The following is a 234,911-nucleotide window of genomic DNA, read 5'->3' as shown; positions in this document are numbered from 1 at the left end:
TACAGGAAAAGGAGGGCCGAGCACACCCCCATTCTCATCGACAGGGCTGTAATGGACAGGTTGAGAACTATCATGGTCCAAACACACCAAGACAGTCGTGAAGAGGGCACGACAACGCCTATTCCTCCTCAGGAGACTGAAAGGATTTGGCATGGGTCCTCAAAACGTTCTACAGCTGCACCATTGAGAGCATCCTGATTGGTTGCATCACCGCCTGGTATGGCAACTGTTTGGCCTCCAAACTATTTGCATTGACCCCCCTCCTTTTTACGCTGCTGCTACTTGCTGTTTATTATCTATCACTTTACCCCTATCTACATCTACATATTACCTCAATTACCTTGACTAACCTGTACCCCTGCACATTGACTCAGGGCCGAGCATGCCCGCATTCTCATCGACGGGGCTGTAGTGGAGCAGGTTGAGAGCTTCAAGTTCCTTGGTGTCCACATCAACAAACTAGAATGGTCCAAGCACACCAAGACAGTCGTGAAGAGGGCACGACAAAACCTACTCCCCCTCAGGAGACTAAAAAGATTTGGCATGGGTCCTCAGATCCTCAAAAGGTTCTACAGATGCACCATCACTGCCTGGTATGGCAAATGCTCAGCCTCTGACCGCAAGGCACTACAGAGGGTAGTGTGTACGGCCGAGTACATTACTGGGGCCAAGCTTTCTGCCATCCAGGACCTCTATACCAGGCTGTGTCAGAGGAAGGCCCTAAAAATTGTCAAAGACTCCAGCCACCCTAGTCATAGACTGTTCTCTCTGCTACCGCACGGCAAGAGGTACCGGAGCGCCAAGTCTAGGTCCAAGAGGCTTCTAAACAGTTATACCTCCAAGCCTTAAGACTCCTGAACATCTAATCAAATGGCTAACCAGACTATTTGCATTGCCCCCCCTCTTTTACACCGCTGCTACTCTGTTATCTATGCATTATCTCTTTAATAACTCTACCTACATGTACATATTACCTCTATTACCTTGACTAACCGGTGACCCCGCACATTGACTTTGTACCAGTACCCCCTGTATATAGTCTAGCTACTGTTATTTTACTGCTGCTCTTTAATTACTTGTTCCTTTTATTTCTTATTTGTATTTTTTAAACTGCATTGTTGGTTAGGGGTTTGTAAGTAAGCATTTCACTGTAAGGTCTACCTACACCTGTTGTTTTCGGTGCATGTGACTAATACAATTTGATTTGTGTTGAGGATCAGCATGTCGGAAATGTTGTCTTCCAAGATACTGGAAATAATGATGAGATGCTTGTCTCCACCCTAACAATGCATTTCGTTGTCCACAGAGTGGAACGGCGGGCTGTCAACCTCCCACCTATGTATCTCTTTCGATTGGTGGATACATCTTGTTATCTGAATACATTTCAATATTCGATGAGGGGTGTTGATGTCAACCACCTGTATTCAATGGAGAGTGAGATGCTATGCTGACTCATGAATATGCATAGACCGGCTCAAATATCAACAGGAACAACACCGATTTTAGTGGGTTTTTTTCTTTCAGGAAGTCAGCATCACACTTTTATATCGGTACACACGTAGCCGATATAAGCATTACGAAACTTCTATTAGATCAAATAAGCCGCATGTATCAAAATAGCAATAGTTTTTTATCTTTACTAAATTCGACACTCATTGCCCCCCCATACAAAAACTCCTCACCTGCTTAATACACTGAACAAAAATATAAACACAACATCTAAAGTGTTGGTCCCATGTTTCATCGGCTGAAATAAAAGATCCCAGACATGTTCCATACTCACAAACAAACGTATTAATCTCAGCTTTTGTGCACAAATTTGTTTACATCTCTGTTAGTGAGCATTCTCCTTTCCAAGATAATTCATCCCCCAGTGGCATATCAAGAAGCTGATTAAACAGCATGATCATTACACAGGTGCACCTTATGCTTCGGACAATAAAAGGCCTCTCTAACATGTGCAGTTTTGTCACACAACACAATGCGACAAATGTCTCAGGAATGTCCACCAGAGCGGTTGCCAGATAATTGGACGTTAATTTCTTTGCCATAAGCCGCTTCCATCGTCATTTTAGAGAATTTGGCAGTACGTTCAACTGGGCCTCAACCGCAGACCACGCATATGGCGCTGTGTGGGCGAGCGGTTTGCTGATGTCAACGTTGTGAACAGAGTACCTCATGGTGGGGTTAGGGTTTGGGCAGGCATAAGCTACGCACAACAAACACAATTGCATTTTATCGATGGCAATTTGAATGCACAGAAATAATGCGACAAGATCGAGGCCCATTGTTTAAATTTTTATCCGTGACCAACAGATGCATATCTGTTTCCTCAGTTGTGAAATCTATAGATTAGGGCCTAATGAATTTATTTCAATTGACTGATTTCCTCATATGAACTGTAACTCAGTAAAATCCTTAAAATTGTTGCGTTTGTGGGCCTCTCGAGTGCTAGCTGTGCCACGAGAGATTCTGGGTTCGAGTCCAGGCTCTGTTGCAGCCAGCCGCACCGGGAGACCCATGGGGCAGCGCACAATTGGCCCAGCGTCGTGCGGGTTAAGAGAGGGTTTGGCCGGCAGGGATGTCCTTGTCCCATCGCGCACAAGCGACTCTTGTGGCGGGCCGGGTGCAGTGCACGCTGACATTGTCGCCAGGTGCACGGTGTTTCCTCCAACACATTGATTCGGCTGGCTTCAGGGTTAAGTGGGCATTGTGTCAAGAAGCAGTGCGGCTTGGTTGGGTTGTGTTTCGGAGGACACACGGCTCTCGACCTTCGTCTCACCCGAGTCCGTACGGGAGTTGCAGCGATGAGACAAGACTGGGACTACCAATTGGATACCACGAAAATGGGCTAAAAAAATTATAATCATAAAAAAAAACTTAAAATAAATAGAAATTGTTGCATTTATATTTTTGTTGAGTATAAATAATGATAAACTTAATAACGTGTACATATTTTAGGTGACGAAAACCCTCTCACTTCGCCTTTTCCTAAACCAGGGGTGGTGTAATTCTGCATATCTTAATCCCACAAACCCTGTATTTAGCAGGGAATAATATTTGCTCAATATCAGCTCAAGCTGAGCAAATTGAAGTGTAGAATTACTGATCTACAAATTGTATTCCCTGCTAAATAATAGGTTTTGTGCGACTTAAGATTTGCTGCACTTCACCTCCCCTGATTTTGGCAATCCCTCTGCCAAACACATACGCACAACCAGACATTGATTGATTGGAGAAAGCATGTGTCAATTACAGAACATTTCCTAGGGTTTCCTACCTGCAGCAACACCAGTGGACAGTGCTGGAATTACTGGAAAAAAGCAGTGCCTCAACTCCTGGCCCTATGAGAGACAAACACACACACACACACACACACACTTCCTAGAATCCCTCTTCTCCTCCATCACAGTGATGTAGAGTCCTGAGCATGGGGAAACACCTTTCCCACTGCCAGGAACACACACACACTTACTTAGTGGACACACACTTCTCCTCTGTGAGCTTTTGGACATACACACTTCTACTCACAGAGCGTTTGATGGTGAGAAGAGCCTGGACACCAAGAAGCACATACCATACTGGTTCTTCAGACTTCATCGTTTCTCCTGAACTCAGGTAGGATTTAAAGTCAGTTGCTTTGTTCAGATTGGTTTATTTGCTCACCTATTAGTAATATACAGTGTTTGTTGTCTGAGAAGACATTTATGTACTTGTTTGTGGTGTGTGGATTGCAAGGGCGAACTAACCGGCATCATCGTATGTATAACGTGTTTCTGTGTAGGCTTTGGTTCTGGTGGGGTCATCAGTTTTTTTTATAGACAATATTTTAGCACATTTTATAAATTATTTTATTTAACTAGGCAAGTCAGTTAAGAACAAATTATTATTTACAATGACGGCCTAGGAACAGTGAGTTAACTGCCTTGTTCAGGGGCAGAACGACAGATTTTTACTTTGTCAGCTCTGGGATTTGATCTAGCAACCTTTCGGTTACTGGCCTAACGCTCTAACCAATAGGCTACCTGCCGCCCTCAAATATATCTGGGGACATTATCTGTTTTTGACATTTCATTGAATGATTTACTTACTTGCATGACTGTCAATTGTTTTTCTGCTCAAAAACAGTTTCATAGCTTTCAGTCAGTGATTTGGGTAACAAAACTGTCCTTGCAAAGAACATTGGCCATATCAAATGCTGAGGAAAATGTCGGAAACATTCTTTATGATGTATCTTTAAGCTCTCAATATAAATGACTGATAGCATTACATTTTATTGTATGACAAATGTACCCTAAAATATGAATCATTAGACAAATAACCTGCTGTTTTACATCCATCTCATGAGCTAGGTGGAGACTGGCGCCAAAGCCTCTTCACTCCTTGGCAGTTCTGCACTCCTTTTTGTTTTTAACTGCAATACATTGGAAACATGACGATTTATCACAATTTATGCCACGCTGTTTGAGCTGGGATATTTCACAACACATCAAACACACATATCTTACAAAGATCTAAAAAATATGCCAGGATAGGTTTAGACAACGATAACAAATAATACATTTTCAGCCAATGCATAGACGTCCATACAAACCAATGCGTTCCATTAGATCAGAATGCTAACAGAACTCCGGGAAATATCAGAAAGTTGACGCAGTTCTTTGGAACACCATGGCCATCTTCTGGTTCTGGAGGTGAATATCATTTAAAGAAAACAAACTGTTTAAACTAGATAAAGATAAGCATCCTGAACATACTTAGATTAACAGCGAGATGTATGTTTAGCAGGTTGGCAGAGGCTAATCGTTTAAAAATGTTGGCCAGTTGATATCAGGGACAGTCTGGTGAGTGTCAGTGTGTGTTGTTATGACAGGGGCACTAACGTAGACGCTGGTCTGAACCCTCCTACTATTCCCCCTTTCAGCCCTGGACCTGGTAGAGAGGAGAGAGAGAGGAGGAGAGAGAACTCTCATCACCAGATCTTCAGGATGGATAAAACATGGACAAGTGAGTTGTTTAGAGCGGGATGTCTTAACGGTAGTAACGTCACACTTTCCTCTTTGGGTAAATCCAGTTGAATTCAATCACTTTTTGACAGCACCACTTTTGATTTGAATGAAATCATATTTGCCTAAAGTGACTTTTGGACATGAATGCCGAATCATTCAAGAGATGGCACTTCTTTGGTACTCCTTGTGTATATGTCCTTATTTTAATTTTATTTTTACTATTTCCTTTTAAACGTTTTCCTTTTGAACTCTGCGTTGTTGGGAAATGTCTCGTAAGTAAGTGTTTCACAGTAATGTCTACACCGGTTGCATGTGACATAAAATTGTATTTTTATTTAAAATTTGACCTTTTTGCATACCCCGCCATACCTATTTTATAATAAAAAAAATGTAAAGTAATTTCCAACATTCACTCAATGCGTTCTGTTTTTGTGCAGGACAAGTGCAGGACAAGCTATTCTATCAGAACGTGTTATCGGACAGCTAGATGATACCTACTTATATTTTAGATAAAATATGAGGCATGATAACCGTCATCAGACGATACCTACTTATATTTTAGATAAAATATGAGGCATAATAACCGTCATCAGAAGATACTATTAACACATAAATATTATTTGCCACATAATTAATAGCAGAAGAATAATGCTCTCATTGAAAACTGTACACCCGATGTTGTCTTCTCACAAATAGCCGATGTTGTCTTCTCTAAATAGCCTTTGAAGCTCTCTTAGCCAATAGATCACATATTGAAAACAAATAATCTGAACTGAACTACAAACATATTTTGGAATTTCTGTGCTTCCTTGACAAACACAAATCAATATCCAAAAACAGCATGTATATTTTTTTCCGCGAACCTGTGTAACCGGAGTGAAATGGTTCGCGGGGTGCGCGCTAATAGCGTTTTAGTCGGTGACGTCACTCGCTCTGAGACCTTGAAGTAGTTGTTCAACTTGCCCTGCAAAGGCCGCGACTTTTGTGGGGCTATAACGATGCTTCGAGGGTGTCAGTTGTTGTGTGCCGAGGGTCCCTGGTTCGAGCCCAGGGTGGGGCAAGGAGAGGGACGGAAGCAAAACTGTTACACCTGCACATCATCAACTCCTCTCATTTGTAGCAACAATGGGAAGGTTTATGGCAGGGGAAATGGTGTTGCAGTAGTCTAGTGTGTGGGGTTATGGCAGGGGGAATGGTGTTGCAGTAGTCTAGTGTGTGGGTTTATGGCAGGGGAAACGGTGTTGCAGTAGTCTAGTGTGAGAGGTTATGGCAGGGGGAATGGTGTTGCAGTAGTCTAGTGTGTGGGTTTATGGCTGGGGGAAACGGTGTTTCAGTAGTCTAGTGTGAGGGGTTATGGCAGGGGAAATGGTGTTGCAGTAGTCTAGTGTGAGGAGTTATGGCAGGGGAAATGGTGTTGCAGTAGTCTAGTGTGAGGGGTTATGGGAGGGGAAATGGTGTTGCAGTAGTCTAGTGTGAGGGGTTATGGCAGGGGAAATGGTGTTGCAGTAGTCTAGTGTGTGGGTTTATGGCTGGGGAAACGGTGTTGCAGTAGTCTAGTGTGAGGGTTTATGACAGGGGAAACGGTGTTGCAGTAGTCTAGTGTGAGGGGTTATGGCTGGGGAAACGGTGTTGCAGTAGTCTAGTGTGTGGGTTTATGGCTGGGGGAAACGGTGTTGCAGTAGTCTAGTGTGAGGGGTTATGGCAGGGGAAACGGTGTTGCAGTAGTCTAGTGTGAGGGGTTATGGCTGGGAAACGATGTTGCAGTAGTCTAGTGTGTGGGTTTATGGCAGGGGGAATGGTGTTGCAGTAGTCTAGTGTGTGGGTTTATGGCTGGGGAAACGGTGTTGCAGTAGTCTAGTGTGTGGGTTTATGGCAGGGGAAACGGTGTGGCAGTAGTCTAGTGTGTGGGTTTATGGCAGGGGAAACGGTGTTGCAGTAGTCTAGTGTGTGGGTTTATGGTAGGGGGAACGGTGTTGCAGTAGTCTGTGCGGGAATAATGACAAGTGAACCTGGGGAGCTGTGTGTTCACATTGCCGGAACCGGACTCAGATCCCCTCTGGAGATGGTTTCAGTTCGGGTTCTCTTCGGAGGCTCTTTTGAGAAGTCTGAGTTTCTTTGGAGTGTTCACACTGCAAAAAAAAATGAAGCGAACCGCACTGAATTCACAAAGAATGTCTGAAAGGTTCCACGTGTGAAAACACCCATAGACCCTATTTTACATCATCAGACGTTTTTGTGTTGTGCCCGCCATCGGTTGAGACAAAACATGCTCTTGAATACAGGGTTGTTGTCATGTTTTTGCTGTTAATTGTACTTAAATGGCAATTAAATTGAAATGTCAACTTTCAAATGCTACCACAAAGATGGTAGAGAATGTTGACTTGAATGGGAATATCTTTTGTTTTAAATTATACTGTCAATCCTCCATAGGAAACGTATTGAAATTATAGAAATCTAGACAATGGAATGGACATGACCATTTAATTTGACATTCAACACAGGTGGACCGGCGGCCATCTTTGTGGTATTAATTAGAAGTAAACATTTCAATGGTGTTCCAGTTAATTTACAGTGGTCTGAATCGTTAGGTCCATTCTATTAATTAGATTTCTATGATAGAAATGACACCCACCCTGTATCCAGGAGCATGCTGTGTCTCAACCAATGGTGGGCACAACACAAAAACCTCAGATAATGTAAAGTAGGGTCTAAGTTAAAACATGCTAATATGAAAAAATTCATAGTTTAGGCATTTTTAGGTAATTGATGTTGAAGGTTAAATTTAATTTTTATTTAATTTCTTTAAAAAAGTGTATCAAGTAGTTTGACAACCCTGTTTGTAAGTGTTTAAATTTATTTTTTCCAGTGAGGTGAGATATGTATGTCTCACGGTGTGCCGGGTTCTGCAAAACGGGTTAACATTGAGCACCATTTATCTCCTGAATGTTCTGGCATTCAGGTCCAAAAAGTCACTTTCTGACCACTTCTTCCACGGGCAGACATGTCTGGAGAGTGTTGTTTCAATCAGAAGGGACGATGTCAAAAATGTATTGAATTCAAATGGATTAAGCCCTATAGGAGATAAACTTCATATCTTGTCTCACACTTTCATGTTCTGGAAATGACCAGAGAACCACCCTGCTCTGTCTGGTCTTTTCCTTGATATAGCTCCTCAAATAATCCCCATTATCAAGTTGTTCCTGATCTTATATTTCCAGAAAGAGATCATCATCATCATCATTGAACACACACACTCAAAATCCTATTTTCCCTAACCCCTAACTATAAATGTAACCCTAATCTTAATCCTAGTTGTAAACCTAAACCCTAAACCTAAAATGGCCTTTTTTCCCTTGTGGGGGCCAACAATTATTTTCCCCTTGTTTTACTATCCTTGTGGAAAACAGAGGACTTCTGTTTCCCACAAGGATAGTAAAACCAAACTAAAAATGGTGTGTGTGTGTGTGTGCGCGTGCATGCAGCTGTGCCACCGTGTGTATCGTGGAAGAGGCCGTAGAACAGACCCTGGCGAAACCTGACTCCTGTGGTGGGGGGGTGTGCTCGGGGCGATGCGGTGCCCCACCCTGCTGGCCCTGCTGGCAGGGGTCATGCTATACCTGGTGATAGGGGCGCTGGTGTTCCGGACCCTGGAAAGCCCCCAGGAGAGCAAGGAGCACGAGAAGCTGCTCCGTACCACACGTGACTTCCTCCAAAACCACTCCTGTGTCACCGCACAGAACCTCAGCGATCTCATCATGGTACACACACACCAGAGCACACACATTTGAGCAGAGAAATAGACACACACCATAGAACACACACATTTGAGCAGAGAGATAGACACACACACCATAGAGCACACACATTTGAGCAGAGAGATAGACACACACACCATAGAGCACACACATTTGAGCAGAGAGATAGACACACACACCATAGAGCACACACATTTGAGCAGAGAGATAGACACGCACACCAGAGCACACACATTTGAGCAGAGAGATAGACACGCACACCAGAGCACGCACATTTGAGCAGAGAGATAGACACGCTCACACCAGAGCATGCAGACATAAACACACATAATATACACCTTGGCAGGAATAACTTCAGAGAGTGAAAGCATACACTTGAACAGACAGACAAGTTAAAACACATCTGAGAAGAACCTCGCCAAAACAAAGTCCCGTGTAGAACCCCCACTGAGAAGGTGTAGCCCAGGGGTAGGCAACTACATTCAGCCATGGGATGATTTTTGTCAGTGTGGATGGTCGGGGGGCCGGAACATAATTAGAATCATTTATAAATGAATCACAACTAGGCACCAAAAGGGCTTTGAAATGAAAATGACATTGAGACATGATCACGTCCTTTAAAAATGTATTATATACAGTGCCTTGCGAAAGTATTCGGCCCCCTTGAACTTTGCGACCTTTTGCCACATTTCAGGCTTCAAACATAAAGATATAAAACTGTATTTTTTTGTGAAGAATCAACAACAAGTGGGACACAATCATGAAGTGGAACGACATTTATTGGATATTTAAAACTTCTTTAACAAATCAAAAACTGAAAAATTGGGCGTGCAAAATTATTCAGCCCCCTTAAGTTAATACTTTGTAGCGCCACCTTTTGCTGCGATTACAGCTGTAAGTCGCTTGGGGTATGTCTCTATCAGTTTTGCACATCGAGAGACTGAACATTTTTCCCATTCCTCCTTGCAAAACAGCTCGAGCTCAGTGAGGTTGGATGGAGAGCATTTGTGAACAGCAGTTTTCAGTTCTTTCCACAGATTCTCGATTGGATTCAGGTCTGGACTTTGACTTGGCCATTCTAACACCTGGATATGTTTATTTTTGAACCATTCCATTGTAGATTTTGCTTTATGTTTTGGATCATTGTCTTGTTGGAAGACAAATCTCCGTCCCAGTCTCAGGTCTTTTGCAGATTCCATCAGGTTTTCTTCCAGAATGGTTCTGTATTTGGCTCCATCCATCTTCCCATCTTCCCTGTCCCTGCTGAAGAAAAGCAGGCCCAAACCATGATGCTGCCACCACCATGTTTGACAGTGGGGATGGTGTGTTCAGGGTGATGAGCTGTGTTGCTTTTACGACAAACATAACGTTTTGCATTGTTGCCAAAAAGTTCAATTTTGGTTTCATCTGACCAGAGCACCTTCTTCCACATGTTTGGTGTGTCTCCCAGGCGGCTTGTGGCAAACTTTAAACGACACTTTTTATGGATATCTTTAAGAAATGGCTTTCTTCTTGCCACTCTTCCATAAAGGCCAGATTTGTGCAATATACGACTGATTGTTGTCCTATGGACAGAGTCTCCCACCTCAGCTGTAGATCTCTGCAGTTCATCCAGAGTGATCATGGGCCTCTTGGCTGCATCTCTGATCAGTCTTCTCCTTGTATGAGCTGAAAGTTTAGAGGGACGGCCAGGTCTTGGTAGATTTGCAGTGGTCTGATACTCCTTCCATTTCAATATTATCGCTTGCACAGTGCTCCTTGGGATGTTTAAAGCTTGGGAAATCTTTTTGTATCCAAATCCGGCTTTAAACTTCTTCACAACAGTATTTCGGACCTGCCTGGTGTGTTCCTTGTTCTTCATGATGCTCTCTGCGCTATTAACGGACCTCTGAGACTATCACAGTGCAGGTGCATTTATACGGAGACTTGATTACACACAGGTGGATTGTATTTATCATCATTAGTCATTTAGGTCAACATTGGATCATTCAGAGATCCTCACTGAACTTCCTGAGAGAGTTTGCTGCACTGAAAGTAAAGGGGCTGAATAATTTTGCTTTGTTAAAAAAGTTTTAAATATCCAATAAATGTCGTTCCACTTCATGATTGTGTCCCACTTGTTGTTGATTCTTCACAAAAAAATACAGTTTTATATCTTTATGTTTGAAGCCTGAAATGTGGCAAAAGGTCGCAAAGTTCAAGGGGGCCGAATACTTTCGCAAGGCACTGTATACTTCGAAACAGATTTCCTAAATTAAACACATTTTTAGCTGAATTCCTGGTAATTTTATATTTATTTTTTTACTAAAAACTAAAATCCTAAAAAGAACACAGACCCCAGATGTAGCCCTAGTCTGTCTGTTCTGTCTCTGTACTGTCAGAGTGTGGTGAAGGCTGTGGAGGCGGGCCTGGATGTCAAACACAGCTCCACCAACTTCACTAGCAGGTGGGACCTGGCCAGCGCCTTCTTCTTCTGTGGTACCATCATCACCACCATCGGTGAGCCTTTGTTCACTTTTCCCTCCTGCAAACCATTTGGTAATAACTTAGTCAGCCAGATGTGTATTTTGAATTTGACAGAAAATGAATGATCCAATCTCAGAAAATACAATGAACCTCAGTAGACATGCTGGTGAATTGAATCATTTTTAAATGATATAGATTAACATATAGGTGAATATATATGGTCTCCCTCTGTCCGCAGGGTTTGGCAACCTGTCTCCCAGGACCAAATGGGGCCAGCTGTTCTGTGTGTGTTATGCCCTGGTAGGGATCCCTATGTTTGGTTTCCTGCTGGCTGGTGTCGGGGACCACATGGGGACGGGACTGAGGAAGGCCGTGTGGAAGATGGAGACACTCTTCCTGGTTAGACTGTCTTCTCTCAGTGGCTGCTTCATTTACAGGATGTCATCTCATTGTTCTCGCCTGTCTCAGGGGCTGCTTAAGTGATGTCACTGTGCTGTAAACAGAAGAGGCCGTCTTGGAGTCTCTAGCACTTGAAACATGTTACACACAAGTAGAACAGAAGCCGGCTTAAACATTCAGTCAGTCATTAGATACTTCCCAATGTAACTTTGCAGTACTAAAAAAAACTAAAAATGATTGTTTCTGTTCATCAAAGAAAAGGCACATTATTTGATTATCTTGAGGAAGATCTTACCCTCTCCATCCTTTTTCCCTCATCTCTCCATCTTTTAATTCTTCAGTCATTCCCTTCTTATTTGGTGTCCCCTTCTCTCTCTGCCCCTCTCTCAGAAGCGGCGGGTCAGTCCCACTTATGTGCGGGTCATGTCTGCTGTTCTGTCCATCCTGATTGGCTGTCTGATCTTCCTCGCCGTGCCAACGCTGGTGTTTAAGGAAGTGGAGGACTGGTCCTTTCTGGAGGCGCTCTACTTTGTGGTCATCACCCTGACCACGGTCGGCTTCGGAGACTATGTAGCAGGTACGAAGTGAACACTTGTTACATGACACTGTACACACTTTGGACAGTACAGACTCTGGAGAGTACACACACTACACATTTCTATCAGTATACACACTGTGAAAGATACACTTGATATTTCATAGGGATATGGACCTGTCTAAGCCCTTTTGTTTGTGTGTATGTGCATGCTTGTGCTCCTTCGAGTCCATGCGATTCCAATGCGTCAATGTCCTTGTGCGTAGGTGCTAACCGGCGGGACGGAGATCTGTTTAAGCCCCTGGTGTGGCTCTGGATAGTGTTTGGCCTGGCTTACTTTGCTTCCATACTCACCATGATCGGCAACTGGCTGCGGGTGCTGTCCAAGAAAACACGTGCTGAGGTGAGTGGTAGTGAGTGGGACACAAACCAAGTGATTGGAAGGGCTGGTGAAAGGATCCATATGACAAGATCTGGACAAAGATTTTACTGAAAGGCAATTTGGATTTGTACTGTCAATATTTATTTATACTCTGTCTCTCTGTCTTTCTCTGGGTCTCTGGGACACCTCTCTCTTTCTTTCTCTGACTCTTTCCCTCTCCCTCCCCTTTCTCTCTCTCAGATGGAGGAGTTGAGGGCCCATGCTACAGACTGGACACAGAACATCCAGAACATGTCCATGGACTTCCGGATCCCCAACCCTCTGGAACTCAACGACCCCTTCCTGCTGCAGCGGCGCCGCTGGAGACGCAGCACCCGGCAACGGGTCCGCAGGGGGGCGCTGGGGCACCGCGGCAGGCAGGGCGCCATAGAGGAGAACGGACATCTGCCCAATAGGTGGGTCACACGCTCCATGACCCGTCTGGAGGTCGTGAGGTTAGGGGGGGGTGAGGTTAGGACTGAAGGGGTGAGGTTAGGACCAGGGAGGGGGCTAGGGGTAGGTTTGAGGGCAGATTGCAGGGTCAATGCGAGGTCAGAGGGCCGGACGGTTGCGAGGTCACTGTCGATGCCTTCGGCACGCTCCGTGATGGAGTTAGACTATGACCCTGATCCTGTTGCGATAATGATGATGCCATGGGAGTCGGGCTCTGTGTCCGAGTCTCCAGAGTCTGACTCCAGATCAGTTGTCTCCTCCTCTGACTCTCACACCTCTGACATGTGTATGCCAGGGCGGAGGATGCCTTTTGCTAGTTTTGACCCCAGTGGGTCTCTCTGTACTGAACAGAGGGGACGCCATGGAGGATCCAGGCTGGTATATTTCAAGGAGGATGTCCGGTTCCCTGTGCCTCTCCGGCAACAACCCAACTCCACCATGCCGCTCCCCATGCCGCTCCCCATGCCCCCTTTGCCCACCCCGCCAGGCTGTAAGATGCTAGATTTCTTCGGGGAGAACTTGGCCTACATCGACGAGTCGTCGGACACGCTAAGTGACCGGAACCAGACGGTTGAGGGAGGTGTCAGTCCTCGTCCGCGGATACACCGCATGAGGAGGCAGCTGAAGGAGAGGAGGGACAGCGACATGCAGCCCCCCTCTAACCCGCCGACTCCTCCCCCTCTTTCCCATCTCAGAGACTGACACCGTGACATGCAGCCCCCCTCTAACCCGCCGACTCCTCCCCCTCTTTCCCATCTCAGAGACTGACACCGTGACATGCAGTCCCCCCCTCTAACCCCCCCACCCCTCCCCCATCTTAAAGACTGACACCGTGACATGCAGTCCCCTCCTCTAACCCCTACCACCCCTCCCCCATCTCAGAGACTGACACCGTGACATGCAGTCCCCTCCTCTAACCCCTACCACCCCTCCCCCATCTCAGAGACTGACCCCGTGACATGCAGTCCCCTCCTCTAACCCCTACCACCGCTCCCCCATCTCAGAGACTGACACCGTGACATGCAGTCCCCTCCTCTAACCCCTACCACCCCTCCCCCATCTCAGAGACTGACACCGTGACATGCAGTCCCCTCCTCTAACCCCTACCACCCCTCCCCCATCTCAGAGACTGACCCCGTGACATGCAGTCCCCTCCTCTAACCCCTACCACCCCTCCCCCATCTCAGAGACTGACACCGTGACATGCAGTCCCCTCCTCTAACCCCTACCACCCCTCCCCCATCTCAGAGACTGACACCGTGACATGCAGTCCCCTCCTCTAACCCCTACCACCCCTCCCCCATCTCAGACTGACACCGTGACATGCAGTCCCCTCCTCTAACCCCTACCACCCCTCCCCCATCTCAGAGACTGACATCATGACATGCAGTCCCCTCCTCTAACCCCCCCACCCCTCCCCCATCTCAGAGACTGACACTGTGACATGCAGTCCCCTCCTCTAACCCCTACCACCCCTCCCCCATCTCAGAGACTGACACCGTGACATGCAGTCCCCTCCTCTAACCCCTACCACCCCTCCCCCATCTCAGAGACTGACACCGTGACATGCAGTCCCCTCCTCTAACCCCTACCACCCCTCCCCCATCTCAGAGACTGACCCCGTGACATGCAGTCCCCTCCTCTAACCCCTACCACCCCTCCCCCATCTCAGAGACTGACACCGTGACATGCAGTCCCCTCCTCTAACCCCTACCACCCCTTCCCCATCTCAGAGACTGACCCCGTGACATGCAGTCCCCTCCTCTAACCCCTACCAACCCTCCCCCATCTCAGAGACTGACCCTGTGACATGCAGTCCCCTCCTCTAACCCCTACCACCCCTCCCCCATCTCAGAGACTGACACCGTGACATGCAGTCCCCTCCTCTAACCCCTACCACCCCTCCCCCATCTCAGAGACTGACCCCGTGACATGCAGTCCCCTCCTCTAACCCCTACCACCCCTCCCCCATCTCAGAGACTGACACCGTGACATGCAGTCCCCTCCTCTAACCCCTACCACCCCTCCCCCATCTCAGGGACTGACACCGTGACATGCAGTCCCCTCCTCTAACCCCTACCACCCCTCCCCCATCTCAGACTGACACCGTGACATGCAGTCCCCTCCTCTAACCCCTACCACCCCTCCCCCATCTGAGACTGACATCATGACATGCAGTCCCCTCCTCTAACCCCTACCACCCCTCCCCCATCTCAGAGACTGACACCGTGACATGCAGTCCCCTCCTCTAACCCCTACCACCCCTTCCCCATCTCAGAGACTGACCCCGTGACATGCAGTCCCCTCCTCTAACCCCTACCACCCCTCCCCCATTTCAGAGACTGACACCGTGACATGCAGTCCCCTCCTCTAACCCCTACCACCCCTTCCCCATCTCAGAGACTGACCCCCGTGACATGCAGTCCCCTCCTCTAACCCCTACCACCACTCCCCCATCTCAGAGACTGACCCTGTGACATGCAGTCCCCTCCTCTAACCCCTACCACCCCTCCCCCATCTCAGAGACTGACACCGTGACATGCAGTCCCCCCCTCTAACCCCTACCACCCCTCCCCCATCTCAGAGACTGACCCCGTGACATGCAGTCCCCTCCTCTAACCCCTACCACCCCTCCCCCATCTCAGAGACTGACACCGTGACATGCAGTCCCCTCCTCTAACCCCTACCACCCCTCCCCCATCTCAGACTGACACCGTGACATGCAGTCCCCTCCTCTAACCCCTACCACCCCTCCCCCATCTCAGAGACTGACATCGTGACATGCAGTCCCCTCCTCTAACCCCTACCACCCCTCCCCCATCTCAGAGACTGACCCCGTGACATGCAGTCCCCTCCTCTAACCCCTACCACCCATCCCCCATCTCAGAGACTGACACCGTGACATGCAGTCCCCTGTTTAACCCCTACCACCCCTCCCCCATCTCAGAGACTGACACCGTGACATGCAGTCCCCTCCTCTAACCCCTACTACCCCTCCCCCATCTCATAGACTGACCCCGTGACATGCAGTCCCCTCCTCTAACCCCTACCACCCCTCCCCCATCTCAGAGACTGACCCCGTGACATGCAGTCCCCTCCTCTAACCCCCCACCCCTCCCCCATCTCAGAGACTGACACCGTGACATGCAGTCCCCTCCTCTAACCCCTACCACCCCTCCCCCATCTCAGAGACTGACCCCGTGACATGCAGTCCCCTCCTCTAACCCCTACCACCCCTCCCCCATCTCAGAGACTGACACCGTGACATGCAGTCCCCTCCTCTAACCCCTACCACCCCTCCCCCATCTCAGACTGACACCGTGACATGCAGTCCCCTCCTCTAACCCCTACCACCCCTCCCCCATCTCAGAGACTGACATCATGACATGCAGTCCCCTCCTCTAACCCCTACCACCCCTCCCCCATCTCAGAGACTGACACCGTGACATGCAGTCCCCTCCTCTAACCCCTACCACCCCTTCCCCATCTCAGAGACTGACCCCGTGACATGCAGTCCCCTCCTCTAACCCCTACCACCCCTCCCCCATTTCAGAGACTGACACCGTGACATGCAGTCCCCTCCTCTAACCCCTACCACCCCTTCCCCATCTCAGAGACTGACCCCCGTGACATGCAGTCCCCTCCTCTAACCCCTACCACCCCTCCCCCATCTCAGAGACTGACCCTGTGACATGCAGTCCCCTCCTCTAACCCCTACCACCCCTCCCCCATCTCAGAGACTGACACCGTGACATGCAGTCCCCTCCTCTAACCCCTACCACCCCTCCCCCATCTCAGAGACTGACCCCGTGACATGCAGTCCCCTCCTCTAACCCCTACCACCCCTCCCCCATCTCAGAGACTGACACCGTGACATGCAGTCCCCTCCTCTAACCCCTACCACCCCTCCCCCATCTCAGACTGACACCGTGACATGCAGTCCCCTCCTCTAACCCCTACCACCCCTCCCCCATCTCAGAGACTGACATCGTGACATGCAGTCCCCTCCTCTAACCCCTACCACCCCTCCCCCATCTCATAGACTGACCCCGTGACATGCAGTCCCCTCCTCTAACCCCTACCACCCCTCCCCCATCTCAGACTGACACCGTGACATGCAGTCCCCTCCTCTAACCCCTACCACCCCTCCCCCATCTCAGAGACTGACATCGTGACATGCAGTCCCCTCCTCTAACCCCTACCACCCCTCCCCCATCTCATAGACTGACCCCGTGACATGCAGTCCCCTCCTCTAACCCCTACCACCCCTCCCCCATCTCAGAGACTGACACCGTGACATGCAGTCCCCTGTTTAACCCCTACCACCCCTCCCCCATCTCAGAGACTGACACCATGACATGCAGTCCCCTCCTCTAACCCCTACCACCCCTCCCCCATCTCAGAGACTGACCCCGTGACATGCAGTCCCCTCCTCTAACCCCTACCACCCCTCCCCCATCTCAGAGACTGACCCCGTGACATGCAGTCCCCTCCTCTAACCCCCCACCCCTCCCCCATCTCAGAGACTGACACCGTGACATGCAGTCCCCTCCTCTAACCCCCCACCCCTCCCCCATCTCAGAGACTGACCCCGTGACATGCAGTCCCCTCCTCTAACCCCCCACCCCTCCCCCATCTCAGAGACTGAACAAACTGACAGACACAGGTCATGAAGGGGGATACTAAGGCTGGTCTTTATTACTAGTGTTCAAAGGAGAAGCAGACCTTAAAGCTCAGATGGACTTATCTACTGGGGATCAATGTGGGCCAGGCCAACAATTTATTAGATCTCACTGACTGAGGACCACAGTCACCATTGAGAAATATTTGTATGAAAACCAATGAATGTATTCAGCAGCACAGGTATAGAATATATAAACTGTCTCAGCTCAGTGAAGTCAGACTCACTGGGTTGAGAAATAGTACCAAGTGTAGTACAACAGCTCCTCTGCATAGGTGTAGAGGCTGCTGTCCTGTCTGCTACTGGAGCTCAGCCCAAACCCCAGACACCGTTTTTAAATGACACTAAAGTGGATGGACTTTTTGTAATAACCATTTAGATCTGGTGTCAGAGATCCATGTCCCTGTATATCCAGTGTCCTTCCGCATGTGGGATATTCAGTACTCTGCTTGTATAGCTTGTTTGTTTTGACGCTATTCTGTTGCCCTGAATGTGTATGTGCCAAACTGGTATTTAAAATAGAATTGTGCTTTTCTAAATAAAGAAAAGTCCTATACAAACCTACAATACTGTATGTTTGATAGACTGATGAGATAACAACATGATATACTGTGTAGAGAGGCCTTGGGGAGAGGTGTGGGTGGGGCTAGAAGGGATGTCAGATTGTATGTGCACACACACACACACACACGCACACACGCACACACGCACGCACACACACACACACACACACACCCCTCCCGTCTCAAAGTCACTCACCCAGACACACTCACTCAGACACCCAGAGGAGTGTTACTTTGGGATAAGTGCAGGTTGAATATAGTAAGGGGTGGTTAGGTGGAAAGGACTAACAGATGCTGGGCTGGTTTACAGCCGGGGACGGAGGGGTGGGACCTCACCACACCTCCGTCCTGCAGCCTGCCAGCCACTCAGGGGTCTACCCCCCTCATGTCCTCTCACCCCTCCTTCCCCTTTACAGAGAGGCCACACGTCCTTTTCCCAGAGAGGCTGGACAGGGATGGGCGGGGCCCCAGAAAGGCTCACAGGGACTGGGGGAGGAGGAGAGGGTTAATGGGGGTACAGTCTGGTTACTATGTCCGACTCTCTAGGCACTATCTATTTTTCATCACCTTTCTGTGTTTGGCGCATAAAGCAGACCGACTTGGCAGCTGAACAGACCCACTCTGTTTCTCTCTAGGTTCAGTGTCAACCACAGCAGTACACAGAGCCTAGAGATAAACATACAGAACACTGCAGTCTCTCTCTCGAACCACTGAAATACCAGAAGGCCTAAATATAATTTGAGTTCTTAGGGTGGATGTATTTTGAGTTTTTATGCATCTTATCAAAAGTGGTTAACGTGGCTAAACTTTGATTTGTGTGACTGGATCAATGTTATCAATATGACCTTAACATTTTATACAAACAGCAATCAAGTAAGAAGTAAATTACAAATAAATGAAAAGTGTGGTTACAGCTGTGCAAAGCCCTACCATGCCAGACCTAATAGTTACAAATTTGCTAAGGCTACAAAATGGCTACCACCGTCCAATGTGGATGTGTTCCAAATTGGGCCTATCAGCCCATGTTTCTCCTTTGAAAACCTCCTTTCTGTTTCATTCCTCCTCTCCTCTCACCACAAACCCTGAACGGGTTTAAATCTGGCATTCCGTGAGTGGTCGCTCTGGAAATCTTTCACATCCTGTTTACGCCAGCAGATTTCAGCCCTTACCGCAGAAAGCTGGCTAGAGGCCTCTACTGCCTGGACACACAACCTCACTCTATCCTTTATTTTGCTTTCCGTCTCATATTTCTCGCTCTTTCTCCTTCTCTGTCCTCTCCTCACTCCCCTCTCTCGCGCTGTCATTTTCTCTTCTCTCAGCCTCTTTCTCTTCTATCCTCTCTCAGCCTCTTTCTCTCTCCATCTCCTTCTCTCCCTCTGTCAGCCCAAAGGAAAACTAGCTCACATCAACAGTTCACATCACATCACGTCTCCCTTTAGGAAATGCACACAGATCTCTGCCTAAAGCTACTTGGTGGAGTTCACATAATCTTATGCAACAAGCACACATTGTATTTCCAACCAAAACACTTTAATATCAGATTTTGAAAATGTGAAATAAAGTTTAATAAAGCTATTTCAATTAATAAGATATTTACAGTATTTTTGACCTTATGAAAGTGGGGAAAAGACCCACAGTTGAAGACAATTTCTCAGTTTCATACTTGTGAGATTTGAAAAAAAACAGCCTGTGCCAGACTCCGAGTGTGTAAGTGAAATGAAGGGTTGAATATATAGACAGAGAGGGTCAGTCTGTCCTTTTTGCTTGAGGAGCACAAATAGTCGTTGTTTTGTCAAGCTCTTTTCCTCCTCCTTCCCCCTCTCCCGCCGCTGGGCTCCTGCGTCAGCGGCACTTGCAGGACCTGACCACCATGTTGGAGAGCTGCTCTACCTTGGGCGTTCGGCCCATGAAGTACACGATGGTCAGAGGCTCCAGGTCCTGAGGTACGCAGCACGGAGATGCCGACGCCTCAGGGTTCAGCTTGTTATACAGTGGCAGGATCTGTGTGTGTGTGTGAGAGAGAGAACATGAAATATCACAAAAACACTACTTAAAGAGAGAGTTCAACCAAATTACAAAATGACACATTGGTGTCCTTACATTGAACAGGTATGAAAGTGATGCATGCTTTGGTTTAGTTTCCCTGGCACTGTTTCCTTCCCTGGCACATGTCCCATTCAAGTCATGGGACCGATATTAGAATTGTTTGCACGTCATATCCAAACCATCTGAAAGTATCTAAAATTGACTGACTGTGAAGCTCAACAAAGTCACTTATAGATGATTTGAACGTTATGAGTGAAAAATGTTAATGGTTGCGTGACTTGAATGGGATTTGTGCCACAAATGCTAAAACGTTAGCATGTGGAAACAGTAGCAGGAAAACTAAACCAAAGCATTGATTGCTTTCATAACCTGTCCATATTTGTATTTGGTATTTGTATTTATTATGGATCCCCATTAGTTACTGCCAAGGCAGCAGCTCCTCTTCCTGGGGTTTATTATGGATCCCCATTAGCTGTTGCCAAGGCAGCAGCTCCTCTTCCTGGGGTTTATTATAGATCCCCATTAGCTGTTGCCAAGGCAGCAGCACTCTTCCTGGGGTCCAAACACATTAAGACCCTTATATTACACATAAAACAAAAGCTAAACAATACATCATATAACTCTGTCACACCACCACATATCCACGACTGCTTACAGGGAAGGAAACTAATTGGTCATTTTGTCAATTTGGGCGCACTAACCCTTTAAGTACTTCCATCTAACCTTACTACTGTGTTGAACAATATGGTTCTTTAGGAGCACTGGGATGTGTAACCAACGGACTGTGCAGGGTGCTGAGATGACAGAACATTTCAGCCATAAGACCTGACTGTGACTGAGGTGATAGAACATTTATGCCACTGTAGTGGTTGGGGGTTAACTAACCATGTTGTGGTGGTTGGGGGTTAACTAACCATGTTGTGGTGGTTGGGGGTTAACTAACCATGTTGTGGTGGTTGGGGGTTAACTAACCATGTTGTGGTGGTTGGGGGTTAACTAACCATGTTGTGGTGGTTGTGGGTTAACTAACCATGTTGTGGTGGTTGGGGGTTAACTAACCATGTTGTGGTGGTTGTGGGTTAACTAACCATGTTGTGGTGGTTGGGGGTTAACTAACCATGTCGTGGTGGTTGGGGGTTAACTAACCATGTTGTGGTGGTTGGGGGTTAACTAACCATGTTGTAGTGGTTGGGGGTTAACTAACCATGTTGTAGTGGTTGGGGGTTAACTAACCATGTTGTAGTGGTTGGGGGTTAACTAACCATGTTGTAGTGGTTGGGGGTTAACTAACCATGTTGTAGTGGTTGGGGGTTAACTAACCATGTTGAAGTGGTTGGGGGTTAACTAACCATGTTGTAGTGGTTGTCAGCGCTCCAGAGGTATGGGCAGCTGCCAGAGCAGAAATTGGCCTTGTAGCCCTTCGGCTCGTGGATCCACTTCCAGTTCAGGTCTCGGCGGAAGTCGATGTAGAGAGATCGCAGACAGCAGCCCGCGCCTGAATTCCTACAACAGGTAGGAGAGACGGACAGAAAACACTCTTTCATTCTGATCCACACAGAATATATCCTACTTAATAAGTTTCAGGACTGCAAGCCTAGCAGACTCCCTATAAGCCTCCAATAGATTCATAACAACAATACAACGATCATCAATAATGTGGCTATGAACAAATATGCAGTGGTTCTGTAGATCAAAGACCAAAATAAAGAGATAGCTCTGATAAGTATATTCTATAGTTGTAGATAACAATGTAGGTTTTTGGCTTCTGGATCCATGTTTCCCCTACCTGGAGCAGGTGGTGGTGTCTGCAGCAGCCCTCCTCTTGCGGGTCTTTTTGCCCGGGTTGTCTACCCTGTCACTGGGCAGCAGGGTGAGGATGAGGTGGGGGGTCTTGGTACTAAACTCTACCTGGCCCTTAGCCCCCGGCTTCCGCACCTGCTGCTGAAGCAGCTCATCATCCAGACCTTGGGAAGAGGAGGAGGAAGAGGAAAATGAGGGAGAGGGGTGAAGGAGGAGCGAGAGAAAGGGTTGGTGTGGAGTGATCTCATGGAGACATACTGTAATGGGAACATTTGTCAGCCAGAATGCTGTGTGTAAGTGAATTGAGAAGCTCAATCATTAAAAAAAGAGCCATGTGTTATGTGTCTATGTTACTTAACATAAACAAGTTCTACAACAAGCAGACCTGCGAAGCGTGTCTCCAGCTCCTCACTCTTATTGAACACAATGCTGTTGGTGGAGGGAACGAAGGTGCAGCATGGACAGTGAACACCCAGCTTCAAACCCAGGTTCCTCTCTGAAAGAGTGATATGGAGGATGAGAGGATAAAGTAAAGGTAGAGAGATGGTGAGAGGAGAAAACAGATATATACCTCTAAATGTGTGTGCAATAACCACTAACTTAACAACATTCAAGGTGTCAAGTAACATTTTACGTGACACCTTGAATGTTGTTAAATAGATAAAGGGGTATAGAGCCATGTGATATGCTTGTCAACGTACCCTTATGAGCCAGCCAGTCCTTCACAGTGTCAGTGACATCCACAGAGAGCCACGCCCCCTTGGTCCGTGGGCGAACAGTTCTGGAATCGATGTATCTCTGCGAGGGGCCTGTTGGCTCTTCTGGCTTTATCACCTGACAGAGACATAGAGGGAGAAACAAAGCGAACCAGAGGATAGCGTGTAACCCTCTGTAGATATGCTCTTGAACATCAGTCCACAGCTGGCACAAGGGAGCGTTTACAATGAAAGTGACTCCAAAATGACACTACATTATTTACCATTCATTTCTATTGGGCACAAAATAATCTGAAACACAACCAAACTGAACAGCAAATGTATCCAACACGTTTGTAGACTCACAAACTAGGAATAAGGGATCAAATACTAAACTTTTGACTACTTTATTTATAAGAATTTGAGCGGTGTCAATGATTTCAACCCCTACCTTTCTGAGAGAAACAAATGATTACTTGTTAAACAAAATCTCTTTTTCTGAGCAGTAGTATTATTATAAAATAATATAATTTCCCAAAACATTTTTGCATACAATATAGCTCTGTATTATTAATTTTATACAATCGTTATTGCTCATTTTTATGAAGGGTGTCAATCATTTCAGACTCCACTGTATTGCAGTTGCAGTTCTATGATATTGTGACACCTGGAGTGGGTATATGGTATTGTGACACCTGGAGTGGGTATATGGTATTGTGACACCTGGAGTGGGTATATGGTATTGTGACACCTGGAGTGGGTATATGGTATTGTGATACCTGGAGTGGGTATATGGTATTGTGATACCTGGAGTGGGTATATGGTATTGTGACACCTGGAGTGGGTATATGGTATTGTGACACCTGAAGTGGGCGTATGGTATTGTGACACCTGTAGTGGGTATATGGTATTGTGATGGGTCTACCTGGTGCAGGTAAGTGATGGTGTAATGTTGTCAGTACCTGATAGATCTCTACTCTCTGCTCTGAGGTGCGGGCCTGGGGGTTGGGTGCTCTGTAGATTCTGAACTCAGCTTTGACCAGGGTGCTGGAGTTCCTGTCCACACCACTCACATCGAATCCCACCACTCTGTAATACGGGCTGGGGACTGGAGGGTTCACTGCATCTATGGGAGTGGTAAGAGATATAGGACTTATTAGAAATACGAATACCTGGACATCAATTAATTCATAAATATGCAATCTTCACCTCAACCTGTATCCACAAATTACCTGACTACCAGTACCCCCTGTGTTATAGCCTCGTTATTGTTATTTTATTGGTACTTGTTATTCTTTTTTTACTTTAGTTTATTTGGTAAATATTTGGTAAACTCTTCTTGAACTGCACTGTTGGTTAAGGGCTTGTAAGTAAGCATTTCACGGTAAGGTCTACACTTGTATTCGGTGCATGTGACAAATAAAGTTTGATTTGAATCTACAGTGTGTGCTAAATATTGTATAGCCTATCCGAGCGTCTCACACACATATCCTAAGTCATCGAGGTATCTGACAAATGGTTGACAACTTGGCAAGGGTGGTAGGAAGGGTTGAGTTGGGTACTTTCTAAACGTAATCGGTTACAGTTACAACCTGTCCAAAATTGTAATTAGCAACGTAATTTTTGGATTACCCTAACTCAGTAACACAATCGGATTACTTTGTTACTTTTGGATTACTTTCCCGTTAGGAGGCATTAGAAGAAGACAAAAAGGATCCATCAAAAGCGTTTGGTGTGTCATCATGGTGGTCCCTGACCTGTGGTCAGACACTCAGGTGGAACGCATTTTTTCAGTGCTGAATTGAATGTCATTGATAAAACAAAAATATGTCATCATGTATTTTTTTCCGCGAACATCCTTTCTGAATGTAAAAGTAATCCAATAAGTAATCACGTAGTTTTTCAAAAGTATCTGTAAAAAAAAAAGTTTTTGTAATCAGATTGGTGGTTGGAAATCATTACGCATATGCGTTATAGTGCTGTACAACGTTTTTTAATTTTTTATATATATAAATCACTTACATAAAAAGGGACCACGATTGATTTGAGACATATATTGAAATTATAATTGTGGAAAGCGCCACTCACTGATGTCTGTGCGCTGCGGAAGCATGTCTATGCGCTGAACCTCTTTTGCATAATAATCCTCCTCGCTGCTCTCCCGGTCGCACGCGGACTCGGCCTGGCGCGCACGCTCCTTCAGCAGCTCCCGAGTGCTGTTGTAGAGCAGCATCACCTCAGCGGGCACAGTCTCGGGCTGTGGGCTCGGTGCGGGGGGCTCCGGTGGGCTCCGGTAGCGGAGCTTGCTGAGGATCTGACCGCGAACGGCCTCGATGCGCTTGGACTTCTGATCATCCAGGCTGAATGACTGGCAGGTGGAGAGCCCCTCCGCGGACACCGCCAGCCGGAGCAGCAGCAAGGCGAGGTGGGTCAGCCACATAGTCCGGTGGTCAGATTGGTGAACGGACTCACTCGGCTCCATATGAAATCTTCAGGAATCTTTCAGTCTGTGTCTGTCCGGTGCAGTCCAATGCGCACTGAGGACCTGTGTGGAATCCAATGCGCACTGGCGAATGTTTTAGCAACTCCCAGAGTGTAAACTTTATTAACAGAGAATTTACGTTTGAAAAACTTCTAACACCCTAAAAACCCGAAAACAATCTGCCAAATAATAGTGAAAAAGAAATACAATTACAATTTAAGAGTGCTAAATGACAAACATGTAATGTAAATTTAAGAGTTCAGCCCATGTCTTACATTGCAAAGTTCTATCAAATAATTTGGAAAGTGTATGTTTGTTCATGTTCTTCTCTGACAGCCTCTGAGCAAATGAAAGAAAAAAATCACTATTATTTGTATTTTTTATTATCGGAACTGAATGCTATAGATTCCCGCTATAAGGGTGACTTCACTGGTTAAATAAATTATAGTAATGGGCTATGAATTTACAAACATTTTGAGAAAATGTTGAGATGTAAACCAATCAGCATGGTTGGCTCGTCAAATTATTTCACACTACATACAAGTTAGAATATGATTAAATCCTCCATGGAAGAAATATTTGTACTCCCGAAAAATAAAACTCCTCCAGAAAAGTTCAAATACATTATAGAGCTTAGGGTAAGCGTTGGTACAGTCCCATCCTTAGAAAATTAAGAAACATCTAATCCTCTTGATTCTTCTGAGGTGGATATCAGAGGGGGAAAAACGATCCACTACAGCAAAAAGGTCTGATGCCACTCTTTCATTTCTTGGCAAGAAAAAATAAATAATCCAGAGCTGTGGGACAGTAACTTCAGTGTGCAATGCAAGGTGTGTGTGAAAGAGAGAGACAGACAGACAAAGCAACAGACAGAACGAGAGACACAGTGGGTGATGGGTATGTGTCATTATGTAGGTATCTCCCTCTCATCAATTCAGAATACACACACACACACACACACACACACACACACACACACACACACACACACACACACACACACACACACACACACACACACACACACACACACACACACACACACACACACACACACACACACACACACACGGCAGATATATTTTTGGAAAATCTCCACACCACAAAAAGGGTTTGCACAGGCCTCCCTTCTATCCTCAGGTAAGTATCTTGTTGAAACATGTCAAAACCACCACTTGATAAGTAGCCAGGCCTAAAATCTGTCCATGATTTGTCCGTGTTACCCAGTCTCCATTGCAAAGCTAAAAAGTTATAGATGGAGTTTGCTAATTCCTTGGCTTGTCATATTTGACTGATCATGTTCTCATTCGTCTTCCCTCTAGTTATTTCCATAACTGTGACATGTCTCCTAAGTGTGTCCTACATAAATGTAGGCCACTTGTCCATATCTAGTATTTATTTCAATCTTTTAATTTTCAGTTATAATAAATGAGTAGCCCAGTTATTCAGTCCCACCCTGTCTCTTTCTTTCTCTCTCTCTCCCCCTCCTTCCTTCCCTCTTACTCTTCTTCCCAGTCTCATTGTTAATTACAGTTCAGAAGCCCGGGACTGTTAATCTGTCAAAGGAGGCTTTTATTGCAGCTCTCTCCCCATCCCATTATACTGTTATTATAGTTTCGGCTCCAAGGCTGTAATTGCAGTAAGTAGAAGGGATAGGTACTACAAAGAGAAAGAGAGTAAGAGACACAAGCAGCCCAAAGGCTTGTGGCAGGCTTTTTTCTCTCCTTGCAAGGTTTCTAAAAATGATAACACTACAGGGGAAGTTTGGGAACAAACACATTCTTGTTTCAACATGCTGTGCCCCAGAGCCTCAGACGGTGCACCCCCATGGCTGCTCAGAGCAAATTTTGCCTACGTGGATCTAGGGATGTTTGGCAACAGCCAGTGTTACTGTCTGACCTGGGGTTAATGGATCAAAGGGGCCTAGTGGTTAGTTGTAGAATTGCAATGTGTGGGTAGAAAAATACTTGCTCTAAAACAACTTATCCCTGGCTGGAGCTTTTTCTCTTTCCCTCAGTCCAAATATAGTCATGACTCGCCACGTCATCTATCCCCTAGCAGTTCTCCTGCCTGCGACAACAAACTCAAGGATATGGTTCTCTCTCTCTCTCGCTCGCACACACAAACGCTGCTGTCCCATGTTGTAGAGACATTGAACCACTGGTCACTCCCGTTTCACACTGTGTATTTAAATACTGTATCCCGACATCGCTCATTCTAATATTTCTACTACTGTACATTGTATTTTAGTTACAGTGTTTATACACACCACATTTGTATTTATATACTGGATACTTGACATAGCTCACTCTAATATACAGTACATGACCAAAACTATGTGGACACCTGCTCGTCGAACATCTAATTCCAAAATTGTGGGCATTAATATGGAGTTGGTCCCCTGTTTGGAGGCTGTTAGAGCAGCACTCTTCTGGGAAGGCTTTCCACTAGATGGTGGAACATTGCTGCGTGGACTTGCTTCCATTCAGCCACAAGAGCATTAGTGAGATTGGGTGCTGATGTTGGGCGATTAGAAGCACAGAATCATCTAGAATGTCATTGTAAGCTGTAGCGTTACGATTTTCCCTCTCTGGAACTAACGGGCCGCGCCAGAACCATGAACAACAGCCCCAGACCATTATTACTCCTCCACCAAACTTTACAGTTGGCACTATGCATTCGGGCAGGTAGCGTTCTCCGCACATCTGCCACACCCAGATTCGTCCATTGGACTGCCAGATGGTGAAGTGTGATTCATAACACCAGAGAACACATTTCCACTTCTTCAGAATCCAATGGCGTCAAGCTTTGCACCACTCCAGCTGACACTTGGCATTGCGCATGGTGATCTTAGGCTTGTGTGTGGCCGCTCGGCCATGAAAACCCATTTCATGAAGCTCCAGACGAACAGTTCTTGTGCTGACGTTGCTTCCAGAGGCAGTTTGTAACTCACTAGTGAGTGTTGCAACCGAGAACAGACGATTTTTATGTGCTACGAGCTTCAGCACTCGGCTATCCCGTTCTGTGAGCTTGTTTGGCATACCACTTTGCAGCTGAGCCATTGTTGCTCCTAGACGTTTCCACTTCACAATAACAGCACTTGCAGTTGACTGGGGCAGTTCTAGCAAGGCAGAAATTTGACAAACTGACTTGTTGGAATGGTTGCATCATATGATAGTGCCAATGTTTGTCTATGGAGATTGCATGGCAGTGTGCTCGATTTTATATACCTGTCAGCAACAGGTGTGGCTGAAATAACCAAATCAACTCATTTGAATGTGTGGCCACATACTTTTATATATAGTTTATCTACTGCTGTCCCCTAGCAGTTCTCCTGCCTGCGACAACAAACTCAAGGATATGGTTCTCTCTCTCTCTCGCTCGCACACACAAACGCTGCTGTCCCATGTTGTAGAGACATTGAACCACTGGTCACTCCCGTTTCACACTGTGTATTTAAATACTGTATCCCGACATCGCTCATTCTAATATTTCTACTACTGTACATTGTATTTTAGTTACAGTGTTTATACACACCACATTTGTATTTATATACTGGATACTTGACATAGCTCACTCTAATATACAGTACATGACCAAAACTATGTGGACACCTGCTCGTCGAACATCTAATTCCAAAATTGTGGGCATTAATATGGAGTTGGTCCCCTGTTTGGAGGCTGTTAGAGCAGCACTCTTCTGGGAAGGCTTTCCACTAGATGGTGGAACATTGCTGCGTGGACTTGCTTCCATTCAGCCACAAGAGCATTAGTGAGATTGGGTGCTGATGTTGGGCGATTAGAAGCACAGAATCATCTAGAATGTCATTGTAAGCTGTAGCGTTACAATTTTCCCTCTCTGGAACTAACGGGCCGCGCCAGAACCATGAACAACAGCCCCAGACCATTATTACTCCTCCACCAAACTTTACAGTTGGCACTATGCATTCGGGCAGGTAGCGTTCTCCGCACATCTGCCACACCCAGATTCGTCCATTGGACTGCCAGATGGTGAAGTGTGATTCATAACACCAGAGAACACATTTCCACTTCTTCAGAATCCAATGGCGTCAAGCTTTGCACCACTCCAGCTGACACTTGGCATTGCGCATGGTGATCTTAGGCTTGTGTGTGGCCGCTCGGCCATGAAAACCCATTTCATGAAGCTCCAGACGAACAGTTCTTGTGCTGACGTTGCTTCCAGAGGCAGTTTGTAACTCACTAGTGAGTGTTGCAACCGAGAACAGACGATTTTTATGTGCTACGAGCTTCAGCACTCGGCTATCCCGTTCTGTGAGCTTGTTTGGCATACCACTTTGCAGCTGAGCCATTGTTGCTCCTAGACGTTTCCACTTCACAATAACAGCACTTGCAGTTGACTGGGGCAGTTCTAGCAAGGCAGAAATTTGACAAACTGACTTGTTGGAATGGTTGCATCATATGATAGTGCCAATGTTTGTCTATGGAGATTGCATGGCCGTGTGCTCGATTTTATATACCTGTCAGCAACAGGTGTGGCTGAAATAACCAAATCAACTCATTTGAATGTGTGGCCACATACTTTTATATATAGTTTATCTACTGCTGTACATATCATTCTTAGTCTAGGTTGTGTAAATTCCCCCGGTGTACATATGTAGCTTGCATTTTGATACTGCTAGAGTGCTATTTGGGTTGTTAATTGGATTAATTGGATTCATCCCGCCATCCTTAATTTCTTTCCTTTCTTTTTTTGTGTATTTTTCTGCATATTTTAGCTGTTTGACATTTGACTGCATTGTTAGGAGCTAGTAACATAAGCATTTTGCTGCACCGCTATAACACAGGCTAACCTGTGTACGTGACCAATACACTTTGATTTGATGATGTACAGTTGAAGTCGGAAGTTTACATACACCTTAGCCAAATTCATTTAAACTCCGTTTTCCACAATTCCTGACATTTAATCCTAGTTAAAATCCCATTTTAGGTCAGTTAGGATCACCACTTCATTTTAAGAATGTGACATGTCAGAATAATAGTTGAGAGAATGATTTATTTCAGCCTTTATTTCTTTCATCACATTCCCATTGGGTCAGAACTTTACAAATACTCAATTAGAATTTGGTAGCATTGCCTTTAAATTGTTTAACTTGGGTGAAACGTTTTGGGTAGCCTTCCACAAGCTTCTCACAATTAGTTGGGTGAATTTTGGCCCATTCCTCCTGACAGAGCTGGTGTGAGTCAGGTTTGTAGGCCTCCTTGCTCGCACATGCTTTTTCAGTTCTGCCACCAAATTGTCTATGGGATTGAGGTCAGGGCTCTGTGATGGCCACTCCAATACCTTGACTTTGTTGTCCTTAAGCCATCTTGCCACAACTTTGGAAGTATGATTGGGGTCATTGTCCATTTGGAAGACCCATTAGCGACCTAGCTTTAACTTCCTGACTGATGTCTTGAGATGTTGCTTCAATATATCCACATCATTTTCTTTCCTCATGATGCCATCTATTTTGTGAAGTGCACCAGTCCCTCCTGTAGCAAACACCTCCACAACATGATGCTGCCACCCCTGTGCTTCATGGTTGGGATGGTGTTCTTCGGCTTGCAAGCGTACCCCTTTTTCCTCCAACCATAACGATGGTCATCATGGCCAAACAGTTCTATATTTGTTTAATCAGACCAGAGGACAGTTCTCCAAAAAGTATGATCTTTGTCCCCATGTGCAGTGGCAAACCGTAGTCTGGCTTTTTTATGGCGGTTTTGGAGCAGTGGCTTCTTCCTTGCTGAGCGGCCTTTCAGGTCATGTCGATATAGGACTTGTTTTACTGTGGATATAGATACTTTGTACCTGTTTCCTCCAGCATCTTCACAAGGTCCTTTGCTGTGGTTCAGGGATTGATTTGCACCATAGTATGTTCATCTTCAGGAGACAGAACTCATCTCCTTCCTGAGTGGTATGACAGCTGCGCGGTGCCATGGTGTTTATAGTTGCATACTATTGTTTGTACAGATGAACGTGGTACCTTCAGGTGTTTGGAAATTGCTCCCGACGATGAACCAGACTTGTGGAGGTCTACAATTTTTTTTGTGATGTCTTGGCTGATTTCTTTTGATTTTCTCATGTCAAGCAAAAAGGCACTGAGTTTGAAGGTAGGCCTTGAAATACATCCACAGGTACACCTCCAATTTACTCAAATGATGTCAATTAGAAGCTTCTGATAGGCTAAAGCCATAACATTTTCTGGAATTTTCCAAGCTGTTTAAAGGCAAAGTTAACTTAGTGTATGTAAAACAAATTGTGATAGATTATTTCACATATAATTCACTGTCTGTAAACAATTGTTGGAAAAATGTCTCGTGTCATGCAAAACTATAGTTTGTTAACAAAAAATTTGTGGAGTGGTTGAAAAACGAGTTTTAATGACTCCAACCTAATTGTATGTAAACCGCCGACTTTAACTATCACAGTTTGACATACTTTACCTTTCATTCTTGACTAAATATAGTATTGATATGTATTTTTACATTATGTAGTTGATGTGTACCAGTATTTATTTATCTGTGTAAATGAATTACAAGGGAAAGCAGGGTACCAAGGAAACCAAGGAGTTGTACTTCTACGGCAAAACATCCACCGAAACATTTCTATAAAAATAAATAAAACAAAATCAGTATTTCTTCCTATTCACTCAAACAAGAGTCCAGTTTTTCCCTCACTTCTAATGCAAGCAGTCCCATACAATGAACGGTTGGGGGTGAGAGGGTGGTGGATGGGGGGGTGTTAGCGTATAACCAACCCCCCTCTATGCCTCGTCCTCATTCAGCAGCATGTTGGGGACCCCCCGAGAGATGGGGAACTCACGGCCAGACTCGGGGCACTGCAGACACCCTTCCAGCACCTCCACCTGGACAGAGAGACAGATAAACGTCACATCACCTGTAGTTACTCTGCGTGTGTGTGAAAATAGGGTTAAACCTACAATCACGTTTTATCAAGCAGAATGAAAGTGCCAAGAGGGAACATGATGGAGACTACCTAACCTGACCACTAGATGTCCTCATATTCCCATAATAAATGCATTATGCTTCTTTCTATTGACCAACATAGTAGTTGATAGAACTAAGTAATGAACAACAACAACAGGTTATCTATGGTGAACCTCACCTCCAGCAGAACCCGGTGTACTTTACGCAGGAAGTCTTCATTATTCTCATAGTCCGTGACGAGCTCTGCAGGTAAATCTTGGAGATGACCCAGCTGGAGAAAAGACCACAGTTAGGAATTAGGATATGCAGGAAGACAGTGATATTGCCAAACAACCACAATCACTTTAACAATATTTTAGGTAAAGCCTTTCTGTATCAGACCCAAGTATAGTTAGTGTACATGTCATCTAGCTGTTGGCCTAGCTAACTATTCTACCTCTGTTGGATACAGTAGCTTGAAATGACTTTGTACAAGTGTGTTAGTCAGACAGACGGACTAACCCCATCAGCCGCCTGAACCAGGGCGCTCCACTCCAATTTGGGGATCATTCGACTCACGAAATTGGGATTAAACTCCACCTCACTCACTTTCACCTCCGTCGCCTGGGATCCGCACAAACGGGATGAAAAAAACCCACATATTAGCTAGCTAAATACGTGGTGCATTTAACACATTACAAGTTACCGCAACTCTACAAGTAGTTTTGAGCAGACTTCCTTACCTTGATGAGGAGAGGGTATCCTTTGGTTACCCCTTTCACGTGAGAGGTCAACATGTTGTGCGTCAGAAGTTTCATGCTTACAGTCTATGAATGTCGCTTATATAATCAAAGAAAGTGAGAGAACCAGTAACTTTGTCAATATATACTATATCTACAGGAACTATAATACTCTACCGTGCAAACTAAAAACAATGAGTTTACATGTGGACCGGAAATGTCGAAATTGCAACAGTGAACAGTTTCCCCCAAACACAGATCATCCTAAAAAAAAGGTTCCTAGCAGTACAAACGGTTTCCGGAAAACATAATTTATATTATATTGTATATAATTTATATTATATATTTTAACTAGGCAAGTCAGTTAAGAACAAATTCTTATTTGGTCGTCCTGCGGGGACGGGAGTTGAGATTAAATATAAAAAATATAGGACAAAACACACATAAGAGAGACACCACAACACTACATAAAGAGAGACCCAAGGCAACATAGCATGGCACAATCTTTTATTTTGTCAACTGTAAAAAAATATATATATAAAAAAATAAAAAGCACAAAACCATGTTAAGTTTTTTATATTCATGTTTTATTTTTTGTATTAATATGTGTACTCATTGTCTTGATATTATACAAGTCATTCTTACAGATATGATATAGTAAATACACAAGAGGTTAGCAGGCAGGTCCAATCCGCTTGTTTACAGCTGCACTAGGGTCGGACAGCATTCCTCTGTAAATTAGGACAACGCGGTGCCGGCGGGAGATATGGCTCGGAATACGTACCTCAATGCAGAGATGAGAAATGAGTTCTACTCCAAATTGTCCCATTATCCCTATTGTTACACCAAGAAGATTGTACGACTTCTTAGGATAATGGGACAATTTGTAGTACCAAAACATTTCTCATCCCTGGAGTGAGGGATGTTTTCCTAGCCATGTCTTGCCCCCCGCTCCACGATGTCTTAATATACAAAGGTATGCTGTCAGGCCCTAGTGCAGCTGTAAGCAAGCGGGTTGGATCTGCCCGCTAACACAGAGGTGTGACCAATATAACCAAAGGGTCACCCTCACAAGAAACCACTAACCCACCCACACACACGCCATTTTATCCACAGACATACCTAAACATATATCCCTTAAAAGTATTGAACAAAAGATAAAAATGTAAAACGATTGACCACAAACCCCCCTTTTCCCCCCATGTCTTAACCCTTCAGACATCCCACCAACACTGTTATTTTGAAAATGAATATGCTAATTAATACTAGTGTTTTAACATAATTAGAAAAATACAAAAAAAATGCAGGAAGGCAACTAACGAGACGAACAAGATAATTTTCTGTTGAGAGGAAGGAACCAGACTTGTGATAAGGTTCAAGGCCCTGAGGGGGACATCTTGCTCTGACAGAAACAAAACAGTAAGTACAAATTGGATGACCAAACGCTGGCAAGCATTAAAAGCAAGGAAAGCCATTTGACATAGAGAGGAAAGGACATATCCCTAGTTTGTTCAGTTCATCATCCATATTCTCCCATGACTGCATCTAGTTAATACAACCAGGCCATTGTGTCCATTGGTCAAATATGAACAAGTAAGCATACAGAGAGATAAGTATAGGTTTCAGGAAGGCAACAAAAGTAGACATTGATTTAAAACCAAAAGGGGGAGAGGCCAGGGAACTCAGCATTGAAAAAGCTTATGGCACAAACACTGGGGTGGGGATGTGTACAGGCTAGGATAGAACAATCACAGAGTTGCATTTTGAGTTGAGGAACTATGACATTCCTAACCTTGGTAAGGATCTCAGCAAAGGCCACTATAATAGTTTCTTCAGTCTCCTCCATCCATATCTCAAAGGAATAGAGGATGTTACCCTCCAATAGAATGAGTTCCCGGACTCAGATTAAGCCTACTCCTAAAATGCATGCTCAATTAAGGATCGCCATTCAAGGTGCTTTTCAGTCAAGGAATAGGTTTAATCTCAATCTGGGAAACCGGCCCATAGTCTGATCAACAGAAGACTGGGAGAGCTACTGATTAACACATTTAATCCCACCTACTACAGGCCTTATACTAGACTAGACCCCTGTATGCCCTTTGTCAGTGTTGACAGCTAAACAAGAAGTCAACCCAGAATGACAGTGATATGTTTACGTACTAATAAAAGGTAGAGTATCTGCATCATGTACATACTGCTGCAAGAAGAGTGAACTGAACTCTATTTGATTGCGTTGAAGAAAGAAAACAAAAAATGTATCTCGATCCATCTGGAGCCACATCGAATACTGGGTGTCAATCACTCCGCAGTAGTTAGGTTTTTTTGCATTAAAAACTCACTCACACATTCACTCCCTTCATCGGTTCAGCCACATAACTTCACCACCATATTCTTAACCTTTAACCCAGCCACCACCATATTCTTAACCTTTAACCCAGCCACCACCATATTCTTAACCTTTAACCCAGCCACCACCAGAATCATCACTCTTGGCCTTCGTCGGAGCGCCATTTTAAGAAGTCCTCCTTCCGTGCATCTGGCTTGATCTGGTTCCGCATGCCCCCCAGTAGGTTGGACGTTGCCTCGGACGCCACTATTAAGGGACGGACGACGGTGGGCGGGATCTGCCGCAGGACTCCGCCCACAGCACCAGGCAGACCTTTCTGCTCATGCCCGCGAGACGCCACGTCACATAGCGTTTGAGCTGTGTCCATCATACCCTGGGAAACAGACAGAAAACAGAGTGTTAGTGAGAGGCCTTTTATTGTCATTCTAAAATGGTTGATTAAAATACATTTATTTATCAGTACCTCTCTGACAGTGTCATAGGCCTTAGCCACACCCTCTCTGAGGTCGGCAGGCTGGTGGGCGCGGCGGGGCTGGTTGGAGGGCGGTCGGCCCTCTGTGATGTAACGGTTCAGGGGGGGCGTTGGGGACAGGATGTCATACACCGTCTCCGCTGTGGCCTTGAGGAGAAAGAGCAGGATTATTACAACTCTGTAAGAGAGTGAAGCACATCAAAGCAATGGAGGAATCTGTATTACTGGTCCCAGTGGCTTCTACCTGTATGGTTGCTTCTAGTCTTTCAGTTCTTCCTACATGGTTTAGGTATGCGAACCCTTTGGCCACAATCTATGATACATGACTGTAAGAATAGTGTTTTTAACATGTATGGTGTGTAGTACATGGGATGCATTGTTTCAACCTATATGTCTATGTGAGCTGCACGTGTGATTGGTATTCTACCGCTGTGTGGCCTATGGACAGTCTGTTGCCTGCTAATAGTCTGTGGTTAGAGGTCAGAGGTCAGTAGTACCTGTATGGCCTGCACCAGTCTGTTGCTGAGCTCCAGAGCAGCAGAGGCAGTGGAGGTACCGAAGGACGCTGCCCCCCGCTGGAGACCCCGGATAATGCGGCCGTCCCGCCTGTACTGCTCTATGGGCATCCAGAACAAGTCCCTGACTCCATGGACTAGAGAGAGAGAAAGTCACACACAAAAAACCTATTGAGACCAACACTAAATGAGGTTGTGAAAGGAGGCTAGCTATAACCACACTGTAAGAGAACAATTCTATTACTATGGTTATAACTCAGGGACTACTAAAGGGACAACGGCAAAGAAACAAAGAACACCATACAAGTGACGTCACTTCCCGTACTTACACAGCTGAACTACAGAGTGCATGGGACCTACACCTCCCAGAATGCCCGGCAGCTGGTTCTTTCGGATGTCTGTCAGCCACTCAGTGACAGCGTACTGAATCACCTTATCTACACCTAGAAGTCTGGGAGGAAGAGATAGAGAAAAGTGTTATGAAAAAGACACTTGCTTCAGAAGCCACAGAAACCCCACAGTTAGTGTTGTTGTACCCGTGTCGGCAGCAAAGTCTCTTCAGCTTCAGTTCAGAGCAATTCAGCTGGGCCAAACCAATAAGAATCCCTGCAAACGTTCCCTAGGAAAAAATCACAGTGCAAAGGTCAAGTGTGTGACATAACATAACCACAGAGATGAGTTCACTGACAAAGCATCACAGTTAAAATGTCCTTTCACCTGCTCAATGACCACATGCTTGCCCTGGTAGTCCAGCCAGATGGGGACTTCAGAGGTGAAACGGAACTCCCTTAGAAAGGAAAGACAATGAATAAATAATTGACGCATTCATAATAGACTGTTTTTTTAATACTTTTTGGGAGGATTAAGTTAGTAATTACCGGAAGTAGATTGGCTGATCAGTGGAAGAGGTGGAGCCAGAGGACGAGGAGCTCTGCTCACTATAGGTGGTTTCTACAGAAGCAGTGAGGTCAGGACCCAGACCAGAAGTGGTCTCTGTGCCAATGACCCCATCTTCAGTGGGCTTCTGAGAAGGGTCTGTCTTCACTGTGAGAGGACAGAGAGAAAAAATGAAGAAAATAGGAGAAAGTATTGAGTGGTTGAGGAGGACATATACACTGGGAACGAACCCCAGGCTGTAGTGATGCCGCAACACTGTGATGCAGTGCTTTAGACCACTGTGCCACTCAGGAGGCTCGACAAACCATTTCTGCATGGACCTCACTTTGTGCCCAGGGACATTAACATGCTGAAACAGGAAAGGGCCTCACAAATTTGTGCCAACAGTTTGGGGAAGCACAGAATTGTCTAGAATGTCATTGTATGCTGTAGAGTTAAGTTTTCCCTTCACTGGAAATAAGGGGCCTAGCCCGAACCATGAAAAACAGCCCGAGACCATTATTCCTCCTCTACCAAACTTTACAGTTGGCGCTGCATTTGGGCAGGTCGAATTCTTCATGGCATCTGCCAAACCCAGATTTGTCCGTTGGACTGCCAGATGATGAAACGTGATTCATCACTTCAGAGAACACGTTTCCACTGCTCCAGGAGTCTAATAGCATTAAGCTCTCCACCACTCTAGCCGATGCTTGGCATTTCATATGGTTATCTTAGGCTTATATGCGGCTGCTTGACCATGGAAACCCATTTAATAAAGCTCCCAACTAACATTTATTGTGCTGGTGTTGCTTCCAGAGGCATTTTGGAACTTGTTAGTGAGTGTTGCAACCAAGGACAGACGATTTTTACATGCTATACCCTACAGCACTTGGCGGTCACGTTCTGTGAGCCTGTGTGGCCTACCACTTCGTGGCTGAGCCGTTGTCGCTCCTAGATGTTTCCACTTCACAATAACAGCACCTACAGTTGACCGGGGCAGCTCTAGCAGGGCAGAAATGAGACGAACTGACTTGTTGGAAAGGTGGCATCCTATGACAGTGCCACGTTGAATGTCACTGAGCTGTTCAATAAGGCCATTTTACTAACAATGTTTGTCTATGGAGATTGCATGGCTGTGTGCTCGATTTTATACACCTGTCAGCAACGGGTATGGCTGAAATAACCTATTCCACTAATTTGAAGGGGTGTTCACATACTTTTGTATATATAGTGTATGATACAGAGCACCACAAATGAATGCTATGTATGACTGTTTTCCTGATCCATGTGACCTGAGCAGTCAAAAAGCTTTTTTGTAGAGTACAAAAAAACACAGTGATGGTGCTCACCTTCAGCTGCAGGATCCATAGGCAGGTAGGGGTTAACTCCAGCAGCCAGACTACTGAAGAAATCCTTCAGGAAAAACAAGGCATCCTGGTCGATGTTGAGTCGGAGGGGGAGGAGGCTGATTCTTAAACAACACTCTGGACCACCTACACCTGAGTCTGGACACACCTGCAGGGCCTTCACTGTTAACTGGGACACACAGACATAGAAGACTTTATTATTTTTTTAATTTCACCTTTATTTAACCAGGTAGGCCAGTTGAGAACAAGTTCTCATTTACAACTGCAACCTGGCCAAGATAAAGCAAAGCAGTGCGACAAAAAACAACAGTTACACATGGACTAAACAAAAGTACAATCAATAACACAATAGAAAAGTCTATATACAGTGTGTGCAAATGGAGTGAGGAGGTAAGGCAATAAATAGGCCATAGTAGTGAAGTAATTACAATTTAGCAAATTAACACAGGAGTGATAGATGTGCAGACGATGATGTGCAAGTAGAAATACTGGTGTGCAAAAGAGCAGAAAACAATATGAGGTAGGTAGATGGGCTATTTACAGATGGGCTATTTACAGATGGGCTATTTACAGATGGGCTGTGTACAGCTGCAGCAATCGGTAAGCTGCTCAGATAGCTGATGCTGAAAGTTAGTGAGGGAGATATAGGTTTCCAACTTCAGCAATTTTTGCAATTAGTTCCAGTCATTGGCAGCAGAGAACTGGAAGGAAAGGCGGCCAAAGTGGGTGTTAGCTTTGGGGATGACCAGTGAGATATACCTGCTGGAGCACATGCTACGGGTGGGTGTTGTTATGGTGAACAGTGAGCTGAGATAAGGCGGAGCTTTACCTAGCAAAGACTTATACAGTATATCACAAAAGTGAGTACACCCCTCCCATTTTTGTACATATTTGAGTATATCTTTTCATGTGACAACACTGAAGAAATGGCACTTTGCTACAATGTAAAGTGGTGAGTGTACAGCTTGTATAACAGTGTACATTTGCTGTCCTTTCAAAATAACTCAACACACAGCCATTAATGTCTAAATCGCTGGCAACAAAAGTGAGTACACCCCTAAGTGAAAATGTCCAAATTGGGCCCAATTAGCCATTTTCCCTCCCCGGTGTCATGTGACTCGTTAGTGTTACAAGGTCTCAGGTGTGAATGGGGAGCAGGTGTTTTAAATTTGGTGTCATCGCTCTCACACTCCCTCATACTGACAGGTCACTGGAAGTTCAACATAGCACCTCATGGCAAAGAACTTTCTGAGGATCTGAAAAAAAGAATTGTTGCTCTACATAAAGATGGCCTGGGCTATAAGAAGATTGCCAAGACCCTGAAACTGAGCTGCAGCACGGTGGCCAAGACCATACAGCGGTTTAACTGGACAGGTTCCACTCAGAACAGGCCTCGCCATGGTCGACCAAAGAAGTTGAGTGCACGTGCTCAGCGTCATATCCAGAGGTTGTCTTTGGGAAATAGACGTATGAGGGCTGCCAGCATTGCTGCAGAGGTTGAAGGGGTGGGGGGTCAGCCTGTCAGTGCTCAGACCATACGCCGTACACTGCATCAAATTGGTCTGCATGGCTGTCGTCCCAGAAGGAAGCCTCTTCTAAAGATGATGCACAAGAAAGCCCGCAAACAGTTTGCTGATGACATGCAGACTAAGGACATGGATTACTGGAACCATGTCCTGTGGTCTGATGAGACCAAGATAAACTTATTTGGTTCAGATGGTGTCAAGCGTGTGTGGCGGCAATGAGGTGAGGAGTACAAAGACAAGTGTGTATTTCCTACAGTCAAGCATGGTGGAGTGTCATGGTCTGGGGCTGCATGAGTGCTGCCGGCACTGGGGAGCTACAGTTCATTGAGGGAACCATGAATGCCAACATGTACTGTGACATATTGAAGTAGAGCATGATCCCCTCCCTTCGGAGACTGGGCCACAGGGCAGTATTCCAACATGATAACGACCCCAAACACACCTCCAAGATGACCACTGCCTTGCTAAAGAAGCTGAGGGTAAAGGTGATGGACTGGCCAAGCATGTCTCCAGACCTAAACCCTATTGAGCATCTGTGGGGCATCCTCAAACAGAAGGTGGAGGAGTGCAATGTCTCTAACATCCACCAGCTCCGTGATGTCGTCATGGAGGAGTGGAAGAGGACTCCAGTGGCAACCTGTGAAGAACTGGTGAACTCCATGCCCAAGAGGGTTAAGGCAGTGCTGGAAAATGATGGTGGCCACACAAAATATTGACACTTTGGGCCCAATTTGGACATTTTCACTTAGGAGTGTACTCACTTTTGTTTCCAGCGGTTTAGACATTAATGGCTTTGTGTTGAGTTATTTTGAAAGGACAGCAAATTTACACTGTTATACAAGCTGTACACTCACCACTTTACATTGTAGCAAAGTGTCCTTTCTTCAGTGTTGTCACATGAAAAGATATACTCAAATATGTACAAAAATGTGAGGGGTGTACTCACTTTTGTGATATACTGTAGATGACCTGGAGCCGGTGGGTCTGACAACGAATATGTAGCGAGGGCCAGCCGACGAGAGCATACAGGTTGCAGTGGTGGGTGGTATACGGGGCTTTGGTTACAAAACGGATGGCACTGTGATAGACTACATCCAGTTTGCTGAGTAGAGTGTTGGAGGCTATTTTGTAAATGACATCGTCGAGGATCGGTAGGATAGTCAGTTTTATGAGGGTGTTTGGCAGCGTAAGTGAAGGAGGCTTTGTTGTGAAATAGGCAGCCAATTCTAGATTTAATTTTGGATTGGAGATGCATAATGAGTCTGGAAGGAGAGTTTACAGTCTAGCCAGACACCTATGTATTTGTAGTTGTCCACATATTCTAAGTCAGAACCGTCAAGATTAGTGATGCTTGTTGGGCGGGTAGCGATCGGTTGAAGAGCATGCATTTAGTTTTACTAGCGTTTAAGAGCAGTTGGAGGCCACGGAAGGAGTGTTGTACGGCATTGAAGCTCATTTGGAGGTTTGTTAACACAGTGTCCAAAGAAGGGCCAGAAGTATACACAATGGTGTCGTTTGCGTAGAGGTGGATCAAGCAATCACCCGCAGCAAGAGGGACATCATTGATGTATACAGAGAAAAGAGTCGGCCCGGGAATTGAACCCTGTGGCACCCCCATAGAGACTGCCAGAGGTCCGGACAACAGGCCCTCCGATTTGACACACTGAACTCTGTCTGAGAAGTTGTTGGTGAACCAGACGAGGCAGTCATTTGAGAAACCAAGCCTGTTGAGTCTGCTGAAAAGAATACAGTGATTGACAGAGTCGAAAGCCTTGGCCAGGTCGATGAATACGGCTGCACAGTACCGTCTTTTATCAATGGTGGTTATGATATCGTTAAGTACCTTGAGCGTGGCTGAGGTGCACCCATGACCAGCTCAGAAACCAGATAGCACAGCGGAGAAGGTACGGTGGGATTTGAAATGGTCAGTGATCAGTTTGTTAACTTGGCTTTCGAAAACTTTAGAAGGGCAGGGCAGGATGGATATAGGTCTATAACAGTTTGGGTCTAGAGTGTCTCCCCCTTTGAAGAGGGGGATGACCGAGGCAGCTTTCCAACCTTTAGGAATCCCGGAGGATACGAAAGAGGTTGAACAGACTAGTAATAGGGGTTGCAACAATGGCGGCGGATAGTTTTAGAAAGAGAGGGTCCAGATTGTCTAGCCCAGCTGATTTGTACGGGTCCAGGTTTTGCAGCTCTTTCAGAACATCTACTATCTGGATTTGGGTGAAGGAGAAGCTGGAGAGGCTTGGGCAAGTAGCTGTGGGGGGTGCGGAGCTGCTGGCCGGGGTTGGGGTAGCCAGGTGGAAAGCATGGCCAGCCGTAGAGAAATGCTTATTGAAATTCTAGATTATGGTGGATTTATCGGTGGTGACAGTGTTTCCTAGCCTCAGTGCAGTGGGCTGCTGGGAGGAGGTGCTCTTATTCTCCATGGACTTTACAGTGTTCTAGAACGTTTTGGAGTTAGAGCTACAGGATGCAAATTTCTGTTTGAAAAAGCTTATAATTCCACAAAATTAAAATCATTGTTAAAAACTGATTTTCACAACAAAAAGTAAATAGTGATAAATGGCTATAAAAAGCCTCTTCTCTCACCATGTTGGAGTGTGCTCTGCGGGGCATGCTCTCGCTTGTGTACAGGTAGAGGAACTTGTTGAGCTGGGACGAGGCCAGGCGGTCGCGTATCTCCAGCTCCTGAACGATGAACACCTGGCGGGACAGAGGCTGCTCGCCCACTGCGCCAACCCCCACCCCAGGCACCCCTCCCTCCTGACACGGCCCAGCCGCAGACACCACCACCGGATACGACTCGTGCTGGAAGCTCACCTGGAATAGGAATGGCACATTTAACTAATAGTACCAGTTGTAGCTTTTTGCTGTCTCCACGTTAACAAAAGCATCGGTTGACATTTATACTACACTCCAACTGAACATATCCTTACGATGGGGGGGAAATGAATTAGCTTTCCATTTTGTACAGAGAAAAAAAAAAAAATCTTTAGAGTACTGTATGGACACACCTTGTGCACACACAGTACATACAGTCTCCCTACCTTGGTGAGCTGGATCTCCATGAGCAGGTTGTGTTGTCGTCCACCACCTCCAGCCCAACGCCAAGAATTCTGTGGCCGTGACGGAGCAGCGGAGCGGGACGGGGACCCACGCATCCCAGAGGGGACAGAGCGACCCCTAGAGAGAGAGGGGGGAAGGAGGTAGAAAGGAGCTTGATGATCATTAAGAGAGAAATCTTACAAATTCAAGTGCCTGTTGCTAGGTTGTGTGTGCAAAGAATACAAATTTAAGAAAAGATTAACTTAATAAATAAAAAAAATAAAAAAAATGTAATCAAAAAGTAACATAACAATAACGAGGCTATATACAGCGTGTACTGGTACAGAGTCAATGTGAGGGGGTATAGGTTAGTCGAGGTCATTTATAAAATGACTATGCATAGATAATAAACAGCGAGTAGCAGCAGTGTAAAAACAGAGGGGGTTGGGGGGGGGAGTTTGATTAATTGTTCAGCAGTCTTATGGCGTCGGGGTAGAAGCTGTTAAGGAGCCTCTCGGTCCTAGACTTGGTGCTCCGGCACCGCTTGCCATGCGGTAGCAGAGAGAAGAGTCTCACAATTTTTTGGGCCTTCCTCTGACACTGTCTAGTATATAGGTCCTGGATGGCAGGAAGCTTGGCCCCAATGATGTACTGGGCCACACGCACTACCCTCTGTAGCACCTTACGGTCAGATGCCGAGCAGTTGCCATACCAGGCGGTGATGCAACCGGTCAGGATGCTCTCGATGGTGCAGCTGTAAAACCTTTTGAAGATCTGAGGACCCATGCCAAATCTATTCAGTCTGAGGGGGAAAAGGTTTTGTAGTGCCCTCTTCACATCTGTCTTGGTGTGTTTGGACCATGATAGTTTGTTGGTGATGTGGACACCAAGGGACTTGAAACTCTCGACCCGCTCCACTTCAGCCCCGCCGATGTTAATGGGGGCCTGTTCGACCCTCCTTATTCTATATTCCACGATCAGCTCCTTTATCTTGCTCACATTTGAGGGAGAGGTTGTTGTCCTGGCACCACACAGCCAGGTCTCTGACCTCCTCCCTATAGGCTTGTCATCGTTGTCGGTGATCAGGCCTACACCACTGTTGTCGTCAACAAACTTAATGATGGTGTTTGGCCTTGCAGTCGTGGATGAACAGAGAGTACAGGAGGGGACTAAGCACACACCCCTGAGGGGCCCCAGTGTTGAGGATCAGCGTGGCAGATGTGTTGTTGCCTACCCTTACCACCTGGGGGTGGCCCGTCAGGAAGTCCAGGATCCAGTTGCAGAGGGAGGTGTTTAGTCCCAGGGTCGTTAGCTTAGTAATGAGCTTTGTTGGCAATATGGTGTTGAACGCTGAGCTATAGTCAATGAACAGCATTCTCACATAGGTGTTCCTTTTGTCCAAATGGGAAAGGGCAGTGTGGAGTGTGATAGAGATTGCGTCATCTGTGGATTTGTTGGGGCAGTATGCGAATTGGAGTGGGTCTAGGGTTTCCATCATGATAGTGTTGATGTGAGCCATGACCAGCCTTGCAAAGTACTTCATGGCTACCGACGTGAGTGCTACGGGTCGGTAAACTTTTAGTCAGGTTACCTTTGCTTTCTTCGGCACAGAGACTATGGTGGTCTGTTTGAAACAAGTAGGTATTACAGACTTGGTCAGGGAGAGGTTGAAAATGTCTGAAGACACTTGCCAATTGGTCCGTGCATGCTTTGAGTACACATCCTGGTAATCCGTCTGGCCTGTGGCTTTGTGAATGTTGACCTGTTTAAAAGGTCTTGCTCACATCGGCTATGGAGAGCGAGATCACACAGTCGTCCAGAACAGCTGGTGCGCTCATGCATGCTTCAGTGTTTCTTGCCTCAAAGTGAGCATAAAAAAGGCATGTAGCTCGTCTGGTAGGCTCACATCACAGGGCAGATCGCGGCTGAGTTTCCCTTTGTAGTCTAATATTTTTCGAGCCCTGCCACATGTGTATTAGCATTCAATCTCAGTCTTGTACTGACGCTTTGCCTGTTTGATGGTTCGTCGGAGGGCATAGCGGGATTTCTTATAAGCGTACGGATTAGTGTCCTGCTCCTTGAAAGCGGCAGCTCTAGCCTTTAGCTCGGTGCGAATGTTGCCTGTAATCCATAGTGTATGGTTGGGAAATCGATGCACTTATTGATGAAGCCGGTGACTGAGGTGGTGTACTCCTCAATGCCATCGGATGAATCCCGGAACATATTCCAGTCTGTGCTAGCAAAACAGTCCTCTAGCGTAGCATCTGCATCATCTGACCACTTCCGTATTGAGCGAGTCACTGGTACTTCCTGCTTTAGTTTTTGCTTGTAAGCAGGAGGATAGAATTATGGTCAGATTTGCCAAATGGAGGGCAAGGGAGAGCTTTGTATGAGTCTCTGTGTGCGGAGTGAAGGTGGTCTAGAGCTTTTTCCTCTGGTTGCACATGTGATATGCTTTACCTCATTTCTACCAGCATATTTAAGTTTGCCTGCATTAAAATCCCCGGCCACTAGGAGCGCCGCTTCTGGATGAGCATTTTCTTGTTTGCTTATGGACTTATACAGCTCGTTGAGTGCAGTCTTCGTGTCGGCATCGGTTTGTGGTGGTAAATAGACGGCTACGAATAATATAGATGTGAACTCTCTCGGTAGATAGTGTGCTCTACAGCTTATCATGAGGTATTCTACCTCAAGACTTCTTTAATATTAAACATTGTGCACCAGCAGTTGACAAATAGACACACAACCCGTTGGTAGGATAGTCTTAATTGTAGATCGTCCAGTTTGTTTCCCAATTATTGGAAAACGTACAATCATACGGAGAGTAGTGGTGGTTTCCCTACTTGTCTACGAATTCTTACAAGGCACCCCGCCCTCCTCTCCCTTTTCTTCACGCTGTTAACAGAGATTTGGGCCTTGTCTTGACAAAGTAGTATATCCTTCACGTCGGACTCATGAAAAAATAAATACATCTTTGTTCAGTTCGAGGTGAGTAATCACTGTTCTGATGTCCAGAAGATCTTTTTGGTCATAAGAGATGGTAGTAGCAACACTTGGTACAAAATGAGTGTTGTGTCTGTGACTATCATTAAATGTGAAGACTTATTTTATCAAATCAATTCTCTAGGTTTAATTATTACGTGATTAAACTAATCATGTAAACATGAATTAACTAGGAAGTCAGGTCACCAAGGAAAATGTTGATTAAAGTTATAATTTTTAGAACATAACTCTTCAGATATTTTAATATCTGATCAATAAGTCATCATTAATGAATTATTAATTTTCATTAGTCTCATTCCAAACGTCTTAAAATTCTGATGGTTCGTGGTGGCTTGTGGCAAACTTTAAACAACACTTTTTATGGATATCTTTAAGAAATGGCTTTCTTCTTGCCACTCTTCCATAAAGGCCAGATTTGTGCAATTTACGACTGATTGTTGTCCTATGGACAGAGTCTCCCACCTCAGCTGTAGATCTCTGCAGTTCATCCAGAGTGATCATGGGTCTTGGCTGCATCTCTGATCAGTCTTCTCCTTGTATGAGCTGAAAGTTTAGAGGGACGGCCAGGTCTTGGTAGATTTGCAGTGGTCTGATACTCCTTCCATTTCAATATTATCGCTTGCACAGTGCTCCTTGGGATGTTTAAAGCTTGGGAAATCTTTTTGTATCCAAATCCGGCTTTAAACTTCTTCACAACAGTATTTCGGACCTGCCTGGTGTGTTCCTTGTTCTTCATGATGCTCTCTGCGCTTTTAACGGACCTCTGAGACTATCACAGTGCAGGTGCATTTATACGGAGACTTGATTACACACAGGTGGATTGTATTTATCATCATTAGTCATTTAGGTCAACATTGGATCATTCAGAGATCCTCACTGAACTTCTGGAGAGAGTTTTCTGCACTGAAAGTAAAGGGGCTGAATAATTTTGCACGCCCAATTTTCAGTTTTTGATTTGTTAAAAAAGTTTTAAATATCCAATAAATGTCGTTCCACTTCATGATTGTGTCCCACTTGTTGTTGATTCTTCACAAAAAAATACAGTTTTATATCTTTATGTTTGAAGCCTGAAATGTGGCAAAAGGTTGCAAAGTTCAAGGGGGCCGAATACTTTCGCAAGGCACTGTACATTTCGTCACGGGTGGTTCTATACACTTCAGAGAAAAGGGCTGTCCATGACAATTCATGTGATGTCTGGGTTCATGGGGGTGTGGCCACTGACTAGTTAATCTTTACATGAAAATGCATACTCTCATTTAGAAGGTTAACATCACATTACATCTTTTCACAAATAGTTTCATGTTTAATCACATATGTTTCTCAATATTTAGATGTAAAACTGACAGCTGGGAAATGTACACTTTAAGAGATACAGTTGTGTGTTTCCTGTCCTTCATGAGATCATAACTGTCCCTTAAGCCAATCCAACATTCTCAAAAATATAGAAATATTGTTTATTTCTGCCATTTTGGGGATTAGGAATTTTGAACAAAATAAGTTCTTTGTTCTGGTAGACTCTCTCAATACTGCATGGCAGTTTCTACCAGGTATTTATAACCTGTTGTAAAGTCATAAATCTATGTAGAGAGAGAGAATTGGGGGGAGGGCTAAAAAAAACGAAATATCACTGTTGGTTAGGAGCCCGTAAAACAGCAGCCGGTGCCATTATTAATTATAATTCTGTGCATTTGTCTGTATACGTGTGTATGGGCACCTGTTTCCATGCTGCGTGTGTGTAGACATGGCCTTGCCCCCGAAATCTCTCCCGCCGTACAGATGCCAGACAACAGACACCTCTCGTAGCACCACCCTGCTCTGGGGGACAGGGAAGTGGCTGGGGGCCCGCAGCAGGTCAGAGCTGCCCCGCGGTCGGGAGAAGTGGCCCTCCCTCACCCTGATAGGACCCTCAGTTAGCACCGTCACCATGGGCTCCCCGTCTCTGGGCTGAGGGTGAATTGACGAACATGGACACCAGAATAGGTTTAGTACTTCATGTTGCATAATTCAATTCCATGTGAACTACGAGTAAGTAGTATGGCGAGATGAGGGGGATGAAGATGAAATAGAGACGCACAGGTATACCCATCCCAGGAGCCTCTAGGATGCAGAAGTCCTCGTTGTCCTCTGAACACTCAGAGCCCTCCTCTGACATCATATCTGCCTGCACCTCAGTGGCTGTCGCCACCAGTCCGTCAAGCTCTGACTCCTCCCCGTCAATGACAACAGGTGGGGGGAGCTTGGGAGCCTCCCCGGGGAACAAGTAGACAGAGACAGGTGAGCCCCGCGGGACTGTGGGAGAACCTGGAAACACACAAGGAAATATTCCACATATCCAGGAGTGATCACCATCCTCTATTTAATATCTATTATATGTATATAGAGGACTGTAAGTCGCTCTGGGTAAGAGCATCGCTAAATCAGTGTTTCCCAACTACAGTCCCCCCAACAGAAGCTGTTTTTTTATGTAGACACAGACAAACACACCTGATTCAACTCATCGAGGGCTCGATGATTAGTTGAATCAGGTGTGCTTGTCCGGGGCTACATAGAAAATGTGCTCTGTTTTGGGTATTGGAGAACCTGAGTTGGGAAACACTGATCTAAATGACGAAAATGTAAAATGTTATATCTAGAGAGATGCTGTATACTACACTGTCACTTAAAAGCCCGTTTTACCCGAGTCCATATCCTCATCTGGATGGCTCCTCTCGGTGTCAATCAAAGCATCAAGGAGATCGCACTGGTTGATCTCAGCAGTCTCAGCTGGAGGGCAGGGTGGCAAGGAGGCGGGACTTTCTGACAACTAACACGACACGTAAACACAGACAACAGATCAGGGATAGACAACTCCAGTCCTCAGGGGTTGAGATTCAAATAACTGCATTCTGAAACTGAAGATCACGATTAGTTGATAATTGGAGTCCGGTGTGTTAGCTGGGGCAAAAGTGTGACACCAATCAGGCCCTTGAGGACTGAAGTTGCTCGTCCCTGCAATAGAAAGTTTACGCTAGTGGAGTCAGTCTCCTATTCTGCCGCTCCACAGTTTCAATCTCTTCAGTTGTAGTATATACTAGTCTAATGTATATAAACAGCACAGGAATGAAACCATCAACATGTATTGATCACATCTTTACTAATGCTGCAGAAATGTGGTTTAAAGCCGTATCCAGATCCATAGGATGTAGTGATCACAATATAGTAGCCATATCTAGGAAATCCAAAGTTCCAAAGGCTGGGCCTAATATACTGTATAAGAGGTCATTCAATAGGTTTTGTAGTGATTCCTATATTGTTGTTGTAAAGAATATTTGTTGGTCCGTGGTGTGTAATGAGGAGCAAGCAGACATAGCTTATCCCAGTTAGTAATAAGCATGCACCCATTATGAAAATGACTGTAAAAACTGTTAAATCTCTGTGGAATTGTATGGTTGAGAGGGATGAGGAAAAAGGAATGGCAAATAAGTCTGGCTGCACAACCAATTGGCAAACATACTGCAAATTGAGAAATCATGTGAATATATGGAATTATGGAATCACTAGCCACTTTAACTATGCCACTTTGTTTACATACTCATATGTATATACTGTACTCGATACCATCTACTGTATCTTGCCTATGCTGCTCTGTACCATCACTCATTCATATATCCTTATGTACATATTCTTTATCCCCTTACACTGTGTACAAGACAGTAGTTTTGGAATTGTTAGTTAGATTACTTGTTATTACTGCATTGTCGGAACTAGAAGCACAAGCATTTCGCTACACTCGCATTAACATCTGCTAACCATGTGTATGTGACAAATAAAATTTGATTTGATTTGAATTAAAAGAAGAAACTACACTATGAAACAAAGAAAAATGACAAAGAAGGACAGTAAAAAGCTTCAGAGAGCCTTCAATTATATTTTGGGAAAAAAAATAGAACTCAGCTCCGTCATTCATTGAATCAGATGGCTCATTCTTCACAAAACTGACTGTCATTGCTAACTACTTTAATGTTTTTTTTCATTGGCACGATTAGCAAACGTAGGCATGACATGACAGCAACAAACACTGACACTACACATCCAAATTATGAAAGACAATAATTGTAATTTTGAAACCCATAAAGTGAGTGTGGAAGAGGTGAAAAAATGATTGTTGTCTATCAACAATGACAAGCCACCGGGGTCTGACAACTTGGATAGAGAATTACTGAGGATAATAGCGGACGATATTGCCACTCCTATTTGCCACATCTTCAATCTAAGCCTACTAGAGAGCGTGTGACCTCAGGCCTGGAGGGAAGCAAAAGTCATTCCGCTACCCAAGAACAGTAAACAAATTGACAACATACTTTCAACACGCTTATAGGGAAGGACATTAAACAAACACAGCACTTACACAAATGACTGATGATTGGCTGAGAGAAATTGATGATCAAAAAATTGTGGGCGGCTGTTTTGTTAGACTTCTGCGTGGCTTTAAACATTATCGGTCATAGTCTGCAGCTGGAAAAAGTAAAGCCAGTGTGTGTATTTATGTGGATGACTCAACACATCAGCTAATACAGCTACTGAAATGACTAACACTTAAAGTGCTACAGTTAGTTTCAGGATGGGAGGAATACGTTAGTCCTAAATACTTCAAAATACTAAAAGCATTGATTTGTCAAAAAATACATTCACTAAACGCTAAACCCCTGAAAGAAATCTTGTAATGAATAATGTGGAAATTGAACAAGTTGAGAACGAAACTGCTTGGAGTAACCCTGGATTGTAAACTGTCATGGTCAAAACATATTGATACAACAGTAGCTAAAATGGGGAGAAGTCCGTCTATAATAAAGCGATGCTCTACCTTCTTAACAACACTATCAACAAGGCAGGTCCTGCAGGCCCTAGTTTTGTCACACCTGGACTACTGTTCAGTCGTGCCAGGTGCCACAAAGAGGGACTTAGGGAATGTGCAATTAACTCAGAACAGGGCAGCACGGCTGGCCCTTGAATGTTCATATAGATCTAATATTAATAACATGCATGTCAATCTCTCCTGGCTCAAAGTGGAGGAGAGATTGACTTCATCACTACTTGTATTTATGGGAGATATTGACATGTTGAATGCACTGAGCTGTCTGTCTAAACTACTGGCACAGCTCAGACACCCATGCACACCCCACAAGACATGCCACCAGAGATCTCTTCACAGTCCAAGTCCAGAACAGACTATGGGAGGGGCACAGTACTGCACTACATGACTACATGGAACTCTATTCCACATCAGTTAACTGATGCAAGAAGTAGAATCAGATTTAAAAAGCAGGTAAAAATACACCTAATGGAACAATGAGGACTGTGAAGACACACAAACATAGGCACAGACACATGCATACACACACGATAACATACGCACTATACACACAGTATAAAAATACACCTTCTGGAACAGTGAAGACTGAAGACAACAAACATAGGCACAGACACATGCATACACACACGTATACATGGATTTTGTGTTGTAAATATGTGGTAGTGGAGTAGGGGCCTGAGAGTACACAGTGTGTTGCGAAATCTGTAATGAATTCATTGTAATGTTTTAAAACTAAAACTGCCTTCATTTTGCCAGATCCAAGGAAGAGTAATGGGGATCCATAATAAATACGGGTCTGTCTGTCTTACCGGCAGTTTCTGTCCCGCGATCTCAGTGGGTGATGTTTGTCGGGGGGGCGGGTGCAGGTCTCCCTGGGAGACCAGGTACTGCAGCATGTTGACCAGGGCAGCACAGGAGTCAGCACAGGTGTGGAGGTGGACCACGTTGTTGGAGCAACGCAGCTCAAACAGAGGCTGGGACTGGGAGAGAGAGAGGAGGGGATTGGAGCAGAGCAGAAAGGAAGACCGCGTAGATTTGAGAACAACAGTCTCTTAAGTTCAAACACACAGACAGATATATAAATCACACAAAATTGGCAGGCTAAGAACTTACCAGTTTCCCTTTATCACTGCCTTTCCATGTGGTAATGGCCAGCTCCAGCAGATCAATGTCCAGCACACACACATAGTCTGAGGGGGGGAGAGACAGAGAGAGAGAGAGAGAGAGAGAGAGAGAGAGAGAGAGAGAGAGACAGAGAGAGAGACAGAGAGAGACAGAGAGAGACAGAGAGAGAGAGAGAGAGAGAGGAGGCGTTAGAATTGAACACACACTCAGATGCAGATGTACACACGCGGTACAGTTAATCGTGTGGCATACCTCGTCGCAGGTCCACAACATCACTTTCACATTTATCAGAGAGATACAGTGCAGAGTCATCCAGGATAAACCTGAGGTGAAAGGTGGCCGTGTCTACGATGATGTTACTCGACAGAGAGAAGGATTCTGCTGTGAACAACACCCTCAATGGAAGATACAAGGGCCTGAGAGACAGAGACACGAAGAGAAGTGAAAAATCATTATTATGTTCATTTATTATCTGCCTTTGTCCACATATGTAGATCTGGTGTGTGTGTACCTGTAGTCCACGGCACAGGTGGCCAGGTGTGTGTGTAGGACGGTAATAACTGCAGGAGATGTATAGCCCAGGATCGGGTCATCAACGACATCCAGAAAATCAACCAGCTGTCATGAAGAAACACAGCCTCACTAACCAAACACACCCCACGCAGTCAAATCATGATATGTGTCTGAAGCTTCTCTGCTCTGGTATGCATTAGGATCCCCCATTTCCCCCATACCTGTTCGTGCCAGCTGTGATTGGTCTGTGCCATCTGATGTCGCATAGTGGCGCCATGGAGACGAAGGGCAACCAGGAACTCCTGTGAAACACACACAAACACAGAATTAAGTCAGTGATGTTTCTCTCCAAATCACAAGCACAGATAACTTACAAGCGCAATCAAACGGTGATATTCAAAAAATAAATGAGAAGATATGAATGTTACCTTGACGTTCCTCTGAGGGTCCAGGGTTATTTTGAAAGCCGTGGATAACATGTGGACCTCAGTCTCCCTGCCACTCACACTGCTCACCCCCAGCTCTGTGGGGTAAATGGTAGGGTCCAGATGCCCTGGGGGAGTGAAGCTGGGCATTTCTAACCGCCTGGGGACGGGGGAGTCTTTCACTACAGCTGCGAGGGGGAGGAAAAGGGTGAGTGACCAGAAAGGAAAGAGGTAAGGGCTGTCAGTCATTTAGAAGAGATTAGCTCATGGCTAAAAACAATCTACATGAAAACACATAGATTGTCACACTACTACATGTGATTAGGAAGGTGCTATCAGAGCTAAACCCTGATATCACAGAGCCATTCCACTCACCTTTGTGGTAAAGCTCCACCCTCCTGCTCTCCAAGCACAGGAAGCTGAGATGGGGGTTGTTCTGATGCTGCGCCACACTGAACATCTTTCCCCCTTCCAGGTCCAACATGAGCTCCCCGTGACACCGGTCCTCCTGACTTCCTGTCTCTCCCTGAAGGAGGCGAAACAGGAAACTATTTATTTATGCGTCTTCCTTAGAAGAATCATAGTACACACATACATTCAATTTGTGTAATAATATCATTCCTTCAGGCAGTAAGGTCCAGTCAGGATTTGAACCAAGAACCAAAATCTCTCCAGTCTATATACCGAGCTAACCATTGTAAGATGTAGCTGGTTCATTATTTGCTCACCTTGCTGTCCGTCATGGCTTGGAGGCGGCCCTTCCCTATGATGACGGTGAGGGAGAGCAAGCTGAGGTTGTGGTTAGGGCGGGGCTCCGACTGCCCGCATCTGGCTGATACACTGGCTGTGTAGAACTGAGCATCTTCCTCCTCCTCCTCCGAGTCTGAGGGACCAGAAACGTCACAGTTATAGAACTGCTGAGCAACAACACATTTCACATGGTCTACAGGGGTGCTGACTAAAGAGTTGCACAACACATACCACTTGGCAAGCCAGTTTAAAATCAGAGCTTTAAATAGACTAAAGACATTAACAAGTTGCTACACAGAGGTGACCCAATTCTGTCTGACCAGTTTGAAGTGGTTTACAAGTCTCAGTATGGGGGTCTCACCTAGTTTGAAGGCAGATTTGCAAAGATGGAAATAGTCATTGTCTTGGCGACGGTGTTGGGGGCTGTGATCACTCTTAGGGTCTGAGGGGGGAGAGGCTTCCCACATCAACAGGTCATTATTGATCCTACAGGGATGGAAAAGGAGAGAGGAGGACGAAGGGAAAGAGCAGAAAAAAAGCCATGTAAAATGGTGTCAACAAATAAGCAACCGAGCAGAAAAAGAGAGACACACACCTGTTGTAGACACTCTGGAAGGCCTGTTTGCTGGGCAGGAAGATGTAGGCCAGGGGCAGAGAGACATCTACTACACACTGAGACACACACTGAGACTGGAACTGTTGCATCTCCTCTGGGTCTGCTGGGATCACCATCTGAGAGGAGGAGAGAGGGGCAATGAGGAAAGGTTAGACTGAAACTTCCAGAAAATGGGGCAAATAAAACCAACATCTTTAGGAAGTGATTGTGTGAGAGAAACTGACAACTGGTCCAGAGAGGGCCGGCCGGGGGTGTGAGAGGGACGGCCGGGGGGGTGAGAGAGGGACGGCCGGGGGGGTGAGAGAGGGACGGCCGGGGGGGTGAGAGAGGGACGGCCGGGGGGGTGAGAGAGGGACGGCCGGGGGTGAGAGAGGAGTCTAGGTGTTTGTGATGGGATGGTGCGGTACCTCCTCAGTCTCGAACATGGTGCGGTTGGAGGAGAAGGGAGAGCTGGTCTTCTCTCGGAGTTCACAGGGGTTCTCAAACGACATGGATCCCAGGTCCCTCATCAGACCCACCCCTAACCCCCCCAACCCTGACCCCAGACCCTCTCCTCCCCTCACACGCACTGACAGCCTGGAGAGAGGGAGGGAGAGATAGATAGAAGAAAGAGACAGATGTAAACTATACAGTAGGTTGATGTGCAACGTTGACTTCTGAAACACATTAAATCTACACAGCCAAGTGACACAGTAAGTGAAACAAACTCCACTAAAATACATGTTCCGGAAACACACTCACTTGGCCATGGAGTCTTGACTCTTCTTGACTCTGATACAGGGGAAGGAACCTCCCTCCCAGCCCTCATACGTTCCTGAGAGACAATGAACAAACAATTGCTCAAAATGTGAGTGTTACTTTTGTTGTTGTTTGTGTGTATATTTGACTGTGTGTGTGTGTGTTCCTCACCGTGCATGTCACTGAAGCTGGCCTCCAGTAGCTGTGTGAGGGAGCCATGGGAGGGGCCAGGGGGTGCATGGGGATCCGGCTGTAGGTCAGGGCCCTCCTGGGAGCGGATATCCAGGTCACACAGCTCCAGCACCAGGTTCTCTTGCCGCACGGACCTCTGGGAAGGCGGGCGTCGGAGGGGGTACGGCCGGAGGTCCGGGATGGGGAAGCGGAGCTTGAGGATGGCGTGGGGCGAGAGGAGGGAGAGAGAGGAGTGCAGCTCACTGCTCTGGGTCTGAGAGACGGAGAGGAGAATGTTCAAAGATAAACAATCGTAAACATAAAGCAAACCTGAAATTTTACTTCAATTGTGATCAAATGGCGCCACTTAGTGGCTGGTGGCTTGCTAAGTGTTTACCCGTGTGTGGACGGGTCCTCTTAGTGGCTGGTGGCTTGCTAAGTGTTTACCCGTGTGTGGACGGACGGGTCCTCTTAGTGGCTGGTGGCTTGCTAAGTGTTTACCTGTGTGTGGACGGGTCCTCTTAGTGGCTGGTGGCTTGCTAAGTGTTTACCCGTGTGTGGACGGGTCCTCTTAGTGGCTGGTGGCTTGCTAAGTAATTACCCGTGTGTGGACGGGTCCTCTTAGTGGCTGGTGGCTTGCTAAGTGTTTACCCGTGTGTGGACGGGTCCTCTTAGTGGCTGGTGGCTTGCTAAGTGTTTACCCGTGTGTGGACGGGTCCTCTTAGTGGCTGGTGGCTTGCTAAGTGTTTACCCGTGTGTGGACGGGTCCTCTTAGTGGCTGGTGGCTTGCTAAGTGTTTACCTGTGTGTGGACGGGTCCTCTTAGTGGCTGGTGGCTTGCTAAGTGTTTACCCGTGTATGGACGGGTCCTCTTAGTGGCTGGTGGCTTGCTAAGTGTTTACCTGTGTATGGACAGGTCCTCTTAGTGGCTGGTGGCTTGCTAAGTGTTTACCTGTGTGTGGACGGGTCCTCTTAGTGGCTGGTGGCTTGCTAAGTGTTTACCCGTGTATGGACGGGTCCTCTTAGTGGCTGGTGGCTTGCTAAGTGTTTACCCGTGTGTGGACGGGTCCTCTTAGTGGCTGGTGGCTTGCTAAGTGTTTACCTGTGTATGGACGGGTCCTCTTAGTGGCTGGTGGCTTGCTAAGTGTTTACCCGTGTGTGGACGGGTCCTCTTAGTGGCTGGTGGCTTGCTAAGTGTTTACCCGTGTGTGGACGGGTCCTCTTAGTGGCTGGTGACTTGCTAAGTGTTTACCCATGTGTGGACGGACGGGTCCTCTTAGTGGCTGGTGGCTTGCTAAGTGTTTACCTGTGTGTGGACGGGTCCTCCTCCTGTCTGTGTGGGACAGTGGCTGCAGGCTCTGCTCAGAGACTCCAGTCGACTCAGTATGTCCAGGTCCAACTCAGCACTCAGCTCTCCCAACTCTACCCTCACTACACTGTCTCTACGCAGAACACGCTGCCTCCCCTGCAATACAGAGTCATTGACATGTCAGGAGGAGGGGGTAGCAGGTTAACAGAGGCGACCAAAACAGACTGAAACAATTACATATTAGCCTTTGAACATGTTCAACTGACACAAACACACACTGTCCTGGTTTACCTTGCGCAAGTGTTTCTCTGTGAGACTGTAGTGTAGCTGTGCACAGGGTCTGGCTGTAGCTCCCACTGTGAACATTCCAGCCCGCTGGAAGTGGAGCAACTAGAGAAGGTGGGAAGAGTTATATCCTGGGCAATGCTAGCCCATGCTGCAGCACACTGTATCATGTGGAATGTTGTGTTGAAGCCCTCAGATCATCTCAAATAACAGCCCCTTTCCTACCTCAGTGTATTGGGGCTTTCCTGGCTCCCAGAGACACTCGAGCAGCTCTAGCCTACTGAAGGACAGGTCAGAGGTCACAGCACGAGAGTGGCGACCTGCACTGCGCATCTCACACGCCACCTGTACCGCTGCTCCAGTCATCCTGAGAGGAGAGAGAGACAGAGAGAGAAGGGGACAGAGATGGAGAGCGAGAAAAGGGGACAGAGATGGAGAGTGAGAAAAGGGGACAGAGATGGAGAGCGAGAAAAGGGGACAGAGATGGAGAGCGAGATATGAGAGAGAGAGCAAAATAAGGATTATCTATTGATATGTAGGGCAGGTCTGTTGATTTATCTGAGGAGTGGTGGCCAATGTTGAAGAGGCTATTGTGTGTTTTTACCTGAGGTGTGAGTGGGGGCAGGCTTTAGCGAAGCTAGCCCTGAGGTGGTGGAAGTCTCTCTCGCTGAACATGCTGTCTTTGAAGAAGGCCAGCTCCCGGAAGAACACCTGAGACACCTGGGCCAATGAGGAAGCTGCGTCCGGCCCGGGGGGCGGGTCCTGCTCCAGTAGGGTTAGGGTGAGCCCGCCAAGCGAGAGGCGGAGCAACACCTCTGGCTTCAGTGGCTCTGATTGGCTACTTCGCCCTGGAGGAGGAGGGGTTAATTAGATTAGTTGTATAGTTTTTGTTATCTGTAAAATGTGTACAAGACAGTGTGAGTGTTACCTGGTATTCTGCTACAATGTGGCAGGCTGGATAGTGATCCTGGTACAGGATAATGCCTGGGACCCTGTGGTAGGCCCTGGGCGTAGCTAGCCTGGCTGTGTGTAGACGACGCCATGCTGTCGGAGAGAGAGTGCGCGGACGTCACACTGCTAGTCATACCAGGACCCATGGAGAAGAACATATCTGAGAGAGAGAATGAGAGAGGGAGGAGAAAGAGAGCAAGAGACCGAGACAGCAAGTGAGTAAACAGAGAGAAGGAGCACTATGCTTCACATGTCAAGTTCAACCAAGCTCTCACAGAACATGATGCAGCAGCAGACTACTGTACACGTGTCCTGCAGAATGTGGGTCACCACAAAGCTAATACAACCCCTGTCACCGCAACCTTCACTAGCCTCCATATTGCATTCCAACTCTTTAGCTACCCTCCACGTACCCCCGTTCTCCAGACCGGTGAGGTAGGGCTCCATGTCAGGCTCTTCGTCCCAGTCCGGATCTCTATCTCCGGGGCTGGAGCTCAACTGTTTGCTCAAGTCCTCCTCTATCAGACGCAGGTCCTCAGAGTCCAGGGGACGGCTGTGAACCCCAGCACCACTGGGCTTAGGCTCTGGTAGGATAGACAGGGAGGAATTCATACAGGGTCAGCAGTACACAGTGTGGATGAAGATGTGCATGGTTAAAAGACACTAAAATGTGGATCCAAACAAAGTGTGTTCAGTGAACAGAGTTTTGTTCCACTGTCAATGACATGAGGATGTGGAACTAAGACATGTGGAATGCAGGTGGGGAGAAACAGGTAACCAGTTTCCTTACTCACCTGTGTCGATGCAGAGGGCAGACAGAAGGTCGGTCAGGTGAGTGATCTGGTCTGGGGAGAGCAGCAGGTGGAGGCACCCCACCTTCCCATCCAGCTCCAACTGAAAGATAAGGAGAGACAAGTGGCTGTAATAACAGTGACAGAATAAAAGGACCAAAGCAAAACAAGAGGTTCTTAAAAACTTAAGTGAACACAGGAAGGAACTGAACAAATCCACTGAAACACACACACCTTAGGTCCAGGCAGCATGTCGTTCTGTTTGATCTTAACCGTGGTCTCCATGAAGCCAGAGCAGCTGCCGATGAGGAGGGGCTGCTGGACGGCTGGAGGGTCATCTTCCTCCTCCTCACCACCTTCCTCCTCCTCCTCAACACCTTCCTCCTCCTCCTCAACACCCTCCTCCTCCTCCTCAACACCCTCCTCCTCCTCCTCAACACCCTCCTCCTCCTCAACACCCTCCTCCTCCTCGCTGGCTGAGGCTGAGCCAGTGGTGTCCGCTCTAAAAGGACCCTGTGAAGGAGAGGATAATTACCATGATTACCCGCTTAAAGGATCCTGTGAAGGAGAGGATGATTACCATGGTTAACCGCTTAAAGGATCCTGTGAAGGAGAGGATAATTACCATGGTTAACCGCTTAAAGGACCCTGTGAAGGAGAGGATAATTACCATGGTTAACCATGGTAATCATCCTCTCCTTCACAGGGTCCTTTAAGCGGTTAACCATGGTAATTATCCTCTCCTTCACAGGATCCTTTAAGCGGTTAACCATGGTAATCATCCTCTCCTTCACAGGATCCTTTAAGAGGTTAATTAACCATGGTAATTATCCTCTCCTTCACAGGGTCCTTTAAGTGGTTAACCTCTTAAAGGACCCTGTGAAGGAGAGGATGATTACCATGGTTAACCGCTTAAAGGATCCTGTGAAGGAGAGGATGATTACCATGGTTAACCGCTTAAAGGACCCTGTGAAGGAGAGGGCAGACAGAAGGTCGGTCAGGTGAGTGATCTGTCCTTTAAGTCTGTCAGCTAGCCACTAGGGGGAGTGTGAGAGTAAATATGAGTTTATGTGAGTATCTATAAGTGGATATTTCATTTCTAAAAGATGTGTGTGTTATATTGGGATCAAACTTGAGTATATGCAGGTGAGAGTGTGTGTACATGAGTGGGTTTATAAGTGCCGTGGTCAATTTAAAACTGTGCGTGTTACCTGGGGCCCTCCGGTGGTCTCGTACAGCAGTTGAACAGAGCTGAGCTGGAGGATCTTGTGCAGGAAGGCAGGCGGCTGGTGGATGTCTACAGGCACCGTCTGGCTGGGGTCCCTCACTGCCTCGTCACAGTACTCCAGCCTGCAGCGCAGCACACCACACAGCCACCGGGGGCAGAGCACTCAGCACAATAACACTATATTACCTTCAACCTCAGCCAAAACACCCACCACACACACAAGCTCTACTAAAGATAGTGAAGCGTCTCCGAGATTCAGATGTTCTCTTTAGATCTACAGACAAATCCTGAGACAGAAGTGTTTCCTCATCTCATTTCCTGTCCTTCCTGACTTCTAAACTGGTCAGGTGGACAGACCAACACAGGCTGTGTAAGAATGTCAGTGTGGTGAGAACCAACATACCGTTTGATGTGCACCTCTAAGGCAATGCCCGTCTCCATGTTCAGGGGCTGGTGCTCGATTCGGACGATGGTGTCCAGGAGGGTGACTTTGATCCGACGCAGGACTGCAACATAACACAAACAAGGACATCCGTTATCACTAAGCATTTTGGTCACAAAGAAACCAGAAGGGACACCAGTGATATGATATCAGTCCTTATCTCACAAGTTTGGAATTGACAGTACATTACTTTGACTGCACAGTTTGAAAATTACAGGAAAAGTTGTTATCTTCAGAAGAAGGCACTAACCTACCACTGGGGACAGTACAGGAACAATAATGACAACTTTAAAATAGTCTCTCCCCCCCCCCCCCCCCCCACACACACACACACACACACACACAAACAAGGCCTACCCAGTGACTCACCTGTCTCAATAGTTTGTGCAAACATCTCCAGGCCCTCCAGTGGAGCGGGCGGCTCCTCTGACGCCTCAGGGGGGTCCTTTAGACACTCCTGGGCCAGCTGCATGCTGGAGGTCATGCATGTGGACCAGCCCTGGGAGTCCAACCCCCCACCTACAATAAAACAAAAACAAGGCATGATTCAGCTGGCTCTGAGAAATGTTGAGCATGGGATAGTGTAAGATGTCTTCTCTTGAGCTCAGGCATTTACAACAAATGGTTAGCTAGTACTAGACATTACTGTATTTGTCTTTGTTGACAATAACATCCTAAAAGGTTGCTAATCAATGGTTACCACAACTTCCTTTCTGAACCTGACAGGCCTGCGGCAGTGACAGGAACAGGAGCTGATACAATAACATGGTAATAACAAAGATCTCATTAGTCAGGTAGACTGGCTGTCAGGCTGAGACTTACTGCTCCTGTACTTGGGTCTGCATGTTATCTGAAGGCCTGAGATGACGAGGGTGCAGTGGTCGGTGACAAGATCTGACCAGGGAATTGTCACCTCTATGCTGCTCACAAACCCATCCACAATCTCAAATGGAGCCCCAAGAGACTCCAAGTGTTCGTTGACCGCCTGGGGGAGAAGGAAGGAGGTGTGATGAGAAATTAAGAGATGACTGGAAGATGTTGGAAAAAGAAACGTGTCCTACAATAAACAGCTGGTGTAAATGGCTTAGGGCAATGGGTTTGTCTGTTCTGCTGATTGAAAGTGAGTGCGTTTGCAAGACCTAAGTATAACTTGGTCATATATATTTCAACTGAACTGCAGCGACACTGGATGAGGTGAGTTATTTTCCAATTAGATGCTGACAAAAATATCTCGGAACGGCTGTTCCTTGAACTCACGAGAAGCGAGGATATGACGTTGATTGTTGTTATGTTCAGGTCTTGAAATTGCGAAATAAGTTAGTTGAGGACCAGGGTGCATGAGAACACACAAAAGCAACCAGTTGTTCCGACAGTTAAACGACCGTACTACTTTCACTAACTTACCCAAACGTCAATGTTGATTTCTTTGATGACACCACTACCATTGTACAGGTCCAAACTTAACTGTTCCAAACTCAGTCGTTCTTGCAAGAAGTGACCGAGGTAATGCTGTAAGAGGTACCGACAGGCCCGCTTCTTGATTGAGCCTGACCAGGGGAAAAGCCAGCGAGACATAGGGCCAGCAAGTTCAGGGTGAGGGAGCGAAGAGACGGAGGAAAACGAATGCGAAAACAGTCCTCTGGCAACTGCATAACAAAGAAAGCAAAGTGTACTAATGAAGAACGAGCTACATGGCTAGCTAGAAGGGGCTAAGGGAAAGCCGTCTCTCGGAAATCCTTTGTGTCAGGACCGATGAGTCCAACGTCGTTTTACAGAACGTTCAACTCGTCTATGGTTGTTCCAGTTAATCTTTTAGCTGTATTTCTGTCGAAACTGGACGACAGATCTTCTTGCATATCTCCCGTTTCTCAGGGTTGTTTATTGTTTTCATACTTGAACTGAATGTATGGTGGGGACGGCGCTGCGTCATTGCGTCATCAGTCGCAAAAGCCGTAAATTAGATTGATGTACGCCATCTTTGGAAGGTCAAAACAAAACGGTGTGCGCGTTCCTCTTGTATACCTCTACCCAGGCGTTGCTGATACATGCCAGATCTTACAACGTCTGAATAGTTATTTTACGTATTAGCTGACTACACAGCAATTGGTTGATGCATGCAACGTTTGAGCGGCTGAACGCGACCGGTATTTGTACGTGTGGTACTACTGTCATCCAGTGATAATCATAATTTTGCTGTGGAATACAATTTATTTTCAGAGTGTGTGAATTTGATACATTTTGGTAGCCAATTTTATAACAAACAATCTTGAAAACAGGTTGAACACAAATTCAAAACCAATTGCTTTTTCTTTTACTGTATTACAATGAAAACATGACTTTAAACTAAGGTTAAAATAACCAAGATTTTATCATAACATCAGTCATCAAGTCAAACAACCTTGACACTGTTACTAAAACAATGGAGCAGAAAGTCAACGTTGTGGACATTATCTTTCTACTTCAGTAAAAGGATAAAACCAAAACCCATAAAATATATACAATTCTATTCTAGTTATTATTAACAGAAAATCTAATATCCAGTATCAACAGCATGTATTCTTCCAACTTCACTTTATAAAAGCGACATCTGGAATCTTGCCTTCAATCTGAGGGAGACGTTGGGGAGAAAAACAACATTTAGTTGGACAAAGTGGAACTCAGAATATGCATGTATTTAATCAAACTTTTATTAGACAGTTGATTCATGATACTTTACTTTTAATTGTGTGAAGATCTGTGCAGCTTTGTTGAAATCCCACTCATTGTCCTGAAGACACCTGACACAGAGAGAACATCACAGTGAATGTTTCTGCGCCAAACATCGACCTTTAGAATTTGACCTTTAACATTGACCCTCTGTCAAGCAAGTACACGCAAGGTGTGTTCGAGCAGTAATAATGCTAACGCAGCCGACTGTAGAGGAAAGTCGACGAGTGACGATGGGGGAGGTGCATTTATGACAGCCGAAAGTCAGACACTGTTGTGGTTTACCTACAGCAAGGCTCCATGCAACATGTTGGCATTTTTTACAAAAGTTTATCTTTGTAATGTCAAAATAAACATGTCGCCAACCTTCCAATTTTCAAGCCGTGATACAATTGAGACATGGATTGTGTATGTGTGTCATTCAGAGGGTGAAGGGGCAAGACAAAATACTTAAGTGCCTTTGAGGTATGGTAGTAAGTGCCAGGCGTGTGTCAAGAACTACAACGCTGCTGGGTTTTTCACTCAACATTTTCCCGTATGTATCAAGAAATGGTCCACCACCCAAAGGACATCCAGCCAACTTAACAACTGTGGGAAGCATTGGAGTCAACATGGGCCAGCACCCGTGGAATGCTTGACACCTTGTAGAGTCCATGCCGCAATGAATTGAGGCTGTTGAGGGTAAAAGGGGGTGCAACTCAATACTAGGAGGGTGTTCCTAATGATTCGTACACTCCGTGTATTCATGGGTTGCACCTCCGTCACTCGGTCGCATCATGCCATTGTTATGAATGTTCTCAAGCTGCCCTCTATCGGCGGCGCCATAGTGGTGCCCTAACGTGGTGATAAGCCCAGTCATTCTGGACGGAGGCTAACTACTGTTGTCCAAATTACACTATAGTGTCTGGAAATACAATGACATTGCTAAAGTTGTGAAATATTTGGTAGGAAACAACTTTGCCAGGATTATAATGTCATCAAATTTACTTTAGACAGATGTCAATGTTGTCATTAGCTAGCAAAATTTGTCAAAAATAGCTAGCCGTGCTAACGCTAGCTAGCTAAAATCCAGTGGCCTCCCCTCAATCTTAACTAACGTTATACCATAGATAGAACAATGAGACATTTTCACTGGATGTATAAATGTGAAGCATCCACTTGGCGTTTCCACTCACTACCAAATATGGTAGAAGAAGACCACTGGCGGGCAGTGGGAGAAGATGGAACGAGATAGATTTTGGCTGACATTCGGCATATTTTCTCATGTATGAAACATTTGATCTCAATACAGTTTTCTGTTCCCCAAAGTTGAATCTGTTATGAACAGAGTGGACTAAAGTTTGTAGACTTGACCCTTTGCGCATTTTTTTTTTTTTTTTTCAATCGCATTGTTTAGGAGTGCAAAGGCGAATTGTGTTACTGCACAAGCACACTTCAGAGTAGGCGTTCACTAATGAAAATATGCAGATGATGCTAGAATGCGCCAATAGGATCTCACTAGCTCGTGCTTGGCCCTGCCCCCTCCTTGCTTGTTCTGCCCACTATGGATCATTTGTTCTCATTGGAAACGACAGACTGTGGTTTATCTTGGATTAGTTATAAAAATCTTTGGTTATAGTGCATCTAAAGTCAATCTGGTGAAATCAAAATGATGACAAAAGGTTTTCCTACCAATTGTTTGCCTCCTTTCGAATGTCATTGTATTTCCAAGCCACTGTAATGCACTTTTGACAATCTTCATCAGCGCTCATTGATGATGCATTGAGTAGAATGCTCAGTTCAAAACAAACATTCAAAACAATAGTGACAACATGCAACCCATGAATAGGGAGTAGAAAATACAATGGCAGAAGTACAAGTTAATTGAGGTAGCTATGTACTGTACATATAGGTAGGGGTCAAGTGACTAGGCAACAGGATAGACAAGACAGTAACAGAAGCGTATGTGTGTGTGGCGTCAGTTTGCATGTGTGTGGGCGTATGTAGTGTGTATGTTGGAGTGTCAGTCTATGTATATAAGAGTGTGTGGGCAGAGTCCAGTGTGTGTGCATAGAGTCAGTTCAAGAGAGGTAAATGCAGGTAGTCCGAGTAGACATTTGATTAGCTAATTAGCGGTCTTGTTTTTAAGTTTCATGGCTTGGGGGTAAAAGGTGCTTAGGGTTGTTCACCGCTTGCTGTGTGGTAGCAGAGAGAACAGTCTGTGGCTGGAGTCAGATTTTTTGGGGGCTTTCCTGTCACCGCCTGGTATAGAGGTCCTGGAGCAGCAGGGAGCTCGGCCTCAGTGATGTACTGGGCCGTACGCACTACCCACTGTAACTCTGTAGATGCTAAGAGGCTGACTACACCGCAAATCAATTTAGAAATCAATGTTATTCAATTATTGCACCCACACTGCTTGCGCGCACCAACGAGCATCTGCGTTGCCAAGGGCTAAAATAGAAGTAAGTTCTATTTCTGACGCAGATCGCGCTGCAAGTCCTGCCTCTCCCATTTCCTCATTGGTTTATAGAAGCAGGTACCCACTTGCCATCTCCTCATTGGTTATACCCACGTGGGTGACTGAAAGACGAACGAGGTCAGTGACGGTGATGCACCTAATTTATGAAAGTTGCCAATCGCAATATAAAGTCAAGAGAAGAAAAAGCCTAGGAGAGATGACTAGAAACGATACGGTTGACCGTTTTATGTGTAGATTAATTGTCGGAGTAGAGGACCTTGTGCATTTCAGGTGAAATAACAACAAAATTAGTTAACAGCAAGCTAGCTAATTAGGACAAATTAACTAGCAAGTGCAAGCTAGCTAGCTAGCTAGCTAAATTGCCATACATGTTTAATGCTTTTCGACCTGTCCCCAAATTAATATAATTGGTTCAGAGTTTGTTTTGATATTTTAACCTGCGTGTCGTGATCACGTTTGGTGTGGGGGGACAGAGTACATTTATGCACGATGGTGCACGCGCGCAGCCGGTTTGGGTTCCGTGTAAGCGTTGCCATACCAAGCGGTGATGGAGCCAGTCAAGATGCTCTCAATGTTGCAGCTGTATACCTTTGAGGATCCGAGGGCCCAGGCCAAATCTTTTCAGCCTCCTGAGGGAGAAGAGGCATCGTTGTGCCCTCTAAGATGACTGTGTTGGTGTGTTTGGACTAGGGATGCACAATACATCGGTGAACATATCGGCTGATATTAGCTAAAAATGCCAACATCAGAATCAGCCGATGTCTAGTTTAACGCACAATGTGCAAAACTGATGTCAAAGCTGACGTGCATACTTATATAATGAAAGTACATGACGTGATGACGCCACATAAAATGTTGCGCTATACGTGCAACACAGCATTCCTAAACTAGCCCACAATGTCTGCTGTGAGGATCGAGCAGTCAACAAGTCAAGCAGTCATTTGAAAGAGTAACAACATGTCAGCGAGATAACTCAAAGGCAAAATCCATTAAAGCCAAGATAATGGAATTCATTGTCCTTGACAATCAACCATTCTCTGTCGTGGTGATGTTGGCTTTCGCCGACTGGTCGAGCACAGGTTAACACTACCAAGTGCCCTATTTTTCAGATGTTGCCCTACTGGAGTTACACAGTAATAGCGTCACTGCTATTAGCTTCACGACATGCATACTATGGAATGCCGTTTGGGTCTTTGCGTGTCAAAAAAGAAACAGTAGCACTGTCAAATCTGTACAAAGAAGTCAGCAAGCAAGCAAACACCAGCCACAAGCGATGCGTTTACAATACCGCGTTGGTAATAAAGCATCATTTGTTCGACCGCAACTTATGGGGTAGCTAGCTTTAGCTTGGTACCTAGCTAGCACCAATACAACCAGCCTGAAAACAATGACCAGTAAAAACTGCAGTCATTTTCATTAATGTATAAGGATTAGGCACAATAGTGGATTTTGAGTATGTCATTGACAGTGACGCAAAATAATACAAATAGTAGAATTATGCCATACTTTTATTTTGAAGGCTAACCGCAAAGTCCACTATTGAGGCTAATCCTTATTGTGGCTAGTTTCACATAGATGAGTCCGACCACCATTAATCAAACAAGAACTGTCTTATAAATTAGGGTTATTTTAGATGATGACACCTGGCTATATAGTTAATTAGCTAACTATATAGCTACTGAAACAGATGTTGTTTTGCTATGTTTTTGGTGAAGAACATTGCTTGCATCAATGAGCTAGCTAGCTTTTTTTTATGACCAGTACTGTAGGTGCGCAAGACAACTTTACCAGCATCATAGCATATGCATCGATGAATCGTTGTGACATATGAAATATGAGTGAGTGTAATCCATGTGTAATAACTACGTAAAAAATGTATGAACACGTTAAATTTATTATGTGACGTGCAGTCATATTCATGTCCTGATTGGTCAACAAGCTTATTTGACACGTCAAATAGTGTTAAATAGTATATTTTTTGACACGCAAAGACCCAAACAGCGTTCTATAGAAATCCTGGTTAAGAATGAAACTGAACAAATTAAAACGAAACAGCACAGCAAGTAAGTGAAAGAAATAGGTTTGATTATGTTTTACTGGTAATGGGGACATACGTAAACGGCAACAAAATAACTTTTTGGTCAGTGTGGTGTGTGTGTGTAACCTTTATTTAACAAGGCAAGTCAGTTAAGAACAAATTATTTTTTTCAATGACGGCCTACCCCCTTCCAAACCCGGACTATGCTGGGCCAGTTGTGCACCGCCCTATGGGACGTCCAATCACGGCCGGATGTGATACAGCCTGGATTCGAACCAGGGACTGTAGTACGGCGATGCAGTACCGTAGACTGCTGCGTCCGTGTGTGTGTTAACTATTTAGCTGTATTAGAATACTTAAAGTGCCGCTAAAATGTTTAATATTGGTTATCGGTATCCTTTTTTGGGGCAAGTAGAATATTGGATATCGGTCACAAATGTCATATCAATGCATCACTAATTTGGACCATGATAGATCTTTAGTGATGTGGACACAGAGGAACTTGAAGCACTCAAACCACTCCACTACAGCCCGGTCACGTGCTCGGCCCTCCGCATCCTGTAGTCTGCAATCAGCTCCTTTGTTTTACTGCCGTTGTTGTCCTGCCACCACACTGCCAGGTCACTGACCTCCTCCCTATAAGCTGTCTCATCATCGTCACTGATCAGGCCTTAATGATGGTGTTGGAGTCGTGCGTGGGTGAATAGAGAGTACAGGAGGGGACAAAGCACGCACCCCTGAGGGGCCCCCGTGTTGTGGGTCAGCGTGGCGGATGTGTTGCTGCCTATGTGTTGCTGCCTCACCACCTTGTGGCGGCCTGTCAGGAAGTCCAGGATCCAGTTGCAGAGGAAGTGTTTAGAACCAGGAACCTTAGCTTAGTGATGAGCATTGAGGGCACTATGGTGTTGAACACTGAGCTGTAGTCAATGAACAGCATTCTCACGAAGGTGTTCCTTTTGTCCAGGTGGGAGAGTGCAGTGTGGAATGTAGTAGAGATTGTGTTATCTGTGAATCTGTTAGGACGGTATGCGAATTGGAGAGGTGGGTCTGGGATGATGGCGTTGATGTGAGCCATGACCAGCCTTTCAAAGTATTTCATGGCTAGATATTTGAGTGCTACGGGGGTGATAGTCATTTGACAGGTTACCGTGGCGTTCTTGGGCACAGAGACTATGGTGGACTGCTTGAAACATGAACAGTGCCTTCAAAGTATTCATACCCCTTGACTTATTCCACATTTTGTTGTGTTACAGCCTGAATTCAAAATGGATTTAAAACATATATATTCTCACCCATCTACACACAAGACCCCATAATGACAGTGAAATTGTTTTTAGAAATGTTTGCAAATTTATTAAATTCAAAAATCTAATTTACATAAGTATTCACACCCGAATCAATACTTGTAGAAGAACCTTTGGGAGCGATTACAGCTGCAAGTCTTTTTGGGTAAGTCTAAGAGCTTTGCACAACTGGATTGTACAATATTTGCCCATTATTCTTAAAAAATATTCAAGCTCTGTCAAGTTGATTGCTAGACAGCCATTTTAAAAAGTCTTGCCCTATTTTAAGGCAATTTATGTCAAAACTGTAACTAGACAACTCAAGAAGATTCAGTGTCATCTTAGAAAGCAACTCCAGTGTATATTTGGCCCTGTGTTTTAGGTTATTGTCCTGCTAAAAGGTGAATTTGTCTCCCAGTCTGTTGGAAAACAGGCTGAACCAGGTTTTCCTCTAGGATTTTGCCTTTGCTTATAGCTGTATTCCATTTATTTTTATCCTAAAAAAACTCACTAGTCCTTGCCGATGGCATACCTATAACATGATGCAGCCACCATCATACTTGAAAATATAAAGAGTGATGCATTCTGTTGGATTTGCACCAAACATAACGCTTTGTATTCAGGACAAATAATTAATTTCTTTGCCACATTTTTTTGCAGTATGTTGTTGATCCATCCTCAGTTATCATATCACAACCATTAAACTCTTTATCTGTTTTAAAATCCCCAGTGGCCTCATGGTGAAATCCCTGAGGAGTTTCCTTCCTCTCTGGCAACTGAGTTATGAAGGACGCCTGTATCTTTGTAGTGACTGGGTGTATTGATACACCATCCAAAGCCTAATAATAACTTCACCATGTTAAAAGGGACAGGCTGCTTTTTTACTTTTACCCATCTACCAATAGGTGCCCTTCTTTGCGAGACATTGGAAAACCTCTCTGGTCTTTGTGGTTGAATCTGTGTTTGAAATTGAAAAGTTGAAAATTGAAGTGAATTTCTCAAAAAAAATGTACAACCCTGTTTGTGAATATTTCTACTTTGCCAAGATAATCCATCCACCTGACAGGTGTGGCATATCAAGCAGCATGATCATTACACAGGTGAACCTTGTGCTGGAGACAAAAGGCCACTAAAATGTGCAGTTGTCATCACACAACACAAAGTCTCATGTTTCCGGGAGCATGCAATTGGCATGCTGACTGCAGGAATGTCCACCAGAGCTGTTGCCAGAGAAATAAATGTTAATTTCTCTACCATAAGCCGCCTAAAACATTTTTTTTTGAAAGAGAGAATTTGGCAATATGTCCAACCGGCCTCACAACCGCAGACCATGTGTATGGAATCATGTGGGTGAGCGGTTTTCTGATAAACCTTGTGAACAGAGTGGTATAGGTATGGGCAGGCATAAGCTACGAACACAATTGCATTTTATCAATGGCAATTTGCATGCACAGAGATTCCGTAACGAGATCCTCATTGTGTCATTCATCCGCCGCCTACCCCTCATGTTTCAGCATGATAATGCATGGCCCCATGTCGCAAGGATCTGTACACAATTCCTGGAAGCTGAAAATGGCCCAGTTCTTTCATGGCCTGCATACTCACCAGACATGTCACCCATTGAGCATGTTTGAGATACTCTGGATTGACGTGTAAGACAGTGTGTTCCAGTTCCCACCAATATCCAGCAACTTTGCACAGCCATTGAAGAAGAGTGGGACAACATTCCACAGGCCACAATTAACAGCCTGATCAACTCTTATGAGAAGGAGATGTGTCGCGCTGCATGAGGAAAATGGTGGTCACCCCAGATACTGACTGGTTTTCTGATCCATGAACCTACTGTTTTTAAGGTAACTGTGACCAACAGATGCATATACTGTATTCCCAGTCATGTGAAATCCCTAGTTTAGGGCCTAATGAATTTATTTCAATTGACTGATTTCCTTATATGAACTGTAACTCAGTAAAATCTTTGAAAATGTTGCATGTTACTGCACTGCTGGTTAAAGGCTTGTAAAGTAAGCATTTCACGGTAAGGTCTACACTTGCTGTATTCGGCACATATGACAAATAAAGTTGGATTTGATGTTGCATTTATATTTTTGTATAGTGTATTTAGGCTTGCCATAAAAGGGGTTGAATACTTATTGACTCAAGGCAGTTCAGCTTTTCATTTAGAATACATTTTTAAAAATGTCCAAAAACATAACTATGCTTTAACATTATGGGGTATTGTGTGTAGGCCAGTGACAAATTTTTTTTCTATTTAATCCATTTTAAATTCAGTCTGCAACACAACAAAATGTTGAAAAAGTCAAGTGGTGCGAATATTTTCTGAAGGCACTAGGGACGATGTCGTCGATGCACTTATTAATGAAGCAGATTTGCCAAATGGAGGGGGAGGGAGCGCTTTGTATGAGTCTGTGTGTTGAGTAAAAGTGATCTAGATTTAATTTACTCTCCTCTGTAGTTTCATCAGGAGAGCACCTCAAAATATCCCAATTTGTACATATAACATTTGAATTGTGGAAAAGTTGGTTCCTGTTTCCGTCACGTCTCGGGTACTGTTCGCATGGGTCAAACAAAAATACCCTAATGATTGGTTGACAAATAGTACCTCCCAGTAGCCAGGCGACGGCTGCATGGTGCAATCGGTCAGAAGCAACTGCAGCGACTTGAAGGCGACTTTATAAAAAACTGCATGACCTTTGATCACGTTTTTTATAAAGGTAATGTAGTCGACATGTAGACACAAGTCGGACAATTTTTATCCCCATAATGCAACACACTTTGAAAGGCAGTGACCAATGACTTAGCAAAATTGATCCGCTTGAACATGCCCACAAACTTACTTCTGCGACCACTCAAGGTTCATGCCAGACTTGAGGGAGAAGGCGGAGAGCATCTCCTGCTGGGGGGCGGTGAGGGTGGGCACTGGGCTGCTGGAGGGAGTGGGGGCGGAAGCAGCGAACGCATGCTGGATCTCCTCCGTTGTAGCGATGCGCACAAATAGCTCGTCATTCACTATGCATAGACTGGAGGGAGAAATGGAAGACAAATAGTTTGAAGCGTTCTTTCAATTAACCCCCCCGATTTCTTAAATATAGGACCAGTTGGACTGTTACATTTTTTTTTAGAACTGATGCCAATATTTATGAATATTCGTTGACCATTGTTTTTGTATATCATATAAGATATCGTTTTAGCATTCTTCAGCACAGACAGTCTTATAAGAGATTTTTAAAACCAAGATCAGGTGAACGAGGGACCTCAGAATTACCCAGAAATTCCTGCAGGAACTGCGATGAAGACCCGAGAGAAGGCCCTGACCGCGTCTTCAGATTTACCATCAACTTCTTTGAACATGCCGCTGACCGTAAAGGACAGTAACGTGGTCTAAAAAAGAGAAAATTCAATGTTTTGAAAAATAAAACCACCATGAACAGAAGAACTGATGATAGTATTGAGAATGCTACACTAACAATCAGATATTGCCTAACCGTGTAAGTGTTGACGTCTACATTGAAGGAGGCAGAGTCATGCTGAGTTTTAGGCAGCTCGTTGAGCAACGCCACCACGTTTAGCCGTGTGTGCTTCAGTAGGCGGAACCGTGTTGCTGTGGGGAGCAGATTCCAGAGGGAAGATGCCACATATTATTACAGAAATACAACAGACAAATCTGTTGATGACAGACTTGTTAATTGTCTTAAAATATTTGGAAGACTCACATGGATCTTTGAGTCGCTTTATGTTACGGCTGTCTTTATGGTACTCTCTCAAACTACACCTATGATGAAAAACACACAAATAAATATGTAATTCCGAACTCCCACGAGCCAGACATTCAGATGGAGAAATGTGTGTGAGAGACCTGTTTGGGTTTTGACTGGAGGGCAAGCTGAGTGAGAAGGAGGCACCATCATGGTAGGCATCTAGAAGAGGCTGTCTGTTCCCAGAGTCATATACACTGTAGTACCTGTAATAGAAAAGTTATAACACTGTAGTACCGTCATAGAAAAGTTCTAACACTAATATCTGCCATAGAGGTCATAACACTTTAATAGCTGTCAGAGGTCATACACACTGGGTGTTTCTCAATATGCATACTACCGTGCTCCACACACTCATGCATTCGAGTGCATTCTCCAACCACGTTCTCTTGAGTACGTTCTTATGAGGACGAGTGTGGTGAATGCATAAAACATTACATTTGAGAAGAACTCGCACTCTCCCTACTGTATTACCTCACGCGTCACCTCCCCATTCACTGAACAGGATAATGGCAACAAGAGACGAAACAAGATATACACAAAGCAAACGTTTTACTTCAGAATGATCAGCTAGATATGAATCTTAATAATCTAGCTAGCCAGCTAGTTTGTATTTATTTGAATTTATGTATGTAGTTATACATTTAAATATTACAATATATTCATAACAGATTTCACAGCATATTAAGTGTGTGCCCTTACACGGAACTCAAACCGGCTGCGCACATGTGTGCCATCGTGCATAAATGTATTTTGTCCCCCCAAACCAAATGTGATCACGACACGCAAGTTAAAATATCAAAACAAACTCTGAACCAATTAATTAATTTGGGGACAGGTCGAAAAGCATTAAACATGTATGGCAATTTAGCTAGCTAGCTTGCACTTGCTAGCTAATTTGTCCTATTTAGCTAGCTTGCTGTTGCAAGCTAATTTGTCCTGGGATATAAACATTGAGCTGTTATTTCACCTGAAATGCACAAGGTCCTCTACTCCGACAATTAATACACACATAAAACGGTCAAACGAATCGTTTCTAGTCATCTCTCCTCCTTCTAGGCCTTTTCTTCTCTTGACTTTATATTTATTAGGTGCATTACCGCCACTGACCTCGTTCGTCTTTCAGTCACCCATGTGAGTATAACCAATGAGGAGATGGCACGTGGGTACCTGCTTCTATAAACCAATGAGGAGATGGGAGAGGCAGGACTTGTAGCGCAACTGCGTCACAAATAGAACTGACTTCTATTTTACCCCTTGGCAGCGCAGATGATCGTTGGCGCATGCGAGCAGTGTGGGTGCAATGATTGAATAATATAGGATTTCTAAATGTATTTTGCAACGCTCGCGGTGTAGTCAGCCTGTTAGGCCTCTACTCTACCACCACATATCTATAAGACAACATCCATGTGTACATGTGTGTATAGTGCGTATGTTATCGTGTGTTTGTATGCATGTGTATATGTTTGTGTTGCTTCACAGTCCCCACTGTTCCATAAGGTTTATTTCTGTTTTTATATCAAATTTTACTGCTTGCATGAGTTACTTGATGTGGAATAGAGTTCCATGTAGTCGTGGCTCTATGTAGTACTTTGCGCCTCCCAAATTCTGTTCTGGACTTGGGGACTGTGAAGAGATCTCTGGTGGCATGTCTTGTGGGGTATGCATGAGTTTCTGAGCTGTGTTCCAGTAGTTCAAACAGACAGCTTGGTGCATTCAACATGTCAATACCTCTCACAAATACAAGTAGTGATGTAATCAATCTCTCCTCTACTTTGAGCCAGGAGAGATTGACATGCATATTATTAATGTTAGCTCTCTTTGTATATCCAAGGGCCAGCCGTGCTGCCCTGTTCTGAGCCAATTGCAATTTTCCTGAGTCCCTCTTTGTGGCACCTGACCATACGACTGAACAGTAGTCCAGGTGCGACAAAACTAGGGCCTGTAGGACCTGCCTTATTGATAGTGCTGTTAAGAATGCAGAGCAGCGCTTATTATAGAGAGACTTCTCCCCATCCTAGCTACTGTTGAATCAATATGTTTTAACCATGACAGTTTACAACCCAGGGTTACTCCAAGCAGTTTAGTCTCCTCAACTTGCTCAATTTCCACATTATTCATTACAATATTTATTCCAGGGGTTTAGGGTTTAGTGCTTTTATTTTTTGAAATATTTAGGACTAACTTATTCCTTGCCACCCCTTCTGAAACTAACTGCAGCTCTTTGTTAAGTGTTGCTGTCATTTCAGTTGCTGACGTGTAGTGTTGAGTCATCCGCATACATAGACACGCTGGCTTTACTCAAAGCCAGTGGCATGTCGTTAGTCAAGATTGAAAAAAGTAAAAGGGGCCTAGACAGCTGCCCTGGGGAATTCCTCAATCCACCTGGATTTTGTTGGAGAGGCTTCCATTAAAGAACACCCTCTGTGTTCTATTAGACAGAGCTCTTTATCCACAATATAGCAGAGGGGTGTAAAGCCATAATGCATACGTTTTTCCAGCAATAGACTATGATCGATAATGTCAAAAGCCGTACTGAATTTTAACAAAACAGCCCCCAAATTTATTTTGAGCATTTTCTCTCAGCCAATCAGTAATTTGTGTAAGTGCTGTGCTTGCCGAATGTCCTTCCCTATAAGTGTGCTGAAAAATAGCATTGTATCTGGTCAAACACCATTTTTTCCAAAAGTTTTCTAAGGGTTGGTAACAGGCTGATTGGTAGGCTATTTGAGCCATTAAAGGGGCTTTACTATTTTAGGTAGGGGAATTACTTTTGCTTCCCTCCAGGCCTGAGGAAACACACTTCTAGTAGTCTTAAATTGAAGATATGGTAAATAGCAGTGGCAAAATTGTCCTCTATTATCCTCAGTAATTTTCCATCCAAGTTGTCAGACCCCGGTTACTTGTCATTGTTGATAGACAACAATAGATTGTTCACTTCTTCCACACTCACTTTACAGAATTTAAAATTACAATGCTTGTCTTTCATAATTTGGTCAGATATACTTGGATGTGTAGTGTCAGCTTTTGTTGCTGGCATGTCATGCCTAAGTTTTCTAATCTTGCCATTGAAAAAAACATCAAAGTAGTTTGCAATATCAGTGGGTTTTGTGACGAATGAGCCATCTGAATGATGGAGCAGAGTTTGCCTTTTTGCCCAAGATTTCATTTAAGGTGCTCCAAAGCTTTTTACTATTTTCATCTTTGTTTCATAGTGTAGATTCTTCTTTTTTTTATTCAGTTTAGCCACATGATTTTTCAATTTGCAGTACGTTTGCCAAATTGGTTGTACAGCCAGACCTATTTGCCACCTCTTTTGCCTCATTCCTCTCAACCATAAATTAAATTCCTCATCAATCCACGGGGATTTAACAGTTTTTACAGTCATTTTCTTAATGGGTGCGTGCTTATCAGTAACTGGGATAAGCAATTTCATAAATATGTCAAGTGCAGCGTCTGGTTGCTCGTCATTACACACCATGGACCAACAAATTCTTCACATCAACATAGGAATCACTACAAAACTTATTGTATGACCTCTTGTATACAATATTAGGCCCAGCCTTTGGAACTTTGGTTTTCCTAGATATGGCTTCTATATTGTGATCACAACAGCCGATGAATTTGGATACTGCTTTCAAACAAATTTCTGCAGCATAAGTAAAGATATGATCAATACATGTTGATGATTTCATTCCTATACCGTTTTTAACTAGCCTGGTAGGTTGATTGATAACCTGAACCAGGTTGCAGGGACAAGTTACAGTTTGAAGCTTTCTCTTGAGTGGGCAGCCTGATGACAGCCAGTCAATATTTAAATCAATTAGATAAAAAAATTGTTAAACAGGCAAAACTGATTTAAAATGAATATTATGCGTGGTAGTGGTACATTTTTCTTGGGTAGCTACCAATTCTGTGTGGCTAGTTGGCTAGCCCTATTGACTTACTATGGACTTACCCATTCACTGAACCGTCTTCCAGCCATGACAATGGCAATAAAGACGAAACAACACATACACAAAGCAACCGTTTTACTTCTTAACTATCAGCTAGCTATATGTGAATTGTAATAATGTATCTAACTAGATAGTTTAACCAAGCAAAATGACCTCAAACAAATATTATGCAAGATAGATGTCAATTCTTCATGGCTAGCTAACAGTAGTAGCTAGCCAGTTAGCCCTATTGACTTATTATGGGCTTGCAATCTACGGTAAGTAGGCAGGTAAACATGCCGAAATGAAACACCATGTATTTATTAACGTATCAAGATCAAATATTGTAGTCAGGCAACATGTGATTTGTGAATAGGCAACATTTTCTCTCGCTTCTGCTCAAATAACGGTTGCCATTGATTTCAATACATTTTGCGTACTTTTTTGACATGATCAGGTCATTTCTTTGCATAATTTCCGTTAAAGCTTGCGTCGATGCATGCTTCAAAATATGCACGGATGGAGTACGCCTTCGAAATGTGCCCTCCATGCTTCGTTTCGCATACTTTGATTTGGACTGCTTTGCTCGGAATTATGCATTTTGACAAGCACCCACTGTGTTACCTGTCTTAGAGGTGACAAATATATCCTTTCTGAAGGAATATACTTGAATCTTGACAAAAGATATGTGAATACACTTACTGTTGCAGGAAATGCATGATGAGGACCTTGATTTCTTCTGAACCGAAGTAGCTACCCTGGATTGGTCAAAGAAAAGAGCATCTGTCAGAATCAACCAAGCGAATAAAATGAATCAAGTGCACCTTTTTGTTATTCTGTGAATGAAAACGGACCAGACCTTGCAGGGGGGGGTAGTGGTGGGTGATACCACTTCAAACACTATCGGCGGGGGGAGGTCATGACCATCCTACCGAACAACAACAGGAAATAAACAAGCAAATCAAATGCAGTCAAGGATGGAGAGGATCAGAGAATAAAAGAGAACATCTTACCAGTTTGAGTAGCCGGGGAAACCTCTCCCTGATAGCACTGGTGGCCATGTTCACAATGGAGAGGGAACAAGAACAGAGAAGTCACATCCCACCTCACACACCCACTCAACGTAATGGAGTCAACAGGGCCACGACATCCACTGGACTGCGGCATCCACCGGACTATGTCAGTGCTCACATCTACCTACTAAATAACACACACAGCCTAACCCCCACACAGCCTATCACCCAGGCTCAGAGACTGACCTGATGTAGGTGAGCTGGTCCTTGAACTGGTCACACAGTGGGTTACGGTCCAACCACAGCTCAACCAGCTTCAAACCCTTCAACCTATCCAGCTCCTTCTCTGACTTCAACTGGGAGGAAGATGGCGAAAGAAAAAAGAGGATTGAGTGGGAAAAGGTTAAGCGAGTGAGCAGATTCAGGAGCAAATCCTAATTTGTAATCTCCCATTGATATTAATGCATGACGTAGTAAACATGTGATGTGAAAGTTAGGATTCGCCCCCAAAATGAATAGACAAGGTTAGAGATTAGGGTTAAGGGTCAGTCTCTTCTCTCACCTCATTGTGGGAGAGGTTGAGGATCTTCAGGTGTGGGGCCTTGCTTATCAGATCTGCCACATCTTCCAGTTTATACAGCTTGTTATTGCTCAAGTTCAGACACACCAGCTGAGATAAGAGAAGAGGACAAGAGAGATACACATTTTAGCACTACACACTGAAACTGTATGGGTATAGATTGGTATTATTATACTATTACCTCAGGGATATTTTCCTCAATGATCTTGACCACAGCATCCATAAAGGTTTTTCTGCTCAAGATCGCCCTGATGTTCTGAGACACCAAGTCTGTAACAGAGGTACATACATTTTAGACCAGGACAGAGGAAGATAGAAACAGTGGTTAGTTTGAATCTCCAGGTAGTATGGGGTGCTACCTGGGTCAGTACGGATGTTGTTCAGGTCCAGTGCTCGCTGGGACCCATCAAAACGCTTGGCCATGCATTGCTGAGAGATATTACAGAAGTTACTCATATTCATCTGTAAATATCCATCCTTATTATTTTCCAACTTTCTCCATCGCTGCCCCCTCCCTCCATCTCTCACCTTTAAGTGCTCCATGTCTTCAGGCTTCAGTTGGGTGTTGAGGATGGCGGGAGGAGGACAGGGGTTCATCAGCACTATCACCTAGAGAGGAAAGAGGAGTGGATGTGTGTGTATGGGGGGGGGGGGGGGGGGGGGGTGTAGAGGAAGCATAAACATTATTATAAATAAGTAGTAACTTCAAAGAAATTCTACAGTACAAAAATCTTTACGCAACATGCAACAATTTTAATGAGTGTCAGTGTATATTAACATTCAATCTGCAGCTCTTATCAAATAACATTGAATTGGGAGATCATGGTTTGGGGAATAGAAGGGATACACTACACTTATAGCCAGGAGTATAGCCAACGGTTAGTGAGAATGCTGCTGTACCTTGTAGCCCTCAGTGTCTGTGATTTGGCGAGAGACTCTGCACAGTGCCTTGGCTGTGCAGGCATCCTCGAGGTAGAACTGGGCTTTATGGCCTTCAATCTGGTACTGAAGGAGATGGATGGATGGGGGGGGGGGGGGGGGGGGGGGGCAAGAGAGAGAGAAACAATACTAATACTTAAATGCACTTGTAAATATCCTCAACATTTACTTCTATATATATTTTTTTTTACCTTTATTTAACTGGGCAAGTCAGTTAAGAAAAATTATAGGCCTAGGAACAGTGGGTTAACTGCCTTGTTCAGGGGCAGAACAACATATTTTTACCTTGTCAGCTCGGGGATTCGATCTTGCAACCTTTCGATAACAAGTCCAACGCTCTAACCACTAGGCAACCTGCCGCCCCGGTTTAATAGACAGACATACATGTACTTGTATTGGTTTCAAAGCATTAGACTCCTCTATCCCAGTGATCAGAAAAACAACATTTAACCCATCAGTCAAGTCCTATGATAATGGCTGGGCTGTCTGCCAGCAACTTACCTGAACAGGTGTGAAGGGTACGGAGCACAGGTTCTGTAAAGCCGTCAGCAGCCATTTCTTGTCATATTTCCTCCCATAGGGAATCTGCCAGAGAGAGCAGTTAGTTGACTATAAAATAGTTTATCATAATGAAATAGATACTTGTCATGCTCTTCGTTAAAGATACTCACAATCATCTTGTACCAACTGCTCTTGTCTTTTCCTCCTCCGCCTCCTTCTCTTCCTCCTCCACCTTCTCCTCTGTAGCCCCCAGCTCCTCTTCTGTCTCGGTCAAATTGTCCATCACCTCTCCGATTCGGCCACCTGTACGGGTTGCTAAGGGGTCAGAGCGCACAGTGTTACCTGACAAAGAATCATCTCACAAAACATACGTTTATTTATAGACAGTAACAGAAAATCTTATCGCTGCCATGTAACAGTTGTAGTATGCAATCTCACTCACAATCTGCGGTGAGAGCTGCCATCCTGTGGGCTCCCGCTGTTCATAGTTACATCAACATAGTTATCTTCGAACCGGACCCGAGGTCCCGGTCCAGGGCCCCTGTACCCACCCATTTGGCCCCCTCGAGGCCTCTGCTGCCTGGCCGGACTGTCGTAGTAGATTGGGCCCCGACTCATACGCCCCCCCCGGAACTGAGGGCCCGCGACTCTGTTGTCATGCTCTGGGGGAGGGAGAGAGAGAGAGAGGGTGGATCATCATAAACAACCTCGTACGGGCAATCTTCTGGTATGAATATCTGTTTATGCATATACATTATCATGTTGTAGACACAGTTGTAGATGATTCATCACATAACTGCATATTTAAAAAGGTGACTAAAGTAGCTCCAAATATTTTGTGATAAATGGCACAAATACTTCTGAATCTGCATTTAAAATATTGAGCATGCCTCAGTCTGGTCAACTAACCAACGGTCACCAGTGTTGCAAAATTTGTCCCTATATTTAGCAAGTTTTCAGACCCTTACAGATACTTTTATTTGTAAAGGCTAGCAACAAATTCAGCTACTTTTCAGACTGCCTTTGGTGAATTTTGACACTGATGGTTTCTATGGTTTTCATAGCATTTAGCGAATTGGTTCAAGTTGTCTGTGCAACAGCAGTCACAGCAATGGTGCACACACACGCAGAGAAGCTCAAAGGGGGGAGGGGGTGAAGAAATGTCTTGCTGCAGCAAGGCAGGGGGCAAAACATAATCTACTGACAAATCAGGGAGCCAATCGCGATTCTCACAAAAAAATTATTGCCAACACTGTATGGGTAGCCAGGTGTGCTTGGGATTGTTTCTGAATCGGGATGTGGCCTAAAATTCCTGTGTCACACTTCGGTCACAGAAAACGTAAACGACTGTCCTGTCCCCATATGCGCCTCACTTATTTGTTTACACTTCGGCGTTTTACCTCCTGGTAGCTTGCCTTTGCGCGTGACATCTCTCTGGAAGACAACTCCCTCCTGATCTAGGCAGAGGAGGAAAACAACTGTTTAGAAGCAGATTTGAAGCTTTGTTCCAGGGTAACTTACCACTGTAGAACCGGCCACCGTCCGCCATACTCCACTGTCAGTGTCAGATACAAAACACAACCCTGGGTGACAGACAGTACATCAAGCGCTGCGACCATAGGCTACTTCAGACGAACATAAATCAAAACGAGTGAAAAATAGATATTTAAAAATATAGAACTCTGTTCCAAAACGTGAAGGTAATGTGGTTATAAATGGTGTCCCACTGCATTACTCTATGGAAATCTAGCTACTGTTCTGCACTTTAACAGAGACGTAAACACTGCGGTTTAGAACTACATATACCATGGTCACTAGCTTCCGGGACGCGCGCAATTGCCAGCGCAGAGCCCACCGCAGTGGTACGAGTGTCATGGCTAGAAGGAATCCCGATTTTGTCAAATTAACGTCAAATGTACAACAACAAAAAAGCATTTGACCGAACTATAATCATAGCCCTTCTCTTATCTGCAGCGTAAATTATCCTAACCTGCTACGAAACGTCAAATACAACGTTACTAGTAATTTGACAACAGCGGAATCCCATGACTTGGTACGAGTGGAATCCATTTGAAGGGAGCTGTTTTCAACCTGACAGTTCAGGCAAATGTAATAAACATTTATTTAAATACACATTACATTGGTTGACTAAACTATTAAACACAGAAGTTGCCTTAAAAATACTTGCTAGTGAAAGCTAACGTTAGCTAGCTAATTAGCCATACCTTGGTCAAATCGGACACGTGCGACCACAGCCAGGTTGGGGTACCATTTTCGAAAGGTCATCTTGAGTCTCGCAGTTACCGAGTACTGTCACCAAATTATCTGAACAAATGCAATTTATTTTATAGACATGGGTTGCTGGTTTACTTCACTTGTGCAGTTTAAAAGTTCGCTAGCTAACAAATTGGAGAAACGTCAACGTTTCTCTGGTGATGCCTCATTTTGCAGTGCAAATCTATAATTTACCACATCTAAACAATGCTTGATCAAAACTAAATATTAGTCAAAGTGTTTAGTTTTAGCAATATAAGTTGTGACGATGAAAATAAATGGCGACTACAATATCAAATTTGCGATAGGGACTAAATTGATAGTGCCCTGTCCGCAGACGGACCCTCCTAATAACTTTAAACAATGCCCCCTTGTGAGTGAGTGGTTTGAGCATGCGCGCTACCTTCAAGGTAAGAGACCTCAGGGACATCCACTGAGCAGTAAAGACAATTCCTGGCATGCGACACAGATGTAATGCTGCAAACGTGTAATTAAATGAAAGACCCTGTTTTTGTTGGCTGCATCTGTTGATGTTGGGTGCTACCCTCCCTCACCTGTCCTGCAGTGATGGTTCAGGAGATAATCACCACCACAAAGCCTGAAGTATCGACTGTGGCTATTCAAATTAAAATTCCTCAATGGCACATTCAAATGAGACGAACCAGACATTTGAGTTGGAACACATTGATAACTGTCAATATGATGTCTATAGATGAGGCATTTGTACAATCGGTCGTTTTTATTGTAAAAAATGAAAAAATATTGTCCATAAACACCTTATTCAACTCAACTCACCCTGTATTCTGTTTAAACAGTTGAGACTTCTGTCCATTAATACTGTCTATTGCAATGCCTCAAATCATCCACAAACATAATCCATGTAAATTAGAGAACACATTCCTGTGAGTATTGTCCTGATGTGGTCTCTCTTGTTCCATCAGAAGTACCTTCATTCTGTGCTGCCTCGCCCTGACCACCCTGACTTTTAGTCTGTGTGTGTTCCTGTTCCTGCAGGGTGTGTGCGACACTGCCCATCTCCTCTCCATGGTTCTCTTCCTTTCTGCAGGCTGCCTGGCTGATGGCCTGACCCACGAAAGAGGTGAGGGCGGCCAGCCCGATCAGGTACCCGTCCTCCCGATTCCCCTCTGCCCAAGGAACGTCGTGCCTCAGCTGCACACTGCTGGGCGATGGGGTGGTCTTCCCAAAGTCTATCATCCAGATGCTTGCCTGACTGGTTCGGTCGTGGACAAAGAGGAGCGAGCTGCCAATCACCTGTCAGGTGAACCCAAAACATTACTGTATGACCAGTTCTGAGACTAAATATTTTATTATTAAGTAGAGGGAGAGTTGACAAGTGGTAAATATGAGCTGACCTCGTGGGCTTTGAAAAATGGGGATTCCTTCAGTGCTTCATCCAGAGCCTGAAGTCTGGAATGGTAGGCCTTCTACGGGTGAGAAACCGGAAGGGAGAGTGCAGGGGGAAAAGGATGAATATTTTAGCTATATTATTAGAGGTATGTGAAACCTTTATGTTGTACATAATATAGGTGATGTTGATGGCAAATGACTGACCAGGATGTGTAGCTGACTCTTGGTGAAGGAGAGGAGGGCCTCGGTGACCTGGGCTGGGGTTAGCATCTTCTTAAAGTCCCGCTGTACGCTGCCATTCTCCATCTAACATGGACACACAGGGACAGACACAGACTTAGGCCTAGATTCAATCAGATAAAGTATTAACAAACGATAGCCGACACCCGCATTGCTGATCTTTTGGCGGTATCGGCGGTGGAACTGCATTGGAGCTGTTGGAGATATTAAATCGGTGAGCAGCTGCTCTTGTGATCATTGTCACAAAGCCTAACCCGCCCACTCGCGTTAGAAGTTAAGAATGAGAAAGTGTACGCCAGGGTTCACCAAACGGGTGGTTTTATTTGGCCCACCAAGAAAAAACAAGTTTGCTGTACATAATAGAGTGTAAAAACACCAGGAAATCAGCTCCAAGTGATTTTAATATAAGACATCTATTACCAAGTATTACCACACTTAATAAAGAGACATGTGATCGTATAGAAATATAAGCAAGGCTTGAAATTATTATGTTTTGGTCAAACATATCTGTTTGGACTTCTTGTGGTCAATTTGCAGTCTGCGTTCCGGCCCGCTGACCATCCGCTCAAGAAAAAATCATCCCGCAGCTGAAAATAGTTGATGATTCCTGGTGTAGGCTATATAGAAATAATGACGCTCAAATTGAAAATAATTTAACTAAATAGTGAGGATTTCTTACATTCTAGTGTTTTAACTTAAACAAGGCTGCATGGAATTACTCTTAATGCGACTCCATGCAGCCAATGGCAATGCTTACGGTGTAATGCCGGGAGTTGCTTGTGAATTTGACAGCTCTAAAGCAGTTTCACCTCTGACTATACAAATATACTGTTGGCTAAAGCGGATCTAATTGAATTGGGCTCTAAAACCCTGGCACTATTGTAGACCACCAACAGTATACATAACCCCAGTATACATAATCCAGGGAAGTTAGTAGACCCTCCCCTGAGAGACAGAGAGGTTGAGAACAGTCAGGACTTTTGAAACATCAATGATGAAGTCAATAAATTAAGACTTTTGCACAAAATAATATTTTTTTATCTTGATCTTGATTCTGATGTTTATTTCCTTCTGTTATAATTTAGCCAATCAGCGGACAGCAGAGGTTTGGGTGTCAGAGCTGTGTCTCTTACCATGATGCACTCGATCCTGAAGCCTAATGTGGCAGTTGAGCTGGTGTTATCCCTCCACTGCAGGTAGCGCCACTTTGTCACACCTCGCTGCTCATGTTCCTCCACTGTGGGAGCCGTCGGATCTACTTTTACCATCTTCTGGTACATATCAGTCCGCAGGGTGGGTTTAGTGTGTGCTTTGGTTAACTCCTCCTCCTGGTATGTCCTAAGAGCAACAGTAGCTTAATTACAGACACACACACACACACACACACACACACACACACACACCAGTGGTGGCTGGTGGCGCTTTTAATAGGGAGAACGGGCTCATAGTAGTGGCTGTAACAGATTAAATGAAATGCCTGGAATCAAATGCATCAAACACCTGGTTTTCCATCTTTGATTCCATTCCATTCATTCCTTTCCATCCATTATTATGAGCCATCCTCCCCTCACCAGCCTCCTCTGACACACACACACGTACCTCACGCCCATCTTGCAGTCCATGATGACAGGGTTCTTCAGGCCACTCAGTAAGTCCTTCAGGCGGATGTAACTCTCGCCCCCCTTGGTGACCGAGCCATGATACTGCGGTACAAATGGACGCAGGGGGTCGGCCATGAGGGCCTGAAGACACACAGCCTCCACCTCACTGAAACGCTTCAGCACCTCACCCCCCTCACTCAGCTGGAAGTTACCTAGCAACATATAGGCAGGGGCAAGGGGAGGGTGGGTGTAGTCAATATTTAACTTTAACTTCTACATTCACTAACTAACCAATGTATCTGCAGTTTCCTCAATGCTCACATTGTAACAGAATGAGTGAATGATTTGGAGAGCTGATGATGTGTGAGTTAATGGTGAGATGTGATACAGTGAGTTATACAGTACATATAAAGTGCTATATTGATGTGTTTGTGTTGTTAAATGGACACATGCCTTGATGTCCTGCTAGCTGGACCCATGAGCTCTGCCGACGCACTGACCACTGCATCACAGTTAGGAAGGTCCTCCAGGAGCGACACTGGAGTAAAGAAAATGTCCATTGTCATATGCGCTTAAAATAGACTACTTTCTATTTCAATTATCTCTCTCTTTAGGGTCATAATGGGAAATGTGAAATAACTTGAGTCAAAATACTGTAGGCCCACACTAAGGGGAGTGGGAAAGCACTGGTGGAACACCCATCACCCTCCTCTCCGGTCTCCCCTATCTCCATCAGTAGGACCCATGCAAATCCTATTCAAATTTGCCCGTGTCAAGGCTCAAGGCTCGCTTTCAAACTCATGCAAATCGCAGACAGCAGTTAGACAGAGAGGGGTTGAGAAGGGGATGGAAATTACAGACACTCTGTCATGGAGAATAAAGGCATCAACAGAAACAGCATACAAGGGATATGAAACCAGTGACTTATTGTCGTTGTCTATTTGAAATATGATCTCCTAAAGTATGGTGTATCTAGTAGCTCTACACTCTCTCTCTTTTCACGTTCAGTTCTCAATCTCACCCTCCTCATGGTGCTCCTTTTGCTGGCTGTGTCCTCTCCTTCGCTGAAGACATCATCGCTTTCCGCTGAGGAGCAGTTGAAGGAGGAAGAGGAGGATGAGACGGAGGAGTGCATGTGCATCCTGGAGAAGATGGGATGGGGGGAAGGAGACCAGCTCCCTTCAGAGCTAAGGCTGCTGGCACCCTCCTTCTCACCATCCTTCTCTCTATCCCTGACACTCTCTCCTTCCATCTTACTATCCCCTGCACGCTCTCCTTCCATCTTTCTGTCCCCTGCACTTCCTACTTCCATCTCGCTATCCCCTGTGCCCTCTCTGTCTATCTCTCTATCCCCTATCCTCTCTGTCTCTTTATCACCTATCTCCTCTGCGCTCTTCCTCTCCTCGCTCCTCTCATTCAGCACACCTCCATCTTGCATCCCCTCTTCCTCTTCCATTTTTCTCATCCTCCTTGACTCACTCCATCTCTCTCTTTTCTCCATCTTTTCCCATCCCTCTGTCTTTGCTGCTGGCATGCTCCCTCCCAACCTCTCCCTCTTCCTCAGTCTCCATCTCTCCTTCGCGCTCCTTCTGTTCATCCTTGAATCGTTTACTCTCTCACTCTCTGACCACTCCTCCTCTTCTACATGTACTTTTCCCCTCTCTTCTCCCCTCTCCCACACTCCACTGTCACATCTTTGAATATCAACCAAAAGGCCCTGAGTCACATGCATGTCAGAGGCTGGTTCTGTATCTTCCAGATGCTTTGGTCTCTCTTCTGGTCCTCTTTTATGGCCTTGTAGTTCCAGACTGTTAGAGGGTGAGTCCGGGCTAGAGAGAAGTTTGGTTTGTGGTTTTACCGTACCAAACACACTGGGTGGATGTTGGTCGATATCATTCAAGGGTCCAAGAAATCCATCATCATTGTCATCGTCATGTTCTCCATTCTCCAACTCTCCTTCTACCGTCTCCTTTTCTTTCTCAACATCCTTCATTTCCTCCAGAGCTGGGGGTGTTGTGTTGTCCATCATTCCCAGGTGAAAGGGTGATATTCCAGGGGATGTAGTTATCCTGATAACTTCACTCCAATGTGAGTAGGCCTAATCCTCTTTGTGAGTGAAAGATGAGTCTCCTGAGTAGAGATTATATGTTCCAATGTTTAAAAAATATATTTTTTAAATCATATACAGCACAGAACACACAAGCAAATTAAGGTATTTGAATATGTAGTTAAGGATAAAATAGTAATGAAAAAAAGTGTAAATTCATTCACTAACAAGAGACACAAGAATAAGCTATAGCTACAACACATTTTTTAAAACAGGTAATGGTCTGACAATGAAATTACAAAGTCTATTTAGGTGTTCCAATAAGGATGCTGAAATACTGATAATAAAAGTTGCTAGCAGTAGCCTACCTTGTGCATTGAACAGCCTCCCCTTGATAAATCTATGTAACACTTTATGGACCCTAGGGGTTCATTTAGTCCGTAGAAATGACACCTGTACAGTCGGTGGACTGCAGTAGGATAGGATAGACTCTAGCTCTGTCTCCCTGCGTTATCCCTGATGTGGCAGTATTTTGCATGCTGTGACGCAACAAAGTTTCCAAACATTCTGGTGAGTGAGTGACTGTAACTGACAGCATGGCATTGAACTGCAGGTTGACAAGAGTCTCTCTTGTTTGTGTGTTATCTAGGAAATACATCTGCGTCATCTGCATCAATGTCATATGAATAGGCATCCTCTGTCAGAGGAGGCTGGTGGGAGGAGCTATAGGAGGACGGGCTCATTGTAATAGCTGGAATGGAATTTTTGTAACGGTATCAAACATATGGAAAATATTTTTGTTAAATTCGTTCCATTTTGGCCATTACAATGAGCCCGTCCTCCCATATCTCCTCCAACTAGCCTCCTCTGTTCTTGGTCTAGTATCCAAATAGAGCCCCACAGTGGAGGTGTCATAATACCCATAAAACCTAGCGGTCAAACAGGGAAATGGTTCCAATCATTTTTAGAATAACTTAAAATAAGGGCTGTGTTTTGTGTAGGCTTACCCTGGCGTGACATTTTGATAACCATGTAAAACTCTCTCGGACAAGGTGACTTTTATTCATATATTTTACTCTCATATTCGAAAACGCTAGTTAGCATCAAAGTAGACATCATGCAAGACTACAAATCCCTGCAAGCTCCTCTAGCTGAAGCTTTTACTAAGCAGGTATTGTGTCAATTTAAAACATTCACAATAGTTTTTTTTATGTTTTATTATTATTTTTTTACCTTTATTTAACTAGGCAAGTCAGTTAAGAACAAATTTTTATTTTCAATGACGGCCTAGGAACGGTGGGTTTAACTGCCTGTTCAGGGGCAGAACGACAGATTTTGTACCTTGTCACCTTCCGGTTACTAGTCCAACACTCTAACCACTAGGCTACCCTGCCTAGTTCACAGAATTGTCCATTTAAAGCAATTTTGCCAATTTACTCATTACTACATTTAACTAACATTAGATAGTTAATCCAGAGATTCTTACCTTTGCCTCGATTAGGCTGTCTCGTCCAGATCACCAATGGTATTTGTTGGTCTTTATAATAATCACATTAGCAGCTAATTAGCATTTCATTTTTTTACAGGTAAATACAGGCAAATATATTGATGAAAGTCACCATGTCCTAGAGAAATTTACATGGTTATGAAAACGTCACGCCAGGGCAAGCCTACATGAAACACAGCCCTTATTTGAAGTGTTTCTATAATCACCTATGGGAAAAATGTATGGTAGAAAAAATTATTGGAACGTTTCCCTGTTTGACATCTAGGTTTTATGGGTATTATGACACATGTGGTACTCTATACAGAATGTTTTACTAACGGGCCTAACTACTATATGATATTTAAAAAGAATCTTAGGTGACTTGATTAATGTCACAAATAAATAAATAAAAATACACTGCTTTTTTTTGGGGACAGATTGTGCTGTGAACATGTTTTTGGACAGAATGTGAAATGTAGGATGTAAATGCATAAATGCTATACAAACACCAGTAAAATAATTTATAATATTTGTTAAATGAAAATGATGAGGGGAACATGGGAGACATACCAATGTTTGTTACTAGCTAGGTTTAGATCGCATTGGCGACAGATTTTCATGCCAATATTCTAAAATCCGCATAAAAATAATATGTGCATTTTCCCACCATTTATATATTTCCATTAAATTTACTTCATTGTTGCAGGTAAAAGGATGTGCACACATGTTACACATAAATATACATTTTGCGGTTAAATTCCCATGTTCCGAATAGAAAATACAAGTTAAATGGGTTTCCGTCGCATTTTTTACTCCACTGATGGTTGTATCACAAAATCATGTTGCGTTATACAGGGTATTGGCACATGCGCTCTATCCAACACAACGATCTGCTCGCTGTTGGCTAGCGCACGTATAGCCTATATGATGAGGTCATTATTATGGGCAAATTACCGAGATACTTTTTATTTGTCAAATGGCAGCCAAACAGTCATTATCATGTCACCAGAATAAGACTCTCAATATTTATTGGAAGCAGCATCAAGCTCATTTACTTGCACTTTCACCACCCTATAGCCTATAGTAAACTTCATGCCATCGCGTTTCCACCGACATTTCTCGCATAATTAATTTTGCTGACACAAAACGATCCCACCTTGTCTAGCGTATTTTGTTTTGTCAACATTTGCAAAGTTTACAGAAAAAGTTATGTTTCTGTATCGACATTTACGATACTTTACTTGCTTGCATAAAAAGGTTGGATATAAATCTGGTTATTAATCACGTTTCCATCCACCGTTTTTATGCAAGCAAAGTCATGCCTTATAAAAAAAATGACAGCTGTGAAGTTTAGGTACAATTTTATGAATGCCAACGGATCATTTGTTCGTTCGACATGGTGGGATCTTTTTGTTTCGGTAAAAAATAACTATGTGAGAAATTGCGGTGTAAACGCCTTTATGCGCAAATATTGACATAACTATCATATCGAAGTAAACTTGGAGTCAGTAATAACTATCATATCGAAGCGATGATATGGTGTGTGGTTCTCCAACTACCACTCGGGAAGCCATGCAGTTTATTAGGCGACAGATTATGTAAATTATGATGAACTTCACATGGTGATGAGGTTGATGCTAATTTCGATGAATATCGAGGGGTCTTATTCTGGTCACATGATGGTCGATGCTTGTCTGCCGTTTGACAAAAAAAAAAAAATGATATACTCGCTCTTATCCATAATAATCTCATCATGTAAACTAGTCTAGCTACACAGCCTGGTCTTCACTAGTTACCACATTTACAAAGTCGTAAACCACGCCCATTTCTACAATTTATCATAACATTTGATTTTAAACCGAACCTTAACCACACTGCTAACCTTATGCAAACCCCTAACCTTAAATTAAGACCAAACAGCAAATATTTGTTTTCATGAAGTTTTACAATAAAGCCAATTTGACTTAGTGGCTGTGGTAACTAGTGGTAACCGCACAGCCTATCCTCACTTTATATGCGAGCTATTGGCTGGAGCGCATGCGAGGAGACCAGAGTAGGCACATTTGCTATTTAACGCAACAGTTTGTGACAAAACTATCTGTTCGGTAGGCCTACATGAAAACTTACGCAAGAAAGTACATTTTGTGTGCACTACATCATCACGCAACAAGTACGTTTGTTGGAAACCATTTGTGGAAAAATGTTCATATTTTTTTTATGTGGATTTTAGAATATTCACATGAACATTTGTTGCCAATTGGATGGAAAACTATCTGGTAACATGCAAACATATTAAAATGAGGAAGGCACTTTGTGTTGTCATCCATCCTGAATGTTTCATAATACTGAGGTCATCTGATATAACCCTTACTCCATTTGTGCAATACTGTAGACTACAGTAAAATGGTAACCTTAGATGGAGGCCTATGGTCAAATATTTCAACATTGTCTGGTTTTTGCATGAATCATCACACAACTTTAAACGAAATAAAAGAGGACACAAAAATGTATATATTCACACAGCTTTAAACATATAAGGTTTTTAAACTTAACAAATCTTCATATTGTTTTACAGTAACAAAGTACAAGAGGGCCCCCTCTAAAGATAATACTTTGGCGCCCAACTATTGGTCATTGAGCCACTGTGCATCCATTGGAGCTCTCCATCAGGATATCACACAGGTTGAGGTTCCAGTCAGTCTGCTGGGGATGCTGTCTGGCTGCTTTGCTGTCTCAGATGACCCTTCCAACTCTGGGTCAAGAGACATGCCCATATTCTCCCCCTCTTCCTCAGCAATGATCTCTTCTTCGTCTATCTCACTCTGAAACCTTCCATGTCTGATGTCCATCTCCCCCCCATCTGCTTTGAGAATGGACTCTTCCTTCTGGTTCAGATGGGTTGATGTAATCTGATGTGCCTCTAATAGTGCATCCGATGAAGAATTCTCGATTCCTGAGTGAAAAGCACACCCAACATAACATCATGATATAGGAAACAAACAACACATGATACATCTCACACAGGTGTGTGTACAAGTGTGTACTTACCTGTACTGTCATCCTGGTAATCTTGTAGGTGTTCAGTGTCCTCGCTCTCGTAGGTCCCGGCTAGCCTCTGATGAAGATTAATCCTATCTCTCACCTCATACACACACGCCCAGACACACACACATACATGAACACACGCAGAATATACTAGAACGTACTGGGACTACTGTCTCTGAAGAAATGTTTTGGACAGGTACGAGAACAGTATACACAGGTTATGAAAAGATCCACTACACTGTCTCACTATGTGAATCATACCATGTTCTCCTGTTCTAGGGGAGATTCCACTCTCACCTTTTGGGGGTTGATAAATCGGCCCCAGATGAGCCTCAGGTAGCTGAAGAGGAGGAGGACACTGAGGAAGGACAAGTTACTGGCCACACCCATTACTGCTGAAAGTGTCGGGAAGTTGTACAGGAAGTACCTGATGAGGGGAGAGAGGAGCAGTGGTGTAAAGTACTTCAGTAAAAATACTTTAACATACTAATTAAGTAGATATTTGACAACTGTTACTTTTTCTTCACTAAATTCCTAAAGAAAATAAATGTACTTTTTTTACATTAATTGGAAATGTATACTTTTACTTTTGATACTTACACTACCGGTCAAAAGTTTTAGAACACCTACTCATTCAAGGGTATTTCTTTATTTTTACTATTTTCTACATTGTGGAATAATAGTGAAGACATCATAACTATGAAATGACACATATGGAATCACGTAGTAAGTAACCAAAAAAGTGTTAAACAAATCAAAATATATTTTATATTTGAGATTCTTCAAATAGCTACCCTTTGCCTTGATGACAGCTTTGCACACGCATTGCCTTCTCTCAACCATAAAATAGTCTAAATAAATAAAAACCCTTGAAGGAGTAGGTGTTCTAAAACTTTTGACTGGTAGTGTAAGTATATTTAAAACCAAATACCCAAGTAGTATTTTACTGGGTGACTTTCACCTCTACTTAAGGTATCTTTACTTTTACTCAAGTATGACATTGGGTACTTTTTTCACCACTGGAGAGGGGGGACGGGGGGGGGGGGGTTAGGTCATACTTTCAAGTAAATGTGTTACTTTAAGTAAATCAAAATGTTTCATACTTGTTAAAGATTTAATATGAGGTAAAGCTAACCTTATGCCAGTGAAGTGAGCGTGAATGTAGAGATTTGCTGAGTAGATCTGCACCCTTTGAGACTGGATTTCAATGATGGCTCCTATAGAGGGGGCATACTATATATAGAGAGAGGGATTAGCCCTGTACATACACACACACATACACACACACTGGGCGGCAAGAGACTCACAGAATCCTCTCTGTATTCGGAGAAGAGCTCCACCTCTACCAACTGTTTCTGGTCAGCCGTTCCAGCCAGGAAGAACGGGATGAGAAACAGTGTTCCCAGAGTCTGGAGCAGGCCGGAGCGATACCGCAGCATTGTCTAATAGAAACAGGACATGGAGCAGGACACCCTATGGCCAATGTATACAGTTTCTAATGCATATTTTAGTTTATTGTCCATTGCCACATTCCTCTGACATACTGTACCTCTGTCATAAAGCTTATTACACTGTAAAAAACACTACATAAGAGATATCATAAGCAGTTCTATAGTTATATTTAACTATATAAGAGATGTCATAAGCAGTAATATAGTTATGTTTAACTATATAAGAGATGTCATAAGCAGTTCTATATTTAACTATATAAGAGATGTCATAAGCAGTCATAGTATGCGGTATGACAGCTGCGTGGGAGGTCAGTGTGGGGCAGCGGCGTACTCACAAAGCGAGAGCTGGAGCTGAGCTGCCTTACCTGAGACAGCGAGGCAGACCAACATGGTGTTCAATTTACCAATACAGGACAATCAGAATATTTAAATGTGCAGCTGATTTGTTCAGATTCAGAAGATATAGATTGTTCCCCATTGCTGGTCAATTTGGTTGCAGCAATATACAAAAATCGAACATACACTCAAAATACACCACACCAATACAGATCAAAACAGATTCATGTTAAAAAGTGCAAAGCAGGGTTGTTTAATATGCAACTATGAGATGCACATGAACAAATCCAACACAATACTTGGTATTGCCAACACTGGTCAACTCACAGATCGTGCTGAAGAGGTCACAGTTTGCCCCTGTCCAGAGTAACAGAACATCTTGACCATGAACATTCCTAACTCCTGATTGGCTGGCGACTCGGGCATCTCCAGCTCCAGAGAGATCCGATAGGGCTGGCCGTATGTCATCACCTTCAGAGGGAGGGTTCAAATGAGTTCAAACATCATAGTGAAAACCTCCCAATTAATTCTGTGGATTTGGAAAACATTTCAAATCGTTACATAGGCTAATAAAGGTGGATGGATAAACAGTGTATATAAGGATCACCTGGTTCTTGCCATTCCTCAGGAGAGATACGTTGGCGGTGGGGAAGGAGCAGAGAAGAGAAGCTGAGGAGTCACAGTCCGTCCTGCAGAAGGAAAGGGAGTCAAAAACGTAATGAATTCCAATTATTGCAAAAGTATGTATGCACTTTAGGTATGGGAGGGAGGGAGGGAGGGAGGGAGGGAGGGAGGGAGGGAGGGAGGGAGGGAGGGAGGGAGGGAGGGAGGGAGGGAGGGAGGGAGGGAGGGAGGGAGGGAGAGGGAGCGAGAGAGAGAAAGGACCTGCACCAAACCTACACCTAGACCATAGCATCACCAGCCACACCCCAACCAGCTAAGATCACCGCAAGCAAACCCTGGCCACACCCTATATAGGTCCTCCCATATCAGACCTATGCCCCTTCTGCCCCCTATGCCCTCTGCCCCTAAGGCAAGGACCTCAACATGACAGCAGGACATATGCCCAGGCCATGAGTAGAGCAACAGGCCCAACCACACAAAAAAACACTAGACACTATGGAACACAAAGCTCTCACTATCGCAACCTGGAATATACAAGGTCTGAGGTCATCTGCCTTTGGCCTAAAGAGCAGGAACGCAGACTTCATCAAAGAAATTGGAAATACAGACACTGTCATCCTACAAAAAACATGGTGTAAAGGAGACGGACCCACTGGTTGCCCTCTAGCTTACAGAGAGCTGGTAGTCCCATCCATCAAACTACCAGTTGTGAAACAGGGAATTTGGTATAGAGCAGACCTAACCCACTCTATTAAATTAGTCAAAACAGGAACATTTTACATCTGTTTAGAAATGAATAAGGAAATTATGTCAACAGAGAAAAATGTCTTCATGTGTGCTACCTGTATCCCCCCAATAGAATCCCCATACTTTAACGATGACAGATTATCCATCCTAGAGGGGGAGATAAACAATTTCCAGGCCCAGGGACATGTGCTAGTCTGTGGCGATCTAAATGTCAGAACTGGACAAAAACCTGACACCCTTAGCACACAGGGGGACAAACACCTACCTGGAGGTGACAGCATTCCCTCCTCCATATGCCCCCCTTGTCACACCCTGACCATAGTTTGCTTTGTATGTTTCTATGTTTTGTTTGGTCAGGGTGTGATCTGAGTGGGCATTCTATGTTGGATGTCTAGTCTGTCTGTTTCTGTGTTTGGCCTGATATGGTTCTCAATCAAAGGCAGGTGTTAGTCATTGTCTCTGATTGGGAGCCATATTTAGGTAGCCTGTTTTGTCATTTTGGGTTGTGGGTGATTGTCTATGTTTGTGTCAGCACAATTGTCATTATAAATTCACGGTCGTTATTCGTTTTGTATAGTTTGTATGCAGTGTTTTAATTAAAAACTTCATCATGAACACATACCACGCTGCATTTTGGTCCGTTCCTTGCGACGATTGTGACACCCCTAGACACAACTACGACAACATAACCAACAAAAATGGGTCACAACTCCTGAAGCTCTGTCGGATGCTGGGTATGTACATAGTCAATGGTAGGCTTCGAGGGGACTCCTTTGGTAGGTACACCTATAGCTCATCTCTTGGCAGTAGTACTATAGACTACTTTATCACTGACCTCAACCCAGAGTCTCTTCGAGCGTTCACAGTCAGTCCATTGACACCCCTATCAGATCACAGCAAAATCACACTCTACTTGAACAGAGCTATGCTCAATCGTAAGGCATCAAAGACAAAGGAACTGAATAATATTTAGAAATGCTATAGATGGAAGGAAAGTAGTGTGGAAATCTAACAAAAAAAACTATTAGACAACAAATTCAATCCCTTCTAGAGAATTTCCTGGAATTTTTTAAAAAGTTTTACAAACATTTTGAAATTTGATAGCTTCCCTATCAAATCTAAAAATTTCAACCTAAGAAAATTAACAATGACAAATGGTTTGATGACTGCAAAAACCAACGAAAGAAATTGAGAAACCTGTCCAACCAAAAACAGAGACCCAGAACCTGATACTATGCTTTCACTATGGTGAATCACTAAAACAATACACAAATACACTACGGAAAAAGAAGGAACAGCTAGTCAGTAATCAGCTTCAACGTTATTGAAGAATCCATAGTGTCACGTTTACTCCCGCTCCCACTCGCTCCACGTCGCCAGTTTACTCACTATTACGCAAACCTGCCACCATTGTTACGCGCACCTTCCTGATTACCTCAGTTATTGACTCTGTTTCTGTTTATATGTTTCATGTCTGTACGCTACTCTTGTTTGGTTCCATCTTCATTTATTAAATTCACTCCCTGTTCTTGCTGTCCGATTATTAGCGTACACGTTACACATAGAATCTAACCACTTCGGGGAAATTGGAAAAATCTATACAAACAACGACACGAAGAGTTATCTATCCAAAACGGAGATGAATGGATAAACCACTTCTCCAATTTGTTTGTCTCTATAACAACGAACAAACAGCAAAAACATAGACATGATCAAATACAGATCTTAGAATCAACTATTAAAGACTACTAGAACCCACTGGATTCTCTAATTACAGTGAATGAACTACAGGACAAAATACAAACCCTCCAACCCAAAAGGGCCTGTGGGGTTTGAAAGAGAGACAGACAACATATGAGAGAGAGACACAGACAGACAGACAGTGAGTGAGAAAGAGACAGATAGACAGTGTGTGTCTATGAGAGAGAGAGAGATAGCGTGTGTGTGAGAGAGAGCGAGAGACAGAGAGCTAGACAGCGTGTGTGAGAGAGAGTGTGTGTATGTATGTGTGTAAAACACACCTGTAGTAGTAGTGGACAGGTGTACTGTAGGTAGCTAGGGGCATGTAGGAGTAGTAGAAGCTCCCGTAGAGGAAGATGGCGGTCCATAGTAACAGTCCCAGAGCACACAGTAACAACGCTCCCTGTAACACCCTCTGACGCGCCTGCAGTGTTACCGTGGTAACAGTGTCCTGGAGCCAGAGCAGCGCCGGTCCAACTGGATCACCTGACCCATGATGACCTCCGGTGCCCATAGGTTCAGTTCCTGTGTCCATCTCTGGAGTGTGGATGATTTATTCTGATGCTTGATAGAACTTCTCTGGTTAAGCTATCCGGCCAGGTTCTCATAAAAAATATATATATATTTTATTATCACATAAACGGGATAGGTGCAGTGAAATGTGTTGTTTTACAGGGTCAGCCATAGTAGTACAACACCCCTGCAGCAAATTAGGGTTGCTCGCAGGCACATCAACAGATTTTTCACCTTGTCGGCTTGGGTATTTGACCAGCAACCTTTCAGTTTCTGGCCCAATGCTCTAACTTCTAGCGTTTGATCAATTATATGAACAGAGCGATAGACAGACCTATATCTGAGGGCTAATGAGAAGAGACTATTGAGGCCTGTGTGCCACAGGACAGAGGGTTGAAGGCACAGACAGTGATCGCAGTGATGATTTTGAGTGGTATGAAACCACTGGGTCTAATTTCACAAGTCACAAGTGTAACCAAACTACATCAGATGACTAGATGAGATGAGTGAAGTTTGTCAAGATCGAAAGGGTAGCGATTGAAGAATACAGAATATTCCTAAAAAATGATTTATAAAGAAACTAAGAATGGACACTCAATTTACCTAAATATACCAGCAGTAACAATTAATACACGTTTAATCTTGTCCTCCAATGATAAAACTGTGGAAAAAGATATAGTCCCACGTCCCATATTAATAAATTCTGTTACTGACAGAGAGCACACTGCCAAAGTATTAAAACTCACCTCCAAATGTCTCAATGACCTCGGATATTGGTGCCGAGATAAAATAAAATGGTGTTATTGTTACAATAACTTATTTGATAACGAGCAGTAAAAGTTGTCCCCCTTCTCCCAACTTCTTCTCTAAGAGCATGTATTGCAGCACAGACAAAAAGACATAAAAACATGCTCTCAGTGCCTTTATAGACAAGCTCTCCAATAGGCTACTGAGATAGAAAAAAAACACCGGATTGGTCGCGTCTCTCACGTAGGGTTACAATAACCAAAACAAGAAGACAGGGAGTTATTTTGCAAACAGAACATTCAACTGATATCAGTATCACCCATACCAGCACAAGTCATTTCTCATTTATTTGCATAAGGAATTGCTCTTCACAGACTTCAGATGTGTTGTTGAGTAATATTTTGGATGTTGAAATATCCCAATATTTGGTACCAAATCGGATCCAGTTTCTTCACGATAGGATATTAAACAATTTCCTGTCTCTGGAATGGATATGAATTCAAATAGAATAATATTAATATTTTATATATATGTTATTATTATGCATATTTTCTCTATTAGCTTGCAGTGAAGTGCATGCGTTACTTAGCCTATAACAAATTTGAGATCAAGAATGCAGCGCCAAGGCTTGTTGAACAAAACCCGAAACTAAAGTACAGTCCCTGTAGCTCCGCCCACGGTCCGCCCACGGTTCCATCGTTGTTTCTGGTAACATTGTATCCATTGTGTAACCATTTCTATTTGGGGCCTTCTGCTGCAGTGTTGCCGTGTTCGTAGTTTCCAGCAAATCGAGCAACTTTAAAAACGATGCCGCGGCTGAAAATGTATTGGTCGCGGGTTGCGGGTTTTTGGGGTATGTCTATGTTGCACCGCGGCCGCCAAGGCATACTGCTCTTAAAAATATATTTCACTGTGACCTACTCCTGACTGTCACGCAGTGAGAAAGGCTGTTGCTGGGTGGGTGAGAGTGTGTGTGTGTGTTGAGAGATCACTACAGTTATTGGCTGAGACAACTTTTTGGGTAGATATGTAGGCTATTTACATTGTCATTATGGAGAAACCTTTTTCCATAAAACATATTAATACTCTAGAACTGATGCACATCAATAAATAATGGTGAGAAAGCACTGGAGAAATACTTTGGGCGCACTAGAGTGCATTACATAAATCCGCTCGGAGGTATTTGAAACTGTAATCTAATTATAACTGTTTAAATAAAACGGTATCATGCGAAGTGCTTTAAGCATGCTCAGTTCTTTGGTCTCGGGGGCTGCCGGAGTGGACATTTAAAATGGAAGTTATGGAACTCCCTCGCATGATTATTTTTATGGGGAAAACTCCTCAAAGAAACGGACACGAGGCTAAATGTATAGAATTAAAAATGTGCCTCTGTTGCCTCAAAACTATTTAATAAATCGCCTACAACTTCAGTTGATTGCTGTTGTAGACTTGTGTTATTATGAACACATTAGATTGACTGTAACAGTTGTCATATTATGCTACAGGTAAAACAAATTCAAAAAAAGAAACACTGGCAGCTGTTGACAAGCATATTCAGTTCATATACATATGATTCATATTTAATTCAGTGATTGAAAGCATGACCTCATCCTCAGTAGCCTATTCCAGCAGGTTATTGGGGGAAAAAGCACTTATTGCGAAATGTCCTCGCTATTCATGTTGAATAAATTCGTCTGTTAATTTGAACTAAGCAAGCTGCTAAATCGTTCAGTTTACATATTGTCTATGCTACTGTAAACTATCTGTCTTTCTCTAAGCGAACTATGGCAAAATGTAATTAGAATCATAAACCCAGATTTGTGTCTGTAGTCTATGCCTATTGAAATGACAAGTCATTCTCGCAAACGGGCCATTTATAACGACTTAGTCTTAACTTAGTCTTAACATCTGGAACATAACAACAGCACAATTGCCAGAAAATAGCCTAACATTAGTTTATAATAGCAATAAGGCACCCCAGTGTGCCTTAAAACTGTATCCAGGCACTCTGCGTTGCATCTGCTTAAGAATAGCCCGTACCCGTGCTATATTGTCCATATACCATACCCCGTGTGCCTTATTGCTTAATAATAGCAGTCAAGTGAGTTAATTTAATAAGGGCGAATTATCTTTTCTCTTGTCACATATTAACATTCCTTTATTTTGTCGTAGATTGAAATACCCGATTTTTTCTTCTAACTTCATTACAAGTTACTATGGTATTCCTTCTTAATTATGTCGATAACATTATGGAAAAGGGGTTTATTGTATAGATATGGCAACTCCTCTTGCTGTGAATTGTTGTGTGTGTGCTAGTTTTCTGGCCTTTTGGCGGGTTTTGAGTGGCAATTTACTAGAAATTCTCGTTTTACCTGGCAACCCTGGTCTGCTGATTTCTTGTCGCATTGTCGGATGACAGTTAACTGGGAAAACAAACATCCCGTTTTCTAATCTTACCGTCCACTGTCCCTTTGACTTTTTCTGCTCTACAGACAGACAGGATGGATTTCGGATTTCGCTGCCCCGTTATCCTTTGCCTAACCCTGGCGGTTTTGGCCTCGGTTCTGGCCGATTTGGATGACCCTTTAATGGGGGCACCCGGGTCTTCTGTCCGTTTATCGGAAAACGACCCAGGTTTGAAGAAGGCACTGAAGTTTGCAGAGGACCGCTATAACATGGGGTCCAATACGATGCACGTTCGTAGAGTTAGCAAGATCCTCTCTGCCAGTAAACAGGTAGACTACACCAGTGTTGTGAAAATGTTATTTGTTTATATATTTTTTATCTCATAATAATAGCCAAAAATCAAGTTACTGTCCATTGTGGTTGTAGGTCATAATACTCTATCGTGGGCTGTTTGAGGGTGCTCTCTCGCGGCTACTCTAGATGTTCTTTACCATTCAGCCATCATATTTGCCACCAATGCTCTTTATAGGACACATCATTGCACTCTATACTACTCTGTAAACTGGTTATCTACCCGTCGCAAGATCCACTGGTTGATGCTTTTTTATAAAAACCCTCTTAGGTCTCATTCCCCCCTATCTGATATACCTACGGTAGCCCTCATCCTCCACATACAACAACCGTTCTCACAGTCACTGCTCCCGAGTGGCACAGCAGTCCAAGGCACTGCATCTCAATGCAGTCGCTAACGTTATATAGCTGCAGCGAACTGAAAAGAGGAGCAACCCAGGGATGCGTGTGCTTTGGGGACCTTTAACAGAATTAACTACAGTCCCTGGTTTGAATCCAGGCGGTGACAGTCCCTGGTTTGAATCCAGGCTGTGATTGGGAGTCCCATTGGCGGCGCACAATTGGCCCAGCGTCGTTAGTGGTTTGGCCGGGGTAGGCGGTCATTGTAAATAATAATTTGTTCTTAACTGACTTTCCAAGTTAAACAAAGGTTAAAAAAAAACATTCTAATTCTGTTAAAGGTCCCCAAAGCACACGCATCCCTGGGTTGCTGCTATTTTCAGTTCGCTGCAGCTATATAACGTTAGCGACTGGAATGAGCTGCAAAAAACACGAAAACTGGACCATTTTATATCCATCTCTTCATTCAAAGACTCAATCAAAGACCCAATCTGTTTCGCGTGATGCATTGTTGTCTATATTTTCATGCCCTTTGTGCTGTTGTCTGTGCTCAATAATGTTTGTACCGTGTTGTGTTGCTACCATGTTGTTGTCATGTTGTGTTGCCACCATGCTGTGTTTTCATGTGTTGCTGCCATGCTATGTTGTTTGGCGCAGTGATCTAAGGTACTGAATCTCTGAATGTCTACTGTCTTTCTTTCTCTACTGGAGCAGTTGTGTTCGGCTCTGCACGGGCCCTTCAGGACAAGTCCGTCCAAAATTATATCAGATCTGACCCAGTTAATTACTTCTTTTTTTTTGCCATGTAGCGGTGTAGCTTACTACTGGAACTACGTACTACTTTTTTTTTAGCTAAAATAAAACATGGGTGAAGTAGGCAAGAATCTCCTTCTCAGTGTCTGACCTGCCTAATTCTTACTTGAAACATAGTTTTTGTGTTTAATAGGCTAAATTACACATTCTGTTAACATATGAACCCCAAGTCATCTGTCTTGCAATTTGTACCCTGACATTTCAGATTTACAAGTAGTTTGGATGTAGTGAACTACTTTTTCAGATTAACTTTAGTGAAGTCAACTATATGTTTCTTAATGGTAGCTTTAGTGTAGATGAACTTCTTCCAGTGTGAAGTAATTGGTAGCTTGGTAAACTATCTTTTTAGAATAGCTTCCCCAAAACTGCCCTCAACAAACCCATTGTCTCAGCTAGACTAGCCAGTTAGTGCTCTGCTGAATAAGATACCTGTATTTTCCAGCATAATCAGCCCCTTTAACTAGGCCTATAATGCCATATATTGGTCTTGAAAGTGACGTTAGAGCTAAATTGTAAGCTAGATGGCAAAACAAGAACCGCAGAGTTGATTTTGTTTATTTTTCATAGAGGCTGACCTTCACTGTGCATGGACTCTATGTGTTGTCTCTGTGTATTGACTCTGTGTGTTGTCTCTGTGTGTTGTCTCTGTGTGTTTTCTCTGTGTATTGTCTGTCTTGTAGCTGGTGAAGGGAATCCGATACAGCATCATGGTGGAGCTAAGTAACACCCAGTGTAAGAAGGCTGCCAGACTGATGACCTGTGACTTCTACCCAGAGGAACACAACCTGAAGGTGAGGCCTGTGTGTGTTTGTTTTTCTGTCTTGGGATGATAACAGTGTGGGTTGTTGGAGGGAGATAGTGTTACAGCGAAACTAATGTCAGTCCTCCTCATCAAATCAAAACCCCAAGTTTTACAATATTGAAAATTGACAAAACCTAAACCACAAATGTAAATAAACTGTCAACACAGAAGTGGCCAGTATCAAGGCCATTGTGTGTATCTGGGTCTATTTTAGGTTATTATTCTATCTGTCTGTTCTCCCTTCCCCTAGTCATGTGACCAGGACCTTGTGATAAATAACATGAATTTTACACTGTTATCCCCTGCTGCAGCTGTGTGCACAAGCAGTCAGCTACCCCTTATTTGTTCCGCATGTGGTATTTGTTTTCATGACTTAGCAGAAACTTAATCAGAAATGTCTCCAAGGTCAAGGAAACAAAGTGTTCATAGTGTTCACCCCTCTACTTAACTTCTGTATCAGTTCAGAAATAGACTGTTGTTGGATGTTTACATTAGGTCGCATACAAAGGATATGTATGTGCTTTACCATCACAGGCACAGGCATTTCACAGGCACAGGAAATCACAGGCATTTCTCTCTGAAATGCACACAAACACACTACATTCTATTATCAAATCAAATCACATTTTATTGGTCACATACATGTGTTTAGCAGATGTTATTGCAGGTGTAAAATGCTTGTGCTTCTAGCTCCTACAGTAAGGTAATATCTATCAAGTAATATGTAACAATTTCACAACATATACACACAAATCTAACTAAGGAATGGAATTAAGAATATATACAGTGGGGCAAAAAAGTATTTAGTCAGCCACCAATTGTGAAAGTTCTCCCACTTAAAAAGATGAGAGAGGCCTGTAATTTTCATCATAGGTACACTTCAACTATGACAGACAAAATGAGAAAATAAATCCAGAAAATCACATTGTAGGATTTTTAATGAATTTATTCGCAAATTATGGTGGAAAATAAGTATTTGGTCACCTACAAACAAGCAAGATTTCTGGCTCTCACAGACCTGTAACTTCTTCTTTAAGAGGCTCCTCTGTCCTCCACTCGTTACCTGTATTAATGGCACCTGTTTGAACTTGTTATCAGTATAAAAGACACCTGTCCACAACCTCAAACAGTCACACTCCAAACTCCACTATGGCCAAGACCAAAGAGCTGTCAAAGAACACCAGAAACAAAATTGTAGACCTGCACCAGGCTGGGAAGACTGAATCTGCAGTAAGTAAGCAGCTTGGTTTGAAGAAATCAACTGCGGGAGCAATTATTAGGAAATGGAAGAAATGCAAGACCACTGATAATCTCCCTCGATCTGGGGCTCCACGCAAGATCTCACCCCGTGGGGTCAAAATGATCACAAGAACGGTGAGCAAAAATCCCAGAACCACACGGGGGGGACCTAGTGAAGGACCTGCAGAGAGCTGGGACAAAAGTAACAAAGCCTAACATCAGCAAGGGCATTGAAGATGAAACATGGCTGGGTCTTTCAGCATGACAATGATCCCAAACACACCGCCCGGGCAACGAAGGAGTGGCTTCGTAAGAAGCATTTCAAGGTCCTGGAGTGGCCTAGCCAGTCTCCAGATCTCAACCCCATAGAAAATCTTTGGAGGGAGTTAAAAGTCCATGTTGCCCAGCAACAGCCCCAAAACATCACTGCTCTAGAGGAGATCTGCATGGAGGAATGGGCCAAAATACCAGCAACAGTGTGTGAACCTTGTGAAGACTTACAGAAAATGTTTGACCTCTGTCATTGCCAACAAAGGGTATATAACAAAGTATTGAGAAACTTTTGTTATTGAGCAAATACTTATTTTCCACCATAATTTGCAAATAAATTCATTAAAATTCCTACAATGTGATTTTCTGGATTTTTTTTCTCATTTTGTCTGTCATAGTTGAAGTGTACCTATGATGAAAATGACAGGCCTCATCTTTTTAAGTGGGAGAACTTACACAATTGGTGGCTGACTAAATACTTTTTTTTGCCCCACTGTACATATATGGACGAGCGATGTCAGAGCGACATGGACTAAGATACAGTAGAATAGTATAGAATACAGTATATACTGTACATATGAGATGAGTAATGCAAGATATGTAAACATGATCAAAGTGACTAGTGTTCCATTACTTAAAGTGGCCAGTGATTTCTTGTCTATATCTATAGACAGCAGCCTCTAATGTGCTAGTGGTGGCTGATGCTAGTGGTGGCTTAACAGTCATCATGATGGCCTTGAGATAGAAGCTGTTTTTCAGTGTCTCGGTCCCAGCTTTGATGCACATGTACTGACCTTGCCTTCGGGATGATAGAGGGGTGAACAGGCAGTAGCTCGGGTGGTTCATGTCCATAATGATCTTTTTGGCCATCTTGTGACATCAGGTGCTGTAGGTGTCCTGGAGGGCGGGTAGTTTGCCCCCGGTAATGTGTTTGGCAGACCGCACCACCCTCTGGAGAGCCTTGCGGTTGCGGGCAGTGCAGTTGCCATACGAGGCAGTGATAGAGCCCGACAGGATGCTCTCAATTGTGCATCTATAAAAGTTTGAGGGTTTTTTAGTCACATTTCTTCAGCCTCCTGATGTTGAAGAGACTCTGTTGCACCTTATTCACCACACTGTCTGTGTGGGTGGTCCATTACACTGTTTATATACAAGTCATGAACACAGAAGCCCAATAAAATAAACACAGATTATCTCACTAACCATGTTTTCTCCGCTGACATGTTCTCTGTCAGACGGAGGTGTGTGTGTTTGAGGTCTGGGACATTCCCTGGGAGAGGAAGTCCACCCTGCTCAAACAGAAATGCCAGCAAGCAGGTTTGTGTCAAAGGTTTAACTTTGGGAACTAAATGTACCTTTGTGATTTTATTTGTTTAGGATTGTTTCTATAAATACTCATAGCTACATCTAATTGTTTTTCATGATGCTTGCGTTTCAGTTGATCCCAAACCAGTTGAGACCAACAAAGTAGAATTTCTGTCCCTCTCCACCAGCAAACCAGTTGAGGTAATAGAAAACGTAGCGCTTGTTGTATGTGTGTTTGAGCATGTTTTCTCATTTATTCTGTATGTGTATATTTAATTTACTTGTCAATAATTAACTTATATTTTGTGACAGGAGACAGAGTATTTAGTGGAGCTTCTGGGCCAGTTCAAAGAGTTCATGGTCAGATACAATAGGACTTACAGCAGCAAAGAGGGTGAGAGATAAATGTCAATCCATCATTTTACACAACATCGTCCATCCACCTCCACAGATGATAAGGTAAAACATCTTACCATAACATTTTTGTCTGATCTCTGACCTTTGCTGCTACAGTCACTGAGCGGCGGCTGCGTATCTTCCATGAGAACCTGAAGACCGCTGAGAAGCTCCAGTCTCTGGATCTGGGCACAGCCGAGTACGGGGTCACCAAGTTCAGCGACCTCACAGGTGTGTGTGTGTGCATGTGTGGGAATGCAGATTAATAAACCCGATGCAGTTCCAGAACATCCACTGAGTGTCCCGAAGAGGTCACCGTCTGCTCTTCTGTGGAGCAACAGGACATACTATGTGTGTGTGTGTGTGTGTGTGTGTGTGTGTGTGTGTGTGTGTGTGTGTGTGTGTGTGTGATTCTGTGACCGTTTGAAACATGTTCCCTTGCAGAGTTAGTTAACCTGTTGAGTAATTCCACTTCTACATAGCTAATTCCAAAAGGCTACAGTACAACTCCTCAGCTGTACACTGTGAAAAATCCTAATATTCCTCCTCTCCTCCCTCTACCCACTCCCTCTCACCATCCAGAGGAGGAGTTTAGGACTCTGTACCTGAACCCCCTGCTGAGCCAGCAGAAATTTCAGCGGTCCATGAAGCCTGCAGCCATGACCCACAGCCCCGCCCCGCCTAGCTGGGACTGGAGAGAGCATGGAGCTGTCAGCCCTGTCAAGAACCAGGTAGGACAGGATTTAGAGATGGTCTTACAGACTGGAGATGACTACAGGTATGACTGTAAATGTGTATATATGATTGTATACTGCTCAAAAAAAATAAAGGGAACACTTAAACAACACAATGTAACTCCAAGTCAATCACACTTCTGCGAAATCAAACTATCCACTTAGGAAGCAACACTGATTGACAATAAATTTCACATGCTGTTGTGCAAATGGAATAGACAACAGGTGGAAATTAAAAGGAGTGGTTCTGCAGGTGGTGACCACAGACCACTTCTCAGTTCCTATGCTTCCTGGCTGATGTTTTGGTCACTTTTGAATGCTGGCGGTGCTTTCACTCTAGTGGTAGCATGAGACGGAGTCTACAACCCACACAAGTGGCTCAGGTAGTGCAGCTCATCCATGATGGCACATCAATGCGAGCTGTGGCAAGAATGTTTGCTGTGTCTGTCAGCGTAGTGTCCAGAGCATGGAGGCGCTACCAGGAAACAGGCCAGTACATCAGGAGACGTGGAGGAGGCCGTAGGTGGGCAACAACCCAGCAGCAGGACCGCTACCTCCGCCTTTGTGCAAGGAGGAGCAGGAGGAGCACTGCCAGAGCCCTGCAAAATGACCTCCAGCAGGCCACAAATGTGCATGTGTCAAACGGTCAGAAACAGACTCCATGAGGGTGGTATGAGGGCCCGACGTCCACAGGTGGGGGTTGTGCTTACAGCACAACACCGTGCAGGACGTTTGGCATTTGCCAGAGAACACCAAGATTGGCAAATTCGCCACTGGCGCCCTGTGCTCTTCACAGATGAAAGCAGGTTCACACTGAGCACATGTGACAGACGTGACAGAGTCTGGAGACGCCGTGGAGAACGTTCTGCTGCCTGCAACATCCTCCAGCATGACCGGTTTGGCGGTGGGTCAGTCATGGTGTGGGGTGGCATTTCTTTGGGGGGCCACACAGCCCTCCATGTGCTCGCCAGAGGTAGCCTGACTGCCATTAGGTACCGAGATGAGATCCTCAGACCCCTTGTGAGACCATATGCTGGTGCGGTTGGCCCTGGGTTCCTCCTAATGCAAGACAATGCTAGACCTCATGTGGCTGGAATGTGTTAGCAGTTCCTGCAAGAGGAAGGCATTGATGCAATGGACTGGCCCGCCCGTTCCCCAGACCTGAATCCAATTGAGCACATCTGGGACATCATGTCTCGCTCCATCCACCAACCTAGTCTGTTGCACCACAGACTGTCCAGACTGTCCAGGAGTTGGCGGATGCTTTAGTCCAGGTCTGGGAGGAGATCCCTCAGGAGACCATCCGCCACCTCATCAGGAGCATGCCCAGGCGTTGTAGGGAGGTCATACAGGCACGTGGAGGCCACACACACTACTGAGCCTCATTTTGACTTGTTTTAAGGACATTACATCAAAGTTGGATCAGCCTGTAGTGTGGTTTTCCACTTTAATTTTGAGTGTGACTCCAAATCCAAACCTCCATGGGTTGATCAATTTGATTTCCATTGATAATTTTTGTCTGATTTTGTTGTCAGCACATTCAACTATGTAAAGAAAAAAGTATTTAATAAGAATAGTTCATTCATTCAGATCTAGGATGTGTTATTTAAGTGTTCCCTTTATTTTTTGAGCAGTGTCTTTATGGATTTCTTTATCGGACAAATAACAACTTAAAAATGCTTTATATAGCATTCATGACTCTTCTTTGATGCTTCACTAAACATAAGTTTAAGTAAGCAAAAGTAATACTTTCATTCATACTGTAGATATGACACAATTCATGGAAAAGGTGGAGGTAGGTAATGCCTGTGTGTGTGTATGGCTGATTATGTGACTTGTGTTTGTATTGCAGGGCATGTGTGGTTCTTGCTGGGCATTCTCAGTGACAGGAAACATTGAGGGCCAGTGGTTTGTGAAAACGGGTAAACTAGTGTCTCTCTCTGAGCAAGGTAAGCACAAGCATTGTAGGTATCATACACTCACCTGTACAACAGCACAGTTTCCATTTTCTCCATAACAGTTTTGAATTGATAGGACATTGAACCAATCACCCACAGAGCTGGTGGACTGTGATACTGTGGACCAGGCCTGTGGGGGCGGGCTTCCATCAAATGCATATGAAGCCATCGAGAAGCTGGGTGGTCTGGAGACAGAGACTGACTACAGCTACACCGGCAAGAAGCAGAGCTGCGACTTCACCACCGACAAAGTCACTGCCTACATCAACAGCTCCGTGGAGCTGTCCAAGGACGAGAACGGTGAGTGGGAGGAGAGGTGAAAGAGAGAAGAGGGTAGGGTAGACAGGGATAAAGACACGGATGATAGGTTGAAGGATTGGATGAAGATTGAATGATGCGGTACATATGGAGGAGGGTTGGCCATGTGTTAATCTTGGTTTCCTTCCCTTTTTATGTTTAGAAATTGCTGCTTGGCTGGCTGAGAATGGACCAGTATCTGTGGCCCTGAATGCCTTCGCAATGCAGGTAACCAGGGGTTGAATGGGTTCATGGAACAGAAGGAACAGAAACGGAACCTGGAATGAAAGTGATCCATACTGTTCCAGAACAGAACCACTAATTTAAAAGCATGGGAGCAGTTAATAACATTATTTTACGTTCCAGGCACTTTTTTCTAGTCCCACAACAAAACGCCTATGCAAAGCCCTCACTCTGTCACTCAGAAACGTATTCCAGTGTCTGCCTGCAAGCTGAAAATCTTCACCTGTGTGTGTTTAGGCTACCTGCCCCTTTCCTCTTTTTGAAGCATAGGCTACTGTACTGACGTTACAGGCTTGATTCAGAAGATAGGGAGGGAGAGAGATTTTTAATTAGCTAGAGAAGAATGGATTTCATTTTTTCAATGCTAGTTAAGGATTCTATAGGCCTAGTGATCACGTTGGACTTATTAACTACAAAAATGTATTTTTAATTCTCTGCACATACAAGCTTGTTAGCTAGCTAAATCAAGTTTGTTTTCTAGCTAGCTCAAAAGACGTTCAAAGTTCCTACATAGAAGCCACTTCTCCTAGGTATAATTCTGTGGACCTAATTCATTCAATGTATGTCATAACAAGATGCTCAGCGCTTCAAGCCTCCTCAAACCTATCTCGCTCTCTCCCCAAAGTTTCAGTCGCATCTTGCGCCATAGGCTACACTTGTCTGTCCATCACACATGTAAACAACTAGCTTGCCTGCTCTTTCCACACTGATTGGTGAAGTAATTTAATGAGTTAAATGTAAAAAAAAAAGAGAAAAAAAAGGAACAGAAAGGAACAATATAAACCAGTACTTTTTTAGGGTTTGAACCGGTTCAGAACTTTATTTTGCTGGTCGTAACAGTGGAACGAAACAAAAAAACTTGGTTCTGTTCAGAATGAAACGATTGGAAAATAATTTTGTTTCCAACCCCTGCAGGTAACACCACTGCCATATCTTCCTTCTTCTTTTATTTGTTTACTTTTTGTGATATCCAATTAGGATCTTATCTCATCGCTGCAACTCCCCAACAGGTTCAGGAGAGGCGAAGGTCAAGTCATGCGTCTACCGAAACATGACCCGCTTAACCACACTTCTTTACACCCGCCCGCTTAACCCGGAAGCCAGCTGCACCAATGTGTTGGAGGAAACACAGTTCAACTGACGACCGAAGTCAGCCTGCAGGCACCCCGCCAGTCACAAGTAGTTGCTAGAGCGCAATGAGCTAAGTAAAGCCGCCCTGGCCAAACCCTCCCCTAACCCGGACGATGCTGAGCCAATTGTGCGCCACTCCTGGTCACAGCCATTTGTGACACAGCCTAGGATCGAACCCGGGTCTGTCGTGATGCCTCAAGTACAGCGACCGCTGCGTCACTCGGGAGGCCTGTCATATCTTTCTTAATGGAACTGAAATTAGCATCACTAAAACACAACTGAACAATGAAGTGACTAGTATCTATCTTTCTAATCCCACCTGCTTTTCTCTCGTTGTTTGTCCTCAGTTTTACAGGAAGGGCGTGTCCCACCCTCTGAAGATCTTCTGCAACCCCTGGATGATTGACCATGCAGTGCTGCTCGTGGGCTACGGAGAACGTGAGACTGACTCTTAACTACTCATTTACCTTACATTAACCTAGCGTAATAACAACACTGTGATGAGTGTGTGTCTGGTTGTTTCTGTGTACAGGTCAAGGCAAACCTTTCTGGGCTATCAAGAACAGCTGGGGAGAGGACTATGGAGAACAGGTAACAGAAAGCTGTCACACTGAACCTCTATGACAAGGCATTATGCGTGCATTTGTAAACAGTGTATTTGTTTACAATGCATGCATAATACCTAGTCATGCCTGAACTCTTGGAACATTTGACATGTGTATTAATTGCCTGACATGTCCTGTTGTGTGTTCCTTCCTTCCAGGGTTACTACTACCTGTACAGAGGATCCAGGCTCTGTGGAATCAACAAGATGTGCTCATCTGCTATTGTGAACTAGGCGATATGACACACACGCGCGAGCGCACACACACACGTGATCTGAATAATATTTTATTTCAATCTTCACCTGGGATAAAAAAAATAAAAAAATCCTACACCCCCCCAAACATACACACACACACTACCTACAAACTGATAGAACTGCAACGTTACTCATCCCCTACCTTAATTGTGTAGTCAGAACACTGCATAATGCACTGGAAAACCTGCTGACAGCTTACTTAAATAGGGGAGGCAGCATTTATTCATACCCCATTCTTCTCTTTCAAAACAAACCAGCTCCGATGAAGCTATAGTTCTAAGGTAACACTGATCTTTTGTTGTGATTTTACTACTAGCCTTTAAGGATATTTTAATTGAATTGCTGTGTTTTAGGCAGAGGTCATTTCAGTCATCTCTTTACAATAACAGAGTCTAAATGATAAAGGGGATGTCATATATTTAGACTTCAGTCATGCTGTTTAGTGTCCGTTATGTTCCCCTGCATCTGACTACTCTCTGTGCGGATGCTCTAGTGTAGAATTAATGCTTGTGCATTTTTGCTAGACTTTTCGTCTGTTGTAACATGTTCTGTGCAATACCACATAACGTCAATCTCTCCCCTCAGTTTAAAACTTACAACTTCACTGTGCAAGTACTTATAATGAATGGGTTTGCATGTTTTTATTTTATTTTAAAAGGATCATACATTGACTGATGTGTAGCCTATTAACTGTTAAATATTGCAGTGCTGTGTAACTAGACAAACTAAGGTTTACTAAAAAAAAAAAAATTGATCCATTAATAAAAAAAAATATCATATTCATTGTGGAATGTAATTTCTGAAGCCAATATCCACCGTATGTTGGTTGATTAATTGGAGAAACTATATAGTCACAAAAGCATGCGGTTCTTGAATACAGCCAAGCCCCGTACATGAAAACGACAAAATCTCCCAGAATGCAACCGGAGTAGAATCCCTACGTCAGCAGTGCCTAAAAGGAAAGGAAGCACATGCGTTTACTGGCTGCTGGAAACTAATATTTGCTATAACAGGTATTTTTCAAAGTTCACATGCCATCTGACAATCCAGAATCTTTGACCTACAGTAAAGATACACATTTTTTTGCAGTTCAGATTTACACGGTATGTAGCAAGTTGCTCATTTTAAGTGTATGTGCGTGTTAACTCTAGTGAAAACTGCTCGTTAGCTAGCTACCAATACATATAATTACAACGTTAATAATATATTGTCTAATCTTCTATAATTTCACAATTTAACAGCAAGCATAATTCTGACAATTAGCCATTTGTGTTTGTACGATACCGGCATTTCTGCTTGACATAGCTAACGTTAGCTAGCTAACGTGGGACAGCTTGCCACTTACTTTGCCCGAACAAAACATACATTTGATGGAAACGTTAGCTAGCTAGCTGTCACACTAACGTCGTTAAGGGTTGACCTTTTGAAATGCTACGCTGTTGTCAGTGGGGATTTTAACATGTAAATCTTTGTGGGGCAAAAAAAAAATGGGATGCATGCCAGCAAAACCACAACACTAAACCATACATGAATTACACTATGCCACTGCTACACCTGGCTATCAGCGGAAACCTCATTTAGTGCCCTTTGGCTGATTTTCTTTAACACATTTGGTTTCTACTGACAATTGATGTACAAACTAGGGTATAAGGACTAGGGTATAAGGGGCAGCTAGGTAGCCTAGTGGTTAAAGTGTTGAGCCAGTAACTGAAAGGTTGCTGGATGAAATCCCCGGGCTGACAAGGTAACAATCTGTAGTTCTGCCCCTGAACAAGGCAGGTAACCCACTTTTCCCCCTAGGCCGTCTTTGTAAATAAGACTTACAATATTCAATGATTACATTTCTCAAAAACATTTTGTGCACCACCAAGTCAGAAAATTGGGTGAAAATAGACCAAATTATTAGGGTGAGGCACATGGGCTACTAACAGCTTACTGCACAACATACACTTAGTATTACTTTCTTAGCTACAGTATACATATCTCCCTGGCATATTCATTTAAATTATTTCTCTTCATATGACAAAGATTTGCCAGTAGAATGTCGACTCAATTTATGACTGCTAGCTAAGAGTTTGAAAGTATGATGTTGACATGATCAGACCGATCAGTCCAATCAAAGCTACCGTCATTGAAAATAAGGATTTGTTCTTAACTGACTTGCCTAGTTAAATAAAGGTAAATGTGTTTAAACTAGTAACAAACAATTGTACATTTTCATTTCTTTATTGAACACATCGTGTAAACATTCACAGTGGAGGGTGGAAAAAGTATGAGAACCCTTGGATTTAATAACTGGTTGACCCTCCTTTGGCAGCAATAACACCAACCAAATGTTTTCTGTAGTTGTGGATCAGACCTGCACAACGGCCAGAAGGAATTTTGGACCATTCCTCTTTACAAAACTGTTTCAGTTCAGCAATATATTCTTGGGATGTCTGGTGTGAACTGCTCTCTTGAGGTCATGCCACAGCATCTCAATTGGGTTGAGATCAGGACTCTGACTGGGCCACTCCAGAGGGTGTATTTTCTTCTCTTGAAGCCATTCTGTTGTGCTCCCTCCACCATACTTTACAGTTGGGATGAGGTTTCGATGTTGGTGTGCTGCGCCTTTTTTTCTCCACACAGTGTTGTGTTCCTTCCAAACAACTCAACTGTAGTTTCATCTTTCCACAATATTGACGCTCTAGGATTCTTCTTAACCTCATTGACCATTCTGCACTGTGCTCTCTCTAGGAAGAGTACCAACAGTGCTGAACTTTCTCCATTTATAGACAATTTGTCTAACCGTACCGATGAACATCAAGGCTTTTAGATACTTTTGTAATCCTTTCCAGCTTTATGCAAGTCAACAATTCTTAATCTTAGGTCTTCTGAGATCTCTTTTGTTTGAGGCATGGTTCACATCAGGCAATGCTTCTTGTGAATAGCTAACTCAAATTGTGAGTTTTTTTATAGCACAAGGCAGCTCTAACCAACACCTCCAATTTCGTCTCATTGATTGGACTCCAGGTTAGCTGACTCCTGACTCCAATTAGCTTTTGGAGAAGTCATTAGCCTGGGGGTTCACATACTTTCCCCAACCTACACTGTGAAAGTTTAAATTATGTATTCCATATGGACAAAATACAATTTGTGTTATTAGTTTAAGCACACGGTCTATTGTTGTAACTTAGATGAAGACCAGATCAAATTTGATGACCAATTTATGCAGAAATCCAGGTAATTCCAAAAGGTTCACATACTTTTTCTTGCCACTGTACATTTTTTTAATACATTGTTTGCAAACTGATATGTGACACGTATTAATGCCAAATAACATGCAAAACAGGCAAGCCCCCTCCACAATTCTTTTTATTTCTTTTTGCTTAAAATATGGGTGGGGGTGCCACTGCCTGTTATGCATTAAGCAGCCTGTACTTCTCATTAGACGTTTGCTATCTGTAACTTATTCTTTCCCCCTGACATTCATAAAGAACAGTTGACTAACAACAGTGGTGATGAAAACTGATCTTTCCACAGCTGGCAAACTTCAACGATGTCACAGGCTACCAAACGCAAGCATGTTGTCAAGGAGCAGACACTCGACGACTACGTCACACCTACAGAGAACCAACAGATTGTGAGGGTTAGTATCTGTGCTGTCAGACATGACAGATCTTTTACTGAACACACACAACAAAGACTAGCCTAGATGTCTGCCATCCTGATTCGGACTCATTCAGCGACTACCAAACAGGTAGGGTCAGTGGATGAAGCAAGAGGATGGGAACTTTTAAGTCTTTCTTCATGTAAGCTGACTGACACACACATATCTGCTGCACCTGTAGTTAATTACCTGTTTTTGCATGCACATTCTACCAGTTTCTTTGTCATACTAATCCCCTCTCTCTGTACCTGTCTCCGTGCAGGTTCTTGGTAGTCGTGGCAACAACCTGCACGAGGCTGTCACGGCTCAGGGGGAGAACTTCCTGATCAGCATGCCCCCAAAATTCCGCAAGAACCTCTGGATTAAGAGAGGTAACATGTCCCCTTATACTAGAGTGCATCCCAAATGGCACCATAACGTTGTTTTGTTTTTAAATATCTTATTTTAAAATATATAGGCCCATTATCTTTTCAATATACTTTGTGGTTTAGATGTTTAAAGTCAAATAGAATTGTGAGTTATAGATCTCTTTGAAACCAGGTCTCAGAACAGATCTACTTCTTCGATGTGCCCTATTTCTATGCTTCCCGCTATTAAAGGTGCAATATGTATAAATCGCTCAGCCACTTCCTGGCTAAAATGGCTAAAATTCTGAGATTTTGCCTAATTTCAGTTTGTGACAAAATGAGCACTAAGTGTAGATAATCATTGTACCATCTAAACCGCTGTGAAATATCTTTCCAATAACCAAAAATATTAGATTTCCAGCTGTTTGAAGCTAGTGTACAAAACCTGAAGTAAAAGATGCAAAAACTAAACTTAACAGTTTAAGTGACTGCTTTTTTTTGCATCTTTTACATTCGGTTTTGTACAACAGCTTCAAACAAGCTGAGACTACAATATTTTTTCTTATGGAAAATATATTTTTACAGCAGTTTAGATGGTACAATGATTCTTCACACAATGGCTGCTTGTTTGTAGCATAAACTGAAATTAGGCGAACTTGTAAAAAACAATGTACAACTAGGAAATGGTGGAGCGACTTCTAAATATTGCACCTTTAAGTTTACACTGAGAATGTTTTTTTTGGTACCATTTGGACCATAGACATTAAAACCAGTAGATAGTGATAGTGCTGACGTCATCCATGTATTCCTATCGAAAACTTCTAATGAAACTGGAAGTATTTGAATCACGCCATATTAAGAATCATGGTGAAAATGGCCGTAACTATGGTCGATGAAGTCATTTTCAGTCTTCCTGAGCGCATCAACCCAACGCTGCTATTGACTTCGGCATCTATAACAGATACCACATGAATTCCGTGTGCATGAGGATGCGAGCCTCGTCGTAGCCTGCCGGTCCGTGATTGGTCTGTCAGCACGTGGTCCTGTGTGACGACAAATGTAGTCGTCAGAATGGATCACTATTTCATTAAATATCTCGACAAATGTAGTCGTCAGAATGGATCCCTATTTCATTAAATACCTCGACAAATGTAGTCGTCAGAATGGATCCCTATTTCATTAAATACCTCGACAAATGTAGTCGTCAGAATGGATCCCTATTTCATTAAATATCTCGACAAATGTAGTCGTCAGAATGGATCCCTATTTCATTAAATACCTCGACAAATGTAGTCGTCAGAATGGATCCCTATTTCATTAAATATCTCGACAAATGTAGTCGTCAGAATGGATCACTATTTCATTAAATACCTCGATTTGTAGTGAACTTGAAAATAATTTGCTGTGGTGATAGAACTAATAAACACATTTTAGAGCTGTAAACGGCTGTAATTTATGTTGGTTTTCTAGGACAGACCAGGGCTTTTGGCACTGCTAGTTCGTTACGCAGTAGCCGACCAGCAGAGATTGTGACTTTACGCCCCAGACCAGATACTGGGGGCTTTGTTTGGACATAGGCAGCCCGGAGTACCAGTGGCAGTCAAACACTAAAGCCGGCTGATTGTCCTGAATTTGAGTGGCTAGTTTGCATATGTTTTCTGCATACCTGTATGTCAGTGTGCTTTCTTTTGTGGTTCAACCACCTCAATGTCATAATGACAGAAACAGTCTGGATCAGTTTCTACTGAACACAATGAAGGTCTTTGTGTTCCTCTCAGTATTGGTTTGTTATTGTAAACATGGCATTGCTCTCCCCCCTCCCAGGTGACTATGTGATTGTAGACCCTATAGAGGAGGGAGAGAAGGTGAGGGGAGAAATCAGCTTCATACTCTACAGAGACCACATTCAGCACCTGCAGAAACTCACACTCTGGTGAGTGCACCTTGGACCCATAGTTCAGTATACACAGTTCAAGTCGGAAGTTTACATACACTTAGGTTGGAGTCATTGAATTTTTATTTTTTATTTTTTTTCAAACTCTCCACCAATTTCTTGTTAACAAACTATAGTTTTGGCAAGTCAGTTAGGACATCTACTTTGTGCATATCACAGTTCATTTTTCCAACAATTGTTTAGACAGATTATTTCACTTATAATTCACTGTATCACAATTCCAGTGGGTCAGAAGTTTACATACACTAAGTTGACTGTGCCTTTAAACAGCTTGGAAAATTCCAGAAAATTATGTCATGGCTTTAGCCTATCAGAAGCTTCTAATTGACATAATTTGAGTAAATTGGAGGTGTGCCTGTGGATGTATTTCAGGGTCTACCTTCAAACTCAGTGCCTCTTTGCTTGACATCAAAATAAATCAGCCAAGACTTCAGACCTACACAAGTCTGGTTCATCCTTGGGAGCAATTTCCAAACACCAGAAGGTACCACGTTCATCTGTACAAACAATAGAATTCAAGTATAGTCACCATTGGACCACGCAGCCGTCATACCGCTCAGGAAGGAGATGCGTTCGGTCTCCTAGAGATGATCGTACTTTGGTGCGAAAAGTGCAAATCAATCCCAAAACAACAGCAAAGGACCTTGTGAAGATGCTGGAGGAAACGGGTACAAAAGTATCTATATCCAAAGTAAAATGAGTCCTATATCGACAACCTGAAGCCACTTCTCCAAAACCGCCATAAAAAAAGGCCAGACTACGGTTTGCAACTGCACATGGGGACGAAGATTGTACTTTTCTGAGAAATGTCCTTTGGTCTGATGAAACAAAATTAGAACATTTTGGCCATAATGACCATTGTTATGTTTGGAGGAAAAAGCCTGCAAGCCGAAGAACACAATCCCACCCCAACCATGAAGCACGCGGGTGGCAGCATCAGGTTGTGGGGGTGCTTTGCTGCAGGAGGGTGGCATCATGAGGAAGGAAAATTATGTAGATGTATTAATTGAAGCAACATCTCAAAACATCAGGAAGTTAAAGCTTGGTCACAAATGAGTCTTACAAGTGGACAATGACCCCGAACATACTTCCAAAGTTGTGGCAAAATGGCTTAAGGACAACAAAGTCAAGGTATTTGAGTGGCCATCACAAAGCCCTGACCTCAATCCTATAGAAAATTTGTGAGCAGAACTGAAAAAACCTGTGCGAGCAAGGAGACCTACAAACCTGACTCAGTTACACCACCTCTGTCAGGAGGAATGGGCCAAAATTCACCCAACTTATTGTGGGAAGCTTGTGGAAGGCTACCCAAAACGTTTGACTCAAAGTAAACATTTAAAAGGCAATGCTGCCAAACACTCAATTAGTATATGTAAACTTCTGACCCACTTGGAATGTGATGAGAAAGAAATAAAAGCTGAAATCATTCTCTGCTATTATTCTGACATTTCACATTCTTAAAATAGTGGTGATCCTAACTGACCTTACAGGGAACTTTTACTAGGATTAAATGTCAGGAATTGTGAAACTGAGTTAAATGTATTTGCTAAGGTGTATGTAAACTTCCGACTTCAACTTTACGTCCACGTATAGAAATAACATGCAGAAACACATGTAGCCAATAAACCCCATTTTAGTCAGCACTTCTATTACCTTGCCATAGTAACTACAAGGCCACCACATCCGACAAACATTCTTTTTCAACTGCTCCTGTGAAAATATGAAGAAATTATTTCAAATGATGTTAATCCCAACAGGATGTGGTAGGATGTTTTTTCTGACACACACACACACACACACACACACACACACACAGACTCATGTCACCTGTGAATGAGAAGACAATTAAACAAAGGTTCAATTATAACTGAATCAAGTGAGTTCTGCTGGCACTATTTTTCATTTTTTTGTGTGTCTTCTGTTAGGCCTGAGGCCTTCACAGACGAGCCCCCATCGGAAGAGAGAACAGATGCACCACAGCCCAGGGAGGGGAGAAGGGAGGAGAAGGTAGAGGATTGTGGGAGTGATCACAGTACTGACTCAGAGGATGACGAGAGCGATCTCTTCGTCAACACCAACCGCTGTAACGTCCACTACAGTGAGAGTGAGGAAGACAGTGAGGATGAGAAGGCTGAAGAGGAGGATAAAGTGGAGAGCAGCTTTTAGTGGGGAAATCTTTACAAGAGACAGTACACTGCTGTGGACAATGTTTACACACATGTCGCCCTCAGAATACACTGCTGCTGAAGAATGAGTTGTGGATTATACTCTCCAGTCCCACCCCATGAATCCAATCAAACAGAAAATCCTGCTATTTCACCATTTATTTGGTGGTTGAACTTAGCATCCCATGGACATAATAGGTTAGGTATATCATACTTATACCACTTGTCCTAGAGAGGAACATTAGCATGCTTTGCTAAACTGCTAAAAAAGAGGTTAATTGTGGAATTATTGAACTGGTCCATGACATTCCTGACTGAGGTTGTCATAATTTATGTACATAATGATTGTGTAATAAAATCTTTATCGTGGTCTTTCATCAGAATTGTTTGTAGTTTAATTAAACATTTGTCTGTCTGATTCAAAATGATATGATCAAAGATTAAAGTTTTGTTTAATGTTCAGAAAAACATTACAGTGCACAACATTTGTCAGAGGGTTATTTGCACATTTATTTACTCATTAACCTGTTTCTAATACCCAAACCTCAGATAAATTGGCAATTATGCACTGGCAGTGGTTAAATCAGTAAAATTGATTTATCTAAAAATGTTTGTTGCACCTCATAAATCTGACTTAAACCCTTAATATATTTTTTTCTCATAACTAGCCTCCGAGCCCAGAAACTGAGCATGAGAATTCATGCCCACAGCAAGGAACCAAAACCTGTTCAATAGGAGGCAGTTGAGCTATGTATGCAATGCACATGTATGGCTTTCACAGTGACATTCATCACAGATGACTGTACCAATTAAGTCATTCTGGTTTATCCATCAATAAATACTTCCAAACAAATGTTTTGTCAACATTCAGTATTTCTCTCAAACCTAGGTCCACCTTTCTCACATTGTGGGGCCTTATTACAGGGCCATTCTCAGCTGGTAGCATACCTTTCTCCATCTATCATTTGAGTCGGTTTTAAAACAGCGAGTCTACTATTTCTCAAACGTAGCCTCGTTTATTAATTTAAAAAAAACATTTGGGTTTACAGAAATAATTGGTACTGTTCGCCATTTTCAAGTGGCAGCACACCTTCTCGATAGTCAATCACCATATGTCTGTTTTCTATAATAGGAAAGCCAGTCTGAATGCCTCACTGAGAGGAAGTTTCCAGGTGTACCCTGTTGTTCTCCCAGAAGGCCCTGCATCTTCCCCATTCTAAAATGGCAGCATACCATCTCGACAGTCAATTAATCACCTTCAGTTTTATAACAACTAGTCAGTGGTTACCTCAGTGTGGAGTGGAAGTTTCTGGCATACCCCAAGGGTCTTTCAGAAGGCCCTGCGGGCTCTTCCCTATTCTCAAGTGGTAGCATTCCTTCTCCATCACCATCCATCCATTGTCAGTTTTAAACCAGTCAGTGATTACCTCACTATAGAGCTTAATTTCCAGAACTATCCCATGGATCCGTCAGAAGTTCCTGTCCCTCGTTGTCTTTCACACTAAATGGATCTATCAGAAGTGTATTCTTTTTCTCCTTCTCCATTCTCAGGGTGGTGTTGCTGCACTCTGTCTGGTTCGTCATTATCTCCGACCACAGCTTCATCACCTGAGCAGGGCTACGTTTGTGTACCAGTAAGATAGTGTGGTACGCACACTGCTCTACCCCCTCTTTCTTGGGGAAGTCGAAGGTGAGGAAGGCGGGGTGGTGGATGGGGTGGACCCCGAGCCTGTGGAGGCACATGCCCACGTAGACATCATCAATGGGGTACAGGTGAACTCTCCGGGAGATACGGTTGAGCCGCAGGGCCAGCTCCCCTGAGTACACCACACCTCCCCCACCACCGTATGGAGGGTACAGCCCCTTATAGAAACTATCAGGAATAAAGTACTTAGTAGAGTTGACTCTGTTGGGGACAGCTGCTCGTATCACATCCCCTACCATGAATCCCTTCATACCCTCTGACCCGGGCCCCCCTGACTGGATCGTCTGCTCCCGGAGGTAGTCTAAGAGAGCAGGGGTCCGCAACAGGACGTCGTCGTCCCCTTTAAAGACGAAGCGTGCCAGGGGGCAGTGGGTGGAGAGCCAGTCCCACAGCAGTACGTCCTTCAGGGTGAGGTTAAAGAAGGAGTCGTGGAAGTCCCACTGGAGGATGTCCCCGTAGTGGCGGTTCTCCAGCTGCAGCATCTCACTGATATCCACATGGGGTTCTACATGGTTCTTCCCCAGGAGGAAGACCCTCCGCACCACCCCGCCTTTCCCTGTCGCCCCTGCCACCCACCCCGCCCAGCCCCATGTCTGCCGGATGGCCTGGCGGTTCTCAAAGTTCAGGCCCTGGGTCTTGATGGCCAGCAGTAGGAGAGGGCCCTGCCCCTTCTTTAGCCCTCGTCCACACAGTTTAGCAGGCTCAATGAGGACAGGATAGTCCCTGAAGTGCATGGAGTACACAAACATCTGCATCTGCAGGGGCAGCTCCTGAAAATCATCCATTTGAGATGTCAAGTTCCCGATCTCAGAGAACCCTGCACTCAAGGTGGGAAGGGAAAGCCGCAAATAGTTTGCATTATTATTATTGGTATCAAGATGGTCATTGTGCTCTTTGCTGGATTTGGGCTTCAGGATGGGATTGTAATGGCGGTCAATGGGTAGCTGGAGCCGGTTCCAGAGGGCCCCTCCGTGGGGCTTGGGGTCCCAGAAGGAGTTGGTGGGGTGTGGGGCCAGGTAGTCATTTCTGGTAAGCCCTGGTGCAATGAAGCTCTCTGGTAGAATTTGTAGGATAGGGGCAGAGCTGCTCAGGCCTGTACTGGTGGTCATACTATAACACACAGCCAGGGTGATGTACACACAGAGAGATCCTACCAGGACACAGGGAGCACAGCACAGGCACAGGAGCACCCGTCGCCACCGGCAATGGCATTGCGCCATTTAACTAGAGAAAAGGAAAGAGCGAGAGGTGGCAAGATGCATTTGGAGATGAGTGAAGAAGAAATGGGTAAGAGTTGTGAGGAGAGAGAGGGATGAATGATAAGGGGAGTGAGAGAGGAGGGGAGGGAAGAGGTGGAGGATTTTATTGCAATCTTTTGTCACTTAAGTCAATACAGCTGTATGACTAACTAAGAATAATTACTTCTGATTTTAAGTAATTTAGTATGGTTTTAAGTATGTAAAAACATGAAGTGTGATGTGTAGGCTTATTTAAATATAAAGTGGAAACAAGGCAACAGTAAACATGTCTTCTCCCAAGAATGATGCAGCTGATTGCATTTAGGAATGTTAGCAGTGAGCTAACATTGTGCTCCCAATTTTTTTTTCTTGCCACGGTTAAAATTCAGCTGATAAATAAACGACATAGCTCATGAACAGCTTCTGGAATCAATCTGTTTAAAAAAAAAAATATATATATATATAGCAGAGGCCTTGACTACAGAATAGCATTATTACAATATTCATTTTGTATTTAGCCAACAAGTGATTTAATAGTCATAAATACGATTTAATAGTCGTAAATAATAGTAATTTCTTGACAAGCAAGCAGCTCTACAGTGTAGGTCTATGTAAACATTTATTTGCTAATAATGACATCACTGTGATATAAAAAAAGACGGAAAAGCTGGTGGAACACTTTTGAATGCGTGCGTTGATGAATTTATGAGCTTCCTGCTTCCGCTGAGACGGGTCTTGGTGAGAGTTCCCAGGAAGTAGTCTATTCAGGCGGGGCTCACTCAAGTAAGGCAGAAGGAATGTGTTTGAATGCTAAATGACGAAACCGAATGCTGGTTGATACTAAGTGTGAAACGTCAGACGTCGTCAATGTTTTATATATCTTTTTTATGTTTTGGAGTTTGATCATTTAGGCCTACTGGCCGGGCCAGGCTTCTAGATTAACTGTCCCGGCGTTCTAGACAGATGTTGCCGGGCCAGGCGTCTAGATTAACTGTCCCGGCGTTCTAGACAGATGTTGCCGGGCCAGGCGTCTAGATTAACTGTCCCGGCGTTCTAGACAGATGTTGCCGGGCCAGGCGTCTAGATTAACTGTCCCGGCGTTCTAGACAGATGTTGCCGGGCCAGGCGTCTAGATTAACTGTCCCGGCGTTCTAGACAGATGTTGCCGGGCCAGGCGTCTAGATTAACTGTCCCGGCGTTCTAGACAGATGTTGCCGGGCCAGGCGTCTAGATTAACTGGCCCGGCGTACTAGACAGATGTTGCCGGGCCAGTGGGCAGCCCTGAACGTCGAGCTCTGCAGTCTCTTTAGCTAATCCACGCCCTGTGCTCCATGTCACCTGCCAAATAAAAAACGCCACTTGATGATTATGGTCCTAGTTTTCCCTCTCGCTTCGCGTCTTCCTCTCTGGTGTGACTCACACATTTCAGTTAATTACAATAGCTTCTGCCTTGGCCAATTAATACTGTAATGAAACAGGAAGGGAGCAGGTCTCGAACCCACAACTCCCTCCTTTCAAAGAGCGCGTCCTCGCTCACCAGCCAAGAACACGCACTGTCGTGGATGCGAGGTCCGATCACTTCTGACACCAATGTAATGAAACAGGCAGGGAGCAGGTCTCGAATCCTCGACCTTCGAGCCCGAGGTCCGGCGGGCTATCGCGAAGCATGCTCGTGCGGCGATTTCCGCGCTTATAAACCCAGGGTCGTTACAATACAATTTTGAGTTTGGACATAATAAAGTTTGTAGGTGAAAACGACCTCAGTTGTTGATCCACATGCGCAGATCAAATACACAGTTGGAACACCGATTAGGGTGTGTACACGTCCTAATAATTCGAAAAAATGACTCAGAAAACCATGTGTTTTAATCGGGGTGTGCTTACTTCGATTTTGACTTTACACTGATTAAGATAAACATAGTAAAGTGATTACATGACTATTGCATAATCTGCCTGTTATAATCAGTTAAAAATCAAAATTATTAGTGTACATGTAAACATACTCAATGATTTGTAAATTACACCATAACCTACCTCGATTTATTCTTTTGAAACGAACGTTTTCCCATATGGCTTTAAGCGTTCCTTTTCATATGCCCAATGTATCCATCGCGTGTGCCAATTGATATAAAAACAAAGTCGACCAAAACACAGATTATATAATAAAATAATACAAAAAAATGTAAGGGTATTTTCTTTGGTCTTCTCAGACGAACCTGAGACCTAATGGTCCCCTGAAGTGGCCTCCACATTCACAAACGTTTGTGCGACAGCATGGCCGTAGAGCAAGAACTTACCTATGCAGCAAAAAAGTTGCAGGTATATATATATATATATATATATACGAAGGGCACTCCCCCTCGACTCGTCAGCAATTAGAACAAGAGAGATGCCATACGTTTGTTACTGATGTTTATTAGTATAAAGTACCACTCCATTTCTTATATTTCCAGTTGAAAAACGATATTGGAAGTATAAATACACTTAAGGGTATAACGATGATGTTTTCAGCAAAACTGTTTTTGTTTTAGACACAATGGCGAAATTCAAGGGTTTTGTAATTCAAGGAGTTGGTCTGATGGTGCACTCTGATGTCATTCTTGCAACAGAGGAGCAATTAAGAACAAAATAGGAAAGGCCCGAGCCCCCACTTGTGCCATGTCAGAGGACACCTGGACCACCCATTGAGATGTGATAAATTAGGTTCTAGGGAGACAGGGGTGGATCTTTAAAATCTTTAAACAAATATTGTATTTCAATTTTGTATCTATTCCCTTCATTGTTGATACTAAACCTACCACAACTGACAGAAATGACAAAATAAAACGTTTATATATATATATATTTTCCCAGTTTCACCTTGATCTAACACAAATCAATGGTTTGTTATCAGCATTGTATCAGTGCTTTATCCGTGGAACATTGTGTTGTACATAGACAATCTTCCCAGGCATTTATTTTTAACTGTCTCTGACTGTTGAGGGTTTCAATGCCTGTCAGGTAGAACTGGAGTTACGAGATGTGCAAACACCTGCTCAACTGCATGCCCAAATCACTGCAATGGAAAGTTAAGCATTATGTCAAAGTGTGTGTTGCAACAGCAAGGACAGAAACAACCTTGACTAAACAGATTGAGACACAGTTATGTCACTGCCCCAGCAGAAACCAAGATTGTACAGTGGGGCAAAAAAGTATTTAGTCAGCCACCAATTGTGCAAGTTCTCCCACTTAAAAAGATGAGAGAGGCCTGTAATTTTCATCATAGGTACACTTCAACTATGACAGACAAAATGAGAAAAAAAATCCAGAAAATCACATTGTAGGATTTTTTATGAATTTATTTGCAAATTATGGTGGAAAATAAGTATTTGGTCAATAACAAAAGTTTATCTCAATACTTAGTTATATACCCTTTGTTGGCAATGACAGAGGTCAAACGTTTTCTGTAAGTCTTCACAAGGTTTTCACACATTGTTGCTGGTATTTTGGCCCATTCCTCCATGCAGATCTCCTCTAGAGTAGTGATGTTTTGGGGCTGTTGCTAGGCAACACAGACTTTCAACTCCCTCCAAAGATTTTCTATGGGGTTGAGATCTGGAGACTGGCTAGGCCACTCCAGGACCTTGAAATGCTTCTTACGAAGCCACTCATTCATTGCCCGGGCAGTGTGTTTGGGATCATTGTCATGCTGAAAGACCCAGCCACGTTTCATCTTCAATGCCCTTGCTGATGGTAGGAGGTTTTCACTCAAAATCTCACGATACATGGCCCCATTCATTCTTTCCTTTACACGGATCAGTTGCCCTGGTCCCTTTGCAGAAAAACTGCCCCAAAGCATGATGTTTCCACCCCTATGCTTCACAGTAGGTATGGTGTTCTTTGGATGCAACTCAGCATTCTTTGTCCTCCAAACACAACAAATTTTTACCAAAAAGTTATATTTTGGTTTCATCTGACCTTATGACATTCTCCCAATCTTCTTCTGGATCATCCAAAAGCTCTCTAGCAAACTTCAGACGGGCCTGGACATGTACTGGCTTAAGCAAGGGGACACGTCTGGCACTGCAGGATTTGAGTCCCTGGCGGCGTAGTGTGTTACTGATGGTAGGCTTTGTTACTTTGGTCCCAGCTCTCTGCAGGTCATTTAGGCCCCCCCCCCCCCCCCGTGTGGTTCTGGGATTTTTGCTCACCGTTCTTGTGATCATTTTGACCCCACGGGGTGAGATCTTGCGTGGAGCCCCAGATCGAGGGAGATTATCAGTGGTCTTGTATGTCTTCCATTTCCTAATAATTTCTCCCACAGTTGATTTCTTCAAACCAAGCTGCTTACCTATTGCAGATTCAGTCTTCCCAGCCTGGTGCAGGTCTACAATTTTGTTTCTGGTGTCCTTTGACAGCTCTTTGGTCTTGGCCATAGTGGAGTTTGGAGTGTGACTTTGAGGTTGTGGACAGGTGTCTTTTATACTGATAACAAGTTCAAACAGGTGCCATTAATACAGGTAACGAGTGGAGGACAGAGGAGCCTCTTAAAGAAGAAGTTACAGGTCTGTGAGAGCCAGAAATCTTGCTTGTTTGTAGGTGACCAAATACTTATTTTCCACCATAATTTGCAAATAAATTCATAAAAAATCCTACAATGTGATTTTCTGGATTTTTTTCTCATTTTATCTGTCATAGTTGAAGTGTACCTATGATGAAAATTAAAGGCCTCTCTCATCTTTTTTAATAAGTGCGAGAACTTTCACAATTGGTGGCTGACTAAATACTTTTTTGTCCCACTGTATGTGTTCACTACAGTCCATTTGCTTTGAGAGATAAGTACTCTCTGCGTCTCAGGAATGAGGTGTGCTCCATACATCTGTATTCAATATAAACAGAGTTGGTGGATCTTATTCAACAAGAAGATGAGACGAGACATCTGATGAATTCATCACGTGTGTGTTTACATTGAAATTGACATGCTAGTCATTTAACAGACTCTTATCCAGATCGACTTACAGTTAGTGCATTCATCTTTCTGTACAGCACTTTGAGATATCAGCTGATGTACGAAGGGCTATATAAATTTGATTTGATTTGATCTTAAGAGGGCTCGGTGATACAACCACATACCACAGTACTGGGACATTTTGACAGAGAACATCACCTCTCTCTCTGAGGCCGTTCAACCTGTCTGAGAAGTGTGTCTGAGTTTGGGCGTGAGGGTGTGAGATCACTACCATAATGTCTCCTAATTATGCCCTTCATTTATCTATTTGATGCTTGTCATGAAATCAGTGGCGTAAAGTACTTAAGTAAAAATACTTTAAAGTAGTACTTAGGTAGTATTACTTGAACTTTTCCTACACTACATTCGTAAATAAAATCATGTACTTTTTACTCCATACATTTTCATTGACACTCAAAAGTACATTTTGAATGCTTAACAGGACAGGACGATGGTCCAATTCACGCTCTTATCAAGAGAACATCCCTGGTGATCCCTACTCCCTCTGATCTGGCAGACTCACTAAACACAAATGCTTAGTTTGTAAATGATGTCTGAGTGTTGGTGTGTGCCTGTGGCAATCCATAAATAAAAAGAAAGAAAAAAAGATAACTGTGCCATCTGGTTTTCTTAATATAAGGAATTTGAAATTATTTATACTTTTACTTTTGATTCTTAAGTATATTTTGGCAATTGCATATACTTTTGATACTTAAGTATATTTAAAACCCAATACTTTTAGACTTTTACTCAACAAGTATTTTACTGGGTGACTTTTACTTGGGTCTTTTTCTATAATTAAGGTATCTTTACTTTTACTTAAGTATGACAATTGGGTACTTTTTTCACCACTGCATCAAATCAAGATGACCATCTAAGTAATGGAGTTTAGCCTAGTAGAACGGTAGATCAGATGAATCATGCCAGCAATATTCCAGGCAATAAAAATCATACCTATCCGTAATCAGAGAATAACCACACTAAGGAAGGAAAAACTTTGTGGGAAAAACCTGTTTGATCTATAAAAGGGAAACTGGTTACGTGTGAGGATGCAATATGCTTTGCTGGGGTAGAAAATATGAGTCTGAAATGGAAGAGATAAAACATGAAAATATTGCCACCTAGTGGCTAGAAGTTTTCAAAGTCTATTTTGCTGGATTGACCCTTACCTGTCACACAGATGAATGGGATCAGCATAAAGCAGAATAATTATTATCAGTTTGATAGACAATCATAAATTGGCAGGCAAAACTAGCTTCTGACGTAAGATTGAGAATCCCCCCTACACTTTGAGGGTCAATGAAGGAGGAGGCCTCCTCTTTGTGACAGAGAATGACAACACTTTCAAAATGGTAGGAATAAAGATTTATTTTCATATGAAGAGGTGGTTTGGATTTTTCTTTTTCTTTTTTACAAGTATGTTTTGATAAAACTTGCAAAAAACTTCTAGCATATTCCAAGAATGGAGACATGAGAAAAGGGGATTTATTGCTGAATGTTAAAATGAAGACACTTTTCACTGAGTGGAAAACGATTTGCTTGCTTCTTTTCCCATGCACCCAACTACCTGGACCGCTAGGACATGCAGGGGGCGTAAAGGAGATGAGGACAACTGCTGTAAAAACACAAACATTGTGTGTGTATGTGCCGTGTTGAAGGATGTGTGTTGTGTTTAAGTGTGTGTGTGTGTGTGTGTGTGTGTGTGTGTGTGTGTGTGTGTGTATATATGTGCCGTGTTGAAGGGTGTGTGTTGTGTTTAAGTGTGTGTGTGTGTGTGTGTGTGCGCGCGTGCATGCGTGCATGCGTGTGTGTGTGTGTGCGTGTGTGTGTGTGTGCGTGAGAGAAAGAGAGAGTAAATGTGGAAGGTAGGAAATATTGGTTGCAAGGGAAGGAGGTAAGGGGGGATTTTACATTTGAACTACCACTAGAAGCACACTACCGTCACTGGCAGTATCCTACATTGCAAATCCCAGATTGAATACAGTGATACTAAGACAAACTTGGAAGAACTTTGGGCCATGAAAAGAACATGTATATCTCTAAATGATATTCCACAATAATCCTCTGAATTCATCAAAGGAGTTGGTTGTCATTTTTTATATGGTACTTATTATAACATTTTTTTGTGATACATGCATCTCCTGTGAGACTCTCCTGGTAAAGGGGCAAATTAAAATGTTCATTTAAAACCAACTCATGGGGACTCATGTATTTTACACAATGCTCTTTTTCTTTTAGGCAGAGGAGCGGGATGCTCTCTGTCCATTTAATCTCATAGTATTTCTGAGGTGCATCCTTTCTGAGGAATGCCTGTAACCCATAGCGGAGTGGACAAGCTGTTGTAATGTGTAAATCTAACATATCCCATGATAGTAGGTTATGTCATAATCTATGATGTCATTGGCAAGAGGGCGGGGTCGGACAGAGACAGACACATATCAGATCATTCAGTCAATATGACCAAGCAAGGTATACTTGTGTTAATAATAAAGGTATAGGAATGCAAAAAAGGATGCAATAATCGATAATACCATACTGTCTGTTGACTATGATTAAAAAAAGACAAACCGAACAGACTCAAACACACTGCAGTGAGTCAGTCAACGTAGGAGAGACTTTAAAATTAACCTGTGTCACTTGTCACAGCACACAGCAAACCAGTGCCATCATCACTACGAGCCAATGTCATCATCATCATCATCATCATCATCATCATCATCACAGGACAAACCTGTCTCATTACACTGTCATAGAACAATCATCCAAGAGCCTCAACATTAACTCCATATCAGCGGATTTTGGCATTTTTAAAACCCACTTTTTTTTTTCAAGTTTCAAGAGTTTCCATAGCTCCATACTATATCACTGATGAAAACAGACAAGGAAGAGGGACATAATGGATCTGGCCTATGGACCATGGTGGTTCTTGGGAAATGGAGTCTTTTTCTTGATGGGATGTGAAAGTCCTGAGACACAGTGCGGCTTTAGTTAAGCTGCTGGCATAGGAATGGGGGAGGGAAGTCCATGTAGGCCAGAATCAGGCTGGATTGACTGGATTGGTAGGATTGGCAGCTCCCTGGCCAATGAATGCTCATGGATGGAGGTTTTACAGTGCAATGGAGCTTCTGGCAGCATGACGATTGGCCGGTTGAGTATGTCAGTTTAACAGTGACTACATCCTCATAGCTGAATGGACACTCATGTCTCCCTTGCTGTGACCAGACTACAACTCATCATGGAGTGCGTACACACCTGCATGCACACGCACACACACACACACCACAACCGTCACCTACACTCATTCCCATTTAAAAACCCTGAACACCTGTGCAGGTACCTTGGATCACCTGCATTCCTCTGAAACAATACACAGACGATGACAGGCGGACGGATGATGACATGAATGACTGATGTGAGTTTGTTGGAGCGACTCATCAAAAACTAGCGCTTCACTTCCTGTACCAGGACAGGACACCACATCCAGTTGCGTCTGTGATAAATGTCCCCCGTGAAAAAACAACTGCGTGTGGATCATACTCATGTAAACATTCTCCGTTACACAGGGGTGATTCATATTGCATGATGCCAGAATCATATCACAGTTCAAACAGGGAGATCCTAAACAGAGGAAGTCAAAGTAAAGAGGTCTATAAAATGAGGAGTCTGTATTAGAAAGGCTACAAAAACTCAACTGGACCTCTGGCTTCAGCACACAGCAAAAGGCACCACAATATTATTCTATTATCTAACTTGTGAAAAAATTGGCACGTAATCATTTTTTTCTCTCATAACGCTGTAAATCAAAAACTTTACATATAAATATTTTTCCCTATAAAAAAAGTCTTTGCTGTTAGCTAGTAGACAATTTTTGCTGAAATGAAAATAAATATTTCATTTATTTAGAATATCTGTCTGTTATACAAAATAAAAATATTTCTCCTAGGTGCAGGTCTCTACTCCACTGTTGTCTTTAGGTGGGACAGGGGGGTCGGGGTCAGGGGTTAGAGGTCAGTAGTCAAGGCGGGCGGGTCTTAAAGGGGTGTGTTGTCATTTTTGGAGGAGCGCGACTGGGAGCTTTTACTGTGTCCGTTGCTGCGGGTGCTTGGCCGCCCCTGCGCCCGGTGAGTCCGTATGTCGGCGGTCGGGGCAGGGGCGGTAGATGATCGGTACCCACGTTCGCACGGCTCCATGTTCATGTTCTGCATACTGAGGAAAGGAGTGCTCTCTCCTTGCCCCTCCTCTTCCTCCTCCTCCTCCTCTGATTGGCTGAAGCTCTGAGAGCTGTTGTCCCGTAGGCCCATTGCACGCTGGGAGACATGTCCATTGAGGCGGTTCCGACGCGGGCGCCGGCGGCTCCTGATTGGTTCACGGGAGGAGGCGTACTCCTGCGTGGTCTCATAGGCCTCGTCGTCAGGGAGATGATAGGGGCTGGATGGAAGGCTGCCCGTGCTCTCTGTCAGGTAGGGTTGGCGAGGGCGACGGGGTTGCCGGTACAACCGTCCATCCTGCAGGGACAGAAGCAGAGAACGTCACACACAAGATACTCTAGTCTACAACTAACAACATCATACACTACTTACAACAACAAGGAAGTGGAAAATATGACTCATGAGTCACAGTTGTAAAATGGCCTGCTTTCTGCCATGTGTGTAGTCGCTAGTGAGTGTAGCGGCAGGGTCATGGTCACCTGGGGGCATCTCAGCAGGGGCTGGTCGTCATCCCGCTGGTAGGCTGCGGCGGCAGGCGGCAGGGCGAGGGCGTGGCCTGTGTTGGGGGATGTGATTTGGAAGGTGGGCACTTGGGGGGGCAGTGGGGGGTAGTGGAACTCAATGGGCGACAGACGGGCTGGTGTGGTCAACGCTGACACGTACCTGTGGGGAGGGGAGGGGGGAAACAGAGACACACACACACAAAACTGTATTAAATCTAGTTCAGAGGCCCAAAACTGAGACAGTAGACAAGAAGTCGTTCTGTAGTTTATACAAGTACACATCGTGGGCAAACATTCATACTAGTCATCCCACCTGTCACTGTGAGGTGAGTCTCTCAGAGAGTCGTAGGAGTCTCCATACTGCAGGCTGGCTCCCTCAGAACAGCCCCAGTAGGCGGCCCTCCGTGCCCGTGCCTCCATGCAGGTCGGGCTGCTGCATTTACTGGTGCCCACTGATGAGGAGAGCGCCCCCGACTGGCAGTCTGAGTTCATACTGTCTGTCCTCTCTATACTCCACGTCCGCTCCTCATGTCTACGGGGAGAAGAGAGAGAGAGAAACAGAGATGGAAGTAAGTAAGTAACGAGACGGCTTTATGACATTTCTGAGCCACAGAAATGCCCTGACGTGTGTGTGCTTGTGTGTGTGTCTATGTGTGTGTGTGTCTATGTGTGTGTATGCCACTACAGCACCTGGAGTTGTGGGAGACTGTAGATGAGTGGTGGGATCTGGTGGACATTCGGCTTCCTGCGTAGTTTACAGCTTCTTCTGGTCCATGCTGTATAATACTACACTCTGTGGTAGGAGCGTTCTTTGAGATGTACTGTGAAAGGAAGAGAGAGATATGCATTGTGGGAGCTGTATAGGTATGGGCGATATGGCAATCTGTCTCTCTCTCCCAAGGCTTGCAGACAGTCCTGGCTCTAGACGTATGCCGTGTCGGCAGGCGGAACGGCCAAACTGGGATAAGAACGTGTTATAACACCCGTTACAATCAAAATAATTCTGTTTCTGAGCCTGAGGTATCTTGTAGGCCCTGTACACTCAGTTTGTACAACTGGTGTACAATGCATTTGACAAAACAATTGTGATCCAACGGAAGGTTTGTCTGCGCAAAAGTGTTTACACAGCGGTTGTAGAGACACCGCATGTGTTTTTATGCAGACAAACTCTCTGTAGTATAACAGAAATAACCATTGTATCACAACCGTTGTGTCAAATGTGTTGTACATCAGTTGTACAACCTGAGTGTGTACGGGGCTGTAGTGACTCACGTCCACCATCGGGATCTCTTCAGGCCCTGGCCCAGGGTGGTTGGGACCGTTAGCCAGCATGCGGTTGGGCTGCTCCACACACTGGTTCTGGTTGACGTTCTGGTTCAGGTGGCCATGTATCTTCTTCCTCTGTTTCCTGTAGGACATACGCAAGAAAAAGTGTAATGTGTTATTGTTCTAGAAGACATTGAGGAAGATAGTAGATAAGAACAGAAAAAGTTTATCAGAAAATGTATATAAATACAAACTATAGTTTGACAGGAATGCACTCATTTTACAAATTCTGTTCTGTCTGTCATTGAAATATCCGGCTTCAAACATTAACACGTTTAAAAAATATATATAATTAGTTAGTAAAGCTCATCTAAGAAGTTTAAAAGCTTAATTTCTGACTGTGACATTGTAGCTGTGATCACTGGCAGTCAGTGAATGCCTCCTGGGCTCTGTGAGGAACTGGTTGAAATCATTTCAACCAGTTATGCCCGGCTGGGTGGGCTCTGTACAGTATCAGTACGTACTTGGTTTTGCAGTATGCCACCACACAGACCATGCCCACTACCAACAGTGCCACACAGATGCCTGTGATGGTCAACACCCGCCGCTGGTACAGCTCCTCTGCCTCTGTGAACAAACCACACACACACACACACACACACACACACACACACACACACACACACACACACACACACACACACACACACACACACACACACACACACACACACACACACACACACACACACACACACGTGTGAGCGCTACTCTACGGAAATAATCAAACAAAAGCTAACTCAGCACCTCCTCTTTCCCTCCATACTCATCACTAACCTCTGACCTCTAACCTCCCTGAAAGTAACCAATCGTCTTTCTCCTCTAGCTTAGTAGTGCTAACCTTAGACAAAACAAAAACTAACCATGATGGTACCAACCCCGTAGGCTAACAGTGGCTTAGCCACAACATAGACTGTTTCAGTCAGGGTGGTGCTTATATTTGTCCTGTTTCATACATGTACAAGTGTGTAACAGTTCAACAGTTCAACAATAGTAGACTCTTTTTTTTACTGGCAATGTTTGCTTCTGTAGGCTTACTGTATGTCAAGTTCAAACAATCTCTCAGAAACTAGGCCTCATCCTACATAGACCTATATGTTGCAATGTGTGGTTGGTCTGGATTCCCCCTCTGCTTTCCCTACGTGCACAAATGTACCACAATGTCTATGGAATGTATGTCAAAGAGGTCTAAGGACACATGCCTGTATGATGGAATCAGATGATAATCATAAGAAAAAAAGCAAAAACACCACAATGGTTTGGGGATATTCATAAAACTCACCGCCAACTAAATAGACACCTTTAAATTGACCAGAGAACGCACAGATATAAAACACAGATAACTCACAATGCCCACATGTTAACAAGGGAAATACATATATTGTAGCTTTTGCATGAGAGTTGTCATTATTTTTCAAGGTTAAATGTGGTTTTCTGATCTTTTTTTGTCAGTTAAAACATGTAGCTAGTGTGAATCTCTGTTGTCATGGTGAAGCTTTATGAAAACCTCCCTGTCAGGTGTTCTGATGGCATTTAAATGACCAATGAGCAGAAGGCTCGTTGTGGTGGAACATTGTCAGCAGATAAGTCACAATGACAGAGGAAAACAAACAGAACATGGGGAGAGAGGGAACGAAAGAAAGAAAGAGTGGACAAAGGAAGATGAAAGGTGGCGACGGCCAGATAGTGGAGGAAGATTGTCTGGGAAGGTGTGTATGTGTGTGTGTGTGTGTGTGTGTGTGTGTGTGTGTGGGGGGGGGGGGGGGGGGGGGGGGGGGGTCTAAAATGGGGTGGTGATGGGGGTTTTAGTGCTAAAGGTCGGGGAAGGGGTGCTGTATAGAGAGCCTTAGCCAAGCATTGTATGTGTGTCACAGAAGAGGGTACTGATAGGGGAAGGGATTGGTGGTTGGCTGCTACTGAAGGAGCTAGGTCACTATCACTTACAGGAGCCTCTGATTCAATGCCAATCAACTGGGTCATGGTAGACCTACCACAGCTGGCTGTCTTATGAGACACTGGCTATTTTCTCAGGTGTGGTGTTACTGATAACCATCAGCGAATTTCTGTCAAGTTTGTCTCTCTGACTCAAAAGTACACATTTTAGAATGACTTTTGCCTCACTCAGGTAAAGATATTGTGCCTGCATTGTAATATCTTCTACTTATATGTTCCTCTCGGTCATCAACATGTCTATGGCTTTGCTGTCTCCCTCTCTACAGTAATATTTTGGAGTGTACTACAAAGCATAGTTTCTAGGTTTTCTATAACTGAGAGAGAGGGCTAGCATGCATGAAGAGGGACAAGTGTCTTTGGACCAGGTAGGTTAGCGGGCGAGTGACAGGTCGACAGATCAGAGAAGAGCTATTGGTTCTAGAGAGATGGTAGTAGTAATGTGTGACTGTGAGAGGATCTTGGCAACTCTTAAAATTAATAATATACATTCAAATGAATAATTGTTCCATACCCATAAATTCAATTCCAAGATGCTCTGCCAACGCAGAAAGTTGGACACAATGAAAAGGAAAGAGAAAAAGTTTCAGATAGTGATCGTCTACATTGGAACATAGATATATAGATAGTAGATACTAAACCATGAGGTTAGTATGGAATCTTTCGGTGACATAATAATCGTGATTAGCAGGTGTCACGTCCAGTAACAGACAGACAACGCGGACAGCCGCGGCTCTGTGACCCCAGAAACGAAAGAAAAGGAAAGGAAGAAGCATAACTAATAAAAGAGAGAGGGAAGCAGGCAGGAGACATGCAGAGACAGAGACAGAGACAGAGACAGCCACTTCACTTACTGCCATATTTACTAGACCTCATTTCTGGGGTAAACATATTTTGTTTTGTGTGGATAAAATCAAAGAAAAAAGAAAGGAAAAAAGCAGTGTGTTACTTTCCAACGTAAAAACACAGTATTGTAGATGTTGGTTGGCACAGAAATGGGAACAGCTTTGTAGGTCGACAGATTAATGACAAGTTGTAATTGTGTCCTATTGTTTCTTGTGTTATATCACTTTATCGCTCTGACACCTTTCATATGAAATTATTATGATCAAATATGACAAAGGTGTTTTCTATCAGCACAGCATGAGCAATAGCACTAGTAAGATATGTGTGTTTCTTAACTTGGTATGATGTGAATCGTGCCATCAATGATAGCTTAAAGACGTTTTTTAACCATATTTATGCATGCATATATAGATATATACAATACTGTATGTACAGGTAACTGCCAAAATAATGGAAACAGTTGAGTAAATGAGGGATACAAAGTATATTGAAAGCAGGTGCTTCCCCACAGCTGTGGTTCCTGAGTTAATAAAGCAATTAACATCCCATCATGCTTAGGGTCATGTATAAAAAAATATTTTTGGCTACCATGGCTATGCTCCTATAGGATGACAATGCCCCCATCCACAGGGCAGGAGTGGTCACTGAATGGTTTGATGAGCATGAAAATGATGTAAACCATACGCCATGGCCGTCTCAGTCACCAAATCTCAACACAATTGAAGACTTATGGGAGATTCTGGAGCGGCGCCTGAGACAGCATTTTTCACCACCATCAACACAAGACACTTGTAGAATATATGCCAAGGTGCATTGAAACTATTCTGGCTTGTGGTGGCCCAACTCCCTATTGAGACACTTTATGTTGGTGTTTCCTTTATTTTGGCAATTAACTGTATATTCATATTGTGCTCCAAGTCCCCATTAGCTGTTCTCTAGGCTTAAACCAACAATGACAAACCCGTTCAAAGTGCTCTTCTCATCTATGTGGTCTGCTAGTGGCAAGGAAACACTCACATACAGTACCAGTCAAACGTTTGGACACACCTACTCATTCAATGGTTTTTCTTTATTTGTGCTATTTTCTACATTGTAGAATAATATTGAAGACATCAAAACTATGAAATAACATATGGAATCATGTAGTAACCCAAAAAAATGTAAACAGAGATTAGATTCTTAGATTCTTCAAAGTAGCCACCCTTTGCCTTGATGGCAGCTTTGGCATTCTCTCAACCAGCTTCACCTGGAATGCTTTTCCAACAGTCTGAAGGAGTTCCCACATATGCTGAGCACTTTTTGGCTGCTTTTCCTTCCCTCTGCGGTCCAACTCATCCCAAACCATCTCAATTGGGTTGAGGTCGGGTGATTGTGGAGGCCAGGTCATCTGATGCAGCACTTTCCTTTTTGGTCAAATAGCCCTTACATAGCCTGGTGGTGTGTTGAGTCATTGTCCTGTTGAAAAACAAATGATAGTCACACTAAGCGCAAACCAAATGGGATGGCGTATCGCTGCAGAATGCTGTGGTAGCCATGCTGGTTAAGTGTGCCTTGAATTCAAAATAAATCACAGACAGTGTCACCAGCAAAGCACCCCCACACTATCACACCTCCTCCTCCATGCTTCATGGTGGGAACCACACGTGCGGAGATCATCCGTTCACCTACTCTGCGTCTCACAAAGACATGATGGTTGGAACCAAAAATCTCAAATTTGGACTCATAGGACAGATTTCCACCGGTTTAATAACCATTGCTCGTGTTTCTTGGCCCAAGCAAGTCTTTTCTTCTTAATGATGTCCTTTAGTAGTTGTTTCTTTGCAGCAATTCGACCATGAAGGCCTGATTCACGGAGTCTCCTTTGAACAGTTGATGTTGAGATGTGTCTGTTACTTGAACTCTGTGAAGCATTTATTTGGCCTGTAGTTTTTGAGTCTGGTAACTCTAATGAACTTAACAGAGGCAACTCTGGGTCTTCCTTTCCTGTGACAGTCCTCATGAGAGCCAGTTTCATCATAGCGCTTGATCTTTTTTGCAACTGAAATTTTCTGGATTGACTGACCTTCATGTCTTAAAGTAATGATGGACTGTCATTTCTCTTTGATTATTTGAGCTGTTCTTGCCATAATATGGACTTGGTATTTTACCAAATAGGGCTATCTTCTGAATACCACCCCTACCTTGTCACAACACAACTGATTGGCTAAAATGCATCAAGAAGGAAAGAAACTCCACAAATTAATTTTTAACAAGCCACACCTGTTAATTGAAATTCATTCCAGGTGACTACCTCATGAAGCTGGTTGAGAGAATGCCAAGAGTGTGCAAATCTGTCATCATGGCAAAGGGTGGCAACTTGGAAGAATATGAAATATAAAATATTTTTTGATTTCTATAACACTTTTTTTTACTGCAGGATTCCATGTGTGTTATTTAATAGTGTCATGTCTTCACTACTTTCTACAATGTAGAAAATAGTAAAAACAAATAAAAACCCTTTAATGAGTAGATGTGTCCAAACTTTTGACCAGTACTGTAGTTACCTGAACATGGTAAACAGGACATTGATGGGGCAAACAAACCAAGCATTTTAATGATTCGAATATAAGAACTGGCTTAGGATGAGCTCTCTGGATGAAACATTATGACAATGGGTTATCAGTTGCCCATTTGCAGCAAAACTACTGGCTACTTCACTAACATCTAGTCAGAACATCACAGATAACTACCGGTCTTCGTATCAAGAATTGCATCAAGCCATCCAAGCTGCATATCAAGTGAACCCTGTATATTCCATTCAATGTATCATCATCCAATCTCTGCTGCAGCTTACTGTGTAGCATATGATCAGGAGGGCATGCATAGAGACCTATATGTTAACTCTGCTGTCTGTTTCTCTGCATGCACCTCTGTCCATTAATGAGGGGTCTACTGGTTAAGTCCCTCTGTGTAAAGGACCAGCACGATGGACAACAGAGGAAGGGATAGACACAAAGGCATGCACATACAGTGCCTTGCAAACATATTCATCCCCTTGGCATTTTTACTATTTTGTTGCATTACAACCTGTAATATTTGGATTTCATGTAATGGACATACACAAAATAGTCCAAATTGGTGAAGTGAAATGAAAAAAAATGCTTGTTTCATAAAATTTAAAAACAATTAAAAAAGCAAAAGACGTATTCACCCCCTTTGCTATTAAACCCCTAAATAAGATCTGGTGCAACCAATTACCTTCAGAAGTCACATAATTAGTTAAATAAAGTCCACCTGTGTGCAATCTAAGTGTCACATGATCTGTCACATGATCTCAGTATATATACACCTGTTCTGAAAGGCCCCAGAGTCTGCAACACCACTAAGCAAGGGGCACCACCAAGCAAGCGGCACCATGAAGACCAAGGAGCTCTCCAAACAGGTCAGGGACAAAGTTGTGGAAAAGTACAGATTGGGTTGGGTTCGGGTTGGGTTATAAAAAAATCTGAAACTTTGAATATCCCACGGAGCACCATTAAATCCATTATTATTAACAAACCTGACAAGAGAGGGGCCGCCCACCAAAACTCACGGACCAGGCAAGGAAGGCATTAATCAGAGGCAACAAAGAGATCAAAGATAACCCTGAAGGAGCTGGAAAGCTACACAGCGGAGATTGGAGTATCTGTCCATAGGACCACTTTAAGCCGTATTCTCCACTGAGCTGGGCTTTATGGAAGAGTGGCCAGGAAAAAGCCATTGCTTAAAGAAAAAAATAAGCAAACACGTTTGGTGATCGCCAAAATCGCATGTGGGAGACTCCCCAAACATATGGAAGAAGGTAATCTGGTCAGATGAGACTAACATTTTTGGCCATCAAGGAAAACGCTAAGTCTGGCGCAAACCCAACACCTCTTATCACCCCGAGAACACCATCCCCACAGTGAAGCATGGTGGTGGCAGCATCATGCTTTTGTTTTTCATCGGCAGGGACTGGGTAACTGGTCAGAACAGAAAGAATGATGGATGGCACTACATACAGGGAAATTCTTGAGGGAAACCTGTTTCGGTCTTCCAGAGATTTTAGACTGGGACGGAGGTTCCCCTTCCAGCAGGACAATGACCCTAAGCATACTGCTAAAGCAACACTCGAGTGGTTTAAGGGGAAACATTTAAATGTCTTGGAATGGCCTAGTCAAAGCCCAGACCTCAATCGAATTGAGAATCTGTGGTATGACTTAAAGATTGCTGTACACCAGCGGAACCTATCCAACTTGAAGGAGCTGGAGCAGTTTTGCCTTGAAGAATGGGCAAAAATCCCAGTGGCTAGATGTGCCAACCTTACAGAGACATACCCCAAGAGACTTGCAGCTGTAATTGCTGCAAAAGGTGTCTCTACAAAGTATTGACTTTGGGGTGGAGGGGGGTGAATAATTATGCACGTTCACATTTTTTATATTTTTTGTCATATTTCTTGTTTGTTTCACAATAAAAAATATTTTGCATCTTCAAAGTGTTAGGCATGTTGTGTAAATTAAATGATACAAACCCCCCCAAAAAATCAATTTTAATTCCAGGTTGTAAGGCAACAAAATAGGAAAAATACCAAGGGGGTGAATACTTTCGCAAGCCACTGTACACATTCACGCAGCCACGCAAGCACGCAAGCACGCAAGCACACACACACACACACACACACACACACACACACACACACACACACACACACACACACACACACACACACACACACACACACACACACACACACACACACACACACACACACACACACACACACACACACACACACACACACACACACACGTAGGTATCGCCCTCCAGAGCATGCAGCAGCGTCCCAATGAGGGAGGAAGACAGACAGACAGACAGACAGACAGACAGACAGACAGACAGACAGACAGACAGACAGAGACAGACAGACAGAGACAGACAGACAGACAGACAGACAGACAGACAGACAGACAGGAGGAAATGAACATACTGTAGAAACCTGCCATGACGGATTTTTGACAGCGATCACCTGTATAGTCATTTGGACACCTGATGGGGGAAACAAGCCACAGAAGGAGAAGAGGGAGGGAGGGAAAAGAGGAAGAGGGGGAGGGAGAGGAGGCGAAGGAGGAAGTACATATAAGGGAAAGGAGGGAGGGAGAGAGAGAGTAAGGGAGGTAGAGAGAAATGGAGGGAGGGAGAGAGCAAGGGAGGGAGGGAGGGAGGAAGGGAGGGAGGGAGCAAGGGAGAAAGGGAGGAAGAGAGCAAGAAAGGGAGTGAGGGAGGGAGAGAGAAAGAAAGGGAGGGATGGAGGGAAGGAAAAGGTTGGATGAAGGGAGAAAGAAAGTGAGTGAGGGAGGGAGGGAGGGAGAGAGGGCAGGAGAGAGCAAAAAAGGGAGGGAGAGAGGGAGGGAAGGAAGGAAGGAAGGAAGGAAGGAAGGAAGGAAGGAGGGAGGGAGGGAGGGAGGGAGGGAGGGAGGGAGGGAGGGAGGGAGGGAGGGAGGGAGGGAGGGAGGGAGGGAGGGAGGGAGGGAGGGAGGGAGGGAGGGAGGGAGGGAGGGAGGAAAAAGGGAGGAGAGGAGGGAAGGAGAGATAAAGATAGGGAGGGAGGGAGGGAGGGAGAGATAAAGATAGAGAGGGAGGGAGGGAGATAGGGAGGGAGGGAGGGAGATAGGGAGGGAGGGAGGGAGGGACACAAGAGAGCAGAGAACATGGAGTTAGAAACAGAGCACAGCCTAATAGTATTTGTCAGAGGTAGAGGGTAGAGCTTATGCCATTGCTATGACATCATTACTATGGCGTCATCGCTATGACATCATTGCACGCTATGACATCATCACATGTGAAAGGCTGGAAGATGTGGACCTGCGGGAGGTGGAACAGGAGGAGTCGGAGCTAAAAGCATATCAGCAGAAACACCCACTGCACATTAGTGATTGACAGGGTTTGTTTCCCAAGATGCACTTTCAAAGAGTTTGGGCTTAAAAAACTGCAAAGGCATAGTCTGCAAGGAAGCACCCCTTTGCTGAAGGACTCATAGACATCTAGGAGAGAAAGGTGGGGGATTGGAGTATACATGGGATGTCCGAGTTTTTACACTTACCGTACTGTAACTATAATGTAACTACACTGTAACTACAGTGTGTGAGTCCAGGCAGCATAATACTCCCTAACACATACATATGCTGATCCCTGATGCTCTAAAACAGCATTCAATTGAACTGGTCTCACAGGGTCTGAATATTCATAACATGCATAAAACTGTACAGGATATATTATTTCCCTCATATAGTACCAAAGAGAAAACTTCACTGTGCATTTTGGATCAATTAAAGAAAGAACCTCTTCCTTGGAAGAGAAGAGCCCACTCAGCAATTTCCCATGCAGTTATAAATAGAGACACTGAGGCAGCATGCAAGCCCATGCTAGGACATCGCCTCTCTCTCTCTCTCTTCCTCTCACTATCTCCATCTCTCTATCTCATCCCCCCCTCTCTCTTTCTTCCCCTCTTTTTGTCAGCCCTGTGAACAAGACACATAAAAAGGGAAACAGTCTCCACAGAGATATAAACATCTCTCTTTAAAAAAAAAGCATTAATCTGAATGAAATAAAATGGCATTCCTTCATTTCTCTCTGATGCTAAAGAGGGAATGGGATTTGTCTGAGGGCTGCTAACCTCTAGCATACAATGCCAGTGCCACACCACAGCCTGCGCTAGTCTGCTTGGTTCATTCAGAACAGAGCTGATCCTTCTAAACAGACCGACATCTAGGCTAAGAGAGAACACAACATAACTCTAACTCTGTCTTTGTTTCTCTACTCTGTCACACATAACTCTAACTCTGTCCCTCTGCACACAACTCAGACACACAACTCAGGATCAGGAAGCACTATTTACAACCCATAATTCACCAGCAACATGACTGGATACACGTCTACCTCCTACAGCCTGACAGAGTACAGTGTTCTGTGTAGGTTAGGGTATCAGCCAGCCAAGCACCCAAACACCTCAAGATATTTTGTTAGGCTGTCTGTCACAGTATGAAACGGAACAATTTTAGGCTGTCTGTCTGTGGGGCCTTGTTCACCTGGGAAAAGTACGTCTTTCATCTCTAGTATTGCCTGTTTTCTTGAATGCTTTTGCATTTTGTTTGCTAACACATTGTTAAACAGCATGCAGCCCCTCGTGCAACGAGCTGGAGATATATTAGAGGGATAGGGAAAGAGAGGGAGAGAGAGCAAGAGAAAGAAGGAGAAATGGATGCAGGGAAAGACACCTAGATGTCGAGAAGCGGACAGATCAGAGATGGAGGAAAGATGAATGTTTGTCGAGAGCAAGAGAAACAGGGGTGAAGGGAGAAGAAGAAGAATGAGTTTACAATCAACAGGGAAGCCTTTGATGTTGCACCCTGACTAATCCTTGAGAGGATCATTTACAATGAACGTGATGACACTTGGCATTTCGTGTCTGGAGAAGGAGATTGGCGATTGGGTTAACAGGGTGAACAACACACAGCTGAAGCCACATGGTGACAGACACAGCAGGAGGACAGGACCAGTCACTTACTTGCATGACAGTTGGTTTATACCGTGTATGAAATAACAGTCTCCACCGTTCACACAGTACGACTTCTCTGTGTCGTTACAGCGCCGGGCGTGACTCGAGCCTGGAGACAGAGTAGTGGTCACTATGGAGGAGAGAGAGTAAGAGTAGTGGTCACTATGGAGGAGAGAAAGTAAGAGTAGTGGTCACTATGGAGGAGAGAGAGTAAGAGTAGTGGTCACTATGGAGGAGAGAGAGTAAGAGTAGTGGTCACTATGGAGGAGAAAGAGTAAGAGTAGGGGTCACTATGGAGGAGAGAAAGTAAGAGTAGTGGTCACTATGGAGGAGAGAAAGTAAGAGTAGTGGTCACTATGGAGGAGAGAGAGTAAGAGTAGTGGTCACTATGGAGGAGAGAGAGTAAGAGTAGTGGTCACTATGTAGGAAAGAGAGTAACAGTAGTGGTCGCTATGGAGGAGAGAGAGTAAGAGTAGTGGTCGCTATGGAGGAGAGAGAGTAAGAGTAGTGGTCACTATGGAGGACAGAGAGTAAGAGTAGGGGTCACTATGGAGGAGAGAGAGTAAGAGTAGTGGTCACTATGGAGGAGAGAGAGTAAGAGTAATGGTCACTATGGAGGAGAGAGAGTAAGAGTAGGGGTCACTATGGAGGAGAGAGAGTAAGAGTAGTGGTCACTATGGAGGAGAGAGAGTAAGAGTAGTGGTCACTATGGAGGAGAGAGAGTAAGAGTAGTGGTCACTATGGAGGAGAGAGAGTAAGAGTAGTGGTCACTATGGAGGAGAGAGAGTAAGAGTAGGGGTCACTATGGAGGAGAGAGAGTAAGAGTAGTGGTCACTATGGAGGAGAGAGAGTAAGAGTAGTGGTCACTATGGAGGAGAGAGAGTAAGAGTAGTGGTCACTATGGAGGAGAGAGAGTAAGAGTAGTGGTCACTATGGAGGAGAGAGAGTAAGAGTAGTGGTCGCTATGGAGGAGATAGAGTAAGAGTAGTGGTCATTATGGAGGAGAAAGAGTAAGAGTAGTGGTCACTATGGAGGACAGAGAGTAAGAGTAGGGGTCACTATGGAGGAGAGAGAGTAAGAGTAGTGGTCACTATGGAGGAGAGAGAGTAAGAGTAGTGGTTAGCAAGGAAGAGGGGGAGTGTGGCGGTAACTAAGAAAGAGAAGGAAAGTGTAGAGGTAACTATGGAAGAAGGGTAATAAATGGTTACTAAGGAAGAAAGAGAAAGAATGTTGTGGTTACTAAGGAAGAGAGAAAGAGAATGTCTGGTCTTTACCAAAGAAGAGAGGAAGAGAATGTCTGGTTTTCAAAGAAAACAGAGCATGGTGGTTGTCAAGAAAAAAAAGTATGTGGTAGTTAATGAAGAAGGTGGAAAGATTGTGAACGTTATAGAATAGTAAGAACATCATACTGTAGATAGAGGATGGTGTGTCTGTGGACTCACGGCTCTGCACACTGATGCTGCTCGTAGTGCTCTCCTGGCCCAGCATGTTCTCAACCACACACGTGTAGTTCCCAGAATCCTCCAGCCTCGCTCGGTTGATCTGGACCTTGGAGTTTTTCCTTCAGAGAATGAGAGAGGAAGAGAGAAGGAGAGAGAGAGAGAAATGGAGTGAGAGAGAGAAGGAGAGAGAGAGAGAAATTATGTTATTAATTTGAGTCAAGATGAATGCTTGTTCAAAACAGAAACAGCAGTGTCTATAGTGTCTATTTTGGAGTGTCTTTGTTATGCGTTTGAATGTGTGACTGGAGGTTGGCTGGTCTCTGAGACTCACTTATTGGTCTTGATTTTGACATCTTTTCCCCTCTGGAGCTCTCGGCCATCTTTATACCATCGGAAGGAGGGGCTGGGGTTCCCTGACGCCTCACACTTCAGATACAGCCTCTCCCCCTCCATTAGAGACTGGCCCCTCATCGGCCGCAACTTAGGGGCCACAGCTAGAGAGAGAGAGAGACAAAGAGAGAGAGTGAGAGAGACGAGAGTGAGAGAGACAAAGAGAGAGAGAGAGAGAGGGGGTGGGAGGGGTTACGGAGAAAGTATTTATTAGGATCCCCATAAGCTACTCTTCCTGGGGTCCAAACAAGATTAAAACAATTACTTCACAACAAAACACAAAAACAGCCGACATCATAAATATCACAATACATCATAGAAGACGTTATTACATTATTACTCTAATATTACACATCTACAATATAAAGACCCCAGTACCACAATATCATAACATTATAGTGTGTGTGTGTGTGTGTGTGTGTGTGTGTGTGTGCCTCTTCACAGTCCGCAATGTGCCGTAAGGTGTTGTTTCATCTGTTTTTTTAGATCTGATTTTACTGCTTGCTTGAGTTACTTGATGTGGAAAAGAGTTCAGATCTAGCCATAGCACTGTAACATCCACTTTGAAGGTTTTGAATTATATTCACTGTGCACTGGATAGGAAGCTACATTGTATATCTGTGTTCACAGACTTGTCAAAGGTGTTTGACACCGAGAACCACACCTTCTTGGTGCACAGACTGAATTGTGTTGGCATTACTGGTCATGATCTGGAGTAGTTTGTGAACTCGCTATCAGATCGAACCCAGTGTCTTAAGGCAGACGTTTGTAAGTCGTTTGTGCTCGGGTGTGCCTCAAGAATCAATTTTAGGTCCCCTGTAGTTTATTATTCATGTCAACAACATTGGGAGACATATTCTGACAGCTGATGTAATTTTGTATGCAGATGACATTGTTCTCTAGTCAAGTAACAGCAGTTTGACACTGTTCTCTATTCAAGTAACAGCAGTTTGACACTGTTCTCTATTCAAGTAACAGCAGTTTGACACTGTTCTCTAGTCAAGTAGCAGCAGTTTGACACTGTTCTCTAGTCAAGTAGCAGCAGTTTGACACTGTTCTCTAGTCAAGTAGCAGCAGTTTGACACTGTTCTCTAGTCAAGTAGCAGCAGTTTGACACTGTTCTCTAGTCAAGTAGCAGCAGTTTGACACTGTTCTCTAGTCAAGTAACAGCAGTTTGACACTGTTCTCTAGTCAAGTAGCAGCAGTTTGACACTGTTCTCTAGTCAAGTAGCAGCAGTTTGACACTGTTCTCTAGTCAAGTAGCAGAAGTTTGACACTGTTCTCTAGTCAAGTAGCAGCAGTTTGACACTGTTCTCTAGTCAAGTAGCAGCAGTTTGACACTGTTCTCTAGTCAAGTAACAGCAGTTTGACACTGTTCTCTAGTCAAGTAGCAGCAGTTTGACACTGTTCTCTAGTCAAGTAACAGCAGTTTGACACTGTTCTCTAGTCAAGTAGCAGCAGTTTGACACTGTTCTCTAGTCAAGTAGCAGCAGTTTGACACTGTTCTCTAGTCAAGTAGAAGCAGTTTGACACTGTTCTCTAGTCAAGTAGCAGCAGTTTGACACTGTTCTCTAGTCAAGTAACAGCAGTTTGACACTGTTCTCTAGTCAAGTAGCAGCAGTTTGACACTGTTCTCTAGTCAAGTAGCAGCAGTTTGACACTGTTCTCTAGTCAAGTAGCAGCAGTTTGACACTGTTCTCTAGTCAAGTAGCAGAAGTTTGACACTGTTCTCTATTCAAGGGGCAGCAGTTTGACACTGTTCTCTATTCAAGTAACAGCAGTTTGACACTGTTCTCTAGTCAAGTAGCAGCAGTTTGACACTGTTCTCTATTCAAGTAGCAGCAGTTTGACACTGTTCTCTATTCAAGTGGCAGCAGTTTGACACTGTTCTCTATTCAAGTGGCAGCAGTTTGACACTGTTCTCTAGTCAAGTAACAGCAGTTTGACACTGTTCTCTAGTCAAGTAGCAGCAGTTTGACACTGTTCTCTAGTCAAGTAGCAGCAGTTTGACACTGTTCTCTAGTCAAGTAGCAGCAGTTTGACACTGTTCTCTATTCAAGGGGCAGCAGTTTGACACTGTTCTCTATTCAAGTAACAGCAGTTTGACACTGTTCTCTAGTCAAGTAGCAGCAGTTTGACACTGTTCTCTATTCAAGTAGCAGCAGTTTGACACTGTTCTCTATTCAAGTGGCAGCAGTTTGACACTGTTCTCTATTCAAGTGGCAGCAGTTTGACACTGTTCTCTAGTCAAGTAACAGCAGTTTGACACTGTTCTCTAGTCAAGTAGCAGAAGTTTGACACTGTTCTCTATTCAAGTAACAGCAGTTTGACACTGTTCTCTATTCAAGTAGCAGCAGTTTGACACTGTTCTCTATTCAAGTAACAGCAGTTTGACACTGTTCTCTATTCAAGTAACAGAAGTTTGACACTGTTCTCTATTCAAGTGGCAGCAGTTTGACACTGTTCTCTAGTCAAGTAACAGCAGTTTGACACTGTTCTCTAGTCAAGTAGCAGCAGTTTGACACTGTTCTCTATTCAAGTAACAGCAGTTTGACACTGTTCTCTATTCAAGTAGCAGCAGTTTGACACTGTTCTCTATTCAAGTAACAGCAGTTTGACACTGTTCTCTATTCAAGTAACAGAAGTTTGACACTGTTCTCTATTCAAGTGGCAGCAGTTTGACACTGTTCTCTATTCAAGTAACAGCAGTTTGACACTGTTCTCTATTCAAGTAGCAGCAGTTTGACACTGTTCTCTATTCAAGTAACAGCAGTTTGACACTGTTCTCAATTCAAGTAACAGCAGTTTGACACTGTTCTCTATTCAAGTGGCAGCAGTTTGACACTGTTCTCTAGTCAAGTAGCAGCAGTTTGACACTGTTCTCTATTCAAGTAGCAGCAGTTTGACTCTGTTCTCTAGTCAAGTGGCAGCAGTTTGACTCTGTTCTCTATTCAAGTAGTAGCAGTTTGACACTGTTCTCTATTCAAGTGGCAGCAGTTTGACACTGTTCTCTATTCAAGTAGTAGAAGTTTGACTCGGTTCTCTATTCAAGTAGCAGCAGTTTGACTCGGTTCTCTAGTCAAGGGGCAGCAGTTTGACACTGTTCTCTAGTCAAGGGGCAGCAGTTTGACACTGTTCTCTATTCAAGGGGCAGTAGTTTGACACTGTTCTCTATTCAAGTAGCAGCAGTTTGACACTGTTCTCTATTCAAGTGGCAGCAGTTTTTGAAAAAGCTCAAACAGCTTTCAACATCATTCAACAGAATCTGTATAATTTGGAGCTTGTTCTGAATTCCTCTAAAACAAAATGCAATACTAAACACTCTGAAACCCATGTAATTGCTACCCTGGAAGGACATTGAGAAGTTGAGCTTCACCATCCATCAGAGAAACTTGCCAGGAAAATCAAGCTGCGCATTGTTTTTAATACCGGCACAACGCTTTTGCTACCAGAAAAGAGTTGATTCGTTTTCCTGATTTGTGTTGAACTATGTTGATTCTATTTATCTGCAAGTCTCAAGCTCTACAGTACACTTAAGGCTCTTGACTCTGTGTATCATGCAGCCCTTCCTTTTGTCACCAATCAGAGACGTCTAACTCAACATTGTGATCTCTATAGTGCTATCAGGTGGACATCACTAGCAACATGCAGGCTCAAACACTGGTATGTTCTTATTTATAAGGCCATTTTATGAAAAGTGTAATTTTATTTATCCTCTCTTCTAGCTCAAAATGAAAACGCATACAGTATAAACTCAGATCTCAATCTTGTTTTATGGTTGAAAATTTGAACCGAGCATGGGAAAAGATAATTTCATTACTCAGCCCTTAGGTCTTGGAATTCCCTCAAGTCAACCTAAACCTTGAGGAGTTCAAAGGACAAATAGAGATGTAGTTGTTTCTAGTTGTAACCTGGTGTCACTAATTTGAATTGCCTTATGTAAGGAAGCATGTTGTTTTACTTCACACACAAATCAAATGTGATTTGTCACATGCTCCAAATACAACAGGTATTACCGTGAAATGCTTACTTACAAGCCCTTAAACAACATTGCAGTTTTAAGAAAAATAAGAGTTCAGAAAATATTTACTAAATAAACTAAAGTAAAAAAATAAAACAGTAACAATAAAATAACAATAACGAGGCTGTATCCAGGGGGTACCGGTACCGAGTCAATGTGCAGGGGTACAGGTTAGTCAAGGTAATTGAGGTAATATGTGATAGGGGTAAAGTGATTATGCATAGATGATAAACCAGCGAGTAACAGCAGCGTAAAAAGGAGGGGGGTCAATGCAAATAGTTTGGAGGCCGAACAGTTGCCATACCAGCTCTCGATGGTGCAGCTGTAGAACGTTTTGAGGACCTGAGGACCCATGCCAAATCTTTTCAGTCTCCTGAGAAGGAATAGGCGTTGTTGTGCCCTCTTCACGACTGTCTTGGTGTGTTTGGCCCATGATAGTTTGTTGGTGATATGGACACCAAGGAACTTGAAGCTCTCAACCTGTCCACTACATCCCTGTCGATGAGAATGGGGGTGTGCTCGGCCCTCCTTTTCCTGTAGTCCACAATCATCTCCTTTGACTTGATTACGTTGAGGGAGAGGTTGTTGTCCTAGCATCACACTGCCAGGTCTCTGACCTCCTCCCTATAGACTGTCTCATCGTCGTCGGTGATCAGGCCTACCACCGTTATGTCGTCTGCAAACCTAATGATGGTGTGGGAGTCATGCTTGGCCATGCAGTCATGGGTGAACAGGGAGTACAGGAGGGGACTAAGCATGCACCCCTGAGGCTCCCCGCATGTTGAGGATCAGCGTGGCAGATGTGATGTTGCCTACCCTAACCACCTGGGTGGCAGCCCATAAGGAAGTCCAGGATCCAGTTGCAGAGGGAGGTGTTTAGTCCTAGGGTTCTTAGCTTAGTGATGAGCTTTGAGGGCACTATGGTGTTCAATTCTGAGCTGTAGTCAATGAATTGTATTCTCACATAGGTGTTCCTTTTGTCCAGGTAGGAAAGGGCAGTGTGGAGTGCAATAGAGATTGCATCATCTACCAGGTACCTCCCCAAAGCCTTAAACACGGGCACCCTCATAGATATCATCCTAACCAACTTGCCCTCTAAAATACACCTCTGCTATCTTCAACCAAGATCTCAGCAATCACTGCCTCATTGCCTGCATCCGTAATGGGTCAGCGGTCAAATGACCTCCACTCATCACTGTCAAACGCTCCCTGAAACACTTCAGCGAGCAGGCCTTTCTAATCGACCTGGCCGGGGTATCCTGGAAGGATATTGATCTCATCCCGTCAGTAGAGGATGCCTGGGTATTTTTTTTAAATGCCTTCCTAACCATCTTAAATAAGCATGCCCCATTCAAGAAATTTAGAACCAGGAACAGATATAGCCCTTGGTTCTCCCCAGACCTGACTGCCCTTAACCAACACAAAAACATCCTATGGCGTTCTGCATTAGCATCGAATAGCCCCCGTGATATGCAGCTGTTCAGGGAAGCTAGAAACCATTATACACAGGCAGTTAGAAAAGCCAAGGCTAGCTTTTTCAAGCAGAAATTTGCTTCCTGCAACACTAACTCAAAAAAGTTCTGGGACACTGTTAAGTCCATGGAGAATAAGAACACCTCCTCCCAGCTGCCCACTGCACTGAAGATAGGAAACACTGTCACCACTGATAAATCCACCATAATTGAGAATTTCAATAAGCATTTTTCTACGGCTGGCCATGCTTTCCACCTGGCTACTCCTACCCCGGTCAACAGCACTGCACCCCCCACAGCAACTCGATAAGAAACATTACTGTGCAGCCGTATTCATTGATCTGGCCAAGGCTTTCGACTCTGTCAATCACCACATCCTCATCGGCAGACACGACAGCCTTGGTTTCTCAAATGATTGCCTCGCCTGGTTCACCAACTACTTCTCTGATAGAGTTCAGTGTGTCAAATCGGAGGGTCTGCTGTCCGGACCTCTGGCAGTCACTATGGGAGTGCCACAGGATTAAATTCTTGGACCGACTCTCTTCTCTGTATACATCAATGATGTCGCTCTTGCTGCTGGTGAGTCTCTGATCCACCTCTACGCAGACGACACCATTCTGTATACTTCTGGCCTTTCTTTGGACACTGTGTTAACAACCCTCCAGGCAAGCTTCAATGACATACAACTCTCCTTCCGTGGCCTCCAATTGCTCTTAAATACAAGTACAACTAAATGCATGTTCTTCAACCGATCGCTGCCTGCACCTGCCCGCCTGTCCAACATCACTACTCTGGACGGCTCTGACAGAATACGTGGACAACTACAAATACCTAGGTGTCTGGTTAGACTTTAAACTCTCCTTCCAGACCCACATCAAACATCTCCAATCCAAAGTTAAATCTAGAATTGGCTTCCTATTTCGCAACAAAGCATCCTTCACTCATGCTGCCAAACATACCCTTGTAAAACTGACCATCCTACCAATCCTCGACTTCGGCGATGTCATTTACAAAATAGCCTCCAATACCCTACTCAACAAATTGGATGCAGTCTATCACAGTGCAATCCGTTTTGTCACCAAAGCCCCATATACTACCCACCATTGCGACCTGTACGCTCTCGTTGGCTGGCCCTCGCTTCATACTCGTCACCAAACCCACTGGCTCCATGTCATCTACAAGACCCTGCTAGGTAAAGTCCCCCCTTATCTCAGCTCGCTAGTCACCACAGCATCACCCACCTGTAGCACGCGCTCCAGCAGGTATATCTCTCTGGTCACCCCCAAAACCAATTCTTTCTTTGGCCGCCTCTCCTTCCAGTTCTCTGCTGCCAATGACTGGAACGAACTACAAAAATCTCTGAAACTGGAAACACTTGTCTCCCTCACTAGCTTTAAGCATCAACTGTCAGAGCAGCTCACAGATTACTGCACCTGTACATAGCCCACCTATAATTTAGCCCAAACAACTACCTCTTTCCCTACTGTATTTATTTTATTTATTTATTTTGCTCCTTTGCACCCCATTATTTGTATTTCTACTTTGATATTCTTCCACTGCAAATCTACCATTCCAGTGTTTTACTTGCTATATTGTATTTACTTTGCCACCATGGCCTTTTTTTTGCCTTTACCTCCCTTATCTCACCTCATTTGCTCACATCGTATATAGACTTGTTTATTACTGTATTATTGACTGTATGTTTGTTTTACTCCATGTGTAACTCTGTGTCGTTGTATGTGTCGAACTGCTTTGCTTTATCTTGGCCAGGTCGCAATTGTAAATGAGAACCTGTTCTCAACTTGCCTACCGGGTTAAATAAAGGTGAAATAAAAAATACAAAAATAAAATCTGTGGATCTGTTGGGGTGGTATGCGAATTGGAGTGGGTCTAGGGTTTCTGGGATGATGTTGTTGATGTGAGCCATGACCAGCCATTCACACTTCATGGCTACAGATGTGATTGCCACGGGGCAGTAGTCATTTAGGCAGGTTACCTTGGTGTTCTTGGGCACAGGGACTATGTTGGTCTTTTGAAACATGTAGGTTTTACACACTCCGTCAGGGACAGGTTGAGAATGTCAGTGAAGACACTTGCAAGTTGATCAGCGCATGCTCTGAGTACACATCCTGGTAATCTGCCTGGCCCTGCGGCCTTGTTAATGTTGACCTGTTTAAAGGTCTTACTCACATCAGCTACGGAGAGCGTCGTCCGGAACAGCTACTGCACTCATGCATGCTTCAGTGTTGCTTGCCTCGAGGCGCGCATAGAAATAATTTTGCTCATCTGGTGGGCTCATGTCACTGGGCAGTTTGCGGCTGGGCTTCCCTTTGTAGTCTGATATAGTTCAGGCCCTGCCACATCCGACAAACGTCGGAGACGGTGTAGTAGGATTAAATCTCAGTCCTGTATTGACCCTTTTTTGTTTGATGGTTCGTCGGAGGACATAGCATGATTTCTAAATAGTGTCCGGGTTAGAGTCCCGCTCCTTGAAAGCGGCAGCTCTACCTTTTAGCTCAGTACGGATGTTGCCTGTAATCTGTGAGGATGACGTCATAGATGCACTTATTGATCAAGCTGGTGACTTATATGGTATAATCCTCAATGCCATCGGATGAATTCCAGAACATATTCCAGTCTGTACTAGCGTAGCGTAGCATCTGCGTCATCTGACTACTTCCGCATTGAGAGAGTCACTGTTACTTCCTGCTTTAGTTTGTGCTTATAAGCAGGAATCAGGAGGATAGAATTATGGTCAGATTTGCCAAATGGAGGGCGAGGGAGAGCTTGGTATGCATATCTGTGTGTGGAGTAAAGGTGGTCTGGTAGAAATGAGGTAAAACAGATTTAAGTTTCCCTGCATTAAAGTCCACGGCCACTAGGAGCTCTGCCTCTGGATGAGCATTTAGTTGTTTGCTTATGGCCTTATGCAGCTCGTTGAGTACGGTCTTAGTGTCAGCATCGGTTTGTGGTGGTAAATAGACAGCTATGAAAAATATAGATGAAAACTCTCTTGGTAAATAGTGTGGTCTACAGCTTATCGTGAGATACTCTACCTCAGGCGAGCAAAATCTTGAGACTTGCTTAATGTTAGATTCTGCGCACCAGCTGTTATTGACAAATAGACACAGACCGCCACTCCTTGTTTTACCGGAGGCAGCTGTTCTTGCCAATGCCACACACATGCCTGCACACACACACACACATCCACTGTTTGTTTGCTGTTGTATTTGTGCTGTTGCCAGTATCTTCTGTCTGTGTTATCCATTTGGTTTTACAGAGTTTCATTTTTTAACATTTTAATCCCAGTCTCCGTCCCACAGGAGGTCTTTTGCCTCTTGCAGGCCATCATTGTAAATAAGAATTTGTTAATTGACTTGCCTGGTTAAATTAAGGTACAAAATATTTTTGGGTCATGGCTCTTTGTAGTACTGTGTATTTCCCAGCATCTGTTCTGGACTTGGGGACTGTGAAGAGACCCCTGGTGGCATGTGTCATGGGGTATGTGAGCTGTGTGTTAGCTGTTTGAACAGACAGTTTGATGCTTTCAACATGTCAATAAATCTCACAAAAACAAGTAGTGATGCAGTCAATCTCTGTTCTGGGCCATTTGCCTATGTACTTCTTTGTGGCACTTGACCATATAACCATATATCAGTGGTCCAGGTGTGATAAAACTTGGGCCTGTAGGGCTTGTTTTGTTGATTGTGATGTCAAGAAAGCAGAGCAGCGCTTCATCACGGGGAAACCTCTTCCCAATCTTAGCTAACGTTGCATCAATATGTTTGACCATGTCAGTTTACTATCTAAGGCAGGAATCTCCAACCCTGTTCCTGGAGAGCTACAGTCCTGCAGGTATTCACTCCAACCCTAATCAGGCGCACCTTAATTCCAATAATCAGCTGGTTGATAAGATGATTCTGGATTCAATCTTACAACTGTGGTTGGAGTTAAAACCTACAGGAGTGTAGCTCTCCAGGAACAGGGTTAGAGAGCCCTGATCTAGAATTACAGCATGCAGTTTAGTCACCTGAACTTGCTTAATTTACACATTATTCATTAGGGTTTACCAAATTATTATTCCCAAACACAATGCTTTTTTAAAAGTTTTTGATATATTGTAGACTTGATTATTACTTGCCACCCATTCTAAAACGGACTGCAGCTCTATTTTAAGTGTGCAGTGATTTAAATTGCTGAGGTAGATGATGTGCATAATGTTGAGTCATCAGGGTACATAGACACACAGGCTTTACTCAATGCTAATGGTTGGTCATTAGTAGAAACAGAACAAATGAAGGGCTCAAACAGCTACCTTGAGGTATGCCAAACTCTACCTGGTTTATGTTAGAAGGGCTTCCATTAAAGAACAACCTCCGTGTTCTGTTAGATAGATAACTCTCCAACCACAATATGGCAGAGGATGTAAAGCCATAACACATACATTTCAGCAGCAGACAATGATTGATAACGTCAAAAGATGCTTTTGATGTCTAACAAAACAACTCCCACAATGTTCTTATTATCAACTTCTTTCAGCCAATCATCAGTCATTTGTGTCAGAGCCGAGAGATAGAGGGAAAAGTAAGAAGGCCTCAGGACTATTTCCCATTAGAATTATTTCCCACCATTTCAACATACATCTGTGTGTGTGTGTGTGTGTGTGTGTGTGTGTGCGTGTGTGTGTGCGTGTGCATGTGGAGAGAGAACGATTGCTATGGTAATTGAGCTTAATTTATTACCCGAAAGCCCCCCAGGTGAACCCTGACTCCAGTTGGCCTTGTGAGCTGGGCACTTGACCCTTTACTAATTGATTCTCTATCCAAACCACCTCCGTTACAGAGTAAATCAATATTACTGTATGTGACATCATACTCCAACACTGGACTGAATCCTGGAAAGTCAGTGTTTTCACTTTTCACATTTCTTTGTCTCATAAAAAAGAGAGGGCCAAATTCTGAGGAGTTAAAGCTATTCTAGATAGCCTCTGCGGTAGAGCTTTGATATGGAGCTCTTTGTTTTCCAACCTCACTCTGCCATAAACTGGCACAGTGTGAATCTCTGGAGACCCTCGCTCTCTTCCCCTTAAAAAATATAACAGCCTGCAACACTGACATGAACCAGAGCAGAGGAGCACAAAGGAAATCCAAACAAAATCAGCTACATAGTGCTTATATAGCTGCACACACACAGGCATACACACACTCACTCACTCACTCACTCACTCACTCACTCACTCACACACACACACACACACACACACACACACACACACACACACACACACACACACACACACACACACACACACACACACACACACACACACACACACACACACACACACACACACACACACACACACACACACATACACACACACACACACACACACACACACACACACACACACACACACACACACACACACATACACACACACACACATACACAGGCATTCACACATGCACAGGCATGCACACACAGGCAGGGATACACATGCATGCACACACACAGCCACACACACGCACAAGCACAAAGACACGCACACATACGCACACACAGCCCATTGATAGGTCAAGGTTGGATAATTGTGAAAAAAATCAAGAGCGAACCCTGCTGTTATAGTGCCCTCCTAATTGCATCACCATCTTGCCTGCACATCTCTCTCCATAATGATCCACTCTCTATACAACCCTCTTCGCAATGATCCCCTCTCTCTCTATACAACCCTCTTCACAATGATCCCCTCTCTCTCTATATATACAACCCTCTCCATAACGATCCCCTCTCTCTCTATACAACTCTCTCCACAATGATCCCCTCTCTCGCTATACTACCCTCTCCATAATGATCCCCTCTCTGTACAACCCTCTCCAGAATGAACCCCTCACGATACTACCCTCTTCATAATGATCCCCTCTCTATACTACTCTCTCCATAATGATCACCTCTCTCTCTCTGTACTACCCTCTCCTCAATGATCCCCTCACTCTCTATACTACCCTCTCCATAATGATCCCCTCTCTCTCTATACTACCCTCTCCAAAATGATCCCCCCTCTCTCTATACTACCCTCTCCATAATGATCCCCTCTCTCTATACTACCCTCTCCAAAATGATCCTCTCTCTCTCTATACTGCCCTCTCCATAATGATCCCCTCTCTCTATACTACCCTCACCATAATGATACTCTCTCTCTATACTAACCTCTCCACAAATGATTCTCTCTCTCTCTATACTACCCTCTCCATAATTATCCTCTCTCTCTCTATACTACCCTCTCCATAATGATCCCCTCTCTCTATACTACCCTCTCCAAAATGATCCTCTCTCTCTCTCTACTACCCTCTCCATAATGAGCCCATCTCTAAATACTACCCTCTCCCTAATGATCCCCTCTCTCTATACTACCCTCTCCATAATGATCCCATCTCTAAATACTACCCTCTCCATAATGACCCTCTCTCTATTTATTTATATTTTTTAAACATTTATTTTACCTTTATTTAACTAGGCAAGTCAGTTAAGAACAAATTCTTATTGTCAATGACGGCCTAGGAACAGTGGGTTAACTGCCTGTTCAGGGGCAGAACGACAGATTTGTACCTTGTCAGCTCGGGGGTTTGAACTTGCAACCTTCCGGTTACTAGTCCAACGCTCTAACCACTAGGCTACCACTAGGCTACCCTGCCGCCCCTCTATACTACCCTCTCCATAATGATCCCCTCTCTCTATACTACCCTCTCCGTAATGATCTCCTGTCTATAAACTACCCTCTCCATAATGATCACCTCTCTCAATACTGCCCTCTCCACAACAAGCCTCTCTCTCTCTATACTACCCTCTCCATTATGATCCTCTCTCTCTATATCTCTCTCTCTCTCTCTCTCTCTCTCATTACAACCCTCTCTATAATGATCCTCTCTCTATATTCTACTTTCTCCATAATGATCCTCTCTCTATCTTAATACAACCCTCTCTATAATGATACTTTCTCTCCATACTACCCTCTCCATAATGATCTCCTCTCTGTCAATACTACACTCTCCATAATGATCCTCTCTATACAACCCTCTCTACAATGATCCACTCTCTCTCTTTACTACCCTCTCCATAATGATCACCTCTTTCTATACTACCCTCATCATAATAATAACCTCTCACTATACTACCCTCTCCATAATGATCACCTCGCTCTCTATACTACCCTTTCTAAAATGATCCCTCTCTCTCTATATTGTCCTCTCCATAAGGATGTTTTCTCTATATACTACCCTCTCCATAATGATCCTCTCTCTCTCTATAGTACCCTCTCAATAATGATCTCTCTCTCTCTATACTACCCTCTCCATAATGATCCTCTCTCTCTCTATAGTACCCTCTCCATAATGATCCCCTCTCTCTCTATACTACCCTCTCCATAATGATCCTCTCTCTCTCTCTCTCTCTACTACCCTCTCCATAATGATCCTTTCTCTCTCTCTATACTACCCTCTCCATAATGATCCTTTCTCTCTCTCTATACTACCATCTCCATAATGATCTCCTCTCTGTCAATACTACACTCTCCATAATGATAATCTCTCTCTCTCTATACTACCCTCTCCATAATGATCCTCTCTCTCTCTATAGTACCCTCTCCATAATGATCTTCTCTCTCTCTCTATACTACCCTCTCCATAATGATCCTATCTCTCTATACTACTCTCTCCATAATGATCCTCTCTCTCTCTATACTACCCTCTCCTTAATGATCCTCTCTCTCTATACTACCCTCTCCATAATGATCCTCTCTCTATACTACTCTCTCCATAATGATCCTCTCTATCTCTATACTACCCTCTCCATAATGATCCTCTCCCTCTCTATACTACCCTTTCCATAATCATCCCTTCTCTATACTGCTCTCTCCATAATGATCCTCTCTCTCTCCCTCTCTCTCTGTACTACCCTCTCCATAATCATCCCCTCTCTATACTCCTTTCCCCATAATGATCTTCTCTCTATACTACCCTCTCCAAAATGATCCCCTCTCTCTCTATACTACCGTGCCTAAGGAAGCGAATGTAACCTGCCTAAATGATTACCGCCCCAAGGCACTCACGTCGGTAGCCATGAAGTGCTTTGAAAGGCTGGTCATGGCTCACATCAACAGCATCATCTCAGACACCCTAGACCTACTCCAATTCGCATACCGCTCCAACAAATCCACAGAGGACGCAATCTCAATCTCACTCCACACTGACCTTTCTCACCTGGACAAAAGGAACACCTATGTGAGAATGCTGTTCATTGAATACAGCTCAGCGTTCAACGCCATAGTGCCCACGAAGCTCATCACTAAGCTAAGGACTCTGGGACTAAACACCTTTCTCTGCAACTGGATCCTGGCCTTCCTGACGGGCCGCCCCCAGATGGTAAGAGTAGGCAACAACACGTCTGCCATGCTGATTCTTAACACTGGGGCCCCTCAGGGGTGTGTACTTAGCCCCTCCTGTAATCCCTGTTCATCCACGACTGTGTGGACAAACACAACTCCAACACCATCATTAAGTTGGCTGAAGACACAACAGTGGTAGGCCTGATCACCGACAACGATGAGATGGCCTTTAAGGAGGTCAGAGAACTGGCAGTGTGGTGCCAAGACAACAACCTTTCCCTCAATGTGAGCAAGACTAAGGAGCTGATCGTGACCTAGAGGAAAAGGCGGGGTATGTGAATTGGAGTGGGTCTGAACAGGCCCTCATTAACGTCAACAGGGCTGTAGTGGAGCGGGTCGAGAGTTTCAAGTTCTTTGGTGCCCAAATCACCACCTAACTATCATGGTCCAAACATAAGGTTCTACAGCTGCACCATCGAGAGCATCCTGACCGGTTGCATCACCGCCTGGTATGGCAACTGCTCGACATCTGACCATAAGGAGCTACAGAGGGTAGTACGAACAGCCCAGTACATCACTGGGGCCAAGCTTCCTGCCATCCAGGACCTATATAATAGGCGGTGTCAGAGGAAGGCCCATGAAATTGTCAGAGACTCCAGTCACCCAAGTTATAGACTGTTTTCTCTGCTACCACACGGAAAGCGGTACCGGAGTGCCAAGTCTAGGACCAAAAGGCTCCTCAACAGCTTCTAACCCCGCGCCATAAGACTGCTGAACAATTAATAAAATCTCCACCGGACTATTTACATTGACCCCCCCCCCCTCCCTTTTGTACACTGCTGCGACTTGCTGTTTATTATCTATGCATAGTCACTTCACCCCCACCTACATGTACAGATTACCTTAACTAACCTGTACCCCCGCACACTGACTCGGTACCGGTGCCCCCTGTATTTAACCTCATTACTAACCTGTACCCCCGCACACTGACTCGGTACCGGTGCCCCCTGTATTTAACCTCATTATTGTTATTCTTATTTTGTTACTTTTTCATTATTACTTTTTATTTTAGACTCCTTGGTAAATATTTTCTTAACTCTTCTAGAACTGCACTGTTGGTTAAGGGCTTGTTAGTTAGCATTTCACGGTAAAGTCTGCAGTTGTATTTGGCGCATGTGACAAATAAAGTTTGATTTGATTTGATAATGATCCCCTCTCTATACTAACCTCTCCATAATCATCCCCTCTCTATACTAACCTCTCCATAATCATCCCCTCTCTATACTAACCTCTCCATAATCATCCCCTCTCTATACTAACCTCTCCATAATCATCCCCTCTCTATACTAACCTCTCCATAATCATCCCCTCTCTATACTAACCTCTCCATAATCATCCCCTCTCTATACTAACCTCTCCATAATCATCCCCTCTCTATACTAACCTCTCCATAATCATCCCCTCTCTATACTAACCTCTCCATAATCATCCCCTCTCTATACTTACCTTTCCATAATCATCCCCTCTCTATACTAACCTCTCCATAATCATCCCCTCTCTATACTAACCTCTCCATAATCATCCCCTCTCTATACTAACCTCTCCATAATCATCCCCTCTCTATACTAACCTCTCCATAATCATCCCCTCTCTATACTAACCTCTCCATAATCATCCCCTCTCTATACTAACCTCTCCATAATCATCCCCTCTCTATACTAACCTCTCCTTAAACTGAACATCTATCGCCTCTCCCCTTCTCTCTGACAATGAATCAAAGACATCTGGGCAATATTACATACACACACTGTACACACATGCACACGTACACACCTGGCACTGACACCATACATAATACACACACCACAGACACTGAGCAAGCCACAACAAGTTTAACATCTCTAGCATATTATAAATGCATCTTGATTTTCCAGACCTGTGTGTATGTGTGTGTGTATGTGCGTGTTTGTGTGTGTGTGATGCTGAACTTTCTGAGCCAAGCCTTCTGTATCACTGAGTGATCTGAGGATTCCGCTGTTAGAACACTGGGGCAGTGCCCAGCCTGAATAGAACACAGTTGGACCAATCGCGCATGGTCAGTACTCCACTGGCCAATCAGATGTGACCAGCACTCACAGGCTTTCATCAAGGGGTCCTTCTCTCAAGGTCAGCTGACGCTAACACTGCCTCCCCTCTCCTCCCTTCACTCCGCCCCATCTCCTCTCCCCCTCTGCTTCTGTCCCTTCAGAGAAAGGCATCAACAGAATTGATCTGATTTTTTGCTAAGCTTGATTCAATAACAGAGAGTGATATGAAAGCCAAATCAATTAGGGCTGTTAACAGGAGGGTGTGTGTCACAGCGCCAAGCCAACTCATGGTGAGGAACACAGCACATGGACATATGGAGGGAGGGGATCTATAGACCGGGGTGTGAAGGCGATACCACAGTACATTCATCAAATCTACATGTCCTGTGGGAAACAGAATGTCAGTGCTGTGTGATTGTTTGTGTGAATGTGTGAACATATGTGAGTGTTGCGTTCTGCATATGTATCTGTGTGTATGTGTGTGTGTGTCTGTGTGTGTGTGTTCATGTATGAAAGAGAGAAGCACTTCTATCTCAGTCTCAGATCGGTGTGATTTCTGCAGTGCAAAGCTGTCACCATGGAAACCAGAGGGCGAGGGAGAGAGAGAGGGAGAGTGAGGCAGAGGGAGAGCGAGGGAGGGAGGCAAGAGAAGGAGAGAGAGATGCGCATTTGCAGTCCTGCTCTTGAATGATACACTGGCAGAATAGGCCTGTAGATCTAGAGCACATAAAATAACTAACCTCTGTACAGACAGGAGCAAACCTGAGTGGATGAAGCCTGTAACCGTGTGTGAATGAGGGTGTGTGTTTGAGTGTGTGTGTGTGAGAGAAAGATTCATGTCATGAAGAATCCCGCTGGTTGAATCAATGTTGTTTCCACATATTTTCAACCCAAATTTAAGGGCTTTTTGTCTTTTTTTCACCCAACATTTAACCTAAATCCAATGACATGGTGACATTTGTTGTTGATTTCAGTTTGAATTCATGTTATTTGATCAATCAATCAAATCAAAACTAGATGTTGAACTGACCTCTGTGCCCAGTGGAATGTGTCCCAGAATCCCTCAATGGCATGTTCTCTCTCCCTCTCTCCTTTTCTCTCTGTCTCTCTCTTTCCCTGTCTCATTTTCTCTCTCCCTGTCTCCTTTTCTCTCTGTCTCTCTCTCTCCCTGTCTCCTTTTCTCTCTGTCTCTCTCTCTCTGACACCAGAGTGCATGTCAATCTCTCCCTGTCTCCTTTTCTCTCTGTCTCTCTCTCTCTGACAACAGAGTGCATGTCAGTCTCTCCCTGTCTCCTTTTCTCTCTGTCTCGCTCTCTCTGACACCAGAGTGTATGTCAGTCTCTCCCTGTCTCCTTTTCTCTCTGTCTCTCTCTCTCTGACACCAGAGTGCATGTCAGTCTGTCCCTGTCTCCTTTTCTCTCTGTCTCTCTCTCTCTGACACCAGAGTGCATGTCAGTCTGTCCCTGTCTCACTTTTCTCTCTGTCTCTCTCTCTCTGACACCAGAGTGCATGTCAGTCTGTCCCTGTCTCCTTTTCTCTCTGTCTCTCTCTCTCTGACACCAGAGTGCATGTCAGTCTGTCCCTGTCTCCTTTTCTCTCTGTCTCTCTCTCTCTGACACCAGAGTGCATGTCAGTATGTCCCTGTCTCCTTTTCTCTCTGTCTCTCTCTCTCTGACACCAGAGTGCATGTCAGTCTGTCCCTGTCTCCTTTTCTCTCTGTCTCTCTCTCTCTGACACCAGAGTGCATGTCAGTCTGTCCCTGTCTCATATATCCATTGCATTGCTTTTAGTCACACATTTGACATTTGAACCTCAAAGGTATCTCCTGTATACATGTAGACCTAATCAAATCTCTAAGCTCAATGTAGCCTGGGGAGAGCACGATTATTGAGGAGCACATGTCAGGGGGATCACACACACACACACACACACACACACACACACACACATGCATACACACACACTCCAAGCCTACAAGGATAGGCATGGCTATAATTACATGTGAGGACACCGAGGTCCTAATAATAATACAAATATATATTTTGTACACAATAAATACAGTCTATTATGGGTCAACATCTAAATATTGCTCCCAGTGTTGATAAAAGCTCAGAATGCTTGTATTCTTTATCTGACTCATACCTGCCTCTTTGGGAACGAGTGCAATCATGAACAGTGGTTTGTTCCTTACAGTGCATTAGGAAAGTTTTCAGACCCCTTGACTTTTTCCACATACATTTTTGTTACCTTACAGCCTTTTTCTAAAATTCATGAAATTGTTTTTTCCCCTCATCAATCTACACACAATACCCCATAATGACAAAGTAAAAACAGGACTTTTGAAATGTTTAGAAATGTATAAAAAATGTAAAACTGAAATATCACATTTACATAATTTATCAGACCCTTCACTCAGTATGTTGAAGCACCTTTGGCAGCGATTACAGCCTCAAGTCTTCTTGGGTATGACGTTACAAGCTTGGCACACCCGTATTTGGGGAGTTTCACCCATTCTTCTCTGCATATCCTCTCAAGCTCTGTCAGGTTGGATGGGGAGCGTCGCTGCACAACTATTTTCAGGTCTCTCCAGAGATGTTCAATCAGGCTCAAGTCCGGGCTCTGGCTGGACCACTCAAGGACATTCAGAGACTTGTCCCGAAGCCACTCCTGCATTGTCTTGGCTGTGTGCTTAGGGTCATTATCCTGTTGAAAGGTGAACCTTCATCCCAGTCTGAGGTCCTGAGTGCTCTGGAGCATGTTTTCATCAAGGATCTCTCTGTACTTTGCTCCGTTCATCTTTCCCTCAATCCTGACTAGTCTCCCAGTCCCTGCCACTGAAAAACAGCATGATTCTGCCACCACCATGCTTCACTGTAGGGGTGGTGCCAGGTTTCCTCCAGACGTGACGCTTGGCGTTCAGGTCAAAGAGTTCAATCTTGGTTTCATCAGACCAGATAATCTTGTTCCTCATAGTCTGAGAGTCCTGTAGGGTCCTTTTGGCAAACTCCAAGCGGGCTGTCATGTGCCTTTTACTAAGGAGTGGCTTCCGTCTGGCCACTCTACCATAAAGCCCTGAATGGTGGAGTGCTGCAGAGATAGTTGTCCTTCTGGAAGGTTTTCCCATCTCCACAGAGGAACTCTGGAGCTCTGTCAGAGTGACCATAGGGTTCTTGGTCATCACTCTGACCAAGGCCTTTCTCCCCCGATTGCTCAGTTTGGCCAGGCTGCCACCTCTAGGAAGAGTCTTGGTGGTTACAAACTTCCTCCATTTAAGAATGATGGAGGCCACTGTGTTCTTGGGGACCTTCAATGCTGCATAAATGTTTTGGTACCCTTCCCCAGATCTGTGCCTCGACACAATTCTGTCTCAGAGCTCTATGGACAATTCCTTCGACCTCATGGCATGATTTCTGCTCTGACATGCACTGTCAACTGTGGGACCTTATATAGACAGGTGTGTGCCTTTCCTAATCATGTCCAATCAATTGATTTTACCACAGGTGGAATCCAATCAAGTTGTAGAAACATCTCAAGGACGATCAATGGAAACAGGAGGCACCTGGGCTCAATTTCGAGTCTCATAGCAAAGGTCTGAATACTTATGTAAATAAGGTATTTCTGTTTTTTATTTTTAATACATTTGCAAACATTTCTAAAAATGTCCGAGGGCCTGAGACGTGAAACAAGCTACCTCAGCTCGCAGTCGGCTTTTAAAGTGGAACTGACAGCGTTTTAACTACTTTGCTGATATGAAACAAACAGACAGTCATAATATCAGTAAAAAATATCAAATTCCCAGATTATGCTACAAAACAAACTTTATAAGAGGTTTTAAAAAATAGGTTCTATTTGACTCAACATTCCATGAGGTACATTAAGGCATTGTTGACAGAATAGATGGATGCAGTTCAATACATGATTAATATAATTCACCAATACATATCTTGGTAGACCAAAAACTATTGTTATCAGGTTGTAAATCACAGCTGGCCTGGTAAATTGCTTGCTGCCTCCATTCTGGATGCACTGTTTCAGTTTCAAAGACACTGTTTCAGTTTTTAAAAACAGACGAACGTAACTAAGGCTGGGAATATCAATATAATCAGACTAGCAAGGGCAATGATCACACGTCAGTCATAATGTGGCTAATAGTCTAGCATAAAAACACATAGCCTAACGTTAGCTAGATAGCTAGCTGCTAGGAGGATGTCATTTCATGCCATTGGAGGTTTTTCCCCTCATATAGTTTTTCGGTGGCAACACACAGCGAAAGATGCAGGTGTCATTTGGTTAGCTAGCAAGAACTTTAACAACTTTTATCCAGTTAGCATATCTCTTGCATTCGCACATTCACTCTCATATAAACAGCCTAACCAGCTCTGCTACGGCGAGTAAAATGGTCAGAGTGAGGTGTTCTTTAATTTGTATCTGGAAGTAGCTAGCTAGCAAGCTAGCCAAATTTAGCCAGTTAGCTTGTGTGCTTGGTTGGGACAAGCATGTATCGACGGGCAAGCTGCAGCAGGACTAGTCAGATACAATTCCCCATCAATGTTGACGGCTAACTAGCTGAAAAAGTTTGAGGGGGTTCATCTAATGTTCCTTCGTTAGATTTTAGTTCATCTTGCTCTGGCTAGCATTAGTTGTTGATCTTGTTGTTGTTTATATGCATACTAAGGAAGAGAGAGCCTACATTGTCATGGTTGTTTGATCAATAGGACTGTAAAGTTCCCAAATGTAAGAAGACCCCGTGTTCTTTACATATTAGCAGAAATCCATTCAGGTGTATTTTGTGGCTTTTGTTGAATGCGTTCTAATGATCTAAAGTCGTGCTGTTGTAACTGCCTGTAAACACACAGTCCAGTTCAAAGTGAATGGTGACAGGCTCGTGTGGCTTGTTTGTATAAAGACCTACTGTAGCTCTTATTGGCTATAGCGCAACAGGTCTGTGTAGACTCCGGCCTTGGACGAGATATACAGTATCAGTCAAAAGTTTGGACACACCTATTCATTCAAGGGTTTTTCTTTATTTTTACTATTTTCCACATTGTAGAATAATAGTGAAGACATCAAAACTATGAAATAACACATATGGGATCATGTAGTGACCAAAAAAGGGTTAAACAAATATAATAGATTTTAGATTCTTCAAAGTAGCCACCCTTTGCCTTGATGACTGCTTTGCACACACTTGGCATTCTCTCAACCAGCTTCACCTGGAATGCTTTTCCAACAGTCTTGAAGGGTTTCCCACATACGCTGAGCACATGTTGGCTGCTTTTCCTTCACTCTGGGGTCCAACTTATCCCAAACCATCTCAATTGGGTTGAGGTCTGGTGATTGTGGAGGCCAGGTCATCTGATGCAGCACTCCATCACTCTCCTTCTTGGTCAAATAGCCCTTACACCGCCTGGAGGTGTGTTTTTTGTCATTGTCCTGTTGAAAAACACAAACCAGATGGGATGGTGTATCACTGCAGAATGCTGTGGTCGCCATGCTGGTTAAGTCTGCTTTGAATTCTAAACAAATCACTGACAGTGTCACCAGCAAAGCACCACCACACCATCACACCTTCTGCTCCATGATTCACGGTGGAACCACACATGCAGAGATAATTCACCTACGTTCTCCTACTCTGTGTCTCACAAAGGTTGGAACCAGAAATCTCAAATTTGGACTCATCAGACTAAAAGACAGATTTCCATCGGTCTAATGTCCACTGCTCACGTTTCTTGGCCCAAGCAAGTCTCTTCTCAAATCAAATCAAATCAAATGTTATTTGTCACATACACATGGTTAGCAGATGTTAATGCGAGTCTAGCGAAATGCTTGTGCTTCTAGTTCCGACAGCTTCTAGTTCTTAATGGTGTCCTTTAGTAGTGGTTTCTTTGCAGCTAATCGACCTCTGAACAGTTGATGTTGAGATGTGTCTGTTACATATTTGGGCTGCAATCTCAGCTATTCGACCTCTGAACAGTTGATATTGAGATGTGTCTGTTACATATTTGGGCTGCAATCTGAGGTGCAGTTATTCTAAGGAACGTATCCTCTGCAGCAGAGGTAATTCTGGGTCTTCCGTTCCTGTGGAGGTCCTCGTGAGAGAAAGTTTCATCATAGAGCTTGATGGTTTTTGCAACTGCACTTGAAGAAACTTTCAAAGTTCTTGACATTTTCCGGATTCACTGACCTTCATTTCTTAAAGTAATGATGGACTGTTGTTTATCTTTGCTTATTTGAGCTGTTCTTGCCATAATATGGATGGTCTTGGTCTTTTACCAAATAGGGCTATCTTCTGTATACCCACCCTACTTTGTCACAACACAACTGATTGGCTCAAATACATTAAGAAGGAAAGAATTTCTGCAAATTATCTTTTAACATGGCACACCTGTTAATTGAAGTGCATTCCAGGGTATTACCTCATGAAGCTGGTTGAGAGAATGCCAAGACTGCAAATCTGTCATCAAGGCAAATGGTGGCTACTTTCAAGAATGTCAAATATTGCCAAGTTGGTATCAAATCAAATCAAATCAAATTTTATTTGTCACATACACATGGTTAGCAGATGTTAGTGCGAGTGTAGCGAAATGCTTGTGCTTCTAGTTCCGACAATGCAGTAATAACCAACAAGTAATCTAGCTAACAATTCCAAAACTACTACCTTATAGACACAAGTGTAAAGGGATAAAGAATATGTACATAAAGATATATGAATAAGTGATGGTACAGAGCGGCATAGGCAAGATACAGTAGATGGTATTGAGTGCAGTATATACATATGAGATGAGTATGTAAACAAAGTGGCATAGTTAAAGTGGCTAGTGATACATGTATTACATAAGGATGCAGTAGATGATATAGAGTACATTATATACATATACATATGAGATGAGTAATGTAGGGAACATTATATCAGGTAGCATTGTTTAAAGTGGCTAGTGATATATTTTACATCATTTCCCATCAATTCCCATTATTAAAGTGGCTGGAATTGAGTCAGTGTGTTGGCAGCAGCCACTCAATGTTAGTGGTGGCAGTTTAACAGTCTGATGGTCTTGAGATAGAAGCTGTTTTTCAGTCTCTCGGTCCCAGCTTTGATGCACCTGTACTGACCTCGCCTTCTGGATGATAGCGGGGTGAACAGGCAGTGGCTCGGGTGGTTGCTGTCCTTGATGATCTTTATGGCCTTCCTGTGACATCGGGTGGTGTAGGTGTCCTGGAGGGCAGGTAGTTTGCCCCTGGTGATGCGTTGTGCAGACCTCACTACCCTCTGGAGAGCCTTACGGTTGTGGGCGGAGCAGTTGACGTACCAGGCGGTGATACAGCCCGACAGGATGCTCTCGATTGTGCATCTGTAGAAGTTTGTGAGTGCTTTTGGTGATAAGCCAAATTTCTTCAGCCTCCTGAGGTTGAAGAGGCGCTGCTGCGCCTTCTTCACGATGCTGTCTGTGTGGGTGGACCAATTCAGTTTGTCTGTGATGTGTACGCCGAGGAACTTAAAACTTACTACCCTCTCCACTACTGTTCCATCGATGTGGATAGGGGGGTGTTCCCTCTGCTGTTTCCTGAAGTCCACAATCATCTCCTTAGTTTTGTTGACGTTGAGTGTGAGGTTATTTTCCTGACACCACACTCCGAGGGCCCTCACCTCCTCCCTGTAGGCCGTCTCGTCGTTGTTGGTAATGAAGCCTACCACTGTTGTGTCGTCCGCAAACTTGATGATTGAGTTGGAGGCGTGCGTGGCCACGCAGTTGTGGGTGAACAGGGAGTACAGGAGAGGGCTCAGAACGCACCCTTGTGGGGCCCCAGTGTTGAGGATCAGCGGGGTGGAGATGTTGTTGCCTACCCTCACCACCTGGGGGCGGCCCGTCAGGAAGTCCAGTACCCAGTTGCACAGGGCGGGGTCGAGACCAAGGGTAGAATCGAGACCCAGGGTATGAAGAGATTTGGGAGACAGGCGCAGTAATGTGTAATAGGGTTTTTTATTCATCCCAAATTACGGTGTGCCATGTAAAGGCACGGGGACGAAGACCAAACAAACACATAACAAAAAAACACAGGGTTGAAACCCAAACAAAAGAGCAAGGAGTACACTGAATAAGTAACACATGCACACAATGATTAACACACGGGACGAGACCCGTAATCATCTACGCAATCCACAAGGGCATGAAAGCCCAAAACACACAGCACAGGTACTCACACGCACCAACGGACATTGTGAAAATAATCGACAGCCCAATGGAAACCAAAGGTGTCAGAGTCTAGGTGATGTGGGTAAGGCGGAGACAGGCGAAGGACACAGAGATGAGTAATAATAGTAACTTTACTCAAAAATAATCTTCCAACAAGGAGAACGAAAATCCAGAATCACATAAATTAGACAACTGACAGAGCCTGGGCGCAAACTCAGAGTCTCCGGTGCCAGGACCGGCTGATAACCTAGTACACGTTGAAAAGGAGATAGGTAGCCTCCTGGGTGGTTAAGGGTGCTGTACTGCAGAGCCAGCTGTGCCACCAAAGACTCTGGGTCTGTTGAAACCGTCTGCGACCGGGAGGTCCGTGGGGCGACGCACAATTGGCCTAGCGTCGTCCGGGTTAGGGAGGGTTTGACCGGTAGGGATATCCTTGTTTCATCGTGCACCAGCGACTCCTGTGGCGGGCCAGGCACAGTGCGCGCTGCGTTAAGAAGCAGTGCGGCTTGGTTGGGTTGTGTATCGGAGGATGCATGACTTTCAACCTTCGTCTCTCTCGAGCCCCTACAGGAGTTGTAGCGATGAGACAAGATAGTAGCTAATTGGATACCACGAAATTGGGGAGAAAAAGGGGTAAAATTCAAACAAACAAAAAAAAGAAAAGGTCCTATTAGGTTAGTGGAGGAGTGGCGGAGTGAGTTTTGGGCCATCTCTGCCCAGGGGATGAAAGCCGCCCACTCCCCCGGCCGGTCCTGGTAATAGGACCGCAGAAACCTACCCACATCCTGGTTAACTCTCTCCACCTGCCCGTTACTCTCGGGGTGAAAACCTGAGGTGATGCTGACCGAGATCCCCAGGCGTTCCATAAACGACCTCCAGATCCTAGACGTGAACTGGGGACCCCGATCAGAAACTATATTCTCAGGCACGCCGGAGTGCCGGATGACGTGGGTGAACAGGTCCTCCGCAGTCTGTAGAGCCGTAGGGAGACCGGGCAAAGGAAGGAGACGGCAGGACTTAGAAAACCGATCCACAACAACCAGGATCGTGGTGTTTCCATGTGACGGAGGAAGATCCGTCACGAAATCCACCGATAGGTGTGACCACGGCCGTTGTGGAACGGGTAGGGGTTGTAATTTCCCTCTGGGCAGGTGTCTAGGTGCCTTGCACTGAGTGCACACCGAGCAGGATTAAACACAAAACCTCACGTCCTTAGCTAAAGTGGGCCACCAGTACTTCCCACTAAGACAGCGCACTGTCCGACCGATGCCAGGATGACCAGAGGAGGGTGACGTGTGAGCCCAACAGATCAAACGATCGCGGACATCAGGCGGAACGTGCAGACGCCCAACTGAACACTGGTTGGGAGTGGGCTCTGTACATAACGCCCGCCCGCTCGATGTCCGTGTCCACCTCCCATACCACCGGTGCCACCAGGCAAGAAGCCGGAAGTATGGAAGTGGGATTCGTGGACCGCTCCTCTGTGTCATACATCCGGGACAGTGCGTCTGCCTTAGCGTTCTGGGAACCTGGTTTGTAGGAAAGGGTGAAAACAAAACGGGTGAAAAACATGGCCCACCTTGCCTGACGAGAGTTCATTCTCCTCGCCGCCCAGATGTACTCCAGATTGCGGTGGTCAGTCCAAATGAGGAAAGGGTGTGTAGCCCCCTCAAGCCAATGCCTCCACGCCTTCAGAGCCTTGATAACAGCCAACAGCTCCCGATCACCCACATCATAGTTTCGCTCCGCCGGGCTGGGCTTCTTCTAAAAAAAAGCACAGGGGCGGAGCTTTGGTGGCGTACCCGAGCGCTGAGACAGCACAGCTCCTATCCCAGCCTCGGACGCATCAACCTCTACTATAAATGCCAAAGAGGGATCAGGATGAGCCAACACGGGACCCGAGATAAACAGAGTCTTCAGGTGACCAAAAGCCCTGTCCGCCCCAGCTGACCACTGCAGTCGCACCGGTCCCCCCCTTAGCAAAGAGGTAATGGGAGCCGCTACCTGACCAAAGCCCCGGATAAACCTCCGGTAGTAGTTGGCAAACCCTAAAAACTGCTGCACCTCCTTTACCGTGGTTGGAGTCGGCCAATTACACACGGCTGAAATGCAGTCAGTCATGCTCCATCTCCACCCCTGTCGCGGACAGGCGGTACCCTAGGAAGGAAACGGACTGTTGGAAGAACAGACATTTCTCAGCCTCGATGTGCAGGTCATGCTCCAACAGTCGACCAAGCACCTTGCGCACCAGAGACACATGCTCGGCGCGTGTAGCGGAGTATATTAGAATGTCATCTATATACACCACTACACCCTGCCCGTGCAGGTCCCTGAAAATCTTTCTACAAAGGATTGAAAGACTGATGGAGCATTCATAAACCCGTACGGCATGACAAGCTACTCATAGTGCCCAGAGGTGGTACTAAATGCCATCTTCCACTCCTCCCCCTCCTGGATACGCAAGCGATCCTGAGATCCAATTTTGTGAAGAAGCGTGCCCTGTGCAATGACTCTGTCATACTGGCTATGAGAGGCAGCAGGTAACTGTACTTCACTGTGATCTGATTTATACCTCGATAGTCAATACATGGGCATAAACCTCAAGCCTTCTTCTTCACAAAAAAAGAAACTTGAGGAGGCAGGTGAAGTGAAAGGCCGAATGTATCCTTGTCCCAGAGATTTGGAGACATATGTATCCATAGCCGCCGTCTCCTCCTGTGACAAAGGATACACGTGACTTCTGGGAAGTGCTGCGTCCACCATGAGATTTATCGCACAATCCCCCTGTTGATGGGGTGGCAATTGAGTCGCCTTCTTTTCTCAGAAGGCGAGAGCCAAATCGGCATATTCAGGGGGGATGTGCATGGTGGAGACCTGGTTTTGACTCTCCACTGTAGTTGCACATATGGAAACACCTACACACCTCCCTGAGCACTGACGTGACCATCCCTTGAGAGCACCCTGTTTCCACTAAATAGTGGGGTCATGATCGGCCAACCAGGGACGCCCCAACACCACAGGAAACGCAGGTGAATCGATCAGAAAGAGACTAATTCTCTCCTTATGATCCCCCTGCATTATCATACATAGTGGAGATGTTACCTCCCTGATCAGTCCCGACCCTAAAGGACGACTATCTAAGGCCTGTACAGGGAAGGGAACATCAATAGGAACAATAGGGATCCTTAATCTAATTGCAAATGAACGATCAATAAAGTTCCCAGCTGCACCTGAATCTACTAGCGCCTTATGCTGGGAATGTGGGGAAAACTCAGGAAATTCTATACATACACACAGGTGCGAAACAGGAAGCTCTGGGTGAGTCGGGTGCCTACTCACCTGGGATGATCCACATGGGATGATCCACCCTGCCTGCTGCCTCGACTCCCTGGAGAACCTCCCCAGCACCGACCAGCAGTGTGCCCTCTGCAGCCACAGCTGGTGCAGGGAATGCCCCCTCCCCTCCGGTCCCCCTCATAGCAGCACCTCCTAGCTCCATCGGCGTCGGATCTGAGGTGCTGGGGGATGGAACTGACGGACCTCGATCCGGATGTCCGTAGGAGGCCAACAGGTTATCCAGCCTGATGGATAGGTCCACCAGCTGATCAAATGTAAGGGTGGTGTCCCTGCAGGCTAGCTCTCTACGAACGTCCTCGCGTAGACCACACCTGTAGTGGTTGATCAGGGCCCGCTCATTCCATCCCGCACCGGCGGCCAGAGTTCAAAAGTCTAGAGCGAAGTCTTGTGCGCTCCTCATCCCCTGTCTGAGATGAGACAACCTTTCCCCCGCTGCTCTCCCTTCAGGTGGATGATCGAAAACCGCCCGGAAGCGGCGGGTAAAATCCTCATAATTGTCCGAAGTCGGTCCTTCCCTTCCACAGACTGTGTTGGCCCATTCGAGTGCTCTACTAGTCAGACAGGAGATGAGGGCGTTTACACTCTCGCGTCCAGTAGGAGCTGGGTGAACGGTTGCCAGATAGAGCCCCAGCTGGAGTAGGAACCCCTGGCACCCGGCAGCCGTTCCATCGTATACCCTCGGGAGCGCGAGCCGAATCCCACTGGATCCAGGTGAAGGAGGGGTGGACAGCGGTGTGGGTTGTTGTGGGAGCTGAGGTGATGATGATGGGGTTGCTGGAAAACCCCCTCTCTCCCATCGCTACATGGTTTGCAGCACGCGATCTATGGTTGTGCCGAGACTTTGCTACTTAGTCGCGTGTTGCTGGACGCGCTCCTCCATTGGTAGAGGAGGGTTGTATGCACCTGCTGACTCCATTGAAGGTGCGTGTTTCTGTCAGAGTCTAGGTGATGTGGGTAAGGCGGAGACAGGCACAGGACTCAGAGATGAGTAATAATAGTAACTTTGCTCAAAAATAATCTTCCAACAAGGAGAACAAAAATCCAGAATCACATAAACGAGACAACTGACAACAATAAACACGCACAAAACCATGATGGCTCCAGAGGGTTAAATAGGGAAATAATTTAAACGTAATGGGAACCAGGTGTGTACAATACAGACAAAACAAATGGAAAAAGAACGTGTTATTTCATAGTTTTGATGTCTTCACTATTATTCTACAATGTAGAAAATAGTAAAAATAAAGAAAAACCCTGGAATGAGTAGGTGTGTCCAAACTTTTGACTGGTAATGTATGTCTTTATTCGGTTTTATTTACTGCAGTCTCTATTAATTGTACAAATGCACGACCACTTTCCCACTCTACATTGCTATAGAATTTTGTCAAATTCCTTACTATACGTAAATCCCAAACATTCTACGAATTTATGAAAACGTGAAAATGATAGTATCTAAATGCTCCTTTGTCAGATTTTTTTTTTTAAATGTCAGATTTTTCCTGGGGGTGTATTTTATGTGATTTCATGTTGCTGAAATCCTGTCAGTTCCACTTTAAAACTGACACGCGACTCCTGCCATGTCTACAGACAACCCTCAAACAAACAAAAAAATGACTTTTGGAGAATGAGTGCACAACTGGTAAATAGTCGCTTATAGATAGGCTGTGTCAGTCAGTCAGGTGTCTCGATCCTGGCAGAAACGTATATTTCAGTAACGTTGAAGGTCTCTGGTTAGAATTACTTAGCCAGAAGGATGAAGTAAGATGCTAACGTTAAATGGAGCCTACCTCAGCAGGAGCAAAAAATATGCTTCTAAGTTCTCACAATAACTGTGCTTTACAGAGAGTAGCCTACTGAGTAGGCTAGTGATGTGGTGCTCAGTGGTGAGGCTGAGGCTTGCTGTAGTGCATGAAAGAGAAAGCAGAGGAAGAGGAGGACACATAGAGAGAGAGGAAACAAGCAGAGAGAGAGGTTAGTACAGTTGTTCCCAAACTTAGAAAATGTTGACTATTCTTAACAGACAAGTTAGGAACTTAAAGAAGATATGTTTCAATATGAACATCTCCACATGGTCTATCTTCCCTATAGGTCTACATTAAAATACAACCACTGTATGTTTCAATATGAACATCTCCACAGCACCTATCTTCCCTATAGGTCTACATTAAAATACAACCACTGTATGTTTCAATATGATCATGTCCACAGCACCTATCTTCCCTATAGGTCTACATTAAAATACAACCACTGTATGTTTCAATATGATCATGTCCACAGCACCTATCTTCCCTATAGGTCTACATTAAAATACAACCACTGTATGTTTCAATATGATCATGTCCACAGCACCTATCTTCCCTATAGGTCTACATTAAAATACAACCACTGTATGTTTCAATATGATCATGTCCACAGCACCTATCTTCCCTATAGGTCTACATTAAAATACAACCACTGTATGTTTCAATATGATCATGTCCACAGCACCTATCTTCCCTATAGGTCTACATTAAAATCTTATCAACATACAAACAATATAGTTCTAAAAATGTCACACGTTTTGGTTACGTCGCAGATGCTACATGTCAGTGTGAATCATTTCTCATATTTCCCTCCTTTCAGGGGTATAACATTGTAGAGCTAATAGGATATGTGTTTGTAGATGGACTGAGGTGAATGAACCTACAGCAGCCAAGTTGATAATGGCTGGGGTAATTTTTGCTTGATTTTGCTGTTTTGTTCTTGTATAGAATCGCAGTAAATGATCTTCTGGACCTCACTACAACTCAAACCCTGGTTACAGTCCAGAGGATAAGCTACTGTACAAGATTCACTCACTCCTAATATGGAAAGTCTGTTGTGTGAGAAAGGAGAACAGGGAGTGTGGGAGTGAGGGAACGGAAAGTGGAGGAAGAGAGAAGGAGACAGATTTGGTCAGATATTGGTAAGGTAGGGAGAGGTGAGAGAGGGGGAGACAGAAATAGAGAGAGAAAGAGATTGATAGTATGTGTGTGAGAGAGAGGAAGGAATAGAGGATGTGTGTGAAAGAGAGAGGGGACGATAGGTAGAAACAGGGGGATATGGAAGACGAGAGAGGGAGAGAGCGAAAGAGAGAGAGGAAAAGCGAGAGAGGATGAGCAGAGTTAGTGATTAATAGTTGATGAAGCGCTTGCAGGCAGAGCGGTGGGGAAAAGCTATTCTCTCCCTCCTCTCCCTTCTCCCCCTCTCGCTCCGTCTTTCCCCCCTCCTGACAGGGTTCTGAGTCGTGTGCAAGCCATGCTACCACCTCTCCCTCCCCGACCACCTCTCCTCCTTCCATCTATCTACCTCTCTCTCTCTCTTACACTATCTCTCTAACCTCCACACCTCACTTTCTCTGTCACCTCTCACTCATTGCTCCCTCCATCCCCCTCTATCACCTCTCCCCCTCTCTTTCATATTTCTCTATCCTCTCATTTCAGAGACACACTTCTCACTGCGGGGTTGTAAATCCTCTAAACCTGCATAACAGACAGTATTCTACTGATTAGAGGATTGAGGCATTGATTCCATACATCTTATGTGAAGAGGTAGAGATTCTAAAAGAGAGAGGGAGAAAGAGAGATAGAGAAACAGAGAAAGATAATCTCCCATACTTCCTCAGAGAGAGAGAGAGAGAGAGCGAGAGACAGAGAAACACAGAGAAACAGAGTCAGAAAGGGGTGTGGCAACCATCCTTGAGCATGGGATGGATGGATGCCTGGCTGAGGAGGGGGACACGAAGGTACCTTGCCTTTACAAATACAATCATCTGCTCTTCTCGTGGTCCTTCTAAAAAGCCTTGTGACTTGGTTCAGTTTGCACTAAGGGACAGGAAAGGATGAGTGCTGTTACATTATTCACAAACGCACTGGGAGGTCTGGAATGACGTCCACACACACACACACACACACACACACACACACTCAAAGCTCAAAGCAGGAGCAGTGCTTGTACAGCTTACCTGAATGTGTCTGATACAACACACATCTGTAGCGGTAGCAGGTGGCTGATGGGAGAACCATGTTCACACCAATCCTGATAGGATTCTAATAGCCAGGTCATAGAAGTGATTATACCACATACATGCACAACCTCAACGCAGACCTCAGATAACCTCTAGGCATCTAGACACACACACACACACACACACATACATGTGCCCAAGCACGTGCACACGCACAGTAACTGTAATCAACGCACAGCAGAACAGTTTGATGTTTCTAGACCACAAATTACAGTAACACTGATCTGTATGTTGCAGACGTGAGTTGGTCATGGTCACGTGACTAGGTAGCCCCTCCTGCAATTTTCCAAACCAGTGTCTGGGAATATCCTCTTGGTCTAACGGTCTAAGAAGTTGGTTGCTCCTGTGGGAGACCCAGGTTCATATCCCGCGTTCCTACATTTTACATATACATCCTGCTTACAGAAGGACACACACTCAAACCTCAGTCAGTGTGCATCATTTATACAAGTCCCAGAACTCTCTGCTAAAGACAGCATGCTGAGGCATGTGAGGCCGTAGCTGAGATATAATGCTGCTCTATAGGGACAGAGAGAGAGAGAGACTTGTGTAGATAGTCAGAGCACTGGAGCCCGTCTCTCTGTACATCTGGGACTTTGCATAGATGAGGTTCCAGTGGTGAGTCGAGTCTGTCTGTGTCACTGTTGAGTCATGGAATTGTGGTCTTTGATGGCAGCATCTGAGTAGCAGATTACCTACAATACTGTCATCCCTCTCTCAGCAAGCAGAGTTGACACTAAACCAAATAACAAGTATAGCACTTCAGCTGCAGACAGGGAATGGTGCAGCCATACAGAAACACACAGCTGACAGAGACAAACACTCCAAGCATCATGTTGTCTTCTCTCTATTATGAGCACTGATAGGTGAAAGTGGTGGATAAGTTTCACCTGCATCACTTTCACCCATCAAGGCCTTTCAGATTAGTGGTCATGGGGGCATTGAGAACGAGTTGAGGAAAGATTGTTCATTTTCTCATCATGGATTCTACTCAGAGGTCAGGCACACTATACACTGTCCATGGTGCTGAAATGTTGTCAGGAAGATCTTAATGTTAGCCTTGGCTAGAGACCAGGGGCGGCATGTGTCAAGCATCTCAGAATAAGAGTGCTGATCGAGGATCAGGTATTTCCTGTACATGGAATCTTATTAATTGTGATATAAAAGGTTAAACTGATCTTAAATCAGCACTCCTACTCTAAGATGCTTGATACATATGGGCCCTGATCATACCGGTGTTGTTTCATCATGCCAAAGGTGATGAGCTGAACAAAGAAAGCTTCAGTTCTACAGAATATTTGGACACATCCAGAGAATTTGTCACAGAGAATAGCAGATAATGTAACTGATGGTTTAAAGAGGCAATAGGCCACTGTCTTACTCTTATCATGCATGACAACAAATAAAACAGACTGAGAATGGATGGATGCTATTCAGAGGTCAGAGAATATGAACTGTCCACGGTGCTGAAACATTGTGATGCCCCTGATCTTTAGTGAAGGGCCCTAAGGGACCAAATATCCACCACCTGATCTAACAGCACCGACCGGTTAGGACTAGCTGGTTGGTCTCCCTATTTCCTGTCACATGGTGTCAGTCTCCATGCTGTTTGAGAGCTAACTGACATCTGAATTAATACTGATGGCTATTTGAAATTAAACTGTGTCATATTCTGTCAGACTCACTCCATATTCTCTCTCTCGCTTTCTCTCACTCTCTTTCTCTCTCTCTAATACCTTGCCACCCCATTCTCAGACATGGAATATTTCACACACACACACACACACACACACTCTGAGGCTTTTGTACAGCATCTATGCTTCATCTTTTGACTCCACATAGCCAAGCAGGCCAATATCTTACCAACATGCACACTATGGACGGTATATAATTTTCATATTGATGGATTGTCCATATCAGATCAAAGTGCTATATACATGATAATCGTCTCACTCGTCACCAGGTATAGCCTATTCTACATCACTTTTACCTATATCCTAATGTACTACAGCCGCTAGGACATCTGTCTCACACATCCATGCATGGTCTTATGTCCTCGAAAAAAATGCACCGTCTTGTTTGTATCACCAGGCATGGAGAATTGAACCGTGTCAATCATCACCTATAAGCACTCACAAGGAGGCCGGAGACTCCTTATATCACCCGGGCATTAGCGTGCGGCCCTAAAGCGTCCAATAAAAGCTAAACTTACCGCAGTCCTCACACAACACGCTCTCCACATCCTTCTTCAGGTCCGTTCCGCTGGCGTCCAGCGGAGCAAACGATGCCTTGAATACTAAAGGCTCGCCTGTTGGGTCCATGAAAAATATATATCTGTGATTCTCCTCCACAGTGGTGCACGGGGCCTCGGAACTGAAGTCTCCGACAGTCACGAGCTGCTCCCGCTCGAGCCCGCCGCTGTTCACGGGCCACACGTCCAGCACTTTGACATTTACACTGTAAGGCTCCCGAGAGACGTTTTCCGGTGAGGAGCGCACCTCGCCCTCGATGACCACGGCAGATCGATACGCCTGGTCCTGGAGGGAATTGAGACTCGGGGCGTAACAGGCAAAGGATACCCCGATGACCAGCATGGAGAAATGCACCGGATCAAGCCTCATGCCGTCGGCCGTGGCTCGGTTGCTGCAGTGCTGGGGCGGCTAAGGGGCGCGGATGACGGAGCGGGGTTGAAGTGGGAGACTGCGAATAGGCTCCGATAGCAGGGCAGAGCGGCAGACCTTGTATAAGTGTCCATGCCATCTGTGTCTGCCGCTTTCCCCATAAACTTTCAGATGGGGACACACCAGCCTAAGAACCGGAAACGGCCCGGTTCTGCATGGTTAAAAATGTGGTTGCTGCATTCTCCTTCAACACTATTTTTTTCTCCTGAAACGCAAACCAAGACTAGTAAATGATCCTCTACTCGAAACCAGAGGTTCTGCATGAAGCCTCTATAGTCAGTCCTCTCTCTCCAACAAATGTCATAGCATGGGTGGGCGCATTGCCTTTCTATAACGGAAAATTATTGTTAGATTCCGCGCACAGGAAAAAAAAAGAGCATAAATACACAGACAGACACACACAAGGTCGGGCTTGATCCACCTTCAGGAGTGTAGAAAAATCGGACTCCTTTTCGGTAAAACGGTGACTACAGAATACAGCGGTTATCTGGTTATCCAGTTAGGCGATGCAACAGCGCAATCCCTCCAGCCGCGTCCCTTGCACCCCTCAAACGCGAACGGCTTACGTGAGCAAACATCACCTGCTCGGCCACTGGCGTCGGCTGCCACTTCCTGCGCAAACACTAATGACCGGAGCCGCGCGCCCAACACACTGGCCCAACACCCCTCAGACCACTGACAACAGGTCAGAGAAACCGCCCGAAGTCAGAACCATGGACGACCATTATAGCAGCAGCATATGGTTCGGTTGCGGTTCGGTTTAAAATGATGGGATCAACCAAACCCAACACTTAGAAGAGTGCGTACTGAACTAGAGGGCTGGCTATTCAGAGAGACAAGGCTACACTGCGGCTAGTGTGATGACTAACGCTGCGAAAATGTTTCAATGGTTCCAGTAGTAGCCTATAGCACGACAACCTGTAAATTGGAGACCTCTCTTTCTGTCTAATCTGACCAAACCACTGGTTACGATGCAGCTAGCGCCAAACAGGCAACCCCCACGGAACGATGCCCAACAACGGATTCACCTATTAGAAAGGCACTGGGTCCTGCGGGCATGTTCATGCAGGGCTGGAGATTTCTGCACCGAGAGAAAATGAATAATGTGTGTGGTGGTGGCCGAGTGGCTCAGCGTGTGGCCACATGTGAGAATATCGATTAGGCCAACCAGCATCGAAGTAATACGGAAGCCACATGTGCCAAAAATGATACTCCTTATCTTTGTACAGGATAGGTGGATGCCTTTATTAAAATATGTTGTTCTCTTCTCAAACCCTTAACAGTGTGACGAAAGCTTGCTCATACACAGCTTCACAGTGGTGGCTCACAAGTTATTCTCCTCCCTCTACCGTGCCATCCCTCCCTCATTCTCCTCCCCAATCAATCAATCACTTAATTCATTCAAGATTCCCCCGCTCGCCCGTTCAGAGCGCGAGCTAGCCGTCCTTGCTTGGAGGTCAGAGAATTTGCGCTGAAACAGCGTCAGAATGATGTCGTTATCAATCACTGGAAGAGAACGGATTAAAAGGTGATTTCTGATCACACTAAGGATATGTGACTCATTCTACCTCATCATCTTACAGTTCACATAATAGACTAAATATTATTTTAGTTATTCATACAAATATTTTTTCTTTTTGAAGCTCAATTTTTATTCTCAATCAAATCACTCCTTCAACACTCCAAACATGAGTCTATTCTCTCATGAAAAGACAAATAAACCTTTATCAGTTAATTCGACTTTTATATGTCATTTTATCCACCTAGCTGTATTATGTTTAAATGTAAGAGTGATTAAGAGACGATGTATATCAATAAAATACACGTTTGTATTATCTGTCTCTGCTCGGTTTGACACATGGGTGGGCTAGTGTTTCATTCGAGGAATGTGCTAGATGCTACAGATGCAGGCAAAACACCCGTTTCTCTCATGACAGATGATGGAAGTATAGTATAGGCAATTCTGTGCAAGATTATGCTTTCATATTACTAATAGGAGATACAAATGCGGGACATTATAATGATGCATAACACATCGTGAAGAGCTTCAATTTAGTTGCAACGTTACTGAATTATGTGCAGCTGCTACACAGCTTAGACGCAAACGTGTATCTCTTGAATACATCCCTCTCAGAACAGCATGTAATATGAACTACAGTAGGCTGCTTTCGTTTCCTTTCTAAAGCGTAGCGCTCTCGCGATATCGTCGGTGTGGTTGACAGGCAGTCGAGGTTGCAGCAGGCTGAGGGAGACGGTGGAAGGTAAGCAGGAGGCAGCATCATGGCGGACAGAGACAGTGGCAGTGACCACGGAGGGCTGGCCACAGGCCCCGGCTCCCTGCCTCCGGGCGCGATGGGCGCCGCGGCAAGACTGCAACACGACACGGAGGAGCTCGCGTCAAAGCGAGTCGACATCCAGAATAAGCGCTTCTACCTAGACGTGAAGCAGAATGCAAAAGGCCGCTTCCTAAAGATAGCCGAGGTCGGAGCTGGGGGAAATAAGAGCCGCCTCACTCTCTCTATGTCAGTGGCAGTGGAGTTCCGTGACTATCTCGGGGACTTCATCGAACATTACGCCCAGCTGGGCCCGAGCAACCCGGATATAGTGCAGGATGAGCCCCGGCGTGCCCTCAAGAGCGAATTTCTAGTGCGAGAGAATCGCAAATATTACATGGATCTGAAAGAGAACCAGAGGGGGCGGTTCCTAAGGATCCGTCAGACCGTTAATCGGGGGCCCGGATTGGGAAGTGCACAAGGCCAGACCATCGCGCTTCCAGCGCAGGGACTTATCGAGTTCCGTGACGCTTTGGCCAAACTCATCGATGATTACGGTGTGGACGAGGAACCAGCAGAACTACCCGAGGGCACTTCCTTGACTGTTGACAACAAACGCTTTTTCTTCGACGTGGGTTCTAACAAGTACGGAGTGTTCATGCGGGTCAGCGAGGTGAAGCCTACCTACCGGAACTCCATCACTGTTCCGTGCAAAGTGTGGTCCAAATTCGGCAACACGTTCTGTAAATATGCGGAGGAGATGAGAAAGATCCAGGAGCGGAGTAGAGAGAAACGGGCCTCCGAACTCCTACCGGAGGGCCAACATGGTGACGACGGGGACGATGATTGACGGATTACCGGCTTGAGCAGAAATAAATAACAACAAACAACAGACTTTATAATCAGACTTTTACTGTAAAATATAAAGAGAGAATTCCAAGGGAACCACCCCACACACAACCTTCACAGTCAGACTGGCAGTAGCCTACTGTCTCGTCGTTCATTGCTGGATGTCACCCACTTACCAACCATTTTAACAGTAAGCCGCTGCTATCAATAACTTGTTTGAACTGTAAAATATGAACTGTTTCCTACTTGATTTAAATGACAATGAACAGAGTGTTTATTGCTCTAACAAACAACCCGAGTTTGCACACGTCCAAGTTATTTCGGAAAGGTTTCCAAAGTGCAAAACGAAAAAAAAACCTAAATTGGAAATTACGAAGATCTCCATGTAAACCAACATTTGACATCAGCACAAATATATATATATATATATATATATGATAAATTACTTTACCAAACCAATATCTGAAATCAGTTGTAGTTTATTAATATAAGGTACGCAGGAAATAAAAAGTAAAGCGCTATCTATTAACGTGTACTGCAGAATGCAACGCACAGACTGAAAAAAATAGACACTTCTGCCAATATGCGTAGGCCTAAATCTCTTTTAAAAAGGCATTTGGGAAAGTTATAGTGTTTAATTTGATCGAAAATGTAGTTATGAAACGCGTTTTTATCATGTCATAGGCCTACATTATGGAGTATTTTATGAGAGCAGAGTCGATATTGGACTAAACGGGATAGAAGCATCTTTACTATTGAATATCAACCCTTTTGCACCATGTCCATTCAAATTTGGAACAATGGTTAGATAAAAAAAATTTGCTAACTTAGATATACTAATTATGATTTTGTGAATCAGCTGTATTTAAATCCTAAAATGCCCACGTTTTCTGTGGGCGAGTTTTCTTTTTCGGGGGAGGGTGGGATGGGGCACAAAAACCAGATGCTCAACCGGTGATGGCAGCGCGAGACGCGGAAAAAGACGCATCAGCGCGCGGCTACATGCATGCTGAGCCGCGAGGGCGCATCCTCTCTGACGTCAGAACAACCTGGTGCCTTATACACTCCACTCGTTTACGTGCTTCACATTGTGGTCGATGTTAATGATATCTCTCTCGACCACTGTATGTTTTCATTTGTAAGTTCTGTACTGTTTGCTGTATGGCTATTGGTCAACACTAACAAGCCAAACCAGAGAGGCCCTTTTCTGTAGCCTGTCTCCCTCCACAGGCAGGCGAGCAGAGAATGGCCCCTAGAACAGCAACAGCAGCAGCACTTCTAATGTGAGCATGGATAGTCATCAGAGATGTGAGGTTGTGTCTGTCCACCTCTTGCACCATGTAAAATGTAACTGGACGTATACAGTAGTCAGTCAGTGGGGATGAGATGGATGATGGATGGATGCCCTAAGAGCCCCTTGTGAGGTTTTTCTGGATGTAGGCCAAAAGGCCAAGGCAGTATCTTTCTATGGTGCTACAGCTCCAATATAATCCAAACTAGACCGGGCTTGCTGGTCTAATTTGTCACAGCATTATTTGATTTCTCAACGTTACTCTCCACATGTTGTCAGAGCAGCAGTCTCCTCCTACACAGGGTGATGACAGACTGTGAGGACATTACTTTATAGTGTGCAATATTGTACGTGCCAATCGTGGCATTGTATGTTGTATAGACAAAAAAAAAGGCAAATATATATGTGATTGATATTTGAAAAGCATGAGTCTGAATTCTGCATTGTTACAGAAATGTGAAGTCTTTCTCTGCATTTAAGTGAAAAGGTTTCAAACTAGTGTGAGATTTCCCATCACTTTCATATACAGTAAGCCCACTGTGTTTCAGTGAGTGTTGGCAAGTTTCTGATGTTTCTCTTTCCACAGAATCGCTACAGTGACATAGCTTATCCCGCCCACAAATCAGAAAGCTTATCTCCTCATCTTCAGGTCAGTGTTAGAAGCACAGTCCTGCCCCTTCTGAGTGTCTTATAATTTGATAGAGTAGTATCATGAAACGTTTTAGTTTTACTGGGATAAATTATTCCAAGTCAGAAGGAGAAAAGTTCAATGAAAATGACACGATGTCAACAAATTGATGTGGTGACAGAGGGGGTTGCCCTGACGATGAAGTGACCAACCATTCTTCCTGGGGTGAAGACAGAATCATTTTGACAGTTACCCAGCATTCCTTGCTCTCAGTCCACCAGTAAACAATGCCATAGAGGATTTCTTTAAGCGTTGATTAACAATCAGCCAGCTAGGTTAACCATCAGTAGCTGGATTTAGAGCATCACAGGGTGGCTTGGATTAGTTTAGTAGATCTAAACCTACTGCACTGTACTGTACTGCCATCAGGCCGGCTGGCGTGATGTTGAGGACAGACTGAGCAGCAGTAGGTAGGTCTGCTATAATTCCACCAGCCATTTGGATTCGGTCAGAGTTACAACTGTAAGAAAGAGGCCTCGAGATGCATGGGTCCCTATGTGGGGCCCCATATAGGACCCCTATTAAATGTCCCTTTACTAGGCTAGCATTAAAGCTTCATGGGTTTCTCTCCTCTTTTGGAGAGAAACCCATGACACTGCCTAACACTGCCCCAGAATTTCAGAGGGATCTTTTACATAGCAGGTAAACTGTGGATTTGACTCTATGTTGTGCTCTACACATATAAAGAACATTTAGAAGCCAGAATTCAGTCAAACCTCCAGTACCGCTGTGAAAGACCAAATGCTATTTCTACACAGTAAATGCTTGATTGAATACATTCAGGCTTTGAATGCGAGACATTAAGCCTGGAAATTCAATACACCATTTTCACAACTCTCTTACTGGCCAGCCCTAGAGAAACGAAGGCTATAGTCAATCAGATCAAGTGTTAACTGGCGATAGCAAACACTCGCATAGCTGATGTTTTGGCGGTGTCCGAAGTGGAACTGCGTTGGAGCTGTCAAATCGGTGAGCAGCTGAGATCATTGTCATGAAGCCACACCCGTCCCACTCGCGTTAGAAGTTCAGAACGAGAAAGTGTAGGCTATATAGAAATAATGACGTTCAAATTGAAAATCATTTAACATTTCATGAGGATTTCTATCAGCTTAATTGAGCTGTAGATTACATCTCACATTCCAGTGTTTGAACTTGTAAATATGACTCCATGGGATTTCTCTTAATGCGACTTCATGCAGCCAATAGCAATGTGCGGTTTAGGTATGATGCCGGGAGCCACTTGTGGATTTGACAGCTCTAACGCGGTTCCACCTCCTACACGTCAATATATCAGCTATGTGGATGTCGGCTAAAGCGGATCTGATTTAATGGGGCCATAATTCTAACTCATTCAGCTCACGTTTTATGTTTGTATGCCTCGCTCTGTAAAACGCACATAAAAAATAAATTATAATTAAACAAAAGTGATTATTTTTTTTGTCAGTTCACAAGGTGCTACTGGGTCCGTTCTGGTTCCGGAGTGGCATGGTTCTGTGTAATAGATTCTAGAACACTGCCTATTTTAAAGGATCAACACAGTGTTGGGTCAGAACCAACTGCCACGGTTTAGAGCTGATGATTTCGCCATGTTGCTCACATTGCAGTTAATCAATGGAACACAAAATGGACGCCAGGTGTTTTTGCCCCATAATCAAAACCTGCAGTGGGTTGATTGTAACTGTGCAGCAGCTTGGCTAGTTCAGTTCAGTGTAACATTGGTGGTGGTGGTGGTGGTGCTGTTTGCATCAGAGAGAGATGTCTTAGAATTGATTAACTATTAGAGGTGCTTTGTTCTTCTTATTTGTACTAGTTCTTAATGGTGGGAATGTGTGTGTTTTGATCTAAACAACAGCTGCATGACCATGGTAACAACCTCTACCAGTCCCTTTAGAGGTGTGGTCTTCTGGAATCTCTCCCACTACAATTTCAACTTCCATTCATTCTACGAAGCTGTTTAAATAACCATTAAATTGAGTTTCAGTGTTCTATTGTTGCTATGACGTTTCTCTGGTCCTTCAAGTTCAGACCAATCACTCACAGACAACGTCAATAATGGGAAAGGCCAATCACAATCTTGTTTGTGAAGCCAACAGTCACCTTGACCATTACTAGCTCAGCACACATTCTGTTTTGCACATACCAATGCAGAGTCCTTCATGTATGCAGACTGTATAGGCTACTGTTATGTACAGGGACGAGACATTGGGAAAAGGATCTATAAAAGTCAATGGGGAGGAAGAGGGTCAATGCACAATGAACATATCCCATGTCACCGTATGGTCTAACTACCCTTTATCAACCCTATATGATATGTTGCACCTTTCAAAATATTTTATCTGTGGTGTGTGTGTGTGTATATGATGATCCTTGTTTCAGAAAAATATAACATATAAACAGGAAAAGCATATTGCTGTTTTTTTTTCTTTTGTATTTTATACTTACAGAAAGCATTGAATAAGATGGATAAATACTTGCACTTTAGATATATTAAGAAAATAAAAAATCTGCATATTATTTTTGATAGGGATCTCACATTCAGAGAGTATAAATAACTTTCCAGGCTTTGTGACATTGCTGGACAGAGATGTATCAAGTTCTTCTACTTATTGAAGTATATTTTGTCTGTGTTTCAGAAGGTTTACTAAAGTAAATTGCATGATAAAGTAGTGTTACACCAATATTGATATTTTTAGTTGGTATAAAGGTCTGAAAACTGTGATGTACCATGTTTAACTTTCCCCCCATACATTCTAGAGTAGTTCTTACTGATTTATGGCCTTTCCTGACTACATGACGATGGTGCTTAATTTGGCTTTGAAAAATCTGCTCATCCTACATTTGACATCATCATAACTTGTATCTTACTGTACTTCATTACTTTGTTTATGTACTTTCACTACCTTATTAAATTTTAGTTGATGGCAAAACGTGTGCTGTTTTGTACGTTGTTGTTTTAATGTTGGAAAAGCCTTTGTCGTCTGAAAATGACTAATTGCAATAAACAGGCATTCCTCATGCTCTTGTGTCTTTACAGAGTGTCTGACTAAAAGTTCCACAGAATTTTTTAAATTCATAATGGTCCAAATAACTTACGTTTAGAAGTACTGGTAGTGGCACCAATAGGCCTACCTGCTGGTGAAACCTGAAGTTCGCTAGAAGAGGAGTCAGGCACTTTTCAAGGTGCTGGTGATGGCGATATGCGACATTGGTGCTGTCCATTGCGCTGCAGTAGGCCTATTTGTGCCGTTTTGAGGACGTGTTGTTGATGCGGAAAGTTGGCGCTGTCAAAGGTGCTGAAGCATGGATACTGTTCACGTCGCATTGACAAGAACAGACGGCTGACATCACGAAAATAAGGTGCACGCGTCGATGGGGCCGGAATCCGTGCTTAGTTATGACTCAGAACGGTCAGATAGCTAGCAACAATGACAAGAGGCTGCCATGTAGGGAATCGTAGGTGGCTCTTTTCTGCTAGTTTTATCTTGTTCTTAATACCATGTCTTGTTTTGAGGTGTTTTGACTGATTTCATGTCAATGCTAATATGGCAACAACAACAAAAAATCACTAGCTAGCTAACCAACGACTGTTGCGGTCTATTTGAGAGACAATCAAATCAAATTGTATTTGTCACATGCTTCGTAAACAACAGGTGTAGACTAACAGTGACATGCTTACTTACGAGCCATTCCCAACAAAAATAGAAAAATAATAACAAAAGGAATAATTACACAATGAGTAATGATAACTTGACTATATACACAGAGTACCAGTACCGAGTCGATGTGTCCGAGGTAGATGTGTAGATATAGGTTGGAGTAAAATTACTAGGCAACATGATAGATAATAAGCAGTAGCAGCAGTTTATATGATGAGTCTGAGTTTGTGCAAAAGGGAGTCAATGCAGATTGCTATTTGTTTAACTATTTAGCAGCCTTATGGCTTGGGGGTAGAAGCTGTTCAGGGTCCTGTTGGTTCCAGACTTGGTGCATCGGTACCGCTTGCCGAGCGGTAGCAGAGAGAACAGTCTTTGACTTGCATGGCTGGACTGTTTTAGGGCCTTCCTCTGACACTGCCTGGTAAAGAAGTCCTTGATGGCAGGGAACTCGTCCCCGGTGACGTACTGGACCGTGTGCACTACCCTCTATAGCGTCTTGCAGTCGGATGCCAAGCAGTTGCCATACCAAGAGGTGGTGCAGCCAGTCAAGGTGCTCTCAATGGTGCAGTTGTAGAACTTCTACCACCGTAATGTCGTCCGCAAACATAATGATGGTGTTGGAGTCATGTGCAGGTGAACAGGAAGTACAGAAGGGGACTAAGCATGCACATCCTGAGGGGCCCCTGTGTTGAGGATCAGTGTGGCGGATGTGTTGTTGCCTACCCTTACCACCTGGGGCAGCCTGTCAGGAAATCCAGGATCCACTTGCAGAGTGAGGTGTTCAGTCCCAGGTACCTGAGCTTGGAGGGCACTATGGTGTTGAACGCTGAGCTGTAGTCAATGAACAGTATTCTCACATAAGTGTTCCTTTTGTCCAGGTGGGAGAGTGCAATAGAGATTGTGTAATCTTTGGCTCTGTTGGGGCAGTATGTGAATGGGAGTGGGTCCAGGGAGTCTGGGATGATGGTGTTGATGTGAGCCATGACCAGCCTTTCATAGTATTTAATAGCTACAGGTGCAAGTGGTACCTTGACAAGTGCTCATTGTGTCCAAGATGTGGACGCGATGTTTATTCCTGCTAAATTGCGAACTAGCTATGCTAAACATTTTCCACATCGTTATTTTCTCATCTGCGTTACATAAGGCAATATCTCTAGATAAAGAGCTGTATTATTGATAATAAAAACATTGACACCAATTTCTATTGTATATGAAAGGTGACTTTAGGAAGCACTGACTAAAATAACCAGTAAAAACTCCCTCCACTTTACACTGTCAAACAAAATAACAATATACAGTAACATTTCCAGTCTCCAAGCTTCCTTTGTTTAAATAAAAAACAACAAAAAATATTTATTTAAGACAGGACCAGCAAAGTAAAAAACTTCTTCTCACAATTCTATATTACAACAGCACTGCTCTGCCCTAAAACACTGGGGAAACAATGGTTAGTTAGCACAACAGCCAAAGTGACAAGGTCGGTCCTCAGAGTAAGAAAGACATAATGTATAAAATGTCAGTTCTGATTCCAAATTCCACTTCAGTCAACAGAACTAAGGATCTCTGATCCAGTCTCATCAAAAACACAGCATCTATAAAGCCTCTGTGTCTGTTCTGACCGTGCAAAGATTCCGTACCGCTTTAGTGTCGAGAAAGACATATGAATTAGGGACACTATCCCATCCGAAGTCCAGTCAGGAAAGGGGGAAGGAGAAAGAGAGGGGGATGAGTTTCAATGTTCCATTTAGAACAATGTAGTCCAGCAGAACCACAGCCCTCTTTCCTCCCTCCATCTTTCCATGGTTCCTTCCTGGAGAGACAGAGCTGGGTTAGTGTCCTCTCTCTGGTCTCTCTCCCTATGTTCTGCTCAGCCACTTCCTCTACTTCCTGTTCTGCTGCTTTGTCTTTCAGTCTTTGATTGTAGTATCTGCACTCTGCTGATGATATGACAGGAAGATGAGCCCACTTCAACTCAGGGAGACGTCTTCTTCTGCATCAAAGCATTCCAACACAGAACACAGATCCTTTAATGTTAGACGTGCTTCCTTTCAACCTTAACCCAATGTCCACTGACCAACCCTCAACCACATACACACTCATGTATGCAGGCGCTCACACACACACACACACACGCGCGCGCGCGCATACACACACATGCTCAAAGCACTTTATCAAAATCTTCAACAAACCAACATTACTGCTCATACTCTGTCAATGTCCTCCATCTCAGCTTCCACTCAAGAGTAACAGCAGTACAGGTATCCACTCAGAGTAACAGCAGTACAGGTATCCACTCAGAGTAACAGCAGTACAGGTATCCACTCAGTAACAGCAGTACAAGTATCCACTCAGAGTAACAGCAGTACAGGTGTCCAGACAGTAACATAGAACAAGGGTTATAAAACATGCCACAGTGCTTTCATTCAGTCTGATATCATATATGAAGCTCAGGTTCAAGTGGAAGAAGAAATACATACTTATCAATAATAGTCTACACAGCAAGGAGTTGATCATCTTAACAGTTCTGAGAGTCTGGGTAAGTGTTGTTCATCATCATACGGCTTCCATACAGTAGGTGTGTTACTGTTCAGATACACTGAGGAGAGTCTCCATGCTCTATGGTCCATAGTAACCTGTTGAAGGCTCACTATAAGGTGTGAGTTACTTCAAAGGTTTGGGGTCACTTAGAAATGTCATTGTTTTCCGTGAAAACATACATGAAATTAGTTGCAAAATGAATAGGAAATATAGTCAAGACGTTGACAAGGTTATAAAAAATGATTTTTAAATTAAATAATTGTGTCCTTCAAACATTGCTTTCATCAAATAATCCTCTATTGGCAGCAATTACAGCCCTGCAGAGCTTTGGCATTCTAGTTGTCAATTTGTTGAGGTAATCTGAAGAGATTTCACCCCATACTTCCTGAAGCACCTCCCACAAGATGGATTGGCTTGATGGGCACTTCTTACGTACCATACGGTCAAGCTGCTCCTACAACAGTGCAATAGGGTTGAAATCAAATGACTGTGCTGGCTACTCCATTATAGACAGAATACCAGATGACTGCTTCTTCCCTAAATAATTATTGCATAGTTTGGAGCTGTTCTTTGGGTCATTGTCCTGTTGTAGGAGGAAATTGGCTCCAATTAAGCGCCGCCCACAGGGTATGGCATGGCGTTGCAAAATGGAGTGAAAATCTTCCTTCATCAAGATCGCTTTTACCCTGTACAAATCTCCCACTTTACCACCACCAAAGCACCCCCAGACCATCACATTGCCTCCACCATGCTTGACAGATGGCGTCAAGCACTCCTCCAGCATCTTTTCATTTGTTCTGCGTCTCACGGATGTTCTTCTTTGTGATCCGAACACCTCAAACTTAGATTCGTCTGTCCATAACACTTTTTCCCAATCTTCCTCTGTCCAGTGTCTGTGTTCTTTTGCCCATCTTAATCTTTTATTTTTATTGGCCAGGCTGAGATATGTCTTTTTCTTTGCAACTCTTAACTGTTGACGTTGAGAGTTGTGCACCGAGGCCTCCCACTCCTCTTTCTACTGGTTAGGGCCAGTTTGTGCTGTTCTGTGAAGGGAGTAGTACACAGCGTTGTACGAGACCTTCAGTTTCTTGGCAATTTTTTGCATGGAATATCCTTCATTTCTCAGAACAAGAATAGACTGACGAGTTTCCAAAGAAAGGTCTTTGTTTCTGGTCATTTTGAGCCTGTAATTGAACCCACAAATGCTGATGCTCCAGATACTCAACTAGTCTAAAGGCGGCCAGTTTTATTGCTGCTTTAATCAGAACAACAGTTTTCAGCTGTGCTAACATAATTGCAAAAGGGTTTTCTAATGCCTTTTAAAATGTTAAACTGCGATTAGCTAACACAACGTGCCATTGGAATACGCCTATGTAGATATTCCATTAAAAAAAATATGTTTCCAGCTACAATAGTCATTTACAACGTTAAAAATGCCTACACTGTATTTCTGATGAATTTGATGTTATTTTAATGGACAAAAAATTAGCTTCTCTTTCAAAAACAAGGACATTTCTAAGTGACCCCAAACTTTTGAATGGTAGTGTATATTTGACATTTTAGTCATTTAGCAGATGCTCTTATGCAGAGCGACTTACAGGAGCAATTATGGGTTAAGTGCCTTGCTCTAGGGCACATTAACAGATGTTTCACCTAGTCTGCTCGGGATTCTGGCCCAAATCTCTTAACTGCTAGGCTACTTGTCGCCCTACTACTATGCTACTGTACCCCTCCACCCTGAAATCCACCATCCACCTCAAACCAAAAAACTACACTCCGCACTTTATGCCGGTAAGTCCTCTCTCCTCTTTTGTCCTTTTTTCCACATCTTCATGTTCTCCATTATAAGTGTTCTTATAAGCACTGCCAGCGACAATTAGCTGTTGGTTAAATAACACCATTAATACTGTATAGCTGGAACAATTATTACTGCTTTACTGTGCAATGAAATAGGAAGGAGGGAGGATTTGGGGGTCCAGTTCTCAGGCGTTTGGAGGGGAGAGCCCTCTGGCTCAGAGGACAGAGTTACGGGGGGGTGCATTATATTCTTTAGGGGGTTCTCCTCTCAACTCTGCTGGCCCGGGCCAGTGCGTCCAGAGGCCCTGCCATTGACATCGTGCTGGCTGATGGAAGGAGAGGACTGGGTCTTCCGGAGGTATCCCTCGCGCCCCCCTCGGCCCTCCCCAATCCCGCTCATCACGCTAGCCTCTATCTTCTCCAGGTCGTCTGTCTCTGCCCTCATCTTGGCCTGGAGCAGGTTGATATACGTCTCGTACCGACTCTTCTGCAATGGAGAGAGAAGGGGAATGAAGATGATGTGACTAGAAATATGCATATATCACACATGGCTCATTTAACACACAGCTATTACACAATGCTCACTCTACAGAGAGAAAGAGGATTCATGACAAATGATGGGCAAAAACACAGAGAAAGGGGATATAGGACATTGATCTCGTGATTCTGTCACAACTATAACACAACAACAGCCCATCTATTTCAGATATACCAGTACCTATGCACATGTAAACAGTTACACAGAGAGAGAGAAAGAGAGATGCAACCTTTCTCCCTTAAGATAAACTACACATATTATGCAAAGGGATGTAGGCCAAAGACCTGTAGCCTCTCTCCTTCTCACCTCATATATGAGGTAGTGCTCTTTGATTCGATACTCCTCCCACTCTCTGCTCTTGGGAGAAGGCGAGGGAAGGTTCTTCCTGTGCTCCTCCACCTCCACACTCATCTGCTTCAGCTTCCCCTCGTGGGACTGCAGCTGATCCTCCTGCACCAATCACAGCAACCCATCAAACAGCAGGCACCAGTAACAACCAATCACATAACACAATCAATTTAGGTTGCACCATGCTATATATGTGGTTGTGTGTGAGAGAATGTGTGTTTGCGTGCACCTGGTTTAGCCGGGTAGAGGAGGAGGGCAGTAGAGGTCTACAGAACGTCTTCATGGAGCCAATGGCAGCAGGGAAGGCCGGGGCGGAGAACAGAGCTGCTACCAGGTTAATACGGAATATCCACGACATCATCTCCTCTTCACTCCTTCAAAGAAAGAAAGGAGACAGACAGACAGACAGAAAAAAAGAGAGACATTTGTATGTGTCTGTATGTGTTCAGAAGGTAGAGCATGGCGCTTTCAGTGCCAGGATAACGTGTTCGATTCTAGAGACGTAAAATACGTCTAGTACGATTCTAGTACGTAAAATTTATGCATGGACAAAGCGTCTGCTAAATAGCATACATTATTATGAGAGAGAGTATGCCAATAATAACACCACATTTCTGTACATCATGAAAGTCAGTTATCATTGTGTGACAAAATAACCGAATGTGCATTAGAGGACATGTAGCTGGTTCCCATGAACAGGCCTCCCCTACAGGCCAGAGTAGCAGAGGACCTACGGTGCCTGCAGCAGGGACACTCTCCTGTCAGAGAGAGAGAACAGGCCTCCCTACAGGCCAGAGTAGCAGAGGACCTACGGTGCCTGCAGCAGGGACACTCTCCTGTCAGAGAGAGAGAACAGGCCTCCCCTACAGGCCAGAGTAGCAGAGGACCTACGGTGCCTGCAGCAGGAACACTCTCCAGTCAGAGGTCTTTAGTTTGAGGACGTTGGGTCTCTTGCTGTAGTCTGTAGCGCGGGTGGCTAACGCATGGTGGATACGCACAGCGTTCTTCAGGTCCCCCTCACACAGCTCTGCATCAGCCTTATACTCATCCTGTCAACAGGGGGAGACACACACATATAACGTCGTCAGAGAGCTCCTACTACTGTGTTTGTGTGTGTGTGTGGGAGAGAGAGAGTGACACACACGCAGCTGAGCTACCACTGCTGCATTCTACTGCAGTGGTAGAAGTCTGTTTCTATGGTAACGGAGAGGTATCTGGTACCTTCTGTAGATAAAGGATCATCCCCTTTAGAACCGCATAGAACTTCTTCCAGCCTCGTCGTCCTCGTGGGGCTAGAGAGAGGGAGAGGGAGTGAGACAACTGTTATTTCTAAACTTGTTTAAATCCCAATAACTGAAGACTTATGCGTTAAGAAATTCCCTTCCAACCTAGCCTAAGCCCATCTATGTGTGTGTGTGTGTGCGCGCGCAAGTTTATACTCACTGCGTTTGCCGTCCATGTCTGCGTGGCTCTTGCGGGACAGGACACCGTGTTTATAGGTGACAGCGTTGGGTAGGATGGGGATGGCAATGAAAGGGTTATTGCCATCCGTTACCCTGGCAACCCCCCTCTTCCCCCCTCCCTCATACTGCTCCTCCACCAGCTCCGATAGACTCTTCCTGAACTCCTCTTCCTCACTGCAATACATCAGACATCAGAAATAACATAGGACACACACGCACACACCTGAGAAGGGATACTCACATTGCCCATTCAAGTTTCTCGTTCTTTATTGAATTATACAGCACCTAAACAGGAAGTAAAGAAATCAAAATGGTGAGAGAAAAAAAGTCTCATTGAACTGGATCAACTTCTGAGTAATGCCAACATTGGAATCTGATCAAATATTACATTAGTAAGACAAAGCATTAGTAAGGAGCCTAGTTGAAGTGTTGTCATCAATATTGACCTAGCATTGATTACTGTACCTTTAACAGGTCTTTAGGGAAGTCCTTGTCATCGTTTAGGCCATCCAGATTACTGATGAACTGCTGGCAAGACATCTTCTTCCCAATGTTCTGGACAAGAGAGACACATGCAGGCTGTTCTGGACAATGAACCAGAAGGCTGAATCCTAAATCACTCCCTTCCCTTTCCCACAACCCTCAGCCCTCCATTTGTGCATTCTTGCTCACCTCCGCCTTATGCATAAGTATCCCAAAGCTTAGGGAGTGAAAATTATTGAGGGTGTAGGGGCTAATTCCGATAACCACTTCGGCCATGCCAGCAAGGCTGCAGGCTTCAGAGCGAAGTGCTATCCCGACAAGCACCACAATATGTTTGGCGTTCGCACAATTTAATCCAAAAAGAATGATATGATTGGAGTCTGCAGAATTTAATCTAAAATAATGATTTGTTTGGACTAAGCACAATTGAATACAAAATAATGGAGAGGCAGGTCTAATTGTAAACCACATGCATTTGTTTGTCTGATTTCAAGAAATGACACGCGTAACTTATGAAATAGCCTATACCTCAAATTAAATGTTTAACTGTTACTGAGGTTTATAACTTGTAAAACAACAGTTGATGGGTTTATTGATCCCCTCGCCACTCTGGAAGTCACCCTAGGAGTTTTGTCAGCAACATATGACAACCGAGGGCCCTCCAAGTGGGTTGGTAGGGGCGAGGGGGTGATTTGGGATTCACAGTCTTACTACCTACCAGTAAATGTAAATATTGACAAACTTTTCAGACGTTTACTGTATTTTCTATAGTAGGTGGATCTTAACAAGGCTAAACACTACTGTAAATGCAAATCGATGTGAATATGTTATGCAGTACTATGAATAATTCCCCTGAATGACCACTAGGTGTCAGTGGTGTGCAGGTAGAGCATTAGCTATTCTATTCTATGCATTATGCGGTTGATTGGTTACATTATGACCACAGATATACTGTACATGGAGAGACACAGAAGAGGTTAGTGCTAAAAGCCACTTACCACCTACGGAGCAGGACAGCCAGAGGTTACACAGAGGTCAGACAGAACGCAGGAGAATAGAGGGAATGAGAGGAGAGGAGAAGAGAAGAAACGAAGGAGGTTGAGAGAGTATGTTAGAAGCATGAGAGGATCTGTTAGTAGACATATAAGAACAGAGAGTTAAATTGTGAGAGCGTGTGTTAAAGTAACACTGGATAAGAGTTAGTATATAGTGCTGCGGTATTTAGTAGTAGGAGACAGAAAGACGGGACAAAAAGAGGGCAGAAAGTGGGTCAGAGGAGAACAGAGATGGAGATTGAGAGATTGAGCTGGAGGGTAACAGAGAGATAGTGAAATAGAGAGGTCGAAGAGAGACAGATAGAGAGAGAGAGAGTAAGACAGACAGACAGACAGACAGACAGAGAGGGAAGCTATTGTTGCTGTAGCACATCACTTCAAAAACAGGTGTTGCCTGCCTTAAGGGGGGCTTTATTTTTATTCTTAAAGACAGACAAGCAAAATACATAAATACAATGAGCCGACGCGACAGTAGGTTTCTCTACGTCAATTGTGTTGGTGCGTGAGTCATGTTAGACAGGGTTTTGGCTCTACTCCTCAGGGATCTGCTGTATGTCAAATAGGATTGATGAGTATTTCTGGGGGCTCCTGCCTGTACATTGATTTCCATCTATCTTCACAGACTGTAGGTTTGATAACAGAGCTGTACATACGTGTCCATGTAGATCAGTGTTGAGCAGCATTAGGGCGCAGGTTAACGTATGGGCTCCGTCTGTTGGAAGAAGAAGAGAACATTGTTTTTAAATGTTATCTAAATGTCATGGATGACTCAAATGGCATATTTTAAAAGTAGGCTAAAAAATAATCTCAACAATACTTGACAAAGTCTCAACACTACTCGGCAGTCTAAGGCACTGCATCGCAGTGCTAGAGGCATCACTACAGACACGGGTTCGATCCCAGGCTGCGACCGGGAGACCAATGAGGCGGTGCACAATTTGCCCAGCGCTGTCCGGGATAGGGGAGGGTTTGGCATGTCCTTGTCCCATCGCGCTCTAGCGACTCCTTGTGGTTGGCCGGTCGCATGCACGCTCACTTCTTTATCCAGCTGTACGGTGTTTCCTTCGACACATTGGTGCGGCTGGCTTCCGGGTTAAGCGAGCAGTGTGTCAAGAAGCAGTGCTGCTTGGCAGGGTCGTGTTTCGGAGGATACATGTCTCTCAACCTTCGCCTCTCGAGTCCATAAGGGAGTTGCAGCGATGGGACGAGACTGTAACTACCAATTGGATATCAGAAAAAATAGGTACAAAAATGTAAATAATAATAATCCACGTGACCTTTGAGTCAATCTCCTTTTATGCACTCTGGACATGCGTTGGTAGTACTCAACTTGTTAACGACCTTCACATCGCTAATGGCCTGGTACTCAGAGCTCTATTGTCCTTCCAACCACTCTGACATCAATGCAAACGCAAATAAAAATCACATCAAACACTTATCATCATGCTTTTAAAAAACTCACCTCACTGTGATGATCAATTTGAAGAAGGAAGTTCAACAACAGGTTGAAACTGAGTGGAAAACATGGTCGTTGTTTCAAAGCCAAACACAACAAAATGGGCAGCACTTCGTAAGGTGAGGATTAGTTAAAAACCCCCATACACATACCGTGCATTCAGAAAGTATTCAGACCCCTTCCCTTTTTCCACATTTTGTTACGTTACAGCCTTATTCTAAAATGGATGTAAAGAATATAATCTCATCAATCTACATACAATATCCCACAATGACAAAGCAAAAACAGGTTGTTAGAATTTTTTGTAAATGTATAAAAAAACGAAATATCTTATTTACATAAGTATTCAGACCCTTTGATGTGACACTCAAATTTGAGGTCAGCTGCATCCTGTTTCCATTTATCATCCTTGAGATGTATTTACAACTTGATTGGAGTCCACCTGTGATAAATTCAATTGATTGGAGATGATTTGGAAAGGCACAAACTTGTCTACATGAGGTCCTATAGTTGACAGTGTATGTCAGAGCAAAAACCAAGCCATGAGGTCAAAGGAATTGTCCGAGACAGGATTGTGTCAAGGCACAGATCTGGGGAAGGGTGCCAAAAAATGTCTGCAGCATTGAAGGCCCCCAAGAACACAGTGGCCTCCATCATTCTTAAATGGAAGAAGTTTGGACTTGGTGAAGGTTCACAACGACCCTAAGCACACAGCCAAGACAACACAGTAGGGGCTTCGGGACAAGTCTCAGACCTGAAAATAGCTGTGCAGCGATGCTCCCCATCCAACTTGAGAGGATCTGCAGAGAAGAATGGAAGAAACTCCCCAAATACAGATGTGCCAAGCTTGTAGTGTCATTCCCAAGAAGACTCGAGGCTGTAATTGCTGCCAAAGTTGCTTCAACAAAGTACTGAGTAAAGGGTCTGAATACTTATGTAAATGTGATATTTCATGTTTTGTTTTTACATTTGCAAAAATGACTAAAAACCTGTTTTTGCTTCATCATTATGGGGTATTGTGTGTAGATTTATGAGGAAAAAATATAATTGAATCCATTTTAGAATAAGGCTGTAATGTAACAAAATGTGGACAATGTCAAGGGGTCTGAATACTTTCCGAATGCACTGTATTAGAGCTTATGACTACGCATAGACCGATATATGAGCCCAAGACTGGAAAAAACGCTGAATTTAAATAATGATTGTGCAGTTATACAATACATAGCTTTATAGCCTACCTACCACATACTACGCATGATAGAAAAACATTTTTAAAAACACAGATTTAAGATGTCTTTGATACATAATTGGTCTAGCCTATACTCCAAAATGTGGTAGGCTATGTATTGTATAACGTGCACAATCATTATTTTAATTCAGCGTTTTTTCCAGTCTTGGGCTCATATATCGGTCTATGAGCTCTAATACAGTGCATTCGGAAAGTATTCAGACCCCTTGACATTGTCCACATTTTGTTACATTACAGCCATATTCTAAAATGGATTCAATTGCCAAGGGGTCTGAATACTTCCGAATGCCCTGTATACATGTCTATTCCTGACTCTGACATGGCTTGTTCTTATATTTCTTAATTCCTTTCTTTTTATTTTTGGGATTTGCCTGTATTTATTTAAAAAAATGTACGCATAACTGCACTGTTGGAGCTAGAAACACAAGCATTCTGCTTTACCTGGGATAACATCTGCTAAATATATGTATGCAACCAATAACATTTGATTTGATGAGTGAAATATGATCACTTGAAGAGAGAACAGCTGTGCAGCCTGAGGCAAGGAACAGAGCGTAGGCTTTTTATGTGACTTTCTCAAATCCTCAATAGCCTGTAGTCGCATCATGCAGACCATATGTTTGACATTCTAAGGTTTGTGTCATTCACAACTAAAGTTGCCAAATAACTCAATCTAGCGTATAGGACCTGTTTCAAATGATCACTTTTACGCTCCACATAGCCACTTCATATGCACACTTGCTCCGGAATGTGAAAAATATCCTTTCTATTTTGTTCAGTTAAGTTCAATTATATTCTTCTTACTATAAAATAATGGCACCGGACTTATAAGCATATCTAGCCAGCTAAATGAACAAGCCTATAGCCTATAGCATGGAGCACAGCCAGATAACATACAGTATCTAGCCAGCTAAATGAACAAGCCTATAGCCTATAGCATGGAGCACAGCCAGATAACATACAGTATCTAGCCAGCTAAATGAACAAGCCTATAGCATGGAGCATAGCCAGATAACATACAGTATCTAGCCAGCTAAATGAACAAGCCTATAGCATGGAGCATAGCCAGATAACATACAGTATCTAGCCAGCTAAATGAACAAGCCTATAGCATGGAGCATAGCCAGATAACATACAGTATCTAGCCAGCTAAATGAACAAGCCTACAGCATGGAGCATAGCCAGATAACATACAGTATCTAGCCAGCTAAATGAACAAGCCTACAGCATGGAGCATAGCCAGATAACATACAGTATCTAGCCAGCTAAATGAACAAGCCTATAGCCTATAGCATGGAGCATAGCCAGATAACATACAGTATCTAGCCAGCTAAATGAACAAGCCTATAGCATGGAGCATAGCCAGATAACATACAGTATCTAGCCAGCTAAATGAACAAGCCTATAGCCTATAGCATGGAGCATAGCCAGATAACATACAGTATCTAGCCAGCTAAATGAACAAGCCTATAGCCTATAGCATGGAGCATAGCCAGATAACATACAGTATCTAGCCAGCTAAATGAACAAGCCTATAGCATGGAGCATAGCCAGATAACATACAGTATCTAGCCAGCTAAATTAACAAGCCTATAGCATGGAGCACAGCCAGATAACATACAGTATCTAGCCAGCTAAATGAACAAGCCTATAGCCTATAGCATGGAGCATAGCCAGATAACATACAGTATCTAGCCAGCTAAATGAACAAGCCTATAGCCTATAGCATGGAGCACAGCCAGATAACATACAGTATCTAGCCAGCTAAATGAACAAGCCTATAGCCTATAGCATGGAGCACAGCCAGATAACATACAGTATCTAGCCAGCTAAATGAACAAGCCTATAGCATGGAGCACAGCCAGATAACATACAGTATCTAGCCAGCTAAATGAACAAGCCTATAGCCTATAGCATGGAGCATAGCCAGATAACATACAGTATCTAGCCAGCTAAATGAACAAGCCTACAGCATGGAGCATAGCCAGATAACATACAGTATCTAGCCAGCTAAATGAACAAGCCTATAGCCTATAGCATGGAGCATAGCCAGATAACATACAGTATCTAGCCAGCTAAATGAACAAGCCTATAGCCTATAGCATGGAGCATAGCCAGATAACATACAGTATCTAGCCAGCTAAATGAACAAGCCTATAGCATGGAGCATAGCCAGATAACATACAGTATCTAGCCAGCTAAATGAACAAGCCTATAGCCTATAGCATGGAGCACAGCCAGATAACATACAGTAGGCCAACTCATATTCTGTTCTACTGAAACACATCTTCATATCATAATGCTTCTTTCGGCCTGCCTAAAATAAATGATGGATTTATTGTGATGCTGCATCAGCGGCTTGTATGAGTGGAGGCCTGCTGGAGATGCTAAACATGTTTATGTTAATTAACGGTCAATTACCCTGAGATCGGCAGTAATTTGCAAGACAATAACCGTATGACAAAATGTCATGCCCGCCACAGCCCTATCCCCACCCTACCCACCACCCTAATTATAATCATCACCATCATCTTCTTCATCATCATCATCCCGTTTGGATCTGTCTTTGCCATCGGGGGCGAGGGCTGTGGGGTTGCAGACACAGAACCTCTTAGAGAAGTGGACCAGGATTCTCTCCCTCTCCTGGGTCTCACCCATCAGAGGAAAGGCTTTCAGGAAGTTCCTGAGAATTAGGTCAAAGACCAACGAGTGAGCAGGCAGTATTGTTTTCAGGCTAGAATACAAAGTGTATTTGTCCTCACAGTGATATAGGCTACAGGCTACAACCTTTTAAAAGCTTCCTCACTTTGGTTCGGAAATCGTCAATGGAATTTTAAGACTACAGTAGATTAGTACAGTACATTGCACATTCATTCAGTGCAAACTCAGTGTAACTCGCAATACAAACATGTTAATATACTTTAAATATCCGCATGCTGTGTTTAATACATGCATTCAAGACAGTCCCAAATCATGGCATACTGTATACCAGGAGGTGACAGTTGACTGTATTGCAAAATAGAGACACACTACAGCTCTATACTCAGAGAAATCAGTGTTAGGCTAATATGTTGTAAACAGTAATGTGAGAATAGTGCTGACTGGTCTTACCTCAGGGCCTTGTCCAATGACAGGCCAGAGAAGTCAAAGAAGCTGAGGTACTCTGACGCCACCAGCTGGCTGAAGTCGTTACTGCAGGATGGACAGAGGGAAATGAAATGGGGGAGGGGAGATAGAGGGGGAAAGAGAAGGGGGGATTGGGAGAGAGAGAGAGAGAGAGAGAGAGAGAGAAAGAGATGTGACATTTAAGATGATACAAAATACATATTAATACAATATAAACACTGTGAGACATATGCATGTGTATCAATGTGGAACTGAATGACAGTGTGTGTGTGTGTGTGTGTGTGTGTTTGGTCTTGTGTGTGTGGTTGGTCTTGTGTGTGTGTGTGTGTGTGTGTGTGTGGTTGGTTGGTCTTGTGTTTGTGCCTGAAACCCACTTCTTGCCCAGGTGGCGTGCCACGTCGCAGCGTCTGAAGCCCTCCAGGTAGAACAGACGCTTGGCCAGGCGTTTGGCGGCGTCGCAGTCGGCACGGCAACCGTTGGCCAGGGTTTCCGTGCTGCTTCTTTCTAGCTGCTCCAGGCCGCCCAGCTCCGACTCTGAGTCCGACAGCACGTCCGTGAGGAGGTTGGCATCACTGAAGAGGACACACACGACAGCCTTATTGAGCGTATAGTAGAGCACCTACCTGCCCCACAGAACAGTGCCCTAGTGTGAGCAACCTTCATATGAGTCTTTTACATAACCCTAGCATGATCACTGACAGTCAGGATGATGAAAACATAGAATGTGAGGATATTTGGGAGCTATAAACTCCAATTTCAAGAACCTTTTCACTAGACAAGCATAAACAGATACAGTGCCTTGCGAAAGTATTTGGCCCCCTTGAACTTTGCGACCTTTTGCCACATTTCAGGCTTCAAACATAAAGATATAAAACTGTATTTTTTTGTGAAGAATCAACAACAAGTGGGACACAATCATGAAGTGGAACGACATTTATTGGATATTTCAAACTTTTTTAACAAATCAAAAACTGAAAAATTGGGCGTGCAAAATTATTCAGCCCCCTTAAGTTAATACTTTGTAGCGCCACCTTTTGCTGCGATTACAGTTGTAAGTCGCTTGGGGTATGTCTCTATCAGTTTTGCACATCGAGAGACTGAATTGTTTTCCCATTCCTCCTTGCAAAACAGCTCGAGCTCAGTGAGGTTGGATGGAGAGCATTTGTGAACAGCAGTTTTCAGTTCTTTCCACAGATTCTCGATTGGATTCAGGTCTGGACTTTGACTTGGCCATTCTAACACCTGGATATGTTTATTTTTTAACCATTCCATTGTAGATTTTGCTTTATGTTTTGGATCATTGTCTTGTTGGAAGACAAATCTCCGTCCCAGTCTCAGGTCTTTTGCAGACTCCATCAGGTTTTCTTCCAGAATGGTCCTGTATTTGGCTCCATCCATCTTCCCATCAATTTTAACCATCTTCCCTGTCCCTGCTGAAGAAAAGCAGGCCCAAACCATGATGCTGCCACCACCATGTTTGACAGTGGGGATGGTGTGTTCAGCTGTGTGGCTTTTACGCCAAACATAACGTTTTGCATTGTTGCCAAAAAGTTCCATTTTGGTTTCATCTGACCAGAGCACCTTCTTCCACATGTTTGGTGTGTCTCCCAGGTGGCTTGTGGCAAACTTTAAACAACACTTTTTATGGATTTAAGAAATGGCTTTCTTCTTGCCTCTCTTCCATAAAGGCCAGATTTGTGCAATATACGACTGATTGTTGTCCTATGGACAGAGTCTCCCACCTCAGCTGTAGATCTCTGCAGTTCATCCAGAGTGATCATGGGCCTCTTGGCTGCATCTCTGATCAGTCTTCTCCTTGTATGAGCTGAAAGTTTAGAGGGACGGCCAGGTCTTGGTAGATTTGCAGTGGTCTGATACTCCTTCCATTTCAATATTATCGCTTGCACAGTGCTCCTTGGGATGTTTAAAGCTTGGGAAATATTTTTGTATCCAAATCCGGCTTTAAACTTCTTCACAACAGTATCTCGGACCTGCCTGGTGTGTTCCTTGTTCTTCATGATGCTCTCTGCGCTTTTAACGGACCTCTGAGACTATCACAGTGCAGGTGCATTTATACGGAGACTGGATTACACACAGGTGGATTGTATTTATCATCATTAGTCATTTAGGTCAACATTGGATCATTCAGAGATCCTCACTGAACTTCTGGAGAGAGTTTGCTGCACTGAAAGTAAAGGGGCTGAATAATTTTGGACGCCCAATTTTTCAGTTTTTGATTTGTTAAAAAAGTTTGAAATATCCAATAAATGTCGTTCCACTTCATGATTGTGTCCCACTTGTTATTGATTCTTCACAAAAAAATACAGTTTTATATCTTTATGTTTGAAGCCTGAAATGTGGCAAAAGGTCGCAAAGTTCAAGGGGGCCGAATACTTTCGCAAGGCACTGTAGATGCGATAATAAATAAGAATGCGTGATATTCTATCAACATAAGATTGCTTTCTCTCATATAACCCTGATTCAATAATAAAACATCCTCTGAAGACACAAAGATAGCTTATCTGAAACATAGCCATTCCTACATAGCTCTATCACTCTAACCAAAACACATAAAACCTCCTAAACAATCACTACTGAAATAGTACTAAATACAAACGTCACAGGCCTCAACCAGACCATGTGTCCCTATCATTTTGTGTGTCTCTTTGATATCGTCAACTTTCTCTCTATAGATGATTAACATTTTTCTGCAGAATCTGATTAGAGCAATTGCGTTACTTCCTAAATTCAATACGCTGCGGCACGGTAATGTGTTGGTTGCCGTGGTCACGACGGGCGGCGGAACCCGGTGTCCTGACAGGAGAGACGACGGGCGCAATTACCACCCCTCTCAAATTGATGTCTCCTCCATCACAATTACCCACAATCCTCACTGCAGCCAACAGCGTGCCGAGAACACAACACAAGCCTCTCACAAGGATAGAACCCCAAACTAGAATAGGTACTCATACCTCCCTCTGTACAAGGAAGATCTACTATTATTTATCTATCCTGAGACAAACAAGGAACTATTAACAAAATAACTGCCCTCCTTACATTCTATTCATCATTATTTTTTAAACATTTTTGTAATTTATCAGACTCTCTTATCAAGAGCGACTTACATTAGCAATTAGGGTGAAGTGCCTTGCTCAAGGGCACATTGACAGATTATTCAACTAGTTGGCTTGGAGATTCGAACCAGCAACCTTTTGGTTACTTGTCCAAAGCCCTTAACCGCGAGGCTACAGTATATGCAGGCACAATTACAGCCCCTCTCAGTTTGATGTCTTTACATCACAATTACCCACAACCCTCACTTCAGACAGCGTGCCGTCAGCAAAAGCCAGAGTACCACAAGGATAGAATTATGCCCAAACCTGCCTCTAGTAACACATTGTCTTCCTCTATATCTAACAGATGCAGTCCCTATCCTTCTCCCTACATTACACCATGCCTAAGTCTTACCACGTGTTTTCACAAAAAACATGGTACGTCCTGAATAATGAACAACATGACAGGCCGTGGGTCACAGCAATCCAGGGATCCCCCGTTTGCAAAGCACCCCCCCCCCCCAACACACACACACACACACACACACACACACACACACACACACAGAGTCCCAAATGGCACCCTATTCCCTATATAATGCACTACTTTTGAACAGGGCCAGAAACTAGTGCTCTATGTAGGGAATAGGGTGCCATTTGGGATGCAGCCCTGACTCACAGCCACTCAATGTGGATTCTGCTACGTTATCTTGAGCAAAGTGAAATGCACATGGACCTTCCATTGTGACTCTGCAAATGCATTTGAGTAGATTTTCCCTTAAGTCCTGAATAGTCAGCCAATGTTTAATAGTGAAACTGTATGTGCCTGTGTGTGTGTTCCCAAGCCCTGGCGCTGGGTATAGTTAGAGCATGAGGCTGCATGCCTGTGACTCACATGGTAATCTCTCTCTCCCAGTTGTGTTGGGTGCCATCCACCCCTGGGCCAGCAAGGGAGTGTCAGGTAAAGGGCATGAGGGGTGTGTGCGTGTGGATGTGTGTGTGGATAGGTGTGTAAGTGGGGGTCACACTCTATTGCCAAAATATTGCAATTACGCATCCAGTATGAGTTAATGTGACTAAAGTCCAAAACACCTATTATGTGAGTAAATGGGTGTGTGTGTGTTATTTATGAGTATTGTGTGTGCGTGTGTGTGTGTGTGTTTCATAACTGTGACAGATCATCTCCTGAGGCTTCACTGACATCCTCTGTGCAAGGATGTCGTGAGGGATTAACACCAAGGACTCTGGATCATGCATAACCTACTGCCCCCTCGGTCCCATTCTGTTATTCAAAACACAAACACTTCTAAAATAACAACATTCACTGATGCTGCACTACACTATACAGCAGTGACAATAACTGATAAAAGCATAGGAATTATAGTCACTGTAAAAAAATATATTTTTTAAAGTTAACAGAGTAACTTGTTAGTTCCTAGGGGCATGTCGAATAACTTTGTTGCCAGTCTCCAATGAGAGTGAGCAACATGTGGCAAGATCAACAGAGATGGTTCATTGATCAACAGAGATCATTGATCAGCATTACAAAACCGTTTAAACTGGCCAAAGTTCAAACCATACAGAAAAATAAGCTATTGTCAAAATTATCTCAACTATTCTTAAAGTAGCATAATTTTCATACTATTCATACTGAATAGTCGCAAGTCAATGTTAAATTGATTTATAACCGCTGTGTCAAACCGGAACGGCTCAATAAACTCATTAAAAATACAGCACACACTCTCGCACAATCTCATTCTGACTGAAAAAAACGTCAGAATAATTTTACTGTGATGGGAACCAGAGGAAAAGACTCACAGGAGATCGAGAAGAAAGTCGAAATGAACGTCATATTCCTCTTTCCACATTTTCTCTCCCGCATTCGAGGATTGGGATCAGTGTCAAGGAACGCGCGACATCATCCAGCAGTGTTCTGTAAAATCCGGCATTCGATCGATTGCGGTATTTACCCAAAGAGGCTTAAGCAATCCGATTTCGTCAGTCTTTTCCTACACAAACGGTACTCGAAGCCCCGCATGGTTATTACCAGGCTTAAGAGCACAGAATGATCTAACTACAGTGTGTGTAGCCTACTGCCGTTCCCCATAATGTGAATGGATGTGAGATTTTTTTTCAATAAGGTTCTTGGAGGTCTCCCTCAAAAGGATGTGAGGGGCGGAGCGACAGAATCTACTGAATTATGTTCCTAAATCTTGTTAGTATACACTCCCTTTGATGATCATGCAGGTCTGTACATAGCCCATTAGGCTACTCCCTCACTGGTCTTTTCCCATAGGTTATGTTGTGATGCAAAGAAAAGCCTGTTTTCTTTTGACCTAAGGCTACATTTTGTTGTGTCACAGCCTGAATTTAAAATGGATTACATTGAGACTTTGTGTCACTGCCTACACGCAATACCCCATAATGACATCACAATACCCCTTAATGACATCACAATACCCCATAATGTGAATGTGTAGTTATGTTTTTAGAAATGATTACAAATTAATATAAAATGAAAAGCTGAAATGTCTTGAGTCAACCCCTTTGTTATGGTAAGCCTAAATAAGTTCAGGAGTAAAAATGTGCTTAACAAGTCACATAATAAGTCGCATGGACTCACTCTGTGTGCAATAATAGTGTTTAACATGATTTTTGAAGGACTGCCTCATCTCTGTACCCCACACATGCAATTATCTGTAAGGTCTCTTAGTCGAGCAGTTAATTTCAAACACAGATTCAACCACAAAACCAGGGAGGATTTCCAGTGCCTCTCAACGAAGGGTACCTATTGCTAGATGGGTAAAAAAAAGTTATTAATTACACTTTGGATGGTGTATCAATACACCCAGTCACTACAAAGATACAAGGTCCTTCCTAACTCAGTTGTCGGAAAGGAAGGAAACCGCTCAGGGATTTCACCATGAGACAGTTACAGAGTTTAATGGTTGTGATAGAAGAAAACTGAGGATGGGTCAACAACATTGTAGTTACTCCACAATACTAACCTAAATGACAGAGTGAAAATAAAGAGGCCTGTACAGAATAAAAAATATTCCAAAACATGCTTGTTTGCAATAAGGCACTAAAGTAAAACTGCTAAAAATGTGGCAAAGAAATGAACTATGTCCTGAATACAAATCGTTATGTTTGGGGCAAAGAGTACCAATCTTCATATTTTCAGGCATGGTGGTGGTTGCATCATGTTATGGGTACACTTGTCATCGTCAAGGACTCTAGTTTTTTAGAATAAAAATAAACGGAATAGAGCTAAGCACAGGCACAATCCTAGAGGAAACCTGGTTCAGTCTGCTTTCCAATAGACACTGGAAGACGAATTCACCTTTCAGCAGGACAATAACCTAAAACACAAGGCCAAATATAAACTGGAGTTGCTTACCAAGACGGAAGTGAATGTTCCTGAGTGGCCTAGTTACAGCTTTGACTAAATTGGCTTGAAAAACTATGGCAAGACAATGTCCGTCTAGCAATAATCAACAACCAAATTGACAGAGCTTGAAGAATTGTAAAAATAATAATGTGCAAATATTTTACAATCCAGGTGTACAAAGGAACAGGATGTTGTCATTACCATGGTGATGCAATTCACTGACAAGGATTCTAGTGAAGCCCTTGGTGTTACGAATCTCTTTGTCGTCTCAGGAGGAGTAGGAAGGATCGGACCAATACGCAGCGTGGTGTCGATGTTACTTTATTAGCACTGAACACACAAAACAAAATAACAAAGTGAATGGAAGAAACGAAACAGTTCTGTAAGGTGACATACACTAAACAGAAAACAACCACCCACAAATCATAGTGGGAGCACAGGCTACCTAAGTATGGTTCTCAATCAGAGACAACGATTGACAGCTGCCTCTGATTGGGACACATACCAGGCCAAAAGCAGAAATACAAAACATAGAACAAAAACATTGAATGCCCACCCCAACCCACGCCCTGACCAAACTAAAACAGAGACATACAAAAGGAACTAAGGTCAGAACGTGACAGTACACCCCCCCCCCCCCCCCCCCCCCCCAAAGGTGCGGACTCCGGCCGCTAAACCTAACCCCATAGGGGAGGGTCTAGGTGGGCATCTGTCCGTGGTGGCGGCTCTGGCGTGGGACGTGGACCCCACTCCACCATAGTCTTGGCCCACTTAAGTGGCGCCCTTGGAGCGGTGCCCCTCGCCGCCGACCTCGGACTGGGGACCCTTGCAGCGGGCCCCGAATAGATGGGAGATTCTGGCAGCGTCGGACAGGCGGGAGACTCCGGCAGTGCCGGCGTGAAGGGCGACTGGCAGCGCCGGAGTGAAGGGCAATTCTGGCAGCGCCAGAGTGAAGGGCAATTCTGGCAGCGCCGGAGTGAAGGGCAATTCTGGCAGCGCCGGAGTGAAGGGCGACTCTGGCAGCTCCTGACGGACGGGCGGCTTTGGCAGCTCCTGACTGACGGGCGGCTCTGGCAGCTCCTTACTGACGGGTGGCTCTGGCAGCTCCTGACTGACAGGCGGCTCTGGCAGCTCAGGACAGACTTACCCAGAAAGACTCATAGCTGTAATCACTGCCAAAGGTTATTCTAACATGTATTGACTCAGAGGTGTGAATACTTATGTAAATTATATGTTTCTGTATTTCATTTTCAATACATTTGCAAACATTTCTAAAAACAAGTTTTCACCTTGTTATGTGCTGTTGTGTGAGAAAAAAATATATTTAGGAATCAGGCTGTAACACAACAAAATGTGGAATAAGTTAAGGAATATGAATACTTTCTGAAGGCACTGTAACTCTTCAGAATATTAGTCAGATTCAAAGGATGTGTCATATTCAAAGGCAGGTCCAGTTCTATCGTACAGCTATGGTGTTGTCCTTCTATTTGGCCCTATTGTTGTGTTTTGCGATGCCAACCATCTCTGACTCACCCTCCAAAAGCAGAAGAAGACGTGGGTGGCATTGTGATAGGTATAGATAACTGGCCCAGACACACACACATGCACGCACACACACACACACACACACACATGCTCACACACACACACACTCACACACACACACGCTCACACATACACACACACACACTCACACACACGGTCACACACACACACACACGCTCACACACAACACACACACACACACACACACACACACACACACGGTCACACACACACACACACACACACACACGCTCACACACACACACACACACACACGCTCACACACACACACACATACACACACACACACACACACACACAAACAGGCAGATATTAATCACCCAGTCTGACTCATCAATACATGGTCCCTCTGTTTTTAAACCCTTCTGATCTTGAGGAATCATGGAGACAAAAAGAAAGGGAGAAGACAAGGAGGGGAGAGGGGGATAGAGGGTAGGAACCTCGGACCATTATCTAGACTAGGCCATAATGACAGCCATTATCTAGACTAGACCATATAGACAGCCATTATCTAGACTAGACCATATAGACAGCCATTATCTAGACTAGACAATATAGACAGCCTTTATCTAGACTAGACCATATAGATAGCCATTGAAAGCTCTTAGAACATAGAGTCTCCGACATACATGTTGTGACAGGACCATAATAGGCCCTGATCACTAAGCTAGATGGAAATAGGATGTTGTCATCACCATTGTGATGCAATTCATTGACAAGGATTCTAGTGAAGAAATTGTTTATATAAGGCAAACGGGTCACACAGAGATTCAATCCACCAGCGCCATCTGACCTCTCAAATGGCCACCACATTCTAACATGAACTGACATCAGCATCCCCTTTCTAGCAGGCATCATACACCCGTGAACCCAAACAAGTCTGGGTTGAAAATTTCTGACATATTTATGAGCTCTCACTCCAAATGTAAAATATGCTCCTGCAACGTCTATAGAAGAACACCGTAGGAACAGTAACAATTGGATACAATAATCTTCCATGGGAGCCTACATTGGTTCTCTCCTACTTGAGGACCAATGACGTAGGTCTGGAGAAAGACATACATTCTAAATGTCCTCAGTCAATTACAGTCAAAGTATTTATGATATGTCAAAAAATACAAAGGCAGCTAAAAATGGACGGTGATGGAAATAAATCTTTAAGTCTTTTTTTGTGTGTGTGTGTCTGTGACATATCGCTACTGGAACATGAGTGGATTATCTGCACATTTTACATGGCCAGCACATATTACATGGCCAGCACATATTACATGGCCAGCACATATTACATGGTCAGCACATATTACATGGTCAGCACACATAACATGTCCAGCACATATTACATGGCCAGCACACATAACATGGTCAGCACATATAACATGGTCAGCACATATAACATGGCCAGCACATATAACATGACCAGCACATATTACATGGCCAGCACATATTACATGGTCAGCACATATAACATGTCCAGCACATATAACATGGTCAGCACATATAACATGGCCAGCACACATAACATGGCCAGCACATATAACATGACCAGCACATATTACATGGTCAGCACATATAACATGACCAGCACATATAACATGGCCAGCACATATAACATGGCCAGCACATATAACATGGCCAGCACATATTACATGGTCAGCACATATAACATGTCCAGCACATATAACATGACCAGCACATATAACATGACCAGCACATATAACATGGCCAGCACATATTACATGGTCAGCACATATAACATGTCCAGCACATATAACATGACCAGCACATATTACATGGCCAGCACATATAACATGACCAGCACATATTACATGGCCAGCACATATTACATGGTCAGCACATATAACATGACCAGCACATATTACATGGCCAGCACATATTACATGGTCAGCACATATAACATTGCCAGCACATATAACATGGCCAGCACATATAACATGACCAGCACATATTACATGGTCAGCACATATTACATGGTCAGCACCCATAACATGGTCAGCACATATTACATGGCCAGCACATATAACATGGTCAGCACCCATAACATGGTCAGCACATATAACATGGCCAGCACACATAACATGGCCAGCACATATAACATGGTCAGCACATATAACATGGCCAGCACATATAACATGGCCAGCACATATTACATGGTCAGCACATATAACATGGCCAGCACACATAACATGGTCAGCACACATAACATGGTCAGCACATATAACATGGCCAGCACACATAACATGGCCAGCACATATAACATGGCCAGCACACATAACATGGCCAGCACATATAACATGGTCAGCACATATAACATGGCCAGCACACATAACATGGCCAGCACATATAACATGGCCAGCACACATAACATGGCCAGCACATATAACATGGTCAGCACACATAACATGATCAGCACCCATAACATGGTCAGCACATATAACATGGTCAGCACACATAACATGATCAGCACCCATAACATGGTCAGCACATATAACATGGTCAGCACACATAACATGGCCAGCACATATAACATGGCCAGCACCCATAACATGGTCAGCACATATAACATGGTCAGCACACATAACATGGCCAGCACACATAACATGGTCAGCACATATAACATGGTCAGCACATATAACATGGTCAGCACACATAACATGGTCAGCACACATAACATGGTCAGCACACATAACATGGCAAGCACACATAACATGGTCAGCACACATAACATGGTCAGCACATATAACATGGTCAGCACATATAACATGGTCAGCACATATTACATGGTCAGCACACATAACATGGCCAGCACATATAACATGGTCAGCACACATAACATGGCAAGCACACATAACATGGTCAGCACACATAACATGGTCACCACATATAACATGGTCAGCACATATAACATGACCAGCACATATTACATGGCCAGCACATATTACATGGTCAGCACATATAACATGACCAGCACATATTACATGGCCAGCACATATTACATGGTCAGCACATATAACATGGCCAGCACATATAACATGGCCAGCACATATAACATGACCAGCACATATTACATGGTCAGCACATATTACATGGTCAGCACCCATAACATGGTCAGCACATATAACATGTCCAGCACATATAACATGGTCAGCACCCATAACATGGTCAGCACATATAACATGGCCAGCACACATAACATGGCCAGCACATATAACATGGTCAGCACATATAACATGGCCAGCACATATAACATGGCCAGCACATATTACATGGTCAGCACATATAACATGGCCAGCACACATAACATGGTCAGCACACATAACATGGTCAGCACATATAACATGGCCAGCACACATAACATGGCCAGCACATATAACATGGCCAGCACACATAACATGGTCAGCACCCATAACATGGTCAGCACATATAACATGGTCAGCACACATAACATGGTCAGCACATATAACATGGCCAGCACATATAACATGGCCAGCACCCATAACATGGTCAGCACCCATAACATGGTCAGCACATATAACATGGTCAGCACACATAACATGGCCAGCACATATAACATGGCCAGCACACATAACATGGTCAGCACCCATAACATGGTCAGCACATATAACATGGTCAGCACACATAACATGGTCAGCACATATAACATGGTCAGCACACATAACATGGCCAGCACACATAACATGGTCAGCACCCATAACATGGTCAGCACCCATAACATGGTCAGCACATATAACATGGTCAGCACACATAACATGGTCAGCACATATAACATGGCCAGCACACATAACATGGCCAGCACATATAACATGGCCAGCACACATAACATGGTCAGCACCCATAACATGGTCAGCACATATAACATGGTCAGCACCCATAACATGGTCAGCACATATAACATGGCCAGCACATATAACATGGCCAGCACCCATAACATGGTCAGCACATATAACATGGCCAGCACACATAACATGGTCAGCACATATAACATGGTCAGCACATATAACATGGTCAGCACATATAACATGGTCAGCACATATAACATGGTCAGCACACATAACATGGTCAGCACATATAACATGGTCAGCACATATAACATGGTCAGCACATATAACATGGCCAGCACATATAACATGGCCAGCACATATAACATGAAGCAGAACAATCAGTTCCTCTGATATAGAGATTGATGCTGGTTATTTTATCTTGTCTGGTTACAGCCTCAGATCTATGTATCCTCCTTATCCTGCTCACAGGGGAGAGGGGCCCAGGCTGTCCCAAATGATACCCTATTCCCTTTATAGTGCACTACTTTTGACTAGGGACCATAGGCTCTGGTCAAAAGTAGTGCACTATGAAAGGAATAGGGTACCATTTGGGACGTAACCCAGTCTTGCAGCATGATCACTGGTTACCATACCATCTCCATCACAAGCCTAGCATCTCTGTCTGGCAGAAACGTCATCCGGCCAGCAATGATCTGGATACTTACTGTAAAGCTATTCAGAAACAGATCGATCTACACTGAACAAAAATATAAATGCAACATGCAACAATTTCTAAGATTTTACTGAGTTACAGTTCATATAAGGAAATCAGTCAATTGAAATAAATTAATTAGGCACTAGTCTATGGATTTCACATGACTGGGAATACAGTATATGCATCTGTTGGTCACAGACACCTTAAAAAAAAAGTAGGGGCGTGGATCAGAAAACCAGTCAGTATCTGGGGTGACCACCATTTTCCTAATGCAGCGTTACACATCTCCTTCTCATAGAGTTGATCAGGCTGTTGATTGTGACCTGTGGAATGTTGTCCCTCTCCTCATCAATGGCTGTGCAAAGTTGCTGGATATTGGTGGGACCTGGAACACGCTGTTGAACACATAAATGCAGAGCATCCCAAACATGCTCAATGGGTGACATGTCTGGTGATTAGGCAGTCCATGGAAGAACTAGGACATTTTCAGCTTCCATGAATTGTGTACAGATCCTTGCGACACGGGGCCATGCATTATCATACTGAAACATGAGGTGATGGCGGCGGCTGAGGGCACGACAATGTTCCTCAGGATATCGTCATGGTATCTCTGTGCTTTCAAATTGCCATCGATAAAATTAAATTGTGTATGTTGTCCGTAGCTTATGCCTGCCCATAACATTACCCCACCGCCACAATGGGGCACTCTGTTCACTACGTTGACATCAGCAAATCACTCACCAACACAACGCCATACACACTGTTTGCCATCTGCCCTGTACAGCTGAAACCGGGATTAATCCGTGAAGAGCACACTTCTCCAGTGGCCATGGAAGGTGAGCATTTGCCTACTTTAGTCAGTTAAGACCCTGGTGAGGACGAGGAGCACACAGATGATCTTCCCTGAGACCGTTTCGGACATTTTGTGCAGAATAATGGTTGTGCAAACCCACAGTTTCATCAGCTGTCTGGGTGGCTGGACTCAGACGATCCCACAGGTGAAGAAGCCGGATGTGGAGGTCCTGGGCTGGTGTGGTTAAAATGGGTCTGCGGTTGTGAGGCCGGTTGGATGTGCTGCCAAATTCTTTAAAACGACTATGGAGGCAGCTTATGGTAGAGAAATGAACAGTCAATTATCTGGCAATAGCTCTGGTTGACATTCCTGCATTCAGCATGCAAATTGCACGCTCCCTCAAAACTTAAGATATCTGTGGTATTGTGTTGTGTGGCAAAACTGCACATTTTAGAGTGGCCTTTTATTGTCCCCAGCACAAAGTGCTCCTGTGTAATAATCATGCTGTTTAATCAGCTTCTTGATATGCCACACCTGTCAGGTGGATGGATTATCTTGGTAAATGAGAAATGCTCACTAACAGGGATGTAAACACATTTGTTCACAAAATTTGAGAGAAATAAGCTTTTTGTGCATATGGAACATTTCTGGGAACTTTTATTTCAGCTCATGAAACATGGGACCAACACTTTACATGTTGGGCGTGTATTTTTTTGTTCAGTATAGGTAGCACCAGCTGGCTTTCTAAGCTGTAATACTAGGACTACATGTGTGTCCTCCTGTTCAGATTGAGAGTGGCTGGGGATTTCAGCCATAGAGCTATATGGATTAGAGCTAAATTCCAACTGTCCTGGCCCACTGCTGTAGAGAAAGAAGCAGTTTGATGCTCTCATAGAGGGCGACTGATACAGTGAACTGACTGACTGGCTGACTGAGTGGCTGACCGAGTGGCTTACTGACTGACTGATTCACTGAGTGGATGACTGACAGACTGACTGACTGAGTGGCTGACTGACTGAGTGGCGGACTGACTGGCTTACTAACTACCTGACTGACTGACTAACTGACTGGCTTCCTAACTGGCTGACTGGTTGGCTGAGTGCTTTTCTCCTCTTCTTTTCTGCAGTTGCTGTTTCCTGCTGAGATAAAGACTAGTTACCCACAATATACTCTATAATGATGTTAGCATTGGGGCTACCAGCTGGGTTTGGGAGAGGTGGGGAACAGAGAGGGGGGGAAGGAAGGGCAGAAGTTAAGGATAAAAGGAGGAGTAGAGAAAATAAGGGGGAGAGGGAGGGAAGAGAGGGAAAGGGAGGGGAGAAGTGAGATGGAGAGAAGGAGGAGACGAGAGAGAAGGAACATGGGAAGGAAAAAGAGAGAGGGGGGATTGGTAGCACTGGAGACTAAAGGTCTGACTGTAAAATAGAACAGACATTGTGCATCGTACTCTGTTTCACAGAATGATGTAAACGAATGATGTAAACAAAAAGCTCATTCCTGCTACTCGACACATCCTCAGTGAGAGATGCACGAGAACAGAAAGAGACTCCAAATATGATCACTCAAATGTAACTCCCCTACACAAGTATCTACTCCAGATCGGTAAACTGCAGAAGTCAAAGTGTTCTCCCCTTTCTCTCCCTCTAACACACAGACTGGGAATCTCTCCCTCTAACACACAGACTGGGAATCTCTTCCTCTAACACACAGACTGGGAATCTCTTTCTCTAACACACAGACTGGGAATCTTTTCCTCTAACACACAGACTGGGAATCTCTTCCTCTAACACACAGCCTGGGAATCTCTCCCTCTAACACACAGACTGGGAATCTCTCCCCCTAACACAAAGACTGGGAATCTATCCCTCTAACTCACAGACTGGAAATCCCTCCCTCTAGCACACAGACTGGGAATCTCTCGCTCTAACACACAGACTGGGAATCTCTCCCTCTAACACACATACTGGGGCTTGCTCTGCACCCACTGGGCAGAGGAAGGCCAAAGACGATGATGTCACCACCAAAACAATGCCTCATTCAGCTAGGGGCGGGCGGGCAGGAAGCAGGCTCTCGCTTAAACGACAACATCTGCAGAAACAGAGAGAGAGTGCGAGACAGAGAGAGAGACAGAGAGAGAGAGAAAGAGAGAGAGAGTGAGAGAGAGAGGGAGAAAGATAGAGAGACAGACAGAGACAGAGACAGAGAGAGAGAGATGCTCTCTTTGAGAACTATGGCTCATAAATACACTGAGCATGTATGATTTTTTCTCTCCCACCATTCTGGAATCCATAATGGAATTCAGAATGATCTCTAATGCAATCAGTTCTAGAATTCACCACAACAGCAGCCTTTAGAATTCTGTCTGTCAGACTTTCTAGAAAGAGGCACTTAGCTCCATGATATCCTGCACTGATTCAGAAGTGGAACACCAAGTGATCAGCAGAACAGTTAGACAGTATCCCAGCAGACTGCAGTGATCTCTGACAATCTGACACTGTTTGAAACATTAGACCCAGAGACTGTGGTCCTGTGGGGATAGTATAATGGCTCCTGACCTATGTCCAGGTCTCATGTTCCCATGTGTTTCACATTACCACGCTACACTAGTGGCTGAGTGGAGCTAGAAGACATGAGAGAACATAGCTATGTGATAATGGACCTAGTTGACAAATTGAAAGGCTTTTGACATGAACTCAGACTCAAGTATTGCATTGTATATGAACTAGATCTAGCATGCTCTCTCTGGGAGTTGATTACGTATAGTATTTAGTGTAAGTATTTTGTGTAAATTGAGTGTGCTGTGCATAATCTCAACTCTAATGTCTAAATAAACCTCCATATCCTGCAGCATTGGACCTGTAAGCCCAGCCAGACACAACCAGTGGGAGGAGGACGATATGAACAGAACTATCCCCTGAGACACCCAGCCAGACCCCTCTGCTAATGAACCTCAGCCTGCCTGGTCATCTCACTCATGCCCCCTGCTGGATGAGACTGGGACCAGTAGAGGCTTAATTACAGGGCATTACACTGTAGTTTGAAGTCCCTTTAACTCCCAAGTGAGCTTCACTAGACATGCTTTAGTAGTGGATAGGCCAGAGACTTTTCTAGGATGATGTCTGAGTTCTGCACTTTGATACACCTAAATCAAGCCTGCTTTCATGGTAGACAACCAGACACAACCTGTGACAACCTACCACTGACCCACTCAACCTAACCCTAACCCTAGTCATAACCCCAACCCTTAACCCTAGCTTCAAGTCCACACCCTGGCTCAACCCTAACCCAAGCAATTACCCTAAACCTAGCCACAACCACAACGCTAACCCTCAACCACAACCCTAACTCTAGCTTCAAGTTCACATCCCGGGCTCAACCCTAACCCTAGCCATTACCCTAAACCTAGCCACAACCACAACGCTAACCCTCAACCACAACCCTAACTCTAGCTTCAAGTTCACATCCCAGCTCAACCCTAACCCTAGCCATTACCGTTACCATTACCCTTACCTTAACTCACTCAACCTACCATGTTTTCCCACTGCTTTGCCCCTACCTTGCTCTCTTACCTCATTGAGTTGGGTATGGCTCCAGAGCCCTCCACTCCCCCCTGGGTGTCTGTATGAAACCCATTAGGGATGTCCCACCGGCCAGGCTGGCTCAGTACAAACTCTGACCTCGTCCCGGTGATGGTGGTCCTTAGTGGGCTTCCTCCAGGTCCAGGCCCAGGCCCTGCAGCACTCTCCCCAGCCTCAGGCTCTCCTTGCTGGGCCTCGGTTCCAGCCTCACTCCCCTCCTGCTCCATGACGGTGGCTAGTTCTAGCTCCAGTGGCTCAGGGCTCTGAAGGAAGGACCTCTGCTGAATAAGGGGTGTGAGTGGCGCCTCGAAGCTGACGCAGCTGTCTGTCTCATCTGTGAGTGACAGGACATCCAGAGAGTCCAGACTACTGTAGCACGTTCCCCCGCGGAGAAGCGCAGACTCAACGATACGCTCAAACGTCGAGCTGAAGCCGTCCTTGTTGTCCACCGTGTTCTTCTCCCCCTCTTCCTCATCTTCCTCTTCCTCCCTCTCTATGGCCACAACGTGCTCCACGATGCGTTCAAACACAGAGCTGAAACTGTCCTGGTTACCTCTCCCATCCCCATCCCCCTCCTCCTCCTCCTCCTCTTCCTCCACCTCTGTGTCCGCCAGCTCTACGGAACACTCGAAGGTGGAGCTGAACGTGTCCAGGTGTTCCTGGATGACCTCTACTAAGCCGCATCCTTCTACCTCATCTTCATCCTCTTCATCATCCTCCTCTTCATGCCCTTCGATTCCGTTCTCAGGTCCTATCCCGTTCTCCAGCCTGTATGGAGAACATGGAGTATCATTAGAATACAACTTTTATAAAACAGCTACATATTAAACTACACACTCACCCTCCGCATTAACACACTCATCTCAGTCTGTTGACAGATGTTCTATAAATGATCCGACCTATACATTCACTCATGACCACACTAGTCAAGGTCTGCTCACGTCTGTTGTACTGATCTGATTATGTCCAGAGACTGCGGTGGGTCTGGTAAGTCCTGGTCCTCTTCCTGGTTCTCAGGTGGTGGTGGTGGTGGTGTTAACTCCTCCTCCTCTCCTTCCTCCTCCTCCTCACAGCTGGGCTTGCAGGCTGGTTCTGCCTCATCTGTGGCCTCTGTGTTCATGTTATCCCCCTCCTTCTCCACCTCCTCCACTCTCTCTAGTTCTCCATCTGTCTGACCATCCTCTGAATCTATCCTCTCATCCCCCAGCCCATCTTCTTCATCACTTGTCTCTGCCATACTCTCTCTCTCTTCATGCACCTCTCCTTCTCCCTGCATCACTTGTTCCACTCCCTCACCTACCTCATCACCCTCTCCCTTTCCACTTTCCCCACCTTCTCGTTCTCTGTGTACTTCCCCTTCTACCGTAACACTTCCCTCCCCTTCCTCCTCATTGGTCCCCTCTATCCCCTCCACCTTCACCTCCAGACCTAGCCCCTCCAGCCCTTGGTCTGTGGCTGACTCCTCTGAAGGGTGAGCTGGGGTCACCCCCTGGATGTCTGGGGGTGTAGTGGGTTCAGTCTGGTGTGGTCCCTGCCCCTCCTGGGTCATGGTGCCTGGTTGTGGGGGGGGGGTCGTCTGGGGCCAGGGGGAGGCAGTGAGCTCTGGATCCAGGACCAGGGAGGACAGACCGTCTTGGGAAGAGAGACAGAGGGGGAGAAAGGAAGCACAGGTGAAAAAGAGAAGAGAATAGAAGAAAAAGAGAGACAGAAGGGAGGGGGAATGGGAGGGAGGGGTGGGTTGCTGTCTGATACAGTTAATTTCATTATTCTTAGCCTTAATTGTAATATAGAGGTCACCTTGGACAGAATCCCCCTGTACTTGTGTGTGTGTGTGTGTGTGTGTGTGTGTGTGTGTGTGTGTGTGTGTGTGTGTGTGTGTGTGTGTGTGTGTGTGTGTGTGTGTGTGTGTGTGTGTGTGTGTAGGTGGGTGGGTGGGTGGGTGTGTACATGCGTGTGTCTAGAACACTATGTCCTCTAAACCAGATGAGTCCAGAAGAAACAGAAAAAGAGGCCAGAAGAAGGAGCGCGAAAGAGAGAGAGTGAAGGAAGATCATTTTAAAGCCCCTGCAGATCCATGTCAAAAGGATCCCTCTTACAGAGTCATATTTTATCCAGAGCAGCAGGCCTTTAATCCACACAGCTGCTCCTCTATCTCACATCACATATCACATTACATCTCACATCTCACATCACATTACATCTCACATCACATTACATCTCACATCACATATCACATTACATCTCACATCACATTACCTCACACATCTCACATCACAGCTCACATCACATTACATCTCACATCTCACATGACATATCACATTACATCTCACATCACATTACATCTCACATCACACATCACAGCTCACATCACATTACATCTCACATCACATCTCACATATCACATCTCATCTCACATCTCATCTCACATGACATATCCCATTACATCTCACATCACATTACATCACACATCACAGCTCACATCACATTACATCTGACATCACATCTCACATATCACATCTCATCTCACATCTCATCTCACATGACATATCCCATTACATCTCACATCACATTACATCTCACATCACATTACATCTCACATCACATATCACATTACATCTCACATCACATTACATCTCACATCACATTACATCACACATCTCACATCACAGCTCACATCACATTACATCTCACATCTCACATGACATATCACATTACATCTCACATCACATTACATCTCACATCACATTACATCACACATCACAGCTCACATCACATTACATCTCACATCACATTACATCTCACATCACACATCACAGCTCACATCACATTACATCTCACATCACATCTCACATATCACATCTCATCTCACATCTCATCTCACATGACATATCCCATTACATCTCACATCACATTACATCACACATCACAGCTCACATCACATTACATCTGACATCACATCTCACATATCACATCTCATCTCACATCTCATCTCACATGACATATCCCATTACATCTCACATCACATTACATCTCACATCACATTACATCTCACATCACATATCACATTACATCTCACATCTCACATCACATTACATCACACATCTCACATCACAGCTCACATCACATTACATCTCACATCTCACATGACATATCACATTACATCTCACATCACATTACATCTCACATCACATTACATCACACATCACAGCTCACATCACATTACATCTCACATCACATCTCACATATCACATCTCATCTCACATCTCATCTCACATGACATATCCCATTACATCTCACATCACATCACAGCTCACATCACATTACATCTCACATCACATCTCACATATCACATCTCATCTCACATCTCATCTCACATCTCATCTCACATGACATATCCCATTACACACATCTCACATCACAGCTCACATCACATTACATCTCACATCTCACATGACATATCACATTACATCTCACATCACATTACATCTCACATCACATTACATCACACATCACAGCTCACATCACATTACATCTCACATCACATCTCACATATCACATCTCATCTCACATCTCATCTCACATGACATATCCCATTACATCTCACATCACATCACAGCTCACATCACATTACATCTCACATCACATCTCACATATCACATCTCATCTCACATCTCATCTCACATCTCATCTCACATGACATATCCCATTACATCTCACATCACATTACATCTCACATCTCACATGACATATCACATTACATCTCACATCACATTACATCTCACATCACATTACATCACACATCACAGCTCACATCACATTACATCTCACATCACATCTCTCATATCACATCTCATCTCACATGATATCTCACATGACATCTCACATCACTCATTCACTGCTTTATTTCTCCTCTTTTCACAGCTGAATGGCCATCACAAACCACCCAGGTTAAGTGCCCTTCTCTGGGGTCCAGATGCTGAAAGTCCACCGGGGCTTTAAACCTGCAACCTTCTGGACATCAGGCACTGGTTCCTATTGGAATATCAGCTGGAGATTGGGCAGCGAGTCTCACTCTTCATTGGTCTGGGTTGTATTTCATTGGGCTGGTAGTATCACCAGCATACGATAATGTAGGAAATGTATTATTGGACTGTAATAATGTGATTTTGGACTTTTATTTTGGCAGTCAGTGTACCTGTTATTGTTTGGTGTTAACGCAATTGGTTACTGTACAGAGAACAAGGCTTTTGGAACAAAGTACTCTTCCTGAAATGATAGTAGATTTTGGAGGAGCCGCCATTCCATCTTCCCATTTCTTGTTTTTAATAAAGACGGAGTCTCTGTGCGCAGACGTCACATTGTCTGCTGATTCATCAGCATTAAAACTTCAGGCTAGGGTCTATTTTTCTCCATTTCCGCCTGACCTACGTGCCCAAAGTAAACTGCCTGTTGCTCAGGCCCTGAAGCCAGGATATGCATATAATTGGTACCATTGTAAAGAAAACACTCTGATGTTTGTAGAAATGTTCAAATAATGTAGGAGACCATAACACAATAGATATGCTAGGAGGAAATCCAAAGAAAAACCAACTGGATTTTTTTTTGTTGAGAGCCCATGCTCTTCCAATGGAATATATAGGGAAAAAAATTTAATATAGCTCCCAGTATGCAATTCCGATGGCTTCCACTGGGTGTCAGTAGTCTTTGTTCAAGGTTTCAGGCTTGTTTCTTCCAAAACTAGGAAGAATAATGAGTTTTAGTACAGGGACTCAAACTTGGAAATCAGTGTATGCGCGCATCTGCTAATATTGCTTTCCTATTGAACATATTTATTTCCGTATGAAATATTATAGTTTAATTACATATTAGGGTATCTGAGGATTAACTAGAAATGTATTTTGACTTGTTTTAACAAAGTTTAGCGGTAGCTTTTCGGATTGCTTTGTCTGCATGTTGAATGAGTGGATTACTCAAATCGATGGTGCCGACTAAACTGACTGTTTGGGATATAAATAAGGATTTTATCTAACAAAACGACACTACGTGTTGTAGCTGGGACCCGTTGGATGACAAATCAGAGGACGATTTTCAAAAAGTAAGTGAATATTTAATCGCTATTTGTGAATTTATGAAACCTGTGCCGGTGGAAAAATATTTTGATGTGGGCGCCGTCCTCAAACAATCGCATGGCATGCTTTCGCTGTAAAGCCTACTGTAAATCGGACAGTGCAGTTAGATTAACAATAATTTAGCTTTTAACCAATATAAGACACTTGTATGGACCTAAATGTTTAATATCCATCATTTTTATGATTATTTATTTTAATTGGGCGCCCTCCAGTTTCACTGGAAGTTGTCCCGCTAGCGGAACCCCTAGCCTTAATTAATAGACCGGCGGATCACCTACGGCTTACATTAGTAGGTGTAAGCAGATTTGAGGTACGTGTTGGAGCCGGTTGTGATTTGATGATTTTTTTACATTTATGTCTCAAACCTCCCAACCCTATGGACCAGGCTGAACCTCCCAACCCTATGGACCAGGCTGAACCTCCCAACCCTATGGACCAGGCTGAACCTCCCAACCCTATGGACCAGGCTGAACCCCCCAACCCTATGGACCAGGCTGAACCTCCCAACCCTATGGACCAGGCTGAACCTCCCAACCCTATGGACCAGGCTGAACCTCCCAACCCTATGGACCAGGCTGAACCTCCCAACCCTATGGACCAGGCTGAACCTCCCAACCCAATGGACCAGGCTGAACCTCCCAACCCTATGGACCAGGCTGAACCCCCCAACTCTATGGACCAGGCTGAACCCCCCAACCCTATGGACCAGGCTGAACCTCCCAACCCTATGGACCAGGCTGAACCTCCCAACCCTATGGACCAGGCTGAACCCCCCAACCCTATGGACCAGGCTGAACCCCCCAACCCTATGGACCAGGCTGAACCTCCCAACCCTATGGACCAGGCTGAACCCCCCAACCCTATGGACCAGGCTGAACCCCCCAACCCTATGCACCAGGCTGAACCTCCCAACCCTATGGACCAGGCTGAAGTAAAGAGGAGACTAAAATTAAAGGACATCATGATTGCCACATAAAGGACATACACACGAGTGACATGCCTAGTCACACACATTTATGTAGATAGTATTATGTTATCACACACATCACCACACTCAAATGCAGACAACTAAAATATCCAAACACATGGATGGATAGACATCAACATACAATGAAACACTTATGTAATCTCTTTCTCACACACACACACACGCGCACGCACGCGCACGCACGCTCACACGCTCACACATACACACACACGCACACGCACAGGAAAACAGCTATGTAGAGCAGCACTAAGAGTCCAAACAGGAAAACAGCTATGTAGAGCAGCACTAAGAGTCCCACTGCTGAGGCCCATACCCCACACCACATTGTTATGCATTGGGTGTGTGTGTGCGTGTGTGCGTGTGTATGTGTGTGCTGTAGCTTGATTGGCCGATACCCGCTAATTATCAAAATCCAGAAAGGAGACGTTAAATTCTACAACCACCTAAAAGCAAGTGATTTTCCACACCTTCCACAACAAAGCTATCACCTACAGAGAACTGAACCTGGAGAAGAGCTCCATAAGCAAGCTGGTCCTGGGGCTGTTCACAAACACAAACAGACCCCACAGAGCCCCAGGACATAAACACAATTAGACCCAACCAAAATCATGATTTAAAAAATATATAATTACTTTACACATTGGAAAGAATTTACAAAAAAACTGCGCAAACTCAAATGCTATTTGGCCCTAAACAGAGAGTACACAGTGGCAGAATACCTGACCACTGACTGTGACTGACCCAAAATGAAGGAACTCTTTGACTATGTACAGACTCAGTGAGCATAGCCTGGCTATTGAGAAAGGCCACCGAAGGCAGATCTGGCTCTCCAGAGAAGACAGGCTATATGCACACTGCCCACAAAATGAGCTGGAAACTGAGCTGCACTTCCTAACCTCCTGCCAAATGTATGACCATATTAGAGACACATATTGCCCTCAGATTACACAGACCCACAAAGTCTTCGAAAACAAATCCAATTTTGATAAACTCCCATATCTATTGGGTGAAATACCACAGTGCGCAATCACAGCAGCAAGATGTGTGACCTGTTGCCACAAGAAAAGGGCAACCAGTGAAGAACACCATTGTAAACACAACCTATATTTATGATGATTTATTTTCCCTTTTGTACTTTGACTATTTGTACATCATTGCAACACTGTAAATAGACATAATATGACATTTGAAATGTCTTTATTATTTTAGAACTTTATGAGTGTAATGTTTACTGTTCATTTTGTTAATTATTGTTTATTTCACATTTGTTTATTATCTATTTCACTTGCTTTAACAATGTAAACACGTTTTCCATGCCAATAAAGCCCTTAAATTGTATTTAAAAAATGGTATTGCTGTCATAGTAATTAAGGGACATTTATAAGGCATAAGAGTCTATTGTTCTGATGACAAAACCAGAATTCACTTACTGACTCCAAAGATGCACATGCACACATGTACACACACATACGCAGAGAACACACACACACAAACGCACACACACACAGAGAACACACACCCACACACGCACACACACACACATCCAGTACACACACACACACACAAACACATACAGTACAAACACACACAGAAGTTTGGTTGGTTATTTATTGATCTCTTTAAGACGAGGCTCCATTCATCTGTGAGACAACAGTGATAAGAATGATTGGTTTGTTTAATGCAGCAGAAAGAATACTATAGGAAACACTATACACAAAGAATTACTACTGAGACAACTACCGAGAACTACTACTGTGTGTGTGTGTGTGTGTGTGTGTGTGTGTGTGTGTGTGTGTGGGTGCGTGCGTGTGTGTGTGTGTGTGTGTGTGTGTGTGTGTGTGTGTGTGTGAGTGTGTGTGTGTGTGTGTGTGTGTGTATGTGTGTGTGTGTGTGTGTGTGTGTGTGTGTCTGTGTGTGTGTGTGTGTGTGTGCTGTAGCTTGATTGGCCGATACCCTCAAATTTTAAATTCTACAACCACCTAAAAGCAAGCAATTTTCCACACCTTCCACAACAAAGCCATCACCTACAGAGAACTGAACGTAGAGAAGAGTCCCAGAAGCAAGCTGGTCCTGAGGCTCTGTTCACAAACACAAACAGACCCAACAGAGCGCCAGGACAGAAACACAATTAGACCCAACCAAATCATACAGAAAAAAATGATAATTACTTGACACATTGGAAAGAATTTTACAAAAAACACAGAGCAAACTCGATTGCTATTTAATAACTACCACTGAGAACTGCCACTGAGATCTACTACTGAAATCTACTACTGAGAACTACTACTGAAATCTACTACTGAGAACTACTACTGAAATCTACTACTGAGAACTACTATTGAAATCTACTACTGAGAACTACTACTGAAATCTACTACTGAGAACTACTACTGAAATCTACTACTGAGAACTGCTGTTGAGAACTACCACTGAGAACCACCATGGAGAACTACTACTGAAATCTACTACTGAGAACTACTAATGAAATCTACTACTGAGAACTACCACTGAGAACCACCATGGAGAACTACTACTGAAATCTACTACTGAGAACTACTACTGAAATCACCTACTGAGAACTACTACTGAAATCTACTACTGAGAACTACCACTGAGAACTTCCACTGAGAACTACTACTGAAATCTACTACTGAGAACTACTACTGAAATCTACTACTGAGAACTACCACTGAGAACTTCCACTGAGAACTACCACTGAGAACTACCACTGAGAACCACCATGGAGAACTACTACTGAAATCTACTACTGAGAACTACTACTGAAATCTACTACTGAAATCTACTACTGAGAACTACTACTGAAATCTACTACTGAGAACTACTACTGAAATCTACTACTGAGAACTACCACTGAGAACTTCCACTGAGAACTACCACTGAGAACTACCACTGAGAACCGCCATGGAGAACTACTACTGAAATCTACTACTGAGAACTACTACTGAAATCTACTACTGAGAACTACCACTGAGAACTTCCACTGAGAGCTACTAATGAGAACTGCTACTGAGAACCGCCATGGAGAACTACTACTGAAATCTACTACTGAGGAAGATTGCTGAGATCTACTACTGAAAACTACTACTCAAATGTACTACTGAGATAGCAAGCTACTACTGAAATCTACTACTGAGAACTACTACTGAGAACTGCTATTGAGAACTACCACTGAGAACCACCATGGAGAACTACTACTGAAATCTACTACTGAGAACTACTACTGAAATCTACTACTGAGAACTACTACTGAAATCTACTACTGAGAACTACTACTGAAATCTACTACTGAGAACTACTACTGAAATCTACTACTGAGAACTACTACTGAAATCTACTACTGAGAACTACTACTGAAATCTACTACTGAGAACTACTACTGAAATCTACTACTGAGAACTACTACTGAAATCTACTACTGAGAACAAATACTGAAATCTACTACTGAGAACTGTTACTTTGAACTACTACTGAGAACTGCTACTGAGAACTACTACTGAGAACTGCTACTGAGAACTACTACTAAAAACTGCTACTGAGAACTACTACTGAGAACTGCTACTGAGAACTAATACTGAGAACTGCTACTGAGAACTGCTACAGAGAACTGCTACTGAGAACTGCTACAGAGAACTACTACTGAAAACTGCTACTGAGAACTACTACTGAGAACTGCTACTGAGAGCTAATACTGAGAACTGCTACTGAGAACTACTACTGAGAACTGCTACTGAGAACTAATACTGAGAACTGCTACTGAGAACTGCTACAGAGAACTACTACTGCAATCTACTACTGATAACTAATACTGAGATCTACAACTGAGAACTACTACTGAGAACTACTACGGAGAGCTGCTACTGAGAACTACTACTGCAATCTACTACTGATAACTACTACTGAGATCTACAACTGAGAACTACTACTGAGAACTGCCACTGAGAACTACTACTGCAATCTACTACTGAGAACTACTACTGAGATCTACAACTGAGAACTGCTACTGAGAACTACTACTGAAAACTGTTACTGAGAACAGCTACTGAGAACAATTACTGAGAACTACTACTGAGAACTGCTACTGAGAACTACTACTGAGAGCTGCTACTGAGAACTACTACTGAGAACTACTACTGAAATGTACTACTGAGACCTACTACTGAGATCTACAACTGATAACTACTACTGAGAACTAGTACTGAGAACTACTACTGAGAGCTGCTACTGAGAACTACTACTGAGAACTACTACTGAGAGCTGCTACTGAGAACTGCTACTGAGAACTGCCAATTTGAACTACTACTGAGAACTACTACTGAAATGTACTACTGAGAACTGCTACTGAGAACTACGACTGAGATCTACTACTGAAATCTAGTACTGAGAACTAGTACTGAGAACTGCTACTGAGAACTAGCACTGAGAACTACTACTGAGAACTAGTACTGAGGAATGCTACTGAGAACTACTACTGAGAATTGCTACTGAGAACTGCCACTGAGAACAAATACTGAAATCTACTACTGAGAACTGTTACTTTGAACTACTACTGAGAACTGCTACTGAGAACTGCTACTGAGATCGGCTTCTGAGAACAACTACTGAGAACAACTACTGAGAACTGCTACTGAGATCTGCTACTGAGAACTGCCAATTTGAACTACTACTGAAATTTACTACTGAGAACTGCTACTGAGAACTGCTACTGAGAACAACTACTGAGAACTGCTACTGAGAACTAGTACTGAGAACTACTACTGAGAACTAGTACTGAGAACTAGTACTGAGGAATGCTACTGAGAACTACTACTGTGAACTGCTACTGAGAACTAGTACTGAGAACCACTACTGAGAAATGCTACTGAGAACTACTACTGAGAATTACTACTGAGAACTGCTACTGAGAACTACCACTGAAATCTACTACTGAGAACTACTGCTGAGAATTACTACTGAGAACTACTGCTGAGAACTGCCACTAAGAACTACCGCTGAGAAGTACCGCTGAGAACTGCCACTGAGAACTATTACTGAGAACTACCACTGAGAACTGCCACTGAGAACTATTACTGAGAACTACCACTGAGAACTGCCACTGAGAACTATTACTGAGAACTACCACTGAGAACTACCACTGAGAACTGCCACTGAGAACTATTACTGAGAACTACCACTGAGAACTGCCACTGAGAACTGCCACTGAGAACTGCCACTGAGAACTACCACTGAGAACTGCCACTGAGAACTGCCACTGAGAACTGCCACTGAGAACTACCACTGAGAACTGCCACTGAGAACTGCCACTGAGAACTGCCACTGAGAACTGCCACTGAGAACTACCACTGAGAACTGCCACTGAGAACTACCACTGAGAACTGCCACTGAGAACTGCCACTGAGAACTGCCACTGAGAACTACCACTGAGAACTGCCACTGAGAACTACCACTGAGAACTGCCACTGAGAACTGCCACTGAGAACTGCCACTGAGAACTACCACTGAGAACTGCCACTGAGAACTACCGCTGAGAACTACCGCTGAGAACTACCACTGAGGACTGCCACTGAAAACTACTACTGAGAACTGCCACTGAGAACTACCACTGAAAACTACCACTGAGAACTGCCACTGAGAACTGCTACTGAGAACTGCTACTGAGAACTGCTACTGAGAACTACTACTGAGAACTGCTACTGAGAACTACTACTGAGAACTGCCAATTTGAACTACTACTGAAATCTACTACTGAGAACTGCTACTGAGAACTGCTCATTAGAACTGTTACTGAGAACAGCTACTGAGAACTAGTACTGAGAACTGCTACTGAGAACTAGTATTGAGAACTACTACTGAGAACTAGTACTGAGAACTAGTACTGAGGAATGCTACTGAGAACTACTACTGTGAACTGCTACTGAGAACTAGTACTGAGAACCACTACTGAGAAATGCTACTGAGAACTACTACTGAGAATTACTACTGAGAACTGCTACTGAGAACTACCACTGAAATCTACTACTGAGAACTACTGCTGAGAATTACTACTGAGAACTACTGCTGAGAACTGCCACTAAGAACTACCGCTGAGAAGTACCGCTGAGAACTGCCACTGAGAACTATTACTGAGAACTACCACTGATAACTGCCACTGAGAACTATTACTGAGAACTACCACTGAGAACTGCCACTGAAAACTATTACTGAGAACTACCACTGAGAACGACCACTGAGAACTGCCACTGAGAACTATTACTGAGAACTACCACTGAGAACTGCCACTGAGAACTGCCACTGAGAACTACCACTGAGAACTGCCACTGAGAACTGCCACTGAGAACTGCCACTGAGAACTGCCACTGAGAACTACCACTGAGAACTGCCACTGAGAATTGCCACTGAGAACTGCCACTGAGAACTGCCACTGAGAACTACCACTGAGAACTGCCACTGAGAACTACCACTGAGAACTGCCACTGAGAACTGCCACTGAGAACTGCCATTGAGAACTACCACTGAGAACTGCCACTGAGAACTACCGCTGAGAACTACCGCTGAGGACTGCCACTGAAAACTACCACTGAGAACTGCCACTGAGAACTACCACTGAGAACTGCCACTGAGAACTACCACTGAGAACTACCACTGAGAACTGCCACTGAAAACTACCACTGAGAACTACCGCTGAAAACTACCACTGAGAACTGCCACTGACAACTGCCACTGACAACTGCCACTGAGAACTACCGCTGAGAACTACCACTGAGAACTACCACTGAGAACTACCACTGAGAACTACCACTGACAACTGCCACTGACAACTGCCACTGAGAACTGCCACTGACAACTGCCACTGAGAACTGCTACTGAGAACTACCACTGAGAACTACCACTGAGAACTGTCACTGAAAACTACCACTGAGAACTGCCACTGACAACTGCCACTGAGAACTACCACTGACAACTGCCACTGAGAACTGCCACTGAGAACTACTTCTGTTAGTGTGTCTGTATGTCAGTCAGTCTGTCAGTCAGTCTGTCTCATCGTCTGTTAATTGCTTTTCTTTTCCCCTTCTTTAATCTTTGTCTTTGACTACTACTAAGATGAGTGTGTTTTTGTATTTCTTGTCCCCCTCTATCTCTCCCCTCTCACAGTAAGAAAACCACATCACATACTGCAGTCATTCTGGGTCTACCAAATGACCTACTAACCCTTTATATGCACGCCACTGCACTGCAGCCAACACACACACACACACACACACACACACACACACACACACACACACACACACACACACACACACACACACACACACACACACACACAATGCAGTAGACTATGCTATGCTGGCTGGGTGACAGTCTTTCTTCCCCAGCACCGACATGTCACTGGTTCTTAACGCAGACGAATACTAACCGTCCTACTATCCACTATGGCCCAGTGAACCGTGCAAATCAGCATCTCACAAATCACCCCGATAAGTCACTTCTAGTGCATCAATGTCAGACGTCTTGTTGCACTGTGTCATTATATCGCTTTGCAATGACTTCATCAAATTCATTCCCTGGCATCAATCTTAGTTATAACACCAATGCTATTTTTTTTATTTGTTGCTTATTCACTTTTTTTCAAAAAAATATACGGAAAAAGGAGGATGAGACGAGAGTGGGGAGAGGGAGGGAGAGAGAGAGAGAGAGAGGGAGAAAGAAAGAAAGAACGCATGTTCGGCGGCGTCTTATGTCTGTGGGCTGGCTGGTGCAGGGGTGTCTGGATGTCTGACGCCTCGATTCTTAGGCTGAAATCATTTGCGAGAAAATAAGCACTTGCTTCGAGAGAGACGTTTAACAATATGTCTCTCAAACAAACGTTTATTCAAATGAGCCCACGTTTTCACGACAGGAGAATTGACGTCCCAATAAGCGTTATTAAATGGATTTAGACTAGACGAATAAAGCCTATAATTAAGATAACAATGGCTCATGGTTCAGGGGTGAGAGGACTGTTATCAGGCACCTGTTTCAAACCATCCATCTCTTGCGGGACTGAAAGCACAGTGCAAACCTCCAAGCCACACTCACGTAGTGTGCCCTCGAGTAGCATAAAAATACCGAAACACAGCACAGACTACTCACATAGTTCAAGTATGTGTAGCCTATCTCATTCACACACACAGAGCAGGAGCACAGCCTAGATGTAGTGATATTCTCCCAACCTCCTTCAGCAGTAACCATGACAACAGGATGGTTGAGAGACTTAAATGAGGCCGGTACTTTTCTTTTCCTCTCCAAAATAGACCTTGGTCGCTTTTGATGATCAACTCACTTGTCCTCCTAAAAGCGGAAAAGCTTTATTTCTCCCCTTGTCCATTTAAGGGGAGACCCCCCCCCCCCCCCCCCCCCCCCCCACCCACCACCACCACCATCACCACCACCACCATCACCACCACAAAACCCCGTGGCCCACACACTGCATAGGATATTATGGACAAACAGAGAGCGTCCGAGACCGCCACCTTTACAAGGGCAGTAGGAAACATATATCCCCTTCTACTCTCCTTTATGCATTTGTGTCCTGGCACAAGGACAGGGATTTTTGAAGAGAAAGCCTTTCAATGATCCCATTCAATCGGATTCCAGATGTATTAATCGGATAGCTATGCTATATAGGATTTGGTTATTTATTGAATTAAATTATTTGTGCATGCAAAATCTATCTATCTATAGCCTAGCTATAATAATATTAAACCCACAACAATATCAGTCATTCAATATTGCACTCACCAATAAAATGCGTTGAATCGAAGGTAACCTGAAAAGTATGTTCTATCTATAGCCTAGCTATAATAATATTAAACCCACAACAATATCAGTCATTCAATATTGCACTCACCAATAAAATGCGTTGAATCGAAGGTAACCTGAAAAGTCTGTTCTGCACCACAGGTTCGGGTTGTTTTCTCTCTCTGCCCATCCATCCACGCGGGAGAACATATATCGACCGATGGTCTGTTTTGTCCACGTCGTGCGGCGTCCTTCCCGACTGGTACCCTGTCTAGTCTGCGCTGCAAGCAACTCCTCGCCGCACGAGTGCTGGCGGTACAGTAGGCTAGTCTCGCCTCCACGCACTGACTCAGGCATGCGGGAGGTCCAGCCGGCGGGAAACAAGTAGACCGATTGCGCGTGGATGGGGGCGTGTGTGTGTGTCTGTGTGTGTCTGTGTGTGTGTGTGTGTGTGTGAGCGATCTAAGCGGATGGGCTGTCACGTCCCTCTCCTCCACTACTGTTGCAGGCGTGGAGCATCTCTATCCAATAAGTGTTCTGAGGCTCGCGGGCAGAGTGGGACTGTCTGTCTCTTGGTCCTGTTGGTATCCGTGATGATTCGATTTACCACGAACTCTGGATGAAGAGAAGGTTTGGCTTACATACAAATACTGTTTTTCAGTAATTTGGCTATAGCTTACCTGAGGAAAATGGCCTTTATCCCAGTACATTTATTCCAGTGTTTATGCCAGTGTCTTCATCCCAGTGCCTTTATCCCAGTGCCTTATACCAGTGCCAGCAGCATACTATCCTGCATCACACTGCTGGCTTGCCCCTGAGGCTTAGCAAGACTGGTCCCTGGATGGGAGACCAGA

At 44.2% G+C, this 234,911-nt stretch overlaps 13 protein-coding genes across 29 annotated transcripts; 4 read left to right on the top strand and 9 right to left on the bottom strand.

Moving 5' to 3' along the window:
• Positions 1–8,447: 8,447 nt before the first annotated feature.
• Positions 8,448–15,154, top strand: kcnk4a (potassium two pore domain channel subfamily K member 4a). The gene is made up of 6 exons (XM_090198064.1): positions 8,448–8,767; positions 11,146–11,263; positions 11,469–11,629; positions 12,020–12,206; positions 12,431–12,567; positions 12,787–15,154. Exons 1-6 carry the CDS (start codon positions 8,579–8,581, stop codon positions 13,738–13,740), a joined length of 1,746 nt encoding a protein of 581 aa, XP_090054190.1. The 5' UTR covers positions 8,448–8,578; the 3' UTR covers positions 13,741–15,154.
• A 4,641-nt stretch (positions 15,155–19,795) lies between these two features.
• tgfb5 (transforming growth factor, beta 5) lies at positions 19,796–26,896 on the bottom strand. Its single transcript, XM_036943207.2, has 7 exons — positions 24,912–26,896; positions 23,786–23,949; positions 22,830–22,962; positions 22,514–22,624; positions 22,115–22,292; positions 21,678–21,831; positions 19,796–20,283 (listed from the first exon to the last, which is right to left on the bottom strand). The coding sequence occupies exons 1-7, from the start codon at positions 25,303–25,305 to the stop codon at positions 20,125–20,127; spliced, it is 1,293 nt and encodes a 430-aa protein (XP_036799102.1). The 5' UTR covers positions 25,306–26,896; the 3' UTR covers positions 19,796–20,124.
• Positions 26,897–31,824: 4,928 nt separating this feature from the next.
• Positions 31,825–33,200, bottom strand: trmt112 (tRNA methyltransferase activator subunit 11-2). Its single transcript, NM_001165122.2, is given in 4 exon segments — positions 31,825–32,191; positions 32,452–32,544; positions 32,775–32,876; positions 32,996–33,200. Coding segments are annotated over 4 exon segments (372 nt in total). The 5' UTR covers positions 33,071–33,200; the 3' UTR covers positions 31,825–32,089.
• Positions 33,201–33,557: 357 nt separating this feature from the next.
• Positions 33,558–62,410, bottom strand: atg2a (autophagy related 2A). 2 transcript variants are annotated; one of them, XM_036943202.2, is made up of 40 exons: positions 61,749–62,410; positions 61,167–61,329; positions 60,714–60,863; positions 60,306–60,408; positions 59,886–60,024; positions 58,909–59,187; positions 58,678–58,777; positions 58,297–58,467; positions 57,861–58,043; positions 57,537–57,780; positions 57,158–57,299; positions 56,939–57,037; positions 56,645–56,803; positions 55,340–55,613; positions 55,172–55,244; positions 54,838–55,006; positions 54,410–54,546; positions 54,176–54,300; positions 53,793–53,947; positions 53,440–53,590; positions 53,068–53,252; positions 52,861–52,941; positions 52,638–52,744; positions 52,379–52,542; positions 52,115–52,191; positions 51,811–51,981; positions 48,826–48,952; positions 48,224–48,450; positions 47,864–48,093; positions 43,149–43,284; positions 42,691–42,921; positions 38,552–38,738; positions 37,205–37,370; positions 37,044–37,113; positions 36,863–36,945; positions 36,656–36,777; positions 36,309–36,463; positions 35,803–35,958; positions 35,450–35,712; positions 35,298–35,419 (listed from the first exon to the last, which is right to left on the bottom strand). In XM_036943202.2, exons 1-39 carry the CDS (start codon positions 61,917–61,919, stop codon positions 35,476–35,478), a joined length of 6,099 nt encoding a protein of 2,032 aa, XP_036799097.1. In that variant the 5' UTR covers positions 61,920–62,410; the 3' UTR covers positions 35,298–35,419; positions 35,450–35,475. The 2 variants fall into 2 exon arrangements, with proteins under 2 accessions (XP_036799096.1, XP_036799097.1); XM_036943201.2 differs by having other exon boundaries at positions 33,558–35,712.
• A 122-nt stretch (positions 62,411–62,532) lies between these two features.
• On the bottom strand, positions 62,533–82,238 carry LOC110489078 (nuclear RNA export factor 1). 4 transcript variants are annotated; one of them, XM_036943205.2, is made up of 21 exons: positions 81,796–82,229; positions 80,971–81,027; positions 80,013–80,232; positions 79,741–79,885; positions 79,571–79,654; positions 79,031–79,135; positions 78,659–78,739; positions 78,490–78,559; positions 78,312–78,400; positions 78,113–78,220; positions 77,797–77,906; positions 77,551–77,587; positions 77,397–77,465; positions 77,240–77,295; positions 72,704–72,808; positions 72,561–72,619; positions 72,333–72,448; positions 72,113–72,228; positions 71,685–71,867; positions 63,061–63,121; positions 62,533–62,950 (listed from the first exon to the last, which is right to left on the bottom strand). In XM_036943205.2, the coding sequence occupies exons 1-21, from the start codon at positions 81,854–81,856 to the stop codon at positions 62,912–62,914; spliced, it is 1,971 nt and encodes a 656-aa protein (XP_036799100.1). In that variant the 5' UTR covers positions 81,857–82,229; the 3' UTR covers positions 62,533–62,911. The 4 variants fall into 4 exon arrangements, with proteins under 4 accessions (XP_036799100.1, XP_036799098.1, XP_090054784.1 ...); XM_036943203.2 differs by having other exon boundaries at positions 72,561–72,808; positions 81,796–82,238; XM_090198658.1 differs by lacking the exons at positions 80,971–81,027; positions 81,796–82,229 and adding an exon at positions 81,092–81,431.
• Positions 82,239–82,570: 332 nt separating this feature from the next.
• LOC110489079 (uncharacterized) lies at positions 82,571–87,688 on the bottom strand. The gene is made up of 8 exons (XM_090198656.1): positions 87,469–87,688; positions 86,075–87,183; positions 85,507–85,591; positions 85,052–85,265; positions 84,586–84,790; positions 83,417–83,518; positions 83,218–83,289; positions 82,571–83,116 (listed from the first exon to the last, which is right to left on the bottom strand). The coding sequence occupies exons 2-8, from the start codon at positions 87,080–87,082 to the stop codon at positions 82,730–82,732; spliced, it is 2,073 nt and encodes a 690-aa protein (XP_090054782.1). The 5' UTR covers positions 87,083–87,183; positions 87,469–87,688; the 3' UTR covers positions 82,571–82,729.
• A 3,406-nt stretch (positions 87,689–91,094) lies between these two features.
• Positions 91,095–98,398, bottom strand: LOC110489083 (seipin). 4 transcript variants are annotated; one of them, XM_036943197.2, is made up of 10 exons: positions 97,789–98,398; positions 96,811–97,132; positions 94,026–94,107; positions 93,746–93,889; positions 93,418–93,447; positions 92,939–93,073; positions 92,767–92,864; positions 91,929–92,058; positions 91,635–91,728; positions 91,095–91,539 (listed from the first exon to the last, which is right to left on the bottom strand). In XM_036943197.2, exons 2-10 carry the CDS (start codon positions 97,062–97,064, stop codon positions 91,253–91,255), a joined length of 1,254 nt encoding a protein of 417 aa, XP_036799092.1. In that variant the 5' UTR covers positions 97,065–97,132; positions 97,789–98,398; the 3' UTR covers positions 91,095–91,252. The 4 variants fall into 4 exon arrangements, with proteins under 4 accessions (XP_036799092.1, XP_036799093.1, XP_090054780.1 ...); XM_036943198.2 differs by lacking the exon at positions 93,418–93,447 and having other exon boundaries at positions 97,789–98,266; XM_090198654.1 differs by lacking the exon at positions 96,811–97,132 and having other exon boundaries at positions 97,789–98,184.
• A 46-nt stretch (positions 98,399–98,444) lies between these two features.
• On the top strand, positions 98,445–111,714 carry LOC110489081 (cathepsin F). Of its 8 annotated transcripts, none has more exons than XR_002468517.3 (14): positions 98,470–98,642; positions 100,282–100,524; positions 102,379–102,489; positions 105,245–105,326; positions 105,448–105,515; positions 105,627–105,708; positions 105,828–105,941; positions 106,293–106,441; positions 108,297–108,393; positions 108,502–108,702; positions 108,863–108,927; positions 109,953–110,511; positions 110,606–110,664; positions 110,837–111,714. XR_002468517.3 is itself a non-coding variant. In XM_036943194.2 (14 exons), the coding sequence occupies exons 2-14, from the start codon at positions 100,291–100,293 to the stop codon at positions 110,909–110,911; spliced, it is 1,428 nt and encodes a 475-aa protein (XP_036799089.1). In that variant the 5' UTR covers positions 98,473–98,642; positions 100,282–100,290; the 3' UTR covers positions 110,912–111,714. The 8 variants fall into 8 exon arrangements, 4 of the variants coding, with proteins under 4 accessions (XP_021417323.1, XP_036799089.1, XP_036799091.1 ...); XR_016486353.1 differs by having other exon boundaries at positions 98,473–98,746; XM_036943194.2 differs by having other exon boundaries at positions 98,473–98,642; positions 110,421–110,511.
• A 127-nt stretch (positions 111,715–111,841) lies between these two features.
• On the top strand, positions 111,842–119,903 carry eif1ad (eukaryotic translation initiation factor 1A domain containing). 2 transcript variants are annotated; one of them, XM_021561651.3, is made up of 5 exons: positions 111,842–111,948; positions 114,458–114,563; positions 114,847–114,955; positions 116,756–116,864; positions 118,811–119,903. In XM_021561651.3, the coding sequence occupies exons 2-5, from the start codon at positions 114,474–114,476 to the stop codon at positions 119,049–119,051; spliced, it is 549 nt and encodes a 182-aa protein (XP_021417326.1). In that variant the 5' UTR covers positions 111,842–111,948; positions 114,458–114,473; the 3' UTR covers positions 119,052–119,903. The 2 variants fall into 2 exon arrangements, with proteins under 2 accessions (XP_021417326.1, XP_021417325.1); XM_021561650.3 differs by having other exon boundaries at positions 111,853–112,038.
• Positions 119,488–124,296, bottom strand: LOC110489080 (N-acetyllactosaminide beta-1,3-N-acetylglucosaminyltransferase 2). Its single transcript, XM_021561646.3, has 2 exons — positions 124,028–124,296; positions 119,488–121,979 (listed from the first exon to the last, which is right to left on the bottom strand). The coding sequence occupies exon 2, from the start codon at positions 121,973–121,975 to the stop codon at positions 120,491–120,493; it is 1,485 nt and encodes a 494-aa protein (XP_021417321.2). The 5' UTR covers positions 121,976–121,979; positions 124,028–124,296; the 3' UTR covers positions 119,488–120,490.
• Positions 124,297–130,860: 6,564 nt separating this feature from the next.
• On the bottom strand, positions 130,861–180,518 carry LOC110487762 (pro-neuregulin-2, membrane-bound isoform). Its single transcript, XM_036943193.2, has 12 exons — positions 178,967–180,518; positions 145,139–145,301; positions 144,808–144,926; positions 143,375–143,495; positions 140,798–140,856; positions 135,482–135,505; positions 133,482–133,584; positions 132,964–133,099; positions 132,382–132,512; positions 132,005–132,223; positions 131,668–131,851; positions 130,861–131,485 (listed from the first exon to the last, which is right to left on the bottom strand). The coding sequence occupies exons 1-12, from the start codon at positions 179,373–179,375 to the stop codon at positions 131,012–131,014; spliced, it is 2,142 nt and encodes a 713-aa protein (XP_036799088.1). The 5' UTR covers positions 179,376–180,518; the 3' UTR covers positions 130,861–131,011.
• A 550-nt stretch (positions 180,519–181,068) lies between these two features.
• Positions 181,069–187,463, top strand: LOC110489085 (transcriptional activator protein Pur-alpha). The gene has a single exon (XM_036943192.2). It carries the CDS (start codon positions 181,716–181,718, stop codon positions 182,556–182,558), a length of 843 nt encoding a protein of 280 aa, XP_036799087.1. The 5' UTR covers positions 181,069–181,715; the 3' UTR covers positions 182,559–187,463.
• A 2,052-nt stretch (positions 187,464–189,515) lies between these two features.
• On the bottom strand, positions 189,516–234,535 carry LOC110489086 (PH and SEC7 domain-containing protein 2). 2 transcript variants are annotated; one of them, XM_021561653.3, is made up of 15 exons: positions 234,167–234,535; positions 220,083–220,773; positions 219,133–219,909; positions 202,620–202,817; positions 202,231–202,311; positions 201,645–201,802; positions 197,068–197,126; positions 195,342–195,431; positions 195,118–195,161; positions 194,857–195,050; positions 194,635–194,705; positions 194,305–194,462; positions 193,643–193,787; positions 193,372–193,515; positions 189,516–193,014 (listed from the first exon to the last, which is right to left on the bottom strand). In XM_021561653.3, exons 1-15 carry the CDS (start codon positions 234,249–234,251, stop codon positions 192,796–192,798), a joined length of 3,114 nt encoding a protein of 1,037 aa, XP_021417328.3. In that variant the 5' UTR covers positions 234,252–234,535; the 3' UTR covers positions 189,516–192,795. The 2 variants fall into 2 exon arrangements, with proteins under 2 accessions (XP_021417328.3, XP_090054779.1); XM_090198653.1 differs by lacking the exons at positions 219,133–219,909; positions 220,083–220,773; positions 234,167–234,535 and adding an exon at positions 207,117–207,682.
• Between the last annotated feature and the right edge of the window lie 376 nt (positions 234,536–234,911).

The sequence above is a fragment of the Oncorhynchus mykiss genome, chromosome 14, assembly GCF_057628025.1.
Source record: "Oncorhynchus mykiss isolate SJ-2025 chromosome 14, ASM5762802v1, whole genome shotgun sequence".
Lineage (NCBI taxonomy): Eukaryota > Metazoa > Chordata > Actinopteri > Salmoniformes > Salmonidae > Oncorhynchus > Oncorhynchus mykiss.
This window is presented reverse-complemented; position numbering and strand designations above follow the sequence as displayed.

Excerpts from the sequence above, each read along its gene's own strand:
- kcnk4a (XM_090198064.1), top strand. The coding sequence starts at position 8,579 with ATGCGGTGCCCCACCCTGCTGGCCCTGCTGGCAGGGGTCATGCTATAC. Across the intron at positions 8,768-11,145 it reads ACCTCAGCGATCTCATCATG|AGTGTGGTGAAGGCTGTGGA; the intron begins GTACACACACAC and ends CTGTACTGTCAG. Across the intron at positions 12,568-12,786 it reads CCAAGAAAACACGTGCTGAG|ATGGAGGAGTTGAGGGCCCA; the intron begins GTGAGTGGTAGT and ends TCTCTCTCTCAG.
- tgfb5 (XM_036943207.2), bottom strand. The coding sequence starts at position 25,305 with ATGGAGCCGAGTGAGTCCGTTCACCAATCTGACCACCGGACTATGTGG. Across the intron at positions 22,963-23,785 it reads AGAGAGTAGAGATCTATCAG|GTGATAAAGCCAGAAGAGCC; the intron begins GTACTGACAACA and ends TGTCTCTGTCAG. Across the intron at positions 22,293-22,513 it reads GCTGGAGACACGCTTCGCAG|GTCTGGATGATGAGCTGCTT; the intron begins GTCTGCTTGTTG and ends CCTCTTCCCAAG.
- atg2a (XM_036943201.2), bottom strand. The coding sequence starts at position 61,919 with ATGTCTCGCTGGCTTTTCCCCTGGTCAGGCTCAATCAAGAAGCGGGCC. Across the intron at positions 55,245-55,339 it reads CAGCTTCAGTGACATGCACG|GAACGTATGAGGGCTGGGAG; the intron begins GTGAGGAACACA and ends ATTGTCTCTCAG. Across the intron at positions 43,285-47,863 it reads CACACGCAGCATGGAAACAG|GGGTCGCTCTGTCCCCTCTG; the intron begins GTGCCCATACAC and ends CTCTCTCTCTAG.
- LOC110489078 (XM_036943203.2), bottom strand. The coding sequence starts at position 81,856 with ATGACCTTTCGAAAATGGTACCCCAACCTGGCTGTGGTCGCACGTGTC. Across the intron at positions 79,886-80,012 it reads GGCAGCTCTCACCGCAGATT|CAACCCGTACAGGTGGCCGA; the intron begins GTGAGTGAGATT and ends CTGACCCCTTAG. Across the intron at positions 77,296-77,396 it reads CCACTACCCCCCCCTGCAAG|GGTAGCTACTTCGGTTCAGA; the intron begins GTCTGGTCCGTT and ends TGACCAATCCAG.
- LOC110489079 (XM_090198656.1), bottom strand. The coding sequence starts at position 87,082 with ATGATGGACAACACAACACCCCCAGCTCTGGAGGAAATGAAGGATGTT. Across the intron at positions 85,592-86,074 it reads AAAGGAGCACCATGAGGAGG|TGTCGCTCCTGGAGGACCTT; the intron begins GTGAGATTGAGA and ends TCTTTACTCCAG. Across the intron at positions 85,266-85,506 it reads CCAGCTAGCAGGACATCAAG|GTAACTTCCAGCTGAGTGAG; the intron begins GCATGTGTCCAT and ends ATATGTTGCTAG.
- LOC110489083 (XM_036943197.2), bottom strand. The coding sequence starts at position 97,064 with ATGGACACAGGAACTGAACCTATGGGCACCGGAGGTCATCATGGGTCA. Across the intron at positions 94,108-96,810 it reads CCTGTCCACTACTACTACAG|GACGGACTGTGACTCCTCAG; the intron begins GTGTGTTTTACA and ends TTCCTTCTGCAG. Across the intron at positions 92,865-92,938 it reads CCGAATACAGAGAGGATTCT|TATGCCCCCTCTATAGGAGC; the intron begins GTGAGTCTCTTG and ends CTCTATATATAG.
- LOC110489081 (XM_036943194.2), top strand. The coding sequence starts at position 100,291 with ATGGATTTCGGATTTCGCTGCCCCGTTATCCTTTGCCTAACCCTGGCG. Across the intron at positions 108,703-108,862 it reads GCTGTCCAAGGACGAGAACG|AAATTGCTGCTTGGCTGGCT; the intron begins GTGAGTGGGAGG and ends TTTTATGTTTAG. Across the intron at positions 108,928-110,420 it reads TGAATGCCTTCGCAATGCAG|TTTTACAGGAAGGGCGTGTC; the intron begins GTAACCAGGGGT and ends GTTTGTCCTCAG.
- eif1ad (XM_021561651.3), top strand. The coding sequence starts at position 114,474 with ATGTCACAGGCTACCAAACGCAAGCATGTTGTCAAGGAGCAGACACTC. Across the intron at positions 114,564-114,846 it reads AGAACCAACAGATTGTGAGG|GTTCTTGGTAGTCGTGGCAA; the intron begins GTTAGTATCTGT and ends GTCTCCGTGCAG. Across the intron at positions 116,865-118,810 it reads CTGCAGAAACTCACACTCTG|GCCTGAGGCCTTCACAGACG; the intron begins GTGAGTGCACCT and ends GTCTTCTGTTAG.
- LOC110489080 (XM_021561646.3), bottom strand. The coding sequence starts at position 121,975 with ATGGCGCAATGCCATTGCCGGTGGCGACGGGTGCTCCTGTGCCTGTGC.
- LOC110487762 (XM_036943193.2), bottom strand. The coding sequence starts at position 179,375 with ATGAGGCTTGATCCGGTGCATTTCTCCATGCTGGTCATCGGGGTATCC. Across the intron at positions 145,302-178,966 it reads CGTGTTGTGTGAGGACTGCG|CTGTGGCCCCTAAGTTGCGG; the intron begins GTAAGTTTAGCT and ends CTCTCTCTCTAG. Across the intron at positions 131,486-131,667 it reads CCCTGCTGAGATGCCCCCAG|GATGGACGGTTGTACCGGCA; the intron begins GTGACCATGACC and ends CTGTCCCTGCAG.
- LOC110489085 (XM_036943192.2), top strand. The coding sequence starts at position 181,716 with ATGGCGGACAGAGACAGTGGCAGTGACCACGGAGGGCTGGCCACAGGC.
- LOC110489086 (XM_021561653.3), bottom strand. The coding sequence starts at position 234,251 with ATGGATGGGCAGAGAGAGAAAACAACCCGAACCTGTGGTGCAGAACAG. Across the intron at positions 220,774-234,166 it reads CGATTCAACGCATTTTATTG|ACGGTCTGTCCTCCCTGGTC; the intron begins GTGAGTGCAATA and ends TCTCTTCCCAAG. Across the intron at positions 202,312-202,619 it reads GCACGCCACCTGGGCAAGAA|TAACGACTTCAGCCAGCTGG; the intron begins GTGGGTTTCAGG and ends TCCATCCTGCAG.